This window comes from Hyperolius riggenbachi, chromosome 10 (assembly GCF_040937935.1).
Source record: "Hyperolius riggenbachi isolate aHypRig1 chromosome 10, aHypRig1.pri, whole genome shotgun sequence".
NCBI classification, from domain to species: domain Eukaryota; kingdom Metazoa; phylum Chordata; class Amphibia; order Anura; family Hyperoliidae; genus Hyperolius; species Hyperolius riggenbachi.
In genome coordinates, this window is record NC_090655.1 from 21,744,981 (window position 1) to 21,989,156 (window position 244,176).

Genomic DNA, 244,176 nt, shown 5'->3' on the forward strand with positions numbered 1-244,176 from the left:
ATTTGTGAAGCCTACTAATGAAGTTGTTGATAAAGTTGTGAAATTGTGATTTTGCAGTTTTTCCAAGTCTTCAATGCTGAGCAACAAATTTAGGGCGTTTCATTGTTTTGGTGTTTCTGTGAAGTTTTAATCTAAACTGAGACTCCAAGACTATGGCTTCAATTCATCAACAGTGCTTCGATAAGCAAGTTGCTGCCGTTAATATTGCGCAGGTGAAATTTATCGTTTCGTGTCAGTTATTCATCAATATTTTTCCGTAGTAATTCCACTTTCGTTAAACTAAGGATAGCATTCGCTAAGCTGTCGATAGTAGTGCGTTAAGCCTTCGTTAAAGATCGTGGCCTGAGTTATTTTAACGACTGCATGTGTTAAACAGATTGCATTGTGGGAGAAAGAGGCAGGATCTAAAGACCTCGTGACTAGTTTTTCGCGCCACTCGAGGACCGGACTTCCGTGAAGAAGGGTGCGGCCGAGAGAAGACGTGCGCAGAGGGCCTGACAGACGGCGAGAGAAGGGAGACGGTTTGAGAAGAGGAACAGAGGGCATGTAATGGCCGGATCCAGAAAAGCCACTGTGCGTTCTTTGCTTCAATCGTGTGTAAGTATAGTTTGTGAAACCTGTGATTAATGTTTTTTTTAAAAAAAATTGTTTTCCATGTTATTTTCTGCCCATTACAGTGTTCTGCTTTGCTTTTTTCCCTCCGTGAGAAGTGTGTAATTGTTATATTGTTATTTAACTTGGAAGTAATTTGGATGTTACCTCTTCATGTGTTGGGGTTTGGTGATGATAGACACCTGCAATCACCATTACATACCCGCTCAGTGACGTAATCACACCTTAATTGACTGTCTCAAATGTTTTGTCACCCTCACTCATCCTCTTACACTCGCACTTACATCCTCCCTCACCCTCTCACACCCTCCCTCACCCTCTCACACCCTCCCTCATCCTCACTCACCCTCTGACACTCACCCTCTCACATCGTCCCACATCCTCTCTCACACTTTCCCTCACCCCCTCTCTCCATCACCCTCTCACACCCTCCCTCACTCCCCCTCCCCCTCCTTCCCGCACACTCCCTCCCCCTCCCTTCCTCCCTCTCCCTTCCTCACTCCCTCACCCTCTCTCCCTTCCTCCCTCACCCTCCCTCACCCTCTCTAACCCTCACCCTCCCTCCCTCACCCACCCTCACCCTCTCTCTACCTCACCCTCCCTCCCTCCCTACCTCACCCTCCCTCCCTCCCTCCCTACCTCACCCTCCCTCCCTCCCTCTCACTCTCTCACACCCTCCCTCACTCACCCTCTCACATCCTTCTGTCACGCACCCTCCCTCACCCTCCCTCTCCCTCTCCATCCCTCCCTCTCCCTCCCTCACCCTCCCTCAGGCTCTCTCTTAATCTTCCACACCCTCTTTATTCCTCCCACACCCTCCCTTACCTTCTCGCACCCTCCCTCTTCCTCCCTCCCTCTCCCTCCCTACCTCACCCTCCCCCTCCCTCCCTCCCTCACCCTCCCTCCCTCACCCTCCCTCTCTCACCCTCCCTCTCTCAGCCTCCCTCCCTCAGCCTCTCCCTCACCCTCTCTCAGCCTCTCCCTCACCCTCTCCCACATCCTCCCTCCCACACCATCCCTCACTCTCTCACACCCTCCCTCCCTCACCCTCTCTAACCCTCTCCCTCACCCTCTCTCAGCCTCTCCCTCACCCTCTCCCACATCCTCCCTCCCACACCATCCCTCACTCTCTCACACCCTCCCTCCCTCTCCCTCCCTCACCCTCTCTAACCCTCTCCCTCACCCTCCCTCCGTCACCCTCCCTCCCTCACCCTCTCTCCCTCACCCACCCTCCCTCCCTCACCCTCTCTCACCCTCTCACACCCTTCTGTCACGCACTCTCCCTCACCCTCTCACACCCTCCCTCATCCTCACTCACCCTCTGACACTCACCCTCTCACATCGTCCCACATCCTCTCTCACACTTTCCCTCACCCCCTCTCTCCATCACCCTCTCACACCCTCCCTCACTCACCCTCCCCCTCCTTCCCGCACACTCCCTCCCCCTCCCTTCCTCCCTCTCCCTTCCTCACTCCCTCACCCTCTCTCCCTTCCTCCCTCACCCTCCCTCACCCTCTCTAACCCTCACCCTCCCTCCCTCACCCACCCTCACCCTCTCTCTACCTCACCCTCCCTCCCTCCCTACCTCACCCTCCCTCCCTCCCTCCCTACCTCACCCTCCCTCCCTACCTCACCCTCCCTCCCTCCCTCTCACTCTCTCACACCCTCCCTCACTCACCCTCTCACATCCTTCTGTCACGCACCCTCCCTCACCCTCCCTCTCCCTCTCCATCCCTCCCCCTCTCCATCCCTCCCTCTCCCTCCCTCACCCTCCCTCAGGCTCTCTCTTAATCTTCCACACCCTCTTTATTCCTCCCACACCCTCCCTTACCTTCTCGCACCCTCCCTCTTCCTCCCTCCCTCTTCCTCCCTCCCTCTCCCTCCCTACCTCACCCTCCCCCTCCCTCCCTCCCTCACCCTCCCTCTCTCACCCTCCCTCTCTCAGCCTCCCTCCCTCAGCCTCTCCCTCACCCTCTCTCAGCCTCTCCCTCACCCTCTCCCACATCCTCCCTCCCACACCATCCCTCACTCTCTCACACCCTCCCTCCCTCACCCTCTCTAACCCTCTCCCTCACCCTCTCTCAGCCTCTCCCTCACCCTCTCCCACATCCTCCCTCCCACACCATCCCTCACTCTCTCACACCCTCCCTCCCTCTCCCTCCCTCACCCTCTCTAACCCTCTCCCTCACCCTCCCTCCGTCACCCTCCCTCCCTCCCTCACCCTCTCTCACCCTCTCACACCCTTCTGTCACGCACTCTCCCTCACCCTCTCACACCCTCCCTCATCCTCACTCACCCTCTGACACTCACCCTCTCACATCGTCCCACATCCTCTCTCACACTTTCCCTCACCCCCTCTCTCCATCACCCTCTCACACCCTCCCTCACTCACCCTCCCCCTCCCCCTCCTTCCCGCACACTCCCTCCCCCTCCCTTCCTCCCTCTCCCTTCCTCACTCCCTCACCCTCTCTCCCTTCCTCCCTCACCCTCCCTCACCCTCTCTAACCCTCACCCTCCCTCCCTCACCCACCCTCACCCTCTCTCTACCTCACCCTCCCTCCCTCCCTCCCTACCTCACCCTCCCTCCCTCCCTCTCACTCTCTCACACCCTCCCTCTCACTCTCTCACACCCTCCCTCACTCACCCTCTCACATCCTTCTGTCACGCACCCTCCCTCACCCTCCCTCTCCATCCCTCCCTCTCCCTCCCTCACCCTCCCTCAGGCTCTCTCTTAATCTTCCACACCCTCTTTATTCCTCCCACACCCTCCCTTACCTTCTCGCACCCTCCCTCTTCCTCCCTCCCTCTTCCTCCCTCCCTCTCCCTCCCTACCTCACCCTCCCCCTCCCTCCCTCCCTCACCCTCCCTCCCTCACCCTCCCTCTCTCACCCTCCCTCTCTCAGCCTCCCTCCCTCAGCCTCTCCCTCACCCTCTCTCAGCCTCTCCCTCGCCCTCTCCCACATCCTCCCTCCCACACCATCCCTCACTCTCTCACACCCTCCCTCCCTCACCCTCTCTAACCCTCTCCCTCACCCTCTCTCAGCCTCTCCCTCACCCTCTCCCACATCCTCCCTCCCACACCATCCCTCACTCTCTCACACCCTCCCTCCCTCTCCCTCCCTCACCCTCTCTAACCCTCTCCCTCACCCTCCCTCCGTCACCCTCCCTCCCTCACCCTCTCTCCCTCCCTCACCCTCTCTCACCCTCTCACACCCTTCTGTCACGCACTCTCCCTCACCCTCTCACACCCTCCCTCATCCTCACTCACCCTCTGACACTCACCCTCTCACATCGTCCCACATCCTCTCTCACACTTTCCCTCACCCCCTCTCTCCATCACCCTCTCACACCCTCCCTCACTCACCCTCCCCCTCCCCCTCCTTCCCGCACACTCCCTCCCCCTCCCTTCCTCCCTCTCCCTTCCTCACTCCCTCACCCTCTCTCCCTTCCTCCCTCACCCTCCCTCACCCTCTCTAACCCTCACCCTCCCTCCCTCACCCACCCTCACCCTCTCTCTACCTCACCCTCCCTCCCTCCCTACCTCACCCTCCCTCCCTCCCTCCCTACCTCACCCTCCCTCCCTCCCTCTCACTCTCTCACACCCTCCCTCACTCACCCTCTCACATCCTTCTGTCACGCACCCTCCCTCACCCTCCCTCTCCATCCCTCCCTCTCCCTCCCTCTCCATCCCTCCCTCTCCCTCCCTCACCCTCCCTCAGGCTCTCTCTTAATCTTCCACACCCTCTTTATTCCTCCCACACCCTCCCTTACCTTCTCGCACCCTCCCTCTTCCTCCCTCCCTCTCCCTCCCTACCTCACCCTCCCCCTCCCTCCCTCCCTCACCCTCCCTCCCTCACCCTCCCTCTCTCACCCTCCCTCTCTCAGCCTCCCTCCCTCAGCCTCTCCCTCACCCTCTCTCAGCCTCTCCCTCACCCTCTCCCACATCCTCCCTCCCACACCATCCCTCACTCTCTCACACCCTCCCTCCCTCACCCTCTCTAACCCTCTCCCTCACCCTCTCTCAGCCTCTCCCTCACCCTCTCCCACATCCTCCCTCCCACACCATCCCTCACTCTCTCACACCCTCCCTCCCTCTCCCTCCCTCACCCTCTCTAACCCTCTCCCTCACCCTCCCTCCATCACCCTCCCTCCCTCACCCTCTCTCCCTCACCCACCCTCCCTCCCTCACCCTCTCTCACCCTCTCACACCCTTCTGTCACGCACTCTCCCTCACCCTCCCTCCCTACCTCCCTCTCACTCTCTCACACCCTCCCTCACTCACCCTCTCACACCCTTCTGTCACGCACCCTCCCTCTCCCTCCCTCACCCTCTCTCACCCTCACCCTCCCTCCCTCTCACTCTCTCACACCCTCCCTCACTCACACTATCACACCCTTCTGTCACTCACCCTCCCTTCCTCACCCTCTTTCACCCTCTCCCTCTCTCACCCTATCACACTCTCTTACACCCTCTCTCACCCTTCCTTTACCCTCTCACACCCTCGCTCACCCTCTATCACCCTCGCTCACCCTCTCTCACCCTCCCTCACTCTCTCTCTTCTTTTCAGACACTTCCTCACCCTCTCACACCCTCCCAAACCCTCTATCATCCTCGTTCACCCTCTCTCACCCTCCCTCACCTTCTCTCATCCTCTCAGACACTTCCTCACCCTCTCACACCCTCCCAAACCCTCTATCACCTTTGCCACACCCTCTCTCATCTTTTCACACAATCGCTCACCCACTCTATTCCTCCCACACCCTCTCCCTCCCTCTCAGACTCTTCTACACCCTCTTACATCCTCTCTCATCCTTTAGCACCCTTCCTCACACCCTCCCTCACCCTTTCACATCCTCCCATACTCTGTGTTGTAAGGTGAACTCTACAATGAAAATATATCACTATTCGTACAAACTGTATAATTTTTTTTTAATTTTTTTTTCGTAGATTGACAGTCCTATCAATAGAGATGATTTGTCCGACGAAGAAGATCCAGTTGATGTAGGCATTGTTATTAACTAAGGCTGAGCAGCCCCAAATTTTCAGGCTTTGTTTTGACTTCTAGGGGGCTCAGGACTGATGAGTTTGGGGTCCCTATCCCAAAGAAGTCATACCCTAGGGTCATAGAAACATGTTTATTTTTGCACTTCTACTGGTGAAAAATGTAAATCGCTGCCATGGTCGATAGAAATGTTAGCGTTGGGACTTCGGACCTTTTTCACAAGTATTTTGGGCCAGCTTGCTCCACTCCACAGGGTTATAGGGGAAACGAAGAAAGTGATGTTTTGATGCTTTTCTATACCGCCTATAGCCACCAGGGGGTGAATTGAGTATCTGTCTAATTAGAGGGGAATCCCTGGATTTAGAGCCCTTCAGGGACAGAGGTGGCACTGTGGAGCATGTTTCCTGTCAGCGTTAGAGTCAGCGTTAAACTCGGCATTACACTCAGCGTTAGAGTCGTGTACTAAGTCCTATATTACCGTAGCAATTCATCTCCAATTCCAGCACTTGATGGTTAATTTTATCAGTTTTTATACTTTTTATGCTCCCTCATTAAGTGCCTTATCAAAAGTCTATTTTCCACCATTTGCAAATGAAAACGTTACCTATACTCTTTGGTATCATTGATCCCAAACAACAATCCAGCTGTGTTATAACAGCAAGTAATGGGTTATTAAAATATATCTCCTTTATGTAAGTTAAAGCTGTACTGTATCTAGAAAGGCAAAGTATTCTATCAATTACCTAGGGCTTCACCGGGCCCCCATCCGCCGTCTAGTACCTAAACGCTACTCATTGTACCTCCGTTCTCCAAACTCATTCTACTTTTGATTTGGACAGATTTGTTTTTGGGCCTGTTGGACTATGGCCACATGCTTTTTTCCTTCTTGTTATCCGCTATTTGAGAGGGGGTATGTGAGGAAAACATCAGCTTTGCAGGGTTGTACTGACCTGGAGGTAGAAGTCTAGGTACGGGATGGAATGAAGGCTTGGACTGGAGTAGTACAGGGCAGGAGAGTTGCTGGGGGCTTGGTGAAGCCCCATGTAAGTGAACCAACGTGTTCATTTTAAATGTAGAGCTGTGATTTAACAAATACATCAATACCTTTGTGCATGGATCATAAAAAATTTTTTGTTAAAAAGATGAAAGTATTTATCGATTTGCATTGTAATTATAACAGAAGGCATTTAAAGAGAGTCTGAAACAAGAATAGATCTCGCTTCAGACCTCATTTGTAGCAGGGGCATGCACGTGTGCCCCTGCTAAAACGCCGCTATCCCGCGACTTAACGGGGGATCCCTGCCCCCCAAACACCACTCCCAACCAGGAAGCGGGGGAGCGCTTCCTGGTTGAGGCAATTTCTACGACAATTTCTACGACCAACTTTCCAAATAACTTTTGCAGGGGGAGGGGGGGGGGGTTGGGGGTGAAGGGACCCCCGTTTAGCCACGTGATAGCGGCGTTTTAGCAGGGACACACGTACCCCTGCTATATATGAGAGCTAAATCGAGATTTAGTCTCGCTTAAGTGTCTCTGTAAGTTAAGTGGTACAATTTAAAAAATAGATGTAAAAATGTATTGTCAAAATTTTTTTTTATCACATTAAAAATAGACTCCAAAACGTGAGCATATCATTACATACCAAATACTTCCTGGCAAATTGTTCAAATTTATTGAAAAAAAAATTAGGTGACAATACAACTACAAGAGAAGAAGCATGTCTGTATTTCATTGGTTAAATGGAAAGTTAAAATAGATTAATGGTGCTGTGATTATGCTCCGTCACCTGCAAAAGGAAGTTGTTAGATAATAATTTTGTGTAGGGCCACAATAACGTGCAAATGTAATGTTGAGGTGTTTCTTTTTTTATAATTGTGAATGCAGTCGGTGTTACTGTGAAATAATACCAATATAATTAGTGACCAAAAATTCATTAGGCTTGGTGCAAACGACGGAAAATGCAAGGAAATTTTTACTCTCTTTTCAGGGATATCAACAACATAGTACTTCGGATAAGCAAGTGAAATCAATGCAACGAGCAAATCACCCTTCAATTACTTCCAAGGTAAGATATGTAGCGGTTATCAGTGTATAACACTACATTAATTGTATGACAAACTTATCTTACACCGAGATTCTACACAGGGTTCTCAAGCATCTACCTCATATTCGTCATCACGTAGTGACGATAAACATGCCAAAAAAAATCATGCTTCAGACAGCAGGAGGAGCAGTAGTAGAGTTGATAAATCAAATCGTATCGAAAATGAAAGGGAGAACAGCTCAAGGGTTAGTTACTGTAAACTTGCGTGTTGTTATGACATTACAACTGCCTTACTTAATTTTTTTGTTTTTGGGTGATCGATTAATTGTCGAAACATTTAATTTTAGGCTTCACAATCTTCATCATTGCATTATTCATCTTACGCAGACGGTCAACGTGTGGAAAAAAAAAGAAAACACAACAGCCACAAGAGCACTAACAGAGTGGATAATTCTGATGATTATGAATGTGAAAAAGATGACAATGCTAGGGTAAATATATTGAAAATATGTTAATTGTAAACTTGGTGGAGATTTAGAACTTGTTTTTAAAAATGTGGTGTACATTGAGCACTTGTACAAGGGTAGCTTAGATTACTCAAACATTGAAAACATAAGTTTTGAATGGTAATAGTAATGGGAGTGTAGTCTTCTACTGGCGTCTTCTAATATGTTGTTCAATATTCTTGACTCCATAGAAAGCGCGTGACTTCAATTGGCGTCCATAAAATCAATTTTACAACAACACATTTGCTTACCATAGTACAACTTTAATTAGAGCGCAGCTTACAACTCCCCCCCCCCCCCCCCCCAGCCGGCTCCCCCCGCACAAGTACAGAGCGAGATGTGTTGCCTTTGGAAAAGGGAAGTAGTGAAGAGCATTGACCTCAATCATTCTCTTGCCCACGGCGATGATAATGATGTGGCTACGTATCTGAGTGTTGCTTTCATCTTCTCTTCAACCCGCCTCCCCCCCCCTGCCCCCCAAGTCTCTCCATCCCTCCCTTGTCCGAGCGCAGCGTTGTGATTTGGTTCCCTAAGAAGAGTAATGCACAGCGTTCCCTCACCGGTTCATGCCGCCTGTTGGAGTCTCATCTCTATGACGTCGTGTCTAATTAAAGGCGCCGTAAAGATGAGATTCCGAGCAGCGGCAATGTGGACCGGTGAGGGAGAAAGCTGAGCATTACTCTTCATAGGTAATCAACTCTAAACGCTATGCTCAGACAAGTGGGAGAGAGAATCGGGGGGGGGAGCAGAAGATGCAAACGCCACTCAGATACTAGTGTTGTCCGGATCATGAACGATTCGGATCTTTGATCCGAATCTATTTTATGAGTCGATCATTCGAATCATCAAAATGAACGATTCGGATCGCAAAAGAGGCGGGGCCAGAAGTGACACGCCCCTCTCAGCGGGCAGCGGGGTCCTGGAAGCAGGGATCGCTCTGTTGGATGGGAGGCAGCCTTGCAGGGAGACAGGTAGATGAGAGGGAGGGGACATGGGTGCCACTGCCAGATATGTGTAGAGCACACATACTGGCTATAACGTGCTGCTCATTATAGGCTGGCTGTTCCGTAGTGCTGCACAGTGATCACATTGGAAGCTTTTGGCTTAGCACAGCTCAGTAACTTTGCAGACAGTGTGATTGAAAGGCAATATAATCCTCCTGCACTCGGCACTAAACAGCTGCACTTATCTTCTGGGAATGCTTTCTTTCACTGTGCGACCTTTTCTTTTAAAGTGTACAGATGAACATATAGGTGAAATATATGTAAAGCATATGACTTCAGCATGTGGGTATTACGTGCAAACATTTCTGCTCTCTGCTCGTCCCTCCTCCCTTCTCTGTCCACTCCCTGCCCTCTGTCCATCTTCTCCCCTTGTGTCCACTCCCTCCCCTTCTCCTGACCACAGACCTGTCCTGCTGTTCATTTCACCCCCGAATGCTTCCTGTAGTAAAATGATCCGAGATTCGGATCAAAGATCCGGATCTCTTCAATGATCCGATTCGAATCATCCGGATCATTGAAAAGATCCGAACCCGGATCATTGAAAAGATCCGAACTTCCCATCTCTATCAGATACATTGTAGCCATATTATTATCATCGCCGTGGACAGGTTAATGAATGCTATCATTGTTGTGCACTACTTTTCATTTTCAAAGGCATCACATCTAGCTCTGTACTGGTGCGTGGGAGTGTGCCTGGGGGGGGGTTTAAGTTTCAAGCTGCGCTCATATACTTTGTAGTCACAATGAGAACACAGATTCCAAGCACTCGGAGACACTTATGTTGACGCTTACTTCATGCCATGACCACGGGAGCACTCAGCACACACACATGTCACTCACTCAAGAGGTATTAACCCCGGTGTAAGCCGAGACCACCACTTTTTTAAAAAAAATTTTGGTCCTAAAATCCCGGCATATACTCTAGTATATATGGTAGCAAGAACACGTGATCGTTCGTCCAAATGTGTGCAGCAGATGTAACTTACAATTGTACACCCGGTGCCTAAAAAAAAACATATATGTTTTATTTTTCGCAAGTAAACTATCAGAAAAGGGTGCTATACAAGGGAAAAAAAAGTGAAATTCTATATTATTTTTGTAGTAGCACATTTATAGTTCCGCACTGTACTGTAATGTTACTTGAAACACACAAAATTGTTCTATTGAAGAAAAAGTTAAAGGTCAGGCTGTGTAGTCAAAAATTGCTTCTATACTACAACTAATCTTCATGAGAAGTAAAACAATATCAACCCCACATCAATTCCAATAGCCATAAACTGACAGATCACATTGCAAATGTGTTCTGTGACAAATGCAAATCTTGTTACCTGGTCAGTGCTCATTAAAAAAGCAAAAAGTAGTAGTGTTTATAAATTTAGATTTGTGTGGTTACCATCAGTATTACTTGTTTTCAGGACAAAAACCAAAAAAGGAAAATTAATGTACAGTGGTAATATAAAAATTTCCAAGCAAAAGTATAATCTGTACTATTTATTTAATTTTCTTTAGAAATGTAGTCGGAACAATACACCCTTGGCGGAATGGTATGGAACGGAGGAGTTCGAACAAAAAAGGTATGGAGGCGATAGTACAAATAAGAAGACACAGAAAGCAAATACAAAGAAAAAAAGGCAACGTTCTGAAGACAGTACCGACCAAGAGAGTGCCATGGAGGAAGATACATCAAGACCGGCGAAGAAAAAAAGTCAAACCCAAACAACACAGAGAAAAAGAAAGGCACGGTTCACTTTTGACGAAAATCTTGTCCTGATGGAACACATTCTTGAAGTGTATGACCGTTTGGTTGGAAAGGATCTGTCACACACTGACACCATATGGCGAAGTAAGAAGTGGAATGAGATTCTGCAAGCTGTAAACAGTGTCAGTAGTACTCCACGAGATCTTGAAAATATTAAAAAACGCTTTCAAGACATAAAAGGTGACGTCAGAAAGAAAATGTCTGAGGAAATAACAGAAAGGTTAGTAAAAAAGTAGAACCAAGTATTAGCTTACATTTTCCCCAGATTTCATTACATTCAAATATTTTTGCATTTTTTGCAGTAAAAAAACGGGGGGTCTCGGAAGAAAAATTTACTTTCGAGAATATGAAAACCTTTTAAAACCCATGATTGACCCGGATTCAATAACTGGTATTGACGAAGCATTTGATGCTGATCGCGATTCAGAGAGTAAGTGTGTAATGTACATATATTCACATAATATTGTTTTAAAACCATTAACCCTAATGTTAATATGAACCCCCCACTCCCCCCTGTCAACAAAGCAGTACTTATTGCTGGAGTCCATATCGCGATCTTTATTTAAAGCATGACGGTACATCGACATGGTACTCATCTAAGTACACAGGCACGACCCCATTTATTTCATTGAACACATACTTCTTTGCTTGTATGTACAAGGTAGTAAGTAGGGATGGGATGACGAATCTGGCGAATCCACGAATCCCTCGAATATTTGGAAATATTCGAGATTCGTGGATTCGAATCCCGACGCCATTTTCCACTTTGCGAATCCGCCGAATCCCGACGCTGCATCGCCGCGCATCCGTCGCTCGCACTCGTCCACGTCCTCCTCCGAGCCCCCCCCTCCGCGTCTCCTCCGCCCGCCCGCATACATTGTATCAACTCACCTGTCCAGTGGAGCGCAGAGCGGCAGACCTCTCGCTCACTTCCTGGTTCCCTCTAGTGATGGCTTTTACAATGACGTCATCAGTAAAAGCCGGTCCAGCCACTAGAGGGAACCGAGAAGTACCGAGGAGGTCTGCCGCTCTGCGCTCCACTGGACAGGTGAGTTGATACTTATGCAGGCACGGAGGAGGCCGTGGGGGTGAGCAGACGGAGGCACGGGGGGGAGCGACACCTACACCTACCTACCTCTATACCTCCCTCTATACCGACCTCTATACCTACCTAAAGGCCCCCTATACGTACCTACCTACCCGCCACTATACCTACCTACCTACAGGCCCCTATACCTACCTAAAGGATACGTACCTACCTACCACTATCCCTACCTACCTACAGGCCCCTATACCTACCTAAAGGCCCCCTATATGTACCTACCTACCTACCTAAAGGCCCCTATACCTACCTAAAGGCCCCTATACCTACCTACCTACCTACCTAAAGGCCCCTATACCTACCTACCTACATACCTACCTATAATTAAGGCCTCTATATACCCTGTTACCTATACTGAAGGCCCATATACCCTGCTACCTATACTGAAGGCCCATATACCCTGCTACCTATACTGAAGGCCCATATACCCTGCTACCTATACTGAAGGCCCATATACCCTGCTACCTATACTGAAGGCCCATATACCCTGCTACCTATACTGAAGGCCTATATACCCTGCTACCTATACTAAAGGCCCATATACCCTGCTACCTATACTGAAAGCTACCAATATTGAAGGCACCCATACCTAGCTAGCTATACTGAAGGCACCTTTACCTCGCTACCTATACTGCGGGCAACTATACCACGGATCGCACAATTCTTATGTGCAGGATTCGTTAGTTTCGGGATTTGAAAGGTTCGAGATATTCGAGAACCTTTTCAGATTCGGATTCTGATTCGAAAAAATTGTGGATTCGTCCCATCCCTAGTAGTAAGGTAGGTTTAGAAATTATTTGTTACTTATACAAACATTCCTACTTATTATTTCTTGATTTACTTCCGTAACGAACATTCCATAGTCAGCCGATTACAATGTTTGAATGGCTTTGGCATGAGCCTACGACAGTGGAGTGTGTGTCATAGGAAGAGTAAATAACCAAATGGATACAGTCAAAATGCATACTGCTTTTGTAAACAATGCTGCTGGATAGGTTCTTATTAGTTGATGCTTCTTTTTATGCAACAGCCTCCAAACATCACCCCAACCTTAAATATTTCTGTCTGAAATTATTTCTGAAATTGATTATTCACACAGTTACTTCAAAAAACGGCACTTACATGGGGCTTCTTCCTTCTACTTTTAGTCGGTCTGTGCCCTCGTAGCAGCTCCTCTACCTCCTTGCGTCCAGCTGCCATTAAGTAAACTTTATCAGGTTGGCTACCAGGTCATGTGGTGTAAGTGCCATCATCTGTGGTGTAATGGGCAGGCACAGTATTCATGCACAGTACTGAATCCATTACGTCCCTTCACCACGTAATCCACCCCAAATACGCAATGAAGGTCACAGAAGTAGACCTGGAAGTCAATGTAACAAGCTTAGCTTCTTCAACAATAAACGCAGGGAGATGCAGGAGCTGTGCGGTCGAGACTCAGGTGCTTGAAGAAGCAACATACAAGTGGTGGTTGGTTGTTTTCATTTTTTTTTAACATACTTTTTCTTAATACATTCAGTTAATTATTAACCGCTATGTAAATCTAAATCCAAATTCACCTTTGTTTTCTTCTACACTGTTTTGTGTTATTACATAATGTGTTTTTATTCGTTTATTTAATATGATGAAAGTTGAGGTACTAAAAAGCGTTTTTTTTTTCCTTATTTCATAATGTGTATGGAAAATGGAATAGTACTATACCACCGCTACCATCTTTGTAACACTAAAAATTGCTATAAGTTTACACTCTTAGATGACTAATTTAATTGAAAAATGATTTGCATGACATTGCTTCCACAATGGTACTCACAAGGTCACCTTTGTCATGGCTCATTTCATAATTATCATTCCACTAGTAACTATTAAAATTAAATGCGCATTACATGGTAAAATTTGAAAAATATTCACAATTTCGATAACACATTTATTTAGTCTTGAACATTCCTTTACAAACTTTAAAGGTGAACCAGATACGAAGCACACTGGTGTATTTTATCATATATATCAGTAGGAACACTACAGAACACACTTACGGTAGCCATACACTGGTAGATTTGCCATGAGATTCGTCTAACAGATATATCCCTTTATGATTAAATGTGATCAGAGAGGGAACGTATGGCTACCTTTACTGTTGATAGATTGTGAACCAATTTCAGCTTGAAACCCTTCTCAATCTGTAGTGGTGGTGCTTCCGCCTTTCATCCCAACCCCGCAAACTTTACCTGCTCCGTCGGCGCCAATGCCCCCGGACATCGCTGTTCCGTCTACGCTCTGGTCTGGTCTCCAGGTCTGGCATGCTTCACATCCTCCTCACCAGCCGGAAGTTGAAAGATTGCAGTGCCCACTAATCTTTTTCATTCCTGCCGGGCACAAGTAAGTTAAGCATGCCGGACCGCGAGACCAGATTAAAGCGGAAACGGAGCAGCGTTGACTGGGGGCACTGCCATTGGCGGAGCAGGTAATGTACTGCCGTTGTATTGCGTCGGCCGTAGGGCAATCAAACACCGCTAGCGACACACTCCCTGCCAGCGGGCGATCAACGGTAACTTTAGGCACTCACCGATCGGCGGTATTGGAATAAATAGATTGATAATCAGCGTGCAGCGGGAACAATGTGACAGCTGTTGGTCGGCAGGGAATCGGCCTAGTGTATGGCCAGCTTCACAATGCACTATGTTTCATCCTCACTGTTAACGGTGTCTATTATCAACTGTGATAGGAATCCAAGGCTGAGCATTCTTTTTGGCTTTGAATTTTTGTAGCTGAGTCATTATAGCAGAGCTTAAAGGCGGCAGGATTGGGCTTTAAAAAACACATGAAACGATGGACTCCACTATAATCTTTCCGTAGCAAAGCTACACTGAGTGCTCAGTCAGGGATTCTTATCACCGGTGAAAACAGTCAGATTACAGAGAAAACAATGAATCAAAGATTATAGTAGGTAGTAACTGCCATATACCCACTGATTTACAAGGTAAAAGACAACAGTGTGCTTCATCTCTGGTTTTCTTTAACTTTACAATTTGTGAGCTCCATGTTTGCTTATCAGTGTAGTAACCACATATGTTTTTGAAATGATCCAGAAATTGTTGCCTTTAAGGTAAAGATGTCTTGAAGTAGCTTGTAACGTACCCACAACTTTTACTATTGCAGCTATTGTGGAACCACAATCTCAACAACAAGACAATAGAGAAACTATGATGTTATTTAGTGATCACAGTGATACAGAATTTGGAGCGGATATTACTGAGGTTGCCGAGGTAGATTCTGTCCAAGTAACCTTGGTGAATATTGATGTGCATGAAGCACCAAATGAAGGGACACGCAATGAAACAGTAACACCTGAGCAAACTGTACGTGACAATCACTCAGCACCTCAAGGAGCAAGGTCAGGGAGGAATAACGTTACAACAAATCAATCTCTACCTGTTAATTTATCAAGAAACAATCGAACAACGTGTCGGACAAGGAACATGGACAGAGAGCAGTACATGTTCGACAGAGAACAAGCTGATCGCATTCATGAAGCACAAGAAAAGCAGAGACAGGAACATATGCAACGATTGGATGCTGTTATAAGCCATCTTGAGGTGTTCAATCACAATTTTAGTAACAACTGCATCAACATTCAGGAAATTACTAATTACTTGCGTGAGGCAGTCCAAAACTTGGTTGGAATTCGGCAAGCAACAGAGATTGCTAATGATATTCAAAGGGAATATTGTATTTTGACAAAATTGTACAGAGAGCAGAAATTACTCTTTCTTTCGAAACAACCATTTCTGCATGACAACTCTAATCACTCTGGAGAAAAAGCGCCAGAAGACAGTGGTAATGTATCTCTTTCCGAGGTTTAGGTTTTCAGTGATAAACTTCATAAACCTCTGTTAAAAGTTTGTAACGGTTAAGATGGCAATTATCTTTGTTAATTTATTTGCTGTCGTTTTCAACAAGACAATATTGGACAAAAGGAGTTGACACAATTTTTTCGGGGATTATTTATTAATCTCTTTAAGCACTTTAGCAAGAATAGGTAGTAAAGGAATGTTAAAAATGGTCAAGAAGCAAATGTTAAATCTTACCGTGTACATACGCATTAATATTTGCACTATTTCAAAGCAATGTTAATTACACCAGTGAGCAAATGTTTGCATCAACCAAGTGAACCTGGCAAATCTGGCTTTGCAAATTTGGCCTACTGGCTAACCACGAGACATTGCTCATGCAAATATGCATTTGCTAACGCTTGCCTAAATATGCAGGGTCAAAAAGCAAAACCCGCAAAACGCCCTGCGGGAATTAGTTCATGCTTCATAGCACTATCCAGGGGCGCCACCAGGAGGCTTCCCAATGCCCCCATACAAACAGGGGGGCCGGGGGGGTCCCAGTGCCTGGGACCCCCCCCGGCCCCCCTGTTTGTATGAGGGCATTGGGAAGCCTCCTGGTGGCGCCCCTGGATAGTGCTATGAAGCATGAACTAATTCCCGCAGGGCGTTTTGCGGGTTTTGCTTTTTGACCCTGCATATTTAGGCAAGCGTTAGCAAATGCATATTTGCATGAGCAATGTCTCGTGGTTAGCCAGTAGGCCAAATTTGCAAAGCCAGATTTGCCAGGTTCACTTGGTTGATGCAAACATTTGCTCACTGGTGTAATTAACATTACTATTTCAAAGCATCCAACACTGTTAGACCACAAAACATTAACAGACACGCAATGATATCCTAATTGGTGAGGTTTGCAAGGTGGAAATTTAATGGCATACTGTAGCGGGGTTGTTGGAAAATGAGTTGCAGTTACCCAGGGCTTCTAATGATCCCCCACAGACGTCCGGTGCACGCGCCGAAACTCACCAATGCTCTGGCCCCGCCTCCGGTTCACTTCTGGGATTTCAGAGTTTGGGTCTGAAAACAATAGCAAAAGCTTGGTCGTATCCTCACTCCATCTGATGTCACCAGGAGCATCCAGCGCAGTCCCATTATGGTCTGTACTTGCGCCATGCGCTCCTGATGACATAATGGAAAACAAGGACACGGCAACGCAGACTTTAAAGTCTAAAACTCCAGAAGTGAGGCGGGGCAGGAGCATCGGTGAGTGCCAGCACGTGCACAGAATGCCTGCGGGGGACCATTAGAAGTCCCGGGGAAATTTCTACTCTTTCACCACCCCAAAGCTATCCCTTTAAGAAATCAGTGTTGTGTTAAAGACTAGAAACATAGTTAAAGATTTGTCACCTTTTCTACTATTGTGTCAGTTGTGCCTATGACATAAGTTAAAGGGACACTGATGCGAGGATACATGTCGCTTCCGATCTTATATTCAGCAGGGGCATGTGTGCACCTGCTCGAAAGCAACTTTCCCGCGTCCAAAAAAGGGTGTGCCTTACTGGCCAAAACCCAACCAAGTGATTCCACACCCAAAAATTCCCCCCCCCCCCCCTCTCCTTTCAATTTTCACGATCAACTTGGTCGCAGATTTTGCTGCTGTTGAGGAAGGCCTACAGAGGCAGCACTGCCTCTCAGCGTGTCTATCAACACCGCATCGACCTCGCTCCACTGCCCCGCTCAGCAAAGGAAGACAAAGAGGGGCAGAGGAGAGGCGGAGATAAGCGCTGATAGACGCGCATGGAGGCAGAACTACGACCATTAGCCATGCAAAACCATGCATAGCTTTCTGGGGCCCCACGATAGGATTTGGGAGGTAAGAGACCACCGGAAAGTCGATGTATAGCATTTGTTTATCAGGGGCACACATGCCACTAATGATTATAAGCTAAGAAGCGAGTTTAATCTTTGCATTAGTCTCATCGATAGAATATTGTGATGGCTTAACTTGGTAATATGGGTATCACTAAATAACATTAAGCATACCATTGTAACTAACAAATCTTAAAGGACTTACGAGCCCAAAATGTCTAAAAAAGCAAAGTACCTGTAAGCTGTTTAAATGCACGGAGGACGCCGTCCGCGCCCTCCGTGCAGTTCCGCCGGGTCCCCTTCCTGAGATCGCCCCCCGCGCCGACCCCCCAGGCCGGGTTGGGCTCTCGTGCCGCTCTCAATATGGCCGCTTCCATTGGCCGCGGCTGCGCAGTCCGCCTGGCCGCGAGTGCGGCTGCGCAGCACTACGGCCAACCCCCCGAACCACGCACTGTAGCGTGGATCAGAGGGGTTGGCCGTAGAGCTGCGCAGCCGCACTCGCGGCCAGGCGGACTGCGCAGCCGCGGCCAATGGAAGCGGCCATATTGAGAGCGGCACGAGAGCCCAACCCGGCCTGGGGGGTCGGCGCGGGGGGCGATCTCAGGAAGGGGACCCGGCGGAACTGCACGGAGGGCGCGGACGGCGTCCTCCGTGCATTTAAACAGCTTACAGGTACTTTGCGTTTTTAGACAGTTTGGGCTCGTAAGTCCTTTAAGTAAAAAAGTACCCTGTATATGTTTACAGTTAATAAAGCCGCTTCCTTTGTTAGTTGGTTTATAATCCATAACAAATTCCTAGCTGGTAGCATTTGGATAGTACCAGTTTAATGAGCCAAAATTACCATTAATACAACAACTCCTTCTTTAGCTATCATATTTCACTAATTACTTGTATTATATATTACTTTTTAAGGTAAAATTAAAGCACGACAAGAAAACAATAACTGATAAAGCTATGTAATTTACATTCTTCTCAACTTCCCGAGGTCCTAGCGCCATCACCAGATACTACCTAAGTACTTTTTTTTATGACTCTACGTCTGTTCATTCAAAGATACCTAGAACATGTAATGTAACATACGGCTCAAGTAGACACGTAGAGTAATGTTTAAATAGAAACTTTGAAACCATAGTTCATAAATGGCTGAGTACAAAACTTAAACAGAATTTAAACCACTTTAGTTACTACTATGGTATTAACATAACTTCTAGAAATAATGGAAAACACAACATTTTTCTTAATTGAACTTAATGCTTATTCATGAGGAGGACAAAGTAATTACTACAAAATCACATGTTTGCCAAATACTTAACGTTAAAGTAAACATCTGTAGCTCAGATAATATTGATTACATTATTCACAATCCCCCAAAACAAAACAAAGGAGTATGCATGTGTACAGCTTGTGAGGCTCAATACAGTTTTTTGTTTCATGGTGCTGTTCTAGGAGATTTCTCTTCCTGTTGAGAGAAATTATAAATGATTACACTGAATACGGTGAACCTTTTTTCACTAGTAATAGATACTGCATCTGTTTAGTAGAAACTTGGGTATAGAATATCGTTTGACAATTGTTTATTTGATTTTAAGAATAGAAATTAGAAAAGATAGGGGAGGAAGGTTTTCAGCAAATAATTTAGAATATTACAAATGGTTTAATCACTTACCGGTTGTCTTGACCAATTCCCTTACTTTACATTATTTGCAAGTAAAATTAACATTTGGATGTAGGTTACTCATGACCAAAATCAACATGATTCACAAAAGATTTTGCATCAGTTTTGCTTGGAAATAATGTACTCAGCAGGAAACAGGCATTACTTGCAGTACGGGAACGCTAAATATGTTCTGAATGACAGTATTTAGTACAATATACACAACCCATTAAAGCTCCGTGTACATGATATCAATCTTATGTCAGATCTGATTACACACCTGTTGACAATTACAACACATCCCACATGTCACATCTTGGTTGTATAGAGTTTAATTTAACACTGTTTGGTTCTGGTCATTAGAATTGAATAAAATCAGATTCTGACAGGTTGGATTACACAGAATGTTCAATACAATCGGGATGAAATTGGGTACAATAATGTGTCTTGTACATTAGCCTTGAAGGGAAGCAGAGATGAAAAAACATTACTATCAAAACCTGTGACCTCCTATAGCACTTTACGCACAGATTGTTCTTTGGCAGACATCCACCGTTGTCCACATCTGTGAGCTCAGCCTCCCTGCTTTGCAATTACTTTGTCAGTACATTCCAAATTGAAGTGCTGTGTTGGTGCTTACCGAAAACTAATGTTGAGAAGAGGCATTAATGCACACTTCTCCTGTGTAGCTGGCTCCAATGACATTAGTGACAAAAGCCAGTTGTAGTAGATGTGGCCAGCAGTGGGCAGAGTCTTGAGAATTAGCCATGCATATGGGGATGCAGGAAGGCACAGGTATGTATGCCAGTTTTTTTAGTCTTGTCAAATTGCCTTCATCTCTGCTTCCATGTAACAGACAGTGTACTGTACACTACATCTGCAAGTGAGGATGGTCCAACATAGCATGTTAAACTTGAAATAGATCATTCTCAGTAGTGGTCGTTGACATTCTGATTGCATTAGGTTGTAACGTAAGTTCACAACTACCGTTATGTAAGCGTTTACTTTTGTATTTGCACTACTGATTTTCAAAGTTGTACGAAAAATGTTTCATTGTAAGGTTTATTGTAACATGTTCAAACTTTAAGAAATGCACAGTTGAGTAAAGTTTTATACTATGTTCACAAGGTTCGTATTAATAAATATTTTGATATTGCAAATCAAAACATTGAGTTGTGTTTGCACTACCCGTTTTGTAATATTTCAAATTTATAGAAACAGTTAAAACTAAACTTTTGGCAGTTACAATAATGTTCTGCTTTCAAAAAATGTTCTTAATAAACTTCACGACATAAAATTTGTAATGAAAAGTTGACAAATCCTGTACATCAGTATATGTTTGACTTCAGAAGTGTTTTAGAATTAATTATTTACAATTCAAAAAAAGCAGTCCATTTTTGTATGTACAGTTAATTCTTTGTACAAAAAACATCAAATACACTTAACTTGTACATTACTAATCTATAGTATACTTACAAGAAAAATAATTTTCTATGAATTGGTTACGAGCACCACTGCCTGGCATATCGCACTCCAAAACATCCGTCAGATCATCTTCTTCTGCTTCATAAAGGTCATCACAAAGCTCCAGGCCACCTTTACGTGCTATGTTATGTAAAACACAGCACGAAAGGAATATGTCTGCAACCTTTGCAGGAGAATACTTTAGGTAGCCACCAGACAAAGAGATAGCCCTGAAACGACCCTTGAGAACTCCAAAGGTTCTTTCAATAACAACACGAGTCTTCGTATGACTAACATTGTATTTGACTTGAGCATCAGTAGTAGGGCGGAGCACTGGTGTGAACAACCAAGGCAGGCACGGATAGCCAGAATCGCCTAAAACACACCAACCAAAAAATTAGGTAAAATAATAAGGTTTTGTTGATGGGAAACGTGGTATTTATGAAATAAAAAAGAAAGCAATTTGAAAAAAAATAATAAAAAAAATATCACATTGCCTTGCTAAGTAGGCAGTCATGCATACATAGCATAGCACTCTTTGATACAGAGGTGAAATCGCAACAAAGATCGCACAGACCGATTGTTGCTTTTTTCTGACCACAAAATATGTTGGTCACTTTTCTGAAATGTAGTGGCTACAACTAGGAAAGTGGTTCGATACAGTTTCTGAGTTTTGAATTGGATGAAACCCACTTGTACATGTAGGTTTTATTTAGCATTTTAAAAGACAGTTTAACACACGGTCTGTTCAATCTTTGCAAACTAAAACCACTGCTCACCTACTAATACTACATTCCACGCTGTTAATGAATACACTGGTGTCACCTACCACTTTCTTGTGAAAGGCATCATAACATATACACTCACTCCAACATTGTAACCATGGTCATGTACACCCAGGTGACACCTCCAAACCCATCTCACCAAGGCCTTTCAAGCGCAACCTCAGTAGCAGCGGAACTCGTTGTTTTCCACAACATGGTTCAGCTGCCACTGCGGTACTGCTCCCAAGGCCTGTGTGAGATGGGGAGAGGAGACACCTTGGTGGCCATGACCGGCGTGCAATGTGGGAGTGTGTGGTGAGCGGTAAGGTAAGTGGGAGCGAAGGTACAGAGCATCACAGCAACACTGCACTGTAAGCCATTCCAACTCACTCCAACATTGGAACCATGGTCATGTACACCCAGGTGACACCTCCAAACCCAACTCACCATGGTCTTTCAAGCGCAACCTCAGTAGCTGCGCAAATCGTTGATTTGTACAACTCTCAACTAACACTGAGGTACTAATTTCAAGGCCTGGGTGAGATGGGGAGACATGATACCTGGGTGTACATGGCCAGCGTGCAATGTTGCAGTGTCAGCTGAGCGGTAGGGAAAGTTGGACAGAAGGAACAGAGCATCACTGCAAAACTGTACTCTATCCCATTACAACTCACTCCAACATTGAACAATGGTCATGTATACACAGGTGTCATCTCTACCCATCTCAAAAAGGCCTTGTAAGCAGGACAACAGTAACAGTGGATATCGGTGGATTGTACTCCACCTATAAGCTGACACTAAGGTAATGTTTACGAGGCAATTTAGAGCTGGTGAGAAGTGACACAAGTGCAGATGAGAAACCTTACATGAAATTTATAAGTAACAGGTGAGCAGTAAGGTATAAAAGGCACAGACAACCCCTGTCGAACTTCTCTCACTGCTCAATTGTCACTCCTACATTGAACAGCAGTCATGTATTCACAGGTATCAACTCTCCCCCGCTCACATAGGCCTCACAAACAGTACCTCAGAGACAGCTGATAGGTTGATGATTAACCACTACTACTAACGTTTAGATCACTAGGCCTATATGAGATGTTGAGAGGTAAAAAATGTTTACAAAAGTGCACTGTGATGCTATGAGTCACAGGTGAGTGGTGAGAACAGTTTATAATCAGTTGTCTGTGCCTTCTACCAAACATACCTCAACTGTTACCTGTCACTCCAGCGCTACACGGTGTTCATGTACACACACACATATCACCTCTCCCCAGCTCACACACACCTTGGAAGCAGTATCTCAGTTAGAGCTGATAGACAAATGGAAATCAAGCTGTTACTGAGGTACTGCTTCTAAGACCTGTGAACTGGGGAGAGGAGACATCTGTGTGTACATGACCACCGTGGATTGTAGGAGTCACAGGTGAACGGTGTAGAAAGTTTTACTGTCGGCACAGAGAATATACCTCATTTATAAAAAAAAATTAATAAACATAAAAAAAAAAATAACCCGCATATTAAATTACATTACAATGATACGTATACTTAATACTTACCCAACAGCCATCCACCACACAATTCTCCCTGGTTGAATTTACTAAACAATGCAGACCGCTTTAATATGTGGGCATCGTGGCATGCTCCTGGAAAACCAGTCAGGACACTAGTGATAATCATATCTGCATTGCAGACGACCTGGATATTTGTTGAATGGTACTGTTTACGATTCCTATAAATCGCCTCCTTCCCTTTTGGAGGGTTTAAGGGAACGTGTGTGCAGTCTATCGCACCCATCACATTTGGCATGCCTGACATCCGGAAAAACTGCCGCTTCACCTCATCCCACTCATGTCGACTCTTTGGAAGGTAAATGTACTTTTTAGCAACTTTACGTATTGCAGCAAGCACTTGGGTAAGCACACGTGAGAAGGTGGCTTGAGATACCCCCACAACTTCGCCTGCTACTGCCTGGTAAGATCCTTTCCCGAAAAAATGAAGCCCTACAAGGAATTTTGTAAGACCAGAAACTGCAGCACTTCTCGCACAGGTAGGTTGTAAATCATCATGAATCTCACTGTACAGTGATAAGATCATCTCTCTTGATAACCTAAATTTGTTAATTATTTCTACTTCATTGTAATCATCAAGAACTATTCGTGGCCTAAATTGACGGATGCACATGACCCTGGATCTCTGCCTGGCCCTCCTTCTCCTCTGTATAACGGTTAACTGATACAGCAATGGCTGAAATGGCTCCATTGCAAAATTCTCCTCACATCTGTCAGGGTTACCGACAGCTCAATGCAGGTGATAACTGCAGCGTTACTTAGCGTGCAAACACGCCCCCTTTTCCCTTCATGAATTAACATTTTTAGCTGTTTACCGAACAGATACCGCTGAGTTACCGCTGAGTTACCGCCGAGTTACCGAACGTTCGATAAATACATTCGTTACCTTTCATGAATGCTTCACATTCGCTATTACATTCGGTAACTTAACGAACATTCGGTAACTCGGTCGATATGGCTTGATGAATTGAAGCCTATGTGACTCCACGTTGTTAACGCCGCATAATCACAAGGCAGAAATAGAGTTTGCTAGTTATATTTTCAAGTTATGATATGAGGCAGGAAGCTAAGGGTGCAGTCACTGGAAGGAAGGAATTCTTTCTTATATTGGGCAGCAGGGTGGCGTAGTGGTTAGCACTCTTGCATTGCAGAGCTGAGTCCCCGGTTAAAATCCCAGCCAGGGTACTATCTGCACGGAGTTTGTATGTTCTCCCCGTGTCTGCATGGGTTTCCTCCGGGTGTTCTGGTTCCCCCCCCAAAAAAAACAGGTAAGTTAATTTGTCTCCCCCTGAAGTTGGCCCTAGACTTCGATACATACACTACACGATACATACATAGACATATGACTATGGTGGGGATTAGATTGTGAGCCCCTCTGAGGGACAGTTACATAATAACACAGTATACTCTGTAAAGCGCTACGGAAGATGTTGGAGCTATATAAATAGTAAAAAATAATACAAAATAAAAATATAGTGATCATGCCACACCTCCCGACCTTTTGAGATACAAAAGTGGGACACCTATAAGACACTCCCACTACCACACCTCTAACTACACCCAGCCACACCCCTAGTCACACACACCACCAAGAATCTGTATGCAAAAGCTGTACGTTAATAATTCAAATCACACATCTACGGTCGTTCGTTTTTCTCCATATTAACGTTTTTTTTTTGCTTGAGGCCTCATTCACATTGCGTTCCGCTTGTGTTAGCGTCCGCGTTTTGTCATTTTTGGAGGAGTTTTTTTTTTCCTCCTCCTGGGGCTTGGGTGGGCGCTGCGTTTTTTGTAAAGGGCTTCAACAAGCGCTTTTTCAGAGCAATCGTGTTTTTTCACTCCCCGACACAGGTCCGGAAGTGAACTCTTTGACTCGGAAAATAATAAATACAATGGGCCTGATTCACAAAGCGGCACTGCAAAGTGTTTGCACGCGAGTGAAAACCCCTTTATCACGCCTAAACTCAGTTTAGGCATGATAAGAAGAAACTCGCGCGAATTTTACGCGCGCAAGGCACCCGACACTTCGCGCGAAGCTCCCATTAAGCCCTATGGGACTTTGCGCGCGCGCGTTAGAGCACAAAGCGGTGATAACTTTGCTAGTGCAAAGGTTATCACGCCTAAAGTCTTTTAGGCGTGATAACTGAGTTAACACCGCTTTGTGAATCGAGCCCAATGTATTTATTCTTAAAAACGCGAATGCCATCGCTGCACAAATTGATTTTGTGAGCGTTTCGCGTTTCTCCTATACCTTCCATTCAGGCGGAATCTCCTCAAAAATGGTCCAGGCACCGCTTTGCTGAACGCACAGCGCACGACCCGCGCTATGAACATTCTCATAGACATTCATTGCACAAGCGTTTGGCAGGTGATTTTTAAAATCGCCTGCGTGTGAAAAAAGGCCGAAAACGCCTCTAGTGTGAACAAGTGTCACATTAATACATCATTAAAACTTCTCACACTTGCATACAAAGCTCTACACAAGCTATCGCCTCCATATATTTCCTCTTTAATCTCCAGATACCTCCCCGCCCGGACCCTCCGTTCCTCACAGGAGACCCTTTTGTCCTCCAGCCTAGTCACCTCCTCTCACTCTTGCATCCAAGACTTCTCACGGGCTGTCCCTCTCCTTTGGGACTCCCTCCCTCAGCCGGTTTGTCATGCCACGAGTCTGGAAACCTTCAAACGTACTCTGAAAACACACCTGTTCAGACTGTTATAAACTGTTCTTATATCACCTTGCTTCGACACCACCGTCTCACAGACTGTGAGATCACTTGACTCTCCACACAGCGAACAGGAGATAGACTTTCTCAGGCTTCTTCAATGTTTACGTTATTTATTCAGGAAACAGGAATACAGATAGATACATTCATCATATCCTAGCCATGCCAATCTTCATGTTGCGTTACAAGCTCGTGATTAGACTCCCTGCTGAAGTCAATCAGGTACCTTCTTCCTAACTACGTTACACTAAACTACCTATGTACAGCATACATTATATCAGATTACAGAAAGGAAGAACATGCTTAGAGGTCCCAGTCGGCCTTGCGAGCTAGTGCGGAAGGAAGAAGCAGAATGCCCTCTCCATCGCTCACTCCGGGTTTAATACCGACTAGGAAAGCGTTAAATATGACATCATCTTCGCCACCCCCTAGATCAGATTATTGGTGGACCCACTCGTGGTGTCATCATACCCACCTACTTGATTAATAATCAATGAGGCATTTGACCTAAATGCAGGAACGTGGATGTTTAGTAAATATGGTCGATGTTTACTGTTCCTGTGGTGTACGTGGAGGTCAGAGTAGGCCGATGGCCTTCTTTTAGGAACATGTTCTCAGTATCTGCGTGTATCCTCTGCTACACGCAGACCCTGAGATGCCTCTGCCTGCATCACAAAACCTCTATTGATTTTAAAGGCATACACTGCGGACAAGCCTTTTACATAAAACTCAGGCCAAGTAACTGAGGCCGACTTAAATTATAACAATCCCCCCTAAAATGGCTTGACCCGCAGATCCCAGCGTCTGAACCTCCCAGTACCTGGTTTCTTTCTTTTAGGTTTCACTTTTCGATGTTCGTGCTCACACAACTTCTCTGCTCTAGGCGGTTACTCCTGGAAGAGAGAGAGCAAGACCTCTTGGTCTTCCTGTAACCAGGCTCTCTGGGGATGCCCTACTTCTAAGTCCCTCTATACCACATGCTCAACATTTGCGTCACTTGCGTATCACTCACAAACTTGCATGACCACAGAAAAGTGAAACTCGTTTGGCTGTTACTCAAGGGAGCAGTGCCAGGTGCCTTCTAAAAGAACGCCTTTATACAATCAGCTCCATCACAGTTGCGCTTGCAAAACTTTTTCTGCTGTTATGGTTTGGAGTTATAGAATACCTTAGGAGCACTGGCCCTAGTGCCAAACAGTGCCAAAGAGTTGAATGCTGGGAGTTCTTTTTATCTATAATATATTCCTCCTCTTCCATTTATTTTCCTATCTAGCTTCTTATTAGAAACACCCTCTGATTACTTGTGTTTACAAGCAAGGCTGAGGTGACTCAGTGATTGGATGTGTAAATAAACAAATATACAGAGCAGTTCCTAGTATACACCTCAGTGGGAGTGTCTGAAGACTCTGGGAGGAGGGCAGCTAATGAATACACAATGAGCAAGAGAAGGGAGGGGGGAAAACAAGAGTCAGGGAGGATATGATGTCAGCATTAGCTTGGCAAGATGGCCACTGCCTAGAGTAGGATTTTCTGCTTTTCCTTTAATAAAAATTCACAGGAATCATTACGTGAATAGCACAATACATCTGTTATGTAAGTAGAAGTAGCATTTATCTACTTATATATGTGTTTTTGATTTCTAGGTTAGCATGGGTGTCGCTTGTTCTTTAAAGAGACACTGTAATGTAAAAAATCCCCTCTGGGATATACTTACCTCGAGGGGGAAGCCTCAGGGTCCCAATGAGGCTTCCCCATCCTCTGAAGCTTGCTGGAATCCAGGGATGGCTCCCACAAAACCTCCCCCGACAAGCTTGACAAGACAAGATTTAATTACCTCTCTGGGATCCAGTGAAGGTGCAGTATCGGCTCTTAGTTCAGGCTAGGCGGAAATAGCCGAACCCGATCGTATCCGCTCTACTGCGCAAGAGCAAAGGAATCCTGCCTGCACAGTACAGTGGCTACGATCAGGTTCGGCTATTTCTGCCTTACCCGAACAAAGAGCTGCCGCTAGTGTGCCTGCGCAGGGTCGTGGTAGGTAAATATTTACCTCACCGCTCTTCGGGGAGACACAGCGCTGGATTGCCGGGACACTGGAGGACAGGGGAAGCCTCCTGAGGATCCAGAGGTTATCCCCTCCCGAGGTGAGTATCGTCCAGCGGGATTTTTTTACATTATCTTTAAAGGGAAGGTTCAGGGACTGTTTAAAGAGAACCAGAGATGAAGCACCCTCTTGTATTTTACCTTATAAATCAGTGGGAACATGACAGTAAACACCTAATCTGCCCTTTGTTTCATTGTTCTCTGTGTAATCTGACTGTTATCACGTCTGATAAGAATCCTCGACTGAGAAGTCAGGCTGCTCCGTCTAGCTTTGCTACAGAAAGATTATAGCTAAGTATGTATTCTGTGGTGTTATTTCAAGCCCAAGCCTGCCCCCTTGTGGCTTTGCTATAATGACTCAGCTATAATCATTCCCAGCAAAGCCAGATTTAATTGCTCAGTCTGGGATTCTTGTGACTGCTGAAAACAGACACTTTTAGCAGTGAGGGTGAAACAGAGAGCATGGTAAGTGTTTTCTCTAATGTTCTTACTGATATACATGGTAAAATACACAAGGGTGCTTCCTCTCTGGTTCCCTTTAAAAAAAATAAAAATCCGCATCCACTTACCTGGGGCTTCCTCCAGCCCGTGGCAGGCAGGAGGTGCCCTCGGCCTGCGCAGTAAAGCCCGGAGGACGTCCGATGACGTCAGCGCGCTGCCGTGAGGCGCATTTTGGAACGCGGAAGGAGCCCGACCTGGCCGCCGGCCTGGCCAGGTCGGGTCGGCCACCGGAGACCACCGGCAGCCTGCGGGGCGGCGCCGAGGGCTCCTCCTGCCTGCCACGGGCTGGAGGAAGCCCCAGGTAAGTGGATGCGGATTTTTATTTTTTTTAAACAGTCCCTGAACCTTCCCTTTAAGAGCAGAGAGGAAGTTCTGAGTTCAGGTCCGCTCTAATATTCATCAATAATCTTCCTCCGGCCAACACTCTTTTTGTCAGCACTGTGTAAATAATTAGTAGCGCTATCAGGCCGATTTGTTGAATGTCCGTGGATTGCGCACCTTACACGCATCATCCGCCATCACCATCCATAGTCCTCCATCTTCTGCGTTCTCACCCGGGATACGCCCGTATGCTTTTGCCGAAGGATACATTCTAGTTTTGTTATGTACATTACAGCTTGTTTGGGAGTTTGCCAGAGCGGTTATTATAGGTAGAGTTGGGCCGAACGGTTCGCCGGCGAACGGTTCCTGGCGAACTTCGGTGGTTCGCGTTCGCCTCCCGCAGGCGAACGTTTGCGGAAGTTCGCTTCGCCCAGTTCGCATCAAAAAACAAAATTTTTACCCTCCATTTCACTGTCAGCAGACATGTTATGGTCAAACACACTGCTTGAGGACTCGCCCACCCTCCCTTCAAGCTAGGTCCTTTATACCATTTGACTCAGTTGTCTGCCTACACTAATTAGTTATGGGACAGCTGCTACACTCTCTGCTAGTGAGATTTTAATTGGCCTCCCCCCTCCCCCCAGCATTTTCAGGCCAGCATTTTCAGGCCAGCATTTTCAGGCCAGCATTTTCAGGCCAGCTTCAGTTGGTATAGTGGATAGTGTGCTTGTCCACCATACAGAGAGACCCAGGTTCGAATCCCAGCCAATGTGAGTTGGCTTTTATGCTACAAATCCTTAAAGGGAACCTAAACGGAGAAGGATATGGATTTTTCCTTTTAAAATAATACCAGTTGCCTGAATTGCCTGCTGATCCTGTGTCTCTAATACTTTTAGCCACAGCCCCTGAACAAGCATGCAGATCAGGTGCTCTGACTGAAGTCAGACTGGATTAGCTGCATGCTTGTTTCAGGGTGTGATTCAGCCACTATTGCAGTCACAAAGATCAGCTGGACTGCCAGGCAACTGGTATTGTTTACAGGAAACAGCCATATCACTCTCAGTTAAGGTTCCCTTTAAAGGAGAACTGTAGTGAAAGGTATATGGAGGCTACCATATTGATTTCCTTTTAAGCAATACCAGTTACCTGGCTATCCTGCAGATCCTCTGCCTCCAATACTTTTAGCCCTAGACCCTGAACAAGCATGCAGCAGATCTGGTGTTTGACATTTTTGTAAGATCTGACAAGATTAGCTGCATGCTTGTTTCTGGTGGGATTCACATGACAGTGGCTGGATAGTGTACTGGTTAAGGGTTCTGCCTTTGACATGGGAGACCAGGGTTCGAATCCTGGCTAGGTCAAGTACCTATTCAGTAAGGAGTTCAAAGCAAGACTCCCTAACACTGCAGGGTGGCCTCTTGAGTGCGTCCCTGTGGCTGCAGCTCTTGAGCGCTTTGAGTCTGACAGGAGAAAAGCGCTATACAAATGTTTGGATTATAATTATTATTATTACTGCAGCCAAATAGATCAGCAGGGCTGCCAGGCAACTGGTATAGCTTAAAAGGAAATCAATATGGCAGCCTCCATATACCTCTCACTACAGTTCTCCTTTAAGCAACCTAATGGTTCTATTGCATTGAGCATTAATGGTACATTTTACGGTAGCTTCACTTACTACTGTAGTGGTACAGTGCTTAGGGTGATGCACTGACGTGTCCACCATGCAGTGTGATCTGGGTTCGATTCCCAGCTATGGTATGATATATACTGGCTTTTAAAAAAGTATAATTCCCTGCCAGAAGACACCCTCCTCCCGGAGGGAGGAGGGAATAGGTTGAAGGGTTGAAGGGTTGAAGGGTTGAGGTGGGAGGAGGGAGGAGGGAGGAGGGAGGAGGGAGGAGGGAGGAGGGAGGAGGGAGGAGGGAGAGTAAAAACTCCCTAGCAGAGTGTGTAGCAGCTGTTCCATAACTAATTAGTGTAGGTAGGCAAATGGTATAAAGGACCTTGCTTGGAGGAGGGAGGGTAGGTCCTCGAGCAGTGAAGTGTATTTCACTCAATTAGGTGTGACTCCAGGCATTAGAGCTTTTGAAACATGTTTTCTATCATTTTTGCAGTGTATAGAATTTTTTAAAACTTTGAAAGTTCGCCTCCCCATTGAAGTCTATTGCGGTTCGCGAACTTTTTCGCGAACCGAACCTTTCGCGGAGGTTCGCGAACAGGGTTCGCGAACCGAAAATCGGAGGTTCGGCCCAACTCTAATTATAGGGAAAGTAAAATGCCAGTAAAAAGAAAAAAAAAAAAAATTTTGTTTTCCTTCCTTCGGCTGTTTTTTGGTTCAGTGAGTGTATTGTGCAATAAGAACGCACTTTATGGATATTCGCAAAGCTGGAGAATAGAAATAGTGCTTTTTACAAACCGCAGAAGAAAAAGATCAATATTAAAGAAAGTAAATATGGTCTAATAGCAGCAGGCAGTGCGGATAGGATGATGACCCAACCAGGCTCAAACTTTAGTTAACTAATGCTGCCCTCTGCTGGGGAAATGTAGACATCACAATGACAAGACAAGACAAGACAAATAACATTTATATTGCGCTTTTCTCCTTGCGGACTCAAAGCGCCAGAGCAGCAGCCACTAGGGCGTGCTCTATTGGCAGTAGCAGTGTAAGGGAGACTTGCCAAAGGTCTCCTACTGAATTAGTGCTGGCTTAAAGCGCATCTGAACTCAGAACTTCCTCTCTGCTCTAAAAGATAAGCAACAGCATAATAACCTTTAAAGAGAAACATTTATTTGTTACAGCTGATCCGGCAAAAAAAATCTGCAGTGTGTCTACTTCCTGCTTTCATTGAAGCAGACATAGGGTTAACATCCTGTGTTTACAAATTAGCTGCACTGCCGAAGCAGCCAGCTGATACAGCAGAGATAAAATTACAGTGGTGATTAGTCACAGATGAGGGGGAATTAGACAGGCTAAACTCTCTAAATACATACAGGGTGCATTTCTCCTTGTTCTCCTGTCCTGGGCAAGAGTTCAGGTCCACTTTAAAAGACAACTAATGTGAGATGGATATGGGGGCTGCCATAATTATTTCCTTTTAAATAATCCCAGTTGCCAGGCTGTCCTGCTGATCTTCCATGCATCAGTAGCGTCTGAAACACCCACCTAAACCAAGCAGGCAGCTAATCCAGACACACTTCTGTAAGGCCCCGGACCCACTATGGCCGCTTTGCTGGAAATCGCAAAGTGCTCGCGATTTGCCAAATTTCTGAAGTGCTGCGATTTCACCGCAACTCCCAGAGCAATTTGGCTACTGTACAGGGCTGCTCAAATCCGATCCGGGAGACATCCGGATAGTTCTATCCGGATATCTCCCAGTAAATCTGTGCGGGGAGGGGGGTCCAGCTTACCTGTCTGACGTCTTCTTTGGTCCGTCCCTCGGCGCCTCCCACGATGCGGTCCAAGCGGCGGTCACGTGATTACAAACACTTCCTTCTTCCGGGTTGAAGGTGGAGGTGTTTGTAATCACGTGACGCGTGTGGAGCGCATCGTGGGAGGCGCCGAGGGATGGACCAATGAAGACTTCAGACAGGTAAGATTGACCACCCCGCACAGGTTTACTGGGAGATATCCGGATAGCAACTATCCGGATGTCTCCCGGATCGGATTTGAGCAGCCCTACTACTGTAGCCACTGATATGATCGCCCTGGTATTGCACCCAAAATGTTGCAAGCAGTGATTTGCAGTCACTCCTGGAATGCAACGTTGCGACTGGAAACACCCCCATAGGGTTTCACTGTTGCCGCACTTTTCCCATTGCAGGCACTGCAGAATCGCTTTGAGTGTGTCCTAAGAAACATCTGATCTGCTGCACTCTATACATAATTGATACGGCGCACCAAAACTAGAGTTGGGCCGAACGGTTCGCCGGCGAACCTGGTTCGCGCGAACCTAGGTGGTTCGCGTGCGGGTACCGCACGCGAACTTTATTGCGGAAAAGTTCGCCCCATTGCGGTTCGCCCCATAATGCACTGAGGGTCAACTTTGACCCTCTACATCACAGTCAGCAGGCCCAGTGTAGCCAATTAGGCTACACTAGCCCCTGGAGCCCCACCCCCCCTTATATAGGCAGGCAGCGGCGGCCGTGGCCACTCGTGTGCCTGCATTAGTTAGAGTAGGGCGAGCTACTGCAGTCTCTCATAGGGAAAGATTAGTTAGCCTTAGCTTGTCCCTGGCTGCATACCTGTTCATTGATCCTGCCACTGCATACCTGTTCATTGATCCTGCCACTGCATACCTGTTCATTGATCCTGCCACTGCATACCTGTTCAGTGATCCTGCCACTGCATACCTGTTCATTGATCCTGCCACTGCATACCTGTTCATTGATCCTGCCACTGCATACCTGTTCATTGATCCTGCCACTGCATACCTGTTCATTGATCCTGCCACTGCATACCTGTTCAGTGATCCTGCCACTGCATACCTGTTCATTGATCCTGCCACTGCATACCTGTTCTGTGAACCCACCACTGCATACCTGTTCTGTTCAGTGGACCCGCCACTGTATACCTGTTTAGTGAACCCGCCACTGCATACCTGTTCTGTTCAGTGGACCCGCCACTGTATACCTGTTCAGTGGACCCGCCACTGCATACCTGTTCTGTTCAGTGAACCCGCCACTGCATACCTGTTCTGTTCAGTGGAGTTTGGTGTGTCAGTGTGAAGCAGTACCTTAATTACACTCCCTGATTGATGTATACACATGCAAGATGTTTTAAAGCACTTTAGGCCTGTCATTTAGCATTCAATGTGATTTCTGCCCTTAAAACGCTGCTTTGCGTCAAATCCAGATTTTTCCCGGTGACTTTTGGCGTGTATCCCACTCCGCCATGCCCCCCTCCAGGTGTTAGACCCCTTGAAACATCTTTTCCATCACTTTTGTGGCCAGCATAATTTTTTTTTTTTTTCAAAGTTCGCATCCCCATTGAAGTCTATTGCGGTTCGCGAACTTTAACGCGAACCGAACCTTCCGCAAAAGTTCGCGAACCCGGTTCGCGAACCTAAAATCGGAGGTTCGGCCCAACTCTAACCAAAACCTGCCAATGGCAACTACAGTGTCAGAGGTGCATGAAGGGGATGGGGAACAGCTTGTTAATGATTACTACTATTCAAAGCATCTAAAGAAATGATTATTATGAGCACAGGACCAATAGAGAGCTAATACTATAGTTGAGGGAGGGCCCTTCAGGGCCCCTCTGGCCCAAGGGCCCCGATGCGGTCGCTACCTCTGCACCCCCTATTGCTACGCCCCTGTGGCTAAAGGTATGATGCTGGGAATACACTATACGTTTTTTCAGCAGATAGATGGTTCGATAGATAATTTCTGACATGTCCGATCTCATTTTCGATCGTTTTTCTGATCGATTTCTCATAGAAGTGAATGGAAATAGATAAGAAAAGATAAGAAAATCGATCGGAAATAAGATGGGACAGTAAATCGACTGAAAAATCACATCATGTATTCCCAGCATAAGAGGCAGAGGATCAGCAGAGCCGCCAGGCAATGTGTATTGTTTAAAAGGAAATAAGTATGGCAGCCTTCCTATCCCTCTCACTTCAGTTGTCTTTTAGTCCTCGTTCACAGTGGGACATTGCGTTTGATGCGACGTTAAGGTCGCATAACGTGCCCCTAATGCAAAAAATATGGGCTACAAAGGGGAGCCCGCTTGTAGCCTATATCAAAACTCGGGCGCTCTTTTCTACACCTTGTAGCCCATATTTCCAGAAATAACATTGATGTCTATGGCGGCGCCCTTTTCATACAGGCAGCTCGGGCGCCCTTTTCAACCGATACCCGTGCCCCTAATGCAACACATTGAAAGACTATATAGTACATTAATTAGCCCTGCGTTTGGTGCGCCATTGTCGTCGCACAGTGATGGAACGAAAACGGCGCATGCGTTACATTGAAAAAAAAATTACTGAGCATGTGCAACACACACAACGCAGCAGATTTATTGCTAAACGCACAGCATGCAGCACTTTCCAAATATTGCTACACGTTACACACAACGCAACGTGTGCACTGTGAATGTCGCACAGACTGAATATTGCTGTACCTTAGTCCACGTTAAAACATTTTCTAACATGCGACTTTAACGTCGCACTGTGAAAGAGGTCTAAACGAAATGTACTCATTCTGAACTTGATTGCTGATATATTATAATATTTCTTTCTTAGTAGTATTAGTAGTAGTAATAGTATTAGACCCCCTGAATCTGGTTGGTAATTATTTCACATCTCTCATTTATTTGTATTGTCCACCAGGACCAAATTCAGCCCCGCGGTGACACTGCCTTGCCCCATTGTATGCCGGCGTATTGCTAGGCAACAGCTGAACAAGGCAACCTGTGTCTATAAAGGAAGGAAGAGGCATGATGGCGCCAAAATCAACAAAGATGCCTCCCCTGGTGGATGATGAGGGGAACAATACAACTCGGCTGCCAATTGCAGCATAAAGAGCCAGCATGCCAGATAAATTTTGCAGCCTCAGAAGATATTATTATCAATATTATTTAGTATTTATATAGCATCAACATCTTCCGCAGCGTTGTACAGAGTAATATTGTCTTGTCACTTAACTGTCCCTCGGAGAAGCACAATCTAATCCCTACCATAGTCATATGTCCATCTTTGTATCATGTAGTGTATGTATCATAGTCTAGGGTCAATTTGTATGTTTTTTGGGGGGGATAAGGGAGAAAACTGGAATGCAGACACAGGTAGAACATACAAACTCGTACATATAGTGCCCTGGCTGGGATTCGAACCGGAGACCCAGCGCTGCAAGGCAATGGGTGCTAACCACTATGCCACCGTGCAGAGACATCTGTACTACACTACATTCTTGACCAAGATGGCCTTGAATGGCCGCCTCTACCAAGAACAATCAAGCATATGTACCAGGCTTTACATCAGCAGAACACTAAATCCAGTGCTTCTACTGGCTTTAAATGAAATGCTTTCACTCCTTCTTCGCTGAGCACACTAGTGTATTAAATTGGCCCATTATGAAACCATACGGGTTCCAGTAAGTTCCTATCCATCTACAGAAGACCCTTAATGTCTACTTGGCATGCCTTATGAGATAAAAGCACTCGGTAATGAGCCTGCAAAAAACACGCAGCTTTGAAAAATCTGTAGACCTCATCCCGGGATAAAGGTGTACTTGTGTTCTTGTTCTGTAGACCTCATCCCGGGATGAAGGCATACTTGTGTTCTTGTTCTGTAGACCTCATCCCGGGATGAAGGCATACTTGTGTTCTTGTTCTGTAGACATCGTCCTGGGATGAAGGCATATTTGTGTTCTTGTTCTGTAGACCCTACCCCGGGATGAAGGCATACTTGTGTTCTTGTTCTGTAGACCTTGCCCTAGGATGAAGGCATACTTGTGTTCTTGTTCTGTAGACCTTGCCCTGGGATGAAGGCATACTTGTGTCCTTGTTCTGTAGACCTTGCCCTGGGATGAAGGCATACTTGTGTTCTTGTTCTGTAGACCTAGTCCCAGGATGAAGGCATACTTGTGTTCTTGTTCTGTAGACCTCGTCCCAGGATGAAGGCATACTTGTGTTCTTCTTTTGCAGACCTCGTCCCGGGATGAAGGCTTACTTGTGTTCTTGTTCTGTAGACCTCGTCCCAGGATGAAGGTATACTTGTTTTCTTGTTCTGTAGACCTCGTCCCGGGATGAAGGCATACTTGTGTTCTTGTTCTGTAGACCTCATCCCGGGATAAAGACGTACTTGTGTTCTTGTTCTGTAGACCTCGTCCCGGGATGAAGGCATACTTGTGTTCTTGTTCTGTAGACCTCATCCCGGGATAAAGACGTACTTGTGTTCTTGTTCTGTAGACCTCGTCCCGGGATGAAGGCATACTTGTGTTCTTGTAGAAAAGGTGGTCACTGTGCGGATACCACGATCACCTGTATGCAGAGCCGGGACAAGGTCCTCCAGCACCCCAGGCTGAGACACCAAAGTGCGCCCCTCCATCCCTCCCAACCCAGCCGTCACACACTGATTGCTATTAGACTAAGAGGCGCCACAGGGCCCACAACCTCCCCAACACCTTAATATCTAGTTATCTGGCTTGCAATCACTGCCATGTATCCCCTTTTCTTATTTATTTCTGCTTCAAACACAGTTAGGAATGACAGCTGAATGAATTCTGCGCCCCCTCCTACCCTGCGCCCTAAGGCTGGAGCCTCTCCAGCCTATGCCTCGGCCTGGCCCTGCCTGTATGACATGGAGAGACCAGGAGCCAAATGGTGCAGTATTGTGGGGTGTTTGGTGATATTTGTGAGAATAAATACTCTTATACTACAATCCTAACATCTATGTGGAAATAACCATCCCCACTCAGTATTCCAGGTCCTACTGGAACTGGATGGTAGCATTCCTGGTTGGTCCTTATTGGTTGTAGATAACACTACACCTGGAAGGTGAACACCTCCAAAGGAGATGTAATGTATAGTACTGGGGGGGTGGAGGCGCCTAAAAATAGGTAATGTAATGAAACAAAAAATAATAATGAGGTGGAGGGAGTTGTCTTTACCACTCCAGATAAAAGAACCCAAACCACAGGGTAAATGTAAAAAAATTAAATTATTCATTCAGCGCAATTAAAAGGACAACACGTTTCATGGGTCTCAGCCTGCTTCTTCAGGTCAATACAAGTGCCTACAGGTGTGTGTGCGCGTGCGTTGCTAATACTGGTATATGTATGTAGACCTCATCCTGGGAAGAAGGCATACTTGTGTTCTTGTTTCTCCTCTTACGAACATTATTTTTTCAGTAAGAGAGAGAACAAAGTACAGCAGAAGTGTATAATGACGGAGGAGAATTTACGGGGCTGTAGCTGTGATCATTAAGTACTTTGGCTGTTTACTTGGAAATATAATTGGTAATCGTTGGTAATTCAGTAGCAGAGTCTGCAGCTTGCACCAGAGGGCCCTCGGCTCATTAGAAAACGCATGCAGCTTCTCAGAAATGAGGCTGACTTTTTTCATATTGTTCTTTTGCTGATCAGAAGGCAAGGCATGTGTGTTTTTTTTTTTTTAACTCCATCTTCTTTTAGCTTTCACTTTGCTGCGCGTGTAAAGTGAAAGAATAGCTGTGACAAGTCCTTATGCTGATGTCTTACAAGTTTCCGGAGTGTCAAATTTAAATGGCTTATATTAAAAGGTAAACAAGTTTTTTTATTTATTTAGCGTGTACCTGTAAGAAAACGCCACTTGTCTTCATGCACGCCCGCACAGTAGTGTCTTCTGCTTGGGCTCTGGCAAAAATAGATCAGGCAGACCTGATCAAGCTCCACTATTTTTGCCGGAGCCCAAGCGGGAAGCCGCTACTCTGCCTGCGCGAAGCGGCAACGGGGATTGTTTTTGTTTTATTTTCTTTGTCCGGGGGGACCCAGCACAGGATCTCGCTGGCCGAGGAGGAGGCGGGAAGCCTCATTAGGATCAAGAAGCTTCCCTCTCCTGCGGTAAGTACCCCCCAGGTTCACTTTTTTTTCCCTTACAGGTGTTCTTTAACACGCGGATACTGCGTATTGATCTGATGAAGTGGACAGAGACCCACGAAACACATTAGCTGTTAGTGTTGGATAAAAAAACGTGTTTATCATACACAAGTTACTTTCTATATTTTAGGAAAGTGAATTTTCATTATTTTGATCAACTACCCTCAATAATTAAATTTTGGGGCACCTCCTGCCTCCCAGTACTACTTTTCTAGAGTGTGGCTCTCGTGACCGGAAGAAGACTAAAGAACCTGAGTGAGGACGGGTTTTCCTCACCTGCCTTTATAATGTATAAATAAACACAAAATCCAGGCTCCTCCCCTCGAGCTAGGACATTTAAACACTTGCAGATTTAATGAGGAGGTGGGTGACGGATGGGGTGTGGCAAGCAAAACAGTAAAGTCAAAATGAACTTCCGTACACTCGTGCAAATCCTCATGCGGAACCATTCACAAAAATCAGCTAAGTTAAAAGCTGGGATCTTCGTTACAAGAATAAAGTCTCTTGCGTAGTCCCATACACCGCGTAGAGGAAGCCCAGTGTCGTATGTGTCGTAACTCTGGCCCTGTAACATGCATAGCACAAACCTATACTGTGCTTGCTAGTTCTGCAACTTACCTTTGTGAATATTGCTCTTACATACTCCTAATTAGCTGGTGAAACTAAACACAAAACCAATATACAGGGCTCCTGGGTAGCTTCTGTTTTGTCTGGAAGCATCTTCGGACTTCTCCAGACATTTCCCGACTTATATTAGAAGACACAACTATTTGAGGATGCAGTTTACAATAATTGTATTTATTCCTTTGAGTTCTCTAAAATAATATAATCATGTTGATTTGGGCATTGCATAAGTGTTTTAGATATGGCAGTGCCATAGACCTTATGCACCGAAGTTGGGTCTCTGTGCCACAAGGTGCTTTGTTTGGACCCCAGCACTCAGCTATTCAATAACTAAGTGCCACCTAACAGTTTTACCGATTAGATTTAGAGACCTGTGTTTGGCAATATACAGGCACCCCAATCAGTGCCGAAAACCCAATAGCCAGCGATCTGTCATGCAACAGATGAAGGGCGGCGACTGAAAAAAGCATTAGAGAAGAAAGACCTCCTGCCTAGGTTGCCTTGAATATGATTAGGGCCGGATTTGTACTCTTTACTGTCCAAGGCCACTGTCCCCTCCCTTCGGTATAGGTAGCGGATGACCCCTCCCCTCTTTCTCTCTAGTATAGGTAGCCTGATGACCCCCCCCCAGTATAGGTAGCCAGATGACCTCTCCCCCCTTTCTCTCCAATATAGATAGCCAGATAACCCCTCCCCCATTTCCCTCTAGTATAGGCAAAGCTTGCAAATGCTGCACCAGTTTAGCCTGCTGCTTTGGAGCACAGCCTTACTCCTGTGGTGCCCTAGGCCATGGCCTAGGTGGCCTTGGCCTAAATGCGTCCCTGAGGATGATCCTGCTCTGTTATACACCTGTGTTACTGGAGGCGCTGTGTTGCAGGGAGAAGCACAAATGCCCAAGGCATGAATGTTTGGTCTCTTGTGAGAATGCTTTACTTGTGTTTACAAAGTTTTAATGAGATTTAATGATCTGCAGAGTATCACCAAGATTAAAGGATGAGAGTGGATTACTGAAAATATTACAGAGCAAAGTAACAATGCAATGGGAATGCCAGTCAGCGAGCTTATAAAGAGGTACAATGGCCGACTCCTGCCTCGGATACACACAGGCCCAAATCCATGAAAGCTGGGAGAAAGAAAGAGAGGGAGAGGATACTGGTCTACAGGTGGCCACACACCATACAATGTTTTTAAATCTTTTTTTCAATTCAAAAATTGCAATACATTTTTCTGACTAGTGATAACATTTTAAAAATCTGACCAAAGTACAAAACACGTGTTCAATTGTTTCCCAATTATTAAAAAAATGATTGAAAGCTCTGAAAAAATTGCTTGGTTCTATACATCAAGAAATTGAAAAACCTATCAATTTTCATAAAATTGAACAAACAAAAAAAATCCAGCACTCCCAATCTTCTTTTATCAAAGAACAGTGATCACATGGTCAGGAGCCAAATGAAATCGGCTTCTGACCAGCTCACAGAGCTCTGCTGTCATGGCGACAGGACTTCAGCTACAGGAGAGCAGCGCGAACAGCAAGAGGGACGGGACCGTGTGATATGATGTTGGTACGCCCAGTTTTTTGTACCATCGGTCCAAGGCAATCTGGACGAATATACTCCTTCATCGGTGTTGCGCCGGGTGCGCGCTTGTTTCCATCGGGTGTGCGCTTGTTCCCCGCTGCTATTACAGGGGATCGATTGTGGAAGGGGAACAAGTGTTCCCCAAGGCAAACGATCCCCTGTGAATTAATCAACATGCCTCCAAAGATCAAGCACTTCCTGGTAACTTCCATGACAGTGCTTAGCGCCACCTAGTGGGCAAAAGTAAAATTAAAGTAGATTTTAAAAAAACACATTTCACATTTACTACAGCTTGATTAACCCCCCCACCCTCCCCCATAGCTAAAAAAAAACAAAGCAAAAAAACACGTTTAAAAAAAATGACAGTTTTTATAAAAATACTTAAATAGTTATCTTTTGCCTGTATGGGCTTGCAATTAGTGATGGACGCGAAACTGAAAAAATGCACTAAAATATTGGCACCATACATTGTACTAGGGAAATATTTTAAATGTTGTAATAGCCGGGACAAATGGGCAAATAAAATGTGTGGGTTTTATCCACAGTAGAACGTTTTCATTTAAAGCTAGAATGGCCAAAAACTTTCCATTTTTTTCTTATTATTCCAGTTAAAAAGCATTTAGAATAAAATAACCACCTAAAGCAAGCCTAATTGGTGGCGGAAAAAAACAAGATATAGATCGTTTTGTTGTGATAAGTAGTGATAAGGTTATTGGCAAATGAATGGAAGGAGCGCTGACAGGGGAAAATTGCTTCTGTCCTAGAGGTGAGAACACCTGCGGGCTGAAGTGGTTAAGTGGCCAGATAATGCTGGTACTGAAGTGGTTAATAAACAGGAAACCGAAGGTAGTTGTGACATCCTGCTCTGACTTATTAGTTAGTTCTGCTTGTATGAAGAGCACCTGTGTCTTGTCCCACATGAACATGTCTGAACTTCCAACCATTTATGAGTCACCGGGTGTTGTGAGTTTACTCCTCAAGCGTGGAAGCCGAGATGTCACCCTGACTCAGTGTAACATGGTGAGCAAGTTCCACACGCCGGGTATTCCTCCCCAGCGCACATTCCTGGATAAATACTTCTTAAGTGCAGCATGAACATAATTACTACCCAGAATTCTCTGCTTCCTCTCACGCCAAGAGAAGGCAGTTCTAAAGATAACCAGCATCTAGTGCCTGAGCTGGACACATGAGCTGTGCTTTCCTAGAAACCCTCAACTCAGATTTCATCCTCCAGCAGGAAGGCCCATCTGGCTTCTTACATTACTTGGAGACTCCAAAGCTGGAATCCCTTCTGCTGTCTACTGCAAGGCCTTAAAGAGACACTGAAGCGAGAATAAATCTCGCTTCAGTGCTTTTATTCAGCAGGGACATGTGTGCCCCTGCTAAAACGCCGCTATCCCGCGGCTGAACGGGGGTCTCTTCAACCCCAAACCCCCCCCCCCCCCTGCAAAATCTACGACCAGCTTGGTCGTAGATTTTGCTGCTCTTGAGGCAGGGCTAATGGCTGCAGCCCTGCCTCTCAGGGCATCGCCGCCTCTCCCCTGCCCCTCTCAGCGAAGGAAGACTGAGAGGGGCGGGGGAGAGGCGGAGATACGCGATGACAGACGCGCGTGAGGCAGAGCTGCGGCCATTAGCCCTGCCTGAATGCGGAAGAGATCCCCGCAAAGAACGGAAGGGATTTGGGAGGTAAGACACACATGCTGAATATAAGCACTGAAGCGAGATTTATTCTCGCTTCAGTGTCTCTTTAAAGAGGCCCTGTAGTAGTGACATATAATGGAATGTAGTAACTTATTCAGGACACCCACTTTTAGGGCTCGTTTACTTCTAGGGCGTTTTTCTGCCTTTTTTTTAAGCGCAGGCAATTCTGAAAATCGCCCTCAAAACGCTTGTGCAATGATTCCCTATGAGAGAGTTCACATCTGAGCGGATCGGAAACAAAGCTCTGTCTGTACCATTTTAGAGGCGTTTTGCCTCAATGGAGGGTATAGGGAAATTGCAAAGCGCTTTGCATAGCGATTTCCCAGGCGCTATTAACAATAAATACGTTGTATTTATTCTTTACCGGTTCTTGACTGACGTCTGGAAGTGAAAAAACGCAATCGCTCTGCAAAAGTGCTTTTTAAAACGATTTACAAAAACCGCAGCGCCCACCCAAGCGCCGGGAGGAGAAAAGAAAAATACGCTCACAAAATCGTAAATCGCGGGCATCAGTGATTTTGATTTTAAATGTGAACGAAGCCTCACAGTCATTTTCCTGGATTCAGTATCAGAAACACTCCCTATATCTGTGTATTGCTGTATATTGGTATGTAGCCCCACATTCCCGGTGATGTCACAGCCTAGGCTGATTAAATATGTGGAATTCTCCTCCCAGAACATTCTGGGAGACCAGGTATTATTTGTGCTGGCTTCGGAACTCTCGTTAAACAAAAATTCCACAGAAATCACTTGAGAGGACTTGAAGTGTACCTGAGATGAAAGCAGGGCCAGCTCTACACTATTTGCCGCCGCAAATGCGGACACTGGCAACCCTTTTCTTGAAGTCCTTCTGTAATAGATGGAGCAGAGGACGGGATATCACAATTGTAATTTTTTTTTTTACAAAAACATTTTTGGGGGTAACTATTGGGGAGTATGGGAGGTAAGGGGTTAATTTTAGCTGTTAAAAAATGTACTTTGTTGAAAAAAAAGTGTGTAGATGTAATTTTACTATTTGGCCACAAGATGTCCTCGTGCATAACTTTCCTATACTTAGGATTACTACGCAAAGAGGAAGTAATGCTTGGATGTGTAAGTATGGGTTTTTGTGTATGGCGGCGCCATCTAACAGACGGCTGTGGTCCTTCACACGGGGACTTAGATCAATTAATGGGAACGCAGCTAACGATTGGCAGCGATAACGAGCGAGCAGGTAGGGAGGTAGTAGCTACGTCCCTGCACGGCTGTATGGGATTTTGCAGGGACATAGTTACTCGTCTCAGGGAGGGGAAGTACACTGTATTTTTTGGACTATAAGACTCACTTTTACTCCCCCAAAAGTGGGGAAAAAAGTAACTGCGTCTTAAAGTTCCTGACTTGTGAACGCCTGCCAATACGAACCTCCAACCCGCTGCAATGCTGGGGAATCCCTGTACTGTGCCCATGCAGAGGGGGACAAAAAGGAGTATAAAGGAGGACATAAGGGAGACACAAAGGGGCATAGAGAAGGACACAAGGAGGGCAGAGGCAGGGCCGGTTTAAGCAACAATGGGGCCCCAGGGCAAAATAAACCTGGGGGCCCCCCAACAGATACCCCGGAGCAAAAATTGGCATTAAGGGACCTTTTTTGCAGCTGGTATAGTCAGGGTGTGAAGTCCCAATCGGTCGGAGCTCCACATTCTGGCTACCCCAGCCTGCATGGGGGACAAGGGGTTAAAAAGTTTCAGAAAAGGGCACCCCACATATTTAAAAAAAAAAAAAAATTCCCACACTCTAAACATAATTTTTTTTTGGGGGAAAATAGGAAAAAATGCCAGGGATCTTCATGCAGCCATATTGCGGCTGTATAGCGATCCCTGGCCAAAACGCTGCGGCTGTGTGTGGACCCCCAGGAAACCCCGTCAGGAAATTTATTGCTCTTTCTTTTAATACATGTAAAATTACACTACCATTAGGTACTAAAAGTGACATTTAGGCTAGGGCCACACTAGCTCCGGGTGCGGGACGCATCCGCGGTCCGGGCTCCGATTTTCAAAACCCGGAACGCAAACGGATCCGTGCTGCCTTTTTTGCAGCACACGTTTTGGATCCGCTTGCGTTTTTTGTTTTTTTTTGCTAGAGGGGGTAGCAGCCAGGACGGGGGGCTGCGGGCAAAGCGGCGGGCAAAGCGGCGGCCAGGGGGGGTCACATCCCCCCCCCCTTGCTCACCTGGGTGCTCCCCCTCCAGCTCGCATATAATGTAATAATTTGTACCTAATGAAGTTCGGCGAGCCGGGCACTTCCGCCCACACCGCTCGCCGTCACTTCCTGCGATGCCGCCCACTGTATTTCAGTGGGCGGCATCGCAGGAAGTGACGGCGAGCGGTGTGGGCGGAAGTGCCCGGCTCGCCGAACTTCATTAGGTACAAATTATTACATTATATGCGAGCTGGAGGGGGAGCGGGGAGGGGGGCACCCAGGTGAGCAAGGGGGGGGGGATGTGACCCCCCCTGGCCGCCGCTTTGCCCGCAGCCCCCCGTCCTGGCTGCTACCCCCTTCAGCATGGCGGCCCCCTCCTTCACCATGGGACACTGGAAACTGATCCATTTCCAGTGTCCCAAAATGTCAGTGAAGAGGGAGGCCCGTTTCCCCATTGATTTTCACTACCCGTACGTGTATACGGGTCCGTGAAAAATGCTGCAAGTCCGGACTCAGCGTTCCGGGTTTAAAAACGTATTCCGCGGATCGCACGCGGATACGTTTTTAACTTGAGTGTGTGCTGTTCCTATTTTTAACATTGGTATCCGTGGCTACGTTTTTCGTCCGGGACAAAAAACGTAGCTACGGATACGTTTTTAAATTAAGTGTGAACTAGCCCTTACCGCATTTAAATGTATACTTTTTTCCTTCGAAACTTTAAAATTGATTTTCTCAAAAACTATAAGGTCTTTTTGAAAAATTGTTTTTTCCTCTTATTCCCAATGATCTCCTTACCATATCCTGTAAATTTAGGGTTTCTAGAATTTAAGATGGATTTGCTATTAACCATTAAAGTTGGCTGGTTTTTAAATGTGTATTTTTTTTCCTTTGAAACTTTAAAATCGATTTTCTCAAAAACTATAAGGTCGATTTGAAAAAAAAAAATTTCCTCTTGTAGCCACTGGGGGCCCCTACAAGCGCTGGGGCAGCTGCCTCCTTTGCCTCTATGGTAGCGCCGGCCCTGGACAGAGGCAGACACATGGGAGACACAAGAGGTACAAGGGGGCATGAGTTACAAAGGGGGCCTAACCCACAAGATGCCCCTTCACCATGGATGCACCAGGTTTCGTTTATATTTTTTCCCCTGGTTTTTGTCCTCTAAACCTAGGTGTGTCTTATGGTCAGGAGCGTTTTATAGTTCGAAAAATACGGTAGTTAAAGAGTAACTGTCAGGCTGCAAAAGCTAATTTAAACCTCTATTCTCCTGTGTTAAAGTTTAGAAGGAAGCCAAAAAGGCAATACTGAAGTTAAAAATCTCTCTTACTTTTGATGTGTGCTGAACAGCAAGGCTGTTATTCCCAAGCTCTTAAGAGGCAGAGAGGCCGCATACTATACTGCAAAGCATTCTGGGGCTGCTTCTTCCCACCTTGGGTCCTCCCCTCGGCTGCTAGTGAGAAGTTACAGGCTCATGTTACAGCAGCTTGTAATTTGCAGCCAAGCTCACAACACTGAAAAATCACAGGGCACATGTTCCGTTAGAGTATACTGCATGAGTCCGCTATTGTTCCTAGCCACATGGCTAATTAATATTCACTGCACAGTAGTGTTGTCTTTTTTCTGAGTCGAATCATCAGGAAGCAGGGAGGACATGACGACACATTTGGCTTCATAGGAGACAGACAAACATGGAACCTGCAATGAGCTGTCAGGAGCATCATTCTCTGCAAATACTATATAAAAATTATGTGAAGTACAAACATGGACAGTGAAATGCATATGTAATGTAAGTACAGCCAATCTTTAGCTACTGATATGTGTTTTTTTTCTCTGAGACCCAGTGGTCGAGTGGGGCGTGAACGCGGGTGGACGACGTTCACAAACCTTTTCTTCAACGTGAACGCCGTCCACCCTGTCCCCATTTCCTGGTTGGCGGCGCTGGCAGTTGGGCTAGACAGCTAGAACAGCCGCAGCGGTCATGTGACCGCTCGGCGCGCTGGGCACTTCTCTCCCGGCTTCTCCCCTCCTCTAGTGGGCGGAGCCGGAGTGGCAGCTGAGCTGAGCTCGCGTGATCGCAGGCGCTGCGGTCATGTGACAGCTTAGTCACATGACCGCTCGGCGCGCTGGGCATTTCTTTCCCGGCTTCTCCCCTCCTCTAGTGGGTGGAGCTGGAGCCGGAGCGTAATGACGGCCGCTCGCGTAATGCGGCGTGACGTCTTTACCTCCCAGGCCCAGCCCAGCCCAGCCAGGCTAAGCCCAGCCCAGCCCAGCAGCCCCCAGCGCCATTTTAGCCACACAGGCAGACGCAGAGCAGACAGACAGAGAGAGACAGTCTGCTGCTCCTGAGCTCTAGTGCGACACTGCGACTGCGAGTGATCTGATCTCCATTCATTACCTGCTACTAGGCTAGCTAGCCTGCCCTATTTGCTCCCTGAGACGAGTCACTGTCTCTGAGTCTGAGAGTGACCCAGTCCACTCCAGAGAGTCTTCTTACCGGACTGACTGACTGACTGCAGCACTGTCACAGAGACAGTGTGTGTGCCAGGCCTGCTAGTACAGACAGTCACAGGACTCAGCAGGAGACTTAATTTAACTCTGCCTGCCAGAGTGCCAGTGCCAGTCCAGCCAGATATAATACCAGTCCATTACCAACCCACCAGTCAGACCAGTGTCAGTGTAATATATTGCCTGATAATATTATTGACCTCCTGCTACCTGCTTTCTCCAGATATTTTTGTCTAAAAAGTGACCACCTGTGACCTGTCACCAGATATATTGTCTAAAAAAGTTACCTGCTGCTGCTGTCTCCAGATATATATTGTCTAAAAAGTGACCTGCTGTCTCCAGAATATATTGTCTAAAAAGTGACCTGCTGTCTCCAGATATATTGTCTAAAAAGTGACCTAATTTCTCCACAAATTTTATCTAAAAACTGACCAGTTGTCACCAGATATATTGTCTAAAAAGTGACCTGCTGTCTCCAGATATATTGTCTAAAAAGTGACCTGCTGTCTCCAGATATATTGTCTAAAAAGTGACCTGCTGTCTCCAGATATATTGTCTAAAAAGTGACCTGCTGTCTCCAGATATATTGTCTAAAAAGTGACCTGCTGTCTCCAGATATATTGTCTAAAAAGTGACCTGCTGTCTCCAGATATATTGTCTAAAAAGTGACCTGCTGTCTCCAGATATATTGTCTAAAAAGTGACCTGCTGTCTCCAGATATATTGTCTAAAAAGTGACCTGCTGTCTCCAGATATATTGTCTAAAAAGTGACCTGCTGTCTCCAGATATATTGTCTAAAAACTGACCAGTTGTCACCAGATATATTGTCTAAAAACTGACCAGTTGTCACCAGATATATTGTCTAAAAAGTGACCTGCTGTCTCCAGATATATTGTCTAAAAAGTGACCTGCTGTCTCCAGATATATTGTCAAAAAAGTGACCTAATTTCTCCACAAATTTTATCTAAAAACTGACCAGTTGTCACCAGATATATTGTCTAAAAAGTGACCTAATAACAAGGTTGGCCAAATTTTCGAATCCCACTGTATATATCCTTTTTTGGGGGGGGTGTGGAGTATGGGGGGTGGCATCCGTGGCTGGGGTGAGCCCACTCACTACTTTTTCCAGGACTATGGCCCACCCATGACCACGCCCATGACCACGCCCACATTCTGCTGCATGGCCAGTGTCGGGGTAGAGTCCACCCACCTTTTTTTCCAGGACTAGACCCCTGCTGAGACCCTATACCTAACAGCTCCTCTTTAAAGTGTACCGGAGATTTATACTTACCTGGGGCTTCCTCCAGCCTTCTTGAGGCCTCTAGGTCCCTTGCCATCTCCCCAAGCTGCTCCTGTCTCCTGCTGGACAGCCCAGTGCTGTGGCCAAGTCACACTTCGTTGCGCATGCACAGCCCGGCGACGCACTCATCCATTGTGCTCCTGTGGCCGGGAGCGTTCTGTGCTTGAAACCCTGTTTCTCTCCTGTTCCTTTTCTTCACTCTTGTCATTCGTGTGCTAGTAGTAGTGTTTACCATTTGGGATGGCATTCAGCGCAGCATAGGTTTGTGAACAGCGAACATTCATCCCATATTGACCAGTGGCGTTCACAAACCCGCGAGTCCCAACGGGCATCGAGGTTCACAAACGTGGTCACATCACATCAGCAACACTCTATTCCTACTGACCAGTTCACTTCAGGCCAGAGGTCATGCTGGGCATTATGGGATGGAAAATGGCTTCTGGTGAGCCTATGTTCCCACCCTATTTATCATCTTTGTGTAGCTCTTATGCAGACTAAAGTGCAGACTATGAGATTAGTGATGAGTCATTATATAATGTAAACAGTGGCTCATGTAGGATCAGTCATGTAAGTATATTGCATTATTGATCAGAACCTCATCTTAAAGCATTTTAACCACACCTGAGTATAACTACACTGACATCTTAAAGAGGAACTCCAGTGAAAATAATGTAATAAAAAAGTGCTTCATTTTTACAATAATTAGGTACAAATGATTTAGTCAGTGTTTGCCCATTGTAAAATCTTTTAAATCCCTGATTTATATTCTGACATTTATTACATGGTGACATTTTTACTGTTGGCAGGTGATTTAGCTGCTGCATGCTTGTTTGGCAGTTGGAAACCGCTATTTCCCACAATGCAACAAGGTTCACAGACAGGAAACTGCCAGGAGTACCACGGTCCTGAGGCAGGGAACACACATGACTTTCAGTTTTCCGCGCGTTTTTCTGCATACTTTTTCTGCACACTAAGTGTGTTTCCATGCAGGAAAATGTGCATGTTTTTTCACAGCAGCTGATGTAATTGCTAGAGAAAACTGCCAAAATGTGCAGTCATCATGCAGAATGTCAGTTTTTTTTCTGCGTGCGAACAGCATATTAACCTCCTTGCCGGTTATCCCGAGCTCAGCTCAGGGTAACCTGCGCAGGACAATTTCTCAGGCCCCACTGGGCCGATTTTCTCAAATTTTTTTTTATTGCATGCAGCTAGCACTTTGCTAGCTGCGTGCATATCTCGATCGCTGCCGATTTGCCGCTACCCGCCGCGCCGCCCCCCGATCCAGACCCCTTGCGCAGCCTGGCCAATCAGTGCCAGGCAGCGCTGAGGGGTGGATCTGGATTCCCTCTGACGTCCCGAGGTCCATTACGTCGGTGACATCATTCCGCCCCGTCGCCATGGCGATGGGGAAGCCGAGCAGGAAATCCCATCCTGAACAGGATTTCCTGCTTGCAGAGAGCGCCGGCGGCGATCGTGATAGGTAGGGGGATGCCGCTTGTCAGCGGCTATCATGTAGCTAGCGCTAGGCTAGCTACATGAATTAAAAAAAAACATTTTTTTAAAAAGTGCTGCGCCGCCCCCTTGCCGAAATAATTGGAATGGCAAGGGGATTAAAGAGAAACTCCAACCAAAAATTGAACTTTATCCCAATCAGTAGCTGATACCCCCTATTACATGAGAAATCTATTCCTTTTCACAACCAGACCATCAGGGGGCTCTGTATGACTGATATTGTGGTGAAACCCCTCCCACAAGTAACCCCTCCCACAAGAAAAGTTCGAACTTTTGTCAGTTTCCTGTCTGTTAACCTTGTTGCATTGTGGGAAATATCTGTTTACAGCTGTTTCCAACTGCCAAAAACCATGCAGCAGCAACATCACCTGCCCACAGTAAAATGTTCACTGGAGTTCCTCTTTAAGTGTGTACTAGCACATTGATTAACATGAGTTCTCAGTTTTTTTTCTGTGCAGAAAACGCGCACAAATACAGTCAAGTGTGTTCCCTGCCTCAGAGTTTCTTGTGGGAGGGGTTTCACCACAATATCAGTCATACAGCGCCCCCTGATGGTCTGTTTGTGAAAATTAGTAGATTTCTCATGTCAAAGGGGGTATCAGCTACTGATTGGGATAAAGTTCAATTCTTGGTCAGAGTTTCTCTTTAAAGCACTACTATTGTGAAAAAAGTAAGCAGTTAAAATCTGGCAGAACCGACAGGTTTTGGGCCAGTTCATCTCCTCATTATTATTATTATTATTTAGTATTTATATAGCATCAACATACGCAGCACCAGGGCTGCCATCAGAAATTTTGGAGCCCCTCACACATCATCAAGCCTGGCCCCCCCCCTCTCTGGGCCCACCCACTGGTTGCTGTGCCTGCCCATTAGCCACCCCACCCCCATGTCCGTGTGTGAAGTGTGCTGCGGCGAAAAATGTGCATGGCTCCGACACTGAAGAAAGCGGCATGCACAGCGTGATGCGCCAAAAAGTGGGAGTGACCATGGCATGGTGTGGGTGGAGCCAAATACTACCAAAATACAGGTAGTCCCCGGTTCACAAGCCAAGTATAGGTGGTGCCTCAGTATAGGTAGCCAGGTATAGGTGGTTCCATCCCCAGTATAGGTAGCCAGGTATAGGTGGTGGCCCACTATAGGTAGCCAGGTATAGGTGGGTCCAGCCCCAGTATAGGTAGCCAGGTATAGGTGGTGGCCCAGTATAGGTAGCCTGTAGTCAGATATAGGTGGTGCCCCAGTATAGGTAGTTACAACAGAGAAAGAACATGTGTGCATCAACCAAGTGAACCTGACAAATCTGGCTTTGCAAATTTGGCCTATTGGCTAATCACGAGACATTGCTCATGCAAATAAGCATTTGCTTTCGCATGCCTAAATATGCAGGGTCAAAAACCAAAAACCGCAAAACAATCGCCCTGCGGGAATTAGTTCATGCTATACAGCACTATCCAGGGGCGCCACGAGGAGGCTTCCCATGGCGCTCCTGGATAGTGCTGTATAGCATGAACTAATTCCCGCAGGGCAACCGCTTTGCGGTATTGGTTTTTGACCCTGCAAAGTTTGGCATGCGAAAGCAGATGCATTTCTGCGTGAGCATGTCTCATGGTAAGCCATTTTAGCCAGATTTGCACAGCTAGACTTGAAAGGGTTAAGCTTGGTGTAGAGCACGCATACATTTTCTTGTGATTGACCAGTATAGGTAGCCAGGTATAGGCGGTGGCTCAGTATAGGTAGCCAGATGTAGGTGGTGCCCCAGTATAGAAAGTCTGCTGTAGCGGGCTCACTCATCTGCTCCCCACGTTCAAGAGCTGATGTCACTCTTCTCTGTGCTGGAACACGGTGCAGCCAGTACATGCGGCCCTTCCAGCTCTTTTGGGGGGGCCCAGGGCCCCTAGAAGCCCTGGGCCCCTCACTGCAGTGTCAGTTGTCCCCCCCCCCCCCCCTGATGGCTGCCCTGCGCAGCGCTGTACAGAGTATATATTGTCTTGTCACTTCACTGTCCCTCAGAGGGGCTCACAATCTAGTACCTACCATAGTCATATGTCTATGTATTCAACTATTCATCATGTAGTGTATGTATCGTAGTCTAGGGCCAATTTAGGGGGAAGCCAATTACCTTATCTGTATGTTTTTGGGATGTGGGAGGAAACCAGAGTGCCCGGAGGAAACCCACACAGACACGGGGAGAACATACAAACTCCTTGCAGATGTTGACATTTCTGGGATTCGAACCGGGGATATGAGTACTAACCACTATGCCACCGTGCTGCCCTCATGGGGGATTCTCAGGGTTTTCTTTGTTTTCAAAAAATGTTAACTTTATATAGGCCACGGGCTTTTTCTCCCCATTTTCTGGAGATGAAAAAAGTGCATCTTATACAGTGGCAAATACGGTAACTATGGTAGGGATTAGAGTGTGAGCCCCTCTGAGAGACAGTTAAGTGACAAGACAATTTACTCTGCACAACGCTGCGGAAGATGTTGGCGCTAAATAAATAATAATAATGATAATTTTCTGAATCACTTACTCAGAATGAGTTCAACCACTTCGGCACACAGGTTGTTTTCACCTTATGGACGAGAGGAAGTTTCACATTTCAGCACTTCTACCATTCATTCCCCAATAACTTTATCACTACTTATCACAACAAAATGATCTATACCTTGTTTTTTCTGCCACCAATTAGGCTTTCTTTGGATGGTACATTATGCTAAGAATTATTTTATTCTAAATGCATTTTAATGGAAATAATAAGAAGAAAATGGAAAAAAATCTTTATTTCTCAGTTTTCGGCCATTATAATTTTAAAATGAAACGTTCTACTGTGAATAAAAGCCACACATTTTATTCGCCCATTTGTCCCGGTTATTGCAACCTTTAAATTAAATCCCTAGTGCAATGTATGGTGGCAATATTTTATTTGGAAATAAAGATCCATGTTTTCAGTTTTATGTCCATTACTAACTACTAGAGATGTCGGCGAACCCCTCACCCTGTACTACATCATGAGTGACGTCCCACTCATGCGCAGAGAGTGCCCGGCATACAGGCGCACGATCTAAGATGCGCACCGCTGGCCCAGTGCAGCCGTACTACTCCGGGTCATAGCGACCCGGATGTAGTATCGACCCATAGAGATTCACTGGCGAACGGTTCGCCAACATCTCTACTAACTACAAGCTCAACTTTTAAAGGATACCCGAAATGACGTGTGACATGATGAGATAGACATGGGTATGTACAGTGCCAAGCACACTAATAACTATGCTGTGTTATTTTTTTTTTTTTTTCTCTGCCTGAAAGAGTTAAATATCAGTATGTAAGTCAGTCCTGACTCAAACTACAATGTGACCCTCACTGATAAGAAATTCCAACTATAAAACACTTTCCTAGCAGAAAATGGCTTCTGAGAGCAGCAAATAGATAAAAAATGGTCAATAGTTCATAGATTTTAGCTCTGGCATATTTCAATGAATGTGTAATTGAGCAAAAACAATAAAACAGTTCAAACTTAAAAAGTAGATTTAAACATAAAATAAAACTGTGGAATATTTTAAAAAGTCATTTTTAGGTGAAGGAAGATAGATACAATCATTTATTTCCTTAGTTTATTTTCGCTTCGGCTGCCCTTTAATAACAATACACCCTCTTGATGTACATATAAAAAAAATGTATTCCCCAATAGATGAAGGTGAAATATTGCTATTTGGCCACAAGATGTCCTCGTCCATTATTTCCTATAAGCGTACAATAAGAACGCAAAATAGGAAGTAATGCCTGGCTGTGTTACTTGGAAGTGATGTCTGCGATCGCAGGGACCTGAGGGTAGACGAATGAATGGAAGCGGCGGAAACGAGCAAGTGGGAGGCACCAATACACAATGATCACTGTTTTGGAACAAAAACTATAATCATTCTTGGCGGACATGCACGGATTGGCTCAGTGGACTTCTGTCCCCGCCACCAATCCCCCCGTCGCTGGGACCATCATGATTGCGCGTACAGCCCCGCAGACTGCACAGACCTGACTCTCATGTCCGTGCGTCTGAAATGCGTATGATTTTCGATCCTGATGTATGATTTTCGATCCTCTTCTCACGTGTACACCACTTTGTATTGGTCTTTCATGTGGAATTCCAATAACATTGATTCATGTTTGTGGCAGTAATGTGACAAAATGTGGAAAACTTCAAGGGGGCCAAATACTTTTGCAACCCACTGTACCTAAGTGATTTCATGCAATAAGGGTCCAGTTTGCATGGACCCTCAATGTAAGTAGTTGTGCTTTTATGCAATGTGTTTTTAAATAAAGTGTGAACCCCAGAGGCGTAGCTAGGGTTTTCAGCGCCCGGGGACAAAGACTATTAATGCGCCCCCTAAGGTGAAGGGTCGTGACCAAATGTGGGCGTGGTTATGGGTACTCCACATTTGGTCACGCCCCTTCAAATGTACATGGAGGTTAGCAGGCTCACGCTCACCCACCCTCCCTCAGTATGTACCTTCCAGCATGTTCCAAGACAAATTCAGCAATCATGAGCCCCCCCCCCCCCCCCCATCAAGACAAATTCCGCAATCATGAGCAAACATGAGACCCCCAACAAGACAAATTTAGCAATCCTGAGGCCCCCAACAAGACAAATTCAGCAATCATGAGGCCCCTAACAAGACAAATTCAGCAATCATGAGGCCCCTAATAAGACAAATTCAGCGATCTTGAGGCCCCCAACAAATCATGAGGCCCCCAACAAGACAAATTCAGTAACCATGAGGCCCCCAACAAGACAAATTCAGCAGTCATGAGGCACATAAATAGACAGCATTTCACATAAATAGGCAGAATGTCCCCTTAATATGGTAGACACCTCTCACCTGGCAGCAGTTCCCCAAAATACACTCAATCTGACAGCAGTGCTTGCCCAAAAATAGGTAGCCCCAGGTCTATAGGTGTCCCCAGAATAGGTGGCCAGCAGTATAGATGTCCCCAGAACAGGTAGCCAGGGGTATATGTGCCCAGTATATGTAGGCAGGGGTATGTGTCCCCAGTATATGTAGCCAGAGGTATATGTGCCCAGTATATGTAGCCAGGGGTATAAATGCCCAGTATATGTAGCCAGGGGTATATGTACCCAGTATATGTAGTTAGAGGTATATGTACCCAGTATATGTAGTTAGAGGTATATGTGCCCAGTATATGTAGGCAGGGGTATATGTGCCCAGAGTAGGTAGCCAGGGGTATATGTGCCCAGAGTAGGTAGCCAGGGGTATATGCCCAGTATATATAGGCAGGGGTATATGTGCCCAGAGTAGGTAGCCAGGGGTATATGTGCCCAGAGTAGGTAGCCAGGGGTATATGCCCAGTATATGTAGGCAGGGGTATATGTGCCCAGAGTAGGTAGCCAGGGGTATATGTGCCCAGAGTAGGTAGCCAGGGGTATATGTGCCCAGAGTAGGTAGCCAGGGGTATATGCCCAGTATATGTAGGCAGGGGTATATGTGCCCAGAGTAGGTAGCCAGGGGTATATGTGCCCAGAGTAGGTAGCCAGGGGTATATGCCCAGTATATGTAGGCAGGGGTATATGTGCCCAGAGTAGGTAGCCAGGGGTATATGTGCCCAGAGTAGGTAGCCAGGGGTATATGTGCCCAGAGTAGGTAGCCAGGGGTATATGCCCAGTATATGTAGGCAGGGGTATATGTGCCCAGAGTAGGTAGCCAGGTCAGGTGTCCCCCTCCCCAGCAGGAGGGGAGCAGCGCAGAGAAGAGCTGCTCTCCCTTCCTCGCTCTCCCCTCTAATGTCCGGGTGGCTCAGGCTGGCAGCTGCGGGCGGAACTTACCTCCGTCTCGTCGCAGCGCCGGATGGATCTGCCACTACTCTGGTCTGGTCCAGACCAGAGCAGCGGCTGCGCACCCGAACTTCCGGCCGGCGCTGGAGCGAGACGGAGGTGAGTTCCGCCCGCTGCTGCCAGGCCAGCCACCCGGAGGACATTGGAGGGGACAGCGAGGGAGGGAGAGCACCTAAGGTGAGGGAAGGAGGGGGGAGATGGCCCCCCTTCCCCACTGTCCGCACAGCTCTCCCTCTTCTCTGCGCTGGCCCCCTTCCCCTCCGCTGCAAAAAAAAAAAAAAAAAAAAAACCCGCAGCTCAGCCAGGCTGAGGGTGCCCTCGGGGACCAGGCACCCCGGGGCACTTGTCCTACCCCGACCCCCCTAGCTCCGCGCCTGGTGAACCCCCTGACTAAGGCCTTGTTCACATTGCATTCTGTTTGCGTATACATTCGCATTAGGTTTTTTTCTGATTCCCGACGCTTGGGTGGGCGATTCGTTTTTGTGCTTAGCGGTTTTCTAAGCGTTTTTTCCAAGCAATTTTGTAATTCACTCCCTGGCGTAAGTCAGGAAGTGAACTCTTTGACCTGGAAAATAATAAATACAATGTATTTGTTTTTAAAAACGAGAACGCAATCGCCTTAAAGCGCGTTTTTGTACGTTAGCCGATTTTCCTATACCTTCCATTGAGGTGGAATTGGCCCAAAAATGGAACACGCACCGATTTCCTAGCCGCACCGCACACAACCCCGCACTGATATGAACCTTCTCATAGACATTCATTGGCCACGCGGTCGGGGGGGGGGGGGGTGACGGTTCCGAGACCACAGAGCCCAGAGACACAGTGTATAGCGGCAGATTAAACAAAACCCGACTGGCGGGGCATTTATTGGTCACACAGTTCACACAAAAAGTTCACAATATTACTATATAATCCACAAAGGAGTGTCCGATTCCCCCTACCAAGTAGTCACAATTCCCAGCTTCGCAGGCAAAGCAACATAAGTCCCAAAGTTCCAGTAACTCCAACAATAGAAGGTGTCCAAGAGGTGCACAACAGATCCCAACAGTCCCAATAGATGCAGTTCTCATCAGTCCCAATATCCAGTAGACATCCGACAAGTCTACACGACCAGATGCAGGTGAGATACACCAGTCCACAGTCCAGGGCCTCAGGACACTAAGTTCAGCACATCCTATCTGTGTCCTGGCCGCATGGGGAATTCTCCTGGCTCACAACAGATCCAGTGAGCTGCTCTCCCTTCCCCAGACACAATCCAACTCCATTCCATGAGGTACAAACATGAAACCAGCTCTGCTCTCAGGTGCCTAGCTGTCTGCCTCCTGTGGAGAGCCAACCACTCAGCAGCCTAAATAGTGAATGGCCTTAGGCTGATAGGGCCCTTTTCCACCTGCAGTCGCTAGCGTTCACGCTGAACGCTAGCGATTGCTGAATCGCAAAACCGGCGATTCCCCGACGTTTTGCGGCCGCGATTTTGCTATGCTATGCACTGCATAGCAAAATCGCGGCAAATATCGCTCCGCCGCGCGTTCGGGTAAAAAACGAATCGCGGTAGTGGAAATGACCTACCGCGATTCCTATGTTAAAAAGCAAACCGTAGCGATTGTAAAATCACTAGCGGTTTGCGACTTTGCGATTCAGCCAGCGCAAACGCGCTGGTGGAAAAGGTGTATCTCTGATGTCTCCAGAGCTTGGGGGGAAGGTGAGTTTTCTATGGGACAACAAAAACAGTACTGTACATTAGAGTCTGCAGTCCTAATCCAATCATCCATTGTCGGGGGCGTTTTGAAAAACCACAGGCGAGCGTAAAAAAGCCGAAAACTCCTGCACTGTGAACAAGCCCTAAGGCTGTGTTGTGGTTTTTACCCCGGGGTGGTGGCCGCATCTTGTCTATTGAGCACTGGGTGAGGGATTGGGTCCCATAGAAAGCAGCGCTGAGGATTACTAATATATACTTATATGTTTCCATTGTGGATTGGAGGAACTTCTGGCAGCTACTATAACTACTGTGTAGCGTTCAATTATTTTGTTCTTCAAGTCTGATTAGCAGCTGCCACTGTGCCAGCAGCAGTAACAGCCACTGATTAGCAGCTGCCACTGTGTCAGCAGCAGTAACAGCCACTGATTAGCAGCCACCACTATGCCAGCATCAGTAAAAGCAACTGATTAGCAGCCACCACTGTGCCAGCAGCAGTAACAGTCACTGATTAGCAGCTTCCACTGTGCCAGCAGCAGTAACAGCCACTGATTAGCAGCTGCCACTGTGCCAGCAGCAGTAACAGCCACTGATTAGCAGCCACCACTATGCCAGCAGCAGTAACAGCCACTGATTAGCAGCCACCACTGCAGAGCAGGGACAAGGTCCTCCAGCACCCAAGGCTGAGACACCAAAGTGCGCCCCCTCCATCCCTCCCACCCCAGCTGTCACACACTGATTGCTATTAGACTAAGAGGGCCACAGGGCCCACAACCTCCCCAACACCTTAATATCTAGTTTTCTGGCCTGCAGTCACTGCTATATATCCCCTTTTCTTATTTCTTTCTGCTTCATACACAGTTAGGAATGACAGCTGAATGAATTGTGCGCCCCCTCCTACACTGCGCCCTGAGGCTGGAGCCTCTCCAGCCTATGCCTCGGCCCGGCCCTGCACCACTGTGCCAGCAGCAGTAACAGCCACTGATTAGCAGCCGCCACTGTGCCAGCAGCAGTAACAGCCACTGATTAGCAGCTGCCACTAACGGTAATCAGCAAAAACTGTGTTTAATTTGGCTAGTTCTGCCCCCCAGCACTCTCAAGAATGTCAAAATGGCCCTTGGCCTATAAAGTTTGGACACCCCTGATCTAGAGGGTAGAGGAGTGGAGACAATAGTGAAGGGTCTATAACATTAAAATAAAAAAAAATTGAAAACAAAGATAGAAAACACAAAGAATAAAATATAGCAATATACGCCATTTTTACGTTAATAAAATTTCTGCCATGCGAGAGAGGAGAAAACACGCATTTTCTCCATGGTTGTTGAAGTGCAGATCTCAGAGCCTTTTCCAGCGTAATGTGTAAGCGACACTTCCAATGCTCGCCCAAATGCTGAGTACACAGATAATGAACGGGTTATTTATAGCAGCAGGAGAATGTACTGAGAAAGCTGGCTCCACTCCGTCTTCCTGTGCAGGTCCACCTTCTCTCATTGTTTCCAGCTAGTTGACTTGATAGGTTAACCCTTTTATCTCCGCTCCCGTCCAAGACGACGTGCGCAGTAAAAAATACGAGGAAAATGTCTTCTAACATTGGGGATGGCTAAATGGAAAGTCTGGTTTTGTTACAATATTTATGTAATAAACACAACTGCTATAAAATCCAGTTTGAATTACTATGTTACTATTATTATTATTTACGTAGTGCTCACATCCAGGGCTGGTTCTTTCATGAAGCAAGGTGAAACATTTGCATCAGGTGCAGAGATTACAGGGGAAGCATTTTTGTACTGTGTGTTTACACTAACAGCATGCAGTCAGAAGAGGAGGAGAAGCGAGAGGAGAGTGAGGTGAAGAGGTCGTCATTGGAGAAAAGCAGCTTGTTGTGCTGTGTGAGGAGTCTGACAGTGAGTGAGGAGGGAGGAGTCAGGAGAGCAGCAGCGTTTCATTTGACTTGCACAGCAGAAGGGAGGAGGTGGCACTGCTGCAGTGTTGCCAACTCATCCCTTTAATTACTGACACATCTAAGTTATACAGGTTCTGGGGTTATTTGCACATAATCAGTGCCTTAACTGCATCTACCTAGCCCCAAAACTGGTATAATTCATATGTGTCAGTAATTAAAGGGGTGAGTTGGCAACACTGCACTGCTGTCCTGACTGAGGAGGAATGGAGTCAGGGGCGTAGCAATAGGGATTGCAGAGGTACCGAGCACATCGGGTACTTGGGCCAGAGGGGCCCCAAAGGGCCCTCCCTCAACTACAGTATTAGCTCTCTATTGGTCCTGTGCTTATAATAATCACTTCTATAGATACTATGATTAGTGGTAATTATTAACAAACTGTTCCCCATCCCCTTCTTGCTCCTCTGACACTGTAGTGGCCATTGGCAGGTTTTGGTGCGCCGTATCAATTGTTATGTATAGAGTGCTTGGGGGGCCCCAATGTAAAACTTGCATCAGGGCCCACAGCTGCTTAGCTATGCCACTGAATGGAGTGGCTGAGGGAGCAGTTTGTTTGTCACAGACGCACAGCCAGCCAGCATGCTATTGGGTTGAGCTGCAGCATGTCATGTGAGAACATTAAATTAAGCAGAGTAAATTGTCAGGTGCTGTGCGATCATTCAAAATCGGGGGGCTCATCCTCACAAGTTTGCCTCAGGCAGCAAAAAGTCTAGAACCGTGGCGCTGTAGAGTACAAAACAGGCTAGTGGGGAGCACAGATACTTAAAGGATACCTTAGTGCAAATATAAATTTAAAAATGAGGGAGCAGACATGTGTAGTGCGCTCTCCTCATGCCCACCGCTCTCCCAGTTCTCCTCCGTTACTCTTACTTACTTCCTAGTTGGGAGGGTCGGTGCGGACAGCACAGGCGCTGCGTGTCCTCGATCACGCGCCCATGGGCGGGAGTGCTCTGCGCATGCGCACTACGTAGTTGTGACGTAGCGCACATGCGCATAGCCCTCCCTGCCGCGTGCATGCGATCAAAGACCCCCGTTTTTAAATTTATGTTTGTGCTAAGGTATTCTCTAAAGCCAATGTACGTTGGAAAACAAAACCAGATACTTACCTATAGAGAAGTAAGGCCCTACAAAACCCTGGTACCCTTATTACAGCTCCATCACCGCAATTCCAATCTGCCAGCCGACATGATGACGCATAGAGTGCGTGGCAGGAACTCGTACTGGAGACTTCAAGCCGAAGTCGCCGATTACCGGAGCCACCTGTGGGACTGGGAGAGGAGTCAGGAGGATGCCGGGGGACCTCGCGGCCTACAGTGGGCTAGAGGAAGCCCCAGGTAAGTGCAAATTGTGTTTTTAAAGAACTGCTTAGTATCTAGAGATGTAGGCGAACAGCTCGCGAGCTGCTCGCTGTGAACAGCGGGCCCTGTACTACTTCTGGGTCGCCATGTCCCGGAATAGTACTCATGCCCGTGTCTGCACGCGTCCTTTAGTACGCAAGCCCTGGCCCGGCGGTACGCGGCGTTGCAATCAGGGGCGCACACCGCCGGGACAGGGCATGCATGCTAAACAGTGATGAGCGAAAATGCAAATATACTTTTTGCCCAAAAAAGCACTAATTTCTTTTCGATATGCAAATTTTCGATCGAATATTTTCGCATAATGCCCGTTATTTTCGTGTTAAATACATAGTTTATCATGTACGTATTTCCGCGTAGTCATAGTACCGCTATGCGAAGCTTCGCCCGCTATGCGTAGTTGACGGTTGTATTGCAAAGTCAACTACGCGTGCAATAACTGCGCAGAAATATTATTGCCCTTCTATACGTATACAATTCTGCATTGGAAGGTGGAATGTACGCTTATATTAGTTCACCCATGCGCATATTTAGCGGATTATTGCGGATATTTTTCCGCATAAAGGCATAAGCGTCCGCACACAGCAGGGGTCTCAAACTTGCGGCCCGCGGGCCATTTGCGGCCCTCGATACAATATTTTGTGGCCCACGCCGTCAAAAGCTTCCCTATAGTTCGCTTCAGTGCTCCCAAGTAAACCGCCGCATCCCCGCTGCTAAACGAGGGCTGCAGAGCCCCCAAATCGCCCAGGGGGCAATCCACCGGCATTTCCTGGAAGGGGCAGAGCTTTCAGCTTCAGCTCTGCCCCTCCTGACGTCAATCGCCGCACGGATCGCCGCCTCTCCCCGCCCCTCTCTGTGAAGGAAGAGTGAGAGGGACGGGCAGAGGCGGCGATGCGCCGCGATTGTGAAATTCCTTATGCGGCCCAGCCTCATCCTGACTTTGCCTCCTGCGGCCCCCAGGTAAATTGAGTTTGAGACCCCTGGCATACAGCGAAGTTCCTTTAATTTTCGCTGCTGGTCCAAAAACGCAAATATTTCTGAAGATTTTTGCAAAAATTCGCAGAATTCAAAAACGGGATTTTTGATGCGAAAATGACTTAGGCAAAATTTTGCAAGCAACACTGGTACTAATGGACGTGTGCAGACACGAGCATGCGTACTACTCCGGGACATAGTAGTACACGGCCAGAATGCCCATAGTGATTTGCTGGTGAGCTGTTTCGCTAACGTCTCTATTTGTATCCCTTTAAATCAATCTTCTATCAAATGCGTATGAAAAAAGAAAAAAATCTTAGCAAAAAATGGGCCGTTAGCCATGTTGGCCATAAATGTACATTTCATATTTTCGTTCTTGTTTTGCGCGCACCGGAGCTAAATAAGACGATAAGTCATAATAAGACGATAAGTCACCAACCGTTTCCTCTGTAATTAAACTTTTATTGGACATTACAGAGGCAAACATGTCGGCAGACATTTTTCTGTTCTCATGGTTGCCGAGAGGTCCACCACTTTAAATAATAATCACCGTAATTGCGTTTTATGGCTTTCCAAACGATTCCCGTCATCTGGCGCGCGTTTCAGCGCTTGGCAGAGGAATCACGCGGAGGCACTGTCTGTAATTCATGTGAAGAAAAACAACCCGTTCTATTTTCAGATCAACATGCTTTATGGATGTTCCTGACGTCGTAATACTACAGCGCTGACGGCTTCCTATCAATGCCGCTTCCCTCGCCATGAATCCTCCGATTATATAAAACACACTCAAATCTTACAGGACGGTTAATACAATCAAATTTCACCGACAGCGAGAGGAAGAAAAATGCAGCTTTACAGTGCGATAAACCAAAAATACGTGCTTGTATTAGTTTTATTTCATCTGCAATTCATTTTTATGTATATTCCTGTTTTATGGTTTAACAGGTTTTTAAAAGCTTGACATAGGCAGACGGTATACAGAATGAGAATTGTTTTACCTGTTCCCCTATGCCCTCCCTCCACTAGCTACCGATCAGCCTCAGAATCAGCTTCAAGATCCTTTGTCTGGCCTACAAATCTATACACAAGTCCTGCCCCACCTACATCTCTGACCTGGTCAGCCGATACACATCCTAGCCGCCCAGTTTGCTCCTCCAACAACCTCCTCCTAACCACTCCACACATCTCCCAGTCCCATGGATGACTACAGGACTTTACTAGAGCTGCCCCCATTCTGTGGAACTCTCTCCCACTGCCCATCAGGCTTGCTCTCTCCTTCAACACCTTCAAAACTCACCTCACCCCACCTTACTGCTGCCCTAACTCTCTCTGCTGAGATCTTCTCCAGGGGTGCAGCTAAGGTTTTGGTGGCCCCAAGCAGTATAGGTAGCCAGCTATAGGTCCCTCCCCCCCAGTATAGAAAGTCCATATAGTTGCCCCCAGTATAGGTAAGATTAGGTAGGTGCCCCCATATAGGTTAGATAGGTTGGTGCCCCTGTATAGGTTAGATAGGTAGGTGCCTCCAATATAGGTAGCCAGTATATTTGCCCCAGTATAGGTTAGATAGGTATATGCCCCCAGTATAGGTTAGATAGGTGTATGTCCCCCAGTATAGGTTAGATAGGTATATGTCCCCCAGTATAGGTTAGATAGGTATATGCCCTCAGTATAGGTTAGATTGGTATATGCCCTCAGTATAGGTTAGATAGGTATATGCCCCCAGTATAGGTTAGATAGGTATATGTCCCCCAGTATAGGTTAGATAGGTATATGCCCTCAGTATAGGTTAGATTGGTATATGCCCTCAGTATAGGTTAGATAGGTATATGCCCTCAGTATAGTTACATAGTTACATAGTTACTTTGGTTGAAAAAAGACATACGTCCATCGAGTTCAACCAGTACAAAGTACAACACCAGCCTGCTCCCTCACATATCCCTGTTGATCCAGAGGAAGGCGAAAAAACCCTTACAAGGTAAAAATTCCTTCCCGACTCCAGATGGCAATCAGATAAAATCCCTGGATCAACATCATTGGCATTACCTAGTAATTGTAGCCATGGATGTCATTCAACGCAAGGAAAGCATCTAAGCCCCCTTTAAATGCAGGTATAGAGTTTGCCATAACGACTTCCTGTGGCAATGCATTCCACATCTTAATCACTCTTACTGTAAAGAACCCTTTCCTAAATAAATGGCTAAAACGTTTTTCCTCCATGCGCAGATCATGTCCTCTAGTCCTTTGAGAAGGCCTAGGGACAAAAAGCTCATCCGCCAAGCTATTATATTGCCCTCTGATGTATTTATACATGTTAATTAGATCTCCTCTAAGGCGTCTTTTCTCTAGACTAAATAAACCCAGTTTATCTAACCTTTCTTGGTAAGTGAGACCTTCCATCCCACGTATCAATTTTGTTGCTCGTCTCTGCACCTGCTCTAGAACTGCAATATCTTTTTTGTAATGTGGTGCCCAGAACTGAATTCCATATTCCAGATGTGGCCTTACTAGAGAGTTAAACAGGGGCAATATTATGCTAGCATCTCGAGTTTTTATTTCCCTTTTAATGCATCCCAAAATTTTGTTAGCTTTAGCTGCAGCGGCTTGGCATTGAGTACGATTATTTAACTTGTTGTCGATGAGTACTCCTAAGTCCTTCTCCAAGTTAGATGTCCCCAACTGTATCCCATTTATTTTGTATGGTGTTAGACCATTGGTACGACCAAAATGCATGACTTTACATTTGTCAACATTGAATTTCATCTGCCATGTATGTGCCCATATAGCCATCCTATCCAGATCCTGTTGCAATATAACACTATCTTCCTTAGAGTTGATGATTCTGCACAATTTTGTATCATCTGCAAAAATAGCAACATTGCTCACTACTGTATCCACTAGGTCATTAATAAATAAATTGAAGAGCACTGGACCCAGTACAGACCCCTGTGGGACCCCACTGCTAACAGTCTCCCATTTTGAGTATGATCCATTGACCACAACTCTTTGTTTTCTGTCCATTAGCCAGTTCCCTATCCAAGCACACAGACTCTTCCCCAGTCCTTGCATCCTCATCTTTTGCACCAGACTTTTGTGGGGAACAGTGTCCTATAGGTTAGATAGGTATATGCCCCCAGTATAGGTTAGATAGGTATATGTCCCCCAGTATAGGTTAGATAGGTATATGTCCCCCAGTATAGGTTAGATAGGTATATGTCCCTCAGTATAGGTTAGATAGGTATATGTCCCTCAGTATAGGTTAGATAGGTAGATGCCCCCCCCTATAGCCAGGAGGGGTGTGCGCAGCGGCGGGGAGAGAGAAGTTTCCACTTACCTGCCTTCATCCTGCACGCAGCTTCTATCTTCAGCCTCTCCCGGTGCGCGTCGCATCGGTAAGAGCTCCCCCTGTGATGACATGCGGTACGTCATCACAGGGGGTGCTGTTACCATAGCGACAGACGCCGGGACAGGAAGTAGATAGAAGCTGTCAGGATCGACAAAGGTAAGTTGAAACTTCTCTCTCCCCGCCGCTCCACCTGGTGCCCGCACGCCTGCCCACCTGCCACCAGCAGCAGAGCTAGGCCCCCGCAGTGTGAGGCCCCAAGCGTGGGCCTGGCTTGCTTGTATTCTGGCGGCGCCCCTGACCCTCTCGATGCAGCCCACCTCCTTTCGTGTCACAACCCCCTCCCTCTAGATTGTAAGCCTTCGGCAGGCCCCTCCCTCCTTGTGTATCCTACTTGATTGTGCACTCTAACCACAGAATAATGTGAACTTGTATTATTGGGACCACTACTCCAGTGCATGATCTGGCATTGTGTATTGCTCCTTACCTGTATGGTGTTGTCAATCACCCCTATTATTGTGTGCAATCTTATTTATTGTACAGCGCTGTATAATTGTTGGCGCTATATAATTCCAATAAATATTAATAATAATACTTGCAAAAGAGGTTTAATCAATTAATAAACATGATACAGTAAATATATGTCCCCGGAGACTTCATCTTAGCTCCAGGGGCGTAGATATACGTATCTCCAGGGAGCAGGAGTGAATTACCAGCGCTCGCTATGCTGCACTATTGTAGCATAGCATGCGCTCAGCACCCTCTCCTCCGACTGTGTTTAAAGAGAACCCGGTGGTATTATATTATGCTAGTGGGGCACAGAGGCTGGTTGTGCACAGTAACACCAGCCTCTGTTGCCCCATGGTGTGCCTCAAAGACCCCCCCCTGCGCGCCGCTAAACCCCCACAGTGCTGGCGACACGCAGCGTGTCGCCAGCACAATGTTTATCTAAGCGCTGTCTGTCAGCGCCGCTCCCCCGCCTCCTCCGCATCGGCGCTACCCGCCGCGTCACTTCCCTCCAATCAGCGGGAGGGAAGGGACACAGGCGGGTAGCGCCGATAAGGAGGAGGCGGGGGAGCGGCGCTGACAGACAGGCTTAGGTAAACATTGTGCTGGTGACGCGCTGTGTGTCTCCAGCACTGCGGGGGGTATAGCGGCGCGCAGGGGGGTCCTGGAGGCACACCATGTGGCAACAGAGGCTGGTGTTACTGTGCACAACCAGCCTCTCTGCCCCACTAGCATAATATAATCCCACCTCGGGTTCTCTTTAAGCACAGTCAGAGGAGCGGGTGCTGAGCGCATGCTATGCTACAATAGAGCAGCATAGCGAGTGTTCGGCAGCGCTATTGTTAGTGAATCAGCCCCCTTGTCTTTGGAATATAGGATGCAGGGACTTTTCTCCGCATTTTGGGGGGAGAAAAAGTGCGTTTTATATTCCCAAAAATACGGTATCCAAATGTTTGTTTTTCCTTCAGGTGCTCTGAACAGCAAACATGAATTGAAAATAAGCTGATGAGATACAGTATTTCACAAAACCGAATACACCTCTCACAGTTGTGTAAATATTATATCTTTTCATGGGACAGCACTGTAGATAGGTAGAGAAATCGCCGCAAGCATGTCTCTGCAGTGTGTTGCCGCACGATCTGTGCCTACCGCACAGACTTTGCAGCAATGTAAGCTTATGACAACGCAGTAAGAGTAAAACAGCGACCGCGGTAGCGGCGCAAAGCAATGGTTCTCCAGTGACGTACGTCCTATCCAGCAGGGAGTGCATCGCTGAGCGGGGGGGGGGAGGGTTCGCTACACATTTTACACATTTACACTTCTGGTAAAACTCTTAGGGAGGCACCCAAAAGCACGTGGAAAATGATTAAAAACAATTTAAAAGAAAAAAGAAAGAAAAACTTACCCCAAGAAGAGAAAGTTGTCTCAGTTTTTATACTCGCCTGGGGCTTCTTCCAGCCCCTTTGAGGCCACTCAGTCCCTCGCCGTCTCTCTGGGCCGCTAAATGGCCCAGTACTCTGTCTGACTGCAGAGTTACTGCCCAGGTGCAGAGTGGGGGACAATAGTGGCTGGGAAGACAGGTGAGTATAAAACCTGAGAAAACTTTCATCTCAGGTGCACTTTAAAGGACAACTGTAGCGAGAGATATGAGGAGGCTGCCATATTTCTTTCCTTTTAAGCAATACCAGTTGCCTGGCTGCCCTACTGATCCTCTGCCTCTAATACTTTCAGCCACAGACCCTGAACAAGCATGCAGCAGGTCAGGTGTCTCTGACATTATTGTCAGATCTGATTGGATTAGCTGCATGCTTGTTTCTGGTGTCATTCAGACATGACTGCAGCCAAATAGATCAGCAGGGCTGCCAGGCAACTGGTATTGTTTAAAAGGAAATAAATATGGCAACCTCCACATATCTCTCGCTACAGTTGAGTTATTTTTAATAGCAGAATAAAAAGTCATCCACCCTTGCCTTTAATGTGTGTTCTCATTGGTCCTAAAGATCCAGATTATACACACACACATAAGCGCTCACACACCTTTTTCTCCCTTTTTTACAATTCTAAAATGTGTTATAAACAAGTGTGGTATAGAGGGTCTTCCGTTTAATACTAATAGAAAACTCCCAATTAAAGTATTATTCTATGCCAAGAAAGCTATTGCTTTGAAATGAAGGGAAAGTTCTGCACCCCTAATCTCTCGATCTCTGGATCAATCTTATTCATTCTGTTCTGCCTCTGTGTGAGTTGACGTGACAATTACGGGATGCTGGCGCTAAGTTTCATGAAGTCTGGGCCCCCTGACTAAAGTGATCTGGATCAGTTGCTGCCATACCTGATGTCACACTGAGTATAACTGACTCTCTATAGATACACCGTGCCAATTTCTTCTGGTCGTGCTAATCTTCTGATTTCATTATTTTTATAATTTGAATGTTTCTTATCAAATGCTTCTCACCTGATGTTCTTTTACTATGGCTATGGCTAACATATGATTCCTTCTATACCCCATGTCTACTGTGCAATATATATATTTTTTTATATACAGTATAATCTCGTTATAATAAACTTGGATATAGTAAACATTCGACTTTTTTTTAGACATCCCAGGATTTAATTTTTTATTTAGAAAGTAGATTGAATATTTTGTTGGCTCTGCTCGGTTGCAGTCTATTAAGTATATATTTATATATTTAAAGTGGACCCAAATTAAAAATACAAGATTTCAGAAATAAAATCTATTTTCTAACTTATAATAATAAATAGCAGCCATTTTTCAGCTGCATGATGACAAATATAAAATATTTTACATTGATTGGAGGAACCCCTCCCTTCCTTTCAAATTGCCGGGATTTCCGGCAAACTGGTGGAGTAGATGGTGTCCGGCAATGGAGGAATTGCTAATGGCTGCCACCTGTATAACCCTAGCTATGCAAAGAGGAGGGTGACAAGCATGCACTGAAATGCTCATAGGCTTGAAGGAGTGTTTATTTATCTTTGTATGTGTCAGAGTGGTGCAACTAAATATTTTGAATAAAAAGAATGTTTGGTTTGGGTCCGCTTTAAATGTCCCTAAATGAAAAAATATGAACTATATTGACCCTTTTCTCTCTCCCTCTGCTCTCACAAATGTAGAAAAATGCAATATGTAGAAAATATGTAGAAGGATGAAATATGTAGAAAAAAATGCTTATCAGTGATGCGTACTATATTCCTGACAAGCTTCTGACAAGACAGAAGCTGTCACTTCCATCCTTAAAAATTAACTCTTTCAGGTAGCAAAATAAAACAAGTAAAGCAGCCTGGTTATTAATATGTTTAGTACTGTACATACACATTTATCTCATCATGTCACGTGTCACCTCGGGTACACTTTAACGGATACCCGAAGTGACATGTGACATGATAAGATAGACATGTGTATGTACAATGCCTAGCACACAGATAACTATGCTGTGTTCCTTTTTTTCTTTCTCTGCCTGAAAGAGTTAAATATCAGGTATATAAGTGGCTGACTCAGTCCTAAATCAGACAGGAAGTGCTCTCTATTGGTCCTATGCTCATAATAATCACTTCTATATATACACTTTGAATAATGGTAATCATTAACAAACTGTTCCCCATCCCCTTCTTGCACCTCTGACACTGTAGAGGTATAGGGAAATCGCAAAGCGATGGAAAAAGTGCTTTGTATACCGATTTCCCCAGCACTTTCCCCAGCGCAGGTTTTGGTGTGCTATATCAATTGTTATGTATAGAGTGCTTGGGGACCCTATTATAAAACTTGCATTTTGGCCCACAGCTCCTTAGCTAAGCCACTGACTGTGACCAATGGAATTCTCTGTCATCCATTTTGAAAATGGCCATTACCCCATAACAGCTTCCTGGTCAGCACACAGTTACACTGTAAAGGCCCGTTTCCACTATCGCGGAAACTGCCGCGATTCCGCAGTTTCCCCGCACATGAATCGCACGGGGAAACTCTGCCATAGGGGAGAATGGCGCCGCCGGACAAATCGCTTGCGGTAGCGATTCGGCCGGAACCCCCCACAGTATTTGCGGCGGAGGCTGCATTCCCCATAGACGTGCATGGCACGGCTCATGGGATTCGCCTGCGATCCCGCCCACCCGCTCAGTGCCGGCGTGCGTCTCGCAGACACACGCCGCACAAGTGGAAACGAGATAAATATGTAATATTCATTTACAGGTACAGAATGTGTTTATTTTAAATAATTTTTCAGGTTCCCTTTAAATAAACTACTTGCTGGGTCTCCTGAGTTCTGACTTCTGATGCGTAGTCCCGCCCCCTAGCACAAGAGGTTATCAGCGCCTCTTTATTTGGAGCTAGAGAAGCGCCTATGACCTGTTGTGCTGGGGGCGGGGTTATGCACCTGAAGGTGGTGGAAATAGTCCTCTGCAGGCCCAGTAAGTATTTGACACCATATTTTTGCAGGATGCAAACCAAACCCAAAAAATCCCAGCTTATGGGAAGCGCTGTAAAATAGCCAGCAATGGATTGTACAGCGTTTCCAATCGACACCGGAAACCGTTCCAGTTATCGCCGCACAAACCACTGGCACTATTCCAAGCACAGGAGCGATTCTCAGGCCTTAGTTTCAGATATGGTCTTAGTTTTTCGCATGCAAACGCACATTTGCACGGAAAAGCGGCCGCGATTTTGCATTCAAATTTGCGTTTTCGCGCAAAAACGTTACGCACGTTATAGCGCGCACAAAACGCTAGCGCGACCGTTATGAGAGTTATCACAACTTTGTGAATCAAGCCCAAGGCATGCAGATACACACACAAACTATGGACAGACACACACAATGGCCAGACAAACACACCCACACATTATGGACAGACACACACTATACACAGATACAGTACAAACTATAGACACACTATGGACAGACGCACAATATAGACAGATACATATTACAGAATGGACAGACACACACACACACTATAGACAGATACATATTACAGAATGGACAGACACACTATGGACAGACACACACTACAGACAGATACATATTACAGTATGGATAGACACACTATGGTCAGACACACACACACTATAGACATATACATATTACAGTATGGATAGACACACTATGGTCAGACACACACACTATAGACATATACATATTACAGTATAGATAGACACACTATGGTCAGACACACACACACACTATAGACAGATACATATTACAGTATGGATAGACACACTATGGACAGACACACACTATAGACAGATACATATTACAGTATGGATAGACACACTATGGACACACACACACACTATAGACAGATACATATTACAGAATGGACAGACACACTATGGACAGACACACACTACAGACAGATACATATTACAGTATGGATAGACACACTATGGTCAGACACACACACACTATAGACATATACATATTACAGTATGGATAGACACACTATGGTCAGACACACACACTATAGACATATACATATTACAGTATAGATAGACACACTATGGTCAGACACACACACACTATAGACAGATACATATTACAGTATGGATAGACACACTATGGACAGACACACACTATAGACAGATACATATTACAGTATGGATAGACACACTATGGACAGACACACACACACACTATAGACAGATACATATTACAGAATGGACAGACACACTATGGACAGACACACACTACAGACAGATACATATTACAGTATGGATAGACACACTATGGTCAGACACACACACACTATAGACATATACATATTACAGTATGGATAGACACACTATGGTCAGACACACACACTATAGACATATACATATTACAGTATAGATAGACACACTATGGTCAGACACACACACACACTATAGACAGATACATATTACAGTATGGATAGACACACTATGGACAGACACTCACACACTATAGACAGATACATATTACAGAATGGACAGACACACTATGGACAGACACACACTATAGACAGATACATATTACAGTATGGATAGACACACTATGGACAGACACACACACACACTATAGACAGATACATATTACAGAATGGACAGACACACTATGGACAGACACACACTACAGACAGATACATATTACAGTATGGATAGACACACTATGGTCAGACACACACACACTATAGACATATACATATTACAGTATGGATAGACACACTATGGTCAGACACACACACTATAGACATATACATATTACAGTATAGATAGACACACTATGGTCAGACACACACACACACTATAGACAGATACATATTACAGTATGGATAGACACACTATGGACAGACACACACACACTATAGACAGATACATATTACAGAATGGACAGACACACTATGGACAGACACACACTACAGACAGATACATATTACAGTATGGATAGAGACACTATGGACAGACACACACACTATAGACAGATACATATTACAGTATAGATAGAGACACTATGGACAGACACACACACTATAGACAGATACATATTACAGTATAGATAGACACACTATGGACAGGCACACACGCACACTATAGACAGATACATATTACAGTATGGATAGACACACACACTATAGACCAGGCTTTCTCAACCAGGGTTCCTTGAGTACTCTGCAGGGGTTCCTTGGCATTTTGTTCCCATTGTGGGGGTTGGGGGAAGCATTATAGAGAGCACACTATAATAGGGTGTACTGTAAAAAGAAGCACTAAATTGGGGGTCGGAGTAATAATGAGCACCTTAATAAAAAGCATTAGAATAAGGGGACATTAGAACGAGAGGCACTGTAATAGGGGTAATGACATAAACATCCACACCAGCTTTAAGGCTTTGTTCACTTCTGAAATCAAAATCACTAATGCCAGCGATTTTCAATTTTTTGCATGTTTTTTTTTTCGCCTCCCGGTGCTCCATGGTTTTTGTAAAGAGCTTTCCTGAGCGCTTTTGCAAAGCGGATGCGTTTTTTCACTTCCTGACGTCAGTCAGGAAGTGAACGCTTTCACCCAGAAATGAATAAATACAATGGACCTGATTCACAAAGCGGTGCAAACTGTTTAGCACGGGTGTGCTAAACAGTTAGCATGTGAAGTACATTTCGCGGACTTTTGCGCGCGCAATTTGCCGCGATTCGCGCAATCGCAGACTTCTGCGCTCGCAATTCGCCAAGTCCGCGATCACGCGAATCGCGGCAAATTGCGCGCACAAAAGTCAGCGAAATGCACTTCACGTGCTGTTTAGCACTCCCGTGCTAAACAGTTTGCACTGCTTTGTGAATCAGGCCCAATGTATTTATTCATGAAAGCAGTCGGGAAATCGCTGTACAAATCGCTTTTTCAAGCGCTTTGCGATTTCCCTATACCTGCCATTGAGCAAAAACGCTCAGAAAATGATAAAGGCAGCGATTCGCTGAGCGGATCGGAAAAACAAACTGCTCAGATGTGAACACTCTCATAGGGAATCATTGCACAAGCGACGCTTAAAGAGAGTCTGAAGCGAGAATAGATCTCGCTTCAGACCTCATAGCTAGCAGGGGCATGCGTGCCCCTGCTAAAACGCCGCTATAGCGCGGCTTAACGGGGGTCCCTGTCCCCCCAAACCCCCTCCGTGCAGCGGGGAAGCGCTTCCTGGTTGGGGCAGGGCTAACCGCCGCAGCCCTGCCCCATGCGCGTCTGTCAGACGCGTATCTCCGCCTCTCCCCCGCCCCTCTCAGTCTTCCTTCACTGAGAGGGGCGGGGGAGAGGCGGCGATGCGCGTCTGACAGACGCGACTGGAGGCAGGGCTGCAGCCGTTAGCCCTGCCTCCAGGAAGAGTTTTCCCTACGACCATTTTACGACCAACTTTTGCGGGGGGCGGGTTGGGGGTGAAGGGACCCCCGTTAAGCCGCGGGATAGCGGCGTTTTAGCAGGGGCACACGTGCCCCTGCTATATACAAGACCTGAAGCGAGATTTAATCTCGCTTCAGTGTCTCTTTAAAGGGGTTCTGTGGAAGGGGTTAAAAAGACATTAAAATCCGACACTTACCTGAGGCTTCTATCAGCCCTCTGCAGCTGTCATGTCCCGCGCTGTCCTCCGATCCCCCGTTCTCCAACGCCAGTCTCGGTCTAACCTAGCGTTCACCTAGAATGTAGCTGTGCAGTAAGCTCCCGATGACGCGCACATGAGTGAGAACTATTCGTCTATTTAGATATTAGCCCGGGACAGGTGACGGGGAACCAAGGATCGTAGGACGGCGTGGGACATTACAGCTGCAAGGGGTCGATAGAAGCCCCAGGTGTCGGACTTTGCCTTTTGAGCCCCTCACAGAACCCCTTTAAAAAAATCCAAAAAAGCCCTAGGTGTGAACAACCGTGACAAAGAATTGAACTTCCTCCCAACCAGTAATTGATACCCCCCTTTACCATGAGAAATCTTTTCCTTTTCACAAACGGATTATCAGGGCGCTCTGTGTGGCTGATATTGTGGTGAAACCCCTCCCAGAAGAAACTCTGAGGACCATGGTCCTGGCAGTTTCCTGTCTGTGAACCTCGTTGCATTGTGGGAAATAACAGCTGTTTCCAACTGCCAAAAAAAAAAGCAAGCAGCATCTCCTTACAGTGACATCACTTGCCAGCAGTAAAAATGTCACCACGTGATGTCAGAATGTAAATCAGGAAGAGGAAAGACAATGGGCAAACACTGATTAAATATGTATACACAGTTATTGTAAAAATGAAGCACTATTTTTTTATTACATTATTTTCACGGGAGTTCTTCTTGCAAAATAAATTCAGGGGTTCCTTGAGATCCAAAATGTGATTTGCAGGGTTCCTCCAAGCTGCCGTCCGTGCACACATGCATATTACAGTATATACAGACACACACTGTGGATTGGACAGACAGGCAGTGATTTCCCTCCATCTCAGGCACACAGCATTACACGGAGTGACGTATGAGGCGCGCGGGGGTCCCGCCGCTGCCCCGCCCCCTCCGCCCGGCACGCTGCCCCCCTTCCCGCACCGCAGGAAGCCTCCGCTCTCTCTGTGCCCTCAGCGCGCAGCCCGGCGCATAGGGGGTTAAATGACGTCATCGAATCATGTCGACGAGCAATGGGCGCCATTTTGAAACCCCATCCCGGATCAGCCGAGAGCGGCTCGTGACCGCCGTGTCCCCTCCCGAAGCGTCTGGCCGGCTCCTCCCCCACCGGCACCCGGGCCCGCCTCACTCCCGCGTGCACCGACAGGGCCGCCCCTCCCCCCTCCAGCACAGGAAGGCCTAGAGGGCAGCCATGGCAGGTACAGCATCCTACCCCGGCCGGGCTGCGGCCTCCATCCCTCCCTGCCCGGTGCTGCCCCCTGTGTGTCCTCTCTGCCCCTCACCTGCCCTGCCTCCTGTGTGTCCCCCCTGCCCAGTGCTGCCCCCTCCTCACCTGCCCTGCCTCCTGTGTGCCCTCCCTGCCCCCTCCTCACCTGCACTGCCCCCTGTGTGCCCTCCCTGCCCGGTGCTGTCCCCTTCCCCACCTGTACTGCCCCCCTGTGTGCCCTCCTTGCCCAGTGCTGCCTCCCTCCCCATCTGCACTGCCCCCCTGTGTGCCCTTTCTGCCCCCCTCCTCACCTGCCCTGCCTCCTGTGTGTCCCCCCTGCCTGGTGCTGCCCACCTCCTCACCTGCATTGCCCCCCCTGTGTGCCTTCCCTGCCCCCTCCTCACCTGCACTGCCCGTGTGCCCTCCTTGCCCACCTCCTCGCCTGCACTGCCCCCTGTGTGCCCTCCCTGCCCGGTGCTGCCCCCCTCCTCATCTACACTGCCTCCTGTGTGTCCGTCCTGCCCGGTGCTGCCCCCCTCCTCATCTGCACTGCCTCCTGTGTGTCCGTCCTGCCCGGTGCTGCCCCCTCCTCACCTGCACTGCCCCCTGTGTGCCCTCCCTGCCTGGTGCTGTCCCCTTCCCCACCTGCACTGCCCACTGTGTGCCCTCCTTGCCCAGTGCTGCCCCCTCCTCACCTGCACTGCCCCCCTGTGTGCCCTCCCTGCCCGGTGCTGCCCCCCTCCTCATCTGCACTGCCCCCCTGTGTGCCCTCCCTGCCCGGTGCTGCCCCCCTCCTCATCTGCACTGCCCCCTGTGTGCCCTCCCTGCCTGGTGCTGTCCCCTTCCCCACCTGCACTGCCCACTGATTCCCCTCCTTGCCCAGTGCTGCCCCCTCTTTACCTGCACTGCCCCCCTGTGTGCCCTCCCTGCCCAGTGCTGCCCCCCTCCTCATCTGCACTGCTTCCTGTGTTTCCGTCCTGCTCACCTGCACTGCCCCGTGTGCCCTCCTTGCCCCCCTCCTCACCTACACTGCCCCCTGTGTGTCCTCCCTGCCCCCCTCCTCACCTGCCCTGTCCCCTGTGTGCCCTCCCTGCCCGGTGCTGCCCCTCCTCACCTGCCCTGCCCTCTATGTGTCCTCCCTGCCCTGTGCTGCCCCACTCCTCACCTGCCCCCTGTGTGCCCTCCCTGCCCGGTGCTGTCCCCCTCCTCTACCTGCTGTGCTTCTCCTCACCTGCACTGCCCCCTTCCTCCCTGCCGGACGCCCCCCTGTCTCCGCCTCCCTGTCGGGCGCCCCCCTGTCCCCTCCCCGCCGGAAGCCCCCTGTCCCCTCCCTGCTGGGCGCCCCCCCCCCTGTTTGTCCTCCCTGCCGGGTGCCCCCCTGTGTGTCCTCACTGCCAGTGTCTTCTCTCCTATATCTTTCACTCTCTGGTGTCCTTGTCTGTATCCACTGCTGGGGTCTGGATCCCTCTTATTGCTGGCCCTGCTTTTGTCCCCTCACCTGCTCCCCTTGTCCCCTCTCACCTGGGTGTGTCCTCTCAATTTTTTGGATCTTCTCATTTAGAACATGCTCCCCCTGTCCCCTCACGTCTTGGTTTTCCCTGGGCTTCATTGCTGGGTGTTCTCTGTCCTCTTGCTGGGTATCGCTGCTCCCTGCCTCACCTGCAGGACATCTTCTTACTGATTGGATGCATTATCTTCATCTGCTCCCCCTCTTCTTTCCCATTTTGTTTTTTCATGTATTTTTGATGCCCCCTCTCCTCACCAAGTGTGTCTCTTCTCTTCCAGGAGTGGCCGGAGGGAATGATTTCCAGTGGTGTTTCTCCCAAGTCAAAGGTGCCATAGACGAGGATGTGGCAGAAGGTAAGTGCCACCTTTTGCAGCCCTTCTGTTGCGGGTAAACAGTTGCCATGGAGATAGCCAGCAGGGGTGCAGCTACCTGTCATAGTATTACTTTCTTTGGGTTACTATAGAAAGTTTAGGAACTAAAATGACTCAACTGTGGTGGAATGTTCATGTTTAATTGTTGTCCATCAGCTGTGCAGACCTTCAACTTTAGGAGAACAACATGCACCAGCATTGCCATCCTCACACTGTAGAGTGATTATATAATCGTTACAGTAGTCTAGCTCTGGTGTATACTATTAGTGTCAGTGTTATGAACAATTTGGTATCTGTGGGCTCGCGTTGTACACGAGGGGTGTCTCATATAGCATGGTGTAAGCAGTAGTGTCAATTTTACTGTTGTCCAGCTGTAGCTACTGGTGCCGGCATTGAAATCTTCTACACAGGGCTCTCTGGGTGGAGAGCCCTGAGTACTGCTGCACTCCACCTGTGGAGAGACTACACTTTCCAGCATCCTTGCACGCCTTAAAATAACAAGAACTGCAACTGGTCGCTTTATTACAGAATTACTGCTCTGACTGTGCAGGAACTACAGCTCCCTATATAACAGCTTTACTTAAAAAGTAACTGTCAGGCTGCAGAAGCTAATTTAAACCTCTATTCTCCTGTGTTAAACAGTTTAGAAGGAAGCCCAAAAGCCATTAGTGAAGATAAAAATCTCAGTTACCTTTGATGTGTGCTTATCAGTAAGGCTGTTAAAACCCAAGAGGACGCAAGCCGCATACTATACTGCAAAGCATTCTGGGGCCCTCCCCTCGGCTGCTAATGAGACGTTACAGCAGCTTGTGTAATCAGTCCAGCGCATAGCACTGATAAATCTCCAGGCAGAGTACACTGCAGGAGTCAGCTATTGTTCCTAGCCACATGGCTCATTAATATTCACTGCACACTGTGTTGTTCAAGTAGGAGCTTATCTGTGATCAGGAAGCAGGCAGGACATGACGACACATTTGACAGAAAAACATGGAGCCTGCCATGAGCTGTCAGGAGCATCTATCTCTGCATATACTATATACAAATTCTGTGAAATCCAAACGTGGACAGTGAAATGCATATGTAATGTAAGTACAGCCAATATTTAGCTACTGATATATGTGTTTATTTTCTCTGAGACCTTATACCTAACAGCTCCTCTTTAACAACTGTCTTCCTAAAGGATACCCGAGGTGACATGAGATAGACATATGTATGTACAGTGCCTGGCACATAAGTAACTATGCTGTGTTCCTTTTTTTCTTTCTCTGCCTGAAAGAGTTAAACATCAGGCATGTAAGTGGCAGTTCCTGTCTGAAGGCTGGTGCACACTAGAACGGTTCTGGAGCGTTTTTAAAACCGCTAGCTGTTTGAAAACAGCTTGGGTAATGTATTTCAATGGGCTGGTGCACACCAGAGCGGTTTGTATTTTCCACAAACGCAAACTCCTGTCCTGCAGCATTTTTTAGATTTATGAGGCATTTCTGTCTCAATGTAAAGTATAGGGAAGTGGAAAACCACTTTTAATAAAGATGCTAGATCAGAGCTGTTTACCAGGCGTTTTTGTTACAGAAGCTGTTCAGTAACAGCTTAAAGAGAACCTGAGGTGGGTTTGAAGAATATTATCTGCATACAGAGGATGGATCTGCCTTTACAGCCCAGCCTCTGTTGCTATCCCAAACCCCCCTAAGGTCCCCCTGCACTGTGCAATCCCTCATAAATCACAGCCACGCTGCTGACAAACAGCTTGTCAGAGCTGGCTGTGTTTATCTCTATAGTGTCAGTCTGCTGCTCTCCCCGCCTCCTGCAGAACTCCAGTCCCCGCCTGCATCCCTTCCCTCCCTGCTGATTGGAGGGAAGGGACGGGGGCAGGGACCGGAGCTAAGCAGGAGGCGGGGGAGCTGCTGAGACTGACACTACAGATGTAAACACAGCCTCACAGCACGGCTGTGATTTATGAGGGATTGCAGAGTGCAGGGGGACCTTAGTGGGGTTTGGGATAGCAACAGAGGCTGGGCTGTATAGGCAGATCCAGCCTCTGTATGCAGATAACATTCTTCAAACACACCTCGGGTTCTCTTTAAGGGCCCTTTCACACTTGTGCGTTTTCAGCGCGATTTCAGCTTTGCTGAAAAACGCGTTGCATGCAGCGTTTTCTGAGCGATTCTGGAGCGATTAGCGATTCAATAAAAGTATTTGAATTGAATTAGAAGTCGCAAACGGCTAATCGCTGGAAAAACGCTCTCTATACAGTGAAAAATCGCTAGGGAAAAACGCTCAGCGTTTTGCGTTAGCGTTTAGAAATTTTCTAGTGTGAATGGGCCCTTACTGTAACTATTTGTAATCTGCTACACAAAAACGCTCCAACAAAAACGCTCGGCATGTTTAGAAAACCTCTCTAAAAATGCCTAGAATCGCTCTGAAAATCTGCTCAAAAACCTCTAGCGTTTTGCGCATCTGCTAGAGGTTTTTGGTGTGCACTGGGCCTCTGTCAGGACTGGGTCAGACTACAGTGTCACCCTCACTGATCAGAAATTACAACTATAAAACACTTTTTCCTAGCAGATAATGGCTTCCTGGAGCAGGAAAGCGATAAAAAGGGTCAATAATTCATAGATTTTAGCTCTGACATACTTCAATGAATGTGTCGTTGAGCAAAAACAATAAAACAGTAAACTTAAAGAGGAACTCCAGTGAAAATAATGTAATAAAAAAAGTGTTTCATTTTTACAATAATTATGTATAAATGATTTAGTTAGTGTTTGCCCATTGTAAATTCATTTAAATCCCTGATTTACATTCTGACATTACATGGTGACATTTTTACTGTTGGCAGGTGATGTAGCTGCTGCATGCTTTTTTGGCAGTTGGAAACCGCAATAAACAGCCATTTCCCACAAACTGCCAGGAGTACCACGGTCCTCAGTTTCTTGTGGGAGGGGTTTCACCACAATATCAGTCATACAGCACCCCCTGATGGTCTGTTTAAAAAAAGGAATAGATTTCTCATGTAAAAGAGGGTATCGGCTACTGATTGGGATAAAGTTCATTTCTTGGTCGGAGTTTCTCTTTAAAGTAGATTTAACCACTTTACCCCCCGCGGTACGGATATCTTCGTCCCTTTTTCCATCCTTATAAAACCAAGGGACGGAGAAATCCGTACCTTCCGCGCTACCACCGCTCGTGCGCGCCGCCGCCCGCTCGCCCGGAGATCAATGAACGGGAAAATCCATTCCTGCTCGTTGATCTAAGCCCCCACAATGATCTGCTGCCTCTATGAGAAACAGCGCGATCATTGTGATTTTTTTCAGCCTCATAGTGCTTCCTGTAAGTGTCCTTCCGGACGCTTACAGGTTGCATGAACAATGCATTACTGTGGCCATCTTGTGGCCAAATAGTAAAACTACACCCTAAAGCATTTTACATATACAAATACATTAGTTTTACACAATAAATTAACTCATTACCTCCCACACTCCCCAATTTTATTTTTATTTTTTTATTAAAAATAAATACAATAAAAAAATACATACATAGTTACCTTAGGGACTGAACTTTTTAAATATTTGTCAAGCGGGTATAACACTGTTACTTTATAAACTGCGGGCTTGTAATTAGGGATGGACGCAAAACTGAAAAAAAATGCACCTTTTATTTCCAAATAAAATATTGGCGCCAAACATTGTGATAGGGACATAATTTAAATGGTTTTATAACCGGGACAAATGGGCAAATACATTTCATGGGTTTTAATTACAGTAGCATGCATTATTTAAAAACTGTAATGGCCGAAAACTGAAAAAAAATTCCAATATTTTTTCCTATTTTCCCATTAAAACATATTTAGAATAAAATAATTCTTGGCATAATGTCCCACCTAAAGAAAGCCTAATTGGTGGCGAAAAAAACAAGATATAGTTCATTTCATTGTGATAAGTAATGATAAAGTTGAAGACGAATGAATGGAAGGAGCGCTGAAAGGTGAAAATTGCTCTGGTGTTTCAGGGGTAAAACCCCTCAGTGGTGAAGTGGTTAAATAAAATAAAACTGAAATATCTTAAGTCATTTTTAGGACAAGGAAGATAGATACAATTGTTTACTTCATTCGTTTATTTTCATCTCGGGTGTCCTGTAAGATCCAATGACTCCTGCGCAAAGTGCCGCGATCGCTTAATTTCTCATTCGTGCCCGTGAGACAATTGTTTATTTCATTACTGCTCTTTAACTGTGGAGAGCTGGGCTTGTGAGATGCGATGCCGGCACATATAACTGTGAGAACGCACCCAAATCTCGGCTGTGGGGATTTCCATGTGTAATGCGATATTCGGCTGTGTTTTGGGGGGATGCAGCCTATTGGTTTCATTAGGCTGTAAAATTGCATCCGGATTCACGTGCAGAAAAATGGCAAACGTGGAGGCACTACAGCTCCCAGGATTACTGCTCTGTGGATGTGGAGGGGATGCAGGTTCCGGCATGGCTGCTCTGTGGATGTGGAGGGGATGCAGGTACCGGCATGGCTGCTCTGTGGATGTGGAGGGGATGCAGGTACCGGCATGGCTGCTCTGTGGATGTGAAGGGGTGCAGGTTCCGGCATGGCTGCTCTGTAGATGTGGAGGGGATACAGGTTCCGGCATGGCTGCTCTGTGGATGTGGAGGGGATGCAGGTACCGGCATGGCTGCTCTGTAGATGTGGAGGGGATGCAGGTTCCGGCATGGCTGCTCTGTAGATGTGGAGGGGATGCAGGTTCTTGCATGGCTGCTCTGTAGATGTGGAGGGGATGCAGGTTCTTGCATGGCTGCTCTGTAGATGTGGAGGGGATGCAGGTTCTTGCATGGCTGCTCTGTAGATGTGGAGGGGATGCAGGTTCTTGCATGGCTGCTCTGTAGATGTGGAGGGGATGCAGGTTCCGGCATGGCTGCTCTGTAGATGTGGAGGGGGTGCAGGTTCCGGCATGGCTGCTCTGTAGATGTGTAGGGGTGCAGGTTCCGGCATTGCTGCTCTGTAGATGTGGAGGGGATGCAGGTTCCGGGATTGCTGCTCTGTGGATGTGGAGGGGATGCAGGTTCCGGCATTGCTGCTCTGTAGATGTGGAGGGGATGCAGGTTCCGGCATGGCTGCTCTGTAGATGTGGAGGGGATGCAGGTTCTGGCATGGCTGCTCTGTAGATGTGGAGGGGATGCAGGTTCTGGCATGGCTGCTCTGTGGATGTGGAGGGGATGCAGGTTCCGGCATGGCTGCTCTGTAGATGTGGAGGGGATGCAGGATCAGGCATGGCTGCTCTGTAGATGTGGAGGGGATGCAGGTTCTTGCATGGCTGCTCTGTAGATGTGGAGGGGATGCAGGTTCCTGCATGGCTGCTCTGTAGATGTGGAGGGGATGCAGGATCAGGCATGGCTGCTCTGTAGATGTGGAGGGGATGCAGGTTCTTGCATGGCTGCTCTGTAGATGTGGAGGGGATGCAGGTTCCTGCATGGCTGCTCTGTAGATGTGGAGGGGATGCAGGTTCCGGCATGGCTGCTCTGTAGATGTGGAGGGGATGCAGGTTCCGGCATGGCTGCTCTGTAGATGTGGAGGGATGCAGGTTCCGGCATGGCTGCTCTGTAGATGTGGAGGGGATGCAGGTTCCGGCATGGCTGCTCTGTAGATGTGGAGGGGATGCAGGATCAGGCATGGCTGCTCTGTAGATGTGGAGGGGATGCAGGTTCTTGCATGGCTGCTCTGTAGATGTGGAGGGGATGCAGGTTCCTGCATGGCTGCTCTGTAGATGTGGAGGGGATGCAGGTTCCGGCATGGCTGCTCTGTAGATGTGGAGGGGATGCAGGTTCCGGCATGGCTGCTCTGTAGATGTGGAGGGATGCAGGTTCCGGCATGGCTGCTCTGTAGATGTGGAGGGGATGCAGGTTCTTGCATGGCTGCTCTGTAGATGTGGAGGGGATGCAGGTTCAGGCATGGCTGCTCTGTAGATGTGGAGGGGATGCAGGTTCTTGCATGGCTGCTCTGTAGATGTGGAGGGGATGCAGGTTCCTGCATGGCTGCTCTGTAGATGTGGAGGGGATGCAGGCTCCGGCATGGCTGCTCTGTAGATGTGGATGGATGCAGGTTCTGGTATCGCTGCTCTGTAGATGTGGAGGGGATGCAGGTTCTGGCATGGCTGCTCTGTAGATGTGGAGGGGATGCAGGTTCCGGCATGGCTGCTCTGTAGATGTGGAGGGGATGCAGGTTCCGGCATGGCTGCTCTGTAGATGTGGAGGGGATGCAGGTTCCGGCATGGCTGCTCTGTAGATGTGGAAGGGATGCAGGTTCCGGCATGGCTGCTCTGTAGATGTGGAGGGGATGCAGGTTCCTGCATGGCTGCTCTGTAGATGTGGAGGGGATGCAGGTTCCGGCATGGCTGCTCTGTAGATGTGGAGGGGATGCAGGTTCTGGCATGGCTGCTCTGTAGATGTGGAGGGGATGCAGGTTCCGGCATGGCTGCTCTGTAGATGTGGAGGGGATGCAGGTTCCGGCATGGCTGCTCTGTAGATGTGGAGGGGATGCAGGTTCCGGCATGGCTGCTCTGTAGATGTGGAGGGGATGCAGGTTCCGGCATGGCTGCTCTGTAGATGTGGAAGGGATGCAGGTTCCGGCATGGCTGCTCTGTAGATGTGGAGGGGATGCAAGTTCCGGCATGGCTGCTCTGTAGATGTGGAGGGGATGCAGGTTCCTGCATGGCTGCTCTGTAGATGTGTAGGGGTGCAGGTTCCGGCATTGCTGCTCTGTAGATGTGGAGGGGATGCAGGTTCCGGGATTGCTGCTCTGTGGATGTGGAGGGGATGCAGGTTCCGGCATTGCTGCTCTGTAGATGTGGAGGGGATGCAGGTTCCGGCATGGCTGCTCTGTAGATGTGGAGGGGATGCAGGTTCTGGCATGGCTGCTCTGTAGATGTGGAGGGGGTGCAGGTTCCTGCATGGCTGCTCTGTAGATGTGGAGGGGATGCAGGTTCTGGCATGGCTGCTCTGTGGATGTGGAGGGGATGCAGGTTCCGGCATGGCTGCTCTGTAGATGTGGAGGGGATGCAGGTTCAGGCATGGCTGCTCTGTAGATGTGGAGGGGATGCAGGTTCTTGCATGGCTGCTCTGTAGATGTGGAGGGGATGCAGGTTCCTGCATGGCTGCTCTGTAGATGTGGAGGGGATGCAGGTTCCGGCATGGCTGCTCTGTAGATGTGGAGGGGATGCAGGTTCCGGCATGGCTGCTCTGTAGATGTGGAGGGATGCAGGTTCCGGCATGGCTGCTCTGTAGATGTGGAGGGGATGCAGGTTCTTGCATGGCTGCTCTGTAGATGTGGAGGGGATGCAGGTTCAGGCATGGCTGCTCTGTAGATGTGGAGGGGATGCAGGTTCTTGCATGGCTGCTCTGTAGATGTGGAGGGGATGCAGGTTCCTGCATGGCTGCTCTGTAGATGTGGAGGGGATGCAGGCTCCGGCATGGCTGCTCTGTAGATGTGGATGGATGCAGGTTCTGGTATCGCTGCTCTGTAGATGTGGAGGGGATGCAGGTTCTGGCATGGCTGCTCTGTAGATGTGGAGGGGATGCAGGTTCCGGCATGGCTGCTCTGTAGATGTGGAGGGGATGCAGGTTCCGGCATGGCTGCTCTGTAGATGTGGAGGGGATGCAGGTTCCGGCATGGCTGCTCTGTAGATGTGGAAGGGATGCAGGTTCCGGCATGGCTGCTCTGTAGATGTGGAGGGGATGCAGGTTCCGGCATGGCTGCTCTGTAGATGTGGAGGGGTGCAGGTTCCGGCATGGCTGCTCTGTGGATGTGGAGGGGATGCAGGTTCCGGCATGGCTGCTCTGTAGATGTGGAGGGGATGCAGGTTCTGGCATGGCTGCTCTGTAGATGTGGAGGGGATGCAGGTTCCGGCATGGCTGCTCTGTAGATGTGGAGGGGGTGCAGGTTCCGGCATGGCTGCTCTGTGGATGTGGAGGGGATGCAGGTTCCGGCATGGCTGCTCTGTAGATGTGGAGGGGTGCAGGTTCCGGCATGGCTGCTCTGTGGATGTGGAGGGGATGCAGGTTCCGGCATGGCTGCTCTGTAGATGTGGAGGGGATGCAGGTTCTGGCATGGCTGCTCTGTAGATGTGGAGGGGATGCAGGTTCCGGCATGGCTGCTCTGTAGATGTGGAGGGGGTGCAGGTTCCGGCATGGCTGCTCTGTAGATGTGGAGGGGATGCAGGTTCCGGCATGGCTGCTCTGTAGATGTGGAAGGGATGCAGGTTCCGGCATGGCTGCTCTGTAGATGTGGAGGGAATGCAGGTTCCGGCATGGCTGCTCTGTAGTTGTGGAGGGGGTGCAGGTTCCGGCATGGCTGCTCTGTAGATGTGGAGGGGTGCAGGTTCCGGCATGGCTGCTCTGTAGATGTGGAGGGGATGCAGGTTCCGGCATGGCTGCTCTGTAGATGTGGAGGGGTGCAGGTTCCGGCATGGCTGCTCTGTAGATGTGGAGGGGATGCAGGTTCCGGCATGGCTGCTCTGTAGATGTGGAGGGGATGCAGGTTCCGGCATGGCTGCTCTGTGGATGTGGAGGGGTGCAGGTTCCGGCATGGCTGCTCTGTAGATGTGGAGGGGATGCAGGTTCTGGCATGGCTGCTCTGTAGATGTGGAGGGGATGCAGGTTCTGGCATGGCTGCTCTGTAGATGTGGAGGGGATGCAGGTTCCGGCATGGCTGCTCTGTAGATGTGGAGGGGGTGCAGGTTCTGGCATGGCTGCTCTGTAGATGTGGAGGGGATGCAGGTTCCGGCATTGCTGCTCTGTAGATGTGTAGGGGTGCAGGTTCCGACATGGCTGCTCTGTAGATGTGGAGGGGATGCAGGTTCTGGCATGGCTGCTCTGTAGATGTGGAGGGGATGCAGGTTCCGGCATTGCTGCTCTGTAGATGTGGAGGGGATGCAGGTTCCGGCATTGCTGCTCTGTAGATGTGGAGGGGATGCAGGTTCCGGCATTGCTGCTCTGTAGATGTGGAGGGATGCAGGTTCCGGCATGGCTGCTCTGTGGATGTGGAGGGGATGCAGGTTCCAGCATGGCTGCTCTGTGGAGGGGATTCAGGTTCCGGGATTGCTGCTCTGTGGATGTGCAGGGGATGCAGGTTCCGGGATTGCTGCTCTGTGGATGTGGAGGGGATGCAGGTTCCGGCATTGCTGCTCTGTAGATGTGGAGGGGGTGCAGGTTCTGGCATGGCTGCTCTGTAGATGTGGAGGGGATGCAGGTTCCAGGATTGCTGCTCTGTAGATGTGGAGGGGGTGCAGGTTCCGGCATTGCTGCTCTGTAGATGTGGAGGGGATGCAGGTTCCGGCATGGCTGCTCTGTAGATGTGGAGGGGATGCAGGTTCCGGCATGGCTGCTCTGTAGATGTGGAGGGGATGCAGGTTCCGGCATGGCTGCTCTGTAGATGTGGAGGGGATGCAGGTTCCGGCATGGCTGCTCTGTAGATGTGGAGGGGATGCAGGTTCCGGCATGGCTGCTCTGTGGATGTGGAGGGGATGCAGGTTCCGGCATTGCTGCTCTGTAGATGTGGAGGGATGCAGGTTCCAGGGTTGCTGCTCTGTAGATGTGGAGGGGATGCAGGTTCCGACATGGCTGCTCTGTAGATGTGAAGGGGATGCAGTTTCCGGCATGGCTGCTCTGTAGATGTGGAGGGGATGCAGGTTCCGGCATGGCTGCTCTGTAGATGTGGAGGGGATGCAGGTTTCGGCATGGCTGCTCTGTAGATGTGGAGGGGATGCAGGTTCCGGCATGGCTGCTCTGTAGATGTGGAGGGGATGCAGGTTCCGGCATGGCTGCTCTGTGGATGTGGAGGGGATGCAGGTTCCGGCATTGCTGCTCTGTAGATGTGAAGGGGATGCAGGTTCCGGCATTGCTACTCTGTAGATGTGGAGGGGATACAGGTTCCGGCATGGCTGCTCTGTGGATGTGGAGGGGATGCAGGTTCCGGCATGGCTGCTCTGTGGAGGGGATTCAGGTTCCGGGATTGCTGCTCTGTGGATGTGGAGGGGATGCAGGTTCCGGGATTGCTGCTCTGTGGATGTGGAGGGGATGCAGGTTCCGGCATTGCTGCTCTGTAGATGTGGAGGGGATGCAGGTTCCGGCATCGCTGCTCTGTAGATGTGGAGGGATGCAGGTTCCGGCATGGCTGCTCTGTAGATGTGGAGGGGATGCAGGTTCCGGCATGGCTGCTCTGTAGATGTGGAGGGGATGCAGGTTCCGGCATGGCTGCTCTGTAGATGTGGAGGGGATGCAGGTTCCGGCATTGCTGCTCTAGATGTGGAGGGAATGCAGGTTCCGGCATGGCTGCTCTGTAGATGTGGAGGGGATGCAGGTTCCGGCATGGCTGCTCTGTAGATGTGGAGGGGATGCAGGTTCCGGCATGGCTGCTCTGTAGATGTGGAGGGGATGCAGGTTCCGGCATGGCTGCTCTGTAGATGTGGAGGGGATGCAGGTTCCGGCATGGCTGCTCTGTAGATGTGGAGGGGATGCAGGTTCCGGCATGGCTGCTCTGTAGATGTGGAGGGGATGCAGGTTCCGGCATGGCTGCTCTGTAGATGTGGAGGGGATGCAGGTTCCGGCATGGCTTCTCTGTAGATGTGGAGGGGATGCAGGTTCCAGGATTGCTGCTCCTGTAGATGTGGAGGGATGCAGGTTCCGGCATGGCTGCTCTGTAGATGTGGAGGGGATGCAGGTTCCGGCATGGCTGCTCTGTAGATGTGGAGGGGATGCAGGTTCCGGCATGGCTGCTCTGTAGATGTGGAGGGGATGCAGGTTCCGGCGTGGCTGCTCTGTAGATGTGGAGGGGATGCAGGTTCCGGCGTGGCTGCTCTGTAGATGTGGAGGGGATGCAGGTTCCGGCATGGCTGCTCTGTAGATGTGGAGGGATGCAGGTTCCGGCATGGCTGCTCTGTAGATGTGGAGGGATGCAGGTTCCGGCATGGCTGCTCTGTAGATGTGGAGGGGATGCAGGTTCTGGCATGGCTGCTCTGTAGATGTGGAGGGGATGCAGGTTCCGGCCTGGTTGTTCTGTGGATGTGGAGGGGTGCAGGTTCCGGCATGGCTGCTCTGTAGATGTGGAGGGGATGCAGGTTCTGGCATGGCTGCTCTGTAGATGTGGAGGGGATGCAGGTTCTTGCATGGCTGCTCTGTAGATGTGGAGGGGATGCAGGTTCCTGCATGGCTGCTCTGTAGATGTGGAGGGGATGCAGGTTCTGGCATGGCTGCTCTGTAGATGTGGAGGGGATGCAGGTTCTGGCATGGCTGCTCTGTAGATGTGGAGGGATGCAGGTTCCCGCATTGCTGCTCTGTGGATGTGGAGGGGATGCAGGTTCCGGCATGGCTGCTCTGTAGATGTGGAGGGGGTGCAGGTTCCGGCAGTGCTGCTGTGTAGATGTGGAGGGGATGCAGGTTCCGGCATGGCTGCTCTGTAGATGTGGAGGGATGCAGGTTCCGGCATGGCTGCTCTGTAGATGTGGAGGGATTCAGGTTCCGGCATGGCTGCTCTGTAGATGTGGAGGGGATGCAGGTTCCGGCATGGCTGCTCTGTAGATGTGGAGGGGATGCAGGTTCCGGCATGGCTGCTCTGTAGATGTGGAGGGGATGCAGGTTCCGGCATGGCTGCTCTGTAGATGTGGAGGGGATGCATGTTCCGGCATGGCTGCTCTGTAGATGTGGAGGAATGCAGGTTCCGGCATGGCTGCTCTGTAGATGTGGAGGGGATGCAGGTTCCGGCATGGCTGCTCTGTAGATGTGGAGGGGATGCAGGTTCTGGCATGGCTGCTCTGTAGATGTGGAGGGGATGCAGGTTCTTGCATGGCTGCTCTGTAGATGTGGAGGGGATGCAGGTTCTTGCATGGCTGCTCTGTAGATGTGGAGGGGGTGCAGGTTCCTGCATGGCTGCTCTGTAGATGTGGAGGGGATGCAGGCTCCGGCATGGCTGCTCTGTAGATGTGGAGGGATGCAGGTTCTGGTATCGTTGCTCTGTAGATGTGGAGGGGATGCAGGTTCTGGCATGGCTGCTCTGTAGATGTGGAGGGGATGCAGGTTCTGGCATGGCTGCTCTGTAGATGTGGAGGGATGCAGGTTCCGGCATTGCTGCTCTGTAGATGTGGAGGGGGTGCAGGTTCCGGCATGGCTGCTCTGTAGATGTGGAGGGGATGCAGGTTCCGGCATGGCTGCTCTGTAGATGTGGAGGGATGCAGGTTCCGGCATGGCTGCTCTGTGGATGTGGAGGGGATGCAGGTTCCGGCATGGCTGCTCTGTGGATGTGGAGGGGGTGCAGGTTCCGGCATTGCTGCTCTGTAGATGTGGAGGGATGCAGGTTCCGGCATGGCTGCTCTGTAGATGTGGAGGGGGTGCAGGTTCCGGCATGGCTGCTCTGTAGATGTGGAGGGGATGCAGGTTCCGGCATGGCTGCTCTGTAGATGTGGAGGGATGCAGGTTCCGGCATGGCTGCTCTGTAGATGTGGAGGGGGTGCAGGTTCCGGCATGGCTGCTCTGTAGATGTGGAGGGGATGCAGGTTCCGGCATGGCTGCTCTGTAGATGTGGAGGGATGCAGGTTCCGGCATGGCTGCTCTGTGGATGTGGAGGGGATGCAGGTTCCGGCATGGCTGCTCTGTGGATGTGGAGGGGGTGCAGGTTCCGGCATTGCTGCTCTGTAGATGTGGAGGGATGCAGGTTCCGGCATGGCTGCTCTGTAGATGTGGAGGGGATGCAGGTTCCGGCATGGCTGCTCTGTGGATGTGGAGGGTATGCAGGTACCGGCATTGCTGCTCTGTAGATGTGGAGGGGGTGCAGCATGGCTGCACTGGATGACCGGTCTATGAACTGTCTTTGGATGGGACAGTCAGTAATTTATGTATATTAATTATTTTAAATAGAATGGTTTTTGTGTCCTTTTTTTAAGAGGTGTTTTTTTTTTTTTTATTTGCTCATCGTTTAATCTTCGTTTATGTGGCCACTTTCTTGAGAAGCTTTTGAATTGTGAATTTAAGTGTTTATTGTGATGTTGTTAGCGTTCACATGGCATTGAAAAATATTTTAATGCCTAAATACAGGGCTGTGGAGTCGGTACAAAAATTTTCCGACTCCTCAGTTTATGAAACTACGACTCCGGGTTCCCAAAATGGCCTCGACTCCTTACTCTAATACTTAAAGTGAACCAGAGACGTTGGACAAAAGTTTTTATACATACCTGGGGCTTCCTCCAGCCCCATAAGTCTGGATCGTTCCCACGCCGCCGTCCTCCACTGCTTCTATCCGCTGGTACTGGGTCCCGTACTTACGGCGGACGCGGCCAATTGTACGCAAGAACAGGGACTTCTCCCTACCCTCACGCATGCGCCTCCATACTACGCAGACGCACGCGTAAGGATATGGAGGGAGCCCATATTCATGCGTACAATTAGCCACGTAGGAGCGATCCAGGCTTATGGGGCTGGAGGAAGCCCCCAGGTATTTATAAAAGCTTTTTCATTTTTTTATACACTGGTCGTCTCTGGTTCCCTTTAACAGGGCTGTGGATTTTGTACAAAAATCATCCGACTCCTCAGTTTATGAAATAAACGACTCCGACTCCGGGTGCCCAAAATTGCCCCGACTTCGACTCCGACTCCACAGCCCTGCCTAAATAAATGCTATGATGTCTAGGAGAACTCATGGAGTAGCATGTGATTTGTTTGATCAGCTGATAGATTAGCAAAGCTCTGATTGGCTGTGATCACACCCTGCTTTAGCACATGATCCTGGCTAGCAAATCAGAGACTTGCTTATCTATCACCTGACCAAACGGATCACATACTTAGATATGCATGTGCAGTTGGTTCATCTTGCTGCTCTTATGCTGGGGATACACAGGTCGAACGGTGATCAGACATGTCGGAAATTATCGAGCCATTTTAGTGTATTCCCAGCCCTACACATGTTTCTCTTTTAGGTACCGCTTCTCAGATGCTAACATCTTGTTATTTTCTTAACTGCTTCTGCAAGTTTTGAAGGGTGAAGCCACCTTTACACTGCAGGGGTGGCTTTTCCCAGTGAATTCAAGACTGGGGACATCTCTATTATTTGCAGGGCCTCTGCCAGCAGTCTCTCTTATGGTAGACTATCATTAGGACATTCACACAGCCTGGCGACAAGAGCCATGTCTGAGTTATGATGATATACAGGGGTTGGACAAAATAATAGAAACACCTTGAAAATCAACAAAATATATTTTCATATGGTGTAGGTCCACCTTTTGCGGTAATTACAGCCTCAGTTCTCTGGAAACAATTTACAATTTGTATGAATCAATACCTCAAAGGAATTTTAGCCCATTCTTCAGTTAAAACACCCTCCAGTTCTTTTAGAGACGATGGCGGCGGAAATCGACTTCTTACCTGAATCTCTAAAAACGACCATAAATGCTCAATAATGTTGAGGTCTGGGGATTGTGGTGGCCAGATGAGATGCTCAACCTCATTAGAAGGTTCCTCGTGCCATTCTTTAACCACTTAAGGACCAGGCTATGCTGGTCGGATCTGTGCTGCGTGGGCTCTCCAGCTCTCCAGCCCACAGCACAGATCGTATAATAGCCAGCGCAACCAGACTGCCCCCCCCCCTTTTTCCCCACTGGGGGATGTCCTGCAAGGGGGGGTCTGATCGCCACCGGCTTGCTGCGTGTAGCGGGGGGGGGCTCCTCAAAGCCCCCCTCCGCAGCGATATAGGGCCTCCCTGTGCTTACCTCCGTCCCCTGGGCGGCACAGGACGACGATGCGTCCTGCACCGCCTCTGATAGGCTTCAGCCTATCAGATGCTGGCGATCCCCGGCCAATCAGAGGCCGGGGATCGCCGATCTCTTGTACAGCGCTGCTGCGCAGCAGCGCCGTGTGATGTAAACGGAGGGGATTTCTTCCCCGCGTGTTTACATTTAGCCTGCGATCCGCGATCGGCGGCTCGCAGACTGTTCACGGAGACACCCTCCGTGAACTGACATGGAAAGGCCAATGGGGAACCACTTGTGACCTGCCGACGCCTATCGGCATTAGGCGGTCGTTAAGTGGTTAACAATTCTAGCTGCATTATCACCTTGAAAGGTGGCATTCCCCTCCGGACACAGTTCTTTAACCATAGGATGAACTTGGTCAACCAAAATTCCTAAATAGTCTCAGCTGTTAATTCTTCCATGAAGGGAAATCATTGGCCTGGTGGATTTCCATGGAATGGCACCCCAGATCATTACAGAAGCCCCACCATGTTTTATGGTTGGGAGAAGGCAGTCTGGATGAAATGCTTCTTTCGGATGTCTCTAAACATACACTCGGCTGGAGGTCGGAAATAAGGTAAACGATGATTCGTTTATACCACTCTAAACGCTTTGAAACATTTGTCTTTGAGAGCAGAGGTTTTCTAATTGCACTTCTTCGTGTAATCCAGATTTGTACAGCTCCCGACGAACAGTTTTTGTGGAAACTGGGTTCTGTAGGTGTTCGTTCAGCTCTGCAGTGATTTTAGGAGCCGTGGTCTTGCGAGCTTCTCTAACACCTCAATTCAGAGTCCGACGGTCTCTCAGACAACTTCGACTTTCTGCCACAACTGTATTTTGCTGAGGACGTTTTTCCTTCTCTTTCAAAGGCAGTCATTACTTTTGAGACAGTACCTCTTGAAACGCCAAGCATTCGGGCAGTTTCTGTTACAGTAGCGCCTGCCACACGAGCACCAACAATTTGGCCTCTTTGAAAGTCTGAGAGATCTGCCATTTTTATAAATAGCCTACCTCGGTTTAAATATCTGTAAAACTCAATTATTGTAATTTAACATATCAAATAACAAAAAGAATTAAAAAAAAAAAATTAACATGTCAAATTTTGATTGCTTAAAACATGTTCAAAGATTATGATTCCATTATTTTGTCCAACCCCTGTATATCGCTCGCTAAAGGACCACTGTACCAAAAGAAATGCAAAATTTAAAATACATGTTTACAAGTAGTTCATTGCTCCCAGATTAAAATGCAGTATATATGACTTTTCTCCTATATTCCTCCAGCTTACAGTAAGCAGTATAAATTTGGCATGTTTTGGACTAGACCATCTTCTCATAGGGGATTCTCAGGGATTTCCTTATTTTCAAAAGCACTTCCTAAAGGGAACCTTAACTGAGAGGGATATGGATTTTTCCTTGTAAACAATACCAGTTGCCTGGCAGATCTGTCCGGTTTTTACTGCCTAATGTAGGTGACAGCGACATAGGAAAAATAAAAGTACCGGTAATTGTGCATTTTACTCTGTATAAACATTTTATGTGTATTTTACTCTTTCGCCAAAGCGGTTCTTTAAGCGATATAAACGAAGGTCAACTAGCTTTTAAAAAATGACTGTTTCAGAAGTTTTGAGAAATTTCACCAGTAAAAACATCACTGGCCCTCACCTTTTGCCCCATCAGTTTCCCATAATTGAAAATGTTTTTTTCTACCATGAGAAAACTACAGGTCTTGGGGTGGAAAACAATCTACTTTGCATCTTGATGTGGATGAAGTGGTTAAAGTGGACCTGAACTCTTCCACAGGACAGAAGGAATACGTAGAGAAATGCACCCTGTGTGTATTTAGAGAGTTTAGCCTGTCTACTATGTGATTAATCACAAGTTGTAATTTGATCTGTCAGCTGGCTGCCTCGGCAGAGCAGCTAATCTGCAAACACAGGATGTTAACCCTATGTCTGCTTTCATGAAGCGGGATTTGTATCAGCTGTAACTTTCTTTAAAATGTTATTATGCTGCTTCTTATCTTTTAGAGCAGAGAGGAAGTTCTGAGTTCAGGTCTGCTTTGATTGCTGTCAGTGAGTTCATATGACTTCTGCACGTGATCTATGGTATTTCTGGGCTGCATTTTATTTGTTCCTCAATTAAATGTGATGATGGCTTCATACACACGTGTGAGAAGAACAGGCACACTGCTCTTATGGCACTCATAGGACTGAAATGTTGTTTTATAGACTTCCATGTGATTTCTCTTCATGGCTTGGGAGTTTCAGGGACAGTTCATTAGTGAAATGACTAAATAGAACGTTTGGCTGGACTGTAGTAAAGCTTGTGTGTGTTTTTGTATCTGAAAAAGCCTTCTCAGCTGGACTAGCCCTTCTGCACACAGGAGTTATACTTTAAAGGGACACTGTAGGGGGGTCGGGGGAAAAAGAGTTGAATTTACCCGGGACTTCTTATGGTCCCCCGCAGACATCCTGTGCCCCCGCAGCCACTCACCAATGCTCCGGCCCCGCCTCCGGTTCACTACTGGAATTTCAGACTTTAAAGTCTGAAAACCACTGCGCCTGCGTTGCCGTGTCCTCGCTTCCCCTGATGTCACCAGGAGTGTACTGCGCAGGCACAGACCATACTGGGACTGCCCAGTATGCTCCTGGTGACATCAGCGGGAGCGAGGACACGGCAACGCAGGCGCAGTGGTTTTCAGACTTTAAAGTCTGAAATTCCAGAAGTGAACTGGAGGCGGGGCCGGAGCATTGGGGAGTGGCTACGCAGGCACAGGATGTCTGCGGGGGACCGTTAGAAGCCCCGGGTAACTTCAACTCATTTTCACCCGACACCCCCCCCCCTACAGTATTCCTTTAAAGTGAGAGCAATGTGGAGGCTACTATATTTCCTTTGAAACAATTTCCTGGCAGCCCTGCTGATCTATTTGGCTGCAGTAGTATCTGAATTTAACGACCTCCTCGCGTTGCGATGCAAGATGAGTCCAGTGACGTCTCCAGGGCTGTGGAGTCGGAGTCGTGGAGTTGGAGCAATTTTGGGTGCCTGGAGTCGGAGTCGGGAAAAAATGCACCAACTCCTAATGAATTTGTAACTGTAATTAAAATAGAAAATATGATAAAATGTTCTATTTCTCAGATAATAGTCATTAAAAATAATGTGTATATATACAGTAATAGCTGTGCTTCGTCCACAAAAATGAAATAATCCAATCAAAATTAGTTACTTGTGCTGCTTCAATAAAGCAGTCCCCGTATTTTTAAGGTCAGATTGTGACTGTATATATGATGTGTACACAGGAATCTCTTATATATACTAAATAACATCTATGCTGTAAGAATAAAGCCTGATGTGTAGCTATGTCACTAATAGAGATGGTCAATGAGATGGAAATAATTCTGCATTGATGCTGATTTATGCAAATGTACGCACTCCCTTTGCTGATGAAATAAAATAATTTGATATGTTATTAAAATTTGGTTTGGTGATTACAAATTAAAGGGTAACTGAGACGGATGAAAAGTAGTTTTATACATACCTGGGGCTTCCTCCAGCCCCCTTCAGGCTAATAAGTCCCTCACTGTCCTCCACCACCCGAATCTTCTGCTATGAGCCCTTGTAATTCAGCCAGTCAGCGCTGTCCGGCCGCATGCCGCTCCCACAGCCAGGAACATTCTGCACCTGCGCAATAGTGCTGCACAGGTGTAGTATGCTCCTGGCGGCGGAGTGTGTGCATGCGCACTACGCCCGACTGGCTCAAGTACCTGGACTCATAGCAGAAGATCCAGGTGGTGGAGGAGGACAACGAGGGACTGATTATCCTGAAGGCGGCTGGAGGAAGCCCCAGGTATGTATAAAACTTTAATTTCATCTGTCTCAGGTGTACTTTGTTACACAGTAGTACTATACTCTACATATGCACTCTCCACCAGGGCTGTGAAGTCGGTCCAAAAATCCACCGACTCCGACTCCTCAGTTTAGGATTCCACCGACTCCGACTCCTCGACTCCGACTCCTCGACTCCGACTCCTCTAATTTGCATATTACAATTTTGTTGATTAAAAGTATGTAACATGAAATTCGTCTCTTAACTGCCAAAGTTTAGGAATTTTACAAGACAGCTGAAGTGAGAAGGATATGTAGACTACTATATTTATTCCCTTTAGACTAAAACTAGTCCTTGGTAAGAGTACTTGTAAAAGGTACAAACCGGAACAAAGAACATCTATCAGGCCCTAGGCAATGTAAGTGTGGGCACATGTAAGAAAGATGTGCAGGTATTCTGCAGGGGAATGAGGAGATTGTAAACAGACAACAATGTTCAATGTGCTCAGCATTCTCAGTGGATTCCCTGCAGCTCTGTGGGGAGTGCATATGTAGAGTATAGTACTACTGTGTAACAAAGTAAACCTGAGACAGATGAAATTAAAGTTTTATACATACCTGGGGCTTCCTCCAGCTGCCTTCAGGATAATCAGTCCCTCGTTGTCCTCCTCCACCACCTGGATCTTCTGCTATGAGTCCAGATACTTGAGCCAGTCGTGCGTAGTGCGCATGCACACACTCCGCCGCCAGGAGCTTACTGCACCTGTGCAGCACTATTGCAGCACTATTGCGCAGGTGCAGAACGCTCCTGGCTGTGGGAGCGGCATGCGGCCGGACAGCGCTGACTGGCTGAATTACCAGGACTCATAGCAGAAGATCCGGGTGGTGGAGGACAGCGAGGGACTGATTAGCCTGAAGGGGGCTAGAGGAAGCCCTAGGTATGTATAAAACTTTACTTTTCATCCGTCTCAGGTACCCTTTAATTTGTAGTCACCAAACCAAATTTTAACAACATATCAAATTATTTGATTTCATCAGCAAAGGGAGTGCATACATTTGCATAAATCAGCATCAATGCAGAATTATTTCCATCTCATTGACCATCTCTATTAGTGACACAGCTACACATCAGGCTTTATTCTTACAGCATAGATGGTATTTAGTATATATAAGAGATTCCTGTGTACACATCATATATACAGTCACAATCAGATATGTATATCTGACCTTAAAAATACGGGGACTGCTTTATTGAAGCAGCACAAGTAACTAATTTTGATTGGTTTATTTCATTTTTGTGGACTAAGAACAGCTATTACTGTATATATACTGTATATATACATTATTTTTAATGACTATTATCTGAGAAATAGAACATTTTATCATTTTCTATTTTAATTACAGTTACAAATTCATTAGGAGTCGGAGTCGGTGCAGTTTTTCCCGACTCCGACTCCAGGCACCCAAAATCGCACGACTCCGACTCCACGACTCCGACTCCACAGCCCTGCTCTCCACAGAGCTGCAGGGAATCCACTGAGAATGCTGTGCACATTGAACACAGAGGTGTTGTCTATCACCCATAAACCTTGTTCAGATTGTGCATGAAGAATGTGTAATAGAGGAAGAATCTCCTCAATCCCCTGCAGAGTACCTGCACATCACTCTTACATGTACCCACACTTACATTGCCTAGGGCCTGATAGATGTTCTTTGTTCCGGCCTGTACCTTTTACAAGTACTCTTACCAAGGACTAGTTTTAGTCTAAAGGGAATAAATATAGTAGTCTACATATCCTTCTCACTTCAGTTCTCTTGTAAAATTCCTAAGCGTTGGCAGTTAAGAGACGAATTTCATGTTACATACTTTTAATCCACAAAATTGTAATATGCAAATTAGAGGAGTCGGAGTCAGAGTCGGTGGAATCCTAAACGGAGGAGTCGGAGTCGGTGGATTTTCGGACCGACTCCACAGTCCTGGACGTCTCCCTACCGATTAGCACTCCGCCGGATCATCTCCCTGCCGGCGGGTAGGTGCGATGTCACATTGTGGGCGCGAATGAGAAATTAAGCGATCGCGGCACTTTGCGCAGGAGTCCTTGGATCTTACAGGACACCCGAGATGAAAATAAACTAATGAAATAAACAATTTTATACATGTTCCTTCTCCTATAAATGACTTTTTAAGAAATTTCACAGTTTTATTTGATATTTAAATCTACGTTTTAAGTTTTTACTGTTTTATTGGTTTTGCTAAATGACACATTCATTGAAGTACATACATACATGTCTATCTCCTCATGTCACGTCACCTCTGGTATCCTTTCGAGATCTGACACGTGACGTTTGCCTGATTGTGCACCTGTACCCACGTCGCAAGATTGCGGAAACAACCAGTCATCCCTCAAAAAATTTGTCACAGCGAAAATAGTCAGGAAAATCGTGAGGTGGGCCTTTACACCAGAAACAAGCATGCAGCTAATCCTATCAGGTCTGACAATGAGGTCAGAAACACCTGATCTGCTACATGCTTGTTCAGGGTCTAGGGATAAAAGTATTAGAGGCAGAGGATCAGCAGGACAGCCAGGCAACTGGTATTGCTTAAATGGAAATAAATATGGCAGCCTCCATATTCCTCTCGCCTCGTGTTCACTTTAACCACTTGAGGACTACAGTTCTAAACCCCCCTAAAGACCAGGCCAGTTTTTGCTTATTAGGCCACTGCAGCTTTAAGGCCAAGCTGCAGGGTCGCACAACTCGGCACACAAGTAATTTCTCCCCCCCCCCCTTTTCTCCCCACCAACAGAGCTCTCTGTTGGTAGGGTCTGATCGCCCCCGAGATGGTTTATTTATTTTTATATATAAATATTTATCTGGGTTTTTTTTTTTTTTTTTTTTTATATTTTTAGCTTTTTTTTTTTTTTTTTTTTATTTTATTTTTTTTTTTTATTTAGTATCCCCGCCCTCCCCCCGCAAGCCAATCCCTGTGATCAGCTGTCATAGGCTTCAGTGACAGCTGATTACTGAAACAGTGGCAGCTGATTACTCCTGACGCAATGGCCCAGTACAGCGCTGCTGCAGATCGCCGTGCTGTGTACATGGTGATTAGACGGCGGTTTCTCCGTCTAACAGGAGACTGAAGACGGTGCGGAGCTCCGCCCCTCAAGCAGGAGATGCGCGTGCAGCTTGCGTGCGATCTCCTGTAGTGACCTGCCCCAGAACCTGACGCCAATTGGCATTAGGCGGGGCTGCCGCTGAGGCCACGCCCATTGGCGTGGAGCAGTCGTAGAGTAGTTAAAGAGACACTGAAGCGAAAAAAAAATATGATGAATTGGTTGTGTACTATGAATAATTTCTAGAAGATTAGCAGCAAAGAAAATATTCTCATACTTTTATTTTCAGGTATATAGTGTTTTTTCTAACATTGCATCATTCTATAATATGTGCAGATTACACAAAACATTTAGCATTCAAAATGAGTCTTTCAGAGCAGTCTGTGAAGTAATGACCTCTCCTCTAGCAGAGAAAAAGTAAACAGTTCACTAAGGGCCCTTTTCCACTAGCAGTCGCTAGCGTTCACGCTGAACGCTAGCGATTGCTGAATCGCAATTACCGGCGATTTCCCGACGTTTGCGGCCGCTATTTTGCTATGCTATGCACTGCATAGCAAAATCGCGGCAAATATCGCTCTGCCGCGCGTTCGCGGTCCTGTCAAAAACGAATCGCGGTAGTGGAAATGACCTACCGCGATTCCTATGTTAAAAAGCAAACCGTAGCGATTGTAAAATCGCTAGCGGTTTGCGGCTTTACGATTCGGCCAGCGCAAACGCGCTAGTGGAAAAGGGCCCTAAAGGTCCGTACACACGCCGGACTTTAGGCAACGACGGGTCCGTCGTTGCCTCCCGCTGGGTGGGCGTGCCAGCGACAGTCCGGCGTGTGTACGCTCTGTCGTCAGACTGATACGGCTGTTTCTGAACGATCCGCCGGATAACAGCCCTCTCCATGACTAACTTAGTCGGAGAGCTTAATGGCTTGTTTGCATAGAGATAACAACTGGAGTTTCTCAACTCTTCCTGTACTGGAAACAATTAGACTGATGTATCTGATCTTAATGTTTTATTTCTTAGCTGTACTACACATACAAATCCTAATATCATCATTTTTTTTTTTTTTTTTGCTTCAGTGTCTCTTTAAATGCAAACCGTATAGAAGTAAGGTAGATGTACAGCGAAGTAATAAGCACAATGCAGGTCCTTGCAATAGCATTGCGCTAGACAGTCCTTTTTAAAGCACACCTGAAGTGAGAGGACTATGCGGGCTGACATTTTGACTTCCTTTTAATCAATGCACATTGCATGGCTGTCCTGCTGATCCTTTGCCTCTGCTCAGCGGATTGTTCAGAAACAGTGTTATCAGTCTGCCTGACAGACTGTACACACGCTCTACTATCGCTGGAACGCCCGCCCAGCGGGTGGGTCTGAGGGACCCGGCGTTCCTTATAGTAGTGCGTGTGTACATACCTTAACTGAGATGGATATGGAAGTTTCCTTTTAAACATTACCAGTTGCTTGTCAGCCCTGCTGATCTCTTTGGCTGCAGTAGTGGCTGAATCACACACCAGAAACGAGCATACAGCCAATCCAGTCTGACTTCAGTCAGAGCACATGATCTGCATGCTTGTTGAGGGGCTGTGGCTAGAAGTATTAGAGACTCAGGATCAGCAGGAGAGTCAGGCAACTGGTATTATTTGAAAGGGAACCTAAACTGAGAGGGATATGGATGTTTCCTTTTAGACAATACCAGTTGCCTGGCAGTCTTGTTAATCTTTGGCTACAGCAGTGGCTGAATCGCACAACAGAAACAAGCATGCAGCTAATTCAGTCTGACTTCAGTCAGAGCACCTGATCTGCATGCTTGTTAATGGGCTGTGGCTGAAAGTATTAGAGACACAGGATCAGCAGGACTACCAGGCAACTGGTATTTTAAAAGGAAAAATCCATATCCTTCTCAGTTTAGGTTCCCTTTAAAGTAAATCTGAGATAAATGAAAAGAAGAAATGTATATGTTACGTCCAGAACTCTAAGTTTCTGGTCATTTCAGCTTGTGGCCAGCCAGAATGAGAAGTAGTACTTCCCCCGCAGATACGAACGGAAACTTGTCCTAGCGGGGAAGTGAGTAAGGGGTGGGTAGGAATACCCAATACTAGTGGTGAGAGGGGGAGGAACAGGAGCCCTGGACTCTAATTGCCTCTTGCTATTGGCCAACTGCTGAGAGGAGGGTAGCAGGGGGAGGAGTCAGAGCCACTGGAATGATTCGTTTCTGACATTGGCCGCTGTCACATGGCCACTTTGCAATGTTCTCCCCAGAAATTTTTTTCAGCCGGGTGATATGAAAAAGTAGCCGGGTGGGGCGAGATGAGAGAACGCAGGGCTGGTGCTTCTCTGCACAATTCTGCTTACAGCAGAGGAGGAGGTGAGCTGATAACAGCCGGGTGCTCACCAAAACTAGCTGGGCGGAGCACCCCGGCTAAAAGAGCCTGGGGAGAACACTGACTTTGCATTTTGGCCAGCCAGAAGTTGAAGAGGCCAGACTTCGGGTTCTGGCCATAACATATACATACCTGGGGCTTCCTCCAGCCCCCTTCAGGTTGATCGGTCCCTCGCCGTCCTGGTACGTATAAATTTGTTCTTTTACTTCATCTCAGGTACCCTTTTTAAAGAGGCCCTGTAGTGACATATAGTAGAATTATAGTAAATTATTTAGGATACTATCTTTTATATTATCCTAATTACATCATCAGAAACACTTCCTATATCTATACATTGCTGCATATTGGTATGTACCCCCGCCCCCCCAATAATCCTAAGTTTAGGCTAATTGGCTATGCTGAATTCTCCTCCCAGAGCATTCTGGGAGATCAGGTATTATTTCTACTGGCTTTGAAACACACTAACGTGATTGTGTCTGCTTCTGACCTCTTTTTAGCATCTGTAACTTTGATGTGTGGCTGAAAAACACTGACTAAATCTATAAAGTAACATTGTAAAAAAAAAAAAAAAAAAGCATTTTTATTAATTACATTATTTTCAGTACAAGAAGTACTCTGATAGCTTAACCTATTTTGGTTCCTGGACGTAGTTTCTACGTCCAGGAACCATGCGCGCCCCCGCGGCCGATCGTGCACGCGCACTCCCGGCCGCGGATTCGGTAGCCAAGGAATCAATGTATCGGGCTACGGAGCCCGATCATTGATTCCTCTCCCCCGCTGAAAAAGCGACAGCTTCTCTCGGAAGCTGAGCTTTTTCTGGCCGTCTCCTTCCTGATGCGTCACTCTAAGCGCGTGCTACGCTTAGAGTGACGTCATCTAAACAAACTCATGGCCGCCATCTTGTGGCCAAAAAGTAATACTACACCTGAAAAAAAAAAAGAATTAACAGACATTTACATTATAAATCTATTGTTTACCTCCCAAAAGTACCCAAATAAAATGTTTAGTATAAAAAAAAAAAACTATTACAATAAAAAAAAAAAAAAACATGTAAATATTTACCTAAGGGTCTAAACTTTTTAAATATCAATGTAAAGATGAAATATTTCTATATTTTTTTTATTTTAAACTTGTAAATAGTGATAGATGCAAAATGGAAAAAATGCACCTTTATTTCCAAATAAAATAGTGTCGCCATACATTGTGATAGGGACATAATTTTAGCGGTGTAATAACCGGGACATATGGGCAAATACAATACGTGAGTTTTAATTATGGAGGCATGTATTATTTTAAAACTATAATGGCTAAAAACTGAGAAATAATGAATTTTTCCATTTTTTTCTTATTCTTCCTGTTAAAATGCATTTACAGTAAAGTGGCTCTTAGCAAAATGTACCCCCCAAAGAAAGCCTAATTGGTGGCGGAAAAAACAAGATATAGATCAGTTCATTGTAATAAGTAGTGATAAAGTTATAGGCTAATGAATGGGAGGTGAACATTTCTCACGTGAAAACGACGGAACCTGAATGGGTTAAAGTGGAGCTGAACTCTTGCACAGGACAGGAGGAAAACCTAGAGAAATGCACCCTGTATGTATTTAGAGAGTTAAGCCTGTCTCATTCCCCTTCATCTGTGACTAATCACCACTGTAATTTGATCTTTCAGCTGTGTCAGCAGCTCAGGAATCTTGACAGTCCTCAGCAGAGCAGCTAATTGGTAAACACAGGATGTTAACGCTATGTCTGCTTCCATGAAAGCAGGAAGTAGACACACTGCAGATTTATTGCAGGATCTGTATCCACTGTAACAGACATGTTTTCCTGTAAAGGTTATTATGCTGTTGCTCATCTTTTAGAGCAGAGGGGAAATTCTGAGTTCTGGTCTGCTTTAAAGGGACTCCGAGCAGTGCAGAAACTATGGAAAGATGCATATCATTTTAAAGCTCTCTTTCTCCTCTTTCCAATGATATATAAACCGCCGCCCTACACCTTTTAGTTTTCGCTATTTTCGCGATTGAAATTGCAGCGCCCGCGATTTCGATCGTGAAAATAGAGAAAACTAAAAAGGCGTAGGGTGACGGTTTAGGTGTTGCTAGAAAGAGGAGAAAGAGAGCTTTAAAATGATATCCATCTGTCCATAGTTACATTGTATCACACAGGGCGACACTTTCCCCAGTGTCAGCAGCTCCATTCAGCAGAAAAAGTCGCCCTGTGTAATACATTGGCCTCAATTCACTAAGCTTATCTCCTGTCTTTAAAGGGACTCCGAGCAGTGCAGAAACTATGGAAAGATGCACATCATTTTAAAGCTCTCTTTCTCCTCTTTCCAATGATATATAAACCGCCACCCTAGGCCTTGTAGTTTTCGCTATTTTCGCGATTGAAATGGCCGCGGCCGCGATTTCGATTGCGAAAATAGAGAAAACTAAAAGGCGTAGGGCAACGATTTAGGTGTCGTCAGAAAGAGGAGAAAGAGAGCTTTAAAATGATATCCATCTTTCCATAGTTATATTGTATTACACAGGGCGACTTTTTGTCAAAGTCAGCAGCTGCATTCAGCAGAATGGAGCTGCTGACACTGGGGAAAGTGTCGCCCTGTGTAATACAATATAACTATGGCTTGATGGATATCATTTTAAAGCTCTCTTTCTCCTCTTTCTGACGATAAATCGTTGCCCTACGCCTTTTAGTTTTCTCTATTTTCGAAATCGCGGCCGCGGCAATTTCAATCGCGAAAATAGCGAAAACTAAAAGACGTAGATTGGTGGTTTATATATCATTGGAAAGAGGAGAATAAGAGCTTTAAAATGATGTGCATCTTTCCATAGTTTCTGCACTGCTCGGTGTCCCTTTAATAACTCTTCTGAGCTGTTTTAAAGTTATCACCATGGTGATATAATTGTGATAACTGTAAAACAGCTCAGAAGAGTTATTAAGAGACAGGAGATAAGCTTTGTGAATTGAGGCCAATGTAACTATGGAAAGATGGGTATCATTTTAAAGCTCTTTCTCCTCTTTCTGACGACCCCTAAATCGTCGCCCTACGCCTTTTAGTTTTCTCTATTTTCACGATCGAAATCGCGGCCGTGGCAATTTCAGTCGCGAAAATAGCGAAAACTAAAAGGCGTAAGGCGGCGGTTTATATATCATTGGAAAGAGGAGAAAGAGAGCTTTAAAATGATATCCATCTTTCCATAGTTTCTGCACTGCTCGGAGTCCCTTTAAAGATCTGATGCTGGAAGGGGGAGAAATTAATGGAATTCCACTTGACACAATTTGGATCTTCAAACGAGAGAGCGCAGGGTGTGGCTTTAGCTGGTGATGTCACCAGGAATTAAGTGGTAGTTTGTGCATTGTGTGAAACCTGGACGGTGTGCTTTCTTTTTGTAAAACCACAATGAGCTTTGTTTTCTATATATAATTATAACAGCTTTAGACATGCCCAGGGTTGCCGATGTCATTTTATTAGGCTTTGTAGGAAGACCAGTTTGGAGTGTTGGTAGAAATATATTGCGCTCAGCATTTTATCTCGATACATTTGCTGTGTACGAGAGCATTGTAGACTGTGTACTTAGGGCCCTTTTACCTTAAAGGGAACCTAAACTGAGAGGGGTATGGATTTTTCCTTTTAAAATAATACCAGTTCCCTGACTCTCCTGCTGATCCTGTGTCTCTAATACTTTTAGCCGCAGCCCCTCAACAAGCATGCAGATCAGGTGCTCTGACTGTAGTCAGACGGGATTAGCTGCATGCTTGTTTCAGGTGTGTGATTCAGCCACTACTGCAGCCAAAGAGATCAGCAGGACTGCCAGGCAACTGGTATTGTTTAAAAGGAAACATCCATATCCCTCTCAGTTTAGATTTCCTTTAATGTGTTGCTATGTTTCCATAGCAGTGCATTGTGAAAAGGCTTCAGTTTTTCAGCGTATAGTCTGAAAGAGGCCATAGTGAAACATGGGCATTACCCTGCACGTCAGTTGCCTTTTCAGTTACAACTGACAGCAACTGATAGTGTAAAATGACCCCAATGGTGCGTACACACATGCGACTATAGTCGTTTGTGACGATCGTTACAAAAAACGAACCAACGACTATTAAGGCAAACGACGAACGAGGCAAATCGCTACAAAACAAAGTTCTGTCTTGGCGGATTTTTACCACCGACGATCGTTAGCAAAAGTGGTACATCGTTGGAAACGATCGTTCGTACCAGGCTGGACATGCGTATTTCACTTTTTCTCCAAGGAACTTTACGATTTTATGCGCAGGCGCATTAAGTGCTTTTACGTGGTGTAACGTTCGTTCTAACGATGTGATCGTTACACACTTTTTACAACTAATTTTACTTCGGTCGTTCTTTCGTCAATTAAAAGTTCGTTCGTCGTCCTCAACGAACGATCGTTGTCGCATGTGTGTACGTAGCATTAGACTGAGTTCACACTGGTGCGTTGCTAACCGAATGGTATGCTCACAGTGACTAGTTTTCTATGGGCTGGATCACACTGGTTCCCATGTCAATATTCTTGGAAAAGGTCCCACACCCATATCCTCTTGTAACCACTGTCCTCCATATACCCTGCAAATATGTTTTTTTTTTCTAGCATATAAGGGGGCTTTGCTGTTAACCTTTAAAGTCGGCGGCTGTTCACCTGCCATATAAGTCTATGGCGCCCACTGCAAACAGCCGGTTCGCAAACTTTTGAGGAAATTTGTGAACCTAAAATCTGATGTTCATAACACCTCTAATTAGCAGGACAGCCAGGCAATGTGCATTGTTTAAAAGAAAATAAATATGGCAGCCCCCAAATCTCTCTCACTTCAGTTATCCTTTAAAGTTAAAGATAACCCGAGGTGTGTTTAAAGAATGTTATCTGCATACAGAGGCTGGATCTGCCTATACAGCCCAGCCTCTGTTGCTATCCCAAACCCCACTAAGGTCCCCCTGAACTCTGCAATCCCTTATAAATCACAGCCATGCTGTGAGGTTGTGTTTACATCTGTAGTGTCAGTCTCAGCTGCTCCCCCGCCTCCTGCATAGTTCCGGTCCCTGCCCCCGTCCCTTCCCTCCAATCAGCAGGGAGGGAAGGGATGCAGGCGGGGACTGGAGTTTTGCAGGAGACGGGGAGAGCAGCAGACTGACACTATAGAGATAAACACAGCCAGCTCTGACAAGCTGTGTCAGCAGCATGGCTGTGATTTATGAGGGATTGCAGAGTGCAGGGGGACCTTAGGGGGGTTTGGGATAGCAACAGAGGCTGGGCTGTATAGGCAGATCCAGCCTCTGTATGCAGATAATATTCTTCAAACCCACCTCGGGTTCTCTTTAATGAGAAGCTTTAAAAAATATGAACCAGATACCTAAGAGGGAAGGCTGTGGGTCCTATAAAGCCTCCCCGTTCTTCTCCTGATCCCCACGTTCCAGCGCTGGCTCTCTGTAGCAATATTCAACCAATTTTGTTTAAATTCTGCTCTCCCCGGCTCCGAAGGGAGGCTTCGGAAAGTCTTCGTTAGCCCGAGTGCTGCTCCGTATTGCGCACGCGCCAGCACCCTCTCTCGTGCACTCGCGGGTGCGCAGTATGGAGCCGCCTGTCTTCGGGAGGACTTGGATCCTGAAGACTTCTAAAGACCCCCGAAGGACCGGGAGAGGAGCGAGAAGGTTCTATAGGACCCAGAGTCTTCCCTTTCCTTAGGTAAGTGTCTGTATTTGGCTTGTTTTTTGTTTGTTTTGTAACTAATCCTATTGACCATCCTATATAATAGTTCCCCTGTGTCTGCGTCCCTGTGTGTGTGTCCGTGCTTTGCGCTACTGCGCATGTGCGCACGGACAATCTTGACACACAGGGAGCAGAGTGCCGGCCGAGCGGGCGGTAGCGCATGCATGCGCGCTGACTGTGCGGCGGTCACAGGGGAGGGAGGAGAGGGCCTTCTTCCGACACAGATCTCGAGCCTGTTTTAAACGGGCTTAGGTCTACTACTTTTAATATATTTTATTCTGCTTTGGTGCCCATGTTTCGACAAAATTACTTACCACCAGGGCGGTGGAGTCGGTACAAAAATCTTCCGACTCCTCAGTTTATGACAGGGCTGTGGAGTCTGAGTCGGGGCAATTTTGGGGAGTTGGAAGATTTTTGTACCAACTCCACAGCCCTGGTTTATGAAACCTCCGACTCCAGGTACCCAAAATTGCTCCGACCCCACAGCCCTGCTTACCGCACCAACACTAGTATTTCAAGATCCTGAACATTGAGGGCTGGGACCCGCTAGCAATAGCATCAGCTGTTTGATTGCACAAATTTATATCTGCTTGGAATGGCAGTATTAGCAATCGCATTGACTCTCCCCGATTCTCTGGTAGAGAGAGAGCAGATCACAGAACCATTGTCCCCGCCTATAGCACTGCTGGTTCACAACAAATGTATTCATGTTGGTAAAAATGCCCATTTACGACTGGTTCTCTTTAAATATCTTTCAAACATTTATATAACTAGATTTACAAAAAAAACCTGGAATGCTTGAACATTTTTGCTTGTTTTCAGCATCGCAGGAGGCTTTTCTGGAGCACTGCGAAGCTTTAAATGTGGGCATTTTCTGGGAATACGTTCTGTTTTATTTATAGTACAGACCCGAAGCTGACGTCGCTGGCATTGCGCTTGTGTGTTTGTGAACTGGCAGGCAGGCACGTGTGTGTGTGTGTGTGTGTGTGTGTGTGTGCGCGCGCGCGCGCTAACTTGCAGGCAGACACGTGTATGTGTGTGTCTGCGAACTTGCAGGCAGAAGCGTGTTTGCAAATTTTCAGGCACACACAAGTGTTTGTTTGTGAACTTGCAGGTAGGCACGTGTGTGTTTGTGAACTTGCAGGCAGACACGTGTGTGTTTGTGAACTTGCAGACGTGTGTGTGTGTGTGTGTGTGTGTGTGTGTGTGTGTGTGTGTGTGTGTGTGTGTGTGTGTGAACTTGCAGGCAGACACGTGTGTGTGTGAACTTGCAGGCAGACACGTGTGTGTTTGTGAACTTGCAGGCAGACACGTGTGTGTTTGTGAACTTGCAGGCAGACACGTGTGTGTATGTTTGTGAACTTGCAGGCAGACACGTGTGTGTATGTTTGTGAACTTGCAGGCAGACACGTGTGTGTATGTTTGTGAACTTGCAGGCAGACACGTGTGTATGTTTGTGAACTTGCAGGCAGACACGTGTGTGTGTGTGTGTGTGTGTGTGTGTGTGTGTGTGTGTGGTGTGTGTGTGGTGTGTGTAGTGTGTAGTGTGTGAGTGTGTGTAGTGTGTAGTGTGTGAGTGTGTGTAGTGTGTGTAGTGTGTGTAGTGTGTGAGTGTGTGAGTGTGTGAGTGTGTGAGTGTGTGAGTGTGTGAGTGTGTGAGTGTGTGAGTGTGTGAGTGTGTGAGTGTGTGAGTGTGTGAGTGTGTGAGTGTGTGAGTGTGTGAGTGTGTGTGTGTCCAGTGTGTCTGTGTGTGTGTGTCCAGTGTGTGTGTGTGTGTGTGTCTGTGTCCAGTGTGTGTGTGTGTGTGTGTGTGGTGATATTTTAGTTGTTGGTGTGTGTGTGGTGATATTTTAGTTGTTGGTGTGTGTGTGGTGATATTTTAGTTGTTGGTGTGTGTGTGGTGATATTTTAGTTGTTGGTGTGTGTGTGGTGATATTTTAGTTGTTGGTGTGTGTGTGGTGATATTTTAGTTGTTGGTGTGTGTGTGGTGATATTTTAGTTGTTGGTGTGTGTGTGGTGATATTTTAGTTGTTGGTGTGTGTGTGGTGATATTTTAGTTGTTGGTGTGTGTGTGGTGATATTTTAGTTGTTGGTGTGTGTGTGGTGATATTTTAGTTGTTGGTGTGTGTGTGGTGATATTTTAGTTGTTGGTGTGTGTGTGGTGATATTTTAGTTGTTGGTGTGTGTGTGGTGATATTTTAGTTGTTGGTGTGTGTGTGGTGATATTTTAGTTGTTGGTGTGTGTGTGGTGATATTTTAGTTGTTGGTGTGTGTGTGGTGATATTTTAGTTGTTGGTGTGTGTGTGTGTGTGTGTGTGTGTGTGTGTGTGTGTGTGTCTGTGTCCAGTGTGTGTGTGTGTGTGTGTGTGGTGATATTTTAGTTGTTGGTGTGTGTGTGGTGATATTTTAGTTGTTGGTGTGTGTGTGGTGATATTTTAGTTGTTGGTGTGTGTGTGTGTGTGTCTGTGTCCAGTGTGTGTGTGTGTGTGTGTGTGTGTGTGTGTGGTGATATTTTAGTTGTTGGTGTGTGTGTGGTGATATTTTAGTTGTTAGTGTGTGTGTGTGTGTGGTGATATTTTAGTTGTTAGTGTGTGTGTGTGTGTGGTGATATTTTAGTTGTTAGTGTGTGTGTGTGTGTGTGTGTGTCTGTGTCCAGTGTGTGTGTGTGTGTGTGTGTGTGTGTGTGTGTGGTGATATTTTAGTTGTTGGTGTGTGTGTGGTGATATTTTAGTTGTTGGTGTGTGTGTGGTGATATTTTAGTTGTTGGTGTGTGTGTGTGTGGTGATATTTTAGTTGTTTGTGTGTGTGTGTGTGGTGATATTTTAGTTGTTAGTGTGTGTGTGGTGATATTTTAGTTGTTAGTGTGTGTGTGGTGATATTTTAGTTGTTGGTGTGTGTGTGTGTGGTGATATTTTAGTTGTTGGTGTGTGTGTGGTGATATTTTAGTTGTTGGTGTGTGTGTGGTGATATTTTAGTTGTTGGTGTGTGTGTGGTGATATTTTAGTTGTTAGTGTGTGTGTGTGTGTGGTGATATTTTAGTTGTTGGTGTGTGTGTGGTGATATTTTAGTTGTTAGTGTGTGTGTGGTGATATTTTAGTTGTTGGTGTGTGTGTGGTGATATTTTAGTTGTTGGTGTGTGTGTGGTGATATTTTAGTTGTTGGTGTGTGTGTGGTGATATTTTAGTTGTTGGTGTGTGTGTGGTGATATTTTAGTTGTTGGTGTGTGTGTGGTGATATTTTAGTTGTTAGTGTGTGTGTGGTGATATTTTAGTTGTTGGTGTGTGTGTGGTGATATTTTAGTTGTTAGTGTGTGTGTGTGTGGTGATATTTTAGTTGTTAGTGTGTGTGTGTGTGTGGTGATATTTTAGTTGTTAGTGTGTGTGTGTGTGTGTGTGTGTGTGTGTGTCTGTGTCCAGTGTGTGTGTGTGTGTGTGTGTGGTGATATTTTAGTTGTTGGTGTGTGTGTGGTGATATTTTAGTTGTTGGTGTGTGTGTGGTGATATTTTAGTTGTTGGTGTGTGTGTGGTGATATTTTAGTTGTTGGTGTGTGTGTGGTGATATTTTAGTTGTTGGTGTGTGTGTGGTGATATTTTAGTTGTTGGTGTGTGTGTGGTGATATTTTAGTTGTTGGTGTGTGTGTGGTGATATTTTAGTTGTTGGTGTGTGTGTGTGTGTGGTGATATTTTAGTTGTTAGTGTGTGTGTGTGTGTGGTGATATTTTAGTTGTTAGTGTGTGTGTGTGTGGTGATATTTTAGTTGTTAGTGTGTGTGTGTGTGTGGTGATATTTTAGTTGTTAGTGTGTGTGTGTGTGTGGTGATATTTTAGTTGTTGGTGTGTGTGTGGTGATATTTTAGTTGTTGGTGTGTGTGTGGTGATATTTTAGTTGTTGGTGTGTGTGTGGTGATATTTTAGTTGTTGGTGTGTGTGTGGTGCTATTTTAGTTGTTGGTGTGTGTGTGGTGATATTTTAGTTGTTGGTGTGTGTGTGGTGATATTTTAGTTGTTGGTGTGTGTGTGGTGATATTTTAGTTGTTGGTGTGTGTGTGGTGATATTTTAGTTGTTGGTGTGTGTGTGGTGATATTTTAGTTGTTGGTGTGTGTGTGGTGATATTTTAGTTGTTGGTGTGTGTGTGGTGATATTTTAGTTGTGTGAAGGTTTCACATCAGCTGCTAGTTTACCTGGTTTAGAAGTGACCCTGTTAGATGACTTTCTGGTTACCATGGAGATGTGGGGCAGATTCCCTGGTGGCGTCCTTTCGGAATGTGTTGTTCAGTGACAGTTTGATTTATTGTGGTGGTTTGTTGGCTTATTTTAGCATTTTCTTTGCCAGGTTTGTCGGTGGTTTATTCTGAGCTGCTTTTTCTTTGTACATAGTTGGGGTCAGTGTTGTCTCATGAGAATGGATTTAGTTCACAAAAATGTGTAAACATTAAAACTGTCCGAGTGCCCTCTGCACAACCTCTCCAACTTACATAAAGGGAACCCGAGGGGAGAGGGATATGGGGGCAACCATATTTATTTCCTTTTAAACAATACTAATTTCCTGGCAGCCCTGCTGACCTTTCAGGCATCCGTAATGACACACCTGGAACATGCATGCAGCTAATCCAGTCATACTTCAGTCAGAAATATCGGATCTGCATGCTTGTTTAGGGTCTATGGCTTTATTATTGGGGTCAGAGGAGCAGCAGTACAACCAGGCAACCAGTATTATTTGAAAGGAAATAAATGTCAGCCTCTGTATTCCTCTCAGACATGACTGTACTCTACAGTGCTGCAGAAGATGTCAGTGCTATATAAATACATAATAATAATAATAATATAGTAGGACATTATACTATGACTATGGTAGGATTATATTGTGAGCCCCTCTAAGGACAGTTAGTGACATGACTACTGTATGTACTCTGTACAGAGCTGCAGAAGATGTCAGTGCTATATAAATACATAATATGGTAGGACATTAGACTAGGACTATGGTGAGGATTAGACTGCGAGCTCCTCTGGGGACAGTCGGTGACCTGACTATGTACTCTGTAAAGTGCTGCAGAAGATGCCAGTGCTATATAAATACATAATAATATGGTAGGACATTAGACTATAACTATGGTAGGATTAGATTGTGAGCTCCTCTGGGGACAGTCAGTGACGTATCTTACTTGAATATGTAGAAAATGATATACCAGTTTATTAAAAACTGTACTTATCAATTCATGATGATGCACTTTTACAGCTGTGATTGTAAAACCTTTCTGATTGTAAACCATTTAAAAGTATAACGTCATTGTTTTCTTTCTTTTAGCTGACATAATTTCAACGGTTGAGTTTAACTTCTCTGGAGACTTGCTAGCTACAGGAGACAAAGGAGGAAGAGTGGTCATATTTCAAAGGGAACAAGAGGTTTGTTTTCCTGAGTTTTCTCCTCTTTGAGACGTTTTACCCCAGCGATCGCCGCTATACGGGACCAGGCATGTACAGTCGTGGCCAAACCTGCTGGAGGGGCGCAAATATTCTGCAAAATGTGCGGCTTCAGTATTCTGGCTGCAGCCGTTCATATAGATCAGGGGTCCCCAAATGTTTTGAGTCGAGGGCCGGGTCAACATACTTCAGACTGCTGGGGGGCCGGAGTATACATAAAATGATGTAGAAGTCTGTGGGCCAGACAGTGAAGCATACCCAGGTGACAACCTGCAGTGGACAGCAGTGTCACCTGATGTGGAATTTGATTGAAAATCAATGAATTACTGCTTTCTGGCTTCCATGTGGATGGGTGGTGCCAGCACTGCTATTCTATATGTGAACCACCAATATCTAGCTGACCGTATCTATAAGTAATACATTTTGTGTGTGGGGGGCCGGTAAAAAAGCCTCAGGGGGCCACATTTGGCCCGTGGGCCTTAGTTTGAGGACCACTGATATAGATCATTGTGCAGTCATCGGATGTATATTTATTGGGAAGAGAGTCATTTGCATCAAAAGTTAAAATGTACCTTCCAGGCTGGTCACTCCCTCGCCATCCTCCTCTGCCCCCTGCATCCTCCACTAGGCAGCCGGTAATTCCACCAGTCGGCGCAGTCCAGCCGCACCATCTCCCCTGCCAGAGAGCATTCTGTGCCTGCACAGTACTCTTCTGGCTATGGGGCGTGTGTAGACAGGCCGTGCATGCGCAGTAAGCCCCAACACACACACACACACACACGCACACACACACACACACACACACGCACACACACACACACACACACACACACACACACACACACACACACACACACACACACACACACACACACACACACACACACACACACACACACACACACACACACACACACACACACACACACACACACTTTTAATTAGTCTCTGGTACACTTGGGCAAAAGGGCAGAGAGGTTAGTATAAGGCCTCATTCACACTATATGCGTTGTCGCACGCAGGAGGATCAGAAGTGTTTAGACACCACTGTTTGCTGCTCAGACTATGTGTGCTATCGCACAGCTGCACACATTTTTGGGGCAAAGCGCAGCGCTGACCCATTCACTGCAGTGACGCGCGGCTGTGCGGAGAAGTGTGGACAAGGCCTAAAGACCCATCTACACCGATTCGATTCAATCCGACATGTCCGGTGGGGTTGCGTGTCCCTGGCTGCTGCAATGCATGCCGGGAGATAGTAGAGTAGTTCCTTGATGTCTCATCTCCCAGCATGCACTGTGGTGGCCAGAGATGTGCAACGTCACCACATAGTGACATATAGCAGAATGCAGTAAATTATTTAGCCAATACCCATTTTACTGTAAGTCTCCTGGTTTCAGCACCAGAAACACACTTTATATTGCTATATATTGGTTTGTAGCCCCGCCCATTTAGTGATGCTTAGCCTAGGCTGTTTAGCTATGCGGATTCACATAGCTAAACAGCCTAGATTGTAAATCAGGGAGAGGATAGGTTTTACAATGGGCTAACACTGACTAGTTAACAAATGTAAAAAAAACAAAACACAAGCTATTTTATGTCACATTTTTTTTTCCCACTACATTTCCTCTTTAACGTACTGGCTTAATATTTAGTTTAAATAGTAAAGGAAGTCTGCACTGTGATGTAATAACAGCACACCTTCTCTTCTACAGAGTAAAAACCGTCCTCAATCTCGGGGTGAATACAATGTTTACAGCACCTTTCAGAGCCATGAACCTGAATTCGACTACTTAAAAAGTCTAGAAATAGAAGAAAAAATTAATAAAATTAGGTGGTTGCCACAGCAAAACGCTGCCCATTTCTTACTTTCAACCAATGGTAAGTACATAGCCAATCGTAAGCCATTCCAAATGCTGCTTGTTTGTTGTTGAAGTGTAACTGTCGGGCATAAAATCAAAAATCAATTCTTTATTTTTATCTGGTAAACAAGTAATAAGGATGCTAACCAGGCAATCCAAAAGTTAAAATCACTCTTACTTTTCTTGTTTATAAATTATCATTCCCGTGTTTACCTGACTCTTATTTGGTACACACAATTTGTTACGTACAAAGGAGTTGCAGGGCATGCTGGGTTGTCCTTTTTTTTTTTGCTTCTCCTCAGACTTAAAGGAGTTATCAGGCGAATTTTAAGAAAATAAGCGCTACTTACCCGGGGCTTTCTCCAGCCCTAAGCTCCCAGCATGTCCCTCGCCGCAGCTCTCCCCGCAGCCGTTTGCCGGAGCTCCCTCCCGGTCCCCAGCGATGACCTCAGGCTGACCTTTAGGTCGGCCTGTACTGAGCCTGCGCGAGCGGCACTGTCAATCACCGCCACGTGGAGCGGACTACGCAGGCGCAGTACTACTACTTTAACTAATGCAGCCTGATTGGCTGAAGCCCCTTTCCCTCCTGTTTTCCCCTCCCACACCTCTGTTCCTCTCTGGCCAATATTTCTCATGCTGAGACAATGCAACAGGGAGGAAATTGCATCAGGATTGGCATCAAAATAGCCACAGTTAAAATGGGAAATGCTAAGAAGGATTTTTTTTTTTTACTGTAGAAAAATCACTAAGATCAAAACGTGGGCAGTGCAATACACATGCTATGTAAGTAGAGCAAATATTTATCTACTTGTATATGTGATGTGTGATGTTCTATTCTGAGATATTATGGCTGACAGCTCCTCTTTAAAGCAGCAGGGGCAGCCATAATATCCCAGGAAAAAAAAACACACATATAAGTAGATAACTACTTGTTCTACTTACATAACATGTATTGTACTGCCCACATTTTGATTTCAGTGAATTTTATATAGTAAGTAAAGAGAATTGTGTTCCTGGCATTTTCTGACTGACTTTTGAGGTCATTTCCTCCCTCACTTTTTTTTTCCTCCTAGAAACTGCACTGTCATAGCTAGCTTGTAAACACGTGTGAGCACAGCATGGATCAGATTTCAGCAGCTCACTGAACTACCCTCAGCCAATCAGTTAGGAGCAAGAATGTGGGAGGAGTGATGACAAGCTTCCTTTTCATGGGCAATGTACCAGATGATGCCAGGCTGCCTAAAATAAAATGTTACATTAGAAACATTTCTGAATAGATTGAAGTGCTTGCAATGCAGGGTCAGGTTGCAGGCTGCATAGTAAACACAGAGCAGTGGGTAAATGGCATTTGATTTTATGCCCGACAATTCTGCTTTATTAATTTTTATGCAAATCTATGCAGTTTGAAAATGGACCAATCAATTTAAAGCGGAACTGTAGATGCCTATCAAACACACTGTTTCACTTACCTGGGGCTTCCCCAAGCCCTCAACAGCTGTCCCGCGCCGGTCCTCCACGAGCCTTCGTTCTCCCGCCGCCAGCTAGTTTCAGTTCCGCCGCCGGGCCACTGCGCCTGCGCGGCTCTGGCAACGCATATCCTTTCTTCCTGTTCCCCTCTGCAATAGTGGGTGAATGCGAAGAACAGATACGCGTGCCAGGGCTGCGCTGGCCTCGACTTGCAAGTCGAGGTTCAGAACGGCGGCGGGAGAACGGAGGCTCATAGAGGACCGGCACGGGACAGGGAGGCTGCTAGGGGGTTGCAGAAGCCCCAGGTAAGTGAAACAGTGTGTTTGATAGTTATCTACAGTTCCGCTTTAAACCTGGGTTTAATTTGATTTGTCCATTTTCAAACTGCATATACAGTATTTGCATAAAATTTGCATACATTTGCAACAACTTTAGGTTAGATGCAAAATATTGTAATGTAGCTTTGTAGCTTTCATAGCTGGTGCTTTAATCATTTCAGTCCGCGGGATTTTTTACCTTATGCATCAGAGCAATTTTCACCTCCCATTCATTCCCCAATAACTTTATCACTAATTATCACAATGAATTGATCGATATCTGTTTTTTTCCACCACCAATTAGGCTTTCTTTGGGTGGTACATTTTGCTAAGAATTTTTTTATAAATGCATTTTAACAGGAATATTAAGGAAATAATGGAAAAAAATGTGTTCTTTATCAGTTTTCAGCTGTTATAGCTTTAAAATAATACATGCTACCATAATTAAAACCTATGTATATTTGTTTGCCCATTTGTCCCAGTTATTACACCATTTAAATTGTCCCTATCACAATGTATGGCGCCAATATTTTATTTGGAAATAAAGGTGCATTTTTTTCAGATTTGCGTCCATCACTATTTACAAGCTTATAAAATAAAAAATGTTAGAAATATACAATACAATAATACAATACAATAACATTTGTAAAGCGCTTTTCTCCCATAGGACTCAAAGCGCATAGCTGTGTCTCAGATTAATACAGGGTTTCAGGCTGGGTTGTGTTACAGAGGAGATAGTCAGATGTTCATGAATGCCAGACTGAAAAGGTAGGTTTTCAGTTTAGACTTAAATGCTTCCAGGGATGGGGCTGTCCTGATTGGGTGTGGCAGGGAGTTCCAAAGTGTAGGGGCAGCATGACAAAAGGCTCCCCTCCCCAGTATAGCGCCCTCCCCAGTTGCCAGATGTTCCCTCAGTAAAAGTCAGCCACCTCCCCATAGCCAGATGTACCCCAAGGATGATACAGCTGTGTCTCAAGATGACACTATTTGGCGTCATAGATATGAGACACAGCGATTGCCACACAGGAAGAATCCCCGATCGTTGCACCGCTGACACATTGCTTGCACGCTACGGACCACCAGCCAGAGGACACAGGCAGCCTTGAGCAGTGCACTCTGCACACCATGTTGCAGGGGATGGGTGGCACAGACACAGCAGGGAGCCAGCTGGAAATAGTAGGATCACTAGTGCACGATCCTTACACTCCTCTGCCAGTAACAAAACCTGTTACACCATCCGTTCTGCTACACTGACTCGCATATAAGCCAAGGGGGTAACTTTTCAGCACATTTTTTTGTGCTGAAAAATTAGGCTTATACGCGAGTATATAAGGTATGTAATTTTTGTTTTCTATGACTTGATATGGCTGTTCATAAATCTCGCAATTTTTTTTCTTTTGTAGACAAAACAATAAAGTTGTGGAAAATTAGCGAACGTGATAAAAGAGTGGAAGGCTACAACTTAAAGGATGACGACGGCCGACTACGAGATCCTTTTAGAATCACTTCCTTACGGGTAACTGCCTGATCTGTCTGTCATTGGCTCACTTGCTGTTTGTATGGCACTTCCGCTTAGGCAGGGGACACACTTGACTGTTTTCTGTGCACGTTTTTCTGCATGCATTTTTTTGCACACCATGGCCTCGATTCATCATTGTCTTTGCGATAGCTTTTTCCAGTTCGTAAATTACCGAATTCGAAGTTTATCAATTTTCTAGTTGTATTCATCAAGGTTTTTCCGCATTCGGTGTGAATTTGATAACAATGCGGTAACCATTCGGGTAACTTGTCGATATTTCAATTTTACAGCGGTAATTTAACACAAGGCCATAAGATTCCCGTGGGATTGTAGGTAAAAAGGCAGTCTTTCGAACACCACGTAGTAACATTCCGAATAGGGCTAAACACCTGGACCAGGATTCTGGAAGTGGCTTGGGACAATCCACAATTTGATTTTTTAAATAAAAGTGCCTTTTCTGAAAAATATGTAGTGCAGCTAGCAATTTAGTTAACCCTGGCACTGCCTGTGTTCTCTTACAAGATGATTCAAGAGAAATGCCGATGTCCTGGTATAGCAAATAAATCCATTCTCTTGCAAATTGATATGGTTCTAGACCTTATTCTTGCTTTTCTGCGCCTTTGAGTCACTCTCAGCTGATCCATAACCACTTCACATGGCTCCATCTTCTCTGTCAGCAATGATCTGACAGGAATAACCACAGAGCAGTGAAGGAGATAACTAATCCTAAATGTAACGCTAAACCACGCCCACTTTCATTTTCATGAATTGCACACCATGTGTGTTTGTATGCAGTAAAACGCACACGTTTTTTCACAGCAGCTAATGCAATTGATAGAGAAAACGGACAAAATTTGCAGAGTTATCCCGCATTGCTGTCAGATTTTTTTTGTCTATATTCTGCGAAAAAATGTATCAAGTGTGAACTAGCACATTGATTAACACGCATTCTCAGTTCTTCTGTGCAGAAAACGTGCACGAAAACAGTCAAGTGCGTCCCCTGCCTTAGTATAATTGTCATCCTCTTTATTTCCTTGTTACAGCTTATAGAGCTCACACAGAGATGCTGCAGTGTAGTTACTTCCTGGTTTGCTGGGAGCACAGAAAGGGTTAACCTCCCGTGTTTACATATTGGCTCTAAACTCGGCAGACAGCTTAGAGCTCAAATTACACTAGATCATTACTTGCTGAGCAGGGAGAATTAGACAGGCTGTTCTCTATGAACACATGCAGGGTGGACACGGGGGATTTCTCAGTGGTGTTCTTCTTTCCTGTTAGAGTTCAGGTCTCCTTTAAAGTGAAGAGGGAAATAGAGGCTGACATTTAATTTTAAACAATCCACATTGCTTGGCTGTCCTGCTGACCCTCTGCCTCTAGTAGCTCTGAAAAAGCATGCAGAACAGATGTTTCTGACTGAAGTCTGACTGGATTAGCAGCATGCTTGTTTCAGGTGTATGATTCAGACACTAGTGCAGCCAAAGAGATCAGTAGGTTTGCTAGGCAACTGGTATTGTTTAACAGGAAATAAATATGGCAGCCTCCATATCCCTCTAGCTTCAGGTCCACTTTAAACTATTTGCACGTTTTGACAAATGCAGACCATGTTGTGGAGGTTTGTATCATCTATAGCTGGATATGTGGCTGGATAGTGTAATGGTTAAGGGCTCTGCCTCTGACACAGGAGACCAGGGTTTGAAGCTCGGCTCTGCCTGATCAGTAAGCCAGCACCTATTCAGTAGGAGACCTTAGGCAAGTCTCCCTAACACTGCTACTGCCTATAGAGCGCGTCCTAGTGGCTGCAGCTCTGGCGCTTTGAGTCCGCCAGGAGAAAAGTGCGATATAAGTCTTTGTCTTTAAAGGTGGCCATACAATAATAGATGGCCCAACAGATAGTAAGAAGGAACAGATCCCTCTCTGATCAGATTCCTATCAGAAGATTTCATCATGAAATGTAATACCATATACACTCACCTAAAGGATTATTAGGCACACCTGTTCAGTTTCTCATTAATGCAGTTATCTAATCAATCAATCACATGGCAGTTGCTCCAATGCATTTAGGGGTGTGGTCCTGCTCAAGACAATCTCCTGAACTCCAAACTGAATGGGAAGAAAGGTGATTTAAGCAATTTTGAGCGTGGCATGGTTGTTGGTGCCAGATGGGCCGGTCTGAGTATTTCACAATCTGCTCAGTTACTGGGATTTTCACGCACAACCATTTCTAGAGTTAACAAGGAATGGTGTGAAAAGGGAAAAACATCCAGTATGTGGCAGTCCTGTGGGCGAAAATGCCATGTTGATGCTAGAGGTCAGAGGAGAATGGGCCGACTGATTCAAGCTGATAGAAGAGCACCGTTGACTGAAATAACCACTCGTTACAACCGAGGTATGCAGCAAAGCATTTGTGAAGCCACAACACGCACAACCGTGAGGCGGATGGGCTACAACAGCAGAAGACTCCACCGGGTACCACTCATCTCCACTACAAATAGGAAAAAGAGGCTACAGTTTGCACCAGCTCACCAAAATTGGACAGTTGAAGACTGAAAAATTTTGCCTGGTCTGATGAGTCTTGGTAGAGTCAGAAATTGGCATAAACAGAATGAGAACTTGGATCCATCATGCCTTGTTACCACTGTGCAGGCTGCTGGTGGTGGTGTAATGGTGTGGGGGATGTTTTCATGGCACACTTTAGGCCCCTTAGTGCTAATTGGGCATCATTTAAATGCCAGGGCCTACCTGAGCATTGTTTCTGCCCATGCCCATCCCTTCATAACCACCATGTACCCATCCTCTGATGGCTACTTCCAGCAGGATAATGCACCATGTCACAAAGCTCGAATCATTTCAAATTTTTTCTTGAACATGACAATGAGTTCACTGTACTAAAATGGCCCCCACAGTCACCAGATCTCAACCCAATAGAGCATCTTTGGGATGTGATGGAACGGGAGCTTCATGCCCTGGATGTGCATCCCACTAATCTCCATCAACTGCAAGGTGCTATCCTATCAATTTGGACCAACATTTTTAAAGAATGCTTTCAGCACCTTGTTGAATGAATGCCACATAGAATTAAGGCAGTTCTGAAGGCGAAAGGGGGTCAAACACCATATCAGTATGGTGTACCTTATAATCTGTTAGGTGAGTGTATACTCGCATAAAAGCCGACCCATTTATAAGCTGAGGTACTCCCTTTTCCCTAAAAAAAAAACAGGAAAAAGTGATTTGCAAATAAGCCCCTTACCCAGTATAGCCCCCTCTATAGAAGCCGGGTGTGCCCCCAGTCAGGTCAGCTAGCCTCCCCATAGCCAGATGTGCCCCAGGATGATACAGCTGTGTCTCAAGACGCCACACAGGAAAAATTCCGGATCATTGCACCACTGTCACGTTGCTTGCACTCTCTGCACGCCACAAGCCAGGGGACACAGGTAGTCTTGAGCAGCTCACTCTGCACACCATGTTGCAGAGGATGGGGGGGGGGGGGGGGGCATAGACAGCAGGGAGCCAGCTGGCAAGAGCAGGATCACTAGTGCACAATCCTTACACTCCTCTGCCAGTAACATAACCTGCTCCACCAGCCATTCTGCTCCACTGACTCGCATATATTTTTTCAGCATATTTTTTGTGCTAAAAAAATAGGCTTATATGCGAGTATATACGGTATCTATCAAACTGCAGTTTTACACTGCCTAATGGGCTGTCGATCTAGAGTCACTCCTCCCCCTTTCAAGTGCGATCATAAAATCTATACAATTTCTGATAAAAATGACTGTGGGGTGGGCATGTTGGGGCATCGATCTCTGGAAGATTTAATTGAATCTGCCATGGAAAATCGGCTAGTGTATGGGGGTTCCTTAAAGCTGCCCCAAAATAACACTAGTTGGGGAAAAAGGCGGGAATAAAACTCATGAATTAGGCTGCCACGCCCAGTGCCCCTTCTTCAGGTCCACTCACCTCAGTCCTGGCATATCTGTGGGACCGCCCCATACCGCTCAGAGACTGTCTAAACAACATCCATACAATGGAATTCACAACCAGGGCAGGTAACTGAGCTCGGATTCTCAGCCTCTCGCTCCTATTAAATAATTCATCCCGAACTCCACTTATACTTTTACGAGTCGCTTTTTATTGTGCCTTTGTGACAGGGCTGGTGTTCCGGTCAGAAGGGTTAACTTTAAGTGTTTTCCTTCCTCACTTGGCTACAAACATGTCTGGGTACTTTGCAACTGTCAGATGCTTTGTGGTCCTTGATAGTGAAAGGCTGGTCAAAGAGATGATTTTAAAGTGGACCTGAACTCCTGCACAGGACAGGAGGAGACCTAGAGAAATGCACCCTGTATGTATTTAGAGAGTTTAGTCTGTCCCCCTCATCTGTGACTAATCACACGTTGTAATTGGATCTCTGTGTCACATGACTGCCTATGGCAGATAAGCTCATTTGAAAGCACAGGATGTTAATATGTCTGCTTCCATGAAAGCAGGAAGTAGAAACAGAGCAGATTTATTTTAGGATTTATATCAGCTGTAACAAAGAACTATTTTTAGTTTAAAAGTTATTTTGCTGCTGCCTATCTTTTAGAGCAGAGAGGAGTTCTGAGTTCAGGTCTGCTTTAAAGGACAACTGAAGTAAGCGGGATAAGGAGGCTGCCATATTTATCTCCTTTTAACCACTTAAGGACCGGGCTATGTTTTGCAGATCTGTGGTGCGTGGGCTCTCCAGCCCGCAGCACAGATCAGGATTGACGCAGGGCGATCAGATTAGCCACCTCCTCCCCCCCCTCCCTTTTTTTTTCCCCCATCAGGGGGATGACCTGCTGGGGGGGGGGGGTCTGATCGCCACCGCTCCTCAAAGCCCCCCTCCGCAGCGATTTCCAGCCTCCCTCTCCTTCCCACTCTACCTCCCCTCCTTCCCATGGGCGGCACAGGACGGCGATCCGTCCTGCACTGCCTCTGATAGGCTTCAGCCTATCAGATGCCGGCAATCCCCGGCCAATCAGAGGCCGGGGATCACCGATCTCCTTTACGGCGATGCTGAACACCGGGGATTTCAGCCACTCGTACAAGCGGCCGTTTCCATGGAAACACCACTTCGACCTGCCGACGCCTGTCGGCGTTAGGCGGTCGTTAATTAAGCAATACCAGTTGCCTGGCTGCCCTGTTCATCTAATACTCCTCTAATACCTGCCTCTAATACTTTCAGCCATACACCCTGAACAAGCATGCAGCAGATCAGGTGTTTCTGACATTATTGTCAGCTCTGACAAGATTAGCTGCATGCTTGTTTCAGGTGTTGTTCAGACACTACTGCAGCCAAATAGATCTGTAGAACAGCCAGGCAACTGGTATTGCTAAAAGCGGATCCAAGATGAAAAACTAACTATAACAAGTAACTTGTCTATATATCTTATCTAAAGTTTAGATAGTTTACACAGCAAATCTACAGTAGCTGCAAACAGCTTCAAAAGTTTGATTATTTATTCCTGTGATACAATGAGGGCAGCCATGTTCTGTTTGTCACATTGTCACAGGCTGAGGGCTGGAGATGCTATCAGCTTACCTGTGTGTAAATTCAGTCCCCTCTCCTCCTCCCCTCGGCCTCTGAAATCTCTGGCTAGTAACCACCTCCTCCCCCTGCCCAGGCTGAACTCCCATAAGCCCTTGCTACAGTGCCAAGGCACAAAAGGCGCTGTGGGCGAGGCTTGTTTAGTTTATAGGGAATTAGAGTATTAAAACAAAAACAAAAAAGTATTTGGCTTGAGAAATGCCGTATAAACTATATGAAAGGAACACAATTATGCAATGTGTAAAAGTTTATCTCGGATCCACTTTAGCAGGAAATAAATATGGCAGCCTCCATATACCTTAGTTCATTTGTCCCTAGGTGGCAACGCTGATCCTAGTTTCCTCATACTGCCCCCCTGGCCTCCTCCTTGGTAGGGATTGGAAATGGACAGAACTTCAGTAGTCAGAACTCTGTTGTCAGTACAGTGTGTGGAGAGGAAGTGGCATTCTGAGGTACAATAGCGCCCTCTGTATGTACGCTGTGTGTATTGACTGTGTTTTTTCTTGTCCCCTCTCAGGTGCCAATATTGAGGCCCATGGACCTAATGGTTGAAGCAAGTCCGCGGAGGATATTTGCTAATGCACATACGTATCACATAAACTCTATTTCAGTAAATAGCGACCATGAAACATACCTTTCTGCTGATGACCTGAGAATTAATTTATGGCATTTAGAAATTACAGATAGAAGTTTTAGTATCCTTTTCTGGTGAACCGTATACGTATGTCATAGGGGGCTCGATGCTTCTACTGTTTGCATTTTATGATTGCATCAGTTTTATGTAACCTCATGCTTTGCTGTTTTATTTGTTTTATTATTATTTAGTATTTATATAGAGCCAACATCTTCCGCAGCGCTGTACAGAGTATATCGCCTTGTCACTAACTGTCCCTCGGAGGGTCTCACAATCTAGTCCCTACCAGAGTCCCTATGTCTATGTGTGTATCGTGGTGTATGTATCGTAATCTAGGGCCAATTTAGAGGGGAAGCCAGTTAATTTATCTGTATGTTTTTGGGATGTGGGGGGAAACTGGAGTGCCCGGAGGAAACCCACACAGACACAGGAAGAACATGCAAACTTCCTGCAGATAGTGCCCTGGCTGGGATTCGAACTGGGGACCCAGCGTTGCAAGGCAAGGGTGCCAACCACCACACCGCTGTGCTGCCCGTGCTTTATGGTGTGCGCTTATTCACTGTGTAATCACCTGCGCAACTTCCTGTTCATGCAATGATCTAATCAACCAATCGTGGCAGGAGTGCCTAAAGTCATGCAGACAAATGTCATGAAAGCCAGCCAGTGCTCAGGTCAAACAGTTGAATGGGGTAAAAAATGTACTAGCAGTTATTTTGACACTGGCATAATTGTGTGAGCTCCGGACATGGATGGTTTGGGTCTTTGTTACTGCTGATCACCTGGGATTCTCATGAAAAACAGTCTTAGAGCTCAAACCCACCAGCAGCCTTTTCTAATGATTTTGAAAAGCTCTTGCTAATGCAATGTGATGGGGGATTTTGATAAAATCGCATCGCTCAAGTGGGATCACATTCATAGCATTACATTAGCAAGAGCTTTTCAAACCACAAACGCTTAGAAAATCGCTCCCAGTGGGGTCCAGGCCTTACTCCGAATAGTGTGAAAATTGTAAAAACATTCACTGGAGCTGGAAATGGCCTGCTGATAGAAGTCAGTAAGTGGCCAGACTAGTTTGAGGCAACAGGCTGTAGATAAACTCTTATACAAATGTGGTGAGCAGGTAAGGGCTCCATAAATCTGAACCCCCTCCCCAAATCAGCAGAAATCAAAATTCAACATGATTGGTTAGTGCTGCATTTGTGCTGCAAAAATTGAGATTTGTGCTGTTTTCATTATAAAGATAATTTTACTTATTTTTCCCCAGACAATAACACCACCCAGCCACCATAAAACAGCCTACCGTCATGAAACCGGTATGGTTGGGTAGGGCTGTGCTTGTGCTCATTTGTACTGCAAACTTAATCATTATATCTATTATAGTTTTTGAGATCTGCAAGTTTTTATAAAGGTCAAAAGTTCACGTTGCCCCACTACAGCAGTGCAAAGGCAAAGAGTGAACGTTTGACCTTTATAAAAACTTGCAGATCTCAAAAACTATTTAAAAAAAAAAAAAATTCTGACGCACAAATACAGCCCTACCCAACCAAACCAGATTCATATCCAGTACGAGCATATATGAAAAAAGGGTGCAAGCGATTGCCACTAGTAGAATATCGCTTTAATTAGCGATACCCTACTGCTGGACTCTATTAGTAAAATATTGGTAATGTTAACTAATATTTTACTATGGCTAAACCCAACCCTACTCTCACACAGAATCCTCCCTATACTGATGCCTAACCCTCCCTTGGTGGTGCCTAACCCTAAGACCCCCCCCCCCCCCCCCCCCCCATCCCAGTGGCATCTAAACCTAAGCCCCCCCCCCTCTGCTGCAAAGCTATGATATGCGGCAAGAAAGGTAAATTCTGGCACCCAGATGTGCCTGATTAGTGGCAGGAAAAGTACATTTCGGCGCTGCTATGTAATGCTGCAATTAACATTTTCACCGCAATGCTATCGGGCACCAAAATTTACTTTCACTGCCGCTAATTTAACCTTCCTTGCCGCATATCGAAGCCATCGGAAATGCCGCGATTTGCGGCAAAGGAAGTAAATTCCGGCAGATAGTGGGCGACGGTGTGCACCCAAATTTTCATCTTTTAGCTTTTATAATAGGTGCCTATGGCGACGACCTTTTTTCCCATAAGGGTGCATGCTCCCTTTTTTCTCCTTACCATTGCACGGGGGCTGGGTGATGCTATCTTGGAAAAACAAGTGCTATTATCTACAAAATGAAAGTGGCACAAATCCTTAATTTTTGCAGCGCAAATGGGCACAAGACAAGACAGACAAGGCAAATAACATTTATATCGCGCTTTTCTTCTGGCGGACTCAAAGCGCCAGAGCTGCAGCCACTAGGACGCGCTCTATAGGCAGTAGCAGTGTTAGGGAGACTTTCCCAAGGTCTCCTACTGAATAGGTGCTGGCTTACTGAACAGGCAGAGCCGAGATCCGAACCCTGGTCTCCTGTGTCAGAGGCAGAGCCCTTAACCACAAACGAAGCATTAACCAAACATGATGGAAATTTTATTTCTGCTGATTTGGGGATGGGCGGGTGGTGGTGTATCTGGCTTCATTGAGCAATACATTGATCCATATCTTGTTTCACAGCCCAAAACAGAAATCTGGTGTCACACAGCAGATGTGATAGCAGGACTCCAGGCCACGCTGATGATTTAACAACTCGTAATCGTCACTACAAGTAGCTATGAGTACGTAGCCAAATTGAATAGCACTGCCTGCGGTGGAGAGGGTTGTTAACTTGTCTATGCTGCTGCCTATAGCTGATGCGTTCCACTCGTGGTCCACATAACCTCACTACTTCCTCCTTCCAGGTTTAAAGTAGTGGAGTTAAAGTGGATCCGAGATAAACTTTTACTCATCGCATAATTGTGTTCCTTTCATATAGTTTTATAGGGCATTCCTCAAGCCAAATACTTTTTTTTTTTATGGTTTTAATATTTTTAATTCCCTATAAACTAAACATGACTCGCCCACAGCTCTTTATGTGCCTTGGCACTGTAGCAAAGGCTTATGGGAGCTCAGTCTGGGCAGGAGGAGGAGGTTACTAGCCAGAGATTTCAGAGGCCGGGAGGAGGGGACTGAATTTGTCACAGGCTGAGGGCTGGAGATGCAGAGCAGCTTGCCTGTGTGTAATGTGACAAACAGAACATGGCTGCTGTCGTATCACAGGAATAAATAATCATAAACTGTTGAAGCTGTTTGCAGCTAGATTTGCTGTGTACACTATCTAGACTTTAGATAAGCTATATAGACAAGTTACTTGTTATAGTTAGTTTTTCATCTCAGATCCGCTTTATGTGGACCAAGTGGAACATATTGGCTACAGGCGGTGGCATGGGTAAGTTAACCCCGCCCACCCCCGCGGGCAGCACTATCAAATCTAAATTTCGATTATGAGTAGCTATGTACTCATTGGTACTCGTAGTGACCATCACTATTAACAATCTCCCTTGGGATGGTACCCGGCAGGAAGAAACCGTTTTCTGTTTTAGGCAGCAGGAGGTCTCTCAGATCTGTTTGGGTGGATTACAGTGGCTAGTATCATTATTATTATTTTTAACTAGTATACGTATCTAAATAAAATTGCCAAAAAATAGTGCCCCGTGTGTGTGTACCACTTTTTTTCCCCTAATTAGGTCACTATATGTCACAATTTTTTTTTTTCTTTTTACCTGGTCTGGGTGCCTTTGCTTAACTTGCACAACTGTACCGTACCAGCGACATTGTGAAAAGTTGTTTTGTTTCGTTTTTTTTTTTAGCTTAAGTGTCTGGCTTATCTCAACACGCAAATAACAGAAAGCTTCCTATTTCAGATAAGACCAGGGCACTGTGACCAAAAGGTAATTCCCCCTCCCTTTGAAGAGTTTACACAGTTATGTGCGCCTGTTATCTAGGCGATGTTTATTGTGGAAGGGACACTTTAATATATTTATCACTTGCAGACTTAAGGCTCGTACACACGCCGTACTAAAGGCAACGACGGGTCCGTCAGACCCTCCCGCTGAGCGGATCGTTCAGAAACATCCTTATCAGTCTGCAGACTGACTGTACACACGCCCAGCGGGAGGGTCTGATGGACCCTTCGTTCCCTTTAGTACACCATGTGTACGAGCCTTTATAGAACAAATCATGAGGATGTGCTTACACATTTCCACTTTGCTGCATAGTTGCTAAGGGCAACAGAAGTGAGAAGCGTACGGAGGCTGCCATATTTATTTCCTTTTAAACAATACCAGTTGCCTGGCAGCCCTGCTGATCTATTTGGCTGCAGTAGTGTCTGAATAACACCAGAAACAAGCATGCAGCTAGTCTTGCCAGACCTGATAATAATGTCAGAAACCTCTGATCTGCTGCATGCTTGTTCAGGGTCTATGGCTAAAAGTATCAGAGGCAGAGGATCAGGAGGACAGCCAGGCAACTGGTATTGCTTAAAAGGAAATAAAAATGGCAACCTCCATATCCCACACACTTCAGTTGTCCTTTGAGCCTGCTGTGTGTTTATAGATATACTTGGTGGTCTCTTGCCCTCTTTAATGCAATATATTCAGCTTCAGTGTGATGTATTGAGAAATGATTGCTTACATAAAAAATATCCTTAACGCAGTTTCCAGACATTGTAGATATTAAACCTGCTAATATGGAGGAATTGACAGAAGTTATCACAGCCGCTGAATTCCATCCTCATCAATGTAACGTGTTTGTCTACAGCAGTAGCAAAGGAACGATTAGACTCTGTGACATGCGGGACTCGGCTCTCTGCGATAGACATTCAAAGTGTAAGAAAAGTCCAGACACACCACATGCTTATCAGCGCACTCACATCCTGTGTGTCCAGACCCCCCACATGCTTATCAGCGCACTCACATCCTGTGTGTCCAGACCCCCCACATGCTTATCAGCGCACTCACTTCCTGTCTGTCCAGACCCCCCACATGCTTATCAGCGCACTCACTTCCTGTCTGTCCAGACCCCCCACATGCTTATCAGCGCACTTCCTGTGTGTCCAGACCCCCCCCCCCGCCCACATGCTTATCAGCGCACTTACTTCCTGTGTGTCCAGACCCACCACATGCTCATTGCCGCACTCACTTCCTGTGTGTCCAGACCCACCACATGCTTATCAGCGCACTCACTTCCTGTGTGTCCAGACCCACCACATGCTTATCAGCGCACTCACTTCCTGTGTGTCCAGACCCCCGCATGCTTATTAGCGCACTCACTTCCTGCGTGTCCAGACCCACCACATGCTTATCAGCGCACTCACTTCCTGTGTGTCCAGACACACCACATGCTTATTAGCGCACTCACTTCCTGCGTGTCCAGACCCACCACATGCTTATCAGCGCACTCACTTCCTGTGTGTCCAGACCCCCGCATGCTTATTAGCGCACTCACTTCCTGTGTGTCCAGACCCACCACATGCTTATTAGCGCACTTACTTCCTGTGTGTCCAGACCCACCACATGCTTATTAGCGCACTCACTTCCTGTGTCTCCAGACCCACCACATGCTTATTAGCGCACTCACTTCCTGCGTGTCCAGACCCACCACATGCTTATTAGCGCACTCACTTCCTGTGTCTCCAGACCCACCACATGCTTATTAGCGCACTCACTTCCTGCGTGTCCAGACCCACCACATGCTTATTAGCGCACTCACTTCCTGTGTTTCCAGACCCACCAAACGTTTTAGTATACTCCATGCGTGTCCTGACACACCAGACATTTATTAGCGCACTTCCTGCGTGTCCAAACACACCATATGCTTATTGCCGCACTCACTTCCTGTGTGTCTAGACACACCACATGCTTATTGCTGCACTCACTTCCTGTGTGTCCAGACACACCACATGCTTATCAGCGCACTCACCTCCTGCGTGTCCAGACACACCACACGCTTATCAGCGCACTTGCTTCCTGCGTGTCGAGACACACCACATGCTTATCAGCGCACTCACTTCCTGCGTGTCCAGACACACCACATGCTCATCAGCGCACTCACCTCCTGTGTGTCCAGACACCCCACATGCTCATCAGCGCACTCACCTCCTGTGTGTCCAGACACACCACATGCTTAGCAGCGCACTTACTTCCTGCATGTCCAGACACACCACATGCTTATTAGCGCACTCACTTCCTGTGTCCAGACCCACCAAACGTTTTATTGTACTCACTTCATGCGTGTCCTGACACACCAGACGCTTATTGCCGCACTCCCTTCCTGCGTGTCCAGACACACCACATGCTTATTGCCGCACTCCCTTCCTGCGTGTCCAGACACAGCACATGCTTATTGCCGCACTCCCTTCCTGCGTGTCCAGACACACCACATACTTATTGCCGCACTCCCTTCCTGCGTGTCCAGACACACCACATGCTTATTGCCGCACTCCCTTCCTGCGTGTCCAGACACACCACATGCTTATTGCCGCACTCCCTTCCTGCGTGTCCAGACACACCACATACTTATTGCCGCACTCCCTTCCTGCGTGTCCAGACACACCACATGCTTATTGCCGCACTCCCTTCCTGCGTGTCCAGACACACCACATGCTTATTGCCGCACTCACCACCTGCGTGTCCAGACACACCACATGCTTATTGCCGCACTCCCTTCCTGCGTGTCCAGACACACCACATGCTTATTGCCGCACTCCCTTCCTGCGTGTCCAGACACACCACATGCTTATTGCCGCACTCACCACCTGTGTGTCCAGACACACCACATGCTTATTGCCGCACTCCCTTCCTGCGTGTCCAGACACACCACATGCTTATTGCCGCACTCCCTTCCTGCGTGTCCAGACACACCACATGCTTATTGCCGCACTCCCTTCCTGCGTGTCCAGACACACCACATGCTTATTGCCGCACTCACTTCCTGCGTGTCCAGACACACCACATGCTTATTGCCGCACTCACCTCCTGCGTGTCCAGACACACCACATGTTTATCAGCACACTCACTTCCTGCGTGTCCAGACACACCACATGCTTATCAGCGCACTCACTTCCTGTGTCCAAACCCACCAAACGTTTTAGTGTACTCACTTCATGCGTGTCCTGACACACCAGACGTTTATTAGCACACTTCCTGCGTGTCCTGACACACCAGACGTTTATTAGCGCACTTCCTGCGTGTCCAAACACACCACATGCTTATTGCCGCACTCACTTCCTGTGTGTCCAGATCCACCACATGCTTATCAGCGCACTCACCTCCTGCGTGTCCAGACACACCACATACTTATCTGCGCACTATGAAAACAGATGGTGCCGGTCTTCACTTCTAAATTGAGCAGAGACCATGAAACCGTAAAAACTAGATTTAAAGGGAACCAGAGACGAAGCACCCTTGTGTATTTTACCATATATATTAGTAAGAACATTACAGAAAACACCTACGTGTCTGTTACCTAAACACCTACCTAAGTGTCTGTTATCAGCTGTGATAAGAATCCTGGACCGAGCATTCAGTCTGGCTTTGCAGGGAATAATTATAGCTGAGTCATTATAGCAGAGCCACAAGGGGGCAGGCTTGGGCTTGAAAAGACACCAGAGAAGACAGACTCAGCTATAATCTTTCCGTAGCAAAGCTAGACTGAGTGCTCAGTCAGGGATTCTTATCAGAGGTGATAACAGTCAGATTAAACAGAGAACTATGTAACAAAGAGCAGATTAGGTGTTTACTGTCATGTTCCCACTGATTTATAAGGTAAAATACAAGAGGGTGCTTCATCTCTGGTTCTCTTTAAATATAAAATAAAACTGAGACAACTAAAAAAGTCATTTTAAGGAGGAGGAGGATATACTATTATTACTATTACTACTGTTGTTTTTCTCATCAGTTTATTTTCACCTCGGATGTCCTTTAAGGTTCCCCATACATTACTCAATTTACCACTAAGAAATTAAGTGATCTACTTTATTAGATGGTCAACAACAGTGTGGTCGATTGACTAGTGGCCCGCACACTGCAAGCAAGGTCCTATGCGATTCTTTCACTCATCGAGCTGAATGATGCTTTGCCTCCATGATTCCTTCTCGATGGACCGATATTTTCCATCTGCCTGATCTAGTAAATTGAACGTTTCGACCAGATATCAGCCAATTTCCATCGATCGTCAGAAAGGAACATAATTGACTCTCCCTAGATCCAATACAATGTCCACTGAATGACTGACAGAAAAATCCACTGGCCACCTTTAGATATGCTTTAGATTTCCTGCCTGTGTACATGACGTCTGTATATTTTTCACATGGGGCTTGAAAGGACCACTATAGCGAGGGGGAAAAAAAGGTAAGCTGTTAAAATCTGTCAGAACTGACAGTTTTGGACTAGTGCATCTTCTCATGGGGGATTCTCAGGATTTTCTTTGTTTTTAAAAGCATTTCCTGAGCAGCACTTGCTGTCAAAATAGTGAGATGCCAGCCAGCCTCGCCACTCACTTTCAAACTATTTTGACAGTTGGACTGAGCAACTGCTTGCTGTTCAGGAAATGCTTTTTGAAATCAAGGAAAACCATGAGAATCCCACATGAGGAGATGGACTAGTCCAAAACCTGTCGGTTCTGTCACATTTTAACACTATACTTTTTATTTTATTTATTTATTAATTTTTTCTGTAGTGGCCCTTCAAAACGAATCTAGTATTTACCATTTGGAGAACTTAAAGCCAATGGGTACCTTTTAAAAAATAAAAAAGTCAGATACTCACCTAAGGAGAGGGAAGGCTCGGTCCTAATGAGCCTTCCCTCTCTTCTCCCGGTGCCCTCGGTGCTGCGCTGGCTTCCCCGTTCGCGTCCGCCGCCGCACGGACTTCGGAGGTCTTCGCGAGCACTCGGGCTTCCGAAGACGGGCCGCTCCATACTACGTACGTGCGAGCGCGTCATAGAGGGCGCTCGCGCATGCGTAGTATGGAGCGGCCGCGTCATCGGGAGCCCGAGTGCTCCCGAAGGCTTCCGAAAGCTCCCTTCGGCATGCGGAAGTGGCAGTATTTGACCAAACTGGTCGAATACTGCCACAGGGGATCCTACGCGGGACCGGGCATCGGGAGAGGAGAGGGAAGGCTCATTAGGACCAAGCCTTCCCTCTCCTTAGGTGAGTATCTGACTTTTTCTTTTTTTTATACGGTAAACATTCACTTTAAAGCCTTTGACTGCTAGTGACTGAATGTTCATTTTTCTCCTCACTAATAGTACATATTTTTGTGTTTGTAGTTTTTGAAGAGCCGGAAGACCCGAGCAGCAGGTCGTTTTTCTCTGAAATCATCTCTTCGATATCAGACGTAAAGTTCAGTCATAGTGGCCGCTACATGATGACTAGAGACTACCTGTCTGTCAAAGTGTGGGACCTCAACATGGAGAACAGGCCGGTAGAAACATATCAGGTGTGTGCCCTGCTTACCTAATCATACATCTCTTCTCGTAATTGGCTACATTCAGAATGGGAGGTGGAGCCCCTCCCCATCTGCACCTATAAACTTTGGAGTTGGAGAATTTTTGTACAGACTCCACAGCCCTGCTCATAGTACTGAAGGAGGAGGGTGGGGTTGAAATACAAATTTATGCTGTACTGTACAGGGCTGTGGAGTTGGAGTCTCGGACAGCAATGGGCATTCGAGTTGAAAGCCACTCAAATTCGAAATTGTAATGAGACTTAATTAAGGCAGGTGTGAGCATGGGAGACGAGGGGTTACTTACCCAGAAGTCCGTCGGGCTCCTATGCGTATCACTCCAGTCGCATGCGACCTATGGGATGCACTTTTTTCTTCAAGCCGGAAGGAGGAAGTGCAGTAGTGAGTCTTGGAATGTCCCATAGGACACTAACACTAACTGCGCAAAAAAAAAGAAAAGTTAAAATAAATGGCTAAAAACTCTCTTTAAATTAAAGTGACACTGAAGCGAAAAAACAATGTATGATAGAATGAATGGTATGTGTAATACGGATAAGTAATAGAACAAAAGTAGAGAAGAAATTAGTCTCATATTTTTATTTTCAGTTATATAGCATATTTCATCATATTGTCATATTTGCAATTTGCTCTGTCTTTTAGTTTAAAATACAGATTGTGGTTTGCAGAGCTAATGACCCTTTGAACTTCTCTTCTCACTGAATCTAATCTTCAGCTGTCTGTCACTGTTTCCTTGATGTATAGTTCTCCAGAAATCAGCAACCAACTTGGAGGTGGAGCTCAGAGAAACTAGTTAGCATTGATAACTGAAGTTTCTTATCTGTCTGTAGTGGAAACAATATGACTTGTTTCTTTGCTACTAATGTTCTATAACTTAGCTGTACTACTCAAACAAATCATTATTTCTTAAGTTTATTTTCTCACTTTTCATTTTCAACTTACAAATTCTCAATCAGATTTCTTTATATATATTTTACATTTCTTTTGTTGGTTTTCAGGTTCATGAATATTTGCGGAGTAAGCTGTGTTCTCTCTATGAGAATGACTGCATCTTTGACAAGTTTGAGTGCTGCTGGAACGGATCTGACAGGTAAGAAGGCCGCAATCGCCCGACGTGGCCATAGTTGGGGGAAAAACTAAACACAACAGGAATCTTCATTGCTTTTTATTAGGTTTAGTACTGAAACAACTTTATTTTACTGTAAAGGTAGCCATGTTTGGGCAGATTCGACCAACAGACAAATCTCTCTCTAAACAGACTCTATTAGAGAGATATCTAATTGCCCCACCGCTGCCTCCGGGATTCCTCCTTCACATACACACGAGTCCGCCACGTGGATTCCTAGTAAGGGCGTGCACGTGTGTGACATCAAATACGCGCCCTTACTAGGAGACCACGTAGGACGTACGTGTATGGAGGGGGGAATGCAGCCAGAACAGCGTAAGAACAAGCGCAGGCCATGGACAGGTAATGTATACTTTACACGGGGGGGACATTTTTACATTAGGGGACATAGTTGGGAGTTTCGTCACGTTCGTCGATTCTCGCGATTGCATGCTGTTCCCGTTGCGCACTCGAGCAAGTCGGCCCAACATTTTGCAGCATGTGCAATTGAGAATTCGACCAATTTTCGTCCCGAAATTGGTCACATTGTTGTTCGGGCTTGCACTTGGCGGCACCAATTTTCATCCAATTCGATTATAATATATGTATGGCCACCTTAAATAAGGAAATATTAAGTACGGTATCACTCGCTGCCCTGTAGGGTGGCTTCAAAACGTCAAATGATCGATTAATAGCAGAAACAAAATTTATAAATTGGTTCAAAGCTGTGCAGAATGGTTTGAATAAGGACAACAACTTCTTATATTGGTATGAGGCGCATGATATTTAAACTTTCTCAGCCATTCTAGCTGAACTTGTGAACTAAGAATTTACGATACCTCTGTATCAATCCTAATACCAGGTCTGTGAGCATGGCATAAACATGGATCCTTATCTTAGCTAACAACCTTTAACCCCATCTAGATGGTTTGTTTGAATTAAGGCATCTTAATGACATGTATTTATGCTTGAAAAAAATATCTGTTTTCCCTTTTGATGTTGCATGTATAAAGCTGTCTGTACCACCAGCCTGCAAACTAACAGGATATAAGCCCGACGAAGGCTGCAAGGCCGAAAGCTTGCTTATTTTTATTCATTTTTAGTTAGCCAATAAATGGTATCATCCTGATTTAAAACTTCTTACATATGAAAATGTGATGGGTTTACAGCTCCCCCTGCTGGTCTAACTGGATTACATGTGCAAGTACAAGAAAAGTGCAAATAAGATATTGGAAACAAAAAGGCCAACTAATCAGTCACTAAATGGTGAATAAGACATTGCTAATTCTGGCTGGCATGCACATTTCAGGCTATTCATATGCAACAAAAAAATTGTTCAGCCAAAATCCACAGGTAGTGCACTTGGCCTAATTCCAAGCAAGTCGCACTTGTATTAGCATCTTGTTGCCATCCGTCACTATCAGTCGCCAAGTCTGGGGACTTTGCTTTTGTAATGTTATAAAAGATTTCACAACAGCAGCAATGGGACACTCTCTTCTGACAAAACTTGTATGCTTAGAAAGCAGTGGTGCATCTCCTGAAATGTCCCAGCTGGGAAAAAAAAATCTACCTACCGGGGCTTCCTCCAGCCCCTGGCAGCTGACATGTCCCTCGCCGCAGCTCCGTTCCCAGACGGTGACCCGGGGTCTCCGTCTGCCATGGCGACTTTGCCATTTCGGGGTCTTCTGTGTCTGTGTGAGAGCCGCTGTCGATCACGTCCACGTGGTTTGGAGTGTACTGCGTGGTACCCCCCAGACCACTCATAGCCCTTAACCAGTACACTATCCAGCCATATACTGGTCCAAACCAGTGAGGTTTGTGGAACCCCGCACTGCTCTTTTCCTTGAGGCTGATTTCAGACTGCAATCCAGCTTTAGCCCACCCACCGCCAAAAATAGGCCTTCACGCTGGCCACTGATCAAACAGGAAGTGACGCGCGCTAGCCGTCAGTAACTTCCTGCTTCCAGTATGCGGAAGAATATTGTTAAAATGAGCATGCACGCTGCAACGTCACGTCGGTATTTTTTTCTTTCAAAATCCATGCGTTGCCACGCAACACAGATCGATGCAGAAGCCGCGTGCTAACATAGTTCTTGACCTGCGTCGGGGATGCAGCAAAAACGTAACTTCCGGTCGTGCCGTAACGTCACAATATAGAAGTCTCCATAGACTTTCATTGCACAGCAGTGGGGTGCGGTAAAAATACCGCTCCGCCCAGCTGTGAATGTTGAAGTTTGTGGAACTCCGCACTGCTCTGTTCCTTGAGGGTGGTTGTTCCTGTCTATGCGTATGGTGCCTCCCTTATTGTAGTACAGTCTGTTTGAGGTTTGTGGAACCCTACACTGCACCGTTCCTCAAGGGTGGTTGTTCCTGTCTATGTACTATAGTGCCTCCTCTATAATATCTCAGTCTATGTTGAGGTTTGTGGAACCCCGTATTGCTCTGTTCTTTGAGGGTTGTTCTTCCGGTCTATGCCCTATAGTGCCTCCCCTATTATAGCTTAGTCTATGTTGAGGTTCGTGGAACCCCGCAATGCTCTATTCCTTGAGGCTTGTTTTTCTTGTCTATGCCCTTTATATAGTGCCTCCCCTATAATATCTCAGTCTATGTTGAGGTTTGTGGAACCCTCGTACTGCTCTGTTCTTTGAGGGTTGTTCTTCCGGTCTATGCCCTATAGTGCCTCCCCTATTATAGCTCAGTCCATGTTGGGAAACCCTGCACTGCTCTGTTCCTTGAGGGTTGTTCTTCCTGTCTTTCAGCGCCATCATGACTGGTTCCTACAACAACTTCTTCAGAATGTTTGACAGAAACACCCGCCGAGACATCACCCTGGAGGCCTCTCGGGAAAGCAGCAAACCACGTGCCATTCTAAAGCCAAGGAAAGTCTGTACGGGCGGCAAGCGGAAGAAAGACGAGATCAACGTGGACAGCCTAGACTTCAACAAAAAGATCCTACACACTGCATGGCACCCCAAGGAGAATATCATCGCCGTCGCTGCCACCAATAATTTGTATATATTTCAGGACAAAGTTAATTAAATTACTTTTTTTTTTCTTTTTTCTTTTTTTCTCTTTTTTTATTTTATTTTTTCCCCTACTCTCCATAATTTTGAGGACAAAGTCTTGTTCTTGCATAGTTAAACCTAGTTGTTTATCTGTAAGAGATCAGACCGTATTGTCCTACCAGTGATAAAAAGGATAAAAAAAATACTGAACATGGATGCGGTTCCCTTCTGTAGAAATAAATGAAGAGATTAGCAGAAAGCCCACCTGGATTTCATTTCATGGTAACGATCTGTCCAGACACGACAAGCGAGCCCAATGCCCACATCTCAGAACGCAGACCAGTCCTCGTACGTTCAATCCGCCTTTCCGTGTTCCACATTACAGAGTGAAAGTGGCTTTCCAGAGAAAGGTGCCACAATTAAAACGTTTCCGGTTACCTTTGAGGTTTAAAGTACTAAATTCTACTTAAAGAGACACTGAAGCAAAAAAAAAAAAATTATGATATAATGAATTGGTTGTGTAGTACGGATAATTACTAGAACATTAGTAGCAAATAATATATTCTCATATTTTTATTTTCAGTTATATAGTGTTTTTTATAACATTGCATCGTTCTCTAATATTTGCAGTTTACACACTACTCAGCATTCTAAATGTTTTTACAGAGCAGTCTTTTAAACTATTGACCTGTCTTCTGGAGAGAAAAATAAATTACAATGACTGACAGTTGAGATAACAAGCTTCAGAAGACAGAGCTCTCTGCGACTTTGAAAGTCCTGGAGCTCGGTGGCTTTTTTTGCATAGATAACTGGAGTTTCTTAACTCTTCCTGTACTGGAAACAATATTAGACTTATGTCTCTGCTCCTAATGTTTTATTTCTTAGCTGTACTACACATACAAATCATTATATCGTAACTTTTTTTTCGCTTTAGTGTCCCTTTAAAGTATATCTGTAAGTTGTTGTTTTTTTTTTTTGTTTTTTTTTTTAAAAGGGTCCATACTTCCATCAGTAGAGAGAAGCCATTGGATGTTCCAGAGGGTTCCCTGATCCATCACAACCCCTTCACTGCTGGCCGGGACTATCTTCATCTTTGTGTACGAGCGTGGCCACACTGTGCAGGCCCACAGATAATCGTGCCTGCACATTGGCATGGTGCAGCTTATGCAGGAGAGGTTCCACGCTACCACTCTGGCGCTAGCAGTACTTCCCACTTGGGCAGTGCGACAGGGATCGTACACAGAGGGTAGCTTGGCTGCAAGCAATCTTTGACATTAAAGTCAATTGTTTAGAGGGTCCCAGCAGAGGAACGGAGGGGCTAAGGAAGATCGGGGAAGCCTCTGGACTATTTAGAGGTAAGAATTCAACTTTCGTTTGTTAAAGGTGTCCTTAAAATGTCTTACCATGGGACCCTGATTAACAATGCCATATAGCTGCATTATGAATTTTATAATTGTCGCCCCCAGCATGTCACAGTGACAAGTCATTAACTGTGTCCCGATAAACGTATCTATGGTGTTTTCTGAACACTGTTCGAAGTAAGTGCCATTAGCGAGGGAAACATTAGACTACTTCACAGTTCCTTTTCCCTTGTTCTAGATTGTCTCTATTGCACTTTTTATCACCAGCTGCACTTCTTTATGCCCAGCGGCTGCCTACTCTACCTTCTGTGCACCCCCACTGGGCTGAAGGCCTGTGTAATGGCTGTGGTTTAATCACATGGAACTATTGAGAACCACCATTTTGTCCTTTGCTTTACCATAGACCCTAGATCTGCAGACTTGCCTCTCCAGTTGTTAAAGTGGATCTGAGATGGACTTTAACTCATTGCATAATTGTGTCCCTTTCCTATTGTTTATAGGGCATTCCTCAAGCCAAATACTTTTTTTGTTTTAATACTCTAATTCCCTATAAACTAAAGAAGCCACGCCCACAGGTTTTCAGAGAGCCTTGGCAGTAGCAAGGGCTCATGGGAGCTCAGTATGGGCAGGAGGAGGGGGAGGTATTACTAGCCAGAGATTTCAAAGGCAGAGGAGGAGGGGGGATTAGGGTTTTTTCAGAGGCTGAGTGCTGTGTGTACGGTTTACAAACAACATGGCTGCTGTCATTGTATCACAGGAAGAAATAATCTTATTCTATTAAAGCTGTTTTCAGCTAGTTTTGCTGTGTAAACTAATCTAAACTTTAGATAAGATGTATAGACAAGTTACTTGTTACAGTTAGTTTTTCATCTCGGATCTGCTTTAAAGAGAACCCGAGGTGTGTTTAAAGAATGTTATCTGCATACAGAGGTTGGATCTGCCTATACAGCCCAGCCTCTGTTGCTATCCCAAACCCCACTAAGGTCCCCCTGCACTCTGCAATCCCTCAAATCACAGCCGTGCTGTGAGGCTGTATTTACATCTGTAGTGTCAGTCTCAGCTGCTCCCCCGCCTCCTGCATAGCTCCGGTCCCTGCCCCCATACCTTCCCTCCAATCAGCAGGGAGGGAAGGGATGCAGGCGGGGACTGAAGTTCTGCAGGAGGCGGGGAGAGCAGCAGACTGACACTATAGAGATAAACACAGCCAGCTCTGACAAGCTGTTTGTCAGCAGCGTGGCTGTGATTTTTGAGGGATTGCAGAGTGCAGGGGGACCTTAGGGGGGTTTGGGATAGCAACAGAGGCTGGGCTGTATAGGCAGATCCAGCCTCTGTATGCAGATAATATTCTTCAAACCCACCTCGGGTTCTCTTTAAGGAACTAAAAGTCCCACAATGCATTTGCCTTTATAAATCATGACTCTGGCTGTCAGACTCCTGCAATGCATTGTGGGACTTGTACTTCCTTAACAGCTGGAGAGCCAAGTTTGCAGATCACTGCCCTAGACCATTGCTGCAAGAGTCACACAGTGCACTGCCTGTTTTGAAAATCCAACTTTTTAATGTCCGTAATTCTAAGTGCAAAATGTATAAGGCGCAAATGGGTGGAGCTAGACTTGTAGGTCCAGACCGACCGTTTGTTCCGTGGTCGGCGAGGGGCAGCATTTATCCACCAAAGGCCTATAGCTATACGACAAGCAATAGCCGAGATATACAAATATACTGCATTGTTGATGAGGATCCATTTTAAGACATTTTTACCACCGTAGTAGTAAAATACACATTTTTAAAATGGACTGGTTTCTATTTGAGGCTTAACTAAATAATACATCATTTCACGTACTACTTGTAAAGAAAAAACAAACACGCAGAATCTTTTATACAACAAGCTACATGGTCGCCACGGTGTACTTAAACTTACAGGGAGTCTGAAGCGAGAGGGCTATGGATGCTGCCATTTTTATTTTAAACAATACCAGTTGCCTGGCTGTCCTGCTGATCTGTAACAAACATAGAGCTAGTTGGGTCAGAGCAGATCTGCATGTTTGTTAAGGGTCTATGGCCAAACCTATTTGAGGCAGAAGATCAGCAGAAATGCCCAGCAACTGGTATTGTTTAAAATTAAATGTCCACCTTCATATCCTATCCCTCACACTTTAACTAGCCACATCATTTTGACTCCACTTACTCACTTTTCACAAGTGCAGTTTTATAAGCATAACCCTTCATGAAGTAAAAAGACCCCCATTTATGGATCACTATACCACTGCCAGGCTTCTGTTGAAGACCAGAGGGGGGCGGGCTGAACGAAAAGGTGGGAGGAGCTTCCTGCATTTTGCACTGTATAAACCGTACAGCTTAGAATATATTTAGTATGCTGTACAGTGCAGTAAAATAAATGGCTATTTAAGGGATGCCTGCTACTTATTTGCAAATGTATTCTATATATTTTTTTTCTTATTAGAGATTTGTCAAATCATGTCTGTGTACTACCATATAACTTATTCCATGAATTCCGCTAGTTCTACCTACAGCGACCATCTGCGCTCGACTTGCTGTAGCATGGCTGGCAGGGAAAACCATTTCAGAATCGCCTTTCACTGCACTGACTGCCCTTAAAACGATGAAAGGCGAAATCTGATTGGTTGTCGGTTACAGATCATCGCTGCTTAGTTTAATGATCCCCAGTGTCTGTCTCTTTAACATTCCTCTTAACCTTTATATCTTGGCAACATCTGCATTTTAAGTACTTGATAAAAATCTGATTTGAGTTTAACCCCCCCCCTTCCTTCCACCACCCAAAAATGAAAGTCCCTCAGCACTGTCTCAATAACCTCACTTTCTTGTGAAGGCCGCCAAATGATATACTAGAGGGTAGCTAAAAATATGCGAGACCCCCTTCCTCCTCAAAACCTTGAACTCAGATTTATTTTTATTTTATTTTTTACATCAACGCATTAAAAAAAAAATTTGGCTTAAAGGATACCCGAAGTGACATGTGACCTGATGAGATAGACATGTGTATGTACAGTGCCTAGCACACAAATAACTCTGCTGTGTTCCTTTCTTTTCTTTCTTTGCCTGAAACAGTTAAATATCAGGTATGTAAGTGGCTGACTCAGTCCCGACTGACACAGGAAGTGACTACAGTGTGACCCATCTCTTTCTTGCTCTCAGAAGCCATTTTCTTCTAGGAAAGCATTTTATAGTTGGAATTTCTTATCAGTGAGGGTCACACTGTAGTCACTTCCTGTCTGAGTCAGCCACTTACACACCTGATATTTAAAGGATACCTGAACTGACATGTGACATGATGAGCTAGACATGTGTATGTACAGTGCCTAGCACACAAATAACTATGCTGTGTTCCTTTTTTTTCTTTCTCTGTCTGAAAGCGTTAAATATCAGGTATGCAAGTGGCTGGCTCAGTCCTGACTCAGACAGGAAGTGACTACATTGTGACCCTCACTGATTAGAAATTTCAACTATAAAACTTCTTCTGAGAGCAAGAAAGGAGTAAAAAAGGGTGAATTTCTTATCAGTGAGGGTCACAATGTAGTCACTTCCTGTCTGAGTCAGGACTGAGTCAGCCACTTGCATACCCAATATTTAACTCTTTCAGGCAGAGAAAGAAAAAAGTTACAAAGCATAGTTATTTGTGTGCTTGGCACTGTACATACACATGTCTATCTCATGTCACATGTCAGGTCGTGTATCCTTTAACTGTTTCAGGCAGAGAAAGACAAAAAAAGGAACACAGCCTAGTTATTTGTGTACTAGTCACTACATACACATGTCTATCTCATCATGTCACATGTCACCTCGGGTATCCTTTAATGGTTATATTGCGGTCGCCTGAGAAAATCTAATCTTCCAGCCGTGAAATCGGTTTGTGAATGATCTACAAACTGCCTAATGATTAGGGATGATAAAACATCCAAATTCTTCCCGAGTTGATGCAACAATTTAGGCAAATATATGCAGCTAGAAAATGGACCAATCAATTTAAACCCGAGTTTAAACTGATTGGTCCATTTTCAAACTGCATACATTTGCATAAAATTTGCATAATTCCAGAAGAATTTGCATCTCCTTGAACATCCCTACTAATGATATTTATATTTGCGGAATTCCTGCGGGTACCAATGTAACCGTGGGGGTTTTGCACAGTATTATGTAGAACGGTTATGCTAACGATTATTGTCAGTCTACCTAATGTGCATTATAATTTTTTTATATATATACGGTTGTACTTCATTCATTTTTTTTAGTTTATTTCCATCACTGCACCTCAGCCCAAGATATTTAAATTTGTTAATGCCAAACAATATTTTTATAAATTTTTTTGTTTTTGCTTTTTATTTTTTTTTGTTTTTTTTTGTTACAAAATAACTAACTGCAATGAACAAATAGGTTTAACTGTAAACAGCCGCTTGACACTTGTCGTCTGTTTCCCAACGCTAAGTTATCCGCGATGCGTTTAGCGGTAGGAAACTGAGCCCGGTACTAAGTGCAAGAATTTTGTGCCTCGCTGGAGATGAGAACACTTTGACCCACGATCTGTTTTTGTTTTAATACAGCTGGCGGTCAGTTCTGGTCGTTTCGACACAGTAATATGCAAGAACAAAATATGTACCTCATCCCTACATTTGTGTCCGTAGAGCACCACAGTCTACAGTAGGCTTAAAGAGACTCTGTAACAAATTGTTTATCTTTATTTCTTCTATGCTATAAGTTCCTATGCCTTTTCTAATGTGGTCTGGCTTACTGCAGCTTTTCCTAATTGCACAGTAGCTGTGTTATCTCTGTTATATGATCTAATCTTCTCTCTATAGTCGGCACAGTCAGGCTGAGGCAGTCAGACTGGAATGTGCAGGGCTGCTTGTGATTAGCTAGAAGCTGTACACACCCCCTGCAGGCTCTGTGTGACTAACACACTCTGCTTAGCTGAGCCTATTAGAAGCTGGTTAGTTTGTTTGTAAACACTGCCTAAAACTGGCAATTACAAGCCAGGTTTGCAGCAGAGAATGGCAGAAACAGCACAGAGGGGACCAGGAGCACATAATGAATAGAATGGTATGCTTTTTATTGTAAGAATTTCAGAGTACAGATTCTCTTTAAGAAGTGGAGCCCGACTCTTATTCTTTTGGCAAGGCTGCTACTTTAAGGCAGGAAGACAAAGTCAGTGTTGCAAATTGTAGAAATTATCTTTTTTCTTAATGATATTTATTTTTGCAGCATCTTAAAGTGTACATGAGGCGAACCGTGGGTCAAAAAGCAGCTAGTTGCCAAAGAGGAGGGAAGCCTCTGGATCCTGTAGAGACCTTCCACGCCATCCTCCGTACCTCCGCGGACCACCCGGCGAGCTTGTTGGGTTGAAGATCTGGGCTCCGCTTCATTCACGAGCACGGCCATACTGCGCCTACGCAAGTACAGCCACGCCTGTGCAATAAGCCGGAGCCACTCGTTCATGACGAAGAGCGTGGACTGGATCTCCAAGAGGGTCCCGGCATTGGGGGCGAGGACGACAACACAGTCCAGAGACTTCCCTCTTTGGTAAGTTGTGTTTTTTGACCCAAGGGAAAATCTGTCTACAAGAAAATCGATTCATAAAAATGTTTGGCATAATTCGGCACGAAGACTTGCCGAGAATCTTGGCTTTTTTGTTTCTCTTGGTAATCGGACGATAACGGGCGAAAGATGAATAGGACAAGTGTTTGGGGGCTTGTGGGTGGTGGTGTTGCAGCTTATCTCACCCCTTTGCTCGCCTATTCAGAGCTTGGTTTGGGCTCTAATGGGATACCAAGGAGCCAATCTTGATGTAAGCTGTGGCAGACGAGTAGAAAGGGCCTGTAACGTGTTGCCCAACCAAGCATGGGTATACTCAAGCAGCAGCCCATCGCTGTCCTTTTGAACAATATGATTAAACAAAATATTTAAGATTTACATTTCTAAGGCCTAATACGTCAGACATTTGAATTAAAACACCCTGGGCCATATCCAATTAACGTTATCTCGGGCGTTTTCTCCTAGGTGATATTTTTAAACTTGTTAATAAAATGCCTTTTAACCTTCCTGGCGGTAAGCCCGAGCTGAGCTTGGGCCATGCCGCCGGAAGGCACCGCTCAGGCCCCGCTGGGCCGATTTGCATAATTTTTTTTCCTGCACGCAGCTAGCACTTTGCTAGCTGCGTGCAGTGCCTGATCGCCGCCGATCCGTCGCGCCGCAGCCGCCCCCCCCAGACCCCGTGCGCTGCCAGGCCAATCAGTGCCAGGCAGCTCTATGGGGTGGATCGGAATCCCCTATGACGTCATCCCGCCCCGTCGCCATGGCGACGGGGGAAGCCCTCCAGGAGATCCCGTTCTTTGAACGGGATCTCCTGATCGCCGGCGGCGATCGGAGGGGCTGGGGGGATGCCGCTGAGCAGCGGCTATCATGTAGCGAGACTTTGTCTCGCTACATGAAAAAAAAAAAAAAATTTTAAAAAAAGATTTGCTGCCCCCTGGCGATTTTTTAGCAAACCGCCAGGAGGGTTAAACCACCGACAAGCAAACAAATGATCAAAATAATTTTGATGGTACTTTTCCCTATTCTTTTTGGTACGTTTTGCCTTTTCTAAGTGCTAAAAAGTAATTGCAATCAAAGATGATAAATTATCTCCTAGGAGAAAACTCCAGAGAAAAAGTGAATATGGGCCCAGGTCTCTGTACTATGAGATGCCAGGCAGCAGACCTGGGCCCATATGCAATGCTCCCTTTTCTCCTGAGTTTTATCCTAGGAGATCATTTTTCATGTTCTATTCAAAATAACTTTTCAGCACTTTGCAATGGAAAAAGTACCAAAAGATGAAAAAGTTAGATCAAAATTATTCAGCGTATTTTCTTGCTTGCTGGTGGTTTAAAAATGCATTTTATTGCGTACGAGAGGATTCGCCGCCAGGAGACTTGGGATGTAGCCAGTATGGCTGATTCTGCTGCTGCACAAGTTCCTGGCGGCGATAATTACTGTTCCCCCTCCAGGTCCATGTGGATAGTGGGGAAGGATGTAATTTGGCTTCCAGCTATTGCTGGTGGCTGAATTTGTGTTTTAAAAGTAACTTCTGGTGGCGCCGAAGTTACTCACTGTGCGCTGCTATAGCTGAAATTCCTATGGTGGTTCTGGCTGTGCCCAAGTTTCCTGCGCTGGATTGCCAGCGTTCGCTTTTATTGACAAGTTGTTGAAATAACCCTCAGGAGATAAAGTTAATTGCATATGGGCTCTTTATCCTTTTTACAAGCATCTGGTTACTGCCAACCACCAGTTTGTTGCTGCCTTGTTGTATGGGCCTGCACCCTCCTGCCACCAGGGGTCACCATAGGGAACTGTGCTTCCTACTCAGGATAGCGGAAAGTAGAGATTGGGATGGGAATGAGTTGCTAATAATTCTAGCTTGCCTGCAAATTGTAGGTACTTTTTACACACCTTGAAATTGGGTCAGACATTATCAGGTAATGCATTTAAAAGACAACTGAAGTGAGAGGTACATGGAGGCTGCCATATTTATTTCCTGTTAAATACCAGTTGCCTGGCAGCCCTGTTTTTCTGATTGGCTGCAGTAGTGTCTAAATCACACCAAAAACAAGCACACAGCTAATCTTGTCAGAACGGACAATGTCAGAAACAACTGATCTGCTACATGCTTGTTCAGGGTCTATGGCTAAAAGTATTAGAGGCAGAGGACCATCAGCACAGCCAGGCAAACCGGTATTGCTTAAAAGGAAATAAATATGGCAGCCTCCGTATACCTCTTACTTCACTTGTCCTATAATTGGCCTAATTCCAAGCCGTGTGCAATTTTCCTTTCATTTGAATGGGATTATTACCATCTGTGAGGGATACTTCAAATTGTAATGAGTTCTTCCTAGGAAAAAAAAAGTTTTTGTCGGCGAGCTAAAATTTACAGTAAACTATCTTATAATCGGCGACACTTGGCAAGGCAGCAGGAAGCTACACAGGTTGATACTTACAAGTAAAAAAAAGTGTTACACGCAGTTTACAAAGCTGACTTTTGCTTTTTCTGCCTTGAAATACCAGTTGTCAAAAATAGATAAACTATTCAAAAATTGCTGTTTAAAATCCAGAATTTTTTTTTTTATTTTTTTTTTTAGAAAACAAAAAGGTTTAAAATGTTTAAAAAAAAAAAAAAAAAATCATCCTATCTTGTATATGAGTTGTGACACTATTTCAAATTGCTAAGTTGTGAAACTTTTTGGCCATGAGATCTGACCGCATTCATTACATAGAAAAACAGACCTATACAACAGGATTGTATATATTTGTTCAATTATTTTGACCAAAAAGTTTAATAAATTTTAAATGTTTACCTGGATTTGAATTGTGTATTTTTGTGTGACTTTTGTGTCTTTTGCCAGAGTTGCATTTTCTCCCACCTACCCAGTGATGCTTAGCCTAGGCTGATTAGCTATACCAGGGGTGTCCAAACTTTAAAGAGAACCCGAGGTGGGTTTTAAGAATGCCACCTCTGCTGTCCCCCATAAATAAAACAGCCGTACTAGCCCCATGCAGCGTGTCGCTAGCCGGCTGTTTACCTCTGAGTGTGTCACTGCCGCTCCCCGCCTCCTCTATATCGCCGCTCCCCGCCTGTGTCCCTTCCCTCCAATCAGCGGGGATGGAAGGGTCGCAGGTGGGGAGCGGCAATATAGAGGAGGCGGGAAGGGACGCAGACGGGGAGCAGCGATATGGAGGAGGCGGGGGAGCGGCAGTGACACACTCAGAGGTAAATGGCCTGCTAGCGACACGCTGCATGAGGCTAGCACAGCTGTTTTATTTATGGAGGACAGCAGGGGGGGCACAGTATAGTAACAGAGGCTGGTCATTGTATGCAGAACCAGCCTCTGTGTCCTACTCCTAATGGCAATCTTAAAACCCACCTCGGGTTCTCTTTAAGCCATGGGCCATATCATCTTACGAGTGCTATGGAGCTGAAGTAGCAAAGTTAACAATTTTTGCTGATTGTGGTTAGGTACACTATGCCTGTGACATTTCCTCAAATAAAACATTTCCAGGGGAAATAACCCATATTACCGTGTGTAGTTGGCACAGTGGCAGCTGCTAAACAGTGGCTGTTACTGCTGCTGACATAGTGGTGGCTGCTAATCAGTGGCTGTTACTGCTGCTGGCGCAGTGGCGGCTGCTAATCAGTGGCTGTTACTGCTACTTACACAGTGGCAGCTGCTAATCAGTGGCTGTTACTGCTGCTGACACAGTGGCAGCTGATAATCAGTTTCTGTTACTGCTGCTGACACAGTGGCAGCTGCTAATCAGTGGCTTACTGCTGCTGACACAGTGGCAGCTGCTAATCAGTGGCTGTTACTGCTTCATCAGTGGCCGTTACTGCGGCTGCAAATCAGTGGCCGTTACTGCTGCTGACATAGTGGCAGCTGCTAATCAGTGGCTGTTACTGCTGCTGACACAGTGGCAACTGCTAATCAGTGGCTGTTACTGCTGCTGACACAGTGACAGCTGCTAATCGGTGGCTGTTACTGTTGCTGGCACATTGGCGGCTGCTAATCAGTGGCGGTTACTGCTGCTGACACAGTGGCAGCTGCTAATCAGTGGCTGTTACTGCTGCTGACACAGTGGCAGCTGCTAATCAGTGGCTGTTACTGTTGCTGACACAGTGGCAGCTGCTAATCAGTGGCTGTTACTGCTGCTGACACAGTGGCAGCTGCTAATCAGTGGCTGTTACTGCTGCTGGCACAGTGGCAGCTGCTAATCAGTGGCTGTTACTGCTGCTGACATAGTGGCAGCTGCTAATCAGTGCCTGTTACTGCTGCTGACATAGTGGCAGCTGCTAATCAGTGGCTGTTACTGCTGCTGACACAGTGGCAGCTGCTAATCAGTGGCTGTTACTGCTGCTGACACAGTGACAGCTGCTAATCGGTGGCTGTTACTGCTGCTGGCACAGTGGCGGCTGCAAATCAGTGGCTGTTACTGCTGCTGGCACAGTGGCGGCTGCAAATCAGTGGCTCTCACTGCTGCTGGCACAGTGGCGGCTGTTATTCAGCGGCTGTTACTGCTACTGGCACAGTGGCGGCTGCTAATCAGTGGCTGTTACTGCTTCATCAGTGGCCGTTACTGCGGCTGCAAATCAGTGGCCGTTACTGCTGCTGACATAGTGGCAGCTGCTAATCAGTGGCTGTTACTGCTGCTGACACAGTGGCAGCTGCTAATCAGTGTCTGTTACTGCTGCTGACACAGTGGCAGCTGCTAATCAGTGTCTTACTGCTGCTGACACAGTGGCAGCTGCTAATCTGTGGCTGTTAATGCTGCTGGCATAGTGGTAGCTGCTAATCGATGGCTGTTACTGCTGCTGGCACAGTGGCGGCTGCAAATCAGTGGCTGTTACTGCTGCTGGCACAGTGGCAGCTGTAAATTAGTGGCTGTTACTGCTGCTGGCACAGTGGCAGCTGCAAATCAGTGGCCGTTACTGCTGCTGGCACAGTGGCAGCTGCTAATCTGTGGCTGTTAATGCTGCTGGCATAGTGGTAGCTGCTAATCAGTGGCTGTTACTGCTGCTGGCATAGTGGTAGCTGCTAATCGGTGGCTGTTACTGCTGCTGGCATAGTGGTAGCTGCTAATCGGTGGTTGTTACTGCTGCTGGCACAGTGGCGGCTGCAAATCAGTGGCCGTTACTGCTGCTGGCACAGTGGCAGCTGCTAATCAGTGGCTGTTACTGCTGCTGGCACAGTGGCAGCTGCTAATCAGTGGCTGTTACTGCTGCTGGCACAGTGGCGGCTGCTAATCAGTGGCTGTTACTGCTGCTGGCACAGTGGCGGCTGCTAATCAGTGGCTGTTACTGCTGCTGGCACAGTGGCAGCTGCTAATCCGTGGCTGTTACTGCTGCTGGCACAGTGGCAGCTGCTAATCGGTGGCTGTTACTGCTGCTGGCACAGTGGCGGCTGCTAATCAGTGGCTGTTACTGCTGCTGGCACAGTGGCAGCTGCAAATCAGTGGCTGTTACTGCTGCTGGCACAGTGGCAGCTGCTAATCCGTGGCTGTTACTGCTGCTGGCACAGTGGCGGCTGCAAATCGGTGGCTGTTACTGCTGCTGGCACAGTGGCAGCTGCTAATCGGTGGCTGTTACTGCTGCTGGCACAGTGGCGGCTGCTAATCAGTGGCTGTTACTGCTGCTGGCACAGTAGCAGCTGCTAATCAGTGGCTGTCACTGCTGCTGGCACAGTGGCAGCTGCAAATCCGTGGCTGTTACTGCTGCTGGCACAGTAGCAGCTGCTAATCAGTGGCTGTCACTGCTGCTGGCACAGTGGCAGCTGCAAATTAGTGGCTGTTACTGCTGCTGGCACAGTGGCGGCTGCAAATCCGTGGCTGTCACTGCTGCTGGCACAGTGGCAGCTGCAAATTAGTGGCTGTTACTGCTGCTGGCACAGTGGCGGCTGCAAATCAGTGGCTGTTACTGCTGCTGGCACAGTGGCAGCTGCTAATCAGTGGCTGTTACAGCTGCTGGCACAGTGGTGGCTGTGGCTGCTAATCAGTGGCTGTTACTGCTGCTGGCACAGTGACGGCTGCTAATCAGTGGCTGTTACTGCTACTGGCACAGTGGCAGCTGCTAATCCGTGGCTGTTACTGCTGCTGGCACAGTGGCAGCTGCTAATCAGTGGCTGTTACTGCTGCTGGCACAGTGGCAGCTGCTAATCAGTGGCTGTTACTGCTGCTGGCATAGTGGTAGCTGCTAATCGGTGGCTGTTACTGCTGCTGGCATAGTGGTAGCTGCTAATCGGTGGCTGTTACTGCTGCTGGCACAGTGGCGGCTGCAAATCAGTGGCCGTTACTGCTGCTGGCACAGTGGCAGCTGCAAATCAGTGGCCGTTACTGCTGCTGGCACAGTGGCAGCTGCAAATCAGTGGCCGTTACTGCTGCTGGCACAGTGGCAGCTGCTAATCTGTGGCTGTTAATGCTGCTGGCATAGTGGTAGCTGCTAATCGGTGGCTGTTACTGCTGCTGGCATAGTGGTAGCTGCTAATCGGTGGCTGTTACTGCTGCTGGCACAGTGGCGGCTGCAAATCAGTGGCTGTTACTGCTGCTGGCAAAGTGGCAGCTGCAAATCAGTGGCTGTTACTGCTGCTGGCACAGTGGCAGCTGTAAATCAGTGGCTGTTACTGCTGCTGGCACAGTGGCAGCTGCTAATCAGTGGCTGTTACTGCTGCTGGCACAGTGGCGGCTGCAAATCCGTGGCTGTTACTGCTGCTGGCACAGTGGCGGCTGCAAATCCGTGGCTGTTACTGCTGCTGGCACAGTGGCGGCTGCAAATCCGTGGCTGTTACTGCTGCTGGCACAGTGGCAGCTGCAAATTAGTGGCTGTTACTGCTGCTGGCACAGTGGCGGCTGCAAATCAGTGGCTGTTACTGCTGCTGGCACAGTGGCAGCTGCTAATCAGTGGCTGTTACTGCTGCTGGCACAGTGGTGGCTGTGGCTGCTAATCAGTGGCTGTTACTGCTGCTGGCACAGTGGCAGCTGCTAATCAGTGGCTGTTACTGCGGATGGCACAGTGACTGCTGCTAATCAGTGGCTGTTACTGCTACTGGCACAGTGGCAGCTGCTAATCCGTGGCTGTTACTGCTGCTGGCACAGTGGCAGCTGCTAATCAGTGGCTGTTACTGCTGCTGGCACAGTGGCGGCTGCAAATCGGTGGCTGTTACTGCTGCTGGCACAGTGGCGGCTGCAAATCGGTGGCTGTTACTGCTGCTGGCACAGTGGCGGCTGCAAATCGGTGGCTGTTAGTGCTGCTGGCACAGTGGCGGCTGCAAATCGGTGGCTGTTACTGCTGCTGGCACAGTGGTGGCTGTTAATCAGTGGCTGTTACTGCTGCTGGCACAGTGGTGGCTGCTAATCAGTGGCTGTTACTGCTGCTGGCACAGTGGCAGCTGCTAATCAGTGGCTTTTACTGCGGATGGCACAGTGACGGCTGCTAATCAGTGGCTGTTACTGCTACTGGCACAGTGGCAGCTGCTAATCCGTGGCTGTTGCTGCTGCTGGCACAGTGGCAGCTGCTAATCCGTGGCTGTTACTGCTGCTGGCACAGTGGCGGCTGCTAATCAGTGGCTGTTACTGCTGCTGGCACAGTGGCGGCTGCTAATCAGTGACTGTTACTGCTGCTGGCACAGTGACGGCTGCTAATCAGTGGCTGCTATTACTACAGTGGTGGCTGATAATCTACAGCCAAGCAAAGGGGGAGGAAGAGCGGCAACATAAGGTGGCCTCTGCAAGCGGCACCACAGCTATGGCCTGCGGGCCACATGGAATTAACAACTGTAGAGCGCTTTGGGGGCCAGCAGAAAAGGCTTGGAGGGCTGCAATTGGCCTCGGGCCTGACTCTGGACACGCCTGAGCTATGTGGAGTTCTCAGAACACGCATGCACTCAGCCCTAGTTTAAATGGCATTTGGGTCATTTCCAATCAACCTTATAGGATCACAAGTGTGATTGCTTGCTTTCCAACACCATTTATGACTGCAATTAATGATTAAAATAATGCTATAGTGTCATAAAAGATAAATGCCTACCTCATCAGTGGGATGGCTCTGATTAGTCCAAAGGCTTCCTGTATCCTTCTCTAGGCCAGCAATCCATGGACGGGTCCTTCTCTGGCCGGGAGCGTGGCTGAGAGAGTGCGTCTGCCCAGGGGCGTAACCATAGATCCTGCAAGGGATGCAGCTGCAGGGGGCCCCTTGGGAGGAGAAGTTTCTTTTCCCTTTCCTGAGAGACTGACAACTGCACAATTGTTCTAATGACTGCATCTGCTCAGCCACTGATCAGGAATCGCACAAAGTTTTGTAGACGGTCCCTATTTATTGTGCAGCAGGCTCTTGTGTACAGCCCCCAACCTCTACCACTCCCCATTTGCTCTGTACTGTAGTGATGCTGGAGAAGTCTGCAGAGTCAGTTCTGCTTCATCAGAGATGGACAGAGTGAGTGTAATAAGCTGAGTTTGTCTGTTTTCTGTATGCGTTGTCTGCACACCATGTGTCTCCTATGTGTGAAATGCACATTTTCTCACAGAAGCTAATGTAACTGATTAGGGGCTCTTTTCCACTATGTTGCAATTTGTGATCAGATTACCATTGCTATCGATCACAAAACACAGGGTGCAATTACTAATAGAAACACTGGCAATCATTTCCATTAGTGCAATTGGACGTGGTTTGAGTGCAGTTGAGCTTTTTATACTTTGTATAGTAGCTTAATCAGGGCTGTCTGAGTAATTTTGGGTACCTGAAGTCGGAGGTTTCATAAACTGAGGAGTTGGATGATTTTTGTACTTAATCCACAGCCTTGTTAAAGGGAACCTAAACTGAGAAGGAAATGGTTTTTACCTTTTAAAATAATACCAGTTGCCTGACTCTCCTGCTGATCCTGTGTCTCTAATACTTTTAGCCACAGCCCCTCAACAAGCATGCAGATCAGGTGCTCTGACTGACGTCAGACTGGATTAGCTGCATGCTTGTTTCAGGTGTGTGATTTTACCATATATATTCAGTTGGAACATTAGAGAAAACACCTACCCTGCTCTTTCATTCTTAACTGCTCAGCCTGCTTGTTAGCAGCCCTGATAAAATCCCTGACTGAGCATTGTCTGGCGTTGCTCAGGAATCATAGCTGAGTCAGTCATCTCTGATGTCTTTTCAAGCCCAAGCCTGCCCCCTTCTGGCTCTGCTATGACTCCGCTATGATGATTCCTGAGCAAAGCCAGACTGAATTCTCAGTTGGGGATTTTATCAGGGCTGATAAGCAGGCTGAGCAGTGAAGAATGAAACAGAGAGCAGAGTAGGTGTTTTCACTATACAGGAGTGCTTCGTCTCTGGTTCACTTTAATATACTGAGTTGGATGATTTTTGTACTGACTCCACAGCCCTGGTAGTGAAAATTAGAAAGAAATGAATTTCCTAGTGGAAAACACGTAAACTCCCACTTCACAAAATTTCAAAATACTTGACACAGTTGGCATTAGAAACACTAAAAATTTTATTTGTACGATTACATGATTTACATCAGATAATGATTTTCATCAACAATGCATAGCTGTTCTGACTGCATGTTGCTAAACTAGGCCACAGATGGAGCAATTACCCCTAGCAATCAGATTCCGTGTTCAGGGAAGATGAGACTGTCCATCTGTTGGAAAGAGCGAGATTTTCTCACGAAGTCTGAAGTGCTTGCTCTGCACTAGAGGAGTTGGGTAGCCATGCATTGGCCAGATTTATTTGTTTTCTGTCTCTAGGCCAAGTATGTTGTGGCTCCCCTTTTATGTGCAGCCCCCTTTTCCAGGTGTATCATCCATGTACAGCAGCCCCTCCCATTCCATGTGCAGCCCCCTCTTCCATGTGTATCATCCATGTACAGCAGCCCCTCCCATTCCATGTGCAGCCTCCTCTTCCATGTGTATCATCCATGTACTGTAGCCCCTCCCATTCCATGTGCAGCCCCCTCCTCCATGTGTATCATCCATGTGCTGCAACCCCCTCCCATTCCATGTGCAGCCCCCTCTTCCATATGTATCATCCATGTACTGTAGCCCCTCCCATTCCATGTGCAGCCCCCTCCTCCATGTGTATCATCCATGTGCTGCAACCCCCTCCCATTCCATGTGCAGCCCCCTCTTCCATGTGTATCATCCATGTACAGCAGCCTCTCCCATTCCATGTGCAGTCCCCTCCTCCATGTGTATCATCCATGTACAGCAGCCCCTCCCATTCCATGTGCAGCCCCCTCCTCCATGTGTATCATCCATGTGCTGCAACCCCCTCCTATTCCATGTGCAGCCCCCTCTTCCATGTGTATCATCCATGTACTGTAGCCCCTCCCATTCCATGTGCAGCCCCCTCCTCCATGTGTATCATCCATGTGCTGCAACCCCCTCCCATTCCATGTGCAGTCCCCTCTTCCATGTGTATCATCCATGTACAGCAGCCTCTCCCATTCCATGTGCAGTCCCCTCCTCCATGTGTATCATCCATGTACAGCAGCCCCTCCCATTCCATGTGCAGCCCCCTCTTCCATGTGTATCATCCATGTACAGCAACCCCTCCCATTCCATGTGCAGCCCCCTCTTCCATGTACTGCAGCCCTTTTATTCCATTTCCAATCAGATTCTCCCGCTTGTCCCTGTGCACAATGGTAGTCTGAATAAGGAATCTGGTTGCTATGGTAACATCACTCCTCCTTTCTGGCTGGTAACCAGGCCCATTTGTCTTAAATATGGCTAAGCAAACAAAACAGGACATCCACAAATGGCAAGATAAGTTGTTCTGTAAGTAATTACCGAAATACATTCTTCATAGTCACTTTGGTTTGAAACATAAAATACAAATTCATTGTTGCGTAACAAAGTCTATATCCATTGACGTATGTACAGAGATGATTAGCTACAGGATACGCTCACAAGAAGTCGTTACAATAGAAATCCAATTTAAACCGTTAAGTGGATTCATTCGATTTCTGGGACATTAAGGTGCTATAAGTTTTTCTGTACGGTTGTATAATGTCAGTCATCTGCTCATTGTTATTCATTTAAAGTGTACCCAAGGGGACATGTGACATGAGATAAACGTGCGTACAGTGCAAAGAGTATTAATAACCAGGATGTTTTACTTGTATTATTTTTCTGCCTGAAAGAGTTAATTTTTAGACATGGAAGTGACAGCTTCTGTCTTGTCGGGAATATAGTAAACATCACTGATAAGAAAATTACACCAAAAAAGTTTTCCTGGCAGAATACAACTTCTGAGGGCAGAGGAGAGGTTAAAAAAAGTCAATAGTTCATGTATTTTAACTCTGGGACACTTAATAGGCTGCCATTGAGCAGAGGCAACAAAACATTCATTCTACTTTGTAAATGTATAAATATAAAATAAAACATGGGATATCTAAAATTGTCATTTTTAGGAGTAGGAGGATAAATACAATTGTTTATCACATCAGTTTATTTTCAATTTGGTTTCACTTTAAATAGGGCTGACAGTACCCACAATCCAAGTATGGCTCACACATCATGGCTTCCATAGACTAGGACCAGTTAACCAGAATAGTGTGATTTTGAGATAATGGAGTAAGCCCTGATAGATACAGGGAGAACATAAAAACAACACGCAGCTTGTCTCCTGGCTGGGCATTGATCCAGGGACTACAGCGCTGCAAGGTGAGCGGGCTATTCATTTAACTGGCATGCGACCCATAACTGGTAAGCTAGCATTGTAAAGTACGTTTCAGAATTGTCTCCAATTCACTGATTCAGCTGGATTTACACCCTGCATGTAACAATGCACCCCTTATAAAGACTGTGAACTGCAATGGAGACTGGACATAGACTTTAATACAAAGCCTGCGTTGAACGAGTTAGAATAACACGATAAGGCCCCGTTCACACTGCACGCGTTTCCAGCCGCGTTTTGGAAACGCGTGCGGGTGGCCCGACACGCACAACATCAGACAGTGCATATAGTGCAATGTCTGATGTTCACACTGCATGCGTTCCGGACCTGTGCGGTCCAGGAACGCATGCTGCATGCATTTTTTGTAAAAACGTGTGGCTGTCCCATTCACTTTTCAGTGATGGGATCAGCCACGCAACGCACACAAACGCGGATGGCGTGCGTTTGTACGCGTTGCGTTCCGCACACATGGCCATCCGCGTTTGTGATGTGAACGGGGCCTCAGTTACAACACAGTACTGTGAACAGGCCCATAGCATTGCATGCATTCAGAATTATTCTGCAACATACCGAGTCCAAAAAGTTCCCCCGAGTCCCATCTGAATGTGGCCATGCATAGACGCAACGTCACAGTTTTCTACCACCGAGTGTCACCACTGCATGTCAAATGATGACATGTACCATGTTTCCCCGAAAATAAGGCGCTGTCTTATATTAATTTTTTGCTCCAAAAGATGCGCTAGGGCTTATTTTCAGAGGATGTTTTATTTTTTGGGGAAACACTGGTAGTTTTCCTATACAAAATGTATATTCTGCATGCCAGGCTGAAACACAAGCAGCATGTACAGAGATTGTGGTTGGCAGATATTGGCTCTCAATTACAAGAAATTGATTCTGCTGATCATGTGGGTAAGAGTCTATTTCTTGCAGGCAGAGAACTCTGTCAGGCTCCCTAGAGCTATGATAGGATAAACTGTGTGTCCTGGGAAGAGGTGAAGTTCTGCTGACGCTTATCACATTACGACAGATCAGGAGGACTGGCTCCAACAAAAACACAAATTGCCTGACACACATATACAGGACTGTAGAACATTATTATGCTGCTGTCCTGTATCTAGGCTTTGTATTGAGCGTGACTTACTGGTGTCATGTGGGCTGCTGCTATTCGGGGGAGGTCTTATATTTCAAGCATGCTAGGGCTTATTCTCAGGGGATGTCTTAGTTTAGGGAAAACAGTATGGTGTTCCAAACGCCGTTTTGCTGCATTTTAATTCAATCCCGACTGGCTGGGAGGCTGAACTGCCGGACATCGGTTGCGCTGCAATGCAACGAATTCCAGAGGCGCGCACGTTTCCGCACACAGAAGGGGCACATTGAAGTGCAAGCACATCATATCAGCATAAAGGTGCATATATAGTGTCTTGCCTTTTTGTTAGTGTTCTACTTTTGCATGCTACCGCAAATGCTTTTGGTAGTTTTCGGTTTGTTATAATGCAATGCCACACCCCAGTGTTAAACTACCACTAACGTTACCCATTTACAAATCATGGTGAGGGAGGGGGCTGTTGTCCAAACTTCCCACCTGGACAAGACCCTGTAAGATAAGTTTAGCGTTTGATGGCAGAGTACACAATCTGTGGTTACCTTCAGTGACAATTCTAGATTTCCATCAGTTCCAGAGACCGGCAAATTATGGACGCTGTCATATTTATTTCCATGTTAAACAATATTGGTTGCCTGGCTGTCCTGCTGATCTATTTAGTTGAAGCAGTGTGTGAATTCCACCAGAAACAAGCATGCAGCTAATCTTGCCAATAATGTCAAACACCTGATCTGCTGCATGCTTGTTCAGGGTCTAGGGATAAAAGTATTAGTGGCAGAGGATCAGCAGGACAGCCAAAAGGAAATAAATATGGCAGCCTCTATCCCTCTTGCTTCAGTTGTCCTTTAAAGAATTTGCCGAAGTGACATGATAAGATAGACATGTGTATGTACAGTGCCTAGCACACGAATAACTATGATGTGTTCCTTTTTTTCTTTCTCTTTTTTTTTTTTCTCTGCCTGAAAGAGTTAAATATCAGGTATGTAAGTGGCTGACTCAGTCCTGACAGGAAGTGACTGCAGTGTGACCCTCACTGATAAGAAATTCCAACTATAAAACACTTTTCTAGCAGAAAATGGCTTTCTGAGAGCAAGAAATTCCCCTTTTTATCTCTTTCCTATCAATGAGGGTTACACTCACACTGTAGTCACTTCCTGTCTGAGTCAGCTACTTACATACCTGATATTTAACTCTTTCAGGCGTAAAAGGAGAAAAAGGAACACAGCATAGTTATTTGTGTGCTAGGCACTGTACATACACATGTCTATCTCCTCATGGTACATGTCACTTCGGGTATCCTTTAAGAATGAACCAATCACATGCAGTTTCTGGCAATTTGGACTGGGCTTCAAAAGCTGGACTGAGATTCAAAGTTACAAGAAGATTTACATCGACTCATCTTGTTACTTAACGCCATTATACGTTAACTTTCTACCTCCAGCTAATATTACTTTTTTTTGTTAGGAGGTAAAAGATGCAGAATCCTCTTCCTTGTTTTTGCCTCGCTTTTTCCTAATACAGCAGGAAGTAAAACATCCCTTTGCATGTGGAGGGTTTTAACGGTTTGCTACAATGATGCATTAACTTCACAGTAAGGCGGGCTGTTCACATTCGTCGGGATGCTGGCTCTGCGTATATGGCACAGAAGGAATCGCTCCCATCTCGCTAGCGACTGAGAGGCAAAGCAAGGCAGCTTTCACAATCCAACATGCAGAGCTGCTGAGCATGTCCTGAGTAATGCCAGACTACTGTAAGCACAGGCGTGCCCATGTAATACAGTTTGCTAAGATAATTATATATTTGATGAAGTTTTTTGGCTATCACACTTTATGGATTAAGTGGGAAGATTGAAAGGTCCAAGAGGAGAGACTGCGGGCCGATTCTCCAAGCAACCGAAAGGGCTCTTTTCTACTAGAAATCACAAATGCCAGCGATTGCAATTTTTTATTCGCATTGCATAATCATGCCAGACAGCAAATGCGATTTGCAAATCAAATTACTATAGTGAAAAATACTTTTATTGATTCTTATGAAAAAGTAGCAACCCTAGCAATTTACGATTGCAATTTAGAAATTGCTCTCAGGGCCTTTTTCTACTACCCTGTGAAACGCAAGGTACATTAAACTAATGGAAACGGCAGCAGCAATTTCCATTAGTGCAATCTGATTGCCTCGCAATTTTGGTCCAAGCGCAATCGTCGTCCTGCCGCATTTTGGATGCCATTGAGCTCTACTATACTGAGCATTGTAGCTCGATAGCAATCGCATAGTGGAAATTGAAACGCAATCGTATTTCATATTGGAAAAGGGCCCTGATATGTCCTGTGTAGCTCTGCAACAGAAAACTACCTTGTAATGCATTGTTAGCGTAGGTATCCTCTGATTGTGTATTTTACCGTTCACATTATTCAAATGCAATTCAGGATAACTTAAAGGGGACCTGAAGTAAGAGGTATACGGGGCTGCCATATTTATTTTCTTTTAAGTCTTGTCAGATCTGACTTTAAAGTCTGAAACACCTGATCTGCTGCATGCTTGTTCAGGGGTTATGGCTAATAGTATTAGAGGCAGAGGATCAGCAGGAGGGCCTGGCAACTGACATTGCTTAGATGGATATAAATATGGCAGCCTCCATATCCCTCTCACTTCAGTTGTCCTTTAAAGGGTACCTCCAGTGACATGAGACGTGTGTGTATGTACAGTGTCAAGCACACAAGGTTGTGTTCCTTTTTTTCTGCCTGAAAGAGTTAAACATTCAGGTATGCAAGTGGCAGTTTCTCTCCAGTGGGACTATATAGCATAACCTTCTCTGATTAGGAATTACAGCCATAAAACTATTGCCTGGAAAATACGGTTCTGGGGGCAGGGGGTAGATCAGGGTCAATAGTTCATGTATTTTGGCTTAGAGCCAGACTGTGTGAAAGACTGCATTCAGCTGAGACAATTCAACATTAAACCTACTTTTGTTTAAGTGAATACACGAAAAATAAAACTCTGGGATCCTAAAAAAATAATCCCTAGGGAGTCTGAGTTTCCCCTCCTTGCTTGCTTTCTTCCACCAGACTAGATTTCTGACAGTCACTTTTTCACAGCAGTAATTGACAGGTCATTAGATTTGTACGGGGAAATAATGGCTGTTAGATGTCTGGTCAGGTTAGAGAGACCAAGAAAAAAAGAGAGGGAGGATCCCTGTCCCTATCACCAGCCCTTCTGTCAGAAGAGAACCTGTCATATTATCATAGGAGTTTTATAAATAACAGGATCATTGTGGGAAAGTGATATCAATAACATATATGCATCCAAAAGTGGTGGTACACAAATAGGAATTCGGTGCTAGCCAAACCCCAGGAGAACATCCAACATGGCCGCTGCATTGTGCTTGAGGTATCCAAACGACCGATTCTCTTTTTTTGAAATATATGCATATATTAAAAGGGGTATTTTTTAAACAGTTAGGCCTCCTTTCCACGGACTGTTTATAGGCAGTGAAATGCCTCTCAAACTCTCACAACTGCTCACTGCTGCCTGATAACTGCTCGCTGCTGCCTAGTAACTGCTCACTGCTGCCTGATAACTGCTTGCTGAGCACACAGTTCAGCAGTCCGTGAAAAGGAGGCCTTAAAGCGAAACTGAAGATTGTGCTAAAACAAAGTGTTTCGCTTACCGGAGGCTTCTGCCAGCCCCATGAAGACTTCCTGTCCTGCGCCGGTCCTCCATGATCCTCCGTTCTCCCGCCGCCAGCTACTTTTGTTTTTACGTCAACTCGTAAGTCAACGGCAACTGCACACCCTGAGCCACACGTATATTTTTCCGCATTCCAGCCACAATAGCATCCTGCGCCAATAGCGCAGGACGCTGGTGCGGGCTGACAGCGCAGGACGCTGCTGCGGGCTGGAACGTGGAAAAAGATGCGCAGTTGCCGTTGCCTTACAAGTCGACTGTAATGAAAGTAACTGACGGCGGGAGAGGACCGGCGTGGGACAGGAAGGCTGCAAGGGATTGGCAGAAGGCCCAGATAAGTGAATCACTTTGTTTTAGCACAATCTTCAGTTCCACTTTAACTTTCACCAAATGAAGTCTTCCTGTGGGGCACATTTAACATCTTTCAAACAGAATAATAAGTGCTAAGTTCAGTATAAATAGATAGATAGATATTTTGTTTTCTGTCCTTCCTCTCTAAATTCAACCTATCTTCCCACTTATACATCTGTAAAAAAAATATTTCCAGGTAGCAATTGATTTATTTTAAATAAAGTTTTGCTATTATTTTACTGTGTTATCAGTAAACTATGAAACTACATTTCCCTACATTCCCTTCTCCAGCTGACCTGTCAGGTACCCGTCATCATCACCAAATTTACATATATCAACTTTGGGCGGGAAAGCTGCATTTTTTTTTTTCTTACACTAGAATCCATTTATAGAAAACTACAAGGGACCAGGAAAAGTAGTTTACTATATAAGAAGTCTTACTTTATCCATTTGCTGAAACATTAATATATTAGATCGGTGTTACACAAGCCATTTCCTTAGATAAATATTATTTTAAAAAATGCCCTTACCTTTTAATCTGCTATGGGCTGTGCTCAATCTGGACATGACAAATTATTAAGGACGATGTACACTGCACAAATCGTGCAATTCATCTGCAGCCCCACCCAGTTTCCACCATAAAGTTCAGCTCCTCAGTCACCTCACGTGCTGCTTCTACTCAGGACTGAACGCTTCCAAATGCAGCTCTCTCCTTTTCCATGCATGTCAAATATCCCTTCCCCCCACACCAGTTTGCAGCCTTCCTATTCCAATGGCTTCCTCCTCTTTCCCATGTGCAGCTCGGCTGGTTGGTCAAAACCAGCCTTATCAGCCTGCCGATAGACTGTACACACGGAGAAACTGTCGGCAGAACGGCCGCCCTGCGCGCGGGTCTGACGACCAGTCATTTGAACAAATCAGCCATGTGTCCATAGCTTATTGCGGTCTAACACCCAGCATTTCAACTTTGCTTCAAAAGATTGCTTACAGCTTAGAAACTATTATGCCAGATTTTTTTTTAAGCAGAAATTCACTGAATGGGTTAAGCATGACATTTTAGTGTTGCATTTAGCTCAAATCTGCTTCCCTGCTGAGGTTTAGATACAAATGTATCTATTTACAATGTAAATAAACAAACACCTCTCTGAGAGAGCACAGAGGGCTTCCCAGACGGGCTTTTCAGAGGTCTATTTGCATTCCAAACAAAGATACACTTGTATCTAAAGCTCAGCAGGGATGCGGATTTCTAGATAAATGCAAAACTAAAATGTCATGTTTAACCCATTCAGTGAATTTCTGCTTAAACAAAAATCTGGCATAATAGTTTCTAAGGTGTAAGCAATCTTTTGAAGCACAGTTGAAATGCTGGGTGTTAGACCGCTTTAACCCTCAGCTGATTATGGGACTATTCCTAAGAGCTAGATCAGTTGGCACGGTTTCCTACAGCTGGGTCTACTGTCAGGTTTGCGCACAACCCACTGATCCCAGATGCAAAGTTCCAAAATTTCATGGCAGTTAAAGAACGGTCACGTTTGTTGCTTTTATAGCTCAGGAAATGGTGGATAAGTCACGCGTATAACTGTTTCAAAAAGCGGCCACATACAATGCCTTTTGCATAAAAGGAAGGAGAATCTCGCTCACTTCCTGTTTCAGAGACTATCAAGGTTTAGATAAAAGTCATGGGGGTCGCAGAGGAGGGACGTGCAGAAAATGAGGACACAGACAGCAGTTAAAGTTCATAACTAAAATATTTTTTTTCTCCTGGGAGTTTTAACACGTAGGATCATGTTTAAGGACCATTATAATGCCATTTTGATATTCTGTGAGTCATTCCTATAATAGCAGCTGAATAAAATCCCAAACAAACGTTGTGTCAGAAAATGTCCAGAAAGGCCGTTTTCATTATCGGCAAGCTTGTTTACCCTCCTTACCTGGTCTCTTCCACCAGCCAAGACTTCTAACAGTCACTTCATAATAAATCTGCACTTCATAAATCTGTAGTCTACCTACTTCCTGCTTCCTGCTTTCATGAAAGCAGACATAGGGTTAACAACCTTTGTTTACAAAGTAGCTGCTCTGCCGAGGCAGTTAGATGACACAGCTGAGAGATCAAATTACAGTGGTGATTAGTCACAGATGAGGGGATATTAGACAGGCTAAACTCTCTAAATACATACAGGGTGCATTTCTCTACGTTTTCCTTCTGTCCTGTGCAAGAGTTCAGGTTAAACTTTAAGCATTTTCTAACACAAAGCATAACGCAATCGTTATTCTGCTGCTATTAGATGAAGGACTACAGAGATTTCAGAATGTCAAATTATTTTACTGTAGCGTTCCTTAAACTACAATTTTTTTTCTTTAAGAACAAAGAAGTACCACAAATAACATCTACCCAAAAATCGGCTGAATCACAACAAAACACAATTTCATCTTGGCAAAAGATACAATGCATAGTATGGAGGCAATCCGATTATTCGCTACCATTGGCAGTAGATTGGGTGCTGATATCAGTCAGCTACTGTCAGTCCAGCACAACAGGCACGGACTACTGTCAGCCCAGCACAACAGGCACGGACTACTGTCAGTCCAGCACAACAGGCACGCACTACTAACAGGCACGCACTACTGTCAGTCCAGCACAACAGGCACGCACTACTGTCAGTCCAGCACAACAGGCACGCACTACTGTCAGTCCAGCACAACAGGCACAGACTACTGTCAGTCCAGCACAACAGGCACGGACTACTGTCAGTCCAGCACAACAGGCACGCACTACTGTCAGTCCAGCACAACAGGCACGCACTACTGTCAGTCCAGCACAACAGGCACGCACTACTGTCAGTCCAGCACAACAGGCACGCACTACTGTCAGTCCAGCACAACAGGCACGCACTACTGTCAGTCCAGCACAACAGGCACGCACTACTGTCAGTCCAGCACAACAGGCACGCACTACTGTCAGTCCAGCACAACAGGCACGCACTACTGTCAGTCCAGCACAACAGGCACGCACTACTGTCAGTCCAGCACAACAGGCACGCACAATTCTCAACCCAGCACAGCAGGCACGTGCTACTGCCAGCCCAGCACAACAGGCACGCACAACAGTCAGTCCAGCACAACAGGCACACACTACGGTCAGCCCAGCACAACAGGCACGCACTACTGTCAGCCCAGCACAACAGGCACGCACTACTGTCAGCTCAGCACAACAGGCACGCACTACTGTCAGCCCAGCACAACAGGCACGCACTACTGTCAGCTCAGCACAACAGGCACGCACTACTGTCAGCCCAGCACAACAGGCACACACTACTCTCAGCCCAGCGCAACAGGCACTCACTATGGTCAGCCCAGTGCAACAGGCACTCACTACGGTCAGCCCAGCACAACAGGCACACACATTTTTCTGTTGTACAAAACAAAAGACCTGATGATGATTGGAACAGCTACAGTTCACAGAGACGGAAAGCCTAGGTCATGGTGATGGAGCTACAGAGAATGCCATTCCCCCCTCACTAACAATAGAAATATCACTCATATACAGAGGACTGGGGACCGGAGCTCCAGGCTGCTCTCCCGCTTCAACGCAGAGGCGCCACTCCGCAGTTCTAGAAAGTACCTGTAGAGGTTGTCAGGCGCCTGCCAATATAAACCCTGCAAGAGAAGAGGGGAGAGGTCACAATATGGCAGCCGACATGCATGTTTCGCATACGTTTCATATAATAAACCAGAAACAGAATACACTTATTTATTTATTTTTTTATACTTTTACAAATAAAAGTTTTCAATGTTTCCTCTTTTAAAGGACAACTGAAGTGAGAGCGATATGGGGGCTGCCATGTTTATTTCCTTTTAAAGCGGACCTGAACTCAGAACGTCCTCTCTGCTCTAAAAGATATGCAACAGCATAATAACCTCTAAAGGAAAACAATTCTTGGTTGCAACTGGTAAAAATCCTGCAATAAATCTGCAGTGTGTCTACTTCCTGATTTCATGGAAACAAGACATATTGTTAATGTCCTGCGATTTCAAATGAGCTTATTTGCCGAAGCAGCCAGCTGACACAGTTGAGAGATCAAATTACAGTGGTGATTAGTCACAGATAGGGGGGAATTAGACAGGCTAAACTCTCTAAATACATACAGGGTGCATTTCTCTACACTTTCCTTTTGTCCTCTGCAAGAGGTCAGGTCCACACTTTAAACTATGCACATTGCCTGGCTGGCCTGCTGATCCTCTGGCTCTAATACTTTTAGCCATAGACCCTGAACAAGCATGCAGCATATCAGATGTTTCTGATATTTTTGTCAGATCTGAGAAGATTTGCTGCATGCTTGTTTCTGGACACTGCTGCAGATCATTAAAGGACACCCGAAGTGACATGTGACATGCTGAGATAGACATGTGTATGTACAGTGCCGAGCACACAAATAACTAGGCTGTGTTCCTTTTTTCTTTCTCTGCCTGAAAGAGTTAAATATCAGGTATGTAAGTGGCTGACTCAGTCCTGACTCAGACAGGAAGTGACTACAGTGTGACCCTCACTGATAAGAAATTCCCCTTTTTACCTCTTGCTTGTTCTCGGAAGCCATTTTCTGCTAGGAAAGTGTTTTATAGTTGGAATTTCTTATCAGTGATAGTCACACTGTAGTCACTTCCTGTCTGAGTCAGGACTGAGTCAGCCACTTACATACCTGATATTTAACTCTTTCAGGCAGAGAAAGAAAAAAAGGAACACAGCATAGTTATTTGTGTGCTAGGCACTGTACATACACATGTCTATCTCATCATGTCACATGTCACTTCGGGTATCCTTTAAACCATAAACTGCCACCAAATTTCAATGAGACGAACAGCTCTAATACCCAACAAATTCCTGCAAAACAAAAGTTATGCCAAACAAATTAGTTTCCATGCAACAATATAATCTCTATATAGTAACCATTCTTTAGAAGCAAGGTTCTGTGTATACTTAAGGAACAGGTAGAATAGCCCTAAGGGCTCGTTTCCACTAGGGCACTGAACAGGTGGGCGGGATCGCAGGCGAATCCCATGAGCCGTGCCATGCCCGACTATGGGATTCGCAGCCTCCGCCGCGAATTCTGCAGGGGGTTCCGGCCGAATCGCTCCCGCAAGCGATTCGTCCGCGGCGCCGTTATCCCCTATGGCAGAGTTTCCCCGTGCGATTCATGTGCGGGGAAACTCTGCGGAATCGCGGCGGAAACCGTGATAGTGGAAACGGGCCCTAAAAGAAAGACATTAATGAGAGGGATATGGAGGCTGCCATATTTATTTCCTTTTAAACAATACCAGTTGCCTGGCTATCCTGCTGATCCTCTGCCTCTAATACTTTGAGCCATAGCCCCTGAACAAGCAAGCAGCAGATCAGGTGTTTCTGGCATTATTGTCAGATCTGACAAGATTAGCTGCATGCTTGTTTCTGTGTGATTCAGACACAACTGCAGCCAAATAGATCAGCAGAATGCCATGCAACTGGTATTGCTTAACAGGAAATAAATATGGCAGGTTCCATATCCCTCTTGTTACAGTTGAAAGGTTGATGATGTGCATTTATGTAGAGCTCATGATATCAGCACTACATAAATGCACAACAGTGTTCTCTCCAGGCTCTTTTAGCTGGGTGCTCCACCCGGCTAGTTTTGGTGAGCACCCGGCTGTCATCGGCTCACCTCCTCTTATGCTGTAAGGAGAGTTGTGCCAGCCCTGCATTCTCATCTCGTCCCACCCGGCTACTTTTTCGTGCCACTTAGCTGGAAAAAAATTCTGGGGAGAACACTGCCTAATAATAGTAATAACTGACTCTGGAGGGCCACAGGCACTTTAGAGTAACAACTCTTACAATGGAATATAAACCAGAGTAGGCTATGAGTGGGCAAGGGGGACACGTCCCCGGGCGGAGCAATGTAAGGGGGCTCAGCACAGCCGCTGCACCCCAACATGCATGAGAGGCGGCTCGCTGCCTGCCTGAAGTGCCCCTGCTTCTCTCCCTTCCTCTACAGAAGCGTCAACAGCAGCAGAATAAGGCTATCTAAAGGGGGCACATATGGCTAGCTAAAGGGGCACATATTTGGCTATTTAAAGGGGGCACATCAGGCTATCTGAATGGGGTGAGGGGGCACATATAGCTATCTAAATAACTTTTGACTCCACCCATGACCATGACCTAATTCTGATGTGTGGCCATGCACATTTTGTCCCCGGTAGCTGAAAACCCCTAACTACGCCTCTGATAGAAACTTCCCAGCAGGTGGTGTAATTCATATATGGCTGTAGTGACCAAACACTGCACTGTCGTTTTAAAGAGAACCTGAGCAGTAAAAATAAATGAAATCGGTACTTGCCTGGGGCTTCCTCCAGCCCACTATAGGCCGCAAAGGTCCCCCGTGTCCTCCTGGCTCCTCCCCCGGTCTTGCTGCAGACTTCACTACTGGCGACACCCGGGCCGAGTATCGGCCCAACACTTCCTTAATCGGTGACGGCGTGACAGTGCTGCGCATGCGCGGTTCAGTGTTAGAAAACCGCGCATGTGCAGTACTGTTACGCCGGCCGGCGTGAAGAAATGTTGGGCCAACACTCGGCCCGGGTGTCGCCGGTAGTGAAGTCTGCAGTGTGACCGGGAGAGCAGCCAGGAGGACGCCGGGGACCTTGCGGCCTATAGTGGGCTGGAGGAAGCCCCAGGTAAGTACCAATTTCATTTATTTTTACTGCTCAGGGTCTCTAACTCCAGCCCTAGAAGTAACAGGAGATTCTTCTTCCTCTCCGATAGATCAGCTTTAACAGTTGAAATCTGCCAGCCTCAGTTAGGAGATAACAGGGAAGTATTGTCCATTATCCATGCCTAAGAGGTCCAGGCCAGGCTTAATTATACCTACAGGCAGATGTGATAGATGTATGACCCATCAATTATTTACCGAGCAGACTCAGCAGAAGCTATTACAATAAACTGTGTCTTTCCTGCAGGAATTGGGGCTATTTACTAACACATCTGGTTACACTAACATGCTTACACAGCACTGATTTACTGGAGTTCATCTCGGAAATCAAACAATTCTCCATTAGAGCAGTCAAAAAAGACCAAAAAAATACAATAAGCAACTTAAAGGACAACTATCAAAGTTAATAAAAATTCTAAATGCTGCATATATTTCCAGTAATTAGCTGCAAATAGCAATACAATGGCATTTTCTCATCTTTTCATATTTTATGTAAAGAAAATAACATTTACAAAGAACAGTTTTCATTATTGAGGACTGTGCCCAGCACATGCAGCATACAGAAACAGTCCTCACTGGGAGTAAAATGTGTTCAGAATGATAGAAAGCAGAAATAAAGCTTCAAATAAGTGTGTAAATAACTCATCAGCTGCAGCAATGTGTGCCTGATCCTGTGCGTCTCTCTCTCTCTCTCTCTGCCTCTCAGTGTAAACAGTTTACAGCCATATAGATCTCATTTTGAAAGGGGGAGGGGGGGGGGAGCATCCAAGTAAGGAAAAAGTACAGGTCCTTCTGTTCAGATCCTTCTCTGTATCTAAAAATCCCTCAGCTGTTCTCATATGATTTGCGAGAAAGCAGGGAGGGCAGAAACAAACAGTAGGGGCCCATTTCCACTATTGCGAATTTGCATGCATTTTTTGCATGCAAATTTGCATAGCAACACAAGTGAATGGGACTGTTTCCACTTGTCAGGATTCCTTTGCGTTTTTTTGTGCAGAAAAAATAAGTTCGCATGGCAGAGCCATCAGAATTCGCATACCGCATAGCAGCACGGTGGCGTAGTGGTTAGCTCTCTCGCCTTGCAGCGCTGGGTCCCTGGTTCGAATCCCAGCCAGGGCACTATCTGCAAAGAGTTTGTATGTTCTCTCCGTGTCTGCGTGGGTTTCCTCCGGGCACTCCGGTTTCCTCCCACATTCCAAAAAAACATATGGATAAGTTAATTGGCTCCCCCCAAAAAATTGGCCCTAGACTACAATACTTACACTACATAATATAGACACATGGCAATGGTAGGGATTAGAGTGTGAGCTCCTTTGAGGGACAGTTAGTGACAAGATATATATATATATACACTTGTACAGCGCTGCGTAATATGTCAGCGCTATATAAATACTAAATAATAATAATAATAATACAATGTATTTAATAGGAAATTCGCATGCGGTTTGGGTATGTGAATTTTCATGCGGATTTGCATAGAAACAATGGAAAACCACACCAGCACTGCCATGGTTAAATTCGCACACATCGTCATCCATGCGAATTTGCATGAAAATTCGCATAGGCCCGCATGCGAAATTCGCATACGCATGCAAATTTTTCCCGCAACGATTACCACCGTACAAATGGAAATGCAGCCTTAATCATTCCTCTGTGAATAGTGACAGAGAAGTGAAACCTAGCTCTATGGTATGGCTCTAGCCTCTAGCCCGATGCCGACACAAACTGTGACAAACAGCTGGTAAACGAGGCATTTTTTTTTCACACAGGCTATGATAAAAGACCTCTGAAGAGCTTTCTAGTGTTGCTGGCTAAAAGCTCTATAGGTATGTGGGGTTTACAGAAGAACAGTTTCTTTGATAGTTGTTCTTTAAAGAGGACCTGAACTCAGAACTTCCTCTCTGCACTAAAAGATACGCAACAGCATTTGACTTTAGGTGGCCCTACAACTGTCGATCTGCCACTAGATCCAACCATCAGAAAGATCTATTGCCTGCCCGCAGATAGATTTCAGCATGAAAACTATTGGAAATCGTCTTGGCGTCACCACTTGGGGAGCTGCCATCTTGCTCATGATGTCATCACTATGAGCAGAACTAAGAACTGACAGCGGTTTGTAAATCTCTATGCCTTGCCTAATCTCAGCCTGTCAGAGTTGAAGGGAACCTAAAAGTGAGAAGAATACAGAGGCTATTACAACAGGGTGGCGCACATAAGACCGGTTAGGCTGCCGGTCACAGGAGTGAGTTTACAGGCAGTGGCTTGCCGGTCTCCAAGAGCTGTCTTTGCTGTCTGTGTGTGTGGTCTCCCTCTTAAAGGAGGACCTGTCGGGAAAATCTTAAAATTTAAAAAACACATACAAATAAGAAGTATGTTTCTTCCTGAGTAAAATGAGCCATAAATTACTTCTCTCCTATGTTGCTGTCACGTACAGTAAGTAGTAGAAATCTGACATTTTGGACTAGTCCATCTCTCCATAGGGGATTCTCAGTATGGCCTTTATTCTTTATAAAGACATTCCCTGAAAAAGATTTATACAAAGATGCTGGCCAGCCTCCCTGCTCACCGTACGCTTTTTTGGCAGTTGGATGGAGCAACTGCCATTCACTAAGTGCTTTTAAAAATAAAGGAAACAGTCCTGCTGTTTGATTTGGCTGCAGTAGTGTCTGAATAACACTAGAAACAAGTATGGGGCCAATCTTGTCAGATCTGACCATGAGTTCAGAAACAACTGATCTACTGCATGCTTGTTCAGGGTCTATGGCTAAAAGTACTAGAGCGCAGAGGATCAGCAGCATAGCCAGGCAACTGGTATTGCTTAAAAGGAAATAAATATGGCAGCCTCCATATCCCTCTTGCTACAGTTGGCCTTTAACGCTTTTAGGCAGGGACAGAAGAAAAGAAGCACAACATAGGTATCTGTATGCTTGCCACTTTACATACACATGTCTAACTCATCATGTCATGTTTCACTTTATGTTCCCCTTCACCACTTTATCCACCACTACAGTATATCTACGTCCTCTGTGACTTCATCTAAGCCACTAGTCAGTAGATTTACGTCTTGTAGCAGAAGCACAGCTGTGCTGGATTGGGCTTGCTCCTGTGCACACCTCTGGCACTATCTGATGCAGCACTAATTGGTGAATGGGAATATATGTTTCCTGAGCTAATGAGATAGATTTTTACCATTAAAAAATTTATTTTCTCAGTTCATAGTGAAAAATGCACTCTGTAGCATTATGTCAGAATCAAATACAGTGGGTTGCAAAAGTATTCGGCCCCCTTGAAGTTTTCCACATTTTGTCATATTACTGCCACAAACATGCATCAATTTTATTGGAATTCCACGTGAAAGACCAATACAAAGTGGTGTACATGTGAGAAGTGGAACGAAAATCATACATTATTCCAAACATTTTTTACAAATAAATAACTGCAAAGTGGTGTGTGCATAATTGCATAATCTTGAAAAAAAAACCTATAATATATATATAGATAGATAGATAGATAGATAGATAGATAGATAGATAGATAGATAGATAGATAGATATTTCATTTCTGTGTCCTATGTAGGGATAAAGTTATTGCTGATTACATAAGGACATACCGGTAGCTAAACTGTCAAAAGTGCTCTGGTCCATAATTGGGAAACAAGGTCTGGATGCAAAGTGGTTAAGGCAGGCAGCTCCCAGACCGGAAGAGCATTGGGATCTGCTTTTCAGTAAAGTGTAACTGTCGGGCATAAAATAAAAAATCAATTCTTTATTTTTATCTGATAAACAAGTAATAAGGATGCTAACCAGGCAATCCAAAAGTTAAAATCTCTATTACTTTTCTTGTTTATAAATGATCATTCCCCAGTTTACCTGACTCTTATTTGGTACGTTGCCGCACAAAGGAAGTTGCAGGGCATGCTGGGTTGTATTTTTTTGCTTCTTTATTTCCCCTCAGACTTAACTAATGTACAGAAGCAATAAAGGACAACCCAGCATGCCCTGCAACTTCCTTTGTGCGGCAACGTACCGAATAAGAGTCAGGTAAACTGGGGAATGATCATTTATAAACAAGAAAAGTAATGGTGATTTTAACTTTTGGATTGCCTGATTAGCATCCTTATTACTTGTTTACCAGATAAAAATAAAGAATTGATTTTTGATTTTATGCCCGACAGTTACTCTTAAGGGGGGGAAGGCTGGTATGGGGCTTAACAGTAGCATTTTTGCAGGAGGACATCAGGAATAGCAGCTTCCACATTCCTCTGACTACAGTCCCTTCAGCAGCTAGGCCCGGATGACTCCATTAGCCATAAAAATGGGATAAGCTAAAACAAAACAAAAAACTGTTACGTAGGGACAAGGTGAAAATGAACTCTGAAAACCACCAATCATTAACCAGAAGATGAGTTTAGCGTCCAGGTGTACCGGGTCACCATGCCACACGTTCCACGTGTCATAAACCTGATTGCTACGTGTAATATTTACATCATATACTGCAGCTTACTGCATATAGGTGACGTCACAACACACAAAAGTTGATTGGAAAATACAGTTTATTGCTGGTGGGAGTTTGTTGGAAGTAAATGTATAAAATAAAAACGTGTGTGTACAAAATAAAACATCATTGCCCCATTTCATTTGCTTGTGAGTTTCAAATATTGACTCATCAGCTGTGACTGAAGCATCCACAGGCAGAGAAGATCCTGCTCTATTCTATTTCATAGTTACAGATTGCCCAGCAGGGGCGTAACTAGACATCACTGGGCCCCCTGCGAAACTTTGGATGCCCATTTAATAGTTAATATTTAATAGTAAAAATCAATCTCATTAGCTCAGGAAACATATATTCCCATTCACCAATTAGCGCTGCATCAGATAGTGTCAGAAATGTGCACAGGAGCAAGCCCAATCCTGCACAGCACTGCTTCTGCTACAAGACGTATATCTACTGACTCGTGGCTTAGATGAAGTCACAGAGGACGTATATCTACTGACTTGTGGCTTAGATGGAGTCACAGAGGACGTATATCTACTGACTCGTGGCTTAGATGAAGTCACAGAGGAGGTATATCTACTGACTTGTGGCTTAGATGAAGTCACAGAGGATGTATATCTACTGACTTGTGGCTTAGATGAAGTCACAGAGGATGTATATCTACTGACTTGTGGCTTAGATGAAGTCACAGAGGACGTATATCTACTGACTTGTGGCTTAGATGAAGTCACAGAGGACGTAGATATACTAACTCGTGGCTTAGATGAAGTCACAGAGGACGTATATCTACTGACTCGTGGCTTAGATGAAGTCACAGAGGACGTATATCTACTGACTCGTGGCTTAGATGAAGTCACAGAGGACGTATATCTACTGACTTGTGGCTTAGATGAAGTCACAGAGGACGTAGATATACTGAGTCGTGGCTTAGATGAAGTCACAGAGGACGTATATCTACTGACTTGTGGCTTAGATGAAGTCACAGAGGACGTATATCTACTGACTTGTGGCTTAGATGAAGTCACAGAGGACGTATATCTACTGACTTGTGGCTTAGATGAAGTCACAGAGGACGTATATCTACTGACTTGTGGCTTAGATGGAGTCACAGAGGACGTATATCTACTGACTTGTGGCTTAGATGAAGTCACAGAGGACGTATATCTACTGACTTGTGGCTTAGATGAAGTCACAGAGGACGTAGATATACTGAGTCGTGGCTTAGATGAAGTCACAGAGGACGTATATCTACTGACTTGTGGCTTAGATGAAGTCACAGAGGACGTATATCTACTGACTTGTGGCTTAGATGAAGTCACAGAGGACGTATATCTACTGACTTGTGGCTTAGATGAAGTCACAGAGGACGTATATCTACTGACTTGTGGCTTAGATGGAGTCACAGAGGACGTATATCTACTGACTTGTGGCTTAGATGAAGTCACAGAGGACGTATATCTACTGACTTGTGGCTTAGATGAAGTCACAGAGGACGTATATCTACTGACTTGTGGCTTAGATGAAGTCACAGAGGACGTATATCTACTGACTTGTGGCTTAGATGGAGTCACAGAGGACGTATATCTACTGACTTGTGGCTTAGATGGAGTCACAGAGGACGTATATCTACTGACTTGTGGCTTAGATGAAGTCACAGAGGACGTATATCTACTGACTTGTGGCTTAGATGAAGTCACAGAGGACGTATATCTACTGACTTGTGGCTTAGATGGAGTCACAGAGGACGTATATCTACTGACTTGTGGATTAAAGGATGGAAATTGCCAGGAACAGAATTCTCTTTATTTACTATATAAAATTCACTGAAATCAAAATGTGGGCAGTACAATACATACGTTATATAAGTAGAACAAGTAGTTATCTACTTATACATATATGCGTTTTTTTTCATGGCATAGTATGGCTGACCCTGATCCAGCAGTGTAAAGGCCTGAGCACACTCGCAACATTGGATAGGAAAGGACTGGACTTATGAAGAACTATTTAATGTGGAAAGTTTGTTTCCACTTTAGAACCAAAAGATGTCTTTCCGACGTTTACCATCATGTTGCCATTACATCTCTACGCGGTATGGAAGCGAATATGACACAAAGCACGTTTGCAGAGTAAGGTCACGGCTGGCATTCCTGTATGCAGTCGATGTTTGGGACTTCTTTTTCCTGGTTTGAAGTTTGCTCTGAGCAGGCCTTCATAATCCGAGCATTTCTCAGGATAAAAAAAAGAACAGCGTGCGCAGAACTTTAATCCTGCCGCTGCAAATCTACAAACAATAGCATGAAAAGTTCTGCAATAAATCCGCCTACCTCTGCACTCTCTGATCTGGTAAATAAAATACATCTCCAAGGCAATAAATACTTAAAACTCTGCCGTCATCAAAAAAATAATTATGTAAGACAAATAATTGCATAACAAGCCATTTTGTAACTTACCGTAACACCTTTCTAATGGGTGCCCTGTAAATTGTATATTACCTGAGGAAATTTAATTGGGGGGGGGGGGGGGGAAGAAAAAGTTTGCCTGTGCAGGGATTGTCAGGGTCACATGATTGGAGATCATACCGATTGGTCTCTTGTAGTATAGCCGATTCAAAACACCTGAATACTCCCGACTGCCGCTATTATGCACTGAATGAGTGGACGGGGTCAGGAGGAGTTCACAGGCTTGCGAGTTGCATTGTATTCCATGTGACTCTGATGTTTCCTCCTTTCAAGCTGGAAGGAGAAAGTATCGGAATCACTTGAAACACAATGCTACTAGCAAAACAGTGAGTTTCTCCTGACCGGGTCCGCTTGTTCTGTGCTGAACAGCGGCAGGCGGGAGTATTCAGGTGTTGTGACTTGTCCCTTTTGGTTAGCCAATGGTGAGAGCTGCAGCAAAGTCCCAAAGAAAGCGTGGAGGAAGCATTAATATCATTAATACTACTCTTCATTGCAATCTCCACTCAGTTAGTTATTCTCAAAAAATGCACACAATCAAAATTCCTCTGGCAGCTGTAAATAAACAAATTCTCTTAACTGTGTCTCTGGTTTCCCCAGAAATCAGTAAAATTTTAGCAATCCCAGACACCATTCCAGGACCCCTTATACAAACATAAGAGATAGCTGACTGACCCTCACCTTACCTTTGTACGTTTTTTTTTTTGCAAATCAAGTTCCTTTCAGCAAATTTTCATTTAATATTCATGTTCATGTATCTGAGGGAGTGTCTGTAAAATGGTCTACAGTGCTGTCTGACTCCTTGACCTTGTTCTGATTCTCTGGTACAAACAAACTCCCATCAGGGAAGCACAGAGGCAGAGGTAACACCTAAGTATCTGAAGTTGCAGCTAGACATCATTTGGGAACTGCGGCTCTGCAGATTATTTAGATGCCACTGTGCACCGGTAAAACAATATAATTTAGATAAAGCAGAGAGGAGCTCAAGTGGGAGAAAATTTATTTTTATATTTTCTACATTAAACTTGTCAAGTGAATTCTCCCTGCCTGTGTGCATAGTGCTGACATTCCCAGCAAGATGGCTGCTAACATGCAGACAAAAAAAAAAAAAACTAAATTAGCAGCAGAAATCAGATATGGGAAAGAAAGAGCAAAGGAAAAAGCACACTGTGGTGAGTCTGTTACTTGAAGTTGTGAAGAATTTTCAATAAAAGTTTGCTTTAACCATTTCATGCAAAATGGACGTTTAATAAAACGTACATTCTGCAGCCAATTTTAGCCCCTCAATAGATGGGTGTTAAAGTGTAACTGTCAGGCATAAAATCAAAAATCAATTCTTTATTTTTATCTGATAAACAAGTAATAAGAATGCTAACCAGGCAATCCAAAAGTTAAAATCACTCTTACTTTTCTTGTTGATAAATGATCATTCCCCAGTTTACCTGACTTATTTGGTACACACAAAATTCGGTACACATAAAGGAAGTTGCAGGGCATGCTGGGTTGTCCTTTTTTGCTTCTCTACTTCCCCTCAGACTTAACTAATGCAGCCTGATTGGCTGAAGCCTCTTTCCCTCCTGTTTTCCCCTCCCACATCTCTGTTCCTCTCTGATTGGCCAGTATTTCTCATGCTGAGACAATGCACTTTCTATAGTGAAGGGCGGGTAAATCAGGCAGAGGAGAGTAAGGGAGGAAATGACTTCAGGATTGGCTTCAAAATAGCCACACTTAAAATGGGAAATGCTAGGAAGGATTTTCTCTTTTTGTACTGTAGAAAAATTACTAAAATCAAAACATGAACAGTGCAATACATAGGTTATGTAAGTAGAGCAAGTATTTATCTATTTATATATGTGGGTTTTTTTCTGAGATAGTATGGATGACAGCTCCTCTTCTGATTGGTTGGGTTACATTCTCCCCCCAATGGCTGTGCAGTTTGTAGTATACTCACCCCAGCCCGATGGCCAGCAGGTGGGATAATAGTAAGGAGGGGAGAAACACTTTTAAAAATTCTGCGGAGAAAATGCCACCCTTCTTCATCACGCTGGTGTTCCTCATGCTCAGGGCGGCGCTGCGCTTTGGATGTTTGAAGGCGAACTCCCTGGATTAAAGAAAATAACGAAGAACAAAAGGATCACATTAAAAATAGGGAGCGACAGAATAACGAGTCATGCAATCCGAAAAGGACAGCATATATAGCTATTTATTATGAAATGATATTCTGTTATACATGCTGAGCCGCCGCCAACCGCATATGCTTGTTCCAGGGCCTATGGCTACGAGTATTAGAGGCAGAGGATCAGCAGGGCAGCCAGGCAACTGGTATTGCTTAAAAGGAAATAAATAGGGCAGTCTCCATTTCCCTCTCACTTCATGCTGCAATCTATTGAAAATCGATGTGCTGTGTGTGATAGGAATTGATCCCTCTCTGATTGGATTCAGATCAGACAGGGAACGATTGTTTTGTCACAGTGGGTGGCAATCTGTGTGTGTATGGCCACTAGAATGGTGCCCATATTGTGGTACAATAAAAATGTTCGATTTTTCCTTTTCTTCAACCAAAATGATTGAATCGAAAATAATATTTTTTTTTTCCATCAAGAAAAACTAACAATTATCCAGTTTTTGGAATAAAAATCCGATCGGAAATGTTGGAAAATATTTATATTCAATCTAACAAAATAATCAAACTAAATTATCCAATAAAAAAAAAAAAATCAAAAATTGGACCGTGTATGGGCACCATAAGTAATGTTACCCGATTCTTGTCTCCGAGTAATCTGAGGAATGTACAGTTCAATCCAATATGTAGATTTAAAGGTGAGAGGTATATGGAGGCTGCCATATTTATTTCCTTTTAAGCAATACCAGTTGCCTGGCAGTCCTGCTGATCTCTTTGGCTGCAGTAATGTCTGAATAACACACCTGAAACAAGCATGCAGCTAATCCAGTCAGAAACATCTCATCTGCATGCTTGTTCAGGGGCTATGGCTGAAAGTATTATAGGCAGAGGATCAGCAGGACAGTCCGGCAATCAGCATTAAAAGGAAATAAATAGGTCAGCCTCTGTATCCCTCTCAGTTCGCATAAGCTTTAAATGACAAATGAAGTGAGAAGAGTATGGAGGCTACTATATTTATTTCCTTTTAATCCATACCAGTTGCCTGCCAGTCCTGCTGATTTGGCTGCAGTAGTGTCTGAATAACACCAGAAACAAGCATGCAGCTAATGTTGTCAGATCTGACAATAATGTCAGTAACACCTGATCTGCTGCATGCTTGTTCAGCGTCTGTGGCATTAGAGGCAGAGGATCAGCAGGACTGCCAGGCACCTGGTATTTTTTAAAAGGAAATAAATATGGCAGCCTTCAGATACCTCTCGCTACAGTTGTCCTTTAAGAGGAGAGAAGTCCTGCACACACTGGAGACCATGGGGACGATGCATGACTTTGCAGTAATACTGCTATGCAAAGACACCGCACGGCAATATGCCATTAGCACTACCCAGGGTACCCTTAGCTAGACAAAGTACCCTGGGTTACGCTAATAGAGCAACTCGCGGTAGTGCTGGCGGAAGTAAGGGTAATTATCGCAATAGATGGTTCTAGGCCAAAGCGGCTGGTCAGGTCCTCCTATTATACATGTGTCAATCATCGATGCATCAGCAAGAGATACGAACTGCCAGATTAGTCTTGGCCAAGTGCAGGCTGACTGTCATTCTCCTACTCACCCCGCCCACTCTGTGAGCCATCCCACCCTCTCCATAGCAACAGAGTGCATGGCTAGCCTGTAGGCTACTGACGTGTTTTGTACAAAACTCCACCCCTAACTGTCACCCAAGGGGTCAAGTCCCAATTCCTGGGCGACAGTAATTGTGTGTGTGTGTGTAACTTGGCTTTTTTCATACAAACAGCAGCCAATGGCAAGACTCTTACTTGGGCGGGATGTTCTCAGGCCTGCTAGACCAATCCCAAATCCAGTCGGAGTTCTTCTTCAGTATGTTTTCCAGCTCTCTCCGCCGCTCAATGTAATCTTCCTCGGACTGTCGGAGGAAGACATAATCAGAGTTCACTTATAGTGAGATATCATCCAGCAATGTTTTGCAGTTGCATACAGGAAGCTCATACATAAACTTAAAGAGAAACTCCGACCAAGAATTGAACTTCATCCCAATCAGTAGCTGATACCCCCTTTTACATGAGAAATCTTTACCTTTTCTCAAACGGATCATCAGGGGGCTCGGTATGGCTGATATTGTGGTGAAACCCCTCCCACTGATTATGTCAGCACCTCACAACTCTGAGGTACTGACATCACGCTGTGGGAGCCTTGTTGCATTGTGGGAAGTAACTGCTGTTTACAACTGCCAAAAAAGCAAGCAGCATCTCCTTCCACTGACATCACCTGCCAGCAGTAAAAAATGTCACCATGTGATGTTAGAATTTAAATCAATGAGAGGAAAGATTTCACAACGAGCAAACACTGACTAAATCATTTATACGCAATTATTGTAAAATTAAGCACTTTTTTATTACATTATTTTCACTGGAGTTCCTCTTTAAAGTCCTGCCTTCCCACCCTACACATTCATACATGTGGAGGCAGAGCCTGCAAGGAAGCTGTGAGGGAGCATCTGCTAAAATGCCAGCAGCTTTCCCATAGGGTCCTGCCAGCGGTGATGTCATATTGTTAAAGGGAGGAGCTCAACACTAATCAACTGAAGCACTTCGGGGGCAGTGCAGCAATGCTCAGCACAGCTTCCCGGCCAGGCTCTGCCTCTGGGCGTGTCCATTCCTCTATCCAAGCATCAGACATCACTAATTAGAGATGGAGAAGGAGAAGAATATAATATCTTGCATACAAATGTGATGCAATCTGTACACAGCTTGACACTGGATCAATGAAATGCAGATTTTGATTGGCCAGTTTCAGGCTGCATACAGTTTGCATTACACATACAGATAAGGTAATTGGCTTCCCCACGAATTGGCCCTAGACTACGATACATACACTACACAATACATACATAGACATATGACTATGGTAAGGATTAGATTGTGAGCCGCTCTGAGGGGCAGTTAGTGACAAGACAATATATTTACTCTGTACAACGCTGCGGAATAGGTCGTCGCTGTATAAATACTAAATAATAATAGCAATTTGGGGCACTAGTCTACTTTAGGGGACCCAGTAGGCAGGGCTGTGGAGTGACAGTCGGTACAAAAATCTTCCGACTCCAACTCCTCAGTTTATGAAACCACGACTCCGACTCCAACTCTGACTCCAGGTGCCCCAAATTGCTCCGACTCCTCGACTCCGACTCCTTAGTCTATTACTTAACAGGGCTGTGGATTTTGTACAAAAATCATCCGACTACAACTCTGACTCCTCAGTTTATGAAACCACGACGCCGACTCCAACTCCGGGTGCACAAAATTGCCCGACTCCGACTCCACAGCCCCGCCAGCAGGTAACCTCATACTGAAATTCCTCTAACAGGTTTCAGATAGGTTGTAGTAAACTATGCCCACAATATTCAACCAATATGAAACCTGGAAGAAGAAAAGAAAATAGCATTTATTAGCAAAGTGTTCCTTTTACTGTTCTGGGATAAGTCCCTAATAAATGCTACGTGACATTGAAGCGGACCCTCTTTTCTGCTTCCATTGTCTTACAGGGTGGTTACCCAGGTCCAGCTCTGTCCTGCAGCAAGTGCAGTGGTATACCTGCCTTTTCTGAACAATATGAAACCTGTTAGCAGAATCTCCCTGAGGTTTCCTGCTGGGTCCCCTAAAGTAGACTAGCGTCACACATTCTACTACTTGTCATTACGGTTCCCCATTAAAAGAGGGATTGTTAGCCGCAAAATCTAATTCCATTTCCCCGCTGGTCTGTGTCTATTATGCAGCCCGCAGCCTGACCCTGCATTGCAAGCATTCCAATCTATTCAGAAATGTTTCTGCTGTAATAAATCTTATCTCACTAAGCCTGGCTCTATTTTTTGCTATTGCCAACAAGAGGGAAGCTTGTCCTCACCCCTCCCACATTCCTGCTCATCACTGATTGGCTGAGGGCAGTTCAGGGCTGAGGGATTGGCAGGAAAAAAAAAGGTAAGGGAGGAAATTACATCAGGATTGGCTTCAGTCAGAAAGAATCAAGATGGCAAATGGCAGGAACAGAATTTTCTTTACTTACTATATAAAATCCACTGAAAACAAAACGTGGGCAGTACAATACATATGTTATGTAAGTAGATGAAGTATTTATCTACTTATATAGGTGTTTGTTTTTTTTCCTGGGATAGAATGGCTGTCCCTGCGGCTTTAAAGAGAACCAGAGATGAAGCACCCTCATGTATTTTACCATATATATCAGTGGGAACATGACAGTAAACACCTACTCTGCTCTTTGTTTCATTCTTCACTGCTCAGTCTGCCTGTTTCATTCTTCACTGGTCAGTCTGCCTGTTATCAGCTCTGATAAAATCTCCGACTGAGCATTCAGTCTAGCTTTGCCCCTGAATGATTATAGCGGAGTCAGTCTTCTGTGATATCGTGTCAAGCCCAAGTCTGCCCCCTTGTGGCTCTGCTTTCCTGCTATGTATTCTCTTAGCAGGAAAGCAGAATCAGGAGGGGGCGGGCTTGGGCTTGAAAAGACATCACAGAAGACTGACTCCGCTATAATGATTCCGGGGCAAAGCTAGACTGAATGCTCAGTCGGAGATTTTATGAGAGCAGAACAGGCAGACTGAGCAGAGGAGAATGAAACAAAGAGTAGGGTACGTGTTTACTGTCATGTTCCCATGGATATATATGGTAAAATACATGAGGGTGCTTCGTTTCTGGTTCTCTTTAAAGAGAACCCGAGGTGGGTTTGAAGAATATTATCTGCATACAGAGGCTGGATCTGCCTATACAGCCCAGCCTCTGTTGCTATCCCAAACCCCCCTAAGGTCCCCCTGCACTCTGCAATCCCTCATAAATCACAGACATGCTGCTGACAAACAGCTTGTCAGAGCTGGCTGTGTTTATCTCTATAGTGTCAGTCTGCTGCTCTCCCCGCCTCCTGCAGAACTCCAGTCCCCGCCTGCATCCCTTCCCTCCCTGCTGATTGGAGGGAAGGGACGGGGGCAGGGACCGGAGCTATGCAGGAGGCGGGGGAGCAGCTGAGACTGACACTACAGATGTAAACACAGCCTCACAGCACGGCTGTGATTTATGAGGGATTGCAGAGTGCAGGGGGACCTTAGGGGGGTTTGGGATAGCAACAGAGGCTGGGCTGTATAGGCAGATCCAGCCTCTGTATGCAGATAACATTCTTTAAACACACCTCAGGTTCTCTTTAAGCACTTCCTGGGAAGCGGAGTGAACTCCTGCTAGAGGAAATGATTTCCTGTATGTGTTTTATATACTCAGGTTGAAGTTACAGGACTCTGAGCGGGCGTTTTCTCATCTCACCTGACAGCCCCAGTGTGGAGAGGGGATATTCTCCCTGCATATGTTCCATTCCATAAAGCTCTCACTAATGCCACTTCCAGCTTTCCCCTAATGTGCTGGGATATCTGATTTCCTGCACAGCACATTACATTAGCATGCCCTGCTTAAATGGCTTTCCGTTTACCTACTTAAGATATTTATTTTTAGGTACTTAACTGTAAAGGGCTGTAGCAACACCGCATGGATGGCAGTCATTGCATTAGGCAAATTAAAGATAAGGGTATATATAGATGTATAGCCTGGGGCTGATAGGGGCTGAGATCAGTCAGATGTCAGTGAGGTGCGCTGCAGAACGACTCACGCCAGATGCTTGGCACATCTGTTTATCTATAACTCGATTTACACAACCACCAAGATTCAAAAAGGGACCTGAACAGAGCAAGATGACATGAGCAAGAACACATGATGTACCTGCAAATGAAGATTACATACTTACCTCGCCGTCAGTTCCTCTCAGAAGCTAACCGTTTTCTTCTAACAACGATTCCTTCTGTTCTGACAAGATTTTGTCAGAACTGAAATAATTCAGTAGCTGTCAGTTATGTATCAGTTGCTGTCATTTAAAACTCAAAGGACAACTGATGAGCAAGGTAATGTCCATGTTCCATGCAAATAACAGGGGCTTCCCATTTAAGATAAGATAAGGACACTGTGGCCAGAAGGTAATGGACTCCTCCCTCCCAGTAAGCAGTATAGGATACATACGCAGCAGGGATAGAGTAAGAAGGGCGAGTGATCCGGCGTCTGCCTGTATACTGGAGCTCGGGACAAGCAGCCGGGTATCACCCTGTCTAATGAATATACTGCACAACATCCACTTTATACTTCTAGTATATGAGGCGATTACCTGAGAGCTGCTCTTCTCTTTGCTGCTCTGCGTCTCGCTGTCACTCAGCCTTTGGATGCTGGGGGTCTGAGATCGCGGGGGGCTGCATAAGACAAGAAAACAAAGATATAAAAATCGGCCATATTGAACTGTAATCACGGCTAGAATTTCATTCAGGCTTGCCATGACCCGGGCTGCATAAACCCCCGACCTAAATACCTTCATTTGTGTTACCTCTGGCCTCTATATTGAGGGCACAGACTTCATTATATATCAATACAGGGAATACTTAAAAGGAGCACTCCACTGAAAAAAATAAGCAGTTAAAATCTGGCAGAACCAACAGTTTTTGGACTAGTCCATCTCCTCATGGGGGATTGTCACGGTTTTCTTTGTTTTCAAAAGCATTTCCTGTTGTTAAGTCTAACTGACAAAAAAGTGTACAAGTGAGTAGGGAGGCTGGCTGGTATCTTACTATTTCGGCAGTTGAACTGCTGTTCACAAAATGCTTTTGAAAAAAAAAAAAAAAACTGAGAATCCCCCCATGAGGAGATGGACTAGTCAAAAATCTGTCAGTTCTGTCAGATTTTAATTGCTTATTTTTTACTCTAGAGTCGTCCTTTAAAGGATACATGAGGCAAATCAATGAAAATCAGGATTTAGTTATGTGGAGCTTCCTCCCTTGGGTGGGATCCTGGACTCCAGGACATTGGCTGGGAGAGGCGCTGCAGCGAGGGACACATAGGCTTCTAGGGGCTGGAGAAGGCCCCAGGTAAGTAAATCAGATGTTCTTCGATTTGCCTCTATAATATAAATCCCTGCGTCCTCTCCAGTCCCTGCGTCCTCTCCTGTCTGTCTCCTCCCCTGTCCCTGCATCCTCTCCTGTCCCTGAGTCCTCTCCTGTCCCTGCGTCCTCTCCTGTCCCCGCGTCCTCTCCAGTCCCCGCGTCCTCTCCAGTCCCCGCGTCCTCTCCAGTCCCCGCGTCCTCTCCAGTCCCCGCGTCCTCTCCAGTCCCTGCGTCCGTGCGTTTGCGCTCCTGCGCATGTGTGGCACGGGGGCGGACACAGGAGGACGGGTGCAGGGGGAGCGCAGCCATGAGCGTGCGTGACGGGGAGTGCAGCCGTGAGCTTGCGGCATGGGAAAGGTGGTGGTGAGGGGGGTGCAGCTGAGACCTAGCGCCCGTTTTAAACAGGCGAGCTTATGCCTAGTGTACTTCTACATCTCATAGATCAATTACAAGCACACAGCATATAAGGCATGTCCTCACTGCCAACAAGAACCATCAGGTGAGGTTTTAGAATTCCCCCGTGTTTGAAGCACACCAGAAGGGAATACGGAGGCTGCCATATTTATTTACTATTAAACAATGAACATTGCCTGGCTGTTTCGCTGATCCTCCGCTTCTAAAGGTGGCCATACACTGCTCGATTTGCCATCAGATCGACCAACAGATAGATCCCTCTCTGATCGAATCTGATCAGAGAGGGATCATATGGCTGCCTTTCAGGCTGAAATCGATTCACAATCTGTTTGCAGTAAACTGATCACAATCTGTGGCACTCTACTGTTTAAACTTCCTGCCGGGACAGGAAGTAGCCAGCCGGAGCCCAGCGGAGAAGAGGACAGCGGAGAGAGCAGGGACTCGCCCCGGCCGGAGCAGGTAATGTATTGCCGCTGTATTGCGTCGGTCGTCGGGCATTCGAACGCTGCTATCGACGCACTCCTGACCCGCTGGCGTTCGAGGGAAATCTTCCGCACAGACAGAACGAAAGGAATCGTCGGGAACAATCGATTTCGGATGGAAATCGATTGTCCTGTCAGCGTTTGCACGATAATTTCACAGCCTCACTATAAGGCCTATCTCACATTGAAAATCACCAGCGCAATCGCAATCATCGTGCGCTTTTTACTGCGATTTTTGAGCGATTAGCGTTTTTGTAAGCGCTTTTGTTTGGGGATTAGCGCCTGTTTTTTTTTAAACACAACCAGGAAATCAACTTTTTGACCTGGAACTGAATCACTTTAATGTACTTTGTGGATAAAAGCCAGTGGCGTAGAAATAGGGGTTGCAGAGGTGGCAACCACATCGGGGCCCTTGGGCTAGAGGGGCCCACCCCTCAAACACAGTATTAGCTCTTTATTGGTCCTGTGCTGATAACACTCACTTCTATAGATGATTTGAATAGCAGTGATCATTAACCACCTTAGCGGTATGGACGAGCTCAGCTCGTCCATTACCGCCAGAGGGTGCCGCTCAGGCCCTGCTGGGCCGATTTTGATCAAATAAAGAGCAGCACATGCAGCCGGCACTTTGCCAGCCGCGTGTGCTGCCCGATCGCCGCCGCTCTGCGGCGATCCGCCGCGAGCAGCGGCGAAAGAGGGTCCCCCCAGCCGCCTGAGCCCTGCGCAGCCGGAACAAATAGTTCCGGCCAGCGCTAAGGGCTGGATCGGAGGCGGCAGACGTCAGGACGTCGGCTGACGTCCATGACGTCACTCCGCTCGTCGCCATGGCGACAGGAGAAGCCAAACACGGAAGGCTGCTCATTGCGGCCTTCCGTGTTACTTCTGGCCGCCGGAGGCGATTGGAAGAACGCCTCCGGAGCGCCATCTAGTGGGCTTTCATGCAGCCAACTTTCAGTTGGCTGCATGAAATAGTTTTTTTTTTATTTAAAAAAAACCCTCATGCAGCCGCCCTGGCGATCTTAATAGAACGCCAGGGTGGTCAAGCTGATCCCCATCCCCTTCTTGCACCTCTGACACTGTAGTTGTGTTTGATTGGTTTTGGTGTGTTGTATCAATTGTTACCTATAGCATGCTTGGGGGGCACCAATGCTAAACTTGCACTGAGGCCCACAGCTTCTTAGCTACGCCAATGGGAAAAGCGGTCACAAAGCCAAGCGCTTTTTCAAGAGTTTTACGCTTTTCCTATACCTTGCATTGAAGTTCAGACGCTCAGAAAATGGTGCAGGACGCGTGTTTGCGATAGGAAAGAAAGCTCATCGCTCATGCGAGAATACTCACATAGAAAATCATTGCACAAGCGCTTTTAAAGCGATTTTAAAAAATTGCCAGCGCTTAAAAAAAAAAACATGAAAACGCTCATAGTGCGAACAAGCCCTTATAGACTGCTTTATAATCTTATTCTCAGTTCTCTGCTCTGTCAGGAGAGGGTATATTCTTTCTAGTAATACTCACCTGTCACAGTTTGAACTCTCCCTCGAGCTGCTTCTGCCAGACTCATGCTGGGCATCCAGGAGGATTTTCTCCATGTCGCCATTGTGAAATGAGATTGAGGCTGGTGGGGTCACTTGCCCGGCTAGCGGTGCCAAGCCACTGTTACCGTTATTGCTGAAATGTAGTTCTACCCAGGAACCTGCAGGGGCAAAAAAAGAAAACAACATTGAAGACATCAGACAGAATACCCAATAAAAACTTCAGTTCTTATTTAAAGCAGATCCAAGATGGAAAACTAACTAGAACAAGTAACTTGTCTATATATCTTATCTAAAGTTTAGATAGTTTACACAGAAAATCTAGCTGCAAACCGCTTCAACAGAATATTATTTTTTCCTGTGATACAATGAGAGCAGCCATATTCTGCTTGTCATCATACAGGCAAGCTGCTGTGCATCTCCACCCCTCAGTCTTTGAAAACTCCACTCCTCCCCTCTCCGCCCCCTTGCCTCTGAAGCCTCTGACTGGTAACACCTCTTCCTCCTCCTCCCCAGACTGAGCTCACATGAGCACTTGCTACATGGGACTCGGAATGCCTAGGTGCAGGAGGAGCTGTGGGCAACGCTTGTTTAGTTTATAGGGAATTAGGGTATTTAAAAAATAAACGTATTTGGCTTGAGGAATGCCCTATAAACTATGTGTAAGGGACACAATTATGAAATGTGTAAAGTTTATCTCGGATCCACTTTAAAATAAGAAGAAATAAGAAAATGAGTGCCAGCTAAAGATAGCCAATGAAATGCAAATGTCAATATTTAACAGAACAATCATTCGATAATATGATCAACTCGGAAAGCAGAGCTTTTTTTTTCATTGATAATGAATGAACAAAAAAACATTAAAGTATGAGAAAAAGTACAATCGTAGAAGTTCACATAAACAGTGCAATTAATCACCACTTGTGGAAATCGATCACCAACTAGTGGCAGTACTTTTTTGAGACAGGTCTGCCAGGTGTTCTATCCAGGGCAGTGGAGTCGGAGTTGGAGTCGGAGCCGGGGTAATTTTGGGTGCCTGGAGTCGGAGTCGGGAAAAAATGCACCAACTCCGACTCCTAATGAATTTAAACTGTAATTAAAATAGAAAGTATGATAAAATGTTCTATTTCTCAGATAATAGGCATCATAAATAATTTCTACATACAGTAATAGCTGTGCTTAGTCCACAAAAAATGAAATAAACCAATCAAAATGAGTTACTTGTGCTGCTTCAATAAAGCAGTCCCCGTATTTTTAAAGTCAGATATACACATCTGATTGTGACTGTATATATGATGTGTACACAGGAATCTCTTATATACACTAAATAACATCTATGCTGTAAGAATAAAGCCTGATGTGTAGCTGTGTCACTAATAGAGATGGTCAATGAGATGGAAATAATTCTGCGTTGATTCTGATTTATGCAAATGTATGCACTCTCTTTGCTGATGAAATAAAATAATTTGATATGTTGTTAAAATTTGGTTTGGTGACTACAAATTAAAGGGTACCTGAGACGGATGAAAATAAAGTTTTATACATACCTGGGGCTTCCTCCAGCCCCCTTCAGGCTAATCAGTCCCTCGCTGTCCTCCACCACCTGGATCTTCTGCTATGAGTCCTGGTAATTCAGCCAGTCAGCGCAGTCCGGCTGCATGCCGCTTCCACAGCCAGGAGCGTTCTGCACCTGCACAATAGTGCTGCGCAGGTGTAGTACACTCCCGGTGGCGGAGTTTGTGCATGCGCACTACGCCAGACTGGCTCAAGTACCTGGACTCATAGCAGAAGATCCAGGTGGCGGAGGAGGACAGCGAGGGACTGATTAGTTATGTGTAAAACTTTAATTTCATCTGTCTCAAGTTTACTTTGTTACACAGTAGTACTATACTCTACATATGCACTCTCAAGAGTGCTGCAGGGAATCCACTGAGAATGTTGGGCACATTGAACACAGAGGTGTTGTCTATCACCTATAAAACTTGTTCAGATTGTGCATGAAGAATGTGTAATAGAGGAAGAATCCCCTCATTCCCCTGCAGAGTACCTGCACATCAATCTTACATGTACCCACACTTACATTGCCTAGGGCCTGATAGATGTTCTTTGTTCCGGTTTGTACCTTTTACAAGTACTCTTACCAAGGACTTTTACCAAGGACTAAAGGGAATAAATATGGCAGTCTCCATATCCTTCTCACTTTAGTTGTCTTTTAAATTCCTAAGCGTTGGCAATTAAGAGACGAATTTCATGTTACATACTTTCAATCAACATGATTGTAATATGCAAATTAGAGGAGTCGGAGTCGGTGGAATCCTAAACTGAGGAGTCGGGAGTCGGAGGATTTTTGTACCGGCTCCACAGCCCTGGTTCTATCAAAGGCTGCATCGAGCCTGGTAAGCCTTAGGGCCCACTTCCATCACCTGCGTTCTGATTCATTTAAACAGACTCTAACAAAAATTTCAGCCTTATTTCTTCTATCCTATAAGTTCCTATACCTGTTCTAATGTGGTCTGGATTACTGCAGCCTTTTCTAGTTGCACTGTCTCTGCAATATATCTAATCTTCTTTTCTTTGTCAAGCCTTGTCGACCCAGGGAGGAATGCACTGCCTCTGCTGTGATAGGGAGAAGTTATGCATCCCTTCCCCACACCACCTGCAGGCTCTGTGTGTGTGCTTTGTTTATTAGTCACAGACAGGGTCTCTGCTCTAAATTTCAGCTTGTCTGAGGGGGAAGGGAGCTTCCCATGCTGAGAAACTGAGAATCCCTGACTGGAGTTCACTATGTAACGAAAACTTGTAGTATACTGTAACATATTATATACATATATACATACATACATACACACATATACATACACATCACTTCCTGGGTTAGCGGCCATGTTTGTTAAAAGCCAGGATCACGGCGGGGAGTGGCGGAAATGGCAAACAGGGATCCAGGAGATCACCGTGACTCAATTGGTTTGTTTTTTTTATTGTACAATTCGGACAGTACAGATTCTCTTTAATCGGCGTGCTCGAATCTTGCTGATTGCAAGTACAATGCTATTTTTTTCACAAGCGCGCTTTGCTTTTTTGGCTGATTGCAAATGCATTGCATGCTGCATCTCTTGTGCATTTGCGATTGGCCTGTATTCCTTTCTTCAATACCTGGTGCAAATTGTCGCTAAAAGCACGCTTGTTGTAAAAGGTGGAAACCATGACTGCAGTGTGTTGTATAGAAAAGAGCCCCTTTGGGACTTGTTCCCCATATCTGCATTTTCGTGTAGCAAAAACATATGTTAATGAAAGTTTATGGGCTTGTTTCCATTGCATGCGCATTTTCTTTCGAGTTGCTTTGCGAAACAAGTAAACTGACAGCACGTTGCAATTTTGTTTTGCATGCTTCTGAAATCGCACATAATTATTCTCAACAGGAAATGAGAAAATTCAAATACATTTTAGGGATGACGCAAAGTAGGTGGAAGCTATCTGTCATATACACTACAAACACATTAATTTAAACTATGGAGGAGACTAATATTCTATTAAAACTAACTTTGTTAAATATATGAATTAGGCTACTTGCACACCAAGACGTTGCATTAGGTGGCACGTTAAGGTCGCATAACGTGCACCTAACACAACGTATGGTGCTGCAAGAGCCGACGGTAGAGTGAGCCGCGTTAGGCGGCTCGAGTCCTATAATGTCTCCCAGAGTGGCACTGATTGGCCAGCGGGACCACGTGATTTGGAGCGAGACACTCCGCATCACGTGGTCCCGCCGGCCAATCAGCGCCCGCCAGTGCAGTGACTATTAAGTAGCCATGTGCGCGGCTACTGTAGCTGGCTCTCCCCGCCTCCTCTCCGCCCCCCACTGCGCATGTGCAAACAGTCTAACGCGGCTATAGCCGCTCCAACGCCGTAGCATGCTGCACTTTGCGGAGAACGTGCAGCGTTACATGTAACACAACGTGGGCTGTGTGAACAGCCCACTTGTGTTACATTGCTGTGCGTTGGGGGAGCGTTACAGGCGCACTAACGTGCGCCTGTAACGTCTTGGTGTGTAAGCAGCCTTAAAGTAGCGTAGGCCACTGAAAAATAGAATACAGTTTGAATCTTCAGCAAGGAAAGGGAGAGGGCATTGGTAAGTATATGATCCGTCGGGCACTTGTATCTATTTGTCTGCAAGGAACAGCCCCTTGCTATTTGCTCTAGAGTAATTATTGATACATATAAAGATTAGATCCCACCACTGACCCTACATGTTTCACTCCCTCAATGGGGGGCTTCGTCAGGGGAAAAGTGCCCAGTGACAAGGTGCAAGTGCAAAGACAAAAATCCTATGTAATAATTCCCCTGTGTCTCTGCGCCCCGTGTCCCTGCGTTTGCACTACTGCGCATGTGCCGCACGGACAGCCATTGGGACAGGAGGACGGGGCCGCGCGCGCGCGCGCGTGCGTGTGTGTGTGTGTTTGTGTGTACGTGTACGTGTGTGTGTGTGTGTATGTGTGTGTATGTGTGTGTATGTGTGTGTATGTGTATGTGTGTGTATGTGTGTGTATGTGTATGTGTGTGTGTGTGTATGTGTGTGTGTATATGGTGTGTATGTGTATATGGTGTGTGTGTGTGTGTGTGTGTGTGTGTGTGTGTGTGTGTGTGTGTGTGTGTGTGTGCGTGCGTGCGTGCGTGCATGTATGTGTGTGTGTGTGTGTGTGTGTGTGTGTGTGTGTGTGTGTGTGTGTGTGTGTGTGTGTGTGTGTGTGTGTGTGTGTGTGTGTGTGTGTGCGTGCGTGCGTGCGTGCATGCGTGTGTGTGTGTGTGTGTGTGTGTGTGTATATGGTGTGTGTGTGTGTGTGTGTGTGTGGTGTGTGTGTGGTGTGTGTGTGTGTGTGTGTGTGTGTGTGTATATGGTGTGTGTGTGTGTATATGGTGTGTGTGTGTGTATATGGTGTGTGTGTGTGTGTGTGTGTGTGTGTGTGTGTGTGTGTGTGTGTGTGTGTGTGTGTGTGTATATGGTGTGTGTGTGTGTGTGTGTGTGTGTGTATATGGTGTGTGTGTGTGTGTGTGTGTGTGTGTGTGTGTGTGTGTGTGTGTGTGTGTGTGTGTGTGTGTGTGTGTGTGTGTGTGTGTGTGCGCACGCGCGCAGCGGGCAACGTACAGTGGTGGCGGTGAAAGACATAGAGCCCGTTTTTAAATAGGCTTAGGTCAACTAGTTACATGATAAACATTTCAAAACAGAGAAAATAATAAACAGCCTTTCAGTTCAATCAGTAGCCGATTCGTGTATTCAGATTATATGTAGCAGATTTTGTGTAGTCTGTCCTAAGGTGGTCACACACCATACAATTTTTTAAATATCTGTTCAATTTAAGAATTGCAATCAATTTTTCTGACATTTCAAAAATATGACCAATGTACCACACACCTATGTTCAATTTTTTCCTCAATTATGATAAAACTGATTGGAAACTCAGGGAAAATTGCTAGGGTGTGTATATTAATAAATTTACAATCCAACACATACCATACAATCTTTAGTAGAAGTTGAAGAGAAATATCTGGCATTCCGGATCAATTTAAATCGAAAAAAACGGGAAATCCGATCAGATTTTTTAGTTGAATGAAAAAAAAAACTTTCGATTTTTTTCGAGAGATACGATCGTTTTTATCGAATTACTGTAAAATCGGATAATTTTATTGTATCGTGTGTGGCCACCTCTAGACTATATTCTGTCCTACAGACTAGCCACATACAAGCATATTCTGACCTATAAAGGGAGGGGGGACACCAAGAGCCCAATAGTGTGATATTGTATAGATGATAATTAATAATGAGTAATATAACAATTTAATACTCACAAACCAGGGTTACCATTAGGCAACCACTGTGAAGGCAGGTGGGGAGATTAACCTGACCCCACTCAGGATTAAAAGTCGCTCTCTGTAGATGGGAAGAAGATGGGTACAACCCTCCACCAAGGGTGGACTTAGCAATATGCAGAAGCTTTCCAGAGGCGCCAATAGAATAAAAGTCACTTAAACGAGCTTAAAACCGATGGGGCAGTGGTGGGCCTATCCAATCCATGCGGACAAAGCAAACAAAGGAAGGACTGTGGCATCAACAGTCAAACAACAATTTATTTATACTCCACAGTAAAAATAGGCAACGCGTTTCACAGGCGCAATCCCGCTTCATCAGGCCAATCAAAAAGGAGCATACAGCTTATCAGCATCAAAACCACACTGAGCGCCTCTGTGTGGTTTTGATGCTGATAAGCTGCCCCATCGGTTTTAAGCTCGTTTAAGTGACTTTTATTCTATTGGCGCCTCTGGAAAGCTTCTACATATTCTGACCTACAGACTAGCCACATGCAAGCATATTCTGACCTATAGACTAGCCGCATTCAAACATTTGCACTTTTTTTGTGTAAAAAACTTGCATGCAAATATACACAGGTAATGCACAAGCCTTTTATGGACACAGGTAGCTTGGGCTCATTAAGGTAATGGCGCACTTAAATAAGGATTACAAAACAAACAAAGGCCACACAAGTTCAGCGATAAGGATAAACAGCCTCAGATTTATTATTAACCAGGAGAACAGTAACAATGTTTTCCGAGGCACACGAATGTCGTCACCGCTCCGCATACTTCGCCTTTATCGCCCCCATCTTTCCACTTAATGTACAAACGCAGCGTACAGTATGTGCAAATCAAGTGACTGCTGTCACATGGTGTTTGTTTTCACCTTACTCTGAAGGCAAAAGAACAAAAGTTCAGCTAAATATAGCCGTACGACACGATCTGAGCGCTCACTAGAGGCAACGCAATGCCCGTACTCTAGTTAATTAGATTACAGAGCGTTCCTCTGATCCTTTGTCTGAGAGTGAAAGGAGGAATCTGCTGGTACAAACACTGGCCCTGATGAAACGCTGACTCACATTTGTTTACACCGTGGAAGCGGGGACTGTGCCAAGCGAGATACGCCGCTGTCCGCACGTCAGTGATTCTTCAACATATCAGATTCGGTCACCCTTCATAACATTTGAAATCTCCTTATTACTCCTGGGAGGCAGGGACTTTTTAAAGAAGCACTCCAGAAAAACAAAATTGTTATTTTACTTTTAAAATAGCCCAGTGTCTCATTTCTGATGCCGGGCTGCTGGTTCGGACATCAGGCTTTTGGTTCGGACGCAGGGCTACTGGTTCGGACGCAGGGCTGCTGGTGCAGGCACTGGGCTAGTGGCACAGGCTCCGGGATGCTGGTTCGGACTCCGGGAAGCTGGGATGCTGGTTCGGACTCCGGGAAGCTGGGATGCTGGTTCGGACTCCGGGAAGCTGGGATGCTGGTTCGGACTCCGGGAAGCTGGGATGCTGGTTCGGACTCCGGGACGCTGGGATGCTGGTTCGGACCCCGGACTGCTGGTTCAGACCCCAGGCTGCTGGTTCAGACCCCAGTAAGGAAATTTCAGACGGGCGTCTGAACGCAGCTGGTTCAGACGCCCGTCTGAAATTTCCTTACTACTCCCGGGAGACAGGGCCTTTTTAAAAAAACACTCCAGTAAAACAAAACTGTTATTCTACTTTTCAAATAGTTTCTCGTTTCAGACACTAGGCTGCTGGTCCAGATGCCGGGCTGCTGGTTGAGACACCTGTCTGAAACGGCCCAGAATGCATGTAAATGGTTTAGAAACAATTACCATGTAAACTATAGTAGTAAGGAAGCTGGCACACCATCAAGTGCTAGGTGCTTGATGTTGTGATGAAGGCAGTATCATATCAAACGTAAGAAACCAAATCCATCAGCACACCAGCCAGCTGCTGGTTCGGACGCCGGGCTGCTGGTTCGGACGCCGGGCTGCTGGTTCGGACGCCGGGCTGCTGGTAGTAGTAAGGAAGCTGGCACACCATCAAGTGCTAGGTTCTTGATGCTGTGATGAAGGCAGTATCACATCAAATGTAAGAAACGAAGCCCATCAGCACACCAGCCATCATTTCAATTGCAACACACACTTTATTGTGCACTGTTCCACATTAAATTCCGACAACTGTTTTGGGGACTACGCAGGGTCTAGGCGCATACCGCATGCCTTGAGAAAGGGGGACCCTGCGTGGCCCCCGAAACAACTGTCAGAATTTAACGTGGACCAGTGCACAATAAAGTGTATGTTGCATTTGAAATGGTGGCTGGCGTGCTGATGGACTTGGTTTCTTATGTTTCATGTACTACTATTGAAATATATGTGTCAAGCTGTACCTGGGAATATTTTTACCCTACCAGGGGGTACTTGGTGAGCACAATCTTTCAAAAGGGGTGCATACCAATAAAATGTTGAGAATCACTGTTCTATATCATAAAAACAAGATCGGAGGGCATTCGTAGTAGTAGTAGAGTGCACAGTTTAGTGTGTGTTTGCCCATAGTTTTCGTGCTGAATTTAATGATGGCTGTATGTAATTGGCTGTTATACGTCTAAAGCTGACTCAACCCTATAGAATTCACTTAGCCCAATTCGACATTCACACCAAAGTCCATCGACGGCATGAACAACCTCGCCATCAACCCGCGGGTAACATTCCATGATCGGGGATCGCGGTTCTTCCACCAACGTCACACAAAATAGGGGTCATAAATATGATCTTGTGACGGAAGTACTTCTGAAGTCTATGCAAGGAGTCCCTAATAGGTATTCGGCCTAGTAAGTAAAATAACTTCAATAGGGACAGGGCTGGAACCAGGGTTCTGAAGTTGGTACAAAAATCCCCCGAATCCAACTCCTCAGTTTATGAAACCACCGACTCCAGGTACCCAAAAATTGCTCTGATTCCTCAACGAGATCTAGAACCTTCCCTCTACATTGGTGACTATTGAAAAAACAGATGAAACAGGCCATCAATTTTGGGGCTGTGAGGAGCAGCAGCACACTGATGAGTCATCACTCCTGTACGGAAACTCTGACAGCGCTGTGTTGCTCCTACTATTCCCAATCTGTAAACTGATGTGCAGGAGATGACAGGCGGCAGGTATGACCACACCTGTAATAAATGCGTTACTGGACTGAATGAGATTTTTAGGATTTCCTGGACGTCATCATTAGTAGTATAACGTTTGATTCGATTTATACAGTCAGTAAATTAACAGAACATTTGTTTTTATAAGGTTGTTCTGATGGAGACATAATGAGAAGCATGTAAAAAATGCAAGGACTAAATAGTTGCAGCTAATCCCCCATTCCTCCCTCCTCCAGGGACGGATAAAACAGAACACAATGTGGGTGATAAGTCAGTGTTTACTTGCGGCTGTGTGCAGTAATGTGGTGTAAAGAGCGGAGAAAGAACCTTGATGACTGAACCCCCCCCAACGCTGGACCTCTGGCCTCTATTGCAATCAGTACATAAGCCTGCACAGTCACCGCGACGTGAGATCATCGAAATGAGGAGCTACTGTGTGTTCTATCCAACAATGGATAAGCCATTACATCTGTGCCTGAAATATGTGCTTTAAACTGTACCCGAGCAAAGCAAAAGGACTTATACTTACCTGTGGCTTCATCCGCCCTCTGTAGTCAGTTCCCTCGCCGTCCTCCCGGGTGCGCCGCTGTCAGCCCCGTAAAGTCTGCAGATTTACATACAGGGTCCTGCGTGCACCAACCCATAGCGCTTCTGTTGCTGGAAGTGTTCTGCACTTGTGCAGCTCTTTAAAGGGAAGGTCCAAGCAAAAAAAAAAAATGAGTTTCACTTACCTGGGGCTTCTACCAGCTCCATGTAGCCATCCTGTGCCCTCGTAGTCACTCACTGCTGCTCCAGTCCCCCGCTGGCAGCTTTCTGACCTCGGAGGTCAGGGACACATTGCGTACATTTTTACGCATTCCAGCTAGTGCAGGAACAAAAATTTACGCGTTGCACCACTAACGCGTAAAAATGTATGCGTTAATGTTCCTGCACTAGTGGGAATGTGTAAAAATGTACGCAATGTGTCCCTGACCTCCGAGGTCAGAAAGCTGCCAGCGGGGGAATGGAGCAGCAGTGAGTGACTACGAGGGCACAGGATGGCTGCATGGGGCTGGTAGAAGCCCCAGGTAAGTGAAACTCATTTTTTTTTTTTGCTTGGACCTTCCCTTTAAGACTGTAAGGGCCCATTTACACTTAATCAGTTAGTGTGCGTTAGTATACATTGGTACGCATTTTTTCCATAGCAGTGCATTGTGAAAAGAGACCAGTTAAAATGCGTTAAAGAGGAACTCCAGTGAAAATAATGTAATAAAAAAAGTGCTTCATTTTTACAATAATTATGTGTAAATGATTTAGTCAGTGTTTGCCCATTGTAAAATCTTTTAAATCCCTGATTCACATTCTGAGATTACATGGTGACATTTTTACTGCTGGCAGGTGATGTAGCTGCTGCTTGCTTTTTTGGCAGTTGGAAACAGCTGTAAACAGCTATTTCCCACAATGCAGCAAGGTTCACAGACAGGAAACTGCCAAGAGTAGGTACTTTTCTTGTGGGAGGGGTTTCACCACAATATGCGCCATACAGAGCCCCCTGATGGCCTGTTTGTGAAAAGGAATAGATTTCTCATGTAAAAGGGGGGGGGGGGGGTATCAGCTACAATTCTTGATCGGAGTTTCTCTTTTAAGTGTGAAAGGTGCAATAGGAAAACATGGGCATTACCGTATATAGCGGCCTATAAGACGACCCCCCAACTTTCCAGTTAAAATATAGAGGTTGGGGTATACTCGCCGTATAAGACTACCCCAGTGTCAGCCGGATGTCAGGCTGTGGTGAAATGACCTAATCGTGCAGTCTTCCAGAAGGATAGAAAAGTAGATTGCGCTCTGTGTTTAAAGAAAAGACTTGCTGTAATAGTTTCTTGCGAGCAGCCGCTCGCGCGGGTATCAGTGCGGCTTCCGGGGTCACCTGACTGGTGACGTGTGCGCTCTACTGATGAGATTTCCGGGCTGTATTGTGGAGCGCAAACGTCACAAGTCAGATGATCCCGGAAGCCGCACTGATACCCGCGCGAGCGGCTGCTCGCAAGAAACTATTACAGCAAGTCTTTTCTTTAAACACAGAGCGCAATCTACTTTTCTATTCACAGGAAGACTGCACGATTAGGTCATTTCACCACAGCCTGACATCCGGTACCCGGCACTCCAACTACTGACGCTACCTCCAGACTGATACTCGGCGTATAAGACGACCCCCCACTTTGCAGAAGATTTTTAAGGGTTAAAAAGTCGTCTTATACGCCGGTATATACCGTACTTTGAAAATCAGTTTTCTTTCAGTTATAAGTGAGAACAACTGATTAAGTGTAAACGGGGCCTAACTGTGCAAGCGCGGAATGCCTCCAACCTCATGAGCGCCATTGCGTTCTGCGCATGGCCAGGAAAGCACATGCACGGTGGCCAGCAATCCAGTTGGATCACAGGAGGATAGCAGATCGGTCTTAGAGGATGGCAAGGGAGCAAACACACTAAAGGGGGTTGGAAGAAGCCCTAGGTAAGTATAAATCATTTTTCTTCACGTACTGGTTTTGTGTATTCTCCTTGGTGCCTCCTCTCCCGGGTGCAAGACTGCAAGTGTCATTTCACATGAACTCATCTAGGTACCATCTCCAGTCCTGAAGTCTTCTGACCCCTCACAAGAAATAAGTTAGTAAGTTCAGGTGAGTGACTTACCCAAAGTTATCAAAAGACACGAAGACTGGAGATGGCACCCAAAAAAGAATGAAAGAAATGGTGATGACACCCGGAGATAGCAGCACCTGGATACAAGGACTGGTGGTGGCATGAAAATGGTGACTGACAATGTAACTCAAGACACCATGAGGACTGGCTGTGGCACTTTGAGAAGGATGTAAGGACTGATCTAGCCCAGAGACCACGAGGTCTGGCTGTGGAACTTTGAGAAGGATGTAAGGACTGATCTAGCCCAGAGACCACGAGGACTGGCTGTGGCACTTTGAGAAGGATGTAAGGACTGATCTACCCCAGAGACCACGAGGACTGGCTGTGGCACTATGAGGAGGATGTAAGGACTGATCTAGACCAGAGACCACGAGGACTGGCTGTAGCACTATGAGGAGGATGTAAGGACTGATCTAGACCAGAGACCACGAGGACTGGCTGTAGCACTATGAGGAGGATGTAAGGACTGATCTAGCCCAGAGACCACGAGGACTGGCTGTGGCACTTTGAGAAGGATGTAAGGAATGATCTAGCCCAGAGACCACGAGGACTGGCTGTAGCACTATGAGGAGGATGTAAGGACTGATCTAGCCCAGAGACCACAATGACAGGCTGTGGCACTTTAAGAAGGATGTAAGGACTGATCTAGCCCAGAGACCACGAGGACTGGCTGTGGCACTTTAAGAAGGATGTAAGGACTGATCTAGCCCAGAGACCACGAGGACTGGCTATAGCACTATGAGAAGGATGTAAGGACTGATCTAGCCCAGAGACCACGAGGACTGGCTATAGCACTATGAGAAGGATGTAAGGACTGATCTAGCCCAGAGACCACGAGGTCTGGCTGTAGCACTTTGAGAAGGATGTAAGGAATGATCTAGCCCAGAGACCACGAGGACTGGCTGTAGCACTATGAGGAGGATGTAAGGACTGATCTAGCCCAGAGACCACGAGGACTGGCTGTAGCACTATGAGGAGGATGTAAGGACTGATCTAGCCCAGAGACCACGAGGACTGGCTGTAGCACTATGAGGAGGATGTAAGGACTGATCTATCCCAGAGACCATGAGGACTGGCTGTGGCACTTTGAGAAGGATGTAAGGACTGATCTAGCCCAGAGACCACAAGGACTGGCTGTAGCACTATGAGGAGGATGTAAGGACTGATCTAGCCCAGAGACCACGAGGACTGGCTGTGGCACTTTGAGAAGGATGTAAGGACTGATCTAGCCCAGAGACCATGAGGACTGGCTGTGGCACTTTGAGAAGGATGTAAGGACTGATCTAGCCCAGACACCATGAGGACTGGCTGTGGCACTTTGAGAAGGATGTAAGGACTGATCTAGCCCAGAGACCACGAGGACTGGCTGTGGCACTTTGAAAAGGATGTAAGGACTGATCTAGCCCAGAGACCACGAGGACTGGCTATAGCACTATGAGAAGGATGTAAGGACTGATCTAGCCCAGAGACCACGAGGACTGGCTGTGGCACTTTGAGAAGGATGTAAGGACTGATCTAGCCCAGAGACCACGAGGACTGGCTGTGGCACTTTGAGTAGGATGTAAGGACTGATCTAGCCCAGAGACCACGAGGACTGGCTATAGCACTATGAGAAGGATGTAAGGACTGATCTAGCCAAGAGACCACGAGGACTGGCTGTAGCACGAGGAGGATGTAAGGACTGATCTAGCCCAGAGACCACGAGGACTGGCTGTGGCACTATGAGAAGGATGTAAGGACTGATCTAGCCCAGAGACCACGAGGACTGGCTGTAGCACTATGAGGAGGATGTAAGGAGTGATCTAGCCCAGAGACCACGAGGACTGGCTGTAGCACTTTGAGAAGGACGTAAGGACTGATCTAGCCCAGAGACCACGAGGATTGGCTATAGCACTATGAGAAGGATGTAAGGACTGATCTACCCCAGAGACCACGAGGACTGGCTGTAGCACTATGAGGAGGATGTAAGGACTGATCTAGCCCAGAGACCACGAGGACTGGCTGTAGCACTATGAGGAGGATGTAAGGACTGATCTAGCCCAGAGACCACGAGGACTGGCTGTAGCACTATGAGAAGGATGTAAGGACTGATCAAGCCCAGAGACCACGAGGACTGGCTGTAGCACTTTGAGAAGGATGTAAGGACTGATCTAGCCCAGAGACCACAAGGACTGGCTGTGGCACTTTGAGAAGGATGTAAGGACTGATCTAGCCCAGAGACCACAAGGACTGGCTGTGGCACTTTGAGAAGGATGTAAGGATTGATCTAGCCCAGAGACCACGAGGACTGGCTGTGGCACTTTGAGAAGGATGTAAGGACTGATCTACCCCAGAGACCACGAGGACTGGCTGTGGCACTTTGAGAAGGATGTAAGGACTGATCTAGCCCAGAGACCACAAGGACTGGCTGTGGCACTTTGAGAAGGATGTAAGGACTGATCTAGCCCAGAGACCACGATGACTGGCTGTAGCACTATGAGGAGGATGTAAGGACTGATCTAGCCCAGAGACCACGAGGACTGGCTGTGGCACTATGAGAAGGATGTAAGGACTGATCTAGCCCAGAGGCCACGAGGACTGGCTGTGGCACTATGAGAAGGATGTAAGGACTGATCTAGCCCAGAGACCACGAGGACTGGCTGTAGCACTATGAGGAGGATGTAAGGACTGATCTAGCCCAGAGACCACGAGGACTGGCTATAGCACTATGAGAAGGATGTAAGGACTGATCTAGCCCAGAGACCACGAGGACTGGCTGTAGCACTATGAGGAGGATGTAACTAAGTACTGATCTAGCCCAGAGACCACGAGGACTGGCTGTGGCACTATGAGAAGGATGTAAGGACTGATCTAGCCCAGAGACCAAAAGGACTGGCTGTAGCACTATGAGGAGGATGTAAGGACTGATCTAGCCCAGAGACCACGAGGACTGGCTGTAGCACTATGAGGAGGATGTAGGGACTGATCTAGCCCAGAGACCACGAGGACTGGCTGTAGCACTATGAGGAGGATGTAAGGACTGATCTAGCCCAGACACCACAAGGACTGGCTGTAGCACTTTGAGAAGGATGTAAGGACTGATCTAGCCCAGAGACCACGAGGACTGGCTGTGGCACTTTGAGAAGGATGTAAGGACTGATCTAGCCCAGAGACCAGAAGGACTGGCTATAGCACTATGAGAAGGATGTAAGGACTGAACTAGCCCAGAGACCACGAGGACTGGCTGTGGCACTTTGAGAAGGATGTAAGGACTGATCTACCCCAGAGACCACGAGGACTGGCTGTGGCACTTTGAGAAGGATGTAAGGACTGATCTAGCCCAGAGACCACGAGGACTGGCTGTAGCACTATGAGAAGGATGTAAGGACTGATCTAGCCCAGAGACCACGAGGACTGGCTGTAGCACTATGAGGAGGATGTAAGGACTGATCTAGCCCAGAGACCACGAGGACTGGCTGTAGCACTATGAGGAGGATGTAAGGACTGATCTAGCCCAGAGACCACGAGGACTGGCTATAGCACTATGAGAAGGATGTAAGGACTGATCTAGCCCAGAGACCACGAGGACTGGCTGTAGCACTATGAGGAGGATGTAACTAAGTACTGATCTAGCCCAGAGACCACGAGGACTGGCTGTGGCACTATGATAAGGATGTAAGGACTGATCTAGCCCAGAGACCACGAGGACTGGCTGTAGCACTATGAGGAGGATGTAAGGACTGATCTAGCCCAGAGACCACGAGGACTGGCTGTAGCACTATGAGGAGGATGTAAGGACTGATCTAGCCCAGACACCACAAGGACTGGCTGTAGCACTTTGAGAAGGATGTAAGGACTGATCTAGCCCAGAGACCACGAGGACTGGCTGTGGCACTTTGAGAAGGATGTAAGGACTGATCTAGCCCAGAGACCAGAAGGACTGGCTATAGCACTATGAGAAGGATGTAAGGACTGAACTAGCCCAGAGACCACGAGGACTGGCTGTGGCACTTTGAGAAGGATGTAAGGACTGATCTAGCCCAGAGACCACGAGGACTGGCTGTAGCACTATGAGAAGGATGTAAGGACTGATCTAGCCCAGAGACCACGAGGACTGGCTGTAGCACTATGAGGATGATGTAAGGACTGATCTAGCCCAGAGACCACGAGGACTGGCTGTAGCACTATGAGGAGGATGTAAGGACTGATCTAGCCCAGAGACCACGAGGACTGGCTGTAGCACTATGAGGAGGATGTAAGTACTGATCTAGCCCAGAGACCACGAGGACTGGCTGTGGCACTTTGAGAAGGATGTAAGGATTGATCTAGCCCAGAGACCACGAGGACTGGCTGTAGCACGAGAAGGATGTAAGGACTGATCTAGCCCAGAGACCACGAGGACTGGCTGTGGCACTATGAGAAGGATGTAAGGACTGATCTAGCCCAGAGACCACGAGGACTGGCTGTAGCACTATGAGAAGGATGTAAGGACTGATCTAGCCCAGAGACCACGAGGACTGGCTGTAGCACTATGAGGAGGATGTAAGGACTGATCTAGCCCAGAGACCACGAGGACTGGCTGTAGCACTATGAGGAGGATGTAAGGACTGATCTAGCCCAGAGACCACAAGGACTGGCTGTGGCACTATGAGAAGGATGTAAGGACTGATCTAGCCCAGAGACCACGAGGACTGGCTGTGGCACTATGAGAAGGATGTAAGGACTGATCTAGCCCAGAGACCACGAGGACTGGCTGTGGCACTATGAGAAGGATGTAAGGACTGATCTAGCCCAGAGACCACGAGGACTGGCTGTAGCACTATGAGGAGGATGTAAGGACTGATCTAGCCCAGAGACCACGAGGACTGGCTGTAGCACTATGAGGAGGATGTAAGGACTGATCTAGCCCAGAGACCACGAGGACTGGCTGTAGCACTATGAGGAGGATGTAAGGACTGATCTATCCCAGAGACCATGAGGACTGGCTGTGGCACTTTGAGAAGGATGTAAGGACTGATCTAGCCCAGAGACCACAAGGACTGGCTGTAGCACTATGAGGAGGATGTAAGGACTGATCTAGCCCAGAGACCACGAGGACTGGCTGTAGCACTATGAGGAGGATGTAAGGACTGATCTATCCCAGAGACCATGAGGACTGGCTGTGGCACTTTGAGAAGGATGTAAGGACTGATCTAGCCCAGAGACCATGAGGACTGGCTGTAGCACTATGAGGAGGATGTAAGGACTGATCTAGCCCAGACACCATGAGGACTGGCTGTGGCACTTTGAGAAGGATGTAAGGACTGATCTAGCCCAGAGACCACGAGGACTGGCTGTGGCACTTTGAAAAGGATGTAAGGACTGATCTAGCCCAGAGACCACGAGGACTGGCTATAGCACTATGAGAAGGATGTAAGGACTGATCTAGCCCAGAGACCACGAGGACTGGCTGTGGCACTTTGAGAAGGATGTAAGGACTGATCTAGCCCAGAGACCACAAGGACTGGCTGTGGCACTTTGAGAAGGATGTAAGGACTGATCTAGCCCAGAGACCACGAGGACTGGCTGTAGCACTTTGAGAAGGACGTAAGGACTGATCTAGCCCAGAGACCACGAGGACTGGCTGTAGCACTATGAGGAGGATGTAAGGACTGATCTAGCCCAGAGACCACGAGGACTGGCTGTAGCACTATGAGGAGGATGTAAGGACTGATCTAGCCCAGAGACCACGAGGACTGGCTGTAGCACTATGAGGAGGATGTAAGTACTGATCTAGCCCAGAGACCACGAGGACTGGCTGTGGCACTTTGAGAAGGATGTAAGGATTGATCTAGCCCAGAGACCACGAGGACTGGCTGTAGCACGAGGAGGATGTAAGGACTGATCTAGCCCAGAGACCACGAGGACTGGCTGTGGCACTATGAGAAGGATGTAAGGACTGATCTAGCCCAGAGACCACGAGGACTGGCTGTAGCACTATGAGAAGGATGTAAGGACTGATCTAGCCCAGAGACCACGAGGACTGGCTGTAGCACTATGAGGAGGATGTAAGGACTGATCTAGCCCAGAGACCACGAGGACTGGCTGTAGCACTATGAGGAGGATGTAAGGACTGATCTAGCCCAGAGACCACAAGGACTGGCTGTGGCACTATGAGAAGGATGTAAGGACTGATCTAGCCCAGAGACCACAAAGGACTGGCTGTGGCACTATGAGAAGGATGTAAGGACTGATCTAGCCCAGAGACCACGAGGACTGGCTGTGGCACTATGAGAAGGATGTAAGGACTGATCTAGCCCAGAGACCACGAGGACTGGCTGTAGCACTATGAGGAGGATGTAAGGACTGATCTAGCCCAGAGACCACGAGGACTGGCTGTAGCACTATGAGGAGGATGTAAGGACTGATCTATCCCAGAGACCATGAGGACTGGCTGTGGCACTTTGAGAAGGATGTAAGGACTGATCTAGCCCAGAGACCACAAGGACTGGCTGTAGTACTATGAGGAGGATGTAAGGACTGATCTAGCCCAGAGACCACGAGGACTGGCTGTAGCACTAAGAGGAGGATGTAAGGACTGATCTATCCCAGAGACCATGAGGACTGGCTGTGGCACTTTGAGAAGGATGTAAGGACTGATCTAGCCCAGAGACCATGAGGACTGGCTGTAGCACTATGAGGAGGATGTAAGGACTGATCTAGCCCAGACACCATGAGGACTGGCTGTGGCACTTTGAGAAGGATGTAAGGACTGATCTAGCCCAGAGACCACGAGGACTGGCTGTGGCACTTTGAAAAGGATGTAAGGACTGATCTAGCCCAGAGACCACGAGGACTGGCTATAGCACTATGAGAAGGATGTAAGGACTGATCTAGCCCAGAGCCCACGAGGACTGGCTGTGGCACTTTGAGAAGGATGTAAGGACTGATCTAGCCCAGAGACCACAAGGACTGGCTGTGGCACTTTGAGAAGGATGTAAGGACTGATCTAGCCCAGAGACCACGAGGACTGGCTATAGCACTATGAGAAGGATGTAAGGACTGATCTAGCCAAGAGACCACGAGGACTGGCTGTAGCACGAGGAGGATGTAAGGACTGATCTAGCCAGGACCACGAGGACTGGCTGTGGCACTATGAGAAGGATGTAAGGACTGATCTAGCCCAGAGACCACGAGGACTGGCTGTAGCACTATGAGGAGGATGTAAGGACTGATCTAGCCCAGAGACCACGAGGACTGGCTGTAGCACTATGAGGAGGATGTAAGGAGTGATCTAGCCCAGAGACCACGAGGACTGGCTGTAGCACTTTGAGAAGGACGTAAGGACTGATCTAGCCCAGAGACCACGAGGACTGGCTATAGCACTATGAGAAGGATGTAAGGACTGATCTAGCCCAGAGACCACGAGGACTGGCTGTGGCACTTTGAGAAGGATGTAAGGACTGATCTACCCCAGAGACCACGAGGACTGGCTGTGGCACTTTGAGAAGGATGTAAGGACTGATCTAGCCCAGAGACCACGAGGACTGGCTGTAGCACTATGAGAAGGATGTAAGGACTGATCTAGCCCAGAGACCACGAGGACTGGCTGTAGCACTATGAGGAGGATGTAAGGACTGATCTAGCCCAGAGACCACGAGGACTGGCTGTAGCACTATGAGGAGGATGTAAGGACTGATCTAGCCCAGAGACCACGAGGACTGGCTGTAGAACTATGAGGAGGATGTAAGGACTGATCTAGCCCAGAGACCACGAGGACTGGCTGTAGCACTTTGAGAAGGATGTAAGGACTGATCTAGCCCAGAGACCACAAGGACTGGCTGTGGCACTTTGAGAAGGATGTAAGGACTGATCTAGCCCAGAGACCACAAGGACTAGCTGTGGCACTTTGAGAAGGATGTAAGGACTGATCTAGCCCAGAGACCACGAGGACTGGCTGTAGCACTATGAGGAGGATGTAAGGACTGATCTAGCCCAGAGACCACGAGGACTGGCTGTAGCACTATGAGGAGGATGTAAGGACTGATCTAGCCCAGAGACCACGAGGACTGGCTGTGGCACTTTGAGAAGGATGTAAGGACTGATCTAGCCCAGAGACCACAAGGACTGGCTGTGGCACTTTGAGAAGGATGTAAGGACTGATCTAGCCCAGAGACCACGATGACTGGCTGTAGCACTATGAGGAGGATGTAAGGACTGATCTAGCCCAGAGACCACGAGGACTGGCTGTGGCACTATGAGAAGGATGTAAGGACTGATGTAGCCCAGAGGCCACGAGGACTGGCTGTGGCACTATGAGAAGGATGTAAGGACTGATCTAGCCCAGAGCCCACGAGGACTGGCTGTAGCACTATGAGGAGGATGTAAGGACTGATCTAGCCCAGAGACCACGAGGACTGGTTATAGCACTATGAGAAGGATGTAAGGACTGATCTAGCCCAGAGACCACGAGGACTGGCTGTAGCACTATGAGGAGGATGTAACTAAGTACTGATCTAGCCCAGAGACCACGAGGACTGGCTGTGGCACTATGAGAAGGATGTAAGGACTGATCTAGCCCAGAGACCACGAGGACTGGCTGTAGCACTATGAGGAGGATGTAAGGACTGATCTAGCCCAGAGACCACGAGGACTGGCTGTAGCACTATGAGGAGGATGTAGGGACTGATCTAGCCCAGAGACCACGAGGACTGGCTGTAGCACTATGAGGAGGATGTAAGGAGTGATCTAGCCCAGAGACCACGAGGACTGGCTGTAGCACTTTGAGAAGGACGTAAGGACTGATCTAGCCCAGAGACCACGAGGACTGGCTATAGCACTATGAGAAGGATGTAAGGACTGATCTAGCCCAGAGACCACGAGGACTGGCTGTGGCACTTTGAGAAGGATGTAAGGACTGATCTACCCCAGAGACCAGAAGGACTGGCTATAGCACTATGAGAAGGATGTAAGGACTGAACTAGCCCAGAGACCACGAGGACTGGCTGTGGCACTTTGAGAAGGATGTAAGGACTGATCTACCCCAGAGACCACGAGGACTGGCTGTGGCACTTTGAGAAGGATGTAAGGACTGATGTAGCCCAGAGGCCACGAGGACTGGCTGTGGCACTATGAGAAGGATGTAAGGACTGATCTAGCCCAGAGCCCACGAGGACTGGCTGTAGCACTATGAGGAGGATGTAAGGACTGATCTAGCCCAGAGACCACGAGGACTGGTTATAGCACTATGAGAAGGATGTAAGGACTGATCTAGCCCAGAGACCACGAGGACTGGCTGTAGCACTATGAGGAGGATGTAACTAAGTACTGATCTAGCCCAGAGACCACGAGGACTGGCTGTGGCACTATGAGAAGGATGTAAGGACTGATCTAGCCCAGAGACCAAAAGGACTGGCTGTAGCACTATGAGGAGGATGTAAGGACTGATCTAGCCCAGAGACCACGAGGACTGGCTGTAGCACTATGAGGAGGATGTAGGGACTGATCTAGCCCAGAGACCACGAGGACTGGCTGTAGCACTATGAGGAGGATGTAAGGACTGATCTAGCCCAGACACCACAAGGACTGGCTGTAGCACTTTGAGAAGGATGTAAGGACTGATCTAGCCCAGAGACCACGAGGACTGGCTGTGGCACTTTGAGAAGGATGTAAGGACTGATCTAGCCCAGAGACCAGAAGGACTGGCTATAGCACTATGAGAAGGATGTAAGGACTGAACTAGCCCAGAGACCACGAGGACTGGCTGTGGCACTTTGAGAAGGATGTAAGGACTGATCTACCCCAGAGACCACGAGGACTGGCTGTGGCACTTTGAGAAGGATGTAAGGACTGATCTAGCCCAGAGACCACGAGGACTGGCTGTAGCACTATGAGAAGGATGTAAGGACTGATCTAGCCCAGAGACCACGAGGACTGGCTGTAGCACTATGAGGAGGATGTAAGGACTGATCTAGCCCAGAGACCACGAGGACTGGCTGTAGCACTATGAGGAGGATGTAAGGACTGATCTAGCCCAGAGACCACGAGGACTGGCTATAGCACTATGAGAAGGATGTAAGGACTGATCTAGCCCAGAGACCACGAGGACTGGCTGTAGCACTATGAGGAGGATGTAACTAAGTACTGATCTAGCCCAGAGACCACGAGGACTGGCTGTGGCACTATGATAAGGATGTAAGGACTGATCTAGCCCAGAGACCACGAGGACTGGCTGTAGCACTATGAGGAGGATGTAAGGACTGATCTAGCCCAGAGACCACGAGGACTGGCTGTAGCACTATGAGGAGGATGTAAGGACTGATCTAGCCCAGACACCACAAGGACTGGCTGTAGCACTTTGAGAAGGATGTAAGGACTGATCTAGCCCAGAGACCACGAGGACTGGCTGTGGCACTTTGAGAAGGATGTAAGGACTGATCTAGCCCAGAGACCAGAAGGACTGGCTATAGCACTATGAGAAGGATGTAAGGACTGAACTAGCCCAGAGACCACGAGGACTGGCTGTGGCACTTTGAGAAGGATGTAAGGACTGATCTAGCCCAGAGACCACGAGGACTGGCTGTAGCACTATGAGAAGGATGTAAGGACTGATCTAGCCCAGAGACCACGAGGACTGGCTGTAGCACTATGAGGATGATGTAAGGACTGATCTAGCCCAGAGACCACGAGGACTGGCTGTAGCACTATGAGGAGGATGTAAGGACTGATCTAGCCCAGAGACCACGAGGACTGGCTGTAGCACTATGAGGAGGATGTAAGTACTGATCTAGCCCAGAGACCACGAGGACTGGCTGTGGCACTTTGAGAAGGATGTAAGGATTGATCTAGCCCAGAGACCACGAGGACTGGCTGTAGCACGAGAAGGATGTAAGGACTGATCTAGCCCAGAGACCACGAGGACTGGCTGTGGCACTATGAGAAGGATGTAAGGACTGATCTAGCCCAGAGACCACGAGGACTGGCTGTAGCACTATGAGAAGGATGTAAGGACTGATCTAGCCCAGAGACCACGAGGACTGGCTGTAGCACTATGAGGAGGATGTAAGGACTGATCTAGCCCAGAGACCACGAGGACTGGCTGTAGCACTATGAGGAGGATGTAAGGACTGATCTAGCCCAGAGACCACAAGGACTGGCTGTGGCACTATGAGAAGGATGTAAGGACTGATCTAGCCCAGAGACCACGAGGACTGGCTGTGGCACTATGAGAAGGATGTAAGGACTGATCTAGCCCAGAGACCACGAGGACTGGCTGTGGCACTATGAGAAGGATGTAAGGACTGATCTAGCCCAGAGACCACGAGGACTGGCTGTAGCACTATGAGGAGGATGTAAGGACTGATCTAGCCCAGAGACCACGAGGACTGGCTGTAGCACTATGAGGAGGATGTAAGGACTGATCTAGCCCAGAGACCACGAGGACTGGCTGTAGCACTATGAGGAGGATGTAAGGACTGATCTATCCCAGAGACCATGAGGACTGGCTGTGGCACTTTGAGAAGGATGTAAGGACTGATCTAGCCCAGAGACCACAAGGACTGGCTGTAGCACTATGAGGAGGATGTAAGGACTGATCTAGCCCAGAGACCACGAGGACTGGCTGTAGCACTATGAGGAGGATGTAAGGACTGATCTATCCCAGAGACCATGAGGACTGGCTGTGGCACTTTGAGAAGGATGTAAGGACTGATCTAGCCCAGAGACCATGAGGACTGGCTGTAGCACTATGAGGAGGATGTAAGGACTGATCTAGCCCAGACACCATGAGGACTGGCTGTGGCACTTTGAGAAGGATGTAAGGACTGATCTAGCCCAGAGACCACGAGGACTGGCTGTGGCACTTTGAAAAGGATGTAAGGACTGATCTAGCCCAGAGACCACGAGGACTGGCTATAGCACTATGAGAAGGATGTAAGGACTGATCTAGCCCAGAGACCACGAGGACTGGCTGTGGCACTTTGAGAAGGATGTAAGGACTGATCTAGCCCAGAGACCACAAGGACTGGCTGTGGCACTTTGAGAAGGATGTAAGGACTGATCTAGCCCAGAGACCACGAGGACTGGCTGTAGCACTTTGAGAAGGACGTAAGGACTGATCTAGCCCAGAGACCACGAGGACTGGCTGTAGCACTATGAGGAGGATGTAAGGACTGATCTAGCCCAGAGACCACGAGGACTGGCTGTAGCACTATGAGGAGGATGTAAGGACTGATCTAGCCCAGAGACCACGAGGACTGGCTGTAGCACTATGAGGAGGATGTAAGTACTGATCTAGCCCAGAGACCACGAGGACTGGCTGTGGCACTTTGAGAAGGATGTAAGGATTGATCTAGCCCAGAGACCACGAGGACTGGCTGTAGCACGAGGAGGATGTAAGGACTGATCTAGCCCAGAGACCACGAGGACTGGCTGTGGCACTATGAGAAGGATGTAAGGACTGATCTAGCCCAGAGACCACGAGGACTGGCTGTAGCACTATGAGAAGGATGTAAGGACTGATCTAGCCCAGAGACCACGAGGACTGGCTGTAGCACTATGAGGAGGATGTAAGGACTGATCTAGCCCAGAGACCACGAGGACTGGCTGTAGCACTATGAGGAGGATGTAAGGACTGATCTAGCCCAGAGACCACAAGGACTGGCTGTGGCACTATGAGAAGGATGTAAGGACTGATCTAGCCCAGAGACCACAAAGGACTGGCTGTGGCACTATGAGAAGGATGTAAGGACTGATCTAGCCCAGAGACCACGAGGACTGGCTGTGGCACTATGAGAAGGATGTAAGGACTGATCTAGCCCAGAGACCACGAGGACTGGCTGTAGCACTATGAGGAGGATGTAAGGACTGATCTAGCCCAGAGACCACGAGGACTGGCTGTAGCACTATGAGGAGGATGTAAGGACTGATCTATCCCAGAGACCATGAGGACTGGCTGTGGCACTTTGAGAAGGATGTAAGGACTGATCTAGCCCAGAGACCACAAGGACTGGCTGTAGTACTATGAGGAGGATGTAAGGACTGATCTAGCCCAGAGACCACGAGGACTGGCTGTAGCACTAAGAGGAGGATGTAAGGACTGATCTATCCCAGAGACCATGAGGACTGGCTGTGGCACTTTGAGAAGGATGTAAGGACTGATCTAGCCCAGAGACCATGAGGACTGGCTGTAGCACTATGAGGAGGATGTAAGGACTGATCTAGCCCAGACACCATGAGGACTGGCTGTGGCACTTTGAGAAGGATGTAAGGACTGATCTAGCCCAGAGACCACGAGGACTGGCTGTGGCACTTTGAAAAGGATGTAAGGACTGATCTAGCCCAGAGACCACGAGGACTGGCTATAGCACTATGAGAAGGATGTAAGGACTGATCTAGCCCAGAGCCCACGAGGACTGGCTGTGGCACTTTGAGAAGGATGTAAGGACTGATCTAGCCCAGAGACCACAAGGACTGGCTGTGGCACTTTGAGAAGGATGTAAGGACTGATCTAGCCCAGAGACCACGAGGACTGGCTATAGCACTATGAGAAGGATGTAAGGACTGATCTAGCCAAGAGACCACGAGGACTGGCTGTAGCACGAGGAGGATGTAAGGACTGATCTAGCCAGGACCACGAGGACTGGCTGTGGCACTATGAGAAGGATGTAAGGACTGATCTAGCCCAGAGACCACGAGGACTGGCTGTAGCACTATGAGGAGGATGTAAGGACTGATCTAGCCCAGAGACCACGAGGACTGGCTGTAGCACTATGAGGAGGATGTAAGGAGTGATCTAGCCCAGAGACCACGAGGACTGGCTGTAGCACTTTGAGAAGGACGTAAGGACTGATCTAGCCCAGAGACCACGAGGACTGGCTATAGCACTATGAGAAGGATGTAAGGACTGATCTAGCCCAGAGACCACGAGGACTGGCTGTGGCACTTTGAGAAGGATGTAAGGACTGATCTACCCCAGAGACCACGAGGACTGGCTGTGGCACTTTGAGAAGGATGTAAGGACTGATCTAGCCCAGAGACCACGAGGACTGGCTGTAGCACTATGAGAAGGATGTAAGGACTGATCTAGCCCAGAGACCACGAGGACTGGCTGTAGCACTATGAGGAGGATGTAAGGACTGATCTAGCCCAGAGACCACGAGGACTGGCTGTAGCACTATGAGGAGGATGTAAGGACTGATCTAGCCCAGAGACCACGAGGACTGGCTGTAGAACTATGAGGAGGATGTAAGGACTGATCTAGCCCAGAGACCACGAGGACTGGCTGTAGCACTTTGAGAAGGATGTAAGGACTGATCTAGCCCAGAGACCACAAGGACTGGCTGTGGCACTTTGAGAAGGATGTAAGGACTGATCTAGCCCAGAGACCACAAGGACTAGCTGTGGCACTTTGAGAAGGATGTAAGGACTGATCTAGCCCAGAGACCACGAGGACTGGCTGTAGCACTATGAGGAGGATGTAAGGACTGATCTAGCCCAGAGACCACGAGGACTGGCTGTAGCACTATGAGGAGGATGTAAGGACTGATCTAGCCCAGAGACCACGAGGACTGGCTGTGGCACTTTGAGAAGGATGTAAGGACTGATCTAGCCCAGAGACCACAAGGACTGGCTGTGGCACTTTGAGAAGGATGTAAGGACTGATCTAGCCCAGAGACCACGATGACTGGCTGTAGCACTATGAGGAGGATGTAAGGACTGATCTAGCCCAGAGACCACGAGGACTGGCTGTGGCACTATGAGAAGGATGTAAGGACTGATGTAGCCCAGAGGCCACGAGGACTGGCTGTGGCACTATGAGAAGGATGTAAGGACTGATCTAGCCCAGAGCCCACGAGGACTGGCTGTAGCACTATGAGGAGGATGTAAGGACTGATCTAGCCCAGAGACCACGAGGACTGGTTATAGCACTATGAGAAGGATGTAAGGACTGATCTAGCCCAGAGACCACGAGGACTGGCTGTAGCACTATGAGGAGGATGTAACTAAGTACTGATCTAGCCCAGAGACCACGAGGACTGGCTGTGGCACTATGAGAAGGATGTAAGGACTGATCTAGCCCAGAGACCACGAGGACTGGCTGTAGCACTATGAGGAGGATGTAAGGACTGATCTAGCCCAGAGACCACGAGGACTGGCTGTAGCACTATGAGGAGGATGTAGGGACTGATCTAGCCCAGAGACCACGAGGACTGGCTGTAGCACTATGAGGAGGATGTAAGGAGTGATCTAGCCCAGAGACCACGAGGACTGGCTGTAGCACTTTGAGAAGGACGTAAGGACTGATCTAGCCCAGAGACCACGAGGACTGGCTATAGCACTATGAGAAGGATGTAAGGACTGATCTAGCCCAGAGACCACGAGGACTGGCTGTGGCACTTTGAGAAGGATGTAAGGACTGATCTACCCCAGAGACCACGAGGACTGGCTGTGGCACTTTGAGAAGGATGTAAGGACTGATCTAGCCCAGAGACCACGAGGACTGGCTGTAGCACTATGAGAAGGATGTAAGGACTGATCTAGCCCAGAGACCACGAGGACTGGCTGTAGCACTATGAGGAGGATGTAAGGACTGATCTAGCCCAGAGACCACGAGGACTGGCTGTAGCACTATGAGGAGGATGTAAGGACTGATCTAGCCCAGAGACCACGAGGACTGGCTGTAGAACTATGAGGAGGATGTAAGGACTGATCTAGCCCAGAGACCACGAGGACTGGCTGTAGCACTTTGAGAAGGATGTAAGGACTGATCTAGCCCAGAGACCACAAGGACTGGCTGTGGCACTTTGAGAAGGATGTAAGGACTGATCTAGCCCAGAGACCACAAGGACTAGCTGTGGCACTTTGAGAAGGATGTAAGGACTGATCTAGCCCAGAGACCACGAGGACTGGCTGTAGCACTATGAGGAGGATGTAAGGACTGATCTAGCCCAGAGACCACGAGGACTGGCTGTAGCACTATGAGGAGGATGTAAGGACTGATCTAGCCCAGAGACCACGAGGACTGGCTGTGGCACTTTGAGAAGGATGTAAGGACTGATCTAGCCCAGAGACCACAAGGACTGGCTGTGGCACTTTGAGAAGGATGTAAGGACTGATCTAGCCCAGAGACCACGATGACTGGCTGTAGCACTATGAGGAGGATGTAAGGACTGATCTAGCCCAGAGACCACGAGGACTGGCTGTGGCACTATGAGAAGGATGTAAGGACTGATGTAGCCCAGAGGCCACGAGGACTGGCTGTGGCACTATGAGAAGGATGTAAGGACTGATCTAGCCCAGAGCCCACGAGGACTGGCTGTAGCACTATGAGGAGGATGTAAGGACTGATCTAGCCCAGAGACCACGAGGACTGGTTATAGCACTATGAGAAGGATGTAAGGACTGATCTAGCCCAGAGACCACGAGGACTGGCTGTAGCACTATGAGGAGGATGTAACTAAGTACTGATCTAGCCCAGAGACCACGAGGACTGGCTGTGGCACTATGAGAAGGATGTAAGGACTGATCTAGCCCAGAGACCACGAGGACTGGCTGTAGCACTATGAGGAGGATGTAAGGACTGATCTAGCCCAGAGACCACGAGGACTGGCTGTAGCACTATGAGGAGGATGTAGGGACTGATCTAGCCCAGAGACCACGAGGACTGGCTGTAGCACTATGAGGAGGATGTAAGGACTGATCTAGCCCAGACACCACAAGGACTGGCTGTAGCACTTTGAGAAGGATGTAAGGACTGATCTAGCCCAGAGACCACGAGGACTGGCTGTGGCACTTTGAGAAGGATGTAAGGACTGATCTAGCCCAGAGACCAGAAGGACTGGCTATAGCACTATGAGAAGGATGTAACGACTGATCTAGCCCAGAGACCACGAGGACTGGGTGTGGCACTTTGTGAAGGATGTAAGGACTGATCTACCCCAGAGACCACGAGGACTGGCTGTGGCACTTTGAGAAGGATGTAAGGACTGATCTAGCCCAGAGACCACGAGGACTGGCTGTAGCACTATGAGAAGGATGTAAGGACTGATCTAGCCCAGAGACCACGAGGACTGGCTGTAGCACTATGAGGAGGATGTAAGGACTGATCTAGCCCAGAGACCACGAGGACTGGCTGTAGCACTATGAGGAGGATGTAAGGACTGATCTAGCCCAGAGACCACGAGGACTGGCTATAGCACTATGAGAAGGATGTAAGGACTGATCTAGCCCAGAGACCACGAGGACTGGCTGTAGCACTATGAGGAGGATGTAACTAAGTACTGATCTAGCCCAGAGACCACGAGGACTGGCTGTGGCACTATGAGAAGGATGTAAGGACTGATCTAGCCCAGAGACCACGAGGACTGGCTGTAGCACTATGAGGAGGATGTAAGGACTGATCTAGCCCAGAGACCACGAGGACTGGCTGTAGCACTATGAGGAGGATGTAGGGACTGATCTAGCCCAGAGACCACGAGGACTGGCTGTAGCACTATGAGGAGGATGTAAGGACTGATCTAGCCCAGACACCACAAGGACTGGCTGTAGCACTTTGAGAAGGATGTAAGGACTGATCTAGCCCAGAGACCACGAGGACTGGCTGTGGCACTTTGAGAAGGATGTAAGGACTGATCTAGCCCAGAGACCAGAAGGACTGGCTATAGCACTATGAGAAGGATGTAAGGACTGAACTAGCCCAGAGACCACGAGGACTGGCTGTGGCACTTTGAGAAGGATGTAAGGACTGATCTACCCCAGAGACCACGAGGACTGGCTGTGGCACTTTGAGAAGGATGTAAGGACTGATCTAGCCCAGAGACCACGAGGACTGGCTGTAGCACTATGAGAAGGATGTAAGGACTGATCTAGCCCAGAGACCACGAGGACTGGCTGTAGCACTATGAGGAGGATGTAAGGACTGATCTAGCCCAGAGACCACGAGGACTGGCTGTAGCACTATGAGGAGGATGTAAGGACTGATCTAGCCCAGAGACCACAAGGACTGGCTGTAGCACTATGAGGAGGATGTAAGGACTGATCTAGCCCAGAGACCACGAGGACTGGCTGTAGCACTTTGAGAAGGATGTAAGGACTGATCTAGCCCAGAGACTACAAGGACTGGCTGTGGCACTTTGAGAAGGATGTAAGGACTGATCTAGCCCAGAGACCACAAGGACTGGCTGTGGCACTTTGAGAAGGATGTAAGGACTGATTTGGCCCAGAGACCACGAGGACTGGCTGTGGCACTTTGAGAAGGATGTAAGGACTGATCTACCCCAGAGACCACGAGGACTGGCTGTGGCACTATGAGAAGGATGTAAGGACTGATCTAGCCCAGAGACCACGAGGACTGGCTGTAGCACTATGAGGAGGATGTAAGGACTGATCTAGCCCAGAGACCACGAGGACTGGCTGTAGCACTATGAGGAGGATGTAGGGACTGATCTAGCCCAGAGACCACGAGGACTGGCTGTAGCACTATGAGGAGGATGTAAGGACTGATCTAGTCCAGACACCACAAGGACTGGCTGTAGCACTTTGAGAAGGATGTAAGGACTGATCTAGCCCAGAGACCACGAGGACTGGCTGTGGCACTTTGAGAAGGATGTAAGGACTGATCTAGCCCAGAGACCAGAAGGACTGGCTATAGCACTATGAGAAGGATGTAACGACTGATCTAGCCCAGAGACCACGAGGACTGGGTGTGGCACTTTGAGAAGGATGTAAGGACTGATCTACCCCAGAGACCACGAGGACTGGCTGTGGCACTTTGAGAAGGATGTAAGGACTGATCTAGCCCAGAGACCACGAGGACTGGCTGTAGCACTATGAGAAGGATGTAAGGACTGATCTAGCCCAGAGACCACGAGGACTGGCTGTAGCACTATGAGGAGGATGTAAGGACTGATCTAGCCCAGAGACCACGAGGACTGGCTGTAGCACTATGAGGAGGATGTAAGGACTGATCTAGCTCAGAGACCACGAGGACTGGCTATAGCACTATGAGAAGGATGTAAGGACTGATCTAGCCCAGAGACCACGAGGACTGGCTGTAGCACTATGAGGAGGATGTAACTAAGTACTGATCTAGCCCAGAGACCACGAGGACTGGCTATAGCACTATGAGAAGGATGTAAGGACTGATCTAGCCCAGAGACCACGAGGACTGGCTGTAGCACTATGAGGAGGATGTAAGGACTGATCTAGCCCAGAGACCACGAGGACTGGCTGTAGCACTATGAGGAGGATGTAGGGACTGATCTAGCCCAGAGACCACGAGGACTGGCTGTAGCACTATGAGGAGGATGTAAGGACTGATCTAGCCCAGACACCACAAGGACTGGCTGTAGCACTTTGAGAAGGATGTAAGGACTGATCTAGCCCAGAGACCACGAGGACTGGCTGTGGCACTTTGAGAAGGATGTAAGGACTGATCTAGCCCAGAGACCAGAAGGACTGGCTATAGCACTATGAGAAGGATGTAAGGACTGAACTAGCCCAGAGACCACGAGGACTGGCTGTGGCACTTTGAGAAGGATGTAAGGACTGATCTACCCCAGAGACCACGAGGACTGGCTGTGGCACTTTGAGAAGGATGTAAGGACTGATCTAGCCCAGAGACCACGAGGACTGGCTGTAGCACTATGAGAAGGATGTAAGGACTGATCTAGCCCAGAGACCACGAGGACTGGCTGTAGCACTATGAGGAGGATGTAAGGACTGATCTAGCCCAGAGACCACGAGGACTGGCTGTAGCACTATGAGGAGGATGTAAGGACTGATCTAGCCCAGAGACCACGAGGACTGGCTGTAGCACTATGAGGAGGATGTAAGGACTGATCCAGCCCAGAGACCACGAGGACTGGCTGTAGCACTTTGAGAAGGATGTAAGGACTGATCTAGCCCAGAGACCACAAGGACTGGCTGTGGCACTTTGAGAAGGATGTAAGGACTGATTTGGCCCAGAGACCACGAGGACTGGCTGTGGCACTTTGAGAAGGATGTAAGGACTGATCTACCCCAGAGACCACGAGGACTGGCTGTGGCACTATGAGAAGGATGTAAGGACTGATCTAGCCCAGAGGCCACGAGGACTGGCTGTGGCACTATGAGAAGGATGTAAGGACTGATCTAGCCCAGAGACCACGAGGACTGGCTGTAGCACTATGAGGAGGATGTAAGGACTGATCTAGCCCAGAGACCACGAGGACTGGCTATAGCACTATGAGAAGGATGTAAGGACTGATCTAGCCCAGAGACCACGAGGACTGGCTGTAGCACTATGAGGAGGATGTAACTAAGTACTGATCTAGCCCAGAGACCACGAGGACTGGCTGTGGCACTATGAGAAGGATGTAAGGACTGATCTAGCCCAGAGACCACGAGGACTGGCTGTAGCACTATGAGGAGGATGTAAGGACTGATCTAGCCCAGAGACCACGAGGACTGGCTGTAGCACTATGAGGAGGATGTAAGGACTGATCTAGCCCAGAGACCACGAGGACTGGCTGTAGCACTATGAGGAGGATGTAAGGACTGATCTAGCCCAGACACCACAAGGACTGGCTGTAGCACTTTGAGAAGGATGTAAGGACTGATCTAGCCCAGAGACCACGAGGACTGGCTGTGGCACTTTGAGAAGGATGTAAGGACTGATCTAGCCCAGAGACCAGAAGGACTGGCTGTGGCACTATGAGAAGGATGTAAGGACTGATCTAGCCCAGAGACCACGAGGACTGGCTGTAGCACTATGAGGAGGATGTAAGGACTGATCTAGCCCAGAGACCATGAGGCCTGGCTGTAACACTATGAGGAGGATGTAAGGACTGATCTAGCCCAGAGACCACAAGGACTGGCTGTGGCACTTTGAGAAGGATGTAAGTACTGATCTAGCCCAGAGACCACGAGGACTGGCTGTAGCACTATGAGGAGGATGTAAGGACTGATCTAGCCCAGAGACCACGAGGACTGGCTGTGGCACTATGAGAAGGATGTAAGGACTGATCTAGCCCAGAGACCACGAGGACTGGCTGTGGCACTTTGAGAAGGATGTAAGGACTGATCTAGCCCAGAGACCACGAGGACTGGCTGTAGCACTATGAGAAGGATGTAAGGACTGATCTAGCCCAGAGACCACGAGGACTGGCTGTAGCACTATGAGGAGGATGTAAGGACTGATCTAGCCCAGAGACCACGAGGACTGGCTGTAGCACTATGAGGAGGATGTAAGGACTGATCTAGCCCAGAGACCACAAGGACTGGCTGTAGCACTATGAGGAGGATGTAAGGACTGATCTAGCCCAGAGACCACGAGGACTGGCTGTAGCACTATGAGAAGGATGTAAGGACTGATCTAGCCCAGAGACCACGAGGACTGGCTGTAGCACTATGAGGAGGATGTAAGGACTGATCTAGCCCAGAGACCACGAGGACTGGCTGTGGCACTTTGAGAAGGATGTAAGTACTGATCTAGCCCAGAGACCACGAGGACTGGCTGTGGCACTTTGAGAAGGATGTAAGGACTGATCTAGCCCAGAGACCACGAGGACCGGCTGTAGCACTATGAGAAGGATGTAAGGACTGATCTAGCCCAGAGACCACGAGGACTGGCTGTAGCACTATGAGGAGGATGTAAGGACTGATCTAGCCCAGAGACCACGAGGACTGGCTGTAGCACTATGAGGAGGATGTAAGGACTGATCTAGCCCAGACACCACAAGGACTGGCTGTAGCACTTTGAGAAGGATGTAAGGACTGATCTAGCCCAGAGACCACGAGGACTGGCTGTGGCACTTTGAGAAGGATGTAAGGACTGATCTAGCCCAGAGACCAGAAGGACTGGCTGTGGCACTATGAGAAGGATGGAAGGACTGATCTAGCCCAGAGACCACGAGGACTGGCTGTAGCACTATGAGGAGGATGTAAGGACTGATCTAGCCCAGAGACCATGAGGCCTGGCTGTAACACTATGAGGAGGATGTAAGGACTGATCTAGCCCAGAGACCACAAGGACTGGCTGTGGCACTTTGAGAAGGATGTAAGTACTGATCTAGCCCAGAGACCACGAGGACTGGCTGTAGCACTATGAGGAGGATGTAAGGACTGATCTAGCCCAGAGACCACGAGGACTGGCTGTGGCACTATGAGAAGGATGTAAGGACTGATCTAGCCCAGAGACCACGAGGACTGGCTGTGGCACTTTGAGAAGGATGTAAGGACTGATCTAGCCCAGAGACCACGAGGACTGGCTGTAGCACTATGAGAAGGATGTAAGGACTGATCTAGCCCAGAGACCACGAGGACTGGCTGTAGCACTATGAGGAGGATGTAAGGACTGATCTAGCCCAGAGACCACGAGGACTGGCTGTAGCACTATGAGGAGGATGTAAGGACTGATCTAGCCCAGAGACCACGAGGACTGGCTGTAGCACTATGAGGAGGATGTAAGGACTGATCTAGCCCAGAGACCACGAGGACTGGCTGTAGCACTATGAGAAGGATGTAAGGACTGATCTAGCCCAGAGACCACGAGGACTGGCTGTAGCACTATGAGGAGGATGTAAGGACTGATCTAGCCCAGAGACCACGAGGACTGGCTGTGGCACTTTGAGAAGGATGTAAGTACTGATCTAGCCCAGAGACCACGAGGACTGGCTGTGGCACTTTGAGAAGGATGTAAGGACTGATCTAGCCCAGAGACCACGAGGACTGGCTGTAGCACTATGAGAAGGATGTAAGGACTGATCTAGCCCAGAGACCACGAGGACTGGCTGTAGCACTATGAGGAGGATGTAAGGACTGATCTAGCCCAGAGACCACGAGGACTGGCTGTAGCACTATGAGGAGGATGTAAGGACTGATCTAGCCCAGAGACCACGAGGACTGGCTGTAGCACTATGAGGAGGATGTAAGGACTGATCTAGCCCAGAGACCACGAGGACTGGCTGTAGCACTTTGAGAAGGATGTAAGGACTGATCTAGCCCAGAGACCACAAGGACTGGCTGTGGCACTTTGAGAAGGATGTAAGGACTGATCTAGCCCAGAGACCACAAGGACTGGCTGTGGCACTTTGAGAAGGATGTAAGGACTGATCTAGCCCAGAGACCACGAGGACTGGCTGTGGCACTTTGAGAAGGATGTAAGGACTGATCTACCCCAGAGACCACGAGGACTGGCTGTGGCACTTTGAGAAGGATGTAAGGACTGATCTAGCCCAGAGACCCCGATGACTGGCTGTGGCACTTTGAGAAGGATGTAAGGACTGATCTAGCCCAGAGACCACGAGGACTGGCTGTGGCACTATGAGGAGGATGTAAGGACTGATCTAGCCCAGAGACCACAAGGACTGGCTGTGGCACTTTGAGAAGGATGTAAGGACTGATCTAGCCCAGAGACCCCAATGACTGGCTGTGGCACTATGAGAAGGATGTAAGGACTGATCTAGCCCAGAGGCCACGAGGACTGGCTGTGGCACTATGAGAAGGATGTAAGGACTGATCTAGCCCAGAGACCACGAGGACTGGCTGTAGCACTATGAGGAGGATGTAAGGACTGATCTAGCCCAGAGACCACGAGGACTGGCTATAGCACTATGAGAAGGATGTAAGGACTGATCTAGCCCAGAGACCACGAGGACTGGCTGTAGCACTATGAGGAGGATGTAACTAAGTACTGATCTAGCCCAGAGACCACGAGGACTGGCTGTAGCACTATGAGGAAGATGTAAGGACTGATCTAGCCCAGAGACCACGAGGACTGGCTATAGCACTATGAGGAGGATGTAAGGACTGATCTAGCCCAGAGACCACGAGGACTGGCTGTAGCACTATGAGGAGGATGTAAGGACTGATCTAGCCCAGAGACCACGAGGACTGGCTGTGGCACTATGAGGAGGATGTAAGGACTGATCTAGCCCAGAGACCACGAGGACTGGCTGTAGCACTATGAGGAGGATGTAAGGACTGATCTAGCCCAGAGACCACGAGGACTGGCTGTAGCACTATGAGGAGGATGTAAGGACTGATCTAGCCCAGAGACCACGAGGACTGGCTGTAGCACTATGAGGAGGATGTAAGGACTGATCTAGCCCAGAGACCACGATGACTGGCTGTGGCACTATGAGGAGGATGTAAGTACTTCTGTAACCCAGGGGGCACAAGGACTGGCTTTCTCAACCAGCATTCCATGGTTCTAAAAACTTGTGGCAGTCAATCCATTATGGTAAGTTTTAAGTCAAAAATATTTATAAAACTCATATACACACACACAACAAATCTGGATAAGCATTTTAAAGAGGAACTTTAGCAAAAAGGGGAAAAAATAAATCAATACATTGCACAGTTAGAAGTAAAAAAAAAATAGAAGAGAGGTCAAGAAATGATTGCTATTCACTATGTAATTTGTTCACGTTGTTTGATCCACCATCAGCCTGCACATCATCATCTTTATAACTGGCAGACATGAAAAAAACTAGACAGCATCAACTGCCCTTATTATCTATAACCACACCCCCTAACATTGCAATAGGCTAAAAGGTTTTTTTTTTCAATAAATCTACATATGCACAGAGGAAGATACTGGTTGCTTGGCAGTTGGAAACAGCTGTTATTTTCCCACAATGCAACTAGGCTCACAGACAGGACTGTGGGAGGCATTTCACCACAATATCAGCCATACAGACACCCCCCCCCCCCTCCCTCGGATGGTCTATTCAAGAAAAGGTAAAGATTTCTCATGGGAAAGGGGTTATTGGCTACTGATTGGGATGAAGTTCAATCCTAGGTTACAGCTCCTCTTTGAGATAATTAAACACAAATGAATGTTTGAAAAGCATCCGTACAAAATGATTAAAGATTCAGCCTAAACAAACATACTGTCATTAAGTTACATTAGTGATGTTAATTAAAATAGATAGGTAATGTAATCTCTTACCCACCCTGTTTTAAAAGAACAGGCAAATGTTTGATTTCATGAGGGCAGCCATCTTTTTGGTTGAAAGGAGGTGACAGGGAGCATGAGACACAGTTCCAACTGTTCTGTGTCCTGAGCACCTCTCTCAGCTGCTAGGCAACGTGAACAACAACATAGGAAATCCCATCATGCTCTGCACAGCATCAGGGAAAAAAAGCCCGGGCTTTTTTTCTTTGATGGGTGGAGCTTAGCTAAAAATGCAGCTAAAAATGATGCTTTGGTAAGAAAAACAAAGTTCTGATGCTGTGAAACTGTTAAAAAAAACACCAAGACTTTTCAGTGCTGCTGAGTAGATTTTGAGTCCGGAGGTTCACTTTAAGTACTTCTAACAAATACACAGGCGTCACACAGGAGGATGTTACCCACAACAAGGTGACGCTGGGCAAACAGCATGTTATAAAGGGATACCGTAAGTGTCATAATAATACTGAGAAACCCTGATCTATGAGTCAGCTGGCCGGCTTTGCTGTGTCTACCATATAGAAGATGAAGTTTCATCTGGCGATTCCAGCAGAGCTACGTGACGAGTCGCTAGAACTCTCCACTGGAAACAACAAAAACAGGACGCTTCGTTTAAAGGGACACACCGCTCTAACTTCTGAACGCTGCCGTGACAACAGACACGGGCTGCAATAGAGAGTAAATAAGCTGGAGCATTGTGTCCTTTCAGTAACAGACACTCGATCTCATCGTCACTAATATAATCTCTAACACCTCTCCAGCCCTACGCCTGAATGACCGCTGGTTACTGAATGTTCCCGGAAGAACGCAGAGCTCGGCGGTGACACGAGAGACGGGCGCAACGCCTGCATACAGGACAGCTGTGAAACTATTATAGTCATTCACTGCTTTTTCCTTTCCAATCGCAGCTCATCTTCACATGAATTCCCTTGTAAAGCAAAATCCTGAAAACTGACAGCAGTGAAAGTGCTGCAAGTTAAAGAGGAACTGTTGTGAAAATCTTAAAATTTAAAACACATACAAATAAGAAGTACATTTCTTTCAGAGTAAAATGAGCCATAAATTACTTCTCTCAGATGTTCCTGTCACTTATAGTAAGAAGTAAAAATCTGTCATTACCAACAGATTTTGAACTAGCCCATCTTCTCATAGGGGGGTTCTCAGGGTTTTCTTTATTTTTAAAAGTACTTAGTGAATGGCAGTTGCTCCGTCCAACTGCCAAAATAGTGTGCAGCGAGCAGGGAGGCTGGCCAGCAGAGGCGTAGCTAGGGTTTTCAGCGCCCGGGGACAAAGACTATTAATGCGCCCCCTAAGGTGAAGGGTCGTGACCAAATGTGGGCGTGGTTATGGGTACTCCACATTTGGTCACGCCCCTTCAAATGTACATGGAGGTTAGCAGGCTCACGCTCACCCACCCTCCCTCAGTATGTACCTTCCAGCATGTTCCAAGACAAATTCAGCAATCATGAGCCCCCCACCCCCATCAAGACAAATTCCGCAATCATGAGCAAACATGAGGCCCCCAACAAGACAAATTTAGCAATCCTGAGGCCCCCAACAAGACAAATTCAGCAATCATGAGGCCCCTAACAAGACAAATTCAGCAATCATGAGGCCCCTAACAAGACAAATTCAGCGATCTTGAGGCCCCCAACAAATCATGAGGCCCTCAACAAGACAAATTCAGTAACCATGAGGCCCCCAACAAGACAAATTCAGCAGTCATGAGGCACATAAATAGACAGCATTTCACATAAATAGGCATAAAAATGTTTCTGTACCGTGTTAGCCAAACAATATATGTAGGTAGAAAAAAACAAAGTCTTGTAAAAGTAATACCTTTTAATGGCTAACTGATAAAGTTAAATAATGCAAGCTTTCTGGGATCTAGTCCCCTTCTTCAGGCATATAAAAGGTATTACTTTTACAAGACTTTGTTTTTTTCTACCTACATAAATAGGCAGAATGTCCCCTTAATATGGTAGACACCTCTCACCTGGCAGCAGTTCCCCAAAATACACTCAATCTGACAGCAGTGGTTCCCCAAAAATAGGTAGCCCCAGGTCTATAGGTGTCCCCAGAATAGGTGGCCAGCAGTATAGATGTCCCCAGAACAGGTAGCCAGGGGTAGAGATGTCCACAGAACAGGTAGCCAGGGGTATATGTGCCCAGTATATGTAGGCAGGGGTATGTGTCCCCAGTATATGTAGCCAGAGGTATATGTGCCCAGTATATGTAGCCAGTGGTATAAATGCCCAGTATATGTAGCCAGGGGTATATGTACCCAGTATATGTAGTTAGGGGTATATGTGCCCAGTATATGTAGGCAGGGGTATATGTGCCCAGAGTAGGTAGCCAGGGGTATATGTGCCCAGAGTAGGTAGCCAGGGGTATATGTGCCCAGAGTAGGTAGCCAGGGGTATATGTGCCCAGTATATGTAGGCAGGGGTATATGTGCCCAGAGTAGGTAGCCAGGGGTATATGTGCCCAGAGTAGGTAGCCAGGGGTATATGTGCCCAGAGTAGGTAGCCAGGGGTATATGCCCAGTATATGTAGGCAGGGGTATATGTGCCAAGAGTAGGTAGCCAGGGGTATATGTGCCCAGAGTAGGTAGCCAGGGGTATATGTGCCCAGAGTAGGTAGCCAGGGGTATATGTGCCCAGAGTAGGTAGCCAGGGGTATATGCCCAGTATATGTAGGCAGGGGTATATGTGCCCAGAGTAGGTAGCCAGGGGTATATGTGCCCAGAGTAGGTAGCCAGGGGTATATGTGCCCAGAGTAGGTAGCCAGGGGTATATGTGCCCAGAGTAGGTAGCCAGGGGTATATGCCCAGTATATGTAGGCAGGGGTATATGTGCCCAGAGTAGGTAGCCAGGGGTATATGTGCCCAGAGTAGGTAGCCAGGGGTATATGCCCAGTATATGTAGGCAGGGATATATATGCCCAGAGTAGGTAGCCAGGGGTATATGTGCCCAGAGTAGGTAGCCAGGGGTATATGTGCCCAGAGTAGGTAGCCAGGGGTATATGCCCAGTATATGTAGGCAGGGGTATATGTGCCCAGAGTAGGTAGCCAGGGGTATATGTGCCCAGAGTAGGTAGCCAGGGATATATGTCCAATATATGTAGGCAGGGGTATATGTGCCCAGAGTAGTTAGCCAGGTCAGGTGTCCCCCTCCCCAGCAGGAGGGGAGCAGCGCAGAGAAGAGCTGCTCTCCCTTCCTCGCTGTCCCCTCCAATGTCCGGGTGGCTCAGGCTGGCAGCGGCGGGCGGAACTTACCTCCGTCTCGTCGCAGCGCCGGATGGATCTGCCGCTACTATGGTCTGGTCCAGACCAGAGCAGCGGCTGCGCACTCGAACTTCCGCCCGGCGCTGGAGCGAGACGGAGGTGAGTTCCGCCCGCCGCTGCCAGGCCAGCCACCCGGACATTGGAGGGGACAGCGAGGGAGAGAGAGAGCACCTAAGGTGAGGGAAGGAGGGGGGATATGGCCCCCCTTCCCCACCGTCCGCACAGCTCTCCCTCTTCTCTGCGCTGCTCCCCTCCCCTCCGCCGCAAAAAAAAAACAAAAACCCGCAGCTCAGCCAGGCTGAGGGCGCCCTCGGGGACCAGGCGCTCCGGGGCACTTGTCCTACCCCGACCCCCCCTAGCTCCGCGCCTGCTGGCTAGCATCTTTGTATAAATCTTTTTCAGGGAATGTCTTTATAAAGAATAAAGGCCATTCTGAGAATCCCCCATGAAGAGATGGACTAGCCCAAAACCTGTCAGTAATGTCAGATTTCTTCTACTTACTGTAAGTGACCGCAACATAGGAGAGAAGTAATTTATGGCTCATTTTACTCTGGGAGAAATATACTTCTTATTTGTATGTGTTTTAAATTTTAAGATTTTCGCGACAGTTCCTCTATAAGAAAACCATGGCAAGCAAATAACAGTTCATGTTTCCAGGGCAACAGATGAAAGGACAAATGCTGAGCCCGGATTGGCAGCTGTAACAGCATCTCTTAGACAGGAGTGCCATAGGAAGTCGGCTAATTCCCTGCTTGTTCTAACACTACTTTATTCATGGCAAATGCAAAACCGCCGCTTTGTAGTGTTACAAAAGAGCTGGGCTGGATTACCAGAGAGAGGAAAACAGCTGATGCAAGCGCATTGGCAAGCAGCGCCTGTATCGAGGCATTAAGGGGACAGAGGCAGAAATTACACAACATATCTCACCATTACAGCAAAACGCAGACAAGGACAGGTTATCTTCACATAGCGGAGCTAAAATACCATATGTCTATTTGTATCATGTGTTTAATCAAACCTGAACTGAGAATAAAGTTATGAGATAGGGCTTGTTCAGACGGACGTTTGGTGGCGTCGCGTTCATTGGCGTCGCGGTTGCAATGCGCTCGGGCTTTCAGCAGCGTTCGCGCTGCGTTCGCGTTTTTTCTTCCCCTAGGGGGACATTACCCGTCGCGGTTAACCGCCCCTGGAAGCAACATGTAGCTTCCAGGGGCTCCTCAAACGCCAGTGAAAATCGGGACCCGAACGCCGCGTTCGTGTAAATGCACATAAAAGCTTGGTACAAACGCTCACTCACTTCACTTGAATGGGAGCGTTTAACGCCAAGCCCTGAACGCTGGCAGTAAACGCTGCACAAGCGTCCGTCTGAACCAGCCCATAAGGATATGTATGCAGTGTCCTCCCAGGCTCTTTTAGCCAGGTACACCACCCGGCTAATTTTAGGGAGCACCCGGCTGTCATCACCTCCCCTCCTCATATGCTGTAGGCAGGAGTTGCGCGACCCTGTATTTCCCCATTGCGCTCCCCCAGAGTACTTTTTCATGCCACACGGATTAGAAAAAGTTCTGAGGAGAAAATGTGTGAGGAGAAGATTAGTAGCACAGATATGAGTCAAATTGTTTTCCAGTACAGGAAGAGTTAAGAAACTTCAGTTGTTCGCTATGCAAAAGAGCTTCTCTGAGCTAATTGACCCAACTTGGGTTAATACAGTCTTGGTTTTTTTTGGTTTTTTTTATGAAACAACCAAAAAAAGAGTGTCAGTCAGCTCAAGATAAGGTTTTACTGCAGGAAAGTTCAAAGGGTCATTATTTCTGCTGTGTTTTATAGTTTAAAAGATGGAGTGTGGTTTCTAAATGGCAACTGTGACAGAATGATACAATGTAGAAAAAAAAAACGCTTTATAAAACTGAAAATAAAAATAGACTAATTTATGTACTACTACTGTTCTATTTGTTATCGGTACTACTCATAAAATTAATTTTTTTTTTTGCTTCAGGCTTGCTTTAACCACTTAACGACCACCTAACGTCGATAGGCGGCAGCTTGTCGTAAGTGGGATTCCATGGAAACGGCCACTCGTTCGAGCGGCCTTTCCATGTCAGTTCACGGAGGGTGTCTCCGTGAACAGCCTACGAGCCTCCGATCACGGCTCACAGGCGAAATGTAAACATGCGGGGAAGAAATCCCCTGGGTTTACATCCTACGGTGCTGCTGTCGCAGCAGCGCCGTAAAGGAGATCGGCGATCCCCGGCCTCTGATTGGCTGGGGATCGCCGCCGTCTGATAGGCTGAAGCCTATCAGAGGCGGTACAGGATGGATCGCCAACCTGTACCGCCCATAGAGAGGACAGGGGCGAGGGAAGGAGAGGGAGGGGGGAATAGCGCTGTGGAGGGGGGTTTTGAGGAGCCCCCCCCCTACCCTCAAACAGCCGGCTGCGATCAGACCCCCCAGCAGGACATCCCCCTAGTGGGGAAAAAAGGGGAGGAAGTCTGGTCGCCCTGGCTGAAATCTGATGAAGAGCCCACGCAGCACAGATCATAGGAAAACCACGCGGTCCTCAAGTGGTTAAGGTAACCATACACTGTACAATGTTGTTCCCAAATGAAATGTTCGATCAGACAAAAAAATAGCCTAAATCGATAGTAAATTGAAGTGGATTTTGGTATTTCTAAACCTAATTATGATCAATATTACAAACAAAGAACACAGGACAGCAATGTTTGTTTTTGGTCGGTTGATTATAATGTGGATCATAATATCGACTGTAATTACGATCGATGGCATAATTGTGTCGTATATGGCCAGCTTAAAGGACAACTGAAGTGAGAGGTATATGGAGGCTGCCATATTTATTTCCTTTTAAACAATACCAGTTGCCTGGCAGCTCTGCTGATCTATTTGGCTGCAGTAGTTTCTGAATCACACCAGAAACAAGCATGTATATAATCTTGTTAGATCTGACAATAATGTCAGAAACACCTGATCTGCTGCATGCTTGTTCAGGGGCTATGGCTAAACGTAATAGAAGCAGAGGATCAGCAGGACAGCCAGGGAACTGGTGTTGCTTTAGGCTGCTTTCACATCAGGATGTTAAACTCGCACGTTAGAGCAGCCTGTAACGCAGAACAACGCACAGTAATGAAAAATTAATGGGCTGTTCACAGTGCCCACGTTGCGTTGGAGTATAACGCAGCATGTTAAATGAAAGTGCAGCATGCTGTGCGTTATACTCATATTTAGCTGCGTTACAATGTTTGCACATGCTCAGTAATGTTTTTGGTTTTTTTTTAAAAATGTGACGCGTGCGCCGTTTTCGTTATATCAGTATGTGTCAAAAAGTACGCATCAAGAGACGCATAACCGCAGTTCAATATAACGTCCAATCAAAACTAACATGCGTTGCGTTAGGGGCACGTTATGCGACCTTAACGTCCCATCAAACGCAACGTCTTAGTGTGAAAGAGCCCTTAAAGGAAATAAATATGGCAGCCTCCATATCCCTCTCACTACAGTTGTCCTATAAGGCCTGGTACACACCATGAAATTTTCACTTCAGAGATGGATATTCAGATTTGACATCGATTGGATAGAGAAGAAAGCTAGCATATACATCAATGCATTTTTTTCCCAAATTTCAATCATTTTTTCGAATGGATATTGAACAGAAATGGGTCAAGAGGAATCAGGCATACATACGTCTGCTGAAATAATTTTGATCAATATTTTAAGCCTGTCCGATCTGCTTCTGATGAAGAAAGAGATGATGGTCATTGGCAATCAATAGACTGTATAATTTTTTTCTGGATCCGATCGATCATTTACTTGATTGGAAGTAAAATCTGAAGTGAAAATATCTGAAAAGTAACACAGATATCTTGGGTCTCCTTAATGCTTCCAAACAATATCAATCAATGCCAAGCCGCTGCAGCTAGAGCTAATAAAATTTTGGGATGCATTAAAAGGGAAATAAAAACTCGAGATGCTAGCATAATATTGCTCCTGTTTAACACTCTAGTAAGGCCACATCTGGAATATGGAATTCAGTTCTGGGCACCGCATTACAGGAAAGATATTGCAGTTTTAGAGCAGGTGCAGAGACGAGCAACAAAATTGATACGTGGGATGGAAGGTGTCGCTTACCAAGAAAGGTTAGATAAACTGGGTTTATTTAGTCTAGAGAAAAAACGCCTTAGAGGGGATCTAATTAATATGTATAAATACATCAGAGGGCAATATAAAAGCTTGGCGGATTAGCTTTTTGTCCCTAGGCCTTCACAAAGGACTAGAGGGCATGATCTGCGCATGGAGGAAATACGTTTTAGCCATTTATATAGGAAAGGGTTCTTTACAGTAAGAGTGATTAATATGTAAAATGCATTGCCACAGGAAGTAGTTATGGCAAATTCTATATCTGCATTTAAAGGGGTCTTAGATGCTTTCCTTGCATTGAAAAAACATCCATGGCTACAATTACTAGGTAATGCCTAATGATGTTGATGATGATCCAGGGATTTTATCTGATTGCCATCTGGAGTCGGGAAGGAATTTTTTTCCCTTTTGGGGCTAATTGGACCATGCCTTGTGGGGGTTTTTTCCCCTTCCTCTGGATCAACAGGGATATGTAAGGGAGCAGGCTGGTGTTGTACTTTGTTTTCTGGTTGAACTTGATGACATATGTCTTTTTTCAACCCAAATAACTATGTAATATAACAACCTAAGTGATCACTATGTAAACAATGAAAAAGGCAATATATAACCATAAACATCATTAGAATGTCATTGTGTTGATCATAGTCCATATGTTTGATCTGCATATACATAAGTGAGCCCTCAAAGAATATTGCCCGATGCAAGTTTAGTCACGCTTATGCCACTTTCTTTATAGAATAAAAATGTACAGCTAACAAACACAATGACAATCTATGGATCCATATCATACATCACATATCAATATAAACATCAAAAGTTCCTGTTCTTGGTGTACCACAACCAGAAAGACAAAAAGTCAACTACCAATTGTATTACCGCATGTTTCTTCAAGCGGAATTTTACTGAATGTGACTTAGGCCCGGTTCACATTAGCGTTTTTTGCGGATCGGAACCGGACCGTATACTGTACGAACGGAACGGACGCAAACGGATCCAATGTTAATCTATGGGAGCGTACACATCCGTCCGGATACGTTACCTACGTTTCGGTCTCCAGATCGAAAAAATGCTGCAGGCCCTAGTTTTCCGGACCGTTGCTCCCTGCGGACTTGAAACAGAAGGTTTTACAGGGCAATAGGAGCCAATAGAAAACGGAACTTAAAGGACTTACGAAGCGAAATAGTCCAAAAAAGTTAAATACCTGTATGAAATATCAATGCACGGAGGGCGCCGTCCGCACTCTTCGTGCCGTTCCGCCGGGTCCCCGCATCTCAATGTGCCCCCCTGGCCGGTCCCGACCCCACAGCCCGAGTCGGGCTCTCCTTCCTCCACTAAGATGGCCGCCGGAGCTGGCTGTGGCTGCGCAGTCCGCATATGCGCGAGTGCGGCTGCGCAGCTCTAGGGCCTTCCCCCCGATCCACGCAACAGGAGACGGCCTATAGCGTGGATCGGGGGGGGGGGGGGGGAGGCGCTAGAGCTGCGCAGCCGCACTCGCGCATATGCGGACTGCGCAGCCGCGGCCAGCTCCGGCGGCCATCTTAGTGGAGGAAGGAGAGCCCGACCCGGGCTGTGGGTCGGGACCGGCCGGGGGGGCTCATTGAGATACTGGGACTGGGCGGAACGGCACAGAGGGCGCGGACGGCGCCCTCCGTGCATTGATATTTCATACCGGTATTTAACTTTTTTTGGACTTTTTCGCCTCGTAAGTCCTTTAACAACACACTGGCTATAAAAACGGACCTTTCTAGCCGCTTCCTGTGTACTCTCTATGGTACAGCGGCCATCTTGGCTTGTTTGTTTGGCACATGGGCCTAGCAGTGCTGCAGGAGTGGGATCCATCCCAGTTCATTGATTTCTGGAAAGAAATGGCAGACATCAGGCCATACAGCATCTAGGCCCTGATTGTCCAAGTGCAGGGGCCACCTTTCAAGGAGTAGAGGTGCACCCACTGTCTCCTGCGAAGAGCAGGCTTCCGTCACTCATAGTAGTAGGTGAAAATTAAAAACGAGGCTATACCAAACCAGAAGCTGTAGAAATACACTGGATCAGCAAGCTCTCTCCTCAACAATGACCACAATGTATTTACAGATCATTCAGAGCTCTGGTGTATATACAGTATAGATTATCTTTAGCACTTCCCCTTTAAAACGGAAACTGATGCAAAACAGATACAAACGGAACTGAAACCAGTTTGCAACGGATCCGTTCGAACGGAGAACAGATCCATTGGAACTGACAGTTTTGGCACAAAACGCTAAGGGCCCGTTCAGATCAGAAATGCGGATGGCCATGCGTGCGGAACGCGTGCGGACCGCAACGCGTACGAACGCATGGCCATCCGCGTTTGTGTGCGTTGCGTGGCTGATCCCATCACTGAAAAGTGAATGGGACAGCCACGCGTTTTTGCAAAATCTGCAAGCAGCATGCGTTCCCGGACCGCACAGGTCCGGAACGCATGCAGTGTGAACATCAGACATTGCACTCTATGCAATGTCTGATGTCGTGCGTTTTGGCCACCTGCACGCGTTTCCAAAACGCGGCTGGAAACGCGTGCAGTGTGAACGGGCCCTTATGAACTGGGCCTTATTGATTTAAATTGCTTATAATTAACAATAATCTTTTAGGGCTGGCAGCGTTTTGGGATCGCTGACAATCACCAGCAATTTGCAAAAACGTTTTGACAATTAAAGTGAGCGGTGAGGGACCCACTAGTGCAATTGCGATTAGGGATAATTGCAATCGCAAGACATGTAGCATTTTGAGCGATTTCGCAGCGCTTTGGGAGGCCGAACAGTTGCGCTTTAAATAGACTTCACCAAGTGTCCAGATTTCCTGCTTCCACCCGTAGCCCCGCCCCTAAAGGAACAGGTCACTGGCGCTTCTCTTATTGGCTCTAGAGAAGCACCTATCACCTCTTCCTTTAGGAGTCAGGGCTACAGACGGAACCCGGACATCCAATATCTGATAAGGATAATAAAGTTTATTTAAATCTGAAAAAAAGAACACGTGAATCGCAAATCCGAAGTGCTCCATAGTAAACTGTAAGCTTCTAAGTGCCAGGGAATCGAGATCGCTGCACACAGCGCTGCGACGATTTTAAAGCGAACCCTAGTGGGTTCCAGGCCTGATACATTATTTAGTATTCCTCACCCCGATATATCACAGGTGGCGACATTTTTACTACTGGCAATGTGCATTACTGTAGAATGTATGTTTGTTGTTGGGGCTGTTAGGGTTAGGCATCAGTGGGGGAAGTTGGTTGGGGTTAGGCATTGGCTGGGCTGAGATTAAAGTGAACTTCCAGGCTAAAAATCTACTCAGCAGCACTGAAAAGGCTTAGTGTTTCTTTTACAGTTTCACAGCATCAGAACTTTGTCTTTTTTCTCCAAGCCTCATTTTTAGCTGCACAGAAGAAAACTGCCCGGGCATTTTCCCCTGATGCTGTGCAAAGCATGATGGGATTTCTGATGTTGTTGTTCCCCTTCTGCTGTTTTGGTGCAATTTTTTTTATTTTAAATGTTGCATTTAAGATTTGAAGCCTAGCGCACACAGCTGGGAGGGGTTATCAGGACACAGGACAGTTGGAACTGTGTCTCATGCTCCCTGTCACCTCCTTTCAACCAAAAGATGGCTGCCCCCATGAAAAAGATGGCTGCACCCATGAAATCACAAACATGTGCCTGTTCTTTTAAAACTGGGTGGGTAAGAGATTATATTACCTAATCTATTTTAATTAACATAACTTATGTAACTTAATGACAGTATGTTTGTTTAGGCTGAAGTTCCTCTTTAAGTTTAGGTTAGGCCATAGTAAAATATCAGTAAAAATTACAGATATTTTACTATCAGGATTACTCGCTCATTCACAACAGAATAGGAGTAATTTACCAATAGCGCCAAAATCACTGCGGTGCACTTTTGACATGTACGCACTGTGGAGTCATTTAATCGCTTCGTAATATACCGTAAAACGCATAGTGAGATTTTGGTTGAGATCTGATTGATCTGTGTGCTGCAACGCGGAAAATCAACAACTTCTGTGCCGCAATCCATTTCAATGGTTTTACAATCTATTTGATTGATCACAGCCCAGGAGGTGATTGTTTTAGCGTGTAAATACTGCACCATCAGTCAATATATTGTTGTACAGTAACACATTGTACACAGGAGATGACAATCCCTAGAGGGCCAAACACAATTCAGCACAACACAGCGGTGACCGCCTGACCTGTATGATTCTATCGCAAAAGACAAAAGGCAGGACTGCTGATGTGACTGCTCAGTGTATTATCTGGCCGGTGACTGCTGTGTGGTCATTATGTGAATTCACAGCGGAGCTGCTGGTTTTAAAGGACAACTGAAGTGAGAAGAATATGGAGGATGCCATATTTATTTCCTTCTAAACAATACCAGTTGCCTGGCAGCCCTGCTGATCTATGTGGCTGCAGAAGTGTCTAAATCACACCAGAAACAAGCATGTATATAATCTTGTCAGATCTAACAATAATGTCAGAAACACCTGATCTGCTGCATGCTTGTTCAGGGTCTGTGGATAAAAGTATTAAAGACAGACGATCAGCAGGACAGCCAGGCAACTGGTATTAGTTAAAATTAAATAAATATGGCAGCCTCCATATACCTCACACTACAGTTCTCCTTTAAAGGACCAGGTGAGTGAGATATGGAGGCTGACATGTTTATTTCCTTTTAAACAATGCAGGTTGCCTGGCTGTCCTACTGATCCTCTGTCCCTAATAAGCCATAGTCCCTGAACATGCATGCAGATCAGATGTCTATGACAAATCTGAGAAGATTAGCCACATGCTTGTTTCAGGTGTGTGATTTAGACCCTACTGACCAGACAGATCATCAGGACTGCCAGGCAACTGGTATTGTATAAAACGAAATAAATATGGCAGCTTACATTGGTCTCACACCACATGGGGTTCTTTTTAAAGGATACTCGTGACCCTGGGGCAAACTGCAGGGTTGGGGGCCCCCCCAATCACACACCTGAAACAAGCATGCAGCTAATCCAGTCATCTTAGCTCCTCTGCCAAATCCATGTTGCCTTCAAATATGTCACGTCGATACAGTTAGCCAACTTAAGTGTGACAAAATTAGTTCTATTTTAACTTCCAGGGACAATCCTAGATCTCTAAAGCTAACCTACTGTATCAAAACATCCCACTCTTCCGGTGCAGCAGAGGCAAAAAATCATCACAGGGTAATAACGTATTGCTTGTGTAAGCTGATAATATATGCCCTAGTGTGACAATAACAAACACAAGCGTAATGAGTTTATACAAGCGTTTGGCAGCTGGGTAAATAGTTGAGTGTGGTCCAAGACCGTTTCATAACTAGCCAGCTTAGGTGCAGAGCAAAGGGAATTATTTTTAACATGTTGACAACGTTTCTATTCCTGTACGGTGTATTTTTAATTCATAAAACAAGTGACGCAGTTTCTTTACACAGCCCAGAGAAACCTTCACACCAGTCCCGGCCTCAGCAGAGCTTACAATCTAATGAAGCCAGTGCAACGTTATTATTCTAATAGACAGTCTTTAGCTTTGTGGAAACCAGCCAAACCACTTTAACGAAAACACAGAAAATAAAAATCTTAATTTACGATCTTGCAACAAATGCACGATTGGAACGCAACCCAGGACCCCACATGCCACAGTCACTACTACGCAATCACTAGGCAGAAAATCAATGCTCTCAGTAAGAAGTAGTTCAGGATCTGGAGCAAATGTGTCAAACTCAAATACAATGTGGGCCCAAATAGAACACTGGCAATAAGTTGTGGGCCAACCTCAATGTCTAGTGGCCACCTTCCTCCCTTATAAAGTTCCCTGGTGTTTAATGGCTCCTCTCCAACCCCTATACAGTGCCCTTGTGCGTAGTGCCTCCCCCCTCCCTCCCCTATACAGTTCCCTGGTGTGTATTGCCCCACCCATATAGGTCCCCGGTGTCTAATGGCCCTCCACTATACAGTTCCCTGGTGTGCATTGCCCCCCCTCCCCCATACAGGTCCCTGGTGTCTAATGGCCCTCCTCCCTCCCCTATACAGTTCCCTGGTGTTTAGTGCCCCCCCCCCCCCTACTCTATACAGTACCCTGGTGTCTAGTGGTCCCCCTTCCTCCCCTATACAGACCCCTGGTGCCTGATGTCCCCCTCCCACCCCTAAACAGTTCCCTGGTGTCTACTGACACCCCCCCCCCCCCATCCCATACAGTTCCCTGGTATCTTGTGATTTCTCCCTTATATGGCTTCCCTGGTGATCTAGGGCTCCACCCCCAATATAGTGTCCCTGGTGGTCTAGAGTAGGCCAAATACTGTATAATGAAAAGTTGGGAAACCACTTGTGGGCCAAATTTGATAACTCTGCGGGCCAGAGTTTGGCATGTATGATCTAGATATATGAGATACATGCATCGGCAATCTCCATGCCCACAAGTGTCACAAAATCCAATGGTCAGCGAAGACTAAGGTACCCATACATTACTCCATTTTCCATTCGAGAGATTAAGCAATTTATTTTATTGGGTGGTTGAAAGCAGAGTGGTCGATCAGAAGTGAATCGACTGGTCGCCCACACACACACTGCAATCGAGATTCTGACAATTCTCCTTTTCTAATCGATCTGAACGATGCTGTGCCTCCATGCACTGCCACCAAAAATCGATTCTGTCAATTGAAATCATGTGAACGATTCCTTTACGATCAACAGATATTTTCCTTCCAGCTCGATTGAGTAATTGTGTCAGATATTGACTAATTTCCATCGATCGAGCTGATTGGAACATAATTGATACCCCGACGATCCAATAGAACGATTCAATCCAACGGTCAATCGAACAGGGAAATGTAATGTAAGGGCAGATGCTAGAGAGAGCTCGGCCAGTCTGGCCGAGAATAAAGTGTGTGTACTGGTATACCAGTGGGCAGCACGGTGGCGTAGTGGTTCATCGCTCTTGCCTTGCAGCGCTGGGTCCCCGGTTCGAAATCAGCCAGGTCAACATCTGCAAGGAGTTTTTATGTTCTCCCTGTGTCTGTGTGGGTTTCCTCCAGGTACTCCAGTTTCCTCTCACATTCCAAAAGTATACAGATACGTTAATTGGCATCCCCCCTAAAAAATTGGCCCTAGACTACAATACATACACTACATGATACATACATAGACATATGACTATTGTAGGGATTAGACTGTGAGCCCCTCTGAGGGACAGATAAGTGACAAAACAATTTATACTCTGTACAGCGCTGCGGAAGATGTTGGCGCTATATAAATACTAAATAATAACCAAGTTTAATTAAAAGTGTACCCGAGATGAAAAAAGCAGCTTGTATACTTACGTGGGGCTTCCTCCAGCCCTGGCTGTGGCCACCATTGTCATTCTCCTGGGCCCCTGTCGCGCTCTCGTGGCCCAGGCCATTCTGCACCTGTGCAGTACTAGGGTGTGCAGACGCAGAACGCTTCCGGCACGGGAGCGCATCACAGCCACTTATGTGCGGCGAACCACGACTGGGCTATATATACTAGGGGATACAGCGGAAGAACAGAGGGGCCCAGGAGGACGAGGTTGGAGCCCAGGGCTGGAATGGGGCTGGAGGAAGCTCCAGGTAAGTATAAAAGCTGCTTATTTAATCATCTCTGGTTTCCTTAAACTATCCAGAAAGCTCGAGTACTCCTGAAGACTAGAGCATCCGTACTGCTTGCGTGCAAGTCTAGGCATGCCCCTGCGGATGTACTCATCTTCAGAAGCACTTGGGGATGTGATTACTGCCAAAGGCTGCCCAAGGACTGCCGAAAACACAGCTGGTCACAGAACTTCAACAGGGGGCGGTGCAGGAACGATGGAGTGACGACCAGGAAGGCTCCACCATACCCAGAGCCTTCCCTCCACTTACATAAATCTTCCTGAAAACGCATCTAAAATACCGAATGCCATATTTTACTAACCCTTTATTTTTTACTGAATGTGTCTTAAAGGGCCACTATCGCAAAAAAAGAGTAAAGAAAACCCAAAAAGGAGATTGACTAGTCCAAAACTAGACAGGAAAGATATTGCAGTTTTAGAGCAGGTGCAGAGACGAGCAACAAAATTGATACGTGGGATGGAAGGTCTCACTTACCAAGAAAGGTCAGATAAACTGGGTTTATTTAGTCTAGAGAAAAGACGCCTTAGAGGGGATCTAATTAACATGTATAAATACGTCAGAGGGCAATATAATAGCTTGGCGGATGAGCTTTTTGTCCCTAGGCCTTCGCAAAGGACTAGAGGACATGATCTGCGCATGGAGGAAAAACGTTTTAGCCATTTATTCAGGAAAGGGTTCTTTACAGTAAGAGTGATTAAGATGTGGAATGCATTGCCACAGGAAGTCATTATGGCAAATCCAATATCTGCATTTAAAGGGGGCTAAGTTGTTTTCCTTGCGTTGAAAGACATCCATGGCTACAATTACTAGGTAATGGCTAATGATGTTCATCCAGGGATTTTATCTGATTGCCATCTGGAGTCAGGAAGGAATTTTTCCCTTTTGGGGCTAATTGGACCATGCCTTGTAAGGGTTATTGCCTTCCTCTGGATCAACAGGGATGTGTGAGGGAGCAGGCTGGTGTTGTTCTTTATACTGGTTGAACTCGATGGACGTATGTCTTTGTTCAACCCAAATAACTATGTAAAATCTGCAGGGGCGTAGCAATAGGCGGTGCAGAGGTAGCGACCGCATCGGGGCCCTTGGGCCAGAGGGGCCCCGAAGGGTCCACCCTCTATCACAGTATTAGCTCTCTATTGGTCCTGTGCTGGTAATAATAACTTCTATAGATACTTTGAATAGTAGTGATCTCTAACAAACTGCTCCCCATCCCCTTCTTGCACCTCTGACACTGTAGTTGCCATTGGCAGGTTTTGGTGCGCCGTATCAATTGTTATGTATAGAGTGTTTGGGGGGGCCCCATGTAAAACTTGCATCGGGGCCCACAGCTCTTTAGCTACGCCACTGAAAATCTGTCAGATTTTACAATATTTTACAAAATATTTTACAATATACAATATAATACAATATTTTACAAAATCTGTACAATATTTTCCTCAGATGTAATTATTCAATCAGGTTTGCAGGTTCATACATAATCAGACAGTAATTATTGACTGTTTCCATAAAGGAATCAGTTGGGGCACTTTCTCTTCAGAGACACGATTGTAAAATCGAACATTCCAATCCACAATATTCTGTATTCCAAATGACCATAGAATCGTATCAAGTCAATTTTTTTCCACATTCTGCGTGATTTCCTGTATAATTGCTGCTTTTTCTTATGCCATGCAGTATCTTTGTGTTTCTGTTGATGCAGGTTGCAGCTGTACTATTCATAAACTATGTATTTATTGTACCCTCCATTCTCTAGATTTGGGGGAAAAAAATTATGAACAACTGAAGTGAGAGGGATATGTGGCTGCAGTAGTGTCTGAATCACACAGCAGCGAAGCATGCAGCTAATCTTCTGATAGTAATGTCAGAAACACCTTATCTGCTACATGCTTGTTTGGGGTCTATGGCTGAAAGTATTAGAGGGAGAGGGTCAGCAGGATATTGTTTAAAAGGAAATAAATATGGCAGCCTCCATATCCCTCTCACGTCAGGTGTCCTTTAACAATAAAAGCTATTCCCAGCTTTATAACTGGCCGCCCTATAAAGTGACGAGCCTGGTTATTCTGATTCTCCTGCCTCCTGTGTGGCAGACGGATAAGCTAACAGTTTGGGACAGTTGGTGACGTTGGTGGCCTGCAGCTCTGCTGACGATGAGGAAACATACAGCCGCTGGATGTCAACAATGGAGATATTTAGGCTAGGCTTGCAGTGGTTAGTTGCATAACACACGTGTTATAATGCGTTATAATGAGTGTGACCTGCAATACAGACTAGATACAAACTAAGTCTGCAAGCAGTGAGTTAGAATACCGAGATCAGTTACAATTAATGCAGCACAGTGAACAGTTCCATAGCGCTGTATGGGCAGGGAGTTGACATGGAGAATTATTCTGCTACGCAGCTGAGCACTGTGAACAGGGCCTCGGGGGCTGCATGTCAAAAACGTGGAAACATTCAGGTGTTGCATGTAAACAATGAGGAAACACTCAGGTGTGACATGTAAACAAGGAGGAAACACTCAGGTGCGACATGTAAACAAGGAGGAAACACTCAGGCGCTGCATAAGAACAATGAGGAAACATTCAGGCACTGCATGTAAACAATGAGGAAACATTTGGGTGCTGCATGTAAGCAATGAGAGAACACACAGGCACTGCATGTCAACAATGAGGAAACACACATGCACTGCATGTCAACTATGAGGAAACACTCAGGAGCTGCATGTAAACAATGAGGTAAGACACAGGCACTGCATGTCAACAATGAGGTAAGACACAGGCACTGCATGTCAACAATGAGGTAAGACACAGGCACTGCATGTCAACAATGAGGTAAGACACAGGCACTGCATGTCAACAATGAGGTAACACACAGGCACTGCATGTCAACAATGAGGAAACACACAGGCACTGCATGTCAACAATGAGGTAACACACAGGCACTGCAAGTCAACAATGAGGAAACACACAGGCACTGCATGTCAACAATGAGGAAACACACAGGCACTGCAAGTCAACAATGAGGAAACACACAGGCACTGCATGTCAACAATGAGGTAACACACAGGCACTGCATGTCAACAATGAGGTAACACACAGGCACTGCAAGTCAACAATGAGGAAACACACAGGCACTGCATGTCAACAATGAGGAAACACACAGGCACTGCAAGTCAACAATGAGGAAACACACAGGCACTGCATGTCAACAATGAGGTAACACACAGGCACTGCATGTCAACAATGAGGTAACACACAGGCACTGCAAGTCAACAATGAGGAAACACACAGGCACTGCATGTCAACAATGAGGTAACACACAGGCAGTCAGGCACTGCATGTAAACAATGAGGTAACACACAGGCACTGCATGTCAACAATGAGGTAACACACAGGCAGTCAGGCACTGCATGTAAACAATGAGGTAACACACAGGCACTGCATGTCAACAATGAGGTAACACACAGGCACTGCATGTCAACAATGAGGAAACACACAGGCACTGCATGTCAACAATGAGGTAACACACAGGCACTGCATGTCAACAATGAGGTAACACACAGGCACTGCATGCCAACAATGAGGTAACACACAGGCAGTCAGGCACTGCATGTAAACAATGAGGTAACACACAGGCACCGCATGTCAACAATGAAGTAACACACAAACAGTCAGGCAGGCACTGCATGTCAACAATGATTAAAACATTCAGGTGTTGCAAGTAAACAATGAGGACACACACAGGTGCAGCATGTAAACAAATGGGAAAAGCAAGCAGCCACTGTGCTGCTGTGGACAGGTGTCAGTAGCATTGAGACATAAACACAAAAGGGGGGGAGGAGAGCAGTGAGAGGAGCTGAGCTCACACAGCAGACAGAGGCAGGCAGATGTGTACAGAAGGCATATAATACATATCTATCTATCTATCTATCTATCTATCTATCTATCTATCTATCTACACAGGGGGGGGGTAGCAGTGAGAGGAGGAGCTGAGCAGCAGGCAGATGTATACAGAGGCCAGAATACATAGATATTGTATATATACACACAGGGGGATAGCAGTGAGAGATGTGTACAGAGGGCAGAGTATATAGATAATATATATGAGCATCAGACAGAGGCAGGGTACAGAGGGCAGAATACATATGTGTGCAAAGTATATACAGATGTACAGGCTCAGGCGTCTCACCCTGCAGAGGCTCCTCCGGCAGGCTGTGCCCGTCTGACATGCTGCCCGTCTGCCCCGTCCCCAGTGCTGCTGCTGCCTCTGCTCGCCTTGTTATTGTTATTGCTCTCAGCTCCAAGCGTGACGCGCATCGCTCTCCCCATTGGCTGACCGCAGGTTCCGCCCCCCTGTGCTGCACGGCAACGTCCCATCAAGGAGAACCCTGCGATGTGATTGGCCGGCTGAGGGGAGACGTGTGTCAGGTAGGAGGAGACTGGTTGGTGCCGCCGACTCATACTGCTAGCCCCGCCCCCTTCTGTCATTCACTGACGTGTCGTGTCCCTCTCACCGGTCCTCTACTTATAATGTTACGTGTCTTTCCCATCCCCGCCCCCTCACAGCTCCCTAATGTAACGTGGTACTTCACACACTTCTGGGCGCATAGCTTCCTAATGCTTTGGCAATGCTAAATGTATTTGGTCCTGCCAATAAAGCTTTTTTGGATTTGGATGTAACGACGTGTCCCCCCCCTCCCCCCCCCAGGCCCACAGCATTCAGTGTGTCCCCCCCTCTCTCTCCCCCCCCCTCCCCCAGGCCCACAGCCTTCAGTGTGTGTGTGTCCCTCTCTCTCCCCCCCAGGCCCACAGCCTTCAGTGTGTGTGTGTCCCTCTCCCCCCCCCCCCCCCCCCAGGCCCACAGCCTTTAGTGTGTCCCCCCCTTTCAGAGTGTGTGTGTCCCTCTCTCCCCCCCCCCAGGCCCACAGCCTTCCGTGTGCCCCCCCCCCCGCTCTTCCCTCCCCCCCAGGCCCACAGCCTTCAGTGTGTGTGTGTCCCTCTCTCTCCCCCCTGGCCCACAGCCTTCAGTGTGCATGTGTCCCTCTCCCCCCCAGGCCCACAGCCTTCAGTGTGTGTGTGTCCCTCTCTCCCCCCCCCCCCCCAGGCCCACAGCCTTTAGTGTGTCCCCCCTCTCTCTCCCCCCCCAGGCCCACAGCCTTCAGTGTGTCCCCCCCCTCTCCCCCCCCCCCAGGCCCACAGCCTTCAGTGTGTGTGTCCCCCTCTCTCTTCCCCCCAGGCCCACAGCCTTCAGTGTGTCCCCCGCCAGGCCCACAGCCTTCAGTGTGTCCCCCTCACTCCTCCCCCCCCCAGGCCCACAGCCTTCAGTGTCCCCCCCTCACTCTTCTCCCCACAGCCTTCAGTGTGTCCCCCCCCCCCCCAGGCCCTCAGCTTCAGTGTTCCCCCCCCCCCCCCCAGGCCCACAGCCTGCAGTGTGTCCCCTCTTTCTCTTCCCCCCAGGCCCTCAGCTTCCTAATGTACTGACATGTCCCTCTCCTTCCCCCCCCCCCCCCCCAGCCTTCAGTGTGTGTGTCCCCCTCTCTCTTCCCCCCAGGCCCACAGCCTTCAGTGTGTCCCCCGCCAGGCCCACAGCCTTCAGTGTGTCCCCCTCACTCCTCCCCCCCCCCCAGGCCCACAGCCTTCAGTGTCCCCCCCTCACTCTTCTCCCCACAGCCTTCATTGTGTCTCCCCCCCCCCCAGGCCCTCAGCTTCAGTGTCCCCCCCCCCCCCCAGGCCCACAGCCTGCAGTGTGTCCCCTCTTTCTCTTCCCCCCAGGCCCTCAGCTTCCTAATGTACTGACATGTCCCTCTTCTCCCCCCCCCCCCCCCAGCCTTCAATGTGTGTGTCCCCCTCTCTCTTCAGCCCAGGCCCTCAGCTTCCTAATGTACTGACATGTCCCTCTTCTCCCCCCCCCCCCCCCCCCCAGCCTTCAGTGTGTGTGTCCCCCTCTCTCTTCAGCCCAGGCCCTCAGCTTCCTAAAGTAAAGTGTGTCCCGTTTCTCTTCACCTCTCCCCCTCCCCAGCCCACAGCTTCCTCATGATGTGTGCCCTTCTCTCTTTACCCCCTCTACCTGGGCCCATGGCCTCCTTAGCCCCCTATCCCCCCAGGCCTACAGCTTCCTTATGTCCCCACCACCTCCCTCCCCAGGCAAGGCCGGTTCTCTCATGAAGCAAGGCGAAACATTTGCATCAGGCGCAGAGATTTCAGGGGCAGCATTTATGTACTGTGTACCTTCCAAGGAGGAATGGAGTGGCTGAGGGTGAGCAGTTTGTGTAATTACAGACGCGCAGCCAGCCAGTGTGCTATTGTGTTCAGCTGCAGCATGTCACGTGAGAACATAAAGGCCTCCTTTCCACTGACTGGTAATAGGCAGTGAAATGCCTCTCAAACTCCCTCATCTGCTCACTGCTGCCCGGTAATTGCTTGTTGCTGCATGATAACTGCTTACTTCAGGAACGGGGAAAAAGGGCGCAGGCAGCTAGTGGACAAAAAGGGCACCGCCATTCACTCCCATAATAACGTTTAATTGGCGGTGAGCAGGAAAAAAGGGCGCCGGAGATTTTTCATGTTTTATAACTGTGCTTGTCATGATTTACGTTTACAAAATGCGCCCGTGACGAATAACGTTTATAAAAAAAACTAAACATATTTATCCTATTTAACTAAAACATTATTTAAAGTTTTATCCCTTACTGTTTGTAAAACATTATTATTCACAAAATAAAGCAATCAGTTTGTAACGTAAATTGCAATTTATTTTTTACAGTCACTATTTGTAAAACATTATTATCCACATAATAAAGCGAACACTAAGGGGGGAG

At 46.8% G+C, this 244,176-nt stretch overlaps 3 protein-coding genes across 3 annotated transcripts; 2 read left to right on the forward strand and 1 right to left on the reverse strand.

Moving 5' to 3' along the window:
• Positions 1-10,991: 10,991 nt before the first annotated feature.
• LOC137535592 (uncharacterized) lies at positions 10,992-15,990 on the forward strand. The gene is made up of 3 exons (XM_068257442.1): positions 10,992-11,147; positions 11,230-11,357; positions 15,183-15,990. Exons 1-3 carry the CDS (start codon positions 11,125-11,127, stop codon positions 15,884-15,886), a joined length of 855 nt encoding a protein of 284 aa, XP_068113543.1. The 5' UTR covers positions 10,992-11,124; the 3' UTR covers positions 15,887-15,990.
• Positions 15,991-74,484: 58,494 nt separating this feature from the next.
• Positions 74,485-137,021, forward strand: PPP2R2D (protein phosphatase 2 regulatory subunit Bdelta). Its single transcript, XM_068258064.1, has 10 exons — positions 74,485-74,758; positions 76,552-76,626; positions 111,741-111,838; positions 113,569-113,734; positions 116,903-117,015; positions 123,102-123,279; positions 127,853-128,017; positions 132,459-132,628; positions 133,651-133,742; positions 136,517-137,021. The coding sequence occupies exons 1-10, from the start codon at positions 74,752-74,754 to the stop codon at positions 136,794-136,796; spliced, it is 1,344 nt and encodes a 447-aa protein (XP_068114165.1). The 5' UTR covers positions 74,485-74,751; the 3' UTR covers positions 136,797-137,021.
• A 25,186-nt stretch (positions 137,022-162,207) lies between these two features.
• On the reverse strand, positions 162,208-241,654 carry BNIP3 (BCL2 interacting protein 3). The gene is made up of 6 exons (XM_068255255.1): positions 241,548-241,654; positions 185,682-185,859; positions 182,508-182,589; positions 178,100-178,206; positions 176,117-176,266; positions 162,208-164,135 (listed from the first exon to the last, which is right to left on the reverse strand). The coding sequence occupies exons 1-6, from the start codon at positions 241,585-241,587 to the stop codon at positions 164,090-164,092; spliced, it is 603 nt and encodes a 200-aa protein (XP_068111356.1). The 5' UTR covers positions 241,588-241,654; the 3' UTR covers positions 162,208-164,089.
• Positions 241,655-244,176: the final 2,522 nt, after the last annotated feature.

Bases quoted from the DNA above. Each gene is read 5' to 3' on its own strand.
- LOC137535592 (XM_068257442.1), top strand. From the start codon at position 11,125: ATGTCTGAGGAAATAACAGAAAG. The intron at 11,148-11,229 runs GTTAGTAAAAAA...CATTTTTTGCAG, and splicing joins TCTGAGGAAATAACAGAAAG to TAAAAAAACGGGGGGTCTCG. The intron at 11,358-15,182 runs GTAAGTGTGTAA...TTACTATTGCAG, and splicing joins TGCTGATCGCGATTCAGAGA to CTATTGTGGAACCACAATCT.
- PPP2R2D (XM_068258064.1), top strand. The intron at 113,735-116,902 runs GTAAGTACATAG...TTTCTTTTGTAG, and splicing joins TTTCTTACTTTCAACCAATG to ACAAAACAATAAAGTTGTGG. The intron at 133,743-136,516 runs GTAAGAAGGCCG...CCTGTCTTTCAG, and splicing joins TGCTGGAACGGATCTGACAG to CGCCATCATGACTGGTTCCT.
- BNIP3 (XM_068255255.1), bottom strand. From the start codon at position 241,587: ATGTCAGACGGGCACAGCCTGCCGGAGGAGCCTCTGCAGG. The intron at 185,860-241,547 runs GTGAGACGCCTG...TTGCCCCTGCAG, and splicing joins GCCGGAGGAGCCTCTGCAGG to GTTCCTGGGTAGAACTACAT. The intron at 182,590-185,681 runs GTGAGTATTACT...TGTCTTATGCAG, and splicing joins GAGAGTTCAAACTGTGACAG to CCCCCCGCGATCTCAGACCC.